Source organism: Python bivittatus, unplaced genomic scaffold (genome assembly GCF_059951505.1).
Source record: "Python bivittatus isolate LINGU-HERP-01145 unplaced genomic scaffold, Pbiv_v1 ctg000840_np1212, whole genome shotgun sequence".
Taxonomy (NCBI): Eukaryota; Metazoa; Chordata; class Lepidosauria; order Squamata; family Pythonidae; genus Python; species Python bivittatus.
In genome coordinates, this window is record NW_028277113.1 from 40446186 (window position 1) to 40680731 (window position 234546).

Here is a 234546-nt window from a genome sequence, read left to right on the forward strand (position 1 = left end):
TATTGAGAATCTAATAATGAAAACATTAGGCTTGCCTTTATTAAGCCACTACTTGCATTTATTTATTTATTTGTTTCACAGTGGCCGCCCATCTTGCCACTGTGACTCTGGGCAGCAGACAAAAAATTAAAAGCATTAAACAATAAAACAACTCAGTTAATTAAAAAAGAAATTACAACCACAATTTCATGTGCAAAACAAAGACTGCAATTTCTATAAGGAAGATACTACATATCAAAGTGAAAACTTTGTAGACTCAAGGAGTAAAACTTGCAGGTAACTTTTTGATTTTTATAGGGCTTTTTTTATAGAGAAAATCATGATTGGATGTAATCAATATTAATATTATACTTCTATTTTAATATTTAATCTCATATTTATATTCTGAACAGTTGACCAAGCCTGTATACTGCTATAATAAAACTACCTTTTGATTTCATAACAAATCATATGCTTATTTTTCATCCTCAAAAATGAAAAGCATGGATACTGTGTTATTTTTTTCACATTTCTTCATATTTAGATATATAGCATTACTATTAGGCACAGAAATTTAAAATGGGCACGTTCTAACCCAAAAGAAATACAATTAAAATATTGAACCCCTTTACCTCCACAAATAATGTTTTTACTCCTTTCATAGAATCATCTTCATGACATAGCTTTTCTTCCAGCAGAGGGCTGTATTTCTTCATGAAGTTTATCTGCTTCTGGATCACTGAATTAGCTGCCTCTATTTTTGTCAGTTGGTTTAGTGCATCCTGTAATTGCTCATTTTTTTGTTCAAAATGCCACTGTAATTCTGTAATATCTTGCAAACATTTCTCCCATTCTGCAAAATATAAAAGAAACTATTTATTACAAGAAAATGATAACTATTGCTTTTAAGTTTAAATATATAACAAGTTGCTACATTGCGAAATATATGTACATTTCCCTTCAAAAGATAATTTTATATCATCTGCCTATATACAATGCTGTGATTGTCACTTTCTGAAGAAAATTAATGTCCATATTGTATAGTAGTCTATGATAAATTACTTTTCAGCAATACATATAAATAAGAAGCTAAAGGTCTGATTGTTATTTCTGTTTCAACTTTTTTCTGATATGGTTATCACCACAGATATAAAGAATCACCCGTGCTATACTGCTGGAATACTCAGATTAATTTTTTAAAAAATAGGCAACAGCAATTTCCAGAAAAGAAGTCAAATCTCACATATCCACTAACATTTCAACATCTGAAGACAAAATGACTTATGAAGATAGCATCCTGAATTATTTCCTGTAAGTAATGGTTACTATCTCACAGCTCCAGAGAGCATATACCTGGAGCCCATCTCATCTGGATTTTGCATTTGCCAAGCATAATGAATAATAATTTCCTAAACCTTGCAGAATGTACATTTCTAGACATTGTTTTGAACACTGTTCAATATGCATAACCTTCAATAGGCCTTAGAAAACTGAACATATCAGCAGGATTTTCTATGTTCTCCTACTAAGATACTGAAGAAGTCCTCCTTTGACCTGCCTATGCTTGGCAACTTTTGCTAAATCTCCAACTCTACTTCTTGGAAAATGTTACTGAAAAAGTGATGGCAAATCAACTACAGAAGATTCCAGAGGATACAGATGATCTGGAACCTTTTCAGTGAGGATTCAGACCTTTGTTTTGGTATTATATGTTTTATTTTGTTGTTACCTATACAGAATCTGTTAGGATTGGGATAGAAATATTGGAAATAAATAAATACAGTAAATAAATAAGCATAATTTCGTTAATCCATTAGAGTACGTGTGTATATCTGCAGAACTATGAATGTTGTCTGCTCAGTGTACCTAGCCTGTGGTCAAGCCTCCAACTAATCACAAGAAAATGTAAGTGGCACCTATAGTCAAAACTGAAGCAAAAATATATTAATTTAAAAAATGGGAATGTGCATAGTATAACCATTCATTGCATGCGATTTGTGATAAATTTGACACAAAAGAGGGATATTAATACACTCTCATCAAGTACAGTGTATTAATATCCCTCTTTTGGGATTAAAGAAGAATAAGTTGCTAAATTTAAGAAAAACATTTAAACAAAAGAGATTTCTGCACAAACAGCAAGGAGGAAGGTGAAGTAATGACTACCAATTAATGTTGGTGGTGATATCGTTTAATTTCATGAACTGAAACAATGATTAAAAAACAGCAGAGCTGTGAATTTTGTATGGAGGCCAGGTGTATTAGGGCCGTTCCTATAAAGCAACGTGCTCTACAAATATGTGTGTACGCAAGAGAGGAATGTACTGTACATCTTAAATTGCCTTGGAAAGAAATCCTGTTTTACCAAGTAGTGACAAACCACTATGAAGAAATGGTTTGTGCAGAAAATGTCACTTTAGTACCATATTCATATGAATTTAATGTTCACTTATACAATTTTACCCTAATTAAACTCTGAGTGTTATAACACAATATTTTAATGCTAAATTGGTTTTTATTTCATTAAGTATTTTCAAAATTCTACCACATATAACAAAACTCAAGTGGAGTGCAAAAGACTATCTCTCATTCTGAAATCACTTATGAGAACCTCATGGAACTATACATGCTCCCTCACAGAATCCTTCAGTAAGTTTAACTATACTTGCAGTAATATTTTAAAAATGAAATTCTTTATTTAGGGACTGTGCATTCTGATCTAGCAGGGTGTATTAATTTTGCTCCCATGTTCTCTGATGTCAGAATACACACATTCCCCAAGGACTGACTGACATTTTGCTCAGTGCCTGGAAAGAAGCCCACAAAGCCTTGCACTAAACTTCATACTATGTGTGAGCATATTTATACACATATTCTCTAGTGTCTTTTGGAGATTATATTGACAGGATAATGTACAAAATGCTATCAATGTATGGATTACTAAGGAGTAAGCAAATTGACCAGGGTATAGTCACAATATCTTCCTGATGAACATACACACTCACTTTGTAATATATGAAAATAAATGCAAATACGGCTTCAAATAAGAGCAGTATACTAAGTTTTGATCTTTTGGACATGGTAGATTGGATTGGTTTTCTTTAAATTCAGTGTATGTTTAAAAAAAAAAAAGGCCGACATAATTCTCTCTCTTGGACTATTATTTCATCACAGTTATTTCAAATGCTCCCAAAAAACAGAATAGTAATTTCATTTTTTTCCCCCAGAAGTTCTAAGATGGCACACAAGTGAATCAATTAATTCTTTTTTTCTTTACATGGCAATTTTTCATACCTTTTTGAACAGCTTTGGGAAGCTGTTGTAGTCTCCAAAATGACAGTTTATCTGAATTTCGGTATAGGTTTTTTTTACGTTGCTTCTCAAACTCCAAGGCTTCTTCAGCATCTTTACGTTCATTTTCTAATCGTATAATTAACTCTGTGACTTCTGCTACAACAGCAGCTGTTTTCTCCTTTAAAGGCTGAATATCTTCAATTAAAAAAGCAAATAGTAACAGCACATCTCTCTAAAATGCACAATTTAAGTTTCATTTTTAATGTTACTATGTAGCACACAATCCTAAAAACTAATGCACAAAATTTCAGATTCCTATACAAAATGTTTGTGTATGCAAATCTATATACAATTTAGATTTTTTATGTGTTATTCTACTGCTGAAATAATATATGCAATAACATCTTAAAAGACCAAAACTTCTGAATATTCAGAATTAAGATAGCTGTCACCAGCAGTAGTCTAATCAGATTAAATGCAAAGTACTGTGGCTAGCATGAGCTCATCTGAGAGCATTGGCCATTTCTACTATCACATAATTTAAATGAAAGGGCTTAGCAGCTTTCTTTCAGCCAGTTTCATTCATAGAGTATAGGGAAATGTCCCACTCACTTGGACAGGTTTAATGAAATATCTGGAGTTAAATATGAAACTATAGGGGGTGGGGGGTGGAGGTATATCTCAGTAATTCAAGAAATGTTGCACTTAGACTTTCCCTCTCTTAAAAAAAAAAGTTGACTGTCTCCAAAAGTCTTGAATTCAGATAGGTGTTGTTATTCTAATTCAAACAAATAAAACTCAATGCTTTCAATTAGTCATTCGTTCTTATGTGGACTATCTCTGTCTTTAAGCAATAAGTTTTCAGTCTTATTGTACATATGGACTAAGTACATATAGACTAAGAGTTTATTTTGGTGTTATTGATACAGTTAGCTCATTCAAAAGTTTATTTAAAACAAAAAAGATCTAAAAGTCAAAATTTGAACATTATTTTAACAATTTCAAGCTTTAACATTTTGTTTTTAAGAAAATATTTAGCTTTATCTCAATGGCTTCAAAAAGACTGGAAAAGATAACAGGATGTACTGCAATCATTTGTGAGAATGCTGCTGAAAATATACAGAATAAAGAATAGAAAAATGTGTAAAAAATATTGTATTTTAGATTTTACTCAGGGATGAAAGAACACTATGTTCAGTAAATTATCTGGTGTGGGTTTTGTTGTTCTCAGAAGACAGAAGCCACCCTTTCTGGTAAATGCCAGTGGTGGCAAGTGGAGAAGTTTCACTATGTGAAGCACTGTAGATGCACAGACCTGAATCTAAAGTAGTGTTCCACTTTCACTAGATAGGGATGTGATTCCTTCTCTCCATGCAATTTCCTTTGCCTCCTTGATAGATCAGGCATTAAGGACTTTTGTGACATACCAATCAACAGAATGATTCTCTTTTGCACTGTTTTATTGGAAATGTTTCAACATTTTGAAATCTAAGTTATAAACTGAATAATAGTGTAGCTGTCAAACATTCCCATTATTTCATGGTTCTCTGGAAATAATTACAATTAAACAGTCTGAGCATCACTAATATTAAGAAAAAGCAAGTAAATATTTAACCAACATTACTTTTCCAGTACAATGACTGTTCAGCCTTCACTTCAGCAGAGAATGGTAAACATATGTCTTCTGTTTCTTTGACAGTATTAACATCCAAATCCCTGGGAATATAAATCAGCATTATAGTCTTGGATCTTCTTTCCAACACTGTATGGTACTTCAGATCTATTTTCTGTCTCCAATTCTTTTAGGATGCTATTGGTTTAACTCTTAATCTCTCCATTTTAATCTCAGGCCAAATAAGTACATACAGACTAAGAGTTTATTTTGGTGTTATTGATAGAGTTCGCTCACCTATTCTATCCCTCTATTAATTCCCTGAAAACAAAGTATGGTGATCTGTTTGGACAATGAGCTTATATTTTCTGCTTATTATATTTTAAAGTAAAGTATGTAACATATGGCATGCATAACCATGGATATAGACCCTGACACCTCAGCCCTAAACCCTTATTGTATGATAATTTTCAATGTGCTAGAAAGAGGATATTATTAAATACACAGAAAGTAATAATAGTATTTATATTTAATGAAATGAATTTAAATGTTATTAAAATCAATATTCAAACAATATTATGTTTTGTCCTGATATCATATCCTGACTTGGCCCAATTTTTTGGTAACAGGATTTAAGTCTAAACCCGCAGAATGGTAAAGGAAGTATTTCTGTTTATATTTTAGTTAGAAGAGTATTTATAATAATTATTGATTCAAAACATGTAATTTTCTTACCATGGAAGTTTTTCCAAGTTATATAAAAGTTTATGCTGTGAACATAAATCAGATTTTCATTAAAACATTACATTTTGTACATCTTAGATTTTCCTGCATACGTACATAATCATAATATTTTTCCCCTACAGAGTAAGCAACATTATACAAAATGCAGAAAGAATTAAGTACTAGTAAAATTATTGACAGAAGTTAAGGGAACAGCAAAAGAAATCTAAAGCTAACCAATATCAAAACCATTAACTATACCACTCCATATCTTTCTATCCTTGCAAATTATTTTTGCTTCCACCACATCCATATACCTATTTATTCAATGCCTTATAATTCTACCTCTAAGGGTATATCATCATCCAGTCACAACTTTCTTGATCTTCCCCTCCCTCTTAACTCCTTTCATATATTTGTTTTGCAATTCAAACTTAATTCATTATTTCTATGACCAAAGCACATCGATGTACTTTTTTTTTTTTTTTTACTATCGCTCACCTTTGTATTCATTCCATTCATTTAGCAACAATCTTTACCTGTCTGTTTTACCATACGTACTTCGTAAGATTCCCATTCCCACACTACTTTATTTTAAAGCTTTTCTTCACATACCCAACTCTCATTTCCATATAATAAAGGCACATGCTTTTATGCAAAGACATTTTCACTTCTTTTGACAAACCTTCAGTTCTTGTATCAGAGCACATTCTACCTATTGCCTTCTTACTTGCGTTTGCACATCTTGAAATTTTTCATTTCCCGTTTTTAATAAAAATTTTACTAAGGTATATAATTTTATTCACTTGCTCTAGTTTTTCATAATTTATAACTTGCAATCATTCACTCAATTTCTCCTGTCACTCTCATACATAGCAATTTTTCTTCTTTTCACAAGCATTCTTTTCTCACAACATATATACAATCCATTACCTTTTTATCAGCAATTTCATGTTTTAAATTTGCTCACTGTTGCTCTCATATTATTTCAATAAGAATACTGCTAAACAACTACCCATTTATGGACTAATTTATAGACTATTTTATGGACATTTACAGACTAATCCCCCCATAATATTCATGTTCACATTCACTCTGGTTACTTTTTTCTTTATGGAAGGGAATAAAGTGGCATTCTTCTGATCTTCAGCATACAAATGCTGTCTTCACATATACGTTAAAGAAGTTACATAGCCACTCCATAAGTAAAGCACGGTACCTATTTTAAAATTTCTCCAGTTTTAGAGAACCTGCACCCTTACCATTTTTCAAGAGTTCATTTATGTGTTCCTTTTCACTGATCTTTTTCTTAAACATTAACATTTATAACATTCCCTTCAATTCTACTGTTTGACATGGTACTTTTATTCCCTTAAATACTTCTTAAGCATTCCTTCACTTAGTGTCCTACCAAACTGTTTTACACTTAAATCTATTTACTGTGCTGGAGGCTCCTTGTTTAGTCTTTTCCACCTACTTCTAAAACATACCTTTTATTTCCACCAAAACTGCTCTACATTTTTTCTTGCCCTTTTAATCTTAACCATTCTCTGCTCTCTTTGATTATATTCTTTGCAACTATCTTTTTCTCTATATTCACTTACTAGATTTTAGTATACAATTATGTTGTTTATATATAACTATGTTTATGTAAAACAAATAGCATTCTTTTGAAAACAGGTTCTCTAGCCAAAAAAAAATGATCAAAATATCGTAACCATGACAGACAATACAAAGTACAGAGACAGTAAGGAAATCATAAGAGTATAGAGTATACCTAAGTATACTGTGCCCCTGCCTGACATTTCATAATAATCCCATGCTGGAATTATCAGATGTGATTTTACATAATGGTGTGTAGTAACATAGATGTTGCTTCTTAACTGATTTCAATGTCAATGCTGGGGTTGCTCTGGAAGGGCCAGTTTTGGACTTCATGGAGAAGTATATTATAAATCCAACATATGGCAGAACACATCCCTGTTTTGTTTTTTCCTATAGATCAGATTGGGATGTTTGAAAATCCCTTGGAATGGATTTTGAAGAGGCATGAAAAGCCACTAGGAAAAAAATGAAAAAAAAATTGCCCTAATGAACTCAAAAGATAAATTGGGTTTCAATGTGAAAATAATCCCACTGCTGAGATTTCCGCTATCATACTCATTACTCTTCCAACCAGTAAGCTTCAAAACCACTGCAAACAAAATATGTTTTAAAAAATTAGTAATTTGTGCTATTATATATAAATTAAACAGCAATGTAAATACAGTGGTACCTTGGGTCACGAACTTAATTCATTCCGCAGCTCTGGTCGCGACCCAAATTGGTCGCAACCCGAATCAACTTTCCCATAAGGTTCAATGTAAATACGGTTAATCCGTTCTGACCCCTCCGAATTTGGTCACCAACCGATTTTGGTCGCGTCCCGAATCAAATTTTCCCATAAGGTTCAATGTAATTACGGTTATTCCGTTCTGAACCATATGTATTTTTTTTTTAAAACCACAAAAACATGAAACAAAATACAGTACAGTGCAGTACAAAGAGAGAGAACGCTAACCTTGCTCGAGGCGACTTCTGGCGTGGAGGATAGGAAGGCGGGTGGGGAGGCAGTTATTGCTTGGAGGGAGAGTCCCTCTCCCTACAGGAAGCCACGACCACGTCACGGCAGGGAAAATGGCCCCGGATCCTGTTCGTCACCCGATGCGGAGTTCACGGACGGAAGCAAAATTTTGCAAACAGTGCTGTTCGTGACCCGAATTGGTCATGAACAGAAGCGTTTGCGACCCGAGGTACCACTGTATATAACTGTATTATTATTATATTAAAACCTATATAGCTAAAAAAAAAACCCATTAATTTATTATACAAAAAAGACTATATAGTGATGAGAGAGAGAAAAAAGTATCTATTAGCTTTTTAATAAATCTTGCTAGAGAAGACTCTCTGAGAATCTTTATTTCAGTTGACGTGGTTATGAAGAGCCTGACAGGATATTTATGATTAAAAAAAAAAATCTTCCCCAATACAATGCCCTACAGATATGTCAGATTACTATTCCCATCATATACAGTCTGTGTGACCATATAATATTTGAAATATTAATATTTATCATTAGAGCCTTGCATGAGATCATGATGACTGACATGTACAAATACATATATGTGTCAGGCTATTTTTGGAAGTTCTCCTTTAAGTGATTCATTGACAGCAAGAAATGATAATAAAAGGGCCTCCTTGAAAGTAGTGTCCTAGTTCTGAAATATTTTTCCAGGAAAACTTGAAATGTGCGTATTCTGATATCATTTTGCTGCAAAAAGACCTTCTTATTTTCTAAATATTCTGACATCCACTGTCAATTTTTTTTAATGTTGTTCTATCATCTATTACTTTTTTTCTGCTGTTATATTGATTTTTTTTCTTTTTTTGAAAATTTTATACTACAGTTTTTACTTTAAAACTGTCCTCAGAAAGCTTATTTGAAAGGTGGATATAGTAACTAAAACAATACAAATAAATATTACCTGCAGAAAGGATTCTTCCAGTTTCACTTCTAAATCTTGTATGTGATTAATGGCTTTATTAACACATGCAGTTGGAGTATTTACAGCAGCACAACTACGTTGCTTGTTGGGAATGCCTACTGAAATATTTTCATTTATATCTAAAAAAATCCAGGATATTTAAATATTGTTAATCTTTCAATATATTTGTGATATCTACAATTAGATAGCTCTACACGTAGACATTCTGCTTGCATTGTTTATTCATAAGGCTAAACTATACTGACTTTTTTGGTTTGAATAATGTGCAAACTCACTCATTATGTGTATGAGCATTATGTGTAAACCTATCTATTATGACTTGTTTAACAAACTACCGTCAAAAAGCTGGCTTAATATTACCAATCCAAATGTGCATATTCATAATAGCCTACATCAACCTTCCCCAGCTTGAGGGTAGAATTCAACTCCTGAATTGTTAGCAATGAACAAACTGACTAGGGAATTCTGAGAATTGAAGTCCACACATCCAGAGGGTACCCAGATCGGGAAGGCTATGATCATACGTGTCAGCTAAGTATGTCTATCCCATAACTGGTCACTAATTATGAGGCAAAATTATAATTGCCAGATTCATGCAAGCAACCATGGCTGCAATGCTAGATTATACAGGGAATAATGTCAATATCATTCATTTGCTGATCAAAGTATTGGCTAGATCTGTTCACAGAATGCAATTTCTGTTTCTTCCCTTCTGAAAGATCCCTTGATTTTGGACATACCAGTATGGAGGAATCCATTTAGCCAATGGGGTTTGTTTTATTGCCAGGCAGAGATTATATAAGAAGTAAATAAATAGGAAAGCAAAATTAGAAATAATATCAAAAGACAGGCCCAGAAGAAATATATGGACAGCATACAAATGTATCAAAAGATACATTTTACAGTAAAGGCGTTTTAGAAAATACCAAGTTATATAAAGTTGAAAAAAGAAAACAAATACCTTCTGTTTTTTCACTGTTTTCCTTGGAATAGGATGAAAATAACTGTGTATCAGTCATTGTTATTCATAGTTTTTTGCAATCTAATTTTTAAAAAGACAGAAAGAAATAGAGAAATAAATAAATAAATAAATAAATAAATAAATACACAAATTCAGACTATGTCAATCATACCTATTCCATTAATGAAAAATCTGCAGCTCATAACCAGTTCTTGAACACTCCAGGGAGATCCATCTACTTTTCCAAATTGCCCAACTTTTCAACCATCAATTGAGTGTACATGTTTTAGGGAAACAGTGGATTTCCTCAGGATTATTGGTTGAGAAGACAGGGTGAAAACCCTAGTGTGATTCTGAGGTGGAAAATAATATTGCCTGTATTAGGATTATTAAGTGAGAGGAAATACTAGTTCAAGGGGGATCTTGCTCCCACAAGTGATCTTTTAACCTCAATACTCATTCCTCTTTCATCTAATTCCATAGTAGAATGATTCTCCCTATGTCAGAATTGTAATGAATGAAATTAAAGCTTGTCTTTCCCAACACACACCTCCCCAGGAATCAGAATTGTTGTCTTTTGTTATCTTGACTGCATCTAGATGATGGGGTGGAAAAGGCTCTATGCTCACCATTTGCCAATGATACCTAAGAAAGTAACTATTTCCCTTTAATACTGTTAGCATCAGATAACAACTATCTTGATCCATACAGTAGGGGACAAGATTAAACTTTTCCCCTTCATTAGCATTAATAAGAGACAAAGGTGCTTTATCCTTGTTCCCTTAACAATGTCACTCCAGGGAGAAAAGGGGATTGCACATAGGTGTGTGGTTATAAGAGGAGATGGGTGTGTGAAATTGTTCCAGTACCATTTATCACCAAGCAGCCTCAGTTGTGTGATCAAGTGATCTTCAGAGCCCACTACAATTCTTAACTTAAAAGGACAGCTTAGCTTTGAATCAATTTTACTGAGATAAACTGGATTGAAGGTAGCATTGTTCTACCTAGTTCTATAGAATTATAGCATATCCAAGCCATGTACTCAAAGTATGAAAATTTCAATATGAAGTGAAATTCATATTTGTAGTTTTAAAATTATGACATTTTCAAGGACTTGTTCTTAAAACTGAGCTTCAAGGAATGCATATACTGTACATTTGAGAGGCAACTGTTTTATCAGTGCCTTACTTTCACTTTTTGCATTTTCAAAGCAAAACAGTTTGTATTTTAGAACAGCTGTTAGAAAAAGTGAAAAGTACATTTTATTTATTTATTTATTAAATTTGTATGCCGCCCCTCTCCCCAGTGGGTGACTTTGGGCGGCTCAAATTAAAACCCACAAACAATTAAAAATAAATACCACATTAATTAATTAAAATTAATTAATCAATTAAAGTAAAGCTATAAAAACAAACCCTATACATAAAAACTAAAAACATTCAAGATGACGGGGGGGGGGCAAAATCAATTACCCCACAAGCCACTTCCACTCATGCAAGCCCCCATCCGGCCCCCAGGCATAGCCAGTATTTCATGCTCTTCCTGAAGGCCATAAGAGTAGGGGCACAACGCACCTCGGCTGGTAGGTTGTTCCACAGAGCGGGGACCACGGCAGAAAAGAAAATTTTGCATTAATTTTTCTTTATTTACAAAAACAATTAATCCCAAAGAGAAATACGGCCCAAAGTGGTTGATTTAATAAACAGCTTAGGAAAACCTTAAATAAATCAGAAGCAAAGTTACAAAAACACTATGATAAAATTGTTAACAAAGTAATCATGCTCTAGTTAGAGCATTCCACCACATTATAATGATCTGCTAGCTGCACTTGGAAAAATAGATGGAGAGATGCTTATATTCCTTCATTTCCACCTTGTTTTGTCCCCCACTTCTCCTGCAATAAGCATTTGGAGAAAGAATACTATGCTCAACCAAATGATTGGTCTGAATTCCTCCTGGGTTGGAAGGAGTATTAAAAATGACTGGTGTGCAGCACATCTATTTTTAGGCTTTTCAAAGGTACATTTTGGCCATGAAGGCTGAGAGAGAAGTGAAATCTTTCACATAAGCAAAACCCTTCTGAATTATCTTCAAGAGATGCTGCTGTAAGGTCTTAACAATAGGGTAATGCTGGTCGATGTACTCCTTCAGTTGTTGTTTCTTCCACTGCATCTATCTTTTTCCAAGTCAATCTGGACTGAATTACTAAATTAAGTTTTGTTCTATGTCTGCTCTTCTCACTCATAGAAGTAAGAGCTAATTGATACTTTAATAAATCTGAATGTCTACAAAAATTTGTAGAGCTAACAGAAATCTATTAGCACTCTGGTTGCTGTTTAAATACTGATAAAACATCCATCCATGTTGGTTGGCATAACACCATATATTAGGATGTCACCCCTCTCTATAGACATCTATGCTTATTTGCACAGTGCACAAGCTTGTGTTTTGGACAACTTTTTTTGGTTATGCAACAAATGACCAAATCAGCATCTCTTTTACATTTCTAATTTAAATACAGCAAATAAAATATGTTCAACATTTGTCAGAAAATGGGATTATATTTGTATTTGTCAAAAGACAATGCATAAAAATAAAACGTGCATAATAAAACATGATAAAACAGAATATTTTTAAAATGCATATTTTTCATCTTGTTAGAAAATCTTTATCAAATGTTTTCCTTTTATTTTAAATTACAAGTCAGTTTGTCCTTACATTTTAACTATTTTATCCTCTATTTTTGAGCAACAAAACAAAAAGTAGATAAAATAATTTTTGCTTAAGTATATTGTGCTTATTTCAGTATTTATAATTACTTTTTTTTATATTCTCTGCCAATAATTATTCACTGTTTTGCAGAATTGTAGTGACATGTGATTTATTCAAACATATGAAGCAATTAAACCAAGTTTCAATGTGCAGTTACTATGGAAACTAGAATATCTAAAAAAGTGTGACAAAGTAATGGCACCCTTTTTGCATCAATATGCCTTTTGTTTTTTTGTTTTTTCAAATGAGAATATGATTCACTTTACAAAAATGTTAAAATCAAAAATATATAAAAAGTTAATATATCTGCAGAAGACAAAATTATGACTTTTGAGCTGGCACAGGTTGACATTTTTCATTTACGTGAATGTTTGTTTGGAAGACATCATATAAGCAACTTATTCAAAGATAAATGAGAACCTGCATTGGGCAGCTAAAAAGTTGGGATGTTGCAAAAATCCATCAGGCAGAGTTGTAATACAGTACAGACAAAGTATCTAAGAATGCTTTAAGTCCAATTTGATTTGATTTTGAAGGATTATTCTTAACTTCTGGATATACAAGATTATACATATATGATATAACACTGATTCTCACTAGTAGAAATCAGCTGAATTGAATTTATATTTATAGTAAATTATTGTGAAAGTACAAAAACCTCCAATTTTTGTAAAATAAATTTATCCGCTGCTTCTATAGTGAAAATCTGCTGTCATCCTCTTACAACTGCTTATTTCCCCTACAAAATGCTATTCCTTCACCCCTGCACTACTCTGATGAGGCAAGAGATTAACTGTATGGAAGAAGGGAAGGCAAACTTGGGACAAGATCACAAAGAATAAAGTTATCAAGCTAGTAATCCTAGCCAGCTTAGCTGATCTCACTATATGGCAGTAAAGCTAGTATTTTCTACATCTCTGCTATTCTCTAGTAGTCATCCAGACTTTTGCAATCTTGATTTGGTAACCCTACCAAAGCTAGACAGAATCAAGCCTGGTTCATATTTGGATGGAAGACATGTGGAAATCAAGGGTTTAGGTTAGACTGCAACACTGATGAAAGATCTGAGAAGGCAATGACAATTCCTACTTGCATTTCTGCAAAGAAAATTACACAGGAATTTCCATGAAGCACCAGGAGATGAACTTGCCTGAAATGAGACTTTACTTTTAACCTAATGTTTGCCAGGATAATAGTAGTTCTGTTGTCAATGATACATAGTTAATTTTCATCTAGTACTATTTAAATTATTAAACTGGCAGTTAAATACAGGTAGTCCTCACTTAATGATGGTAATTGGGACCACAATTTCCACCACTAAGCAACATGGTCATAAAGCACATCACATGACCACGCCACTTAGCAACGGAAATTCGGTCACTTCTGATTGCTGTCATTAAGTGAATCCTGCAATGTCGATGAGCGTGACATCACATGGTTGTCATTTGTGACTTCCTGCTGGCTTCCCCACTGACTTTGCTTGCAGGAAGCTGACAAAGGTCACAAATGGCAATAACATGACCGTGGGACACTGCGGACCAGTCGTCGGTACCACTCGTTCAGCACCGTTATAAGTTCAAACAGTCACTGAACAAGTGGTTGTTAAGCAAGGACCACCTGTAACTCAGTTCAGGTTCCATAAAAAAACCCCTAATCATCTTCTGGTAAAGGCAGAAGGGTATTAGCAGCAGTCATTTTGTTTCCCCCCATTACCTGCTGACCAAACCATAACTGAACTGCTTATTAAAAAGCAGCTGGCAATCAGAAGTTTTGCTTACATCTCTTTTTACTAAGTTTAGAAATCTGGGAAAGACACTGCCTCTCATAAGCCTAAAAAATAGCTTCCTCCTCCCTCTTCCATCTCATCTCTTAGGAACACCGAAAAGAAAAATTATTATTATTATTACTATTATTATTATTATTCTATTTTTATTACACACACACACACATCTATATGTAAACACACAACACACACACACATATTACAAACACTCATTAGAACTATTACAACTTTTCTTAAAGTTCCATTTTGCAAGTGGTTCTTATGGTTTATCATAGAATTCATCCATATTTTCCACCACATCTTTAATAGGTGTGCATACTTGTTTTAACACTGATGTTCACTGAATATCCACTAATTCTAATATGTCATTTACTGGGCTACAGACAAGCCCATTCTTAGCAAAATCTTTTCTAAGTATTATTGCCCCTCTATTCCTTTCTATGGTCTTATGCTCTCAATAATATGCTATCCAATTAAATGATTTAAAAAGTGGCCCATTCTGATTCACCTCAGTTCACTTATTTTGAAAACATCCATCCATCTATTTAGATTTATATCCTGCCTTTATTTGTAAACTCAAGACAAAGTACATAACAGTACACTTCACTCTGATGATTTTAAATTTTCTTTTTTCTTTTTGATTCATGCTTCCCATGCTTGGTGTTCCAATTAATATGTGTTCTTCTAAAATGACAAAGTTCAATATTCTTCCCAGTAACTAAAGGAGTGCCTTCCAACCTATGTTATCATCTCGCACCCAAACTTGTATAAATGTTACAATCACGTCCATACAGTTTTCTTGGCAAATAATGCTTTTTTCTGAATTCAATTTTCAACTTTCTTCCTTTGGGTGGGTTGGATTCCCTCACAGGTACACAACTGTAACTGCCCTCATCTGCATTCTCGGTTATTCTCAATTTCATCCCACCCTTTTTGAAGTACATAGCAAGAGTAACCCTCCCAAGGGTTTTGTTCCTACTGGCATTATTCTCAGAGTTACTAATGTTAACACATCTGTGTGGTAGGTCAAATTTAGCTTCGTTTGGGCCTCATCTTCTTTTTCTTGATCCTTCCTCATTTGTCAACTTGCATGCTGTGTCAAACAAAAAGTGACTCTAGGCGGTTTGCACAATGAGATTAAAGCATCAACTTAGTTAAACAACAACATAAAATTAGGAAAGGAATACATGGCGCACAATGGGAGAATAATTAACCCAAACATATTCCCCACCAACTATCAACAAGGAGCAGATCACTCCATTCATCCCTACGGACTGTCAAAAGAGCCAGGTCTTTAAGGATTTAGGTCAAGGCCATACTGTTCCACAGAGCAGGTGCAGCTAGTTACCAATAAGATGTCTCTCCTACGTCCCAAAGATGACAGTATTTTACAGCTGGAATCTGGACCACGCCAACCTGCCCAGATCTTAGTGGTTGGGCAGAAACAACGGGGGAAAGATTGTCCCATAGATAAACAAGTTCTGAGCCACAAAGAGTTTTATAAGTGAAAACCAACACCCTGAATGGCACCCGAAAACTCAATATTAGCCATTAAAACTCATGGAGCAGTGGTGTTACATGGGTGAAGTGGGGAAGTGCCTATAACTATTCACATGGAGCACTTTAGACCAGTTGCAGCTTCCAAGTGAACTTCAAGGGGGGACCCATGAAGAATGCAATGTGATAGTCCAAATGGGAGGTTATTACGGCATGAGTGACTGTGAAAAGGGCCTTAACTGGAGTATAAGATAATTCTGAGCAAAGGCCAGTGGCGACCTGTTCATGAGCAGGAGCCAAGAGTTCAAGAGGATCCCCAAAGGGTTAAGCCTAAGCCTATTCCTCCCCAGTCAGATCCTTATAGGCACTGGGAGCGGACCTTCACAGCACTGCTTGTTCAATCAAGTGTCAAGATGTAAGTTTCGGTATCATCAGCATACTAATACCTGATTCCATGCTGGCAGATAACCTCACCCAACAGCCTCATGTAGGTGTTGAATAAAAGTGAGGAGAGTACTGAGCCCTGTGGGACCCTACAAAGCAAAGGTCTTGGCCTGGATCTTTCCCCAACTACCAACACCAACTGGAACCAGCTCAGAAGGAATGAGGAAAGCCACTGCAAAACAGTGCTTCCAACTCCCAGACATAGTCTAAAAGTATATTATGATCAATGAATTGAAAGCCACTGACAGATCAAACAGAGAGTTGCACCACTGCATTCCTATGCTAGAAATTATCCACAAGCACAATCAATCGTGTCACACAGGTGTACCCAGACCTAAGGCCAGGCTGAAAAGGGTACAGATAATCTGCTCCTCCAGAACTCTCTGGAGTTGTTACACAACCAGTTTCTCTACTAACTTTCCAAAAACAGAAGGCTGGGAGCAGGTCAAAAGTTATCCTGTTCAGGCAATGGCTTCAGGCAGGGGTGCACCACTGCTTCCTCTAGAACAGCACTCAAGATGAGTTAATCACTGCCTGAACCGCCCCGCTGGAGGGTGGGCCATCTTCGGGGAAGACGCCCCTGGTGTGTGTTACCGGTGGCATGTTCCATCCCTCCTGGCTCATTTCCAGAGCCTGGTCAGCAGGTTCATAGGGGCCCTGGCCTTCAGCTGCTGCTGCTTAATGCCAGGTCGGTTAACAACAAGGCCCCCCTCATATGTGACTTGATTACCGAGGAGGGGGCAGACCTGGCATGCATTACTGAGACCTGGCTGGGGCCCGAGGGGGGGTGCCCCTCTCGGAAATGTGCCCAGCTGGGTTCTCAGTGTGGCACTAGCCGAGAGGCCAGGGCAGGGGAGGAGGGGTGGCTGTTGTGATCCAGGAATCTCTAATGGCCTTCAGGGGCATTGCTCCACAAGTTTCCGGCTGTGAGATACTGTTTATTAGGTTGGGCGCCCGTGAACAGTTGGGAGTTCTGCTATTGTACCAGCCTCCCTGCTGCGTGGCAGCCTCCCTGCCTGAGCTGCTGGAGGCCATCTCAGAGCTGGTGGTGGAGTTCCCCAGGCTTATGGTTCTGGGGACTTCAACTTACTGTCCCTAGGGCAGTCCTCGGAGGCGGCTCGGGAGTTCATGGCTACCATGGCAGCCATGGGCTGGTCTCAAATTATGCAGGACCCAACCCAAGACACATGCCGGATTTGGTTTTCTTGTCGGAGCAATGGCAAAGTGATCTGAGGGGAGATCTACAGCTTTCTCCGTTGTCGCAGTCAGATCACGTCCTGGTGACCCTGAGTTTCTCCTATACCACCCCCCTTTGCAGGGAGGCCGGACCCATGCGATTGGTCCGCCCCCGGCGCCTGATGGACTCGTCAGGGTTTCAGAAGGAGCTGGGGGATATTCCCACGGATCTGCTGCACACTCCAGCGGAGACCTTGGCTGCTGCCTGGAATAGGGAAGCGGCCGGGGCCTTGGACAGGATCGCGCCTATGCGACCTCTCTTGCCACATCGGCCCTCACACCCCCTGTGGTTCACAGAGGAGTTGAGGGTGCTGAAGAGGGTTAAGAGATGTCTAGAGCGCCGCTGGAGGAAAACAAAGACCGAATCCGACCAAACACAGGTTAGAGCCGCTATCAAGGCCTACCTTGTGGCAATAAGAGCAGCGAAGTGCCTCTAATTCTCCGCCCTTATCGCGTCTGCAGAATGCCGCCCGGCGGCCCTGTTTAGAATCACTAGGCCCCTCCTTAGTAAGGGGGATGTGGGGGTTCATTTGCAGGGCCATGCAGAGGAATTTTCAGAGCATCTGCAGGACAAAGTTGCTCGGATTCGTTCCAAGTTAGACTCCGAACGTGGGGCAGGGCCTGGGAAGACACCGAGGGACTCTTCTTACCCAGTTATCTGGGAACGGTTTGATCCTGTTGCTCGTGAGGAAGTGGACAGGATCCTGGGGACTGTGAAGGCCACCACTTGCCATCTTGACCCATGCCCCTCCTGGCTGGTGAAAGCAGCTCGGGAGGTGACATGTGGTTGGATCCAGGTGATGGTTACTATATCCTTGCAGGAAGGAGTGTTTCCAGCTGCTTTTAAGGAGGCATTGGTGCACCCCCTCCTCAAGAAACCCTCCCTGGATCCTACTGTGGACAATTTTTGTCCAGTCTCCCACCTCCCCTTTTCGGGAAGTGGTGGCATCACAGCTCCAAAGGGTTCTGGAGGAAACAGATTATCTGGATCCCTTCCAGTCAGGTTTCAGGCCCGGATATGGAATGGAAACGGCATTGGTCGCACTTATGGATGACCTCTGGTGGAAGCGGGATGGTGGAAGTGCGACCATCCTTGCTCTCCTTGATCTCTCAGCGGCTTTTGATACCGTCGACCATGGTATCCTGTTGGGACGGCTCAGGGAATTGGGGGTGGGCGGCAGGGTCTTGTGCTGGTTTGCCTCCTTTCTCCAGGGCCGATCCCAATCGGTAGTGATAGGGAACGAGAGGTCCCATCCTCGGCCCCTCCTTTGTGGGGCGCCTCAGGGTTCAGTTCTCTCTCCGCTCCTTTTCACCATCTACATGAAACTGCTGGGCGAGATCATCGGTCATCATGGGGTGAGGTATCATCAGTATGCTGATGATATACAGTTATACATCTCCACCCCTGGTGAAGTAAGTGATGCCGTGGCCACCCTTTCGCGGTGCCTGGAGGCTGTAAGGGTCTGGATGGGGAACAACAGGCTTCGGCTGAACCCTGGTAAGACAGAGTGGCTGTGGGTTAATGGCTCCTCTGTATCCGGGATTTTGTCATCTTTGGTGCTAGATGGGGTGGCACTGCCCCAGACAGAGCCAGTGCGTAATCTGGGGGTCCTCCTAGACTCACAGCTCCTGCTTGAAGAGCAGGTGGCAGCCGTGGCAAGGAGGGCCTTTGTACAACTTCGGGTTGTGCATCAGTTATGCCCTTTTCTGGATCGGGATGCCCTTCGAACACTCACTCACGCCCTTGTTATCTCCCAGATAGATGCAATGTGCTCTACATGAGACTACCCTTGAAGAGTATCCGGAAGCTACAGCTGGTCCAGAATGCAGCCATGCGGGCTATTGTTGGAGCCCCAAGGAGGGCCCATGTAACCCCTCTGCTCCGCAAGCTGCATTGGGTGCTAGTTTGCTTCCAGGTCCAATTCAAGGTGTTGGTTATCACCTTTAAAGCCCTACATGGCATGGGACCAGGTTATCTAAGGGACTGCCTCTCCCTTATGACTTCAACCCGTCCCACCCGATCACACAGAGAGGGCATGCTTCGGACCCCCTCAGTGAAAGGACTTCGACTGGCGGGGTCCAGAAGGCGGGCCTTCTCTGCAGTAGCCCCTGCTCTTTGGAACATTCTGCCCCCGGAGGTGCGATTAGCTCCCACACTCCTGGCTTTCCCTAAGGCTTTGAAGACCTGGTTCTGCCACCTGGCCTGGGGTGGGGTGGGAATACCTCAAGCATGGGGATGGCTAGCCCCATAGAGGCCTTCTGCCTTCAGCCTCAGATTTTTTATCCTCTTGGTCTCTCCTTCTTCTTCTTAGTAATGTTTTTAATTAAGGTTTTATGTATTTATATATTTTATGTTTTTAATGTTTGTTGTGAATCGCCCAGAGTTCCCCCATTGGGGGGAGATGGTCGGTTGAAAAATTTAATAAATAAATAAAAACCCAGCAGCTGGTCACCTTCCAGGAGGCCTTGACCAACCAGAAAGGCAAGACCTAATACAGAGGTAGCAACACTGACATCCTTGAGGACCCTGTCCATTTCCTCAAGATTCACAGAATCTTACCCTAGATAACAGGGCAAAATCCCTCCCCAGTCAGCTACCTAGGACTTGCCCAAAGTCCAATTCAGAACATATCCAAGCAACTTTATTCATCAGATGCCCAGCACAGAGTCCACTGGAGTTGGGCAGCCAATACATTTAAAATAATAATAATAATAATAACAACAACAACAACAACAACAATTATTATTATTATTATTTCTCATAATGGCCCTTGAGATGTTCTTTCTGTCCCTTGATCCCCCATGAATCCAGACTACCTTAAAAAGGGGCCCTGGGTGGCATTCTACAGATGCAATAAAGGCAGAAAAATAATTACATTTTACTGTTGTTATCACCACTATGTAGGCTTTAATATGAGCTTGTATATGTATTCAATCAGATTCATTCTCCATCTTCCTCCAGTGTACACTAGCCATTTCTTCTCGTTTCATCTCCTAGGGGCTCCTTGGAAGCTAAAGATTAATGTAAACAGAAATGCTGTTGAGATGCAATCCTATCCAAGGCTACTGATACTCCCTCATTTCTGGTAATGACTAAGACTTCAGACAAACTGCCCACAGAGACTCAATGAATCCCCCAACTCCTCTGGAAACCAAGTGGCTCCATCAGGTACTAGATGCAGACTAATCTCAGTAATATCGGATCATACTTTTAATCATACAGGTACAGTTTATGATACAACTCTGCCACTATCAGAAGTACATGGCAGGTGCTGAGCTACACATTATGTTAATTCTGTGATTAGAAACCATGCTTATCCTTTTACTTAATACTAGGTCTGGAGAGGATTTTTTACTGAAACTGCTATATATGTTTAGTTTGAATCCTTTACTCCCTAGCAATTATACCAACACAAAGATACACACAATGTAGCAATTCAAATTGGAAAAAAAACCCCTCCCATTTATGTCAGTAGGATTATTTTTTTAAAGTTCATTAAAAAAAACATTTTTTCTCTCAACTTCACCTCATATCAGGGGTTAATCTCCTCTCCACATGTACTGAAAAATACACATACACACACAACATTAGTAGTACATTTTTAAAAATCCGAAGGCCAGGGCCCCCACGACATTGCAATTCTGACATCCAGGCATTTCTCTGAGTGTCATTAGTAAGTGAAATCTGACAAGTGGCCCTTGTAGGAATATATATTTAACATTTGAAGAGTTGAAAGTTTAATACCTCCTTCCCCACCTTCAGTCCTGACTACTGCTCTCCAGGTAGCATCTGACTTTAGAAAAAACATCCCACTGAGGTCAATAGTAGTTTTCTTCCCATTAATTGTGCATGGACTTTTTGTTGAGACCTGTGTCATAACTCTCCAGAAGCAGAATATCCTTTCCAACAGGATCCATACTTTTGGGATATCATGTATGGGCCAAAGATCCAGCAAGCAATTTATTCTTAGGCATGATTATGTTATTTTGCAATACACATCTCATTTTGCAAGGTGTATTAGGCAGGAGATGGTGCTAATGAGAGTCTTGCAGTGGACAGCTTGAGCCCAAGTCATCCTGGCTCAAGTCCAATACTAACAGTTAAAATTATGTACTGTAGCAGCTAAACTTTAAATAGGAATGTTACAAAAAAGACCTCAGGCAAGTATCCCAGACTAAACGCCCCCCCCCCCATGCAATATGGGTGCTGTAATACCTTACTGAACTTTTGTAAGAATTATAACTGAATACGGTATATGAATCACTCTAAATCATTGTTGTTGTTATGCACTGAAGTATGACAGAAAGAGACCATCCAGGATTCAGACTTGTTAACTGGCCAGAGTTTACAAGCTGGCATCCTTCCGTTGAACAGGAATTACTGAGCTTCTTCAAAAAGCCTAGAACATTCCACTATACTCCCTCTGGGTAAAGCATGTAATTCTTCTTGAATATGACCCTTCCAGCAGTTCTTCACTTTATGACAGACAGACTTGACCACAGAATAAGCTGTGTAGGTATGAAGGAAGCCAACCCACTCAAAGGAAGAAAGCTGAAAATTGAATTCATCAAAAATGTTTGCCATTGTTTGCCAAGAAAACTCTATGGTTATCATTATAACATTTATATAAATTTGAGTGTGAGATGATGAGAGAACATGTTGGAAGGCATTCCTCTAGTTATTGGAAAGACTATTGAACTTTCATGAATAGATCTGGAGGTGATAATATGTTCACCACGAACATAACATAATATGTTCAGGTAATATGGTCAGACTAAAGCTGCAAAGAAGACTGGTCAGTTATGACGTCAGAATTATAAGGGAATTTTGTAACAGTTTGGTCAAAAGGGTCAAGATGGCAGCCGCGATGTATGACTAAAAGCCTGGACATAAAGAACAAGCAGTGAACTTTAATCGCACAGTCACGGCGGATTTGATTTTTTTAACCATATCCTACAGGCACCCCTGATGACAGGATAAGGAGACAGGGAGTTCGACGTATCATAGGCACGGAACCTTAGTCCAGAAGGAACTCGACTGTGCCTCCCGGAAAGAAACGTGGCAACTGGGAGCGAGTATCCTGTACCTCTGGATCGCGCCGGCAGAGAAAAAAATAGAACAGGACGGGGGGGACGGGGAGTGCAGCACAACCCCCCGCCCGGGGCCCCGCTTGGGACCACATGCGGGTTCCTGCTCCTTTCCCGCCACAGCAGCCACGTGAGCGACGCGCTCTAGTCCTGGCAGCCCCCGGGCCTCCCAGTCCACCTCCACGCGCCGGTATCTGGGCTCTAATCCTAGGCCTGCCGCTGCCTCAAGGGAAGCGAGCGTCTGGCCTCCCCTCGCCAGCCTCTTTCTGCTCTCGCCACGATGACACTCACCGGCCACGATCCGCTCTGGCGCTTGTAGGCTCGGCCTTGTCCTTCCCTCCTCACGGCTGCCCGCGTTGCGTATTACTGTATAGTCTCGAGTTCGTTATTCCCGTCTCCAAGACAACAACAGCTGCCTGCCTCGAAGAAGGTCGCGCGGCCCCGCAGCAACGCTCCCCGCCCCGCCGTTTGCACAACCCTAGCCTGGAAGGGGCAGGCGGGAGGCGAGGCAAAGCTTCTTGCCGTTGCTCCCCGCCTCGAAACAATTGCGGTCCGAGTATTGTGGGCAGGGGGGTGTTTCCTAGCGCTGTTACTCAGCGATGTCTTAAAATAATGGGAGTTTTCGAATTTTAATAATATGTATGTCCGTACCATGTTTCTACAGAGATAGAAACAGAGATAATTGTTTTGTTTAAAAGAAAGAATATTAGAGCACTTTTTTTAAAAAAATGTAGATATATGATATAAGCCAGCCTTCCTCAACTTGGCATCTTCCATATGTGTTGGGGCGGGAATTCTTAGAATCCATAGTCCACCTACATCCATTTCATCCGATGCGTAATTTTATGCTAAGATGTCTACGTACATCTGTTACTGGGGGCTAGAGAACGTTTGTAAGTGAAACTGGAAACAAAATGCAAAACCACACAATGTTTTATTTTGACATTTCAGAAACAGTTGCTGAATGAGGTGTATTCTTGTGTTGGTGAGTTAGCTCCAGTATAAGAAGTTAGAATCGCCTTGATTATATATGCATTCTACTAATGCTTTTAACTATTTCCTCTTTCAAGCAGATTAAACATCTTGCATTTTGCATTACTTAAAAGTTCTTACCTTCCACTAAATACAGATGCAATCTTAACAAACATCCCATCCCCTGCTGCTGTCCCCCTGCAACTGGTATTTGGAAGTATTGAACCTACACTCCAGAGGTAACATTGACTCTTCAAAACTAATTGCCCTTGATAGACCTACCCCCCCCCCCCCGAATTTATCCTGTCCCCTGTTAAAGCCATCCAAGTTAGTGCCTATCTTCATGTTTTATGATAACAGTTTCCACAGGTGGCTCTCAGACTCCTGACTGATGATAAGATGGAAGTTCTGTCTAAGAAATAAACTTCTTAGGGATGAGAACCTCTAGCTCTTTAAAGTATTATTGAACAACTCCAGACATGTTATGATGACCTGAGAGCTATCTTGTAACTGCCAGGAGTCTGTGGCTGATTCAGCAGGTTCTATATGCAATTAATAAATAAATAACAATTGAAGGGCTACAGGTCCTCCCATCCTTTAATCAAGTAAAGTCTTAGGATGCAACCCTATTCTCTAGTAGATGGACTGATGAAACAGTGCAACATCTTACAATATCACAGACCAAGGTAATCCACACTTTGCATCAGAGAATCCCAACTCTGCATATAATCTGCTTATTGAAAATGCTTGCACATAACCTCAAACACTATTTTTTGCAACTTCTTCAGCAATGTCTGACCAAAATTTGTCAAAAAACAGTGTTGTGGCATGGCAAATATACAAAGGAGTATTAAGCCTTATCATAGTATTAAAATAATTTCTATAATAAAGCCCTCAAATTTTAAAAATCCTGACTTAGCCAATGTAACATTATCACCCCACTCACTGTCCCAGTCATATGTAAAAATTTAAATCTAACCCCATCTTCTCACAGGGAAGAAAGATTAAAAGATGAAAGGGGAGAATAGGGAATAACTACTTCCCTTGCCTGGTCTTCTTGCTAAATTAGACCCTCCAAACCTTGCTGCCTTGATAGAACCAATTTTAGAAATTACAGTTTTATATTTATAGATCAAAATAGTACATGATTCTCATCTTTAAAATCTTAACAAATTGTTTATTATGTGCAGGTCCAACATGGAAAGATAAAGAAACTTTTCTTTGTAACTTATGATAAAATTATATCAGACTTATTTAACCAATATTCTGAATCAGGTAAATATTTTGTGCATGATTCAAAACTTTACTCATAATTCTAAAGATATTTTCTTTTTAAAATAATAATCTATTTTCAGGTCCCACATTTTCATCTAAATAAAACGATTCCTTTAGATTTGTTTTATTAGCAGCACAAAACTTTTATTTTGCCATCTCCTAAAGCAGTGGTTCCCAGCCCCACACCCCTAGGAAATATTTGATTAATGTTCGCACCCCCTACAAAAGTAATATCACATTTGAAGATGTGGTGCTTAAGGCACACTGGCAGCTGGCTGAGTGATGGCTCATCACTCATCACTAAGGGACACAAACAACTCTTTATCGCACCCCCCTGAAATTCCATCTCACACCCCCTGGGGTGTGGGCACCCCAGGTTGGGAACCCCTGTCCTAAAGGGTTTAAATTATGAGCTTAGAAATATCCTTTATTACCTTTTTATTTTTAATGATTAGATTTATAATAATTATGGTTACGTTTTGAGATAAATTACAGAATTACTAAAATCTACATATTTACATGTGTCTTTCATTGTTTTGGCAATTGCTGTGAAAGAAAGAGGATGGCAAATATAACAAAAGTTTTCTATTATGCTTCTATATCTGGACAGTATTCAAAATAGTACATATTGCTTCCAGATACTTATATTCGTCAATTCTTTAAGTGATCATTCTGACAGCTCTAAGGATTGTTTCAAAGTGTTTTAACTGAAGCAAAATGAAACTAATAGAATATGCTTCCTATAATGACTTACTACCAGTTATTATTTGCCCAAATATTGTATAAACAGTAACTTACTGAAATATTTTAGTATATTTTGTAGAAAAAAATAAGATTTTGATTTCCATGTGTATAAAATTCATATACATGCACACATATATACACATACAAACATTATTTATATACTTCTCATACATATACACACATAATTTATTAGAATAAGAATTCCAGTGCCTCCACCTGGATGCAACACATTAGATAATTACTTCTATCTGTCTTCCTTCACTCAGACCTATTCCCCAAAATAACTAACCATTCAGCCCTAAGAATGAGGTGCATTTAGCTGCTGCCAAATAATTTCCAGGAGTAATAACAAATGATGTAGAATATGACATAAGCACAATCCAGTGATGTGTTCATCATTTTCATTAGAATAGCTGCCATCTACTGAAGCCATTAAGACTGTACATATATGATCGATTACTGAAGTATTCTTTCTCCCAGGTGCTAAAAATTTGGCCCACAGGCACGTATCGCCTACCAGTATGCTGTGCAAAATTTAAAATTACATAAAAATTGCTAAATCACTGAAGTTGTTCATATTGGCTCAACAGATGGCAGACAATAAGATTTTCTATTTGGAGACATAAGTATTATAACCTAACTATCAGCAGAATAATATTCAGTAATGTAGTAGCAAATCTAGAGTCTTAAAAAGAATGTAATAAATTCAAAAGCACAATAAAATACATTGTATAAGTATTATGGTTTCTAAAAAGAATGTTCCCCTGTAGAAAAAATAAGGATAGTGAAATTTCCACTAAGAAAATAGCTATAATAACCCAGGTCTGGTATTTGTAACAGGCCATAACTTTGCATTTACCATCATGTGGCCTCTTTGATGTTATATGAAGATCACCTGTGGTTATAACCTGTTCTTCATCAATAGAGAAACATATATCTCAATTTGTGATACACACATATCTAAATGAAACAGAGCTAGACAGAAAACCTATGTAGCATGCTGTCTCTAGATAGAAAACCTATATAACATTGCTTCTATAATATTTTTCAGTTATAGCTATTCTATCATGCTTCCTATTATTAATCTAGGTCAATAACGTATTGATAAATATTAAAACAGCTTGCAAAAAATGTTTCAGGGAAAAATAAATAGACTTCTGTTACAGTTAATAATATTAGTAAAATTTCAAGTGTCAATCTGTTTCCTTTTCCCAGAAACAAGATAGTAATAATACAATCAAAATCTGTATTATTTATGTCCTGCCTAGAGATACATTGAATTATATTGCATTCTGTATGAAACATATTTCTCAATTCCATATACTGTAGATATTGCTTTGAAAATGTCAAAAAAGAAAAACTCCTAGCTTATCTGGAACTCTGTGAGTACTGAGGGAAGGATGATTTGGAGTGAAGAAACCTCTTCGGCAAGAAAGATGAATTTTATATTCACCTTAAATATCTTCTTTGCTCTAAAACACCTCATCCCAAAGCTATGTTTCTTTTTAAAAACTTGTTGTCAGGACTTATTCAAGCAACATGTATAATTAGAGAGTACTTCAGTATCCACATGGTTGTTAATATTGATCAATAATTAACATATGGAATTAAGGGGCTTTAGCTTTACAAAGACAAATCTACCAGCAATACCTTAGAACCATAAGGAAATAATAGTAGATCAGTTATTTCAGCTGAAAAATAACAACAGCTTTGGTTTGGGTGCTAACTTTTATAATCACTTTGTTTATGACATCGCATGCCCTTCTCCTTCCTCTCTGTCCATATACCAGAAAAGTGAGACTTTACCATGCTGAGCACAAGAGCCCTAAAATGTTATATATACTGAAAATATACTGGGGACAAATAACAGTAGTTAATATATTATCACCCCAGTATACTGTTTGTTCTTAAGAAGATACTAGGTAAGCACAACAAGTTAGTAACAAGAGCACTGAAGTATGTGCAGTAAAGAACAATTTATAGAGGTGGCAGGCATTTGGAAGGCAGAATTACCGTACAGAAGAATGCTTAAACATGCCTAATCCAACAGTTGCAAATATCCCTCTCAAGTTCAGATGAGGAGAAACTCCGCTAGAAGGAAAATGGGCTCAGTATCTTTCCCTGTATATGACACTCCACCATATATATTACATGTTTGTATCCATATGTAATGTACAGCCATTGCATTCTGCAGGTTTTAAATGTTTGCAGTAACTGAAAAACAGACTCTTGCAAGTTTTCACATGGCAGCATATAATCTGGCACCCAAAGAGGCACAAAGGAAAGAAAGAGAGCTAATTTTCAATTACAACTCTAATTACTACCAACGTTTAGTCCCATTTGTCATTTAATGGACATTCAGCTTTAATGAACATCACTTCTTTTGTCTTCTGAATGTTTATCGATAACCTTGCGCTTAAAACTAACCTTAAATGGTTAATGCATGTAAAACTATCCCAATTTTTATCTTACTCAGGCATAAAGGTAAGCTGAGGACGTTTTAGTATGATGGGCTGCGTCACTGAATCTCACTTATACTCCTGTTGCAACAGGCTCCTGACTTGATTTTCTGTTCTTTTCTCTTAATGACTGGTTTATTCTAAAGTAAATAACTTTGATAATCCATATTTGCCATTAACTTTCTGGTTTCAATTGGCTTACCTTCTCTGATGTCATAAAAAAAAGTTTGCAAGCCTTATCCTGGGGCACCTTGGTACTTCAAGGAGATCTTAGAATATGAATGTCAAAGTCTGTGACCAGCCTATGTGAAATTGAACCCCCTCAACTATGTCAGTACTCCATGAGTTTTTGAATTACGCTGTGTTAGTGCAGATCAGTTCAGTGGTCTTGGAACTTTTAGATGAAAACAGATAGACAACATTCTGTGCTTATGTATGTGATAGATTTAGCGATGCATCAGTATATATAATCTTAAAATCCATAAATGAACATGAGCAGTAAGCAGAATAAAATGGTTATAAATATTGTATCAGTATAATATAGATAATGTCCCATTTGTACCACCATGAAAAACACCTCATTTCCTAATACTTTTTACAATGTGATTGAGTTTTTCCAGTACATGCAATACTTGTTTACATTCCAAACATGTTATAAATGTCATTTTTTGAGAGTTGAAAGATTATTATTTAAATAAATTGAGGTTAGTTTTTTAAGAAAAGTCTAAAAGCTGAATTGGAAAAGTAGACTGTCATGCTGATCTATATTGTCTTTTCTGTTTCTAGAAAGTGAATTTTGGCAATACATATGCAGATTCCTTATATTCACAACTATTATCTGAACCATTTTCCATAAGGTCAGAACAATTAATAACTGGATACAGTAATGCCAATTTCTAAAACACAGAAGCAATGTCAGGCAAGCTTTGAATTGGATGGAAATATCAAAGCTGGATGGGGTGCCACTTTTCCAGCTGAACCAGCCCCTACTGTGCTGCTACCTGCCCTGGACCTTCGGGAGAGAAGGACGAAGTATGCCGGCCTTTTTACTCCAGGGAACTGATGGCAGTCTTCGAGGGATGAACACAGCATGAGGCGAAAGACCTCCCTCTGCATCACTTTATGTTTATAATGAAAGCTCCCTCCATACTATCTTTAACCTTATTTTGTAAGTAGTGAGAACTAAGGATCACAAATACTCCTCAACAGTCTTTGGCAAGTACATGGATTGATTCTGCCACAAGGTTTTCAGCAAGTTTATGAAACGTATATTTTCATATCTGTAATATAAGCTCTTTCAGTGAGTTTCAGTTTTAGCATCTAAAGGCAAAACCACACAGTATATTCACAAAATATATTTTCCCATTGAACTGTACCCAATATTATTCAAACAGTGCTTATACAGATTCTTCTTAGTATCTCTTTAGAATAATTTCCCAAATCTAGGTATCTTCTAGATGTGTGAAGTTCAATTCCAGGTTTTTCGGAATTACTGGACTGGCTAGGGAATTCTGAGATTCATTAGAGAAGACAAGGACTTTCTAGACAATGCAGAAGGATGTCTGCAAATGAATACAAGAAGGAAGAGACTACTACAAAGGGAACAAGAGCTCTGGAGAAGGAGGACTGGCAGCATGTAACTCAGAGGACCAAGACACAGTGCCTGTCACTGGAGCTGCACAATCAATTTTGGACCCTACCCTGGGAGGATGATTTGCAACTTCTGGTGTTCAGTCAGCATTCTAGGGATGGGAAGGGGAGAAACATGGGCTGCTACAGAGGTAAGGCATTCAGTGGTGCCCCAAAGAGAAAAGGTATGTGGTGGTAATGGATGGCTTGCTGCAGAGAGGAACAGAGTCAGCAGTCTGCATACCAGACATGATGTCAAGAGAAGTGTGTTATCTCCCAGGTGCTAAGATTAGGATGTGCAGAGGGCTGACACAACTAATCAAACCTATTGATTGCTATCTCTTTCTTTTGTTTTATGTTGGAAAGAAGGAGCCTGGAAAGAGCCTGGAAAAAATATTGAAGGACTACAAGGAGCTAGGTAGCTTGGAGCACAGGTGGTGTTTTTATCCATATTTCCAATTCAAGGTCATTGCCCAAGGAAGGAACCAAAGATTCTGGAGGTGAACTGCTGGCTTAAGGGATGGTATTATTATGAAAACTTTGGATTATGAAAACTTTGGATGGCCTACACTATCTACAGGATTCAGGAGAGAGATAGGCTGCCACTTATAAAGATTGGAAATAATGTGTTTGGAAGACAACTTCCTGACATCATTTGGCAGGCTTTAAATTAAATCTGGAGGTGGACAGAGACCAATACTAGAACCACACTCAACACATAAGCCCAAAGGTAGTAAACCTTACAAAAGTGGTAAGAAAGAAGGGGTGCTCAGGAATACACCAGTAGATACAGCAGGCAAACCTAAGAAGGGTAATACTAAAGGGCTCAGATGCCTGTACACCAATACCCAAAGTATGGGAAATGAACAGAAAGAACTTGTAGTCCTTGTATGGGGGAAGGGGGAGCAAATATGACGTTGGTATTACTGAAACCTGGTGGAATGGAACTCATGAACAAAATACAGTACAGGAAGGATATAATTTGTTCAAAAGAAACCCAACAAAAGAAAAGTGGTCACATTATGCATAAAGAGTAACTACACCTGTATGGGAAATTTGTGACCTCGAGAGTAAAATCCTACCTAGGTTGAGTGAATATTGAGAAAAAAAGAAACAATATTGACACTGTTATGGCTATCTATTATGTTTTATTGGTTTTCTTGTAATTTCTTTGATCGTTGTGAGCTGCCCAGAGTCATTGGAAATTGAGCAGCATACAAGTTTAAATTGTCATCGTCGTCATCATCATCGCCATCATCATCTACAATAACATGAAATCACAGCTGCCAGTTCTTTTGCTGGTGTTGGTCTTCATTTGCATCAAGTTCTTCCCAAGAACCTAGGATGTCATAAAGTTTCAGTGTAGTATATGTGCAAATTCAAGCAGGGTGGCCTTTTGTAATTGACAGATGGAAATTTTGTCAGTATGCAGACTTTCTAGGTGCCATCCAAGGTTTTTGGTATGGCACCCAGTGTGACGATAACCACTGGGACCGCCATTGCCGGTGCATTATTGTTGGTCACACAGTCAGCCAGATGTTTAGATTGGATTTGGCATTTTTATCCACCTATCGAGTCCTCAAGGACCTGGGATAGGCAGATGTTGTTTGATGGTGTTAAAGGTATCATCGCAGGATATAAGCTGTTCCAAGTAAAGCTGCCTTTTGCAATTGACTTATGGTGATTTTGTCAATGCCGATAGTCTTCCAGAGATACTCCAGATGTTTTGGGATCACACCCAAGGCGCCTATTATTGGTAATATCTTTGCTTTCTTTTGGAAGAGTCATTCTATTTCTATTTGCAGGTCTTTGTTTTTTGTGATTTTCTCCAGTTCTTTCTCTTCTATTCTGCTGTCTCCAGGTATTGCGATGTCCACTATCCAGACATCATCATCATTGTCATAATTATTCTATGGACCAAACAGAAGATATAGATGAAATCTTCATTTATGAGATGGCTGAGGTATCCAGAAAACAAACAACTGTGGTAATGTGGAATTTCTCTTTTTTTATAGTAATTTTATTGAAAATGACAAATACAATAATAAAAACTAATACAAACTAAAAATAATAATAATAAAAAGGAAAAATAGAAGGTGCAGAAAAGAAAAAAAATAGAAAAATAGAAAAGAAAGAAAAAATAACATAGTAAAGAAAAAAATACATATAAAGAAATGACTTCCCCCTTCATAACAACAAATATAAACAATTTTAGTAACTTATCACCATCTCTTAAAATACAGCAATCTCTTCTTCCCATATACCATCTCTTAGTCCATTAAGAGATAATAACATATATATTTTAGCTTTGATCAAATAAACCAACTTTATATTCTTTCCTTTTACTTCTAACAACTTTTATCTTTAGTCCCTTCAAATAATGTCCTAAACTTTATTTCTTTTCATTTTTTCTTTGTCCCTTCTCACAAAATTCTTCGAAACTTTAACAAACAAACATATCCAAAGTCTACATGGAGGAAGGTACGCAATATGGATTACTGTAACATACTCTACATTGGGCTGTCCCTGAAGAGTATCTGGAAGCTTCAGCTGGTGCAGAATGCAGCAGCATCGGCAGTTATGTCTCCTCCAAGAACTGCACATGTTACACCTTTACTCCACGAGCTGCATTGGTTGCCAGTTTGCTTCCGGGTCCAATTCAAGGTTCTGGTTATGACCTTTAAAGCCCTACACAGCATAGGGCCGAGTAATTTGAGGGACCATTTATTACCTCTCCCCAGTTACATGCACCTGTCAGGAACATCAGGTCCAGCAGGAGGGGCATTTTGTGGGTCTTGTCAGCCAAGGAGCTTTGTTTAATGGGAACCAAGAAAAGAGATTTTTCTGCCACTGCAGCCATCCTTTGGAACAAAACCCTATTTTGTTTAAGTTATATATAAGTGACATCCCAAAGTTTTTATATTCAATAGATACACATATGCCCAAAATTAAAAATAAACACGTAAATATACTGCTTTACGCAGATGATATGGTACTGATGTCACATACCCAAATAGGAATGAGAAGGCTGCTACATAAGATTAGTACATATTGCACTCTTAACTACCGGTCTATCAACAAATCTAAGGCAAATCTTTGGGGAAAGGAGGATTATAATTGGACCCTGGACAGGGAATATGTAGAACAGGTTAAGTCCCATTTATACCTAGGGCTTGTTTTTACAAAACAGGTTCATGGCTCCCCCATTTCAAGAGAAGTTCCCTAAAAGCTACAGCCTGTGCCAGTGCCTTAAGGCAGTTAATCAACCATAGTTACCCAGGATCGTTAACCCCAATCATAAAGGTTTATAACAGTAAAATCGTCCCAATGCTTACCTACGGTGCAGAACTGTGGGGATGCTTAAATGACTCTTTGCTTGAACAGATAACAGTCTTCATTTCTGAAATGTATTTTGGGGGTGAATAAGTCAACTCCAACTCAAGCTGTAAGAGCAGAGCTAGGCATACCCCCCATACAAAGCCACTCGGTAACAAAAGTATTTAATTACTGGCTAAAGATCCTATCTATGGACTCAGAAAGATTACCTAAGCTTTGTTTTGAAGAACAGATGCACAACAAGCCTTCTCGCACTTGGGAGGCCTGACTTATCAATACCATCTACCAATATGGATTTTCAGTCCACTTCCCAGTTCAATCAGACTTGAAGGCCAAGAAAAGCTTTAAACAAAGGGTTTTGGATGTGGCTGCCCAAGAGGATATAGCATTTGTTAAACATCTCAAGTCCTTGAAGTGGCTGGCCCAACACACATCAGCCTTTCAACTAGAAAAGTATTTAACAACTCCCTTACCCCAATATCTTAGAAGAGCTTTTACTAGAGCTTGTTTCGATCAATTAGACTCTATGGTAAGATATGGGAGATTTCAAGGAGTTCCATATGAAGAAAGGCTATGTATTTGTGGCACCTCAGCTGTTGAAGATACCGCACACATCTTATTTGATTGCAAATTATACTTGGTAGAAAGGACTGATCACTTAGATTTATATTTAAAAAATAAAAAATACTAGAGCAGCCAACAGAAACTTTTCTACTTTTTTCAGGGCAAGAACCTGATTATTACCAGTAAGACTGCACTCTTCATATCAAAGGCAATTACAAAGAGGACAGATTATTTAGACCAGATTGGTGTTGACTGTAGGGGTGACGGTTTGATATGAACTTGTATCATAGTTTTACTTATATTTACTAATTCTTATCTGTATGTTTACAATGGCTTTTTATTTTATTTCCTTTATACTTGATATGGTCAGTAGACTAAATTAATAAAATTGATTGATTGGAACATCGTTTCCCCCCAACCCTGTTGGCCTTCCAGAAGGCCCTCAAAACTTGGTTTTGCCATAGAGACTGGGAATCCCATGGAAGCATGGAGCCTGTTAAATGGCTGGTATATGTTTGACTGCACTCTTCCCAGTCTTTTTGTTATTATAGTTTTTAAACTGTTTTTAATAGGTTTTAATGATTTATTTATTTATTTATCAAACTTATATGGCCACCCATCTCACAAGGAGTGATTCTGGGTGGTGTATAACAAACAAACAAAACAACAAATATATAAAAACTATCATTACAAAAATATAATCATTATTAAAAATTAAAATGATTAAAAATTAAAATATACAAACCACAAGGCACATAACAGAATTATGTTGATTGTTTAGTTTCTGTTTTAATTGTGTACACTGCCCAGAGTCACATGCAAGTGAAACGAGCAGCTATATAAATTAATTAAATAAATAAATAAATAAATATCAAATCTCAGGATTCTGTCTTGGTCCTGGTGTGCTTCAACATTTTTATAAATGGTTTAGACAAAAGGATAGAAAAGATGCTAATCAAATTTGCAAATGACACGTTAGAGGAGATTGCTAATACCTCTGAAGATACGCTCAAATTCAAAAGGATATTGATAGATTTGAACATTGAGTCCTATCCAACAAAATGTTCAGTGAAGAGAAATGTAAAGTTCTGCACTTAAGTAGAAAAAAACTGGCTGCACAGGTACAAGGAAAGTAGTACCTGGCTTGGCAGTAGTATTTGTATGAAGGATCTGGGTGCCTGATAGGCCACAGATTAAGCATGAGCCAGCAATGTGCTGCAGCTGCACAAAACAGCAAATAAAATCTTGGGCTGCATCAATGAGGTATAATAATGAGATCATAGGAAATTAAAGTTCCACCCTCAGCTGCACTGGTCAGACTGTACCTGGAATACTGTATGCAGTTCTGGTTGCCACAATACAAGAAGGATGCTGAGGAACTGAAAGGGGGCAGAAAAGAACAACAAAGATGTTGAGGGGCTTGAAGGCTAAATCCTATAAACAGCAATTTTAAAAAACTGGATATGTTAGAGAAAGCTAAGGGGAGACATAATAATATCTGAAAGGCTGTCACAGGGAAAAGTGTAAATGAATTTATTCCCTGTAGCACCCGAGGATAGGACAAGAACAGTGTAGCAGCTTTACTGAGAGAGATACAAACTTAAGGAGGAATTTCCTGACCATAAGAGCTATTAAGCAGTGGAACAGATTGGAGTTGTGAAGGTTCCATCATGCGAGGTTTTCAAACAAAGGTTGGAGATCTATTTAGCTGGGATGATCTGAGAATTTTTGGCTTGGGCAAGGGGTTGGACTAGAAGATCTTCAAGGTCCCTCCCAATGCTATGATTTTATGAGTTCTTGGAGTTGATTCACACATTTGAAAGTGCTCAGGATTGGAAGACTAGCACAAAGCTGAAGCCTTTTAAGAGAGTTTCACAAGCTATGTATTTCTTTCACACACAATACTCCAGCATAAGAAAAAATATGAAAAAAATGTGATGTACTATCAGATATGCTTTTTTTTAATTATTTCAACCTTAGTAGAATGGCAAGATGGGGCTTATAATGGGTGGGAGTCAAAGCAGACTTTGATCCCAATTGGTTGTCTAATGATGCATCTTCAGATAAACAGTGACATATTCTCACATTGGGCAATACATTAATTTAACCTGGGAAATAGCATGTGAAAGGAAGATCTAAGTTCTTTTTCCTCCTTTGTTACTTCTCTTTGCAAATGCTGCCTTTTCAGCCTGGTTTCTGGAAAAAAAATTGGGCAGGCTTTGAAAATATGTTGGAAGGAGATCAATATATTATCTTACTATGAAGTTCCATTTTCTGTCATGGGGGATTCCACTCCCATTCACTCTGGGGCTGTTGATACATTTTTTTAAAAGCCTGGGTGAGATAGATGCCCTTTCTCCACTACAAAAATGGACCTTCATGGTAAGTCCAATGTTCACAGAAGAATAAAAGCATTCTACAGTGGGGCACACCACAGCAGTCTATTAAGGTGGATAGTCACATCGGAGTTTCCTAATTCTTGCTAGAAATAACCTCAGCTGAGACATAAGAGTTATGTTTACGGTGTTTAATAAAGTTCATATAAGATTATGTGGCAGCTCTACAGATGTCTCCCAAGGGAGTGATAGTGTCAGACATAGTGGATTGGGCCACATTTTTTACACATAGGAACTCTGGGACTGATGGAAATGACAGGCATATACAACTTTGTCTGACTTCATGGATCCCTCCATGCATTTTTTTTCCCAACAATACAATTTTCCATTTCCTTCTTCCAGGATGTTTCTTCAGCTTCTCAATTTAGTTTACAGCTCTGGAATTTGCCAGTGGTCTTCCATCCCAGTACTAACCAAGTTAGACTCCATTTAGCTTCTGGCCCCAGATAAAGGCGGCCACACTGAAACCCTTCACATAAACCCTCCATATAAGTCTTACAGATAGCCACTTAAGAGTATAAAAAATGCAGCCCCTAAGATGAATGTGTCCCGGTGGGATGCCCAGGGAAGCTTGTAACATAGTATCAGCTATTCCAAGTCCTCCATTTTATCCCTCCTTTATACTTCCTTCCCTCATCTCCACACTCTTCTCAGCGACTCTCCCCACCTAGCAGTCTTCCAATGTGTCCACTTTTATCACTCCTCTACTTTGTTGATTTCTCTTCCCATGTCCCAATTCTTCTCTATTGCTCTCCCAGCTCTCCAGTTTCTCCCATGTTCCCATTCTTCTCCATTACTTAGGGTCTCTTTACAAATTGTGTTCTGTTATGTACATATGAGACAATGTTAATATAGACTATCCAATGGCAGCCATTTTCTTTACTGTGATTTTTATCAGTTGTAATAATAATGGAATAGTAACAACTTTAATCATATATAGTTTTACACATGTAAAAACAAAAAATCCATACACAAATGTATAACCATTCTATCAGTTGCAATAATAATGCAATAACTACACCTCCAGCCATGTATACTTCTAATTGTAGTAATAATGGAACAGCTTTACTTCTTACCTTCTTACCTCAGGTAGAGCTATCATCTCTACCTAGCATGAACATGCTGATTAGGTATGTTGCACCCCAATACCTCTGGAAATCACCATATTAGGGAACATTGGTTAATAAGCTTTTTCTAGATGAATAGTCAAAGACTTGCGAATTTATTAACAGATCCTTTCATGTTTGGCAGAGCACAAGAGAAAAATTATACATGCAATTTAAGGGTTAACCAGACAGATTGCTGCAGAGCAAATTACCCCCCAAATTATATGAGATTATTATAAACAGAGCAAAAAATGTGTTGTGCTTTGTGCTTTATGTCTTTATTGTAAATACATTTGTCACATCTGTTTAATCTTGTACACTATTCCATCTTCGTTTAGAAATAGAACATTAGCTCATACAATTTACAGTTGAGTTAGAAAGATAAAATGAAAAATTAGAATGCTAAAGAAAGGATAGTTTGGCTATAATTGATATATAATTTATTTACTCTTTGACTGTGTGTGAAAGAATGGAAACCTGACTTGGGAAGGAGGAAGTGAGCAATGAACCATTACCCGGTCCTGAGAAAAAGGAAAGTGTGAGAAAAAAACTTAAAATAACCTCACCTCAATGTTGTTTGCTACAAGATGTGGTTGAGGGAAATTCTGACAGGCTTTCAAAATTCTGTTATTCTGCCCTACGACAAATAAAGACCATTCCTGAAATCCCTGCTCTGATTTTCTTGATCTTGACAACCTTGAAGCATTGACACAGTGCATCTTTTATTTCTGAACTCCAAGAATACACTATTCAATATAATAATTTCTTCAGAAAATTAGTTTGCACTTCCACATCCCTAAATCAGGAAACTGTTTGCCTTCAAAATGCAAATAGTGTAGCTGCATGAAATTTCTTCTCTGAAACAGTTTTTCAGTTTCTCTCTTCACATTCTACATTGTACTGAAGCAATAAAGTGGAAGAAAGATATAGTACTTTGAAGATAACAGTCTGCATTAACGTATTTGGTTAATGTAAAGATCAACTTCTCTTTAATATTAATCCAAATATGAGGAATCCCAAGTGTAACAAGTTGCTTATAATATCAAAAATAATTTTCAATATTAAAAATAAGCCAAATTCCTGAATTTTAAACAAGCACCAATATTTATTGTGGATTTTATTATGGATCAGGGGGTCAGGTAAAGCATGCTTGAATTAACTTCAGCAGCCTAAATATATATTGTGTTGGCCAGATGGCAAGGCAATCACATGATCTGCACCAGCACAAGATAAATGGCATTATGCTGTTTTTCACTAACATGAAATATTTTCAGGGCAGTTTGAAAGTGTATTTTTCGAACTGCCATAAAAAGTCATGTGCTCAGTCTGTTTTACTAGCATTCCGCCATGGGCTATACTACTTTCTAGTACACCATGTACATATCTAGAAGGATGTATATCTAGGAAATCTGCATAATTGCTCAATCTCTAAATGTTGTCTTTCAAATCTAGGTACATATTTTGTCTTAATAAAGTTGGGGCAAAATATAAACCATGAAGCAGATTTTTCTTACTAGTCATTTTTAATAATTATAAGTAATGTTTTTTTAGCATAAATAATGATGGTGTTATTGCTGAAAACAACAGAAAAAATAATAATTCTGATATACAAATGAGTGGACAAGACACAGCCAGGAGGCTGTAAAAGTAATATTATCTTCTTAATAGGTATGAAAATTCTCTCACTTCCCTCAATTGCCTGACAGGTTTTTTTAATTAGTGAGTGTAACCTAATGACTAGTTGTTTGAATGATTAACCTATATAACCTACAGCCCACAAACCTTTATTACTTGCTCTATACCCTCTTACAAAATATCTTATAGTTTTCTGTTTATCCTTACTATAATCTCAGAATCATAGGAAAAGAATTATATAATGAAAGCAATGAATGTTAGATTAACTTTCTACTTTTAAAAGTATCATTATTGGCTGATATAAATGGTTATTGGCAAATACGTTGAAGTAATATAATTTTAACACACTATTGCATTTGTTTGTTATGTTCAGCATTTTTATAGTACCTATTAACAATAAGGCATGTGAGGATTTAAACCATAAAATACAAAAGATGTAAAATAGACATAATATTAAAAACAATTTAAAAATAAAAATAACTTAAAGAAAAACCTACTCTATGCAGGCAACACACTAAATACATTACTTGTGCTGTAATGCTAGGATGTGGCTAACTGTACAAATATTTCTCATTCAGTTCTGATATACTGATTCAGTTCATATGATAATTCCTGACTTAATGGCTTATGAAGGTGGGATGAATTGTCAGATTCAGAAGTCTCTCTCTTTTACCACATGCTAGTTTCTTCACAAAGATCCTCATGTATCTTAAGCTACAATTTCTTGCTATATCCAAACTAAAACTCTGGATTAATGTCAGTTGAAAACCTCAGAAAGTTTATACTCCAAACTAGTCTATATGTAAGTATTTTGCACAACAATAATTATGTGCACAATAATAATTATGTAATTATCCAAAAAAAATTATGAAAAAGAGGCAGAGATGGTAGCAATGTTATCAGCAGTAGGAAAATATATGAGGAAATCCAGAAATGTTAAGACCAGCAACTTCTTTTTTCATAGCAATAAGGACATTCTATTTTCTTTTATCATCTGTTCTTTGATACCTGAAGTAATCTTACAGTTATATGCTACTAAACCAACCCAGACAGCAACAATATAATTGTTATCCCCATCATAATATAATAAATATTTCATTCATTAACTAGATTGCTTAACCAATTAATATTTAGAATACTGATTAAACACAGAATGCTGAAGAATATAATTATATTCCTTCTACAAATTCACAGCATCAGGGACCTTGACCTGGTCTGCTTCTTCAGCTCTGAAGAACTGTCTCCATTTCAGTAATAAACTAATCCACAGTAATGGATGTCATCTTATCCCCTCCATATAAGGGAGCCATAGCAGACAGAAGACATTATTGAGTCTTATATTGGCTGTTGAGAGATGAAAAGAACTGCCACAGAAAAAGAAATAATTGAAGGCATTAGTTGGGTTACAACAAAGGTACAGGGATTTATAAATGGCCATCTCTTTTACTGATTTATTTTTATTTATTTTATTGATTGATTAATCATATTTATATGGCTGCCCATCTCACGTAATGTGACTCTGGGTGGTGTACAAATAATCATAAAAAACAATTTAAAAAACATTCAGAAAGTACAAAAACTTAATATTATTATAAAAGGTTAACAGAGAGCATCAGATTATAAACAATGGAGCCACCTAATCAAGTTACCATTCCCTTGCAACCCCCAGGCCTGATGACACAACCAGGTTTTAATGCACTTCCAGAAGGTCAGGAGCCAATATCACCTGAGGGGGGTGATGTTCCACGAGGGGGTGCCATGACAGAAAAGGCTTGCCTCCTGGGTCCCATCAGATGTAACTCTAACAGAGAGGACCCGCAACATACCTCTTCTGCTAGACCTGATGGGACAGGCAGATGTAATCAGGAAGAGGTGGTCCCTCAAATAACCTGGCCCCATGCCATGAAGGGCTTTAAAGACCAAAGCCAGTATCTGAAATTGGACCCAGAAGCAAACTGGCAACCAATGCAGCTTGCAGAGCAGAGGTGTAACATGCCGCTCTAGGGGCACACATAAGTGCCCACATCACTGCATTCTGTACCAGCTGAATCTTCCAGATACTCTTCAAGGGCAGCCCCGTGTAGAGTGCAGTACAGTAGTCCACCCGGGAGGTGACCAGAGCGTGAGTGGCCGTGAGCAGAGCAATAAATAAAATGTATTAATTTTGAAGTACTTTAGTCCTTTTGATTAGAATTTTTGTGTACTAAAATTAGAAGTGAAAGATGCAAGATTACTTAAATTACCATCTCCTCTTTATTAGAATTCCAGCCATAGCATTAGTGTCATTGATTAACTGTTCAGTGCTTAACTGAGCATTACTGAGTCTGCAAAAAGAAAAAGAAAAAAAATCAGACCAGACTTCACAGTTGTACTCCACTGAAATTACTGTGCCCCAGACCATGTGTCGCATTCCTATAATTGCCATACATTATTATTGTGGATTTCTATTGTGGATTTTCTTAAAATCTATATAATACCATAGTATTGCTGCTGCTGCTGCTGCTGCTGCTGCTGCTGCTGCTGCTGCTATTATAATAATCATTACATTTATATCATACTTTGCTCTGAGAGCTCAAGAAATCATATATGGGGTGTGTGTGTCTCCCCTCTTCCCATTATATTCCCACAATAGCAACTTTGTATTGTACAGGAAGACTGAAAAATAGCATCTGGCTCAAGCTTACCTAGCAAGCTCTATAGGCAGAATGGGACTTGAGCAGGATTTCTCCTGATCTTAGCCCAAGACAGTAACTGCTATACTATTTTATTTCATAACTAGCCCTTGGAACAATGTTAAAAATGACAAAAATATTTTGAATTTAAAATGTTGCCAAGTTGTTAACACATGCAAAATCTAGGTTTTCTTTCTTAAATAATGAAATAGATTTGTTGATATCCCAACTATAGCGTCCAGTCTCTTAATTGCCTGCAACGATACAACGAACCCTCAGGATGTATCGGGACCTGAACAAGTAACAGCGGGGGCGAGGGGGGGCGGGCGGAAGAGATGAAAGTTACAGTGCCCTGTGAGGAGGAGCGAATAGCGGCTGGAAAAGCCATCCCCAGGCAGGGAAGAAAGTATACACAAGTCGTAGAAGACTTGAGCTTCTCAACAGTCCAGCTCATTTTGAGGGAGAAAGAAAAGTGTTGGGATCTGCCTATTTTGATAAAATCTAGCGGTTCATATCGCCAGTTTCTCCGGCATCCGGGGGAGAGAGGGAGGAGAGATGTAACCCGTCCCAATGTCTATTTACGTCTCTGTTCACTGACACTGTGTGTGTGTCCTTCTGTAGTTTTCTAATAATAACTGGATGAGTATAGAACGATGGCAGTAACTCATTTGCTGCCATTATCCGCGTTCATACGCTCTCTACCTGGGCACGGGGAGCGAAATCTGGGAGAACGCACAGCAGGCGGCGGCGCTGGGTGAAAGGCGGCTCCGACACGCCCCCTTCCTCCGGCGTTCGGTGCCAGAGGGAGTTAAAACGGACTGCCAGGGAGGGGGCGCACAGGTGAGCGGGTCAGAACTGACTACCCGGCTGCCTTGGGCTTGCTGGAGACGAAGACGGTGGAAGCGCACCAAGAATCTATTGTTGAAGGGCCCCCATCCCCACCTGTAACTAGGAACCGGCCCTGGTTGGGTGCAACAAGAATTACTTCCATTCTGTTCGCTCCCGCAAACCACAAGACCCAGGATACATGCTATTGCCTTAAAAACGAAAACACACATACTCCTACAAGCACAAACGCACTGCGCAGGCGCATTGCACATTGGGACATGTAGTCTTGGTTTAAATCTTTCCCCTATTTGTAAAACGAACAGGGAAACGAAAAGGACGGAGGGAGACGGGAGTGGGTTGAATAGAGGGTCTCCATGAGCTCTCGCGAGATCTGTGGCAGGCCTTTTCTTTTCTCTGCGTCTCGTGCGGTTTGCTCGCGAGCGCGGCTGCCTCGGCTGGGATGTTTTGTGCAGTCGCCATTCCCTTATGTGACGTCATAGTGCATTGTTGTGACTTGCGTAGCGGAGCATCCCTCAAGCTGTCAGCTGTGTCGCCGCCGCTGCCGCTACTGCGGGAGTGCGAGCCTGAGACGGCCCAGCCCTCCACCTCCTTGTCGCTCCCCCGCCCCTCCCGCAGGGGTTCTAGAACTCCACGTCACCGTATCATTGTCTGTGCGGGACCCTCGGGCTCCCCCTCCTTCCCCCCGCCCCGTCCCTGCACGTTCCATTCCGCCCCCGCCCCCCTCGAATCATCTCAATGAGATGCAAACATGAAAGACAAGAGGAAGAAGAAGGACCGCACCTGGGCCGAGGCTGCCCGCCTGGTAGGTGCGACCCGAGGCTTTGTGCGTGCGGCGGGGCCGGCCCGTCCGCCCGGCTGGCTGCTGCTGTTCCCGGGGCGAGTCGGGGAGGCGCCTAGTGCAGCCCACTCCCGACCCGAGCTCTTTGCATTGTTGCAGTCGGTAGGGGATGCTGGAGTGACCGTGCGGAGCTGCGCGTGGGCAGAGTCAGTGCCTCGGAGTGCTGGAGGTGCGGGATGAGACGGGAAGCGGCGGCTGCGTTCTCGTGGTGGCGGAACAATGTTCCGTGCAAAAGTCTGCTCCTCGGGTGTTCTCTGGGAACTACTTTGTTCGTGGACGGTCTGCGTGCCACGTTCCGTAGCGAGGTAGTTTACTAGAAAAAGACCTCTGATGTTAAAAGGCTGTGCAGTGAGCGGCGCCGAGCTCCGAACCCCTCACAATTTTCTGGGTCCTACCTACTCTTACTCTTGAAGAGGGACCTGGCGATTCTTCCTCAGCCATAAGCACTCTTGGTAATTGTGGGAAATCCTACCACGAATTGGGAGACAGAACGAAGAGGGAGAATTTCCTCCACACCTGTGCACTCACTATAGGGATGAGGCATGATGCCTGCCTTTGGGGTTGAAGAGAAAGGCTGCAGTCTCATCCCGTTCTAACTCCTCCATAGTGCTTGCATGCATGCATGCATGCATTCATTCATTCATAATTATTAGGATAATGAGTCTGTGGTGTGTGTGTGTTTGTGTTTGTGTGTGTATGACAGCCTGGAATAAGGGGATCACTTCTTTTCTGATTATGGAATTTGAAGTCCATAATGTGCTCATTTTATTTTTAAGCTTATGCAAATAAAAAGTATTTTTCAAGGGACCTGTCTGGGTTGAAACAACATTAATGTGAGAGAATAGTTTTCTCTGTAGCAGTATAAGAAATGCTCTCTCTGGTATATAAACTCAAGTTAGCTTCAGTTGCATCTTCATGTCCAAGAAGCAGTGCTGCTTCTTTTCCTAATGTGAATTGCCAAGCAAATTTCTCCACAATATGTATGTAAAAGTGTGAGGAATATACAGGACATTCTCCATACTTTTCCAGTCTGCAGAAAGAGAAGGTATGTCTCTAAGAAAAGCGTTCAAGAATCTGCCTCCCTTCTAATCGTTACACATTGGTGAACTAATATTCCAGGATGTACCCATCTTCTGGTATGTTTGTGTAAGATGTCAAGGGATTTTCTTGCACAGGTAGACTTTATCCAAGATTTTCCTTTCTGTCTTCTCTGAAAATTAATTATATTTCTCAAAGGCCATTCTTTTTCCAGAGTTCATCAGCAAAATAAATCTGTCTTTTCTTTCTTACCTATTTCTCTGTGGTGTGTTGTATTTTCTAAAAACATGATTTTCATATTTGGAATAGTGATCTTTGAATATTGAAAATTAAAATGATGTACTTTCTGGAAATAAATGCCATTGAATTCAATAGGGTTTACTTCTATATAGATAAGGTTGTAATTGTAATATAAATTGTCATTATAGTATTGTTATATGCAGGATAATATTGTTGTACAGAATGGTGGGTATATTTTATGAAGTTTGGTTTCAGGAAATAAGTTGAAAATAGCTTCTTATTGTGTAGTTTGACTTTTTAAGAACTGGTTTAGCAGTTCTGTTTAATTTTTGGTAACTTACCTGTGATGACATTCATTTGTTCCTGCGTCATATCTGTTATCATGGTAATATATACTTTTAAAACACAGTATCATTATATTTATATTTATCAGATACACTGTATCCTGTTTTGCATTGTTTGTATGTAGACTGTCTATATTTTAAGAGTGAGTATATTTTATTTTTCATCTGTTGTACAGCATAACAATCTGCACTTCACTCTTACAACTATAGGCAGTCCTCTTTTTTTGGTCCATTTGAGTCAGTTTTGACTCCTGGTGACTGCCTGGACTGGTCCCTGCAGTTTCCTTGGCAAGGTTTTTTGGAAGTTGTTTGCCATTGCCTCCATTCTAGGGCTGAGAGAGAGTGACTGGCTCAAGGTCACCCAGCTTGGCTTTGTGCCTAAGTTGGGGCTAGAACTCATGATCTCCCAGTTTCTAGCCTGATGCCTTAACCACTACACCAAACTGGCTCTCTATAGACAGTCTACATATGAATAATGCAAAATGGCTTATGTTCAGCTTAACAAACTTTCATTGAAATTAAGTTCACACAAATCTAGAAGCAATTCCCATTGCACTATGTGACTTGCTCCTGGTTGAGTTACATTGGATGGATTGAATTATACGTTTTACTGTTTTGTTCCTGAAGATTCTTTTTAAATATTTATATGTGTAATTATTCATAAAGGTACTAAAGAAACAAGTAGAAGGCGTAGTTATATTTAAAGTTTTTAAGCCATTGAATGTTTTTTAAAAATCCTGAAATGTATTTAAACTGCATGTTTAATGTTACCTCTTCTTCCTTGATTCATTTCCTCAGAGTCCCCAAACTTTTTGGACCACTCAGCATAATTAGAATTTTGAAAGTTTATTATGGAATCTCACAAAATGATTGTCATTGTGGTGATAGCCAGTCACAAAGTATCTATTTGCAAAATGCAAACTAATTCTGTATTGCAGTCATCAGTCATGTTATTTTCTAAGAATGCCCCTGGGATCTATAGGGTGCCAGAGATATTTTTGGAAATAAGGTTCATGTTTGTGGTTTGCACGGAGTTTCCCATTGATATTTTACTAATTAAAGGAATCATTAAAAATTGATAAGACAAAGAGCTTTGTGGGTGCCAAGGAGCAGATTGGGTATGTGGTCACCAATGGGTGCTGTATCAGGGATTCAGGCCTTACATGCTGCTTCCAGTAATAGCTCTGTTGATGACATGAGTTGATTGATTGATTATGTACCATCAAGTTGCTGTTTCCATATATGACCATTTTAAGCCAAGCATTCTATTACGGTGCAGTCTTCATAAACAGGTCTAGATGAAGACTGAAGGACCACCCTTCTGTACATTTCAGCCTGTGTCGTGATAAGAAAGAAAGCTGTGGTACGTTGTGTGTATGCTGTGATAACATTTCTTAAGACTTTCTGAATTGGCTTTAAAGTAATTTAATCTTACATAATTCTTATTAAAGTCAAGATGAAAAACTTGATCATGACTAATCCATTAATTTCGATAAGATCTAAATGCAGCTAACTTTTCACTGGATCTAGCCTTATGAAATTGTATCACTTTTTATATTTAAAAGTTCTTCCAGTCCTCCACCACCTCCACCTCCTCCAGCAACATCCATAACAAGCCACAATGTCAGAATGTCATAGCACTAAGGATGTGACTTAGTACTTGTATTATGGCATCTGACACAAGTATATAAATCATGTCATTTGTATCATGATCTGGATCATCATTTGTTCCCCATGCTCCCTCTCTGTGGATGCCTATGCCCCCTCCCTCTTTGCAAATCATACTGTGTATATTCACTTTACTTCTGTATATTCTGTATCCATCTGCATGGCTGTTAACTTCCCTTCCCTTCCCTTTGCTTTCCTGTTCCTTTTTTCTGAGCAGTTTCATCTCCAGTTGTCCATGTATATGCCTGCCTAACATCTATCAGTCAAGGATGTTAAAACTTTAGGACCTTGGTGAAATCCCTGCCAATACTTTGGAAAAATTTTATCTGCAAAATGCATGCAAAATTATTTATGTGTCACATTGTTCCTTGCTGTTGCTGCTGCCTTTCCTGAATCCGATAATCACTGAAATTATCCAATAAAATCTCATCCAATATATACTTTCTACAGAGTCCAAAAACTGCTGAATTCCTAATGGTATTGTATTGCCAAAAAGGGAGTTACATAAATAATGTTGGTTATTGAATGGTCCAAAAGTATTATAAATGCAGTAAAGATGGAGATGGATCTTTACCATAACAGTAAAAGAAGTGTGTGGCATATAGGAAGCTGGCTTTAAGCCTTGGGATTTCTAGTTAAGACCAGGATGGGAAGATTGTTACCTACTAAATGTTCATGAACCAAAGCTCCCAACGTCCCTTACCATTGACCTTTCTGGCTGGAACTACTAGATGTTGTAATCCAGCAATTTCTGATGGGCTATGGATTTCTCACCACTGAGTTACAGAATTTGTGATAAAAAAGTTATGTAAGCTACATAAACTCTACCTTTACAATCACATCTGAAATGCTGATTGGTCGTGAGTCATTTGCTTGCGTCTTTATAAATCCTGTAACAAAATATAAGAAACCCACTCAAATTAGATGTGAATATTGAAGCTCTGATGTAAAATAAAGTCTGAGCAAAAGCAGAATCTTTCATTCTCAATAATGTTATCCATATGAAAAGAAAACAGAATCCAACAGGGGCAATATATAGCATTGTTTCCATAGGCTGTCCTTTTGTAGCTATATTTTGGTTTAATCTGGGATGTTTTAACAGAGGATCATTCTATAAAGTATTGACTGGTAGACATCTGGTTGCTTGTTTTGTTCTCTTGGGATCCATCCATAATTTATTTCTGGCTTTATTGAACCAATTGCTGTTCCAGTGACAAGTAAACAATTGAGACTGATACATTCTCCAGCAATGATTCCTGTGATTGCATGATCGATGCTTGTACTTCAAAATGATATGAGTTCTGCATTACTGCATACTTACTGTGCCCTACCCCACAAATAGGGCAGATGAACATTCAAATATAACGCATTCTTGAATGTAGCAAAGGCATTTCCAGATATAAGGCCTTTCTATGTTACTAGCGTGCTAAAGGATGAATACATGAAAATTTTAATTACATTTACCAGTGCAGATGGGTTTTCTTTCTTTTTGATATATGTGTGAACCTATACACTTTTAATTTATCTTTAAATGACATACAGTAGTTATCTGCAGCATCTTTGGTATACCTAATCTAATAACCCTAATCAAGCTCTCCTATATGCAATTATATTATATTCTTCTAATCTCTTATTGACTGTTAAATTGTTCCATTTTTTGTGCACATAGTCATTGATAAAGTAATGCTTCTTTTGAATTGCATTTTAATTTCATGCATACCACAACTGAGGCAGAAATTATAGCCAAAAGCATTCCCTTGATTTCTCCAGTCAGACTTATTACTAGCATCCCTATACAGTAATTTACTTAAAAAAAAAAATCATGTATTATTGTATGTGTAATATTGTTAATGTGAACAACTTGGATTTTTTTACTAAGAGAAATATAATTGTTGTAAATAAAACTAATAATTTGGTAATGCTTGCTACAGCTTTTATTTATTTACTTTATTGCTGTATCACCACATTTCACAGGGACTTGTGGTGTTATGTTTTCTCCCTTCAAAATGATGGGAAATAAAGCCACCAATTTTCAGCATTTGCACTGCCAAAATTTAGAAGTGTGGTTGGAACGTGCTCTGAAGACTACAGAAAGCGTGTTTGAGGAGAGTATACGTGGTTTGAGCTAATTCCTGGCTTAGAGCTATAGTTAGGTGATAGAACACATTTTTCTCTCTCAGTTTAACATCTGATACATAATGGGAAATTCTGAAGTACAAGTTAACAGAGGGGGGGAAATGCTGTACTAGATGTGCTAATAATCTGATGATATAAGGCAGTTTCCTTTATTCTTTCTTAATTATGTGTCTGAGATAAATTTGTTTCCTGCCTAAAATCACACTCTTCATGTTTATGCTGATAAACCTGCACTTTAACTTCTGAGGCATGATTTTATATCACACTGGAATGCGGTCTAAATGAGGAAGAGGGAAGCGGAATCCAAAGTATTTATGTAAATCACTGTTCATGGAAATATCCCAGTTTACTGCATTCCAATTTCCAGCTTTTCTTCAGAACTAAATCTTTAGAATTATCTCTGTGAACTCTGTATAATCACAATTTGCATTTTGTTTTTTGAAACTACAAGAAAGAAAACCAGAGAAGAGTCTGTCTTTCAATAAAGCACTTTGCTTTTAGTTTTGTATATTTAGAATATGTGGAGAAGCTTTTTAGATTATTCTCCTGAAAAGTGCTGAGTCTTGAAGCCTCAAGATCTATTCATAATAATGTTCACCCTATTTTTTGTGTTTTAGTTTATGGTATTATAATTTTCTATTGTGCCATCCTTTTCTATGAATTTACTAATTAGGGTTCCACCCACTCTATTCTGGGATAACGCACCCAGCTGTAAATTTTTTATTCCTGAATTCATTGACAATATTGTAGGCCGTGTCATGCCAAATGTTTTTAAGAGGGTGGACTAATTTTATGATATTAGCTGTTCCAGTTAATATCATTAAGCTATAGTGTAGCTTTAGTACTGTTACATGATACGTTTATTTATTTACCAAAGTTTATATGCTGTGTATTCTGATTCTAGGCAGCTTACAACATATGAAATAAGCCATTTATAAAATTGTAGATTTAATAAATAATAAAACTATTTAAATATGAATAAACCTGTAGTTTTAATAGAGGATCATTCTATGAAGTGTTCACTGGTAGACATCTGATGGTTTGTTCTATTCTCCTGGGGTCCATCACTAATTGATTTTTGGCTTTATTGAATTAATTGTTTATATTATATATATTTTTTTTGCATAGTAATTTTCTTAAAAATTACAATTAAAAAAATAAAAAGTAATACAAACTAAAAAAAATAAAAGAATAAAAAAATAGAAAGTGAAGAAAAGAAAAAATAGAGAAAAATAGAAAAGAAAGAAAAAATAATATAGTAAAAAAAAGAAATATATAAAGAACTGACTTCCCCCTTCATCACAAGTATAAACAATTTTAGAAACTTATTACCTTCTCTTAAAATATAACAAATGATCTCTTTTTCCCATATCCCATCTCTTATCTATAAACAAATCCTTAAAGCGTCATTGTTCAGTGCTGATCAGCAAAAGTCCATTGAATTACCAGAGATAACAACATATCTTTTAACCTTGATCAAATAAACCAACTTTATATTCCTTCCTTTTATTTTTAACAATCTTGATCTTTAGTCCCTTCAAATATTTTTTCTTTGTCTCTTCTCACAAAATTCTTCAAAGCTTTAACAAGTCTCTTTTGTAAATCCAATATAGGAAAGTTATCTAGGTCACTTTTTTGGTTTGTTATTTGTGTATACCTTTTAATTATTAAGATGTCAGCTGGTTTCATTTGTACGTCCAGTGTAGCATTGTTTTCTATATCATTCTTGTAACCTGTCATTTTTAAATCCACTTTCAGATTACCCTCAGTATTGTTCAGTAAAACTTGTTCCTCTTCCATAACATCTTTTAAACGCAGTCTATCTTTAGAGGCAGACACTCTTAAAATTAACTTCTGGGTCCATTGTTCAAAAATATCCTTCAATATGCCTAATGATAAAATATTTTGCTTCATTCTGTATTTGTAAGTTAAATTTAAGTGTTCTTCCCCGTTCCTTCCCCGGAAGTAGTGTTTATATTATTATTGTTAACGTTATAGTTGTTGTAAATAATTATGAAGGTGAAAATATTTCAGATCATCTTCGCAGTGGGCCCAGTCATATTTCTAATTTTCAACTGCTAACAGATTTCCTAGTATCTTATAAATGTATAGGCATTTATAAGGCATTTAGCTATGCTGCATCTAGTGATCCTTAATCTCTTTCTCAGTTTACTGCACATTCTGCATCAGTTCTTCAGCTCCTTGCTTCTGATTTCCAGCTTTTTTAGTTTTCATATAATTATAGGAATGGTTAACATCTGACTATGATTGACCTAGTGTGAGGCTTAGAATATTCATTTGTCAGAAAAACTAAACTTACTGATTCAAAAATCATAGGATTGGCTTTACCATTAGATGGAGTGAAGCAGCTTCATGAGATGTGAACTCTTGAGGTAGGAACAGTAGCAACTCCTTTTACTGGCAGCCAAGGTCTGAAACTCCCCAACTTGAACCAAAATCCTTGTTTATTACTGATCCAGGCTACATTAATAGTGTTCTCTCAACATGTGCAACTTATGGCAGAATGCACCATATTAAGCAAAGAGTGAGGGAGACAGCCATTCATCTGACATTTTTCAACAAGCATTGTCCAAGTATAAGCACTGCTATTCTGAATTACAGCTTTTATTGAAGTAAGTACTAAACAAGTACCTACAGAGTGGTGAGTGAATCGCAGCAGGTTGTTGGAGAACAATGATGCCTGTTATATGATCTGCCCTATACCTCCTACATTTAGGCTAGTATCTTCAGATGTAATGGATGAGATTATCCCATGGCCAATGTTGAAGAAAGAGTCACATTCAATATGTAAAAATGGGATGGAAAAAAGTACCATATTTTGTGAAATGTTTTGGGTCAATTAATATATGAAGGATAGTGGAGAAGAGATTCCTGGGAGATAAGATATTTCAAAGACAGGAGGTCCAGAAGTAAAAAAAAAAAAAAAAAATTGAAATAATCAGACCAAACAGAGGAGTGAAAAATGGTGATTTGAAGTAGAGTTGGTAGAGGATGAAACAGAGAGTTGGGGACTTGAGATATGCAGAGATTAATTAGTAGGAGGAAAAGCACAAAAAACCCTCCCAGCACTTATGATCAAGAAGGCCTGTATGTGATAGTGGTTGAAAGGGAAGAATGCTATAAAACGTTCAAGAGTTAGGGTGTTTAAAATAAATGGAACAAATTAGCAGCTTAATAAGCATGGATCAGAGGAAACAATGGGTGCTGAAAATGTGATGTTAAAGAAAGGTGGAACTTAGAGGAAAAATAGAATTGCTATAGAACAGGTAGGTAAGTATGGGGCTGGATGCTCTTGGTAGGAAGAATGAGTGAGTAGAGGATGGGAAGAAATACATGTGACAACAACACCTATTCTCAAAGCATGGACAGTAAAAGTTACTTTATTCAATAACTTTTAATCTCTTATCTACTATGCACATGTTTCAGCATGTTTTGTATTCATGCATTTTACAGATTGTTATCCTGTCTTTCAGTATAAATGTTCTGAGAGGCAGTTACTTTAAAAATTATAATAAATCAGTAAAAGTGATAAAACAGATTTAAAAATTAAGAAAAAGAGAATGTCTGTGAAGTTAAAAAGCTTGAGATAATAAAAAGATCTGGTACCCAATTAATATAAATGAATGTCAGAGAAATCTCCTTAGGGAGATTCTTCTAAATTAGAGCAAGTCCTCCCCAACCCCAACTGGCTGCCTCACCTGGCTTTTGGTCTGATGTAAAATAAGAATAGTAGCCAATGCAGCATGAGACATAAAATACTTTGAGCTGTGAACTAAGAAGTTCTGACGCTGTTGTTGTTTCTATCATAAACTTGCTAAATTTTATTCCAAGTTAGTAAATATTTTATTAGGTACTCTTCCTTCTATATGTAATACCGGGATAATAATACCAACTACTTATTCATTGTTATAGATATTGCTGTTTGAGCAGTGCCTTTTAATTATAATGAAAAACCATTGTTTCTTATTGTGAAAACATGCTGTAATCAGCTTGTCCGCTGTTTCCCTTTTATATGAAGAAGAACAGAAAGTTTCCCATTATGTCAAAGTAAAAAAAGAAATGTTTTTCCAACCTTAACTCTAATAAACCAGGATCAAATTGCATTAACTAAATGTGGAGAATGGAGGCTTGTTCAGGGTGAATGACATGTTGTAAGTTTTCAGAAGGTGGGAATATAGAGAGGCACAACTTTTTGGAATGAGCATAGACATGGACATTTGAGCTATATGAAGTTTTGATTCAGACAGTTGTTTTGAAAGTGATTTAGTTGAGTAAGTTTTGAATTGGATATCTTCAGATTGATTCAGTGAACTTTTGCAAATGCACATACCTATTTTTATGTTGACTCTATTCATTGAATTAAACTGACAATTCAGATAAAATTTTGAATGATTCACACTTGCATAATGATCAGTGGCTAGAAAGTGATAAAAGAACCAAGGGAGACAACTGTAAATTCTTCATTTACAAGCAGCAGGTATGATAAAGCATTATTAATAAATACATTCTGATGTGCTTTCTGTCCTGCAGGATCAAAGGCACAGAACTGAAGGAGAATGATTTGTTTTTCCTACAATCTCTCAATAATATGGTAATTTCTATATTAATCAACTAACATTTGATCTTATGTTAATAAAATATGTATGGACAATTACTAGTTTTTGGCTAAAGTTCATCTTACACAACCATATAGTGCCTCTGGGAATCCATGTGCCTGCCAATACCTTCCTTGATGTCTCCAGGTTTCTCTCTCCCACTTACATTTAAACACTGAGGATCTTTTAATTAAAAAGGTTGGACAGGCCCCAAAGACATTCCTAAAAATAATGAAAAGAAAAAGAACACACTTGCCCTGGAAAAAAAAAAAAGACAAAATATAAATTGAAGTGACATACAGCATCTTGGAAGGTTTGAAGGAGGTAACAGGGAACAACTTACCTAATTTGCCTTCTAGAAAATGAATGTTTTTCAAATGGCCATGTCAGGTTTGGCTGCCATTTTGAAAACAGGCAAGTTACTCCTTTTTTCCACTGAAGCTTCTAATAAGAATGCCAGTCACTCTCAACATTTTAAAGGTACACATTGGCCCACACATAAAATGCTTATGATGATAAAGAGTTGGTTTTGTAGCTTCACTTGATCTGAGGTATCATTAGAAAAGTTATGTGGCCCTGACTCAGAAAATTCTTTATCTGTATTCCTTATATTTATTCTTCTCACCGTTGGCATTTTTCACTTTTGGTTTGGTGATAATGTTCTTTTAAAATCTGTCTTGCAGTTTCTCAAAATGTTATTTCTTCTGTTTTTCTACCTTATCCTTGGGGTACTAGAGAAATTCTTTTGACTTTCTCTTTGTGCTGTTTCTGAACATAAACTTTATTGTTGGATGTAGTGGAGACTTGCTGGTTTTATTGTTTCCCAGTGCACATCTTTTTATTGATTTAAAGCTTTCCTGGCTACCCATACTTCCCAGTCTGGAATATCCTGATGGAATGAGTTCACACATGGTATATTCTGCTCTGTTTAATATTTCTTATATTGTGTATGTATTACCTCTTGCTAAACTGCTGGCCTATGTATGTACCATTTATGTACATGTGCAGTCTTAGGGCTTCTGCCTTTAAATTATTACACTCTGTCAAATTTTGTTCAGGATTGTTTCTACAGGGAGACTTAGAAACTCCATTTGAACTTGCACGAAATAACAAATTCTCACATTCGTGTCTAGACTTTATATATTGAACACTGGCATGGAGCTTGTACTTACATTTGAAGTTAATATATGTAGTGTGTAGTCCAGGAAGATACACCGGGCAATAATTTCAGTGTTTACTGATAGTTCATTATACTGATATAATTCTATGCAAACTTATTTCTGAGGAGCTGTGACTGAACTTCGTAGGACTTGTCTGCTTCATCTGGTGGTTACATGGCAGAATGGTGACTTTCAAATGTTGTAGCTTTCACCTACAGTGTGCATTTGGCAGCTGAAATAGCAAATAATACCTTAATAGATTATTTGCAGTCCAGTTTGGTTGGTATCAACTTAAATGCAACAAATATTAATCATTGTGATTCTTACAGATGCCTATGACTGATGATTGGGTGGTGCAACTGCTACTCCTTAAAAGATAGAGATGTTCCTTGGCTAGGATGCTGAGCCTCCTTAAGACCTGTCCTTTCAGCTACACCTCCCAAATTACTGTCCTTCAGGACCTTCCCCCTTCTGGAATATAAATTGGGAGGAAGTACCCTGCATTGCCCACTTCGATTGCAGTTCCAATACCTAATTATCACAAGAACCAACAGCTGTTGAAACAGAATTGCCCGGTCTTTGCCTGTAATTGTACAGGAAATGTCTATACTTTGAAATGTCCTGAAGTAAGAAGAAAGCATGTAGAATTTGTGGTTTTTTCCCCCTAATCTGCCTTCTGCTCATTGTCCACCTTTTTCTCCTGCTCAATAGGTGGTAAAATCCTAGCTTCATCAATCAAGTATTTGAGTGAATTAGTTGAGGAACAAGCAAGATGAAAGGGATGCAGCTACCACTAATTTGGTGCCTTTCAGATTTCCTGAGAATTCCTGTCTTTCCCAGCATGCACAGCCATTCATATCAGGTTGGAGAAAGATGGTTTAGAGCACCTAGATGCAGATACAAAATATATAGCTTGTCATCATATGGCTCCTTTAGAAACATTAATTTTGGGTGTGTGGTGAAACATTATCCTTCCCTATTACCGTATTTTTCTGACTATAAGATACTTTTTTCTAAAATCCTTACACTAAAAATTGAAGGGCGTCTTATGCAAGGAAGTAAGCTGAGGAGAGAACCGTGCAGTTGCAAAACTGCCCATACTTTGTCTCTGCAAACAGGCTTCCTCCTATTGCTAGCCTCCAATCACAAGTGAAATAGCTTGACTCAGCAAACAGGCTTCCTCCAATCACGACCCTCCAATCACGAGTGAAACTGCCCATACTGTCTCTGCAAACAGACTTCCTCCAATCATGAGCCTTATGTAACTGACATCAGCTGATGCTGAACAAACCAATTGGAGGAAGTCTGTTTGCAGAGACAAGCTATTGGCAGTTTCACTCGTGATTGAATGTAATCAGTTATGCAAAAGAACATGGAAATAGAGCTCCAGAGGACCTCCTCCCACCGAGTGTATCAGGTAAATGTTACCTAATTACTAAATAAAAATGTGTTTTGCACTATTTTTAAAATATTGATTTCTTAATTTTGGGTTGGAAAAGTGGGAGTCGTCTTGTACATGGGGGTGTCTTATTGATAGAAAAATACGGTACTTCATAAATATTCTATAAAACATTAAATCGGTAGAAATTATATTAGTTATATTAGACCATCAGATTTGTGAAATGTTATATCAACTTTCAATCCTGCCAGAGATTAAGAAAATATGAGGGGGGAAAAGGATTGAGACTGATAGTCAAGGATAACTAATGTGTTTCAAAGGCAAGGCAATAGAGATATCTAAACTTTAGGCCCTGAAATCTAGAAAGGCAGTGCTACTTTTAGCACCAAAGGTATCTCATTGCTAAATATCTCTGTGTTTATATTTGTGTATATTCTGTCCATTGCACTCTGTACATTTATATCTGATCTGGTACAGTTCTCCATTGGTTACAAGCAATTCTGGATTCCCACACTAATCCAATGACATATCCTTCAGCAGACTTTTTTAACAAGATTATTTTTGTATTTGTTTGATACAGTGGCATATCCATATTATTATTACTTGACAACATGCAGCTGATGAACGGTAACCTATACTTCTTTAAATCTATTAATATGTTCCTTTCTAGAAATTTAAATTTTACCATGTATGTACATGAAATTTTGTAACCTGCATGGATACTCCTAATTCTAACTGGGTTTATAAAAAAATCATATTCCAGAAAATAACCACATTGTCTACTGTGCTCTTCTCATAAATTTGTATGATTTTTTAAAAAAATAATTGTCCTTTCAAACAATTTTAAGGTAGAATGTATACCCTGCTGATTTAGCTGGATGCTCAGCTAAAAAGATAAAAAGAACAAAATAATGGTATCTTGTTAGCAGATTAAGTTCATACACTTCCCCTTATCTAGTCATCCTGAAAACAAAGATAAGAAATACAGTCCTGTTGGCTTTCTATAGAGTAAAAGCAGGATGTCCAAACAGTATCCTGTTTGTTCCCCCTGGAATCATGTGATTACATTGCTAACTTCTGACCACAAAATGTCCAAGATACCCCAGAGGCCATTTCTGTGCTTATCTTCCTCACAAGCAAAAAGAAAAGACTGAAAAAAATGGTTCTTCTCCTTTTGATGACATCAGTATGTCACTGGAAGACCTCCTGAGGTTCTCCAAAAACTTGGGAGACTTGAGTTGCAACCCCTGACCCCTCATTAGTTGTCTACTCTTGACTAAACAAAACATTAGCAAAGGATCACAGGATTAACACCAGTGTTACATGAGCAGAATGTAACATGTGGTAGGTGACCTTGCCTGCTAGCTTGTCACAACTACCAGCAAGACAAGTAGTGAAAGCAATACCTGATCTAATGGCTGCATTATGTTTGTGCAGGAATTAGCATGGTGTATTATTACAAGCATTTCTAGAACAGCCAGCACAACAACTTGTGGACTGACTTGCACATCTGACATCAAAGCCAGCATAACAACTTGTGGAGTGACTTGCACATCTGATTTGACATGTGCAAAGATAAAAATGGGATTTCTACTGTATAAGCATAGACCTTGGAGTAACAAATTGCCACCATCAGATGCAATTCACAGAAATTTCTAAAAAAAAAAAGGGGGGGTACAAAAAAATTGGAGGCATTGGAAGGATCGTACAACAGTCTCTGACCTGTGAATTCCAGGGATTTTTAAAAACAATTTTTATTAGAAATTTTCACGGAGATAAAAGATAAACTTTAAATAATATAAAGTAAGATTAAAGAAAAGGAAAAAAAGAAAAGTATGAGGTGAGAAATTAAGAAAAGTGATTAAGAAATACAAATAGAAGAAAATATAAAGAAGTGACTTCTGATCTTATTTACAGCAGTTACAAACAAACTTACCCCCTCTCCTCCCTCATTAAGGTTACATCATAATTCACTTTTTTCCATATTCAACCCTTTTTAATCAGCAAATCCATAAATCACATTTTTTCCCATTTTCAGCAAAAAGTCCATACAAGGTTTCCAGTCTTTAATAGAATTATTTGTTGTCTTGCCCCTGATCAAACAGTCCAGTTTGCCATTTCTGAAAATTCCATCATCTTCACAATCCAATGCTCCGTTGTGGACATTTCAGTATTTTTCCATCTTTGTGCATATAATAGTCTTGCTGCAGTTACCATATACAAAACCAATCTTCCATAAGTCTTTTCTAATTGGTTATCCATAAGTCCCAGTAAGAAAAGCTCTGGTTTCATCTGTATATTAGTCTTTAAAATTCTTTGTATCATATGCATTTGTATCCTATATATATATAGGATTCTTTGTATCATTATATGCATTTGTATCCTATATATATATATATAGGATTCTTTGTATCATTATATGCATTTGTATCCTATATATATATATATAGGATTCTTTGTATCATTATATGCATTTGTATCCTATATATCTTTTTTGCAAGTCCATCATGCATAGTAAAATGACCCTTCATGTTTTCCACATTTCCAATACTGATTAGAAGTACCTTATACATCTGTTAGATAATTTCTCTGGTGTCATATACCAACGATACAACATTTTATAAAAGTTCTCTCTTAAATTATAATGCAATGTGAATTTCGGTCCTTTTAACCACATTCTTTCCCATTGGTCCATCTGTATATTAAAACCAAAATTCTTAGGTCATTTTAACATGCACTCTTTAACTTGTTCTTCCATTTCAAATCTCAGCAAAAGTTTATACATTTTAGCAATTACATGTTCATCTTTTGTGCACAATTCAATAGAAAAATGGAATGGAAATGGAATGGAAAAATGGAAGAGCCACATATAGCAGTGGGAGGCAACATGCCTCAGCATGGCTGGAGCCACTGGTGAGAGAAGCCTCAGCTCCAACATTTTGCAGCCCTCTGTTTTCTCATAACATTTCATCTATTCCCATCTTTATATACACACAATTTGTGCTGGGCCCAATCCAATGTGCTAATTTGGCCTTAAATAGTTGATTAGCACACTGGACTGGGCCCAGAAATAGCCAATGAGATTAGCATGATCGGCATAGTAATGGTTGACGTCTGGCTTTACCAAGCTTCATTTTGGAATAACATGAAGATGCTGTTATTTATGGACTGATAGTTGCTGCTTCTGATTAGTGGAATTTTATCTGAAGAAACAGTACTTCACTGGAAATGAAAGCGCTTCTGTCCAAAATGCAGATGATAATTATGGCTTCTTTAGGCCCAGCACTTAGGATTTAATTAGATTTTAAGAGTATTCATGTTTCTCTGTGTTGTATGGTCCTGGGAAAAGACACAGCTCCTTTAAGCTGTGCAAACAATTGCTACATTTGCACTCCCAAATACTCTGAAATATCTTTCGGGGATGGAATCTGAAGTGCCACACATCCCTAGTAGATATTTGTGCATGTGACTTGCTAGATACAGATATGTGGTGCCCACTCCCCCCCCCAAATTGAAAATCTAGGGAGTTCTCTAACGGATTTTCTGGTTTTACTGTCACTACCAAAATCTTAGTTTTTTGTTTTTTGTTTTTTTGTAATTTAGAAAAGAAATTTCTAAAACAAATATGTTTTATTCTGTTTCTCTGTATATATGAAGTAGCATGACTTAAAGGAATGGGGGAAGGACTAGAACAGCATAGTTTGTTTTCTATAGAGGTAGTCTCCAGTTTAAGAACAAGTTCCGTTCCCAAAGTCTGTCCTCAAGTCAGATTTGTATGTAAGCTGGAACAGTATTATTGTATAATACTGTATAAGTAGAATTGTGTAATTAACTTGAACCATTGTTTATTTAATTCAAATCATTGTATATTTAACTTGAATTTTGCTACAATTGGCTTGGTTCTTAACTATGGGTCTTCCTTAAACCGGGCGTTCTTAACTCGGGGACTACCTGTAATGTTTAAACAAAATTAACTTTTATTATTGAAATTTAAAAGTTGTAAACTGATCCCTTTAAGATTACAATTAAAGTTAATTTCTTAGTTTTCACAGCAATATGATGTCGAACAACTTATATTGTACCAAATATGTATTGTTTACTAATCATTGCTTTCTCTGCCAATAAATACCTCTTCAAAACATTGCCACTCTGACAATTAAAAGATTTCCTTGGACCACAGGCTTCTTTAAGATCCATTCTTCTACTCACACCTTCCCAAAATACTCTCCAGCCCTTCTCCATCTGGAATTTAAACTGGGAGATTATTATGGTTGGTCACATAGTCAGCCAGATGTTTAGACCGGATTTGGCATTTTTATCCACCTATCAAGTTCTTCCCAAGGACCTGGGATAGGCAGATGTTGTTGTTTGATGGTGTTAAAGGTATTATCGCAGGATATAAGCTGTTCCAAATAAAGCTGCCTTTTACAATTGACTGATGGTGATTTTGACAATGCCATGTCTTCAAGTGGTGCCCCAGATGCCTATAACTATTGATACTATCTTTGTTTTCTTTTGCCAGAGTCGTTCTACTTCTATTTGCAGGTCTTTATATTTTGTGATTTTCTCCATTCTTTCTCTTCTGTTTTGCTGTCTCCAGGTATTGCAGTGTCCACTATCCAGACTTTTTTGTCTTTCTTATCAACAACTGTTAAATCTGGGGTGTTGTGTGGCAGGTGTTTGTCTGTTTGAATTCTAAAGTCGCAGAGCACTTTCGCTTCTTCATTTTCTATTACTTTGTCCATTTTGTGATCCTACCAGTTCTTGCTTGCAGGCAAAGGGTATTTCTTGCAGATCTTCCAACGCACCATTGTTGCTCCTTTGTCATGCCTTTGTTTGTAGTCACTCTGTGCGATCTTCTTGCAGCATTTAACTAGGTGGTCCACTGTTTCTTCAGCTTCTTTGCAGAGGAGCATTTGCTGTCTGTTGCTGTCTGTTTGATTCTGGCTTTGTATGCATTTGTTCTTAATGCTTGGTCTTGTGCAGCCAGAATTAACCCCTTTGTCTCTTTCTTCAGTTTTCCTGCTCTTAGACATTGCCAGGTCCTGTTGTTATCTGCTTTGCCTACTAGTTTTTTTGTGTACTGGCCATGTAATACTTTGCCTTGCCTTGTCTCTGTTCTGTTCTTCATTTGGTCTTCCTTATAGGCCAGTTTGGTTTCTTTGGTATTCAGTAAGCCTTCATGATATACTAGCTCCAGTGCATCTTCTTCACTATCCTTCAGATATTCTTCCAATGCTCTTTTTTTTTTCTTCAACTGTCTGGTGTACTTGCAACATTCCACGCCCACCTATGCTCCTTGGTAAGTAGAGTTTGTCAACATCACTTCGTGGATGAAGGGCATGATTCATTGTCATTATTTTTCTGGTCTTCCTATCCAGGACTTTTAGTTCAGCTTGTGTCCAGTCCAGCTATATATCTAATGACTGGAATTGCCCAGGTGTTAATTGCCTTGATGGTATTTCTGCCACTGAGTTTGGACTTTAAGAACTTCTTTACTTTTCTGATGTATTCACTACTAACCTTCTTCTTGACTTCAATGTGCTTGATGTTGTCAGCCTGAAGGATGGCCAGGTATTTGTAGTGATCTTCTTCATCCAGACTCTTGATATTATTTCTATAATGCATCTTGATTCCTTCAGTTTTCACTATTTTCCCCCTGTTGATGGTAAGGGTGGCACATTTGTCCAGTCCAAACTCCATTGCAATATCTTGGCTGTATGTTGGACAGTGTTGAGCAGCAATTCCATTTGAGATGGTGTTTTCCATACAGCTTCAGATCATCCATGTAAAGGAGGTGGGATAACCTGGCAGATGTTTTTGATGTTTGATAGCCATGGTCTGACTTGTTCAGTATTGTTGACAGAGGAATCAGTGCAATGAGAAACAGTAATGGTGATAGTGAGTCTCCTTGAAAGATTTCTCTCTTGATTTTAACCTCTCCCAGTCTATCATCATTGAACAGCAACTGTGTCTTCCATTGTCCATTGATCTTTGCACAAAGCTTCTGATGTTTCTACTGACCCCTGTTATTTCCAGGCACTTGATTATCCAGTCAGGATTATTATTATTGTTATTATTGTTAAACATGTATCCCCAATGATTCTGGGTGGCTCACAACAATCAAAGAAATTACAATACATCAATAAAACATAAAAAATAAAGATAGCACCCTATGTTACCAATCTTTGAGTAACAGTTATAATACCTAGTCATCACAAGATATACCTAACCTGTTAGGAGTTATATTCCAAAAAGGGCAGAATTACAGTGGGGCAAAAAAGTATTTAGTCAGCCACCAATTGTGCAAGTTCTCCCACTTAAAAAGATGAGAGAGGCCTGTAATTTTCATCATAGGTATACCTCAACTATGAGAGACAAAATGGGGGGGAAAATCCAGAAAATCACATTGTCTGATTTTTAAAGAATTTATTTGCAAATCATGGTGGAAAATAAGTATTTGGTCACCTACAAACAAGCAAGATGTCTGGCTCTCACAGACCTGTAACTACTTCTTTAAGAGGCTCCTCTGTCCTCCACTCATTACCTGTAGTAATGGCACCTGTTTGACCTTGTTATCAGTATAAAAGACACCTGTTCACAACCTCAAACAGTCACACTTCAAACTCCACTGTGGCCAAGACCAAAGAGCTGTCGAAGGACACCAGAAACAAAATTGTAGACCTGCACCAGGCTGGGAAGACTGAATCTGCAATAGGCAAGCAGCTTGGTGTGAAGAAATCAACTGTGGGAGCAAGAATTAGAAAATGGAAGACATACAAGACCACTGATAATCTCCCTTGATCTGGGGCTCCATGCAAGATCTCACCCTATGTGGTCAAAATGATCATAAGAACAGTGAGCAAAAATCCCAGAACCACATGGGGGGACCTAGTGAATGACCTGCAGAGAGCTGGGACCAAAGTAACAAAGGCTACCATCAGTAACACACTATGCTGCCAGGGACTCAAATCCTGCAGTGCCAGATGTGTCCCCCTGCTTAAGCCAGTACATGTCTGGGCCTGTCTGAAGTTTGCTAGAGAGCATTTGGATGATCCAGAAGAGGATTGGGAGAATGTCATATGGTCAGATGAAACCAAAGTAGAACGTTTTGGTCTAAACTCAACTTGTCATGTTTGGAGGAGAGAGAATGCTGAGTTGCATCCAAAGAACACCATACCTACTGTGAAGCATGGGGGTGGAAACATCATGCTTTGGGGCTGTTTTTCTGCAAAGGGACCAGGACGACTGATCCGTGTAAAGGAAAGAATGAATGGGGCCATGTATCGTGAGATTTTGAGTGAACACCTCCTTCCATCAGCAAGGGCATTGAAGATGAAACGTGGCGGGTCTTTCAGCATGACAATGATCCCAAACACACCGCCCGGGCAACGAAGGAGTGGCTTCGTAAGAAGCATTTCAAGGTCCTGGAGTGGCCTAGCCAGTCTCCAGATCTCAACCCCATGGCAAACCTTTGGAGGGAGTTGAAAGTCCGTGTTGCCTAGCAACAGCCCCAAAACATCACTGCTCTAGAGGAGATCTGCATGGAGGAATGGGCCAAAATACCAGCAACAGTGTGTGAAAACCTTGTGAAGACTTACAGAAAACGTTTGACCTCTGTCATTGCCAACAAAGGATATATAACAAAGTATTGAGATGAACTTTGGATATTGACCAAATACTTATTTTCCACCATGATTTGCAAATAAATTCTTTAAAAATCAGAGAATGTGATTTTCTGGATTTTTTCCCCCATTTTGTCTCTCATAGTTGAGGTATACCTATGATGAAAATTACAGGCCTCTCTCATCTTTTTAAGTGGGAGAACTTGCACAATTGGTGGCTGACTAAATACTTTTTTGCCCCACTGTAGAACACACATTTATTAGTTGGATGAATAGACACTGATTAAAGTTAATTAACATTAAAACAAGGTTACTCCATTTATAAAATTGATCTTCCATCTGCATAGACCAATCATTTTTGTTATACATACAAACCACTCCTTCTGACAGAAATACACAAATATTCCACCCCCTCCTTATTGCGGAAACAGCAAAAAGAAGGAAAAATAGGATGGAGATGAGTTAAAGGAAAGGTGCCACTGCCAGGAAGGAAAGGAAAGGAAAGAGAAGGGAGGAACAATACTGGATAGAGATGAGGCAAGAGGAAGAAGTAATTGGGTAGGGACTGAAAACCATTTTTAGGCATTACAGAAAGGGTTCAAATTCAGCAGGCAGTCAGCCCACTCCAAATGATGATTAATCTTCTAGGGCATCCACACTTTTCAGCCATTGATGTCAATGATGATGCCAAAATGATGAGAAGTACTTCATGACAACGCAGCACAAGTTCAGCTCCTTTTGTCCTTGTGTTGTGACATCGAATGCAAGTGCATAAGGGGCAGAGTTTGCATTGCAACATGAAGATGAGTGTTTTGGCACTTGTTTCTTTTTGCCTATCCCACCTTTGCGGGCACTTTCATTTTCAGTACCAATGTCTGTACTTGCACATTTGTTTTAGCAGAGGCTTCTACTGTTTTTCAGTGAATGTAAGACAGTGCCCTCTCCTAATTTGCGGGTATTTATTTTGGGGAAATCTTATCCAGCAAATGCAGCTCAATCTATTTTTAGCTTATCAGAGGAACTTAGAATGTGAGTTTAACCGCCAAGAGTCACTTTTTGTGAGGTGGGCGGTATCTAAATTTGAAATATAAATAAATAAATTTGCTTCCAACACTGGAATAATGGTGAGTGCACTTGCATTGTGCAATACGTTCTTTTATGTCACCTTAAATATATTATTTCAGTGATTCATATAACTTGAGTATAAGTGGATTTCTTCCCAATATGTGCAGCTTTGTCCATGTTTTATGTGCTATGTCATATGTTGTATTGATACAGAAAAATCAAAGATGGGATCATATTTCAGATCTCATTCAGATTACATGTCTTGATGGCCTCTATTCTGGTGATAAATAATGCAACCTATGAAATGTGAAATAAGGAGCTTAGCTGCATGGATGATACAAGGCCAATATTTCTTTATTAGAACATTTATTATAATATTAGTTTTAGTCATTGAGAATTTTTATGAGTAGCTGTAGAAAATACATCTAAACATCATATTTCTATGTTTATTTCATGGGCTGTAGAAACTGATTTAAATCCTATGACATTAATGTCTCATACCAAGGGATGGAATAACCTACAGATGCCCTTTACCACTTTCAACTCAGACTTGATCTGGTCAGGTGAAACTTGTTCCTCTTTTTTTTAATATAAATTTTAATTAAAAGTTTTAAAAAGAAAGTTAAAAACTAACCAAAACTAATACAAAGTAAAGAAAGGAAAGACAGGAAAAAGGAAGAAAGGAAAGGACAAAGGTGCAAAAAGGGGGGAAAAAAGATTAAAAAAAAGAGAAAAAATAAGCTGCTGATTTCCTCTGCAGCAAATACAAGTATGATTACAAAATTATCTCTTACTCTATGGTTACAAAAAAAGCTCTCTTTTTTCTAGCATCTAATATTTTCTGATCGTCAAACCCATAAATCAAAAGTTCATTTTTTTCCGTTTCATGCAAAAAATCTATAAGAAGTCAATTTAGCCATCTCTGCAAGTTCCATCATCTTCACCAACCATTCCTCCATTGTGAGTAGTGCCAAATCTTTCCACTTTTGGGCTTATAATAATCTCACTGCAGTTATCATATATAAAAACAAAGTTCCATGATTTTTTCCCAGCTGTTTATCCATTAGTCCCAAAAGAAAAGTCTCTGGTTTGAATTGTACATTAGTCTTTGAAATCTTCTGGATTAGTGCATGCATTTGAATCCAAAATTTTCTGGCTTTTTTACAAGTAAAACTTGTTCCTCTTCCATTATATCTTTTAGACACAGTCTCTCCATAGAGGCAGATGTCTCTGTTGACACTATTAATATTAACTTCTGAGTCCATTTTTCAAAAATATTCTTTAATATGTCCAATGTTAGAATATTTTGCTCCATTCTGTAATTGTATGTTGAGTTTATGTGTTCCTCTCCTTTAATTGTAATCTTTAATTCCTTCTAGTGTCCAATTTTTAAAATCTTATTTTTTAAAAAATTCAAAACAAAAGCATTTTCCCATGGGAATGATTTTTAATAATTAATTCCAAAATCTTATTTCAGATTTATCTGGACCTTAGTCCATTTGTAACTTTCTAAAATCAAAGTTTTAATCACCCTTCTGCTGTTTATTAAAAAAAAAAGTTTGTTTTTTTAAATTCTAAAACTTGTAGTTAAAACTTTATTTTGCTAAGGATTGAAGGGAAAGTCACCTGGTGCTGTCAAACTTGTTGATATACAGGTTTCTGGTAGCTGAAAAGCAGTTAACAAGCAATTTCTGAAAGTGATTAGAAAAGGAAGTATGCAAACTTAGTGTCCTTTCAAAGGTGCTGACCACAGTCTGAGCAAGATGACTATTCCCTCATTCTCAGAGCATTAAACTTGCCAGAGACCGCTCTCTTGCAGTCTCCTTGCAAGGAACAGCTGTCTGGAGCAGTTGTGGGTGATCTCAAGTCCTCTCCTTGTCTGGAGACACTCAAAGAGCTGGTCTACTTGCCAGCTCTTCATACTTCACCACGGTCATTGGCTCTGCTTTTCATGCAGCCATCTTCAGTCAGCCATTTCTTTCTCTGAAGTCTGAAAGCCATTTTACTTTTTGAAGCACAAATGGAAATTGATACAGCTATGCAGTGCTTGGATTTGATTCCAGATGGGTTGTTTAGGAGTGCACAGAACAGGTACATAGCATTGTCTGCAACTCATTACAACTGTTATGTCTGTCTCCATCTTATCTTTAACTGAAGGATTTATGGTATAATTGAAGTTGTAGCTTTCTGTAATTACAATATTGTATAAATATAGTAGAATTCTTGCAAGTTATTTTAAGCTGATACCATATATGTTATGAATTGTAGAATCAATTACTTCTCTTATTCCTTGTTCTGCAGATAGTTTGAAGCTCAGCTCCCAGAATTCTTGCAGTAGGATAGGAAGATTATCTTGGCAAAGACAAGTAAAAAATGCAGTTATAAGAGCATAAGAGACTTACTTTCTAAGCACCTTCAGGATTTTTTTTCGTCTGCAGATGTGTAACTCGTAGGTAACATATCTAGAGAGCCAGTTTGGTGTAGTGGTTAAGGCACCAGGCTAGAAACCAGGAGACCGTGAATTCTTGTCCCACCTTAGGCACAAGGCCATCTGCGTGAGCTTGGGCCACTCACTCTCAGCCCTAGGAAGGGAGGCAGTGACAAACCACTTCTGAAAAACCTTGCCAAGAAAACTGCAGGGACTAGTCCAGGCAGTCAAAAACTGACTGGAAGGCACAAAAACAACGTCCCCCCCCCCAACCATATCTAGAACACCTTCACCATGCATAAACCCCATTTTTTTTTTACAATAAAACAAAAAGGGAGAGGGGACTGAGGAATGGGCAGGTAAAGACATGGCTAGTAGGTATAGTGAGCAAGTACTGCTGCAGTAATGGCAAAGTCAGGGAAGGTAAGTAGTATTAGGCACAGTAGGATTGGGGGATATTGGGGACATATAGTGACTGAAAGGTAAGATGATCAAGAGCCAGATACTTTGAAATGAGCACTTTGCTGGATCAGGGGCGAAGGAGGAAGATAACTAAGTGGATGAGATTGGAGCTGGACAGATAATTTTTGCCAGTATCAGAGATTCTCAAACCTTGTAATTCCACAATCTCCAACACGATGATGAATTTGATAGTACTCCTGGCCTTGCCTATGCAGACCTGGTCAGTTTTGGTTTTGTTTTAAATTGTAATCCAAATTATAGCCCAAGTTAAGAATCCTTGGCCTGCAGTGAAAATCAGTCACTTAAGGAATTGATTTCCTCCTTCTTGACAAAAGAGAAAATGGGAAAGGTTCTGAAGGAAAAGCATTTGGCAGGTAGGATTGATGTTTAAAAAAAAAAGATGTAATTGAAGTATGATAAGTATCTGAGAAAAAGGTTTACCCATCAGCTTTCACAGAGGGAAAGGCCTGTGAGAGTAGTTATTAATTAATTATTAAATATGCAGAGAATAGGAGGCGTGCCTTTTCTGCTGTAGCGCCTGCCCTCTGGAACATTCTCCCTCCAGAGACTAGGATGATCCCAACCCTGTTAGCCTTTTGTAAGGCCTTGAAGACCTGGTTATGTCCCCGGGCCTGGGATCCTGAGTGTGTTAAGGGCCCTGTTTCCTGGTTATGTTAACATCTATGGATTATAAGTTTTTTCAGCTGCTGTATATATTTATATTTTTATATTGTGTTTTTAACTGGTTTTACAGGTAGTCCTCAACTTACAAACATAATAGGGGCCAGAAAATTCATTGTTAAGCGGTGCATTCATTAAGCGAGGCATCATGTGACTACACCCAATTTTACTACCTTTTTTTCATGGTCATTAAGCAAATCAGGTGGTTCCCCATTTGCTTGTCGGAAGCCGGCTGGGAAGGTCACAAATAATGATCCTTTAACTCTGGAATGCTGCAACCATCATAAATACATGCCAGTTGCCAAGTGCCCAAATTTTGAGCACGTGACTGCAGGGACGCTGCAATGGTCATAAGTGCGAGGACCAGTTGTAAGTCACTTTTTTCAGTGCCATCGTAACTTTGTACAGGTGCTAAACGAATGGTTGTAAGTCAAGGACTATCAGTTGATTTTATGATTGTTCGCCACCCAGAGTCACTTGATTGAGATGAGCAGCCATGTAAATTGAATAAATAAATAAATAAATAAAAACAGGACTTTGAATTGTACCTGGAAATCTATCAGAAACCGATGTAGTACAGTGGTACCTCGGGATATGAACTTAATCCGTTCCGTGACTCTGGACATATCCCGAGTTGGTCGTAACCTGAAGCAAATTTTCCCATAGGGTTCAATGTAAATCCGGTTAATCCGTTCCGCCCTCCGAATTTGGTCGCAATCCGAGGCAATTTCCCCATAAGGTTCAATGTAAAGTACAATCCATTCTGAAACATATGCATTTTATTTTTACACCACAAAAACATGAAAAACAGTGCAGCTGGCACAGCATGAAGAGGGAGAATGGGGTGGGGAGGCAGTTATTGGTTGGAGGGAGAGTCCCCTTCAGGGGTTTCTCTCTTCTTTGCTTCTTAGCTGCGGGCTCAGTTCTGGGGAAAAACCTGTCTAAAGTCTGTTGGTTTTTTCTGCACTGCATAACCCTCCGGAAATGAGAGAACACGTTATCGTTCATAAGATTCAGCACTCTGCTTGTCACAGTTCTGTTGGGGTGGGGCTTCTCAGTGAAATCCTGGCACTCATTCCATTTCTCCATGATGGACTTTATCGCATCACAGCTCACCTCCTCCCCCTCCTCCTCTTCCTCAGTGGAATGCTCCTCGCCCAGCGCCTTCTGTTGCTCACTCTGGAGCTCAGCAAGTTCTTCCATGGTCAGCTCCTCCTTATGGTCCTCAACAAGCTCCTCTATGTCCGCATCATCCACAACCAGACCCATGCTCTTGCCCATGAACACAATCTCCTCCACTACCTCTGCATCAGACCCTTCACACTCACGTCCAGCAACACATTCTGGCCACAGTTTCCTCCAGGCTGAGTTTAAGGTCCGGCAGGTGACATCTTCCCAGGCTTTGTCAATGAGGCTGATGCAGTGGAGGACATTGAAATGTTTTTTCCAAAACTCTTTGAGAGTCAAGGATGTTTCTTCGGTGACATTGAAACCCCTGGTGAAGAGCGCCTTTGTGTACAACTTCTTAAAGTTGCAGATCACTTGCTGGTCCATGGGCTGCAGAAGAGGTGTCGTGTTGGGGGGGAGGAACCTGACCTTTATGAAGTCGTACTCGGCGTCCATGTCATCCACCAAGGCTGGAGGGTGTGCTGGGGCATTGTCCATCAGGAGAAGGCACCTTTCAGGCAGCTGGTTCTCAGACAGGTATTTTTTAACGCTGGGTGCGAACACCTCGTGCAGCCATTCCATGAACAACTGCCTTGTGACCCACGCTCTCGCATTGGCCCTCCACATGACAGGCAGTCTGGCCTTGTTCACATTGTGCTCCCTGAATGCACGAGGGGTCTGGGAATGGTACACGAGCAGCGGCTTAATCTTCAGGTCGCCGCTTGCGTTCGCACACAGCAAAAGGGTCAATCTGTCCTTCATGGGCTTGTGCCCTGGCAGTGCCTTTTCCTCCTGCGTGATGTAGGTTCTGTTTGGCATCTTCTTCCAGAAGAGCCCTGTCTCGTCGCAGTTGAACATTTGCTCAGCGACGTACCCTTCCGCCTTCATGAAATCCTCAAATTCTTTCTTGTAGGCTTCTGCAGCAGCCTTGTCAGAACTGGAAGCCTCAGCATGTCTTGCCACACTGTGGATGCCACTTTTCTTTCGGAATTTCTCAAACCAGCCTCTGCTGGCTTTAAATTCCTCACTTGCTGCGCTGGTAGAGGGGTTTGTCTGCAGCAAATCACTGTGCAGCTTCCTGGCTTTCTTGCAGATCATAGCCTCACTCACGCTATCACCTGCCAGCTGTTTCTCATTCAGCCACACCAACAACAGCTTTTCCACCTCTTCCAGCACTGGTGTCCTCTGCCTTGTTAAGATCGACACTCCTTTTGCCACATCAGCTCTTCTGATGGCATCTTTATTCTTGAGAATAGTCGAGATGGTCGACTTCGCCATCTTGTACTCCGAGGCCAGATCAGTCACACGAATGCCACGATCGTGCTTTTCTATAATTTCCTTCTTCAGCTCGATCGTCACTTTTCTCTTCAGAGCCTTACTCCGGCCAAGCCTGCTCTGCATTTTCTTTGGAGCCATGCTAACACGCACACCAAAAACCTTCGCAAAACACCGCAAAACAGACCACAAGCCTCACCGAACGTCTCCTTGCTACCGCGACCTCGCCCACAGGAAACCGCGGCCGCGTGGCAGCAGGGAAAATGGTCGCGGATCCGGTTCATAACCCGAGGCAAATTTTCCTGCCGAAGCTGGTCGTAACCCGAAACGTTCGTTAGTAGAGGCGTTCGTATCCCGAGGTACCACTGTACTCAGAGAACTGCTCTTATGTGGCTGTAGTAGTTTTCGCCCACAAACAGCCTTATATTGCACCATTTGCAGCTTCAAAGGGAGCCGCATGCAAAGCACATTGCAGTAGTCTAACTTTAAGGCAATGAAGTATAGGAGAAATTTCTCCATAGAGTTTTTCAGTTATGGGGATCAGTCACAGCCCTCCCACTGAAGCACAAATTGTTTCTTATTTAGGAGGTTCTAAAAGCAAATCTAAAAAGGGGCAGGGATGCAACCCCTCTATATAGAATACTGCAAATTAGAATATGCATATGATTGGATATAGCAGCATAGTAGTTGACTGGATAGAGCAGCACTTCATATTTTCAGTGAGATCAGAACAGTGAGGTTATTTGAGTAATATTACTCAGATATTGGTATATTGAAAGGACAGACTATGTTCTTTGGAATAAATATTACTGTACAGTTAATGTGTTAATTCTCCTTAAGTGTTACGACCTAATAGCCTTGCTTCCCAGAGCTGTTCTCACCTCCCAGTATCCTTTTACAGTTTAATCAACATTCTTGTGTCTAAATGTTTTATGCTTGAGCTGTCAGTTTTATTCTTCCCTAAGAAAAAATGATTTGAGGAAAGGTAATATGCTTGTTCTAACAAACACCATATTTTTTTCCGGCAGAGGCTGCTAGTTACAGCTGCCAAAAGACCTCATGTTCACAATATTTATACAGGAGTAAGCTGCATTGGGGAAATAGACTGTGCCCTCAGTTGCACCTCACCACAGCACAGTCATGCCCTGGTCACACTTATTTTCTCCCTTGTCTCCATGATATTACCTTTTTGTGTCCACAGCTCATGTATGAGTTACACTTAGGCTGTCACTAGCTATCCCCATATTAAAGTAGTATTTTCCTCTTGCTTTGAACTGTCAAAAGAATAGTGTCAAGATACAAGATCAAAGTACAATCTGTTAAAGTTTGCCAGCCATTACCTTTGAGGGAAGTCAGAGGTAATATAAGTAAGATAGGAATCACCAACCAGAAGAGCAAATTTCACCCTGGTATTGTTTTTGCCAGTGCAAAAATGGGTGGATAGCACTTTATCTGAGTGGTATACCATAGAAAGGCCTATCAAAGGTCGTCTTTTCAAGTAAATGGTCTGAATATAAAGAAGTATTTAGGAGTGTCAAATCTTGTATTCCTTGGGCACATGGAACTAGTTGTATTGTCTTTTTGGTTCCAGGCAACTATACTGGATTGGATTTTATGATCTGCAGCTGTATGCAATAGAACATTGGTTTGACTCAGAGAAGGGGGGGGAGAACAACAAGCCATTACACAAAAAATATTTGAGTCCTGGGAAAGCATGGCATTTTAATGACTGGAGCATTCTGTTCAATATTAAAGTTCTTGCTGAGATAAAAACAGCAAGCTTCTCCCAGCAGGATGCAAGCTTCTCTCTTTGGCAGCAGTGAACAGATCTAAAGTTTTGCACATCTGTAAAACTACTTGAACCAAGTATGGTTTTTAATGGTGGTGATAGTGGCATTAAGAACCAACTCGAACTCGGCTGAAAAGACTTGTTCAGTTTGTTCCACCCACAGACCTGGGGACAGAGCTCAGACAAGGTATGAAACTCAGTGTTATGAGTTTTCACAACAGGTGTCCTTGTAAAGGCACAGTGTGAAAAATTTCCCGAATCGAGCCCAGAAGTACTTCTCGGACTAGGGTCACATTAGGGTAAATCACTAAAACCCACAATTTTCCTTCCATCCCAACAGCAATGCTTTCTATGCTTTATTCCCTCAAAGAGTCTGTGTGCATATTCATAAAGTTAAATAATTAACATACTAGTGGTGTAAATGGCTACAGCTCCACCAGTTATTGCTGTAAGAAAAATTAATGAGTGTAGAACTTTTCCAGGGAACAGGGAAGGATAGAGGAGTACTCCAACTGCATCCTAGCTAGGAGGCACAGCCTTTATTAAGCTAGTAACCCAATAAATGTGTTCCCATAGGGCAGAGTAAGATAGCATTCTTTGGGTTAGAGGAGTTCTTGGTAGCATTGGGGAGAAGTTGACAGCCACTGAATTCAGTGCAGAGAGTGTCATTCAGGTGAGTAGACTGGGAGGATATAAATATTATCCCCTCCTCCCAAATGAAAGTATCCTAGGGCTCATCACCCCTCTACCCAAACAGAGAATATTCAAGCCTTAAGGCATACTTGCATGCCATAGTTTCACCAGCCCATGTGCTACTATTAAAGGAGTAGGTACAGAGAAGAGAAAGCAAAAAAGTATGAAGAGTGCATAGTAGTGTTATCTACCAACAAGGGGGAGGGGTGTTATGCCATCAAAAATTAATCTCGAATCCCAACTGACTGTCCCATTTCTTCACAAAATCTGAAATCCAGAGGTTTTACCTCCACACATAAATCTCCCACTCCTTGCAAATGATAACATAGATACACAATCAGTAAACTAAATCCGTTGGGATAAGTTCTGAAAAGCTGAAAAGCCATGCAGTGCCCAAACAGTCCCCAAAGTGTAAAGACTGCCACTTTCGTTTTCAGGGCTTTGTCATCAAAAGTTCCCCTACATTGTCTCGGTCACTTTCCCAGCAAGAAATGCATGCATCCTCTGAACTTCACACTTGATGGTCAGTGGGTTATTAGCAGGATAGTAAGGGTGGTTAGCAGCACTCAGAAGAATCAAGTCCATAATGCACCAGACAATTCTTTCCTCCAGACTCAGTGGTGATGGAGGGCATAGTCTCCAGTTTTCAGGGAACAGCACACTGCAGAAGCAGGTGACGGGAACACTGCCTTAACCTCGGTAAAATGGACTAAAATTGTTTAATTAAAGACATCCTCAGGGTGGAGCTATGGGGCTTACCATACTAAAAAGATAGGCAGTTTATACTGAGCAGGGATAGACTGGAATTGCTCAGTTCCAAAATGGCCTTGGCACCTCCCTTGAAATGCAAGTAGCTGGGGCCACAGGGAAATCATCAACATGGCGCCAAGGCCCAAAAGTGTCTAAAATATTAGAAATGAACTGAGGCAATATAACAATTCTTAACTGCAAATTAAGCATTATTAAAATACGTAATTATTGCTGATGCACATTGAAGACTTGAGAAAGCTAAAGAATATCAAAAAGAAGTCAGTATGTGCTTCATTGATTATAGAAAGGCCTTTGATTGTGTTAACCTTGTCAAACTGTGGAATGTGCTTAGAAAAAGGGGACTCTAGACTATTTCATTTTCCTCATGCAAAACCTATAAACAGGACAGGCAGGTTACCTCCAAATTGGCAAAGGAGTGAGACAAACTATATACTCTGCCCTTATCTATTTAACCTATATGCGCAATATGTGTTGAGCAACTGGATTGGAAGAAAACGAGTGTGGTTTTGAAACTGGAAGAAGGGACACAAATAAGTTATATTGCACTGAAGATACTACTCTGATAGCTGAAAATGCAAATGATCTGCAAGCTCTAGTAGTAAAGGTCAAGGACCACAATGAAAAAATGGAATTAAGATTAAATATGTCTGCACTACAGACTATTACTTGGTGGAGTAGCCATGAAGGCCTTGGAAAAGATATTCACATGCCCTAATGTGATCAGAATCATGTAGGCAATGGTTTTCCTCTGACATTCTATGGAAATGAAAGTTGGACTTTGAAGAAACAGGCAGAAAGAATATTGATGCTTTTGAACTTTGGGATTGGAGAAGACTCCTGAAAATACCCTGGATAGCCAAGAAAACAAACAAATGGATCATTGAACAAATCAACCTAGAGTTCTCACTTGAAACTCAAAAGATTATACTCAAATAATCATGCAAAGACACATGCAAAGACTTAGCTCTCCTGAGAAGTCTATAATACTGGGAAAGGTGAAAAGAAAGAGAAGAGGATGATGAGTAGCAGCAAGGTGGGTGGACTCAATTACAGTGGCAGTGGATGCACCAATCAAAGACATGAAGGACCAGATTGAGAACAAGTCATCCTGGAGAAAATCTATGTGGTTGCTAAGAGTTGATGCCAACAACATGAAAAATTGGTCCTATAGCACTGCTAAAATGACAAGCAACATATTAAAGGAATATCCTATATAATGACATAAATGGGAAGCAAGATTGCACAGTAGACCATGTGTTGTTTTTCTTGTTTGCTCTTGTTGGAAGTACCTGGATGGAGTGAGGGTTCAAGAAACATTAAAAAAAAAAAACTATACAAATCTCATGTACAGAGAACATGAAAATGCAGACAATTAACATACTCTGAACTCTCATAGATATTTGAGCACTTAACTAGTGATAAATTGAAATGAACCATGTATTCAAACAATAATTATTGAATCAAAAGCTCCTTCCAGACTTAATATTACCTTTATTTGCTTTCAGCTTCTCTGGAACATTCAACTTATATTTTGAGGTTTCATGGAGGTGGGTACATCTCCCTCTTCCTTCAGCCTCCTTTTCAGCCTTCTTTCTCTGGGTTGAACTGTGGAGTCCTTGGGGCTCAGAGAACCCCAAGGACTCCACATTTCTTTCTCTCCTACTCAAGAATTTGATCAACTGATGAGAAAAGGCTTTGCACACAGTACAAGAGGACAAACTGCCAGCACACAAACTTCCCTTCTTTTCTCCCCTTCCCCAAGTTAATTTAATCAAACACAATTAAAACTTACAAGATTTTTCCTACATTATTGGTAGGAATAATTAAAAGTTCTGCAAGCCCTTGGCTTGGGCAAGGAAGGACAGCAGAAATCTGAGAGTACAAGAGTTTTCACGCAGCAGTGGAGATACAAATGAGAAACGTGCACTTTGGAAGCAAGGTGGGCAGAGAGAGACACAGAGATACTTGTTTACCAAAATTGAAGTGTGGGAGGGTGCACACCTGTGAGGGGGAGGCTGCAACATAGGAGTATCAGTATTACACCAAAGTAGCGCTATCAGGAAAAATGTTAGGTGTTGTAGTATTAACCAAATGGGAGGAAGAGCCAGGAAGTCCTTGAGGCTGATGTGCCTCTCCTCGATCATCCATTTCCTTCTTAACAGTATTCCTTTGCCTTCTAGGCACCTTTATGGCCATTCTGGCATTTTTATTGTTTGGCTAAGAGACCCAAGAAAAGGTGATGGGAGGTGATCTGCTTAGCTTAGCTAATACCATTGTTTCCTTCACTAAGGTGCAATAGTTTCACTTACCCACATAACAGCTGGAAAAGCCTATGCAAGTCAAGATGATTGTTGGCAGCCCTCCCTGGTCAGACCCAATTTTGCAATGCACGTTTCCTCTGCAGCCAAAAATACAGGACCACACAGATTCTTGCCAATATATGTGACTGCATCCTTGAAAGTTGCAATTGTCTTGGGGATAGATTAGTTGCAAGTGCATAATCCTGATATCTACTGGAAGCAAAGGATAATTTCTTTCCCCTTTCAATGTCAACAGTACCAGGTACAGGAATTCAGTTCTTTCCCTTCCATGCCACTGTGACCATTCTTCCTTGCTAGAAAAGTGTGCAGATTTTGCTGATGTTTTGGGAGAAGAAGCAACAGCTCCCTTGCCTCCTCATTGGGTGTGTGACTGTACCATCAATGTAAAGCCTGTAGTCCAGATCCGAGCTAAATGATAATATCCCATGTGTACTCAGGAGCTAGCAACTTTAAAAGAGTTTCTGGATGACAATCTGGGAAAAAGAAGAGTTTCATTCACTCTTCTACCTTTCTTGCACCTATGCCCTTATTTCTTATAAAGAAGAAAAATAATTATTTGACACATATCCATGATTATAGGCTTCTAAACTCTGGGGCTATTAGGGACCACTACCCACTCCATCTTATTTCAGATCTGCTGGACTGCCTTCAGAAGGCATACACTCATTAAATTGGACTTCAGAGGAGGTTGCCATCTGATTTGGATGAAGGAGGGGCATGAATATTTAACAGCTTTTGACACTCGATATGGCAAATCTGAATACATAGTAAAGCCCGATGGTTTCACTTACTACCCTACTGTGTTCTCCAGATACATGAATAAAATATTATCAGATATTATGGACAAGTATGTAGTTGTTTATATGGATGATTTTTTCCCCAAAAGACTCTTCCCCAAGTTCTATGCATGGGGATAGGAATGGGTTATAGCTCCTACACAAAAGCAAACTCTATGCTAAATTGGAAAAATGTTTGTTTGATCTTCCTCAGTTAGACTGTTTGGGATGTTGGATCTCTACAAAAAGTGTTCAGATGAATCCTGCAAAAGTTTGATCCATGCTTAGATGACTGACAGGCACCTAGAAATTTTAAAGATCTCCAATATTTGCCAACCTTTACAGAAGATTCATCCCTGATTTTGCAGGATGCACAATGCTGCTAACTCAATTTCTGAAAAAAGAATAGTCAAATTGTTTGCTTAAGAGCAAGCTGCCTTTCAAGGTTTGAAGAATCTGTTTTTTTATCCCAGCCATTGCTCAAACATCCAGATCCCAACTGCTCCTTTGCTGTACAAAGTGATGACTCAAATTTTGCTCTGGGAGTTGTTCTTCTCCAGGCCTCAGTGAAGGACCTCGTACATTTCACTCAAGACTTCTCCCAGTTGAATTGAACTATATCTTCAATAAAGGGTTGATGGCAATAAAAAAAAGCATTTCAGCAGTGGAGACATTTCTTAGAGGCAGTAACCTATCCAGTGCCAGAGTAGACAAATCACAAGAATTTGGAGCAATTCTGGGAAGTGTGAGAAGATGTTAACACACCACAACTTGTCTCCCAATTCTGTCTTGTCCCAAACCAAACAACCCCCCACCCCCAAGGAGTTCAGTTACAAGACTTCAGGTTTGTGCAGTTTCAAAACCAGGCAGGGTGAGTATGCAAGCGCACACAGAGCAACAAATTCTCAGTTCCTACACAGCTTGCCCTCAAAGAGTTCCAAACAACCAGAATCCAAGGGGAGAAGCAGACACATGGTCAGGTCACGGTCCAGAAGTTCAAGAGTCCAAATGTGGGTTGTCAGCCAGCCTGGGTTCAAAGGAGCAGAGTTCCTACAGGCAACGGGTTCAAGAGACTAATGCAGAGTTCCAGTAAGCAGAGCAATTGTTTCCAACAGAGGATTGCTAGCAGCGATAGTCTTAAATAGTACCTGCTGTGGGCATCAAAGATGGGAATACCCCTGATAGATGAGAAGTGACACTGAACACCTTTGTGTTGCTTGGCACTCTTTGTGATGTGCTTTAGGGCTGAGAGGAGGTCCTGAATCTGACTCCTCATCACCTGCATGTTCCCTGGCCCTGTCAGCCCCTGATGTCTGATTGCTAGTCTCCTCCTGAGACTGGTGTTCATCCAGGGCCTCCAAAGTGGCACTATCTTGCTCTTCCTGGCATACATCCAGTGTGTCCCAAGCTGCATCTTCCAGCTTGGACGCTTCTGAATCCAAGCTGGCCTTGAGAAGTTCCATATGAAATACTCACTGAACTAGTCCTGTCCTCCTGGACTGCTTCCAGATTCACCAGAAAATAACCATCAGGAAGAAGAGTCTTTGTTTTCTGTCAAGGGGGAAGGGGGTCACATTCCAGCTTCATCTGAATCTTCCATTTCATGCTTATCAATATTGATGAACTGCCTGGCCCATTTTTATGTGCAGGAAGGGGGATGTAATTCTGATGGGAGAGGTGGTATGGTGGAATGTTGGTTTGACTCAGAAAAGAGGGAGGAGAATGCCAAACCATTACAGAAGAGGTATTTGAGTGCTAAGAAACTAGAAAGTATGAGGAAGAAACTCAAAACAACTCTGCGTTGATTGTGTTATGTATAACTTGAAGTAAAAGGGGGCTTTGACCAGCTTTCAAGATTCTTTTACAATACCATGACTACATTAAGGTAAGACTCCTAGCAACTCTTGTTTCCTGCCTATCATGAAAGGCTAACATTGTAGAAAATGTGAAATAGTTTCTTTTAGTATCCAAAAAAACCTTTTTATGTTTTCATCTCAGGTTCATCTTTTGCAGACAAAGCATCACTGCTAAGAATTGCATTTCTTAAGATATAAACATCACTTTTACCAAAAGAAGTTTTTTAAAAGATCATATAAGGCTATGTGTTTATCTACTTTAAGAATAATAAAGCAAATTCATTTCTTCGTGAGATGTTGAGAGAAGGAGCTCAGAGGAGTGATGACTTGCACTTTGGCTGAAACCTCACTATCACTTCATGCAAAAGGAGTAAGGGAGGGAAGGAAGGATCTTTTACTCCTTCCCATAGAAGAAAAAAAACATGTTTTCCCTACTGGAGAAGGTGGGAACAGCAGTTATTCAGATTCTCGGGCAAAGCTCTTTACAGTGAATTGCAGCCTTTAAAAAACCAAAAAAGAGACACCACAGACTGAATCTCAGATCCTAGAATCCAGAACATATATGATTTAAAATTATATGAATATGTATGACTTAAAATTATATGAATATCACTTTGCTCATGTTACTTTTCATTAGTAACACTGGATATATTAGTAATCCAGTAATAATATTGCTAGTAAATCAATGATAGTATAAGAAATGGTTTATTATGAGAATGTGCTTTGCAAGCCTCAGACTCAAATTTGCTCTTCTTCTCTTTTATACAGAGCATGTATGCTGCTTGAATACATTAATATTAAATATAGGCTCAGGGAACAAGGGTTGCTCATTCATTCATTCATACAATTTATATAGCTGCTCAATCAACATGCAATTCAGGGCAGATAAACAAAGAATAAAATCAGTGAATACAAACATTAAAATATATGACAATATAATAAAACATCACACCGGGGTGGTCCAACAACCAAAAGCAATCACTCAAGAGAGGCTCACAAGTCCTCTTGAACCAATGCTGGTGTGTTGAAGAGGAGAAACTAGGTCTAAAGCTCTTTGAAAGGCAAGTGAGATATAAAGGAATGTAGAACTGATCTTGGGGAAGGAGGGAGCAAGCCCCTAAGGAGGACTTGCAGAAAAGATTACAGAGTCCTGAGGCAGAGGGAAGCATGAGAAAGAAACTTAAAGTTATGATTTTGTTTAGTGTAAGATGGACAGAAAGAAACTTGGACAGGCTTTCAAGATTCTGTTATGCTAACTTACTAGAATACTGAGCAATCCTGGAATCCCTACCTTGCTTGTTCTTGACTTGGCCTACCTTGAAGAGTTGACACAGAGTCACAGCCATATAGATCTTGTGGGGAATGCTGTTCCATAGGGTAGGTACAGCAACAGAGAAAACACATCTCCTGGGTCCCACCAGATAATACTGCATAAGCAACAGGACCCAGAACATGCCGATGCCAATGCTGTTAGAATTTATTGGACAAGCAGAAGTAACTGGAGGCAGGCAGTCCTGCAGATAACCAGGCCCTATGCCATGAACGGCTTTGAAGACTCAAGCAGCTTGAACTGTACCCAAAAGCCACTGACAACCAGCTCTGTTTGGAAAGTAGGGGTTCTACATGACTATACCAAGGTATGCCCATAACTACCCATGCTGCTGCATTCTAGACCAGCTGTAGCTTCAAATTGATCTTCCAGGGCAGGCTCATGCAGAGCTTATTGCAATAATCTAGGCAACAGCTGACCAAGGCATAACTAACTGTGAGTAGGGCTTCCAATCCAGGAATGGTCACTTTTTGCATGCAATATAGATTTCTGCAAAGGCCCATTAGTTATAGCTGCCATTATCCAGGAGGACACCCAAATTGTGCACTGGGTCTCTTGCAATAAGAGATGGATGGATGCAATAAGAGTGGAAAAATAACTATATTTTGTTACTCTTATCACAAGATGTAATCCTTAACAAAGCCTCTTGTGTCTGAGAAGATTTGTTCTTTGTCTTCTTCCAAGGGCACTCTACATATCTGCTGCTTCATCTAAAGTTCCTCTGAGAGTCGGGACCTTCCAGAATCCATGTTCAGAGATGCCTCACAAACACAATCTGATCCAAGGCTGCTTCCACTCACTCCTTACAAGAAGTGACTAAGGCCTCAGTTGAATTGTGTATCATATTTTCAGGAATTTCCCCAAGTGCCCTCTGAAACCCGATAGGATCCATCAGGTGCCTGGAGCAGACCAATCAAATAGGTCCTACCTCCCTGCCACAGGGTGCAGTTATGGAGAGTTCAAAAGCAATCCAAGAGTGATCTGTCTATGACAAGTAACATCCCACAACTCCAGATCACATCTCTGTCCTGAGACAAACAACAGATCCAATATATAACCCCCACTGTGAGTCAGGCCCTCAATTATTTGGGTCAGGTCAATGGTGGCCATGAGTTCCCAAGCTACTTCAGACTCTGCACCCAGTGTCTCTCAATACCATAAGTCTTGGAAAGTCCATTGTTAACCTAGCCGAGTATCAAGAAACTCAAGCAGGGAAACAGCTATGTAGCAGAGAGACTGGTCCAGGTCAGCAATCCCATGTGTTCCTACAGGCAGTGGTGTGCTAGTAAATGTTTAACAACTGGCTCTGCTGGCTCCATGCTGCTGCCTCACCGTTAGGCTAGTGGTGAGCTCAACTCTCAACTCTGCATAATAATACTCTCAGCTAGGTCAGCTCTGCTCTCAACTGCTCTACAACATTCTAGAAAATTTAACAATTGGCTCTTGCGAACTGGTACAAGCTGGCACCAGCTCACCACTGCCTACAGCAGTATTTCTCAACCTCAGCAACTTTAAGGTGTGTGGACTTCAACTCCCAGAATTCCCCAGCCAGAATTCTATGCTGGCTGGGGAATTCTGGGAGTTGAAGTCCACACATCTTAAAGCTGCTGGGGTTGAGAAACACTGGCCTGCAACTTTACTTCACATTCTAACTGTCACTAAAATAGGTTAAAATCACCTCAGGATCCAAAACAGAAAATGATTTCCACAAAAGAAATTCAGATCTCCAGCTTCTATGCAATACAGTCTTCTCATTCCTTTTTAAAAAAACTCTTTCCAATTCTTACTGTTAAGTGTATTCTTCCTTTTCCTGAGAATACTTTTTTTACATAGCCAAAGACATATTATGAGTTAGAGAAGCAAATAATTTTAAATGTAAGTTTATAATTTACATTTATATCTTATATTTTCTAAATACTGAATAAAGTCAGTGAAGTACTTACTTGCCTATGTTGCACAGTCATCCTACATATTATTAACTATGCTTTTTTAAAAAAAAAACTGCAACTTTTTATTTTTATTTAACTGTAAGCTTTATTTACATGATTAAACTATATGCAAGAAACAGGTTTCAGGTAAGTGTCCCATGGAACTGGGCTTATTCAAACTGTATAGCAGTTCATATTAATTGAGGGATTCATTTATCCACTTTAAGGCAGCACCTTTATTAGTTTCACTGAGTGTTTATAAAATAGAAATCTTTCAAATTTTCAGAGTCACCTGGCATACTATTTCTCGAACTTCACTTGGCCTCATAATGACACTGCATTAATAATGTTTTAGATTTTGGTTCTCACAGTCAACACAACTTCTTTTGTTTTAAATATTTATATAGTGCCTTTCAATAAATGGCATGCTTGCTTACAAAACAAGATAACAAGTAAAAACAGCATTAAAATAGTCTGAACGGAATTAAAATAAAAGCTTAGCACATACACTTGGGGGGAGTGCGGTGTTCAGTGGATTTCAGTGAAAGAGAAAGATTGGTTTTCTTCATTGAAATAAATGTGAAATTACTATGGATGGATTGGAGCTTGGCTGCTTGAAACAAATCATTGGCTTGAGCAAAAGAGGAAACTGGCAACAAGGTTGTGTCAGAGAAGGAAACAATCTCATTTTCCAACTGTGGTCTTTCCTTCTCTTTACGCTAAACAATGTTTCAGTTGGAGACAGTTCATTTATAAAAGCCGAGAGTAGCTGAAAAATAGTTCTGAAGTTAGAATCTGAAGTCAATGCGAATTCTTAGTTTGAAACTACTTTTCAACCATTGTGTATGGCACTCTATGGCATGCTGGCTGGGGAATTCTGGGAGTTGAAGCCCACACATCTTAAAGTTGCCAAGGTTGAGAAACACTGGCTATGACAGCCTTGCAACAATACCTGGGGTTATAAACAATACCTGGGGTTATAAATCAGCAGAGGAAACAACACCAAATTAGAAACCCAAATCTATTGGAAGACAACCTACATTAATCGAGTACTCCATCACCAAAGTAACAACCCAACCTCCCACAAGAGGAGCTGTGTAAGAACGTTATTCAAACGAGCACAAACGCAGCAACCCAGAACAGCAGAAAAAGGAAACAAACCACCTATACAACATCGTCCAACAAAATGGATATCCATGCAACTATCAAAAAGTGCTTGACCACTCAACCTACTACAGCACAACCAACACAAGCTATGAAAAGGATCACACTGCCATACATCGGAAACGTCTCAGAAACTACCAACAGACTATTACAACCACATGGCATCTCCGTAGCACACAAACCAACTAAAGCCCTCCAAAACATCTTAAGCAAACCAAAAGACCCAGTAGCCCAAGAAGAAAAAACAGGAGTCATCTACAACATACAGTGTAAGGACTGTAACAACCACTATGTAGGACAGACAGGCAGAAGGCTAGCAGAGCGCATCCATGAACACCAACTAGCAGTCAGAAGACACGATGAAAACTCCTTAATCTCACAACACATGGACAGACTTAACCATAGTTTCAACTGGGAAACTGTCAACATCTTAGACCAAGCTAAATCCAAAAATGCGAGGGAATTCCTGGAAGCTTGGTATTCAGACAAGGCAGCCATCAACAGGCACATAGAGATAAACAACATCTACGCACTATTCAAAAGAGACAATAGAAAGCAAAACAAAAGACCAGAACATCTCCTCACCAGCAGTCATCACCCAGATAAGCAGAGATTAACACCAAAATTACCACCAGACATACAAGCAGTAAACAATACCCTAATCAAGGAACTACCAGAGGGAAAAATAGAACAAAACAAAACCCCCACTCCCACCAACACTGGCAGGGCATGCCACAATATATAAACAGAGAGCAAACCCCATTCCATTCTAGCACTGAAGATGTTACCTAGCTGAGTAATGAAACGTTTGCAAGAAAACAGCCAAGCTCAGAGAACCCCAAGGACTCCATGGTTATAAAGTTGCCTGGACTGCTGTTCAAAGTAGTATTTCAAATCTGAGAGGAGTGGTAAATTGTTGTACACAAATATTAATATTGTATTATATACTGTGTTGTTGTTGTTTAGTCGTTAAGTCGTGTCCGACTCTTCGTGACCCCATGAACCATATTGCGCCAGGCCTTCCTGTCCTTCACTGCCTCCCTGAGTTTGCTCAGTTTCATGCTCATTGCTTCAGTGATGCTATCTAACCATCTCATCCTCTGCCGTCCTCTTCTCCTTTTGCCTTCAATCTTTCCCAGCATCAGGGTCTTCTCCAAAGAGATCTCTCTTCGCATTAGGTGACCAAAATATCTGAGCTTGAGCTTCATTATCGATCCTTCCAATGAGCAATCAGGGTTGATTTCCTTTAAGATTGACTGGTTTGACCTCCTAGCAGTCCAGGGGACTCTCAAGAGTCTTCTCCAGCACCACAGTTCAAAGGCATCAATTCTTCGGCGCTCGGCCTTTTTTATGGTCCAGCTCTCACAGCCATACATTACTACTGGAAAAACCATAGCTTTGACTATGCGGATCTTTGTCGGCAAGGTGACGTCTCTGCTTTTTAATATGCTATCTAGGCTTGCCATAGCTTTCCTCCCAAGGAGCAAGCGTCTTTTAATTTCATGGCTGCAGTCTCCGTCTGCGGTGATCTTGGAGCCCAAATAAATGAAGTCTGTTACTGCTTCCATTTCTACCCCTTCTATTTGCCAGGAATTGATGGGTCCAGATGCCATGATCTTAGTTTTTTTAATGTTGAGTTTCAAGCCAGCTTTTGCACTCTCCTCTTTCACCCTCATCAAGAGGCTCTTTAGTTCTTCTTCACTTTCTGCCATTAGGGTGGTATCGTCCGCATATCTGAGGTTGTTGATGATTCTCCCTGCAATCTTAATTCCGGCTTGTGATTCTTCCAGCCTGGCATTTCTCATGATGTACTCTGCATATAGGTTAAATAAGCAGGGTGACAGTATACAGCCTTGTCGTACACCTTTCCCTATTTTGAACCAATCGGTTGTTCCATGACCGGTTCTAACTGTTGCTTCTTGGCCCGCATACAGATTTCTCAGGAGACAGGTAAGGTGGTCTGGTATTCCCATCTCTTTAAGAATTTGCCACAGTTTGTTGTGATCCACACAATCAAAGGCTTTTGCATAGTCAATGAAGCAGAAGTAGATATTTTTCTGGAACTCTCGTGCTTTCTCCATGATCCAGCGAATGTTGGCGATTTGATCTCTAGTTCCTCTGCCTCTTCGAAACCCAGCTTGTACATCCGGTAGTTCTCGGTTCATGTATTGCTGAAGCCTAGCTTGTAGGATTTTGAGCATAACCTTGCTAGCATGTGAAATGAGTGCAATTGTGCGATAGTTTGAGCATTCTTTGGCGTTGCCCTTCTTTGGAATTGGAACGTAAACTGACCTTTTCCAATCCCGTGGCCACTGTTGCGTTTTCCAAACTTGCTGGCATATTGAGTGCAGCACTTTAACAGCATCATCTTTTAGTATTTTAAATAACTCAGCTGGAATACTGTCATCTCCACTAGCTTTGTTGTTAGCAATGCTTCCTAAGGCCCACTTGACTTCACTCTCTAGGATGTCTGGCTCAAGGTCAGTGATCACACCAGCGTGGACATCAGGGACATTAAGATCTTTCTTGTATAGTTCTTCTGTGTATTCTTGCCACCTCTTCTTAATCTCTTCTGCTTCTGTTAGGTCCCTGCCTTTTTTGTCCTTTATCATGCCCATCTTTGCACTAAAGGTTCCTTTCATATCTCCAATTTTCTTGTAGAGATCTCTAGTCTTCCCCATTCTATTGTTTTCCTCAATTTCTTTGCATTGTTCATTTAAGAAGGCCTTCTTATCTCTCCTGGCTATTCTCTGGAAATCTGCATTCAGTTGCTTATATCTTTCCCTTTCACCCTTGCTTTTCGCATTCCTTCTTTCCACAGCTATTTGTAAAGCCTCATCAGACAGCCATTTTGCTTTCTTGCATTTCTTTTTCTTTGGGATGGTTTTAGTTGCTGCCTCCTGTACAATGTTACGGACCTCCGTCCATAGTTCTTCAGGCACTCTGTCTACCAAATCTAATCCTCTAAATCTATTCATCACCTTCACTGTGTACTCACCAGGAATATGATCTAAGTCATACCTGAGTGGTCTAGTGGTTTTCCCTACATTCTTCAATTTAAGCCTAAATTTTGCAGTAAGAAGCTCATGATCTGAGCCACAGTCAGCTCCTGGTCTTGTTTTTGCTGTCTGTATAGAGCTTCTCCATCTTTGGCTGCAAAGTATATAATCAATCTGGTTTCGGTATTGACCATCTGGTGATGTCCATGTGTAGAGTCGTCTCTTGTGTTGTTGGAAAAGAGTGTTTGCTATGACTAGCTTGTTCTCTTGACAGAACTCTATTAGCCTTTGCCCTGCTTCATTTTGTACTCCAAGGCCAAACTTGCCTGTTATTCCGATTACTCCTTGACTTCCTACTTTAGCATCCCAATCCCCTATGATGAAAAGGACATCTTTTTTTGGTGCTAGTTCTAGAAGGTGTTGTAGGTCTTCATAGAAGCGGTCAACTTCAGCTTCTTCAGCATCAGTGGTTGGGGCATAGACTTGGATGACTGTGATATTGAATGGTTTGCCTTGGATACGCACTGAGATCATTCTGTCGTTTTTGAGGTTGTACCCCATTACTGCCTTTCCCACTCTCTTATTCACTATGAGTGCAACTCCATTTCTTCTAAGGGTTTCTTGCCCACAGTAGTAGATATAATGGTCACCCGAATTAAATTCACCCATTCCCGTCCATTTCAGTTCGCTGATTCCCAAGATGTCGACGTTCAATCTTGTCATCTCATGTTTGACCACATCCAGCTTGCCTTGGTTCATAGATCTTACATTCCAGGTACCTATACAATATTGTTCTTTACAGCATCGGACCTTCTTTTCGCTTCCAGATACATCCACAGCTGAACGTCCTTTCGGCTTTGGCCCAGCCGCTTCACTCTTTCTGGAGCTACTTGGAAATGCCCTCCGCTCTTCCCCAGTAGCATATTTGACACCTTCCGACCTGAGGGGCTCATCTTCCGGCATCATATCTTTTAGCCTTTTAACATTGTCCATGGGGTTTTCTTGGCAAGGATACTGGAGTGGGTTGCCATTTCCTTCTCCAGTGGACCACATTTTGTCAGAACTCTCTGTCATGACCTGTCCGTCTTGGGTGGCCCTGCACGGTATAGCTCATGGCTTCACTGAGTTACGCAAGCCCCTTCGCCACGACAAGGCAGTGATCCATGAAGGGGATTATATACTGTAGTGTGCAGTATATAACAGTATTGTCCAGTAGACTAAAGTGTGCAGAAACAGAATTAAAATTATTGGTGAATTGTCCTAATACGTGTATACTCTTTTGCTCCAGACTTAGTTGCATATTGGACATGCGGCAGATTGATTTTAATTGCTGGTAAAGTTGTTCCGGAGAGAGAGTTGATCACAATTACCTATGGAGTGGATGAACTCCTCTGTTCAGTTTCTCCAAGCAGAGGCTGAACAGACTTTTGTCAGTGATACATTGCTTTGTGTCTCTGCACTGAGCAGAGGGCTCTTTCTGTTGGTCTCAACGGCCACTTACAACTGCTTCTAGTAGAGTAAACATGAAAAGATAACTTATAATATGTTGATCATGTGATGACTTGACTGTTTTGTAGGAAGGTTGGGAGCATTGTGAAAAGTTTTAAATGATGAAGAGGAGTTGATGATCATAGTACATTATCAGCTTGGTCGTTTATGCATTTCTACCCACCTCTTTATGAAGCTCAAGCTCAGATACTTTGGTCACCTAATGTGAAGAGAGGACTCTTTGGAAAAGACCCTGATGCTGGGAAAGATTGAAGGCAAAAGGAGAAGAGGACGGCAGAGGATGAGATGGTTAGATAGCATCACTGAAGCAATGAGCATGAAACTGAGCAAGCTCAGGGAGGCAGTGAAGGACAGGAAGGCCTGGCGCGATATGGTTCATGGGGTCACGAAGAGTCGGACACGACTTAACGACTGAACAACAACAACAACCCACCTCTTTAAAAAATGGATACAGACTTATACTTTCTAATATAAATTTTTAAAATTATTTATAAATATAAGTACTTTAAAAACTTGTAGTTTATTCAGAAATACAGTTAACCAGCCAGTACAGTCGTAATCAGATGAACTCTGGGACTGCTCAGGCTGTTTTCTGGATGCCAGCTCTCCCTACATTTTACATATCCATCAACCCCATCATTCCTGCAGAAAAGGAATAAGAAATACAAACCCAGCTAAATAAAGGACCTTTGATAACAAAAAGAACAAGAAACAAAGATAAAACTAGTTCACATCATACCATTCACTATTTCGCCATCCTTTTCTATCCTTCCAAACGATCCTTGCTTCCATCACATCCAGTATGTTTCATATATTGTCTTTTGTTCTTTAAATTTCTCATCTCTCTCTTTCTGAGGATTTCTTTAACTCCATCAAACCACAGTTCTCTCTGTCTTCCCTCTCTTGATTCATTCACTCTTTCTTTATAAAAGTATATATACAATGGTGCTTAAAAGTTTGTGAACCATTTTGAATTTTGAATATTTCTGCAATAACTATGACTTAAAACCTGATCTATTCTCCACACAAGTCCTAAAACAAATGAGTCAAAAGCATTATACGTACATTTATTTATTGAGGAAAATTATCCAAAGCTACATATATATAATATATACATACACACATACACACACACACACACACACTCTGTATATATACTCCCTTATTATGGTCAGTTTGCCTGCAATTAGCATTAAATTGGACAGCCTTTTATCAGAAACTGGTAGGTTATTTTGGTGTTAAGAAATAATGGGAAATATGTTTATCTGTGGGGTTACATAAGATTCCTCATAGTATTGCTGCCAGCCACCAAAATATTTTACTGATTTGGAACTCTTCTGTTTATTGTAGTAACATGACTTAGTGGAATGTGGGGTAGACATGAATTGGCTCAATTTATGCTGTAATGTTTGGAAACAAGAATATAAATAATGTCAATGGTTTAACTTAAAAAGGTTAAAGAGACTTTCATTGCTCTATATTGAATAAAGTAAGAAGCATGCTATGGATAAACACTGTTTCAACTTGGACACAGCTTTTTATTCTTTAGAAATATCTTTACCAGATACTGTTTCAAAAGTTGCTTAAGGCTTGGCTTTGTATTTATTAAAATCAGATTTGCTCTAAGGAATGCAGTTTAAGTTAATTTCCAGAGATTATTCTCCTTACTAGACTAGCTACTTGGTTCCTAATAACTTAACCACTGTGGGTTATTTTTCTCTTAGTATCTCTAGCCATCTTTAGCTGAAGTTACTGTTAGTTAAACTAGTTACTCTGACTGCTGAAATATATAGTGGAGTAAAGACCTAGTTTTATTATTACACATCCTTCCACTCAAACCTCCCAATTCCTTCCCTTCTCATTGCCAGTTAGAGACCTTTGGAAGTTTAGCTCTCTCCATTCTGTGCTCCCTCCGTTAGAAATCCAGATAAACGATGCACTTTGATTTCAAATTCTTTGAGTCACAGCCTGCATTTACCTAGTCAACATACCCTTCAATTAGAGAACTGCCCTCTGATAGCACTCAAGCAATTATTTACACAACAGTAAATTCTGAAGTTGGAAAGTACAAAGGGAAGCATGCTCAGGGTACACCGGAATGAGCTGTGGGTCTGTCCAAAGCCCTGATGACATGACCTTAAACCACAGTCTAATCTACACCAGGTCTCTATTTTCTTCCCTCACTTCTGACTCCCACAGAAACCTGATGTGGCATTGATATTGTTGGTTATTCCAACATGAGCTCTCCATTCTATCAAGTAAAGTTGCTTTGTTTGACAGTTAGAACCAGTACTGGTAAGACCCTGTTTTTCCCAATTTTCACCCTATGACATGAAATGGCAATGCAACAGTGCCTTTTTCTAGAATTGTTGTTTTTCTTTCCTTTTTCAGTGGGCATTGTGAAAGCCTGCTATAACCTAGTGTAAAATCTTTTTCATCAGGACACGCATTTTTGTGGCTGTGATTAATTTGTAGTTCTCTGGTGATGATATTTACTCTGTGGTTTCCTATATAAGATGCTTAGGTCATGCTTGGATTTGGATCAACATGCTGCAAAGTGTTCCTGACATAAGGCTTACAGGAAAGAAAGTGATACATAGATATAGTAAGGGAAGTTAGGATTGAATTTAAGAAACTTGGCTTAAGTCTCAACACCTTAAAGTCAATAATGTTGTGTCAACATGTGTAGAACTTAGGTAAAATTCCCCATGTTTTTGATTGCAGTATTCCTTTGGTTTGTTCAACAGCTTCATCAGAGTCCTGACACCTGCTTAGGAAGATGTTTGCTGTTAGGCTTTAATGTAATGCCATATTTTAGAATCCATAGAATACTGAAAGTTGTAGGGATTTTTGTTTTTGGGGGGGAGGGGGGTTGGTCTGATGTAAAATAAAATTTGTTTAGCCTACATCCCTTAATGTTGATGAAAAAAAGGTTTCAGATTGTAGCATTTTTTGCAGGACAGCTTAGAAAAGAATAACAATTTGAATAGAGAGACCCATTTATTTCTCTGTTCTGAAGCTTTCAGATGGTACATGCATTGATGATTTTATGGGGATAGTGTGAGTTTTCGTTTGCTCTCATCACTTTTACTAAATGTAAAGCAATTTGTTTGTTGCATTATGACTTTTCTTGTATAATATAATTGCATTTTAACTTTTCTTCATTTTTAGATATATTAACATTAAAAAAGTAGGAAAAAGCCACTGGAAGAAGAGAAGGAAGAAGATGCAGTAATTTGCTTTTAGTAGATCATTTCTCAGATATATCACTGATACTATGCTGGAAGATAATGACCACTTCAACCCTAGTTAAAAAATTAATGAAGTATTTACCTTATGCTTTCTCATAAGCAACACATTTTCCCTTGCCAACGAAACATTTCCTTCTTTAATATGGTATGCCAAAACAATGACTTTTTTCTTTCCAAATAATATACTTGGCTCCTGTCTTTAACATTTTTCAGACTCAAGAAATATTTGCCTCTTGTTGTAGGAACGCATTTTCTTTGCTTTTTGGTAATAAGTTATTCAGAAGGGTTGGATGAATAAAAACTTCAATTCAGCAAGATGTTTGAAATCCCAGGCTATGCTAGGTTATACAGAAGTCAAAGTTATTGACACAATGGGCTATTTATTTACTCCTTCACAGTCTTTATCTTTTTAACATTTTAGGAAGCTGGCTTGCTCTATTTGTTTCTTGGTGGTGATGGAAATCTGCCTCATGGGCTTGGCTAATTTTTTTGCATTGTGCAAATTGTTTTTATCAGTTTTTCTTTGTTGGTGCTCTGCCTTTGTAAAGATGATTTTCTGTGTCCATCCTTGCAGTGGGCTCTTGTTTTCCCCTTGTCTAGTTCAGTATATTTTCTGCCTTCATTTTTTCCAAGATTAAAGCAGGCAAGAAATTGTTTTCACCTTTCCACTTTAGTCATTTTACAACAGTTGGAGCATAGATTGTGATGTCATAGAGAAGGGGACAGCACTACCGAAATTAGCTCACTGTCAGGGAGGCGCTGCCAGGGTGGGCTGAGACCCATACTTGGAAAAAGAAACAGGGAATCTTCCACAGTGAGTAATCTCACCTTTGTATAGTCAATACCCTTCATAGCAATGTCTGCTAGACTATAGTTTCTTCTTCTATCCTTCTAGGTCTATTTAGTTTAAATTCTGGAAGATTTCCAGTTCAGTTGCATTTCTTTCTTCTTCCCTTACCTCTCCTTTCATCTGCCTTCTTGTTTTTATATATTTTACTTGATTTCTTTGACCTCCCAGATCCACTTTATATATCCACTGTCATGAGTGCAATTAATATTTAGGGTTTTACTCTTTTGACAACCAATCCTTTTGGATTTATTTGGTATTATCTGCAGTTTGTTTCTTTGTAAGTTCTGTTTGTCTCCCAAAACCTTTGATTCAGCTCTGGCTTATGCTTGTCTATGTATTAAGCTTTGAATTAAGTATTAGCGGAGTAACCACAGGGTATGTTTCATGTGATTTGAAAAGAAGAGACAATGTTTAAACATATAAATGAGAAATAAAAAAAAAATAACAGCTTTAGTAGTTCAGTGGAATAGTTTGGAAAGATGTTTCATTCCATTTACCTTATTACTCCAAGACAATATTAAATTATAGGTATTGTTGACATGTAACTTCAGTGAAAGGAACATTTTACATCTATAATTAGATTACATGTAGGTTTCAGTCTTCAAATTTTAGAACATATTTGCAGCTGGGGAATTTCATGTATGGTCTTGTTACTTCCTTGTATTTGAAAGTGATATATCTGCAGAGGCTGAGCATGAATCACTACAAGATCCCAGTCATGATGTTGATAGTATCTCCTTGAAGAATTGGGAAGACTTATCAATTTTACAATTATGTTCATTAATTTATTTTTAGTGTTATACTGTTTGTGCTGTTCTGTTGGTTGCTGTGAACTCATCAGGAGAGCAGTTCAGGAGTGGTTGAGGATGGGTGTAGATATGCCAGTTGAAATAGTACTGCTGTTTTCTGCATCTGGTGGTTAAATCCCCTGGACTAATTGTCTTTTTAGGTGAAATGAAAACATCGTAAAAAAAAGCAGAGGCTTTATTTATTATTTATTTATCTAAATTTATTATAGCCACCCAACTCCAATGATTTCATATTACTTAGGTAGAATTATGGATTTATTTTCTCTTCAAGGAAGACAAAGAAGTGGAAAACTGAGCTAAAATGGAATGTTGAAGAAGAAATATTTATTGCAGTCAAAGACCAGCATATAAAACTGAAATGTATATTTCAGGACTGACCTATGATTCCCCCCCCCCATTTATAATTGTTCTTTCAAGCTTAACATTGTTTTTGATAGCAAATGGAAGAGTTTCTCAAAATTATAGAATAAGTGATAATAAATTGAAATAGTAGCAAAAGATACTTTGAAATAAATTGTGTCTTGCATTTGTAGTCATAAATAGCATTCTTATTTTTTTTCCTGCCATGTGAAGAATCTTTCTGTGCATTCCACTAAGATACTGCCCCTGATTTAACAATCTAACCCTGCTGTAAGCTACAACTGCTTCTACAGTGATTGACAGAAAATCTAGAGCTTTTTATCTTTTCTTTAAAGAAAGCTTATATTAAACACATAATAGCACAGTCACTGAACTGTAAGTAGATAACTATTGTTTACCTTCTTATGCATATTTTTCTTTCTAGGCACTGGAAAAACATCCCAATTCACCAATGACTGCAAAGCAAATATTGGAAGTAATTCAGAAAGAAGGATTGAAAGAAACAAGGTCAGTATTTATATAGTTTAATCTCTATTATTGAATTTATGGATATAATTTTATTTATAGTAAGTACTATATTGTTTGTGAGTCACTGATTAGAAAAGAATTCTAATAAAGGAAATGCAAATGCTGTATGGATAAAAATGTTATATAATGGGTAATAGATGGTAAGTTCTAAAAGGAAAAGATGACAACCATACTATTCATAATATCTAAGGGTTATCTGGCACAACTTGGTTATTCAGAGACATTTATTTTTCAAATAAATCTGGAAGCCCAAGAGGATCTGAAGTCCACCCTTAATGGATAGCCACTACACAGGGTAACAATCAATAACTGGTAATGATCATTAATTGGGGCTGAATAAAATTGCTTTCAATTGGCATATTTGAATATCACCTAACTCACTGTCCAGAAACAGCACAAAGGAAGCTGCCTTATAATGAAACATATCATTACAAGTTGTATAGTATGCAACTTAGCATTGCCTATTATGGCTGGCAGCAGTTGTTCATCATTTTAGCAGATATTTTTCTCAGCCCTCTCTGGAGAAGCAGTTTGTTGAACCTGGGTCTGCATACCCTATCACTCAACTACAGTTTTTTACCAAAAGATATGGCCTACTTGCCCATGGCCTTGTCTGGGAACTGCCTTCTGGTAGAATTAAAACACCTATATCCATAAGCCAAGAGAGTAAAATCTGAAGGTCCAAATAAAAGTCAGATATTGGTCATAATAAAAAATTGACAGTATTGTGTTATTCATCTCCATATATTGTTGTTTAGCACCATTAACTGAGAAAGAAGAAAATAAGAGAAAAGGCCACTGCACATTGTTCCTCTCCAGATAAGAAAACTCTAAGAAGCAGGCTGTTTAAAATATCTTTAAGAACCTTTATGTTTGTGTTGCACTAATCTTTTTGCAGTATTTCTAAAAAAGAAAGCATAGAGTACGGAGCCATTCATAGTATTTAACTATGGAATTTACTTTATATAATGTAGATGAGTGTAATGAGTATGTGGTGGGAACTAAATATAGGAAGCAATTATATTTCTATACTACTGAATATAGAATTTTATATCAGATGTTTTCCAACTACACTCACTACTGGGCACAACTGCCAGGGAATTTAGGATAGGAAAGATCCAAGAAATGCATACAAAAATATGGGTTCTGAGTTAGATAAATATGTTGACTTGAAAATAAAGTGATGTGGAATAATAATTTTAATTATTTTTACTCTTCTACATGCTGCTTTTTTTTTCTTGTTTTGAAAAACAAAACCACTGAATGTTGGCTTCTGTTATTAGTCATATTATAAAAATTAATACTTTGTACTCATGGTATTATTTTTCACCATATTTACCTATGCAGATGACAATGATGATTAGATTATGGTGAAATTAAATTGAGGGAAAATGACCAAAACCAAAGTAATGGAAACAGAATTAAAAATTAAATTGTCTTTAACAGTGTGAATTTTAAAAACAAAACTTCTAGGAATAATATCACTGCAAACATAATTGATCCATTCAGCACTATAAAAAATGGAAGATGAGAACAGGGTAGAATGTAGAAATGCATAAACTGCAATCATGTTAGAAATGGAACACTGTTTTCTTTTGGAGGAGTATTAAGATGCTACATGTATTGCCTTTTATCTGTAAAGTTTGTTACCTGTTACAACAAATCCTGAAAATAGATGGGGTTACTAGATAATTCTGATGACAAGACAGAGTAGAAATTGATGTTCGAATAAAAACAGTAATGTTGCTTCCAGCTAGAGCCCTTAAAAGCTATTCCTTTTCTGCAATCAACCGAAAGCATATTGGTTCTACACAGCTTTTAATAGAGTACTTCATTTTACAATCATATGTTTCCATGTGGGCAAGATCGTTTTCTAATGTTTACCCACACGTGTCCCATTCAGTAAAGGTTCATTTCAACATTAATGAAATACTCCTTTTTTTCCAGGTGCTGTCCATTTAATTGCTTCATTTTAAATGTGCAGTGAGATTATTGATTAAGTGTTCCTCATTGTCAGCTTTCCACCCTGCAGATGTGGAGGTGTTCGTTACTACCTTCTCTTCTTTAATTTTACATTTTATTTTTGTCTAACAAAATAGTTTTATTTTACTGTATAAAATGAAAAATAAATGTGAAAAAAGTCATAAGTAAATCTCCATATCATGAATAAAAATAGTTTATAAGGGGTAATCAGGCAAGCTATTTTAGGGGGTGATTATCAGGCAGTTTCTAAGTGCTAATTACCAGGTCCACCTCAGCTCTCAGCAAGAGGCAATAAAATAGGCAGAGCCTGCAATCAGTAAACATTTAATTAAAGGTATAGAAGACCTGAAGAGGTTCAGTAGCACTTTTGCCTGTCCACTCTGAATAAACTGGTGCTGCTATTGCAATTCATTCATTCATTTTTAAGCTGCACAAGCTTGTTTCACAATATACAACACAATACAATGCAGAAGAACCATGTAAATGGAATGACAGTGGCAGAGAAAAGACTGGTGTGAAGTCCTTTAAATTTAACAACTGTAATTATGTTTAATGGGCAGAACCAACACTGTCAAATACTGTAAAAACCTAAAACTATGTTTCTCAGAACTGTTTCTTAGTCACAGTCTCTTGCCAAAAGGCCCTCAATGAGTCATACATATGATACTTTGAATGAGGATTTCTCATTGCCATTCATGAGGATATACTGATATGGAGTATATGGAGTTTATAATGGTAATTCCAGATTGTAGTTTTCAGTTAGAAGTGAATGCAGTATCAAAGTCCATGTCAGTGGCAGAAAATTGGCTTGGCTTGAAGAAACAATAGAAATGACCCATTTACGACACAATGCAATAGAGAAGCAGGCATTGACTAGAGCAGGGTTCAATCACTGGAGTCTGTTTGTAGCACCGACATGAAATCAGAAGAAAAGTACAGAAAAGTGTAATGAGGAAGAAGAATCACAAGGACTAGAACAGTGTTGTCCAAACTTGACCACTTTAAGATGAGTGGACTTCAACTCCTTCTGGGAGTTGAAGTCCACTCATCTTAAAGTGGCCAAGTTTGGACAACACTGGACTAGAAGTAAGAGACTGAAGAGAATGCAAGGATCAACAGAGGTGGAAAGCAAGTTTATGGTGCCCCAAATAACACAGCAGAGAGAATTATTGCCAGCAAGGGCTGTTTGCCTGGCCTGGGAAGAGGAGTCATGCAACAAGTCAATGATGCTGCACAGAGAGGTATGTCTGAAAATTAGGTGGACCAATACAAATTGCAGCCCCCTGACAAAAGCTCTCTGCTTCTAACCCTTTAAATATTTGTTCCACTCTTTGCACACAAGAACAGTGCTTTCCTCTGTATGACTGGGCAGTTTTTATAGTCAGAGGTCTACTGGATTACAGAGCCCAAGATTTTTAAACCAAAAATGTTCCAGGAACAAGGTGCCTTGCTTGTTTAAAAAGCTCATTGGGAATCTTAAAGAAGGGTTTTACAAAGATTTGGATCTGCTTGGAAAAGGCTTAAAATACTCAATCACTTCACTACTGTATCAGTGAAAAAGTTACCATAGATACACATTTCAGTCTTTTCTATATATTCAATCCTATATTATTGTTGTTCAGAAACCAATTAGAGTAAAACCTGTCAGATATTAAGATTAAAGCATTTTCTCCCTTAGTTGCCTGATTTTTTTTCCTTGTGCCCCGAATATGAGTGCAGCAGTGATTAAAAAATAAATAAAAAATATGACTATAAGACGAAGCTCATGTCAGAAATATCTGCATGTTAATATGAATGGGAAAGTACATAGACATAAGAGATCTATATTGCCAATACATACATTTCAGGTTTGGTTTTGTTTTTAAATGTATTTTCTGGTGCAACAATCACTTGTAAAAATATCTTCATCTGGGCGGTTCTTTTCTCTGTACCTGGAAAGAAAAACAGCTACTAAGGTAAACAGTTTTGGGGTCCTCTGAAAGACTGATGTTCTGTTAAACTTTCAAGAATGTGTTTGGGATGTGGAAAGAGTACAAATTAAAACTTTTCTTTTTATAACACATTTATAAAAAAGAGTCAGTTGCAGTTTGGCTACAGAAAACAAAGTACCTGCAGTTCTCCTGCCATAAATGATACAATGATCAAGGAGCTATAAGACATGTTTATTTGAAAAAAATAAAACATACTCATTAGACCTTATTTCTGAATAAATATTCATCTATTTGTCTGAATACTAATTTGGATACTAACGTTAATTAGTATGACCCACTGATTGCAGTTTTTAGTCCAAAAATTATACCTGGATCAGAGTTTGGGGCATTTATAAACTATCTACATTTAGTATAGAAGTAATAAACAGAAGAATAGGCTATTGTGTTTCCTAAGACTTTCCCATCACTAACTATTCCTTCATAGTTAGGAAAATTAGAAGGAAAAATAATCTCCCATTGGCATCAGTAGGAGACATTTTTTCATAACATCCTATATTATTTCTGTTCACAGAATAGATAGGTATTATGGGCTGATGACTAGGCAGAGAAGGGAATATTCTCTCTCCTCATGTACTGTGATCATTACCTATTTCTCCATCCCCACCCCACAGTTATGCTTCTGATTAAAGTCATCATTAACTAAAATTGTAGCTGCCAAATATTATTAACAGTCGTATGTAGTTTATTGTTCAAAGTCCTTCCAAAATACAAGGCAGGTGAAGCTAGAAGAATCCTGCCTTCTTCCAGAAGTTGGAATCAGTGCATAACAAGTTGGGATCAGTGCAAAATCAGAGATGAGATAAAGAAATATTCCCGTGTTTTTTGTACACTTGCTCTCAAACAAGAGTATTTGTTATTGTATTTCAAGACAGTTAAGTTAAGAAAGGATTATATTATAATGCCTTAGAAGTATAAATTAATTCAGTCTGGTCAACAAGCCCTTAAGGCTGCCTTTTTCCATTCTTCCCCCTTTCCTGAGTGGGCAATCATGACCAATCTTTGGTTTACCCCGCCAGTGTTTTAATGCAGGTTAAGACACCGTTTCAATAGCATAGGCAAAACTCTATCAATCCTTCACTATGTGTCATGTAAAGGGTCTTCAACTGAGTCCACTGGGAAGGCTGCCTGACATCTACTTCCAGCTAGAATTAAAAGTAGGGATTATATTGTGTACACATGGATCTGTATTATTACATTTCTTGAATTTGAAAAATAATCTGAAGAAACTTTCTTTTCCACTTTTGTAGGCTTAGTATGTTACTTTAAATGTCTGTTTTTCAAACCGCTGCTTTATGCGGTTGTAATTTGGTTGAGAATATTTGCAACGGCACTAGAGCTGTGAAACACTGAAAGAGCCATATTGTATTTCACATATCCTGTAATTCTCAGTAGCACAAATTGCTGTTATAGGTGTTGTTTTAAAAGATGGGCTGCTTCATGATTTCCTTTGAAGTGGCTATAGAATTTTAAAAAGTATACTTTGAAAAAAGGAAAATAAACCTTGTATCTCTGTGACTTTGATGTAGCTAAAATGGATGTAACATTAGGGAATATTTTCTGCAGACAAAATCTCTGTTGATTTACATTTTTCTTGGATTCGGAAAAAAAGTATTCATTTATTTATTCATTACACTATCTCCTTAACTTTTCTTCCAAGGAATTTAGAACAAGATAAGTAGTTTCCAGGCAGTTCTCCCATTAAGGATACTATCCACACCTAGCCTTTGGGAGATTTACAGTAATTGTGACCTCCCTTGCATTCATACAAGAAAAATGATTTCTTCCATTGAAGAAATATATGATAATCCCCAAAGTTTACTACTAAAATTAAAAAATATAATATAAAGTAAAAGAAAGAATTAGTTCTCACTTCAGGGGAATAGAGGGATGATCACTGATGTTTTTGACCAGTTCTAAGCCGAATACAAATAGGAAAATCATAGAGTTGGGAGAGATCATTACTGAGATTTTACAGTCGACCCCCTGCTTAGAACAAGAATCCAAATTAAAACATCCACAACAAATAGCTCTGAAGGGTTTTCTTGAATGCATTCAGTGAAAGAGAGCCCACCACTTTTTTGGATAATTGGTTCCACTTTTAAATTCCACTTAATGTTAGCAAGTATATTCTAACATTCAAAGAATATGGAAGTATTTTGAATAGGCATAATAAATAAATTAAGACTGAGAATTGATTTTTTTTAATTTTGAAAAGTATTCATAGGCTAAGGTAAAATAAAGGTTTGATGGTTCTTGGAACAGTATCGGTATATGATACTCTGCAAGTGACAAACCCTAATGATACAGTAATCTGTATGGTTAACCATTCATTTATTCTCCTATACAGCTGGTTTTTAGCATTTAGTGTACTGTTAGTTAAAATGTGACTCATATTAATTAGCCATTTTAAAAAATCCTGTACTGCCATGTAATTGTTAGGAAAGTTAAGTTCAATCAAGGCAGCAGAGTCTTTGATCTCATTCAGATGCTATTAGTATCGTAGGCCTCTGCAGAGTGGGGAGGGCGAGTAACATAATTGGTGTTATGTTGTTATCACACAAATCACATCATGATGTCACTGCGAAAATGACATAAATTATGACTCCATCATTGTGGTTTCTAATAGATACCTATGATTAGTACTGTATATCTAATGGTGAGGTAATGAGTAACTCAGGCCACATATGCTTGATCCTTGATTATTTCTGAACCATGATTGATCTCAGATATTGAGTGATACAAAAGCAAGGTAGCAAAAAATAACCTTCAAAGCTGTTTCAATCATAAAAATCTTGCTATATTTATATTAAGATGTTCTCCTATTTGCCCTAGAGACAGGAAGAAAGAAAATTGTTCTTGGTTCCAATGTACAGAATGGCAGAATGGTGTAGAACAGAACAGGATTGAAAATAGCAATTTGCTTGTCTGAGATCAGTATAAAATTAGCCATCATGACAAGCCAGGTAACTCATTTCAGGTTGAAAAGCAGGCTACAAATTAATGAGTAAAATGAATATAAACCAGAACTAATCTGATGTTCCTCCTTTGAATGTTGTGTTCAGTGTGGCCCTTTTAAGGTGTTTTTAAGAAATGTTTTGCATGTTCTTATCCTAGCTTCCAGTGAGATTTTACTGTACACATGAAGAGCCAGAACTTTAACTTTTAAGCCAAAAGCCTTCTGCTTATTCCTTTGTTTCAGAAGTGGCATAATGAATCTTATGAGTTTAGTATGGGCTTCATAATATAGTCAGTGTTGATGCACTTACAGAAAATGGCAAACATTTCTTTTTAACAGATGCTAAAGGGAAAAAAAGTCATGAGGAAACTGATAAGGAAAAATCTACCACTGTTATTTTGCCTATTTTGAAGGGAAGCATAATCTCTGCAATTGTCGCTGAACAAGCAATACTATATATATATCTGTTAAGGTTAGGGATAATTTCCATATGCTGCTCAGCATTCAAATTTGTTGAGGAAAAAAAAGCACTTTTGTCTGACATGAAGTATCTTCAACTGCCTGTCCTATTATCTTTTATTATCGATTGACCGTCCGTCAGTTCTGGAATTGACAAGCAGCGTGCTGTTGTCTCTTGCCCCCACTATGGATCATTCTGCCAACTGGAAATGTCACTGCCTGTGGCAGCTTTGGTTGACCTCATGTATATCAGGTTAAATGCAAGCAATATGACTGTGGTGGCAGTTGTGAGGAGGAGCTGGGAAAAAATGCTTATAATGCTGTTGAACAATAATGGCAGATAATACTTCAAAGCAGCAGTAAGGGACCAACTGCTGGAAAGTAGTAAGGTAAGACCCCAATCCAATGGCCATGATGATTGAGGAGTGTAACATCAGGGGAGCTTTCAGCTTTTTCCCTCGTGCGCGCTCTCTCTCTGTCTCTCTCTCTCTCGTGGCAACTTTGCTTTCTTCATTAGGCCAAATGCTAATTAGGTTGACTCATCTTTCTTTCAAATTTGCATGACCATAAGATCAAACATGAGACGTGATATTATTGGTAGATGCTAGAGCTAGAAGTGGATGTTGCTTCCATCTGCACCAGTGCCAGGGCCTTCCCCAAAAGTTCTTTATGAGACCAAACCTTGCTGGTTATTCAACTTAGGCATTCAGGAAGTCCAAAAATGAAACTAATTAATAATCAATATGATTCATTAAAGAAAATGGATCTTTGCATAAGTTCATTTTGTGTACCAATTACACTCATTTCTGGATTGGGAGGCCCTTATTCATGGTCACTCACACCCTGGTCACCTCCCATGTAGGCAATTATAATACACTCTATATGGGGTTGCCGTTAAAGACCATTTGGAAGCTGCAACTGGTCCAGAGTCTAGTAATACTCTGAGTCCTTGTATGAAAAAATAGCAAGCCACAAGAATGAAGGAATTTTGCAGTTCAGAAAGATCAGATTTATTTATTATTTATGCAGCTTCAATCCTTCTGCCTCTAAGCAGCTCATAAGCAAAGAATACAATAAGGCAGTACAATATGTGAAAAAGATAATGACCAAAAAACCAAATACCAAATCATAAGCAAAATCTAACAATCATATTAATTAATTGTCACATATTAATTGATCAAATAGTTCATAATACTAGCAGCCTCAGTTATCCCAGGTACAACCAACCAACCAGCTCCTCTGTTCCTGAATTTTCTTTTAAATAGCCGAGTTTTCAAAAGCTTTCTAAAAATCAGGAGTGAAGAAAATGCTCACTTCTGAGTCCCCTCCTGCTGCACTTCATGAAAGAGTGGGGACTATCTTCTTGTGCAGTCAGATTCTATGTGGAATAAGCAGTTTCACAGGACTTCCACTGCATCTCTCATTAACACATCCAAAATGTATATTGCCATTAAAAAATCCTCATCAGAAATAGGGTCCAGTCAGTCTACCACCATGCTTTGAAATTATTACCTCTGTTAATGGTTGTTACACTTTTATTTATAATGCAATTCAGTCAGATAACCTGCATCTGTTCCTCAAACATGAGAAAGCTTCATAATTTATTCTGTTAAATTTCTTGATTCATTAAGCTAAAATCCTAGTATAGTTTATATTTGATCCATTGGATGGTCAGTTGTAAAAACTGAGTATATAACATGAATATTCTGTAGTGTTTTCTGTTGTAAGCATGATTTTATAAACATGATTTAAAAAGAAAAAGAGGATAAATATTATAAAGAAAAAAATTAGCTCCCTGTTTTAAGTTGTGGCAGCCTTCAAAATGTTTTTCTGTAGAATTATCATTTTTAAAATGGATGCATATCTTCTTAGCAAAAGACTCTCAATATGGATTATATGCATTTGCAATATTCAGTGAAAATGAGACACTTTAAATGCAACTTTTTTGTTATATTTAAAGCTTGCCAGTAGGGATATTCATATTACACTCTGGATTTTTACAGCTGGTTTTCTTTCTTGCTGTGAGATTAAATTGCTTTAGTCTCTCTTTGCTTATTTTGGAATGTAAAAGCATTGCAGAAATTTGCTGAGAATATTTTTTTCTTAATTCTACACAGGATATTATTGGGAGCAAAGAGTGCCCATGACTATCCATTCTTACATTAATTTTTAAATGAACTGTGTAGAAATCTCTTTTTTGCATAAAAAATCAACCTTATTCAATTCAGCCTACCAATTAACATTTTATTTAATTTTCAGATTAAGCTAATATATTTGTGGAACAAAAAAATTGCAGAGTCTGTTCATATGCCTTGTGGCATGACAGGCCCAGCAGGGCTCAAATCAAGCTGACTTGAAAACTGATGGTGCATTTTCAAGGTTATTGTATGAGTGTTCCAACACATAACAGCAATTGCTTTGAACGATTCCTCAAAACAAATGGAAGAGAAAATGAGGCTTCGGTCAGTGATCCAAGAAAAAGTCCTGTCCCAGCCAGGTAAAAAGAAGGGCTATATATCATGCAGGAGACCATAACTGTCTGAGAAGTGAACTAGGGCAGCTAGCCAAGACTTGACATTGTATTTTAATTGTATTATAATAATACAACTAAATTGTATTATTTAGATATTTGTTAAATATATATCCCATTTTGCTCTAGAAATTGAAAATGCCATAAACTGTATTTATTATTCCTGGAGCTGTTAGAAATGGTCACTTAGTAATACAGGTGGTCCTTGGTTAATGACCACTCTTTCAGCGACCGTTCAGACTTAACAACACCACTGAACAAGTGGTACTTACGACTGGTCCTAGAAGTTCCAGCCATCATATTGCCCCTATGATCATGTGATTGCGATCCGGGCCCTGGCAACTGTCCTGGATTTCCAACTGTCACAGCATCCTGCTGTAATGTGATTGTGATTTGTGACCTTCCCTGCTGGCTTCTCACAAGCAAAGTCAACGAAGAAGCCAGCAGGAAGTTGGAAGTCGTAGTTACATAAGGTCTTCACTTAACAACCTGTGGTGATTCGCTTAGCAACAGTAACCAGGGCTTGCTGGAACTGTCATCACTAAGTGGCACGGTCCCATGATGTCATGCTTTATGACCACATTGCTTAGCGACAGAAATTCCAGTCCCAATTACCATCATTAAGCAAGAACTACCTGTATCTGGAGAGCAGCTGGTTCTCCATCTCCACCATACAGGTTGACTGAAGATCTGAGTACTGTACTTGGTTTTAGGTTCAGATGTCTGCTTGGAACTCATTCAGGTGATTGAGAATGGTCATAGTTTAAAGCTGTGAAAACTAACTATGGAATAAGGCCCTCTGGATGTACTAGAAGTTACTTTTGAATAAACATAAATATAGTTGTGCTGCAGATTACAAAGTCTACTGTTTTATTGGAATTCTTGAAAGTAACATGGGGATAGAGGTTGTAAGCACATGATGGTAAATATTAAAGAATATGAATAATTCATCTACTACTAATGTCAAACATGGCTTTTAATTTGACATTTGATTAAATTCCTTAAGTTATTTTCATATATGCACATTCACCCCATATTGGCTTGAATGAGCTTGATAACTCATTGGAGTGGGTGTTGGAGAAGGAAAAGGTGGAGGAAGATATCAGATACCAGAGAATGATGACAAAGAGAAGCCTGCAGAGGAAGCACTGGAAATTGCCCTTATCAAGGAATCACTTGGAAGAAACCAGAGCAGATCATTCAAGGAATTGATAGCTCATTGTGAATCTCTGTCTTTGGAAGCTATTCCTACCCATAGGACACTTACTGTTGAGTGAACCTGATTTGTCTTTAACAGGCTGGCGGAGAGTAAATGTTAGATTCTGCTGCGGATCCTAGGAAATCACTTTGTACAGAATTGAGAAGTGGAGCTGATTTAGTTAGAAATCTATTCGCAAAAGAAGCTCCTGATGCAAACTGAGATGGTGGAGAGAACAGGAGCATGGAAAGATTGTCCTGGTAGCTGGTTGGCTGTAGTGTTGATGCATATCTGGTGGTCAGTGCCTGGGCGGGATTGGAATGGAGGAATGTTTGGGCTGACTCCTACTTGGACTTGGACTTGGTCTGCTTTGGGCCATGTTGCTGGACAGGCCCGCGTTTGTTTGCAACATCTTGGGAGGATGGCTGACGCGTTTCCTCCTCCCTCCTGCAGTTTTTTCCTTCCTCAAGTATTCCTTCAACAAGGATTTTTGTGGAAGCTGGCTGCTGGGGCTGTCCGACGGGGGTTGTGCGCAGGAGGATCTTGGCCAAATCAATGTTTTCCTGACCGTCAGGATATTTTCCTGACTGGCAGCGGCAGGAGACTAAGCATTTTGGACAGCAGCAGTGGCAATGGTATCAGAGTCCAGTCACAGGTTTATGACAACAGGATTTTTGTTTGCTGCAACAGTGTGTTGCCATGTTGGCCAGAGCTGGGAACTGCATCTCTTGCGGTTTTTCAACTGAAGGGCCTACCAGGACATTGGGGACTGCTGGCGGTGGCTAGGTGGGGAGGGATAGGAGTAGAGTGGCAAGATACTGTGGATACCCCCTGTGGGGGCCATTTTGCCTTTTTTTCTACTAGTCTCTCAAGGTGACATGAAAAAACGACATTGTGGGCACCGTCTGCTGGACAGGTTGTCAATAATTAGGGGCTATCAGTGGTGGGTTTCCCACTGAGGCACCGATTCTCTCCCCTGGGTGACAGCAAGGGAAGTGGATTGGTTGGGTGTTGGTGAGTTGGGAGTTGGTGAGGTTGACCAGTCTGGTGAGAGCAGCTAGGGAGGGGTTACTGGGTTTGTGAGTGGAGAAATGGAGGTGGTTGTTGGATACCCTGATGGCACTGAGAGCTACAGCTGAAGTGCCTCAGGAGATTCAGCTTCCCCTCTGTGGGATGGATGGTATTAATGAGAGGAGGATATCCCCAGCCTTGGGAACTGGGGGTGGGTGGGTGGGTGTTGGTTTGGGAGATACTGATGTTTTTGGGGGGATTGGGGGGATTGGAACATCATGGTGGTGACGGGCATGGATAGATGTGGCGGGAGACTGGGAGCAGGCCATTCTTGTGGAACACAGGCCCAGTGTGCCTCATAATGGTTTCACGTTCCAACTCACTGATCTCAACCCCTGTGTCTGGTCAGCAGACCTTCAGACGCCCTGTCTTTCGGCTGCTGCTACTAAATGGCTGGTTGGTCTGTAATAAGACCTCCTTCATCTGTGATTTAATCACAGATGAGAGGGCTGACCTGGCATGTATTATCCTTTCAGAAATAAGCTCAGCAGGGTTTTGTATGTGACATCAGCCAAGACTCCAGGACAGGGGTGGAGGTGTGGTGATTGTCATCCAGGAGTCTCTTAAGATTTTCAGGGGTGCTACTCCTCACCCTATGGATGTGAGACCCTATTCATTAAGTTGGGCTCTAGGGATCAGTTGGGACCTGGTGCTGCTGTACCAGCCTCCCTGCTGTGTAGCAACCTCCCCACCTGAGGTTGCTGGACTCTATTGCCGGGCTGGCAGTGGAGTTCCCCAGACTTACAGTATGATTCTGGGGGACTTCAATCTGCCTTCTCTGGGGCTGGGGTCAGAGGCAGCTCAGGAGTTCATGGCCACCATGACAGCCATAGGCCTATCCCAGGTCATCCAGAGCCCGACTTGGGACAATGTCACACACCTGATCTGGTTTTCCTGGATGGGGAACAACAGGCTTCAACTGAACCCTGGCAAGGCTGAGTGGCTCTGGTTTTTTGGATCTGCCAATTCTGGGAGTGTGCCATCTTTGGTACTGGATGGGATTGCACTGCCCAAACAGACCTGGTGTGCAACTTGGGGACCTCCTGCACTTATGACTCCTGTTTGAAGAGCAGGTGGTAGTCATGGCTGAGAGGGTCTTTGCACAGCTTTGATTTGTGTACCAGTTGTGCCCGTTCCTGGATTGGGAGGCTCTGTTCATGGTCACTCATACTCCGGTCACCTCTTGGGTGGCCTACTGTAATATGCTCTACATGAGGTGCTGTTAAAGAGTATTGGAAGCTTCAGCTGGTACAGAATGCGGCGGTGCGGGCAGTTTTGTGTGCCCCTAGAGCAACACACATTACACCTCTGCTTTGCGAGCTGCATTGATTGCCAGTTTGCTTCTGCGTCCAATTCAAGGTGCTGTTTTTGACCTTTAAAGCCCTACATGGCATGGTGCTGGGTTATGTGAGGGACCTCCTCTTCCCAATTATATCTGCCTGTCTCATCAAGTCTAGCAGAAGAGGTATGTTGCAGGTCCCGATTGTGAAGGAGTTATATCTGACAGGACCCAGGCCTTTTCTGCCATGGCACATGTCCTATGGAACATCATCCCCCCTGAGGTGAGATTGGATCCATCTCTCCCGACCTTCCAGAAGTCCCTTAAAACCTGGTTGTGTCAACAGGCCTGAGGGTCACAAGGGAATGATAATTTGATTAGGTGGCTTCATTGTTTATAATCTGATGCTCTCTCTTAGCCTTTTATAATAATATTAAAAACATTTTTGTACTTCTTGAATGTTTTAAAAATTGTTTTTATAGTTGATTGTACACTGCCCAGAGTCACGCTATGTGAGATGGGCAACCATATAAATATGACCAATCAATCAATCAATATCAGTCTGCCATTTAAAAAAGTCAATACAAAAATTCACATACATTTTGTAATGTACTTTTCTTAATATGCACTTTTTCTTACCGATAGAAGAGTATCTATGTAGCTCAGAGTTGAACTGTGGAGTCCTTGGAGTTCTCTGAGTTTGGCTGTTTTCTTGCAAATGTTTCAGCTAGGTAACTTCTTCAGTGCTAGAATGGAATGGGGTTTTCTCTCTGTTTATATACAGTGGCATGCCCTGCCAGTGTTGGTGTGGGTGTGGGTTTTGTTTTGTTTTTTCCTCTGGCAGTTCCTTGATTACGGTATTGTTTACTGCTAATTGTATGTCTGGTGATAATCTTGGTGTTAATCTCTGCTTATCTGGGTGATGATGGACAAATATACCAACAAATCAGAGGCACACCCATGGGATCACCACTGCCAGGACTCATAGCAGAGATTGTAATGCAACGCCTAGAAACTATAGCACTTCCACACATACAACCTAAAGTATGGATCCGGTATGTAGATGACACCTTTGTTATAATAAAAAAGGAACAACTAAAGAAGACACATGAAACTATCAACAACATCTTCAAAGGAATAAAATTCACCAGAGAGGAAGAAAACAACAACATGCTACCCTTCCTGGATATCCTCAGCAGCAGAGGAAACAACAGCAAATTAGAAACCCAAGTCTATCATAAGACAACCCACACTAATCAAGTATTCCATTACCAATGTAACAACCCAACCTCCCACAAGAGGAGCTTTGTGGGAACATTATTCAAACGAGCACAAACACACTGCAGCAACCCAGAACAGAAGGAAAAAGAAACAGATCACCTATACAACATTTTCCAACAAAATGGATATCCATGCAACTTTATCAAAAAGTGCCTGACCATTCCACCTACTACAACACAACCAACACAAGCTATGAAAAGGATCACCCTGCCATACATCAGAAATGTCTCAGAAACTACCAACAGACTATTACAACCACGTGGTATCTCCGTAGCACACAAACCAACTAAAGCCCTCCAAAACATCTTAAGCAAACCAAAAGACCCAGTAGCCCAAGAAGAAAAAACAGGAGTCATCTACAACTTACAGTGTAAGGACTGTAACAACCCCTATGTAGGACAGACAGGCAGAAGCCTAGCAGAGCGCATCCATGAACACCAACTAGCAGTCAGAAGACACGATGAAAACTCCTTAATCTCACAACACATAGACGGACTTAACCATCATTTCAACTGGGAAACTGTCAACATCTTAGACCAAGCTAAATCCAAAAATGCGAGGGAATTCCTGGGAGCTTGGTACTCAGACAAGACAGCCATCAACAGGCACATAGAGATAAACAACATCTACACACTATTCAAAAGAGACAGTAGAAAGGAAAACAGAAGACCAGAACATCTCCTCACCAGCAATCATCACCCAGATAAGCAGAGATTAACACCAAGATTCCCTTTCATGGATCACTGCCTTGTCGTGGTGAAGGAGCTTGCGTAACTCAGTGAAGCCATGAGCTATACCGTGCAGGGCCACCCAAGACGGACAGTTCATGACAGAGAGTTCTGACAAAATGTGGTCCACTGGAGAAGGAAATGGCAACCCACTCCAGTATTCTTGCCAAGAAAACCCCATGGACAATGTTAAAAGGCTAAAAGATATGATGCCGGAAGATGAGCCCCTCAGGTCGGAAGGTGTCCAATATGCTACTGGGGAAGAGCGGAGGGCATTTCCAAGTAGCTCCAGAAAGAGTGAAGCGGCTGGGCCAAAGCCGAAAGGACGTTCAGCTGTGGATGTATCTGGAAGCAAAAAGAAGGTCCGATGCTGTAAAGAACAATATTGTATAGGTACCTGGAATGTAAGATCTATGAACCAAGGCAAGCTGGATGTGGTCCAACATGAGATGACAAGATTGAACGTCGACATCTTGGGAATCAGCGAATTGAAATGGACGGGAATGGGTGAATTTAATTCGGGTGACCATTATATCTACTACTGTGGGCAAGAAACCCTTAGAAGAAATGGAGTTGCACTCATAGTCAATAAGAGAGTGGGAAAGGCAGTAATGGGGTACAACCTCAAAAACGACAGAATGATCTCAGTGCGTATCCAAGGCAAACCATTCAACATCACAGTAATCCAAGTCTATGCCCCAACCACTGATGCCGAAGAAGCTGAAGTTGACCGGTTCTATGAAGACCTACAACACCTTCTAGAACTAGCACCAAAAAAAGATGTCCTTTTCATCATAGGGGATTGGAATGCTAAAGTAGGAAGTCAAGGAGTAATCGGAATAACAGGCAAGTTTGGCCTTGGAGCACAAAATGAAGCAGGGCAAAGGCTAATAGAATTTTGTCAAGAGAACAAGCTAGTCATAGCAAACACTCTTTTCCAACAACACAAGACACGACTCTACACATGGACATCACCAGATGGTCAATACCGAAACCAGATTGATTACATACTTTCCAGCCAAAGATGGAGAAGCTCTATACAGACAGCAAAAACAAGACCAGGAGCTGACTGTGGCTCAGATCATGAGCGTCTTACTGCAAAATTTAGGCTTAAATTGAAGAATGTAGGGAAAACCACTAGACCACTCAGGTATGACTTAGATCATATTCCTTGTGAGTACACAGTGAAGGTGATGAATAGATTTAGAGGATTAGATTTGGTAGACAGAGTGCCTGAAGAACTATGGACGGAGGTCTGTAACATTGTACAGGAGGCAGCAACTAAAACCATCCCAAGGAAAAAGAAATGCAAGAAAGCAAAATGGCTGTCTGATGAGGCATTACAAATAGCTGTGGAAAGTAGGAATGTGAAAAGCAAGGGTGAAAGGGAAAGATATAAGCAACTGAATGCAGATTTCCAGAGAATAGCAAGGAGAGATAAGAAGGCCTTCTTAAATGAACAATGCAAAGAAATTGAGGAAAACAATAGAATGGGGAAGACTAGAGATCTCTTCAAGAAAATTGGAGATATGAAAGGAACGTTTAGTGCAAAGATGGGCATGATAAAGGACAAAAAAGGCAGGGACCTAACAGAAGCAGAAGAGATTAAGAAGTGGTGGCAAGAATACACAGAAGAACTATACAAGAAAGATCTTAATGTCCCTGATGTCCATGCTGGTGTGGTCACTGACCTTGAGCCAGACATCCTAGAGAGTGAAGTCAAGTGGGCCTTAGGAAGCATTGCTAACAACAAAGCTAGTGGAGATGACAGTATTCCAGCTGAGTTATTTAAAATACTAAAAAATGATGCTGTTAAAGTGTTGCACTCAATATGCCAGCAAGTTTGGAAAATGCAACAGTGGCCACGGGATTGGAAAAGGTCAGTTTACGTTCCAATTCCAAAGAAGGGCAATGCCAAAGAATGCTCAAACTATCGCACAATTGCACTCATTTCACATGCTAGCAAGGTTATGCTCAAAATCCTACAAGCTAGGCTTCAGCAATACATGAACCGAGAACTACCAGATGTACAAGCTGGGTTTCGAAGAGGCAGAGGAACTAGAGATCAAATTGCCAACATTCGCTGGATCATGGAGAAAGCACGAGAGTTCCAGAAAAACATCTACTTCTGCTTCATTGACTATGCAAAAGCCTTTGATTGTGTGGATCACAACAAACTGTGGCAAATTCTTAAAGAGATGGGGGTACCAGACCATCTTACCTGTCTCCTGAGAAATCTGTATGTGGGCCAAGAAGCAACAGTTAGAACCAATCACAGAACAACCGATTGGTTCAAAATAGGGAAAGGAGTACGACAAGGCTGTATACTGTCACCCTGCTTATTTAACCTATATGCAGAGTACATCATGAGAAATGCCAGGCTGGAAGATTCACAAGCCGGAATTAAGATTGCAGGGAGAATCATCAATAACCTAAGATATGCAGACGATACCACCCTAATGGCAGAAAGTGAAGAAGAATTAAAGAGCCTCTTGATGAGGGTGAAAGAGGAGAGTGCGAAAGCTGGCTTGAAACTCAACATAAAAAAAACTAAGATCATGGCATCTGGACCCATCAATTCCTGGCAAATAGAAGGAGTAGAAATGGAAGCAGTAATAGACTTCATTTATTTGGGCCCCAAGATCACCGCAGACAGAGATTGCAGCCATGAAATTAAAAGACGCTTGCTCCTTGGGAGGAAAGCTATGGCAAACCTAGATAGCATATTAAAAAGCAGAGACGTCACCTTGCCAACAAAGATCCGCATAGTCAAAGCTATGGTTTTTCCAGTAGTAATGTATGGCTGTGAGAGCTGGACCATAAAGAAGGCTGAGCGCCCAAGAATTGATGCCTTTGAACTGTGGTGCTGGAGAAGACTCTTGAGAGTCCCCTGGACTGCTAGGAGGTCAAACCAGTCAATCTTAAAGGAAATCAACCCTTTGCTCATTGGAAGGATCGATAATGAAGCTCAAGCTCAGATACTATGGTCACCTAATGCGAAGAGAGGAGTCTTTGGAAAAGACCCTGATTCTGGGAAAGATTGAAAGCAAAAGGAGAAGAGGACGGCAGAGGATGAGATGGTTAGATAGCATCACTGAAGCAATGAACATGAAACTGAGCAAACTCAGGGAGGCAGTGAAGGACCGGAAGGCCTGGCGCAATATGGTTCATGGGGTCACGAAGAGTCGGACACGACTTAACGACTGAACAACAACAAACACCAAGATTATCACCAGACATACAAGCAGTAAACAATACCCTAATCAAGGAACTACCAGAAGGAAAAAAATAAAATAAAACAAAGCAAAACCCCCACCAACACTGGCAGGGCATGCCACAGTATATAAACAGAGAGCAAACGCCATTCCATTCTAGCACTGAAGATGTTACCTAGCCAGGTAACGAAACGTTTGCAAGAAAACAACCAAGCTCAGAGAACTCCAAGGACTGCACATTTTCTTACATAGGAAAGCAATTTTTACTAAAATATGCATTGCTTTATATACTTTTTCCAAATGTATACATTTTGTATATGTTTTTGTTGGAGAATGGCATCTCACAATTCAAAAACATAAATATTTAGAGTACAATTGAATTTCCATTCCCATATTGGCTCAGAAAGTACAAATTTGGTAAATTTGCATAAAAACGTGAATCAGAATTTTTTCCAACTCCTATTTCAAAATTCTTTGTCCCCTTAAAACTCTGTATCAAATACAAGCTTAAACAGGAGATATTTTGGGGATAAATCCAGGAAGTTATTTGTGCTTCTTAAACGTTTTTCATTTTGTTTAATGAAATTGGCCATATGATCATCAGTTGTTTTAAAGGTGAGGTGCTGCAGAAACTAAACATTAAATGGAGCATCCTGTGCTATGAGTATTGCTCTGTATCTCATTTAGGTAAAATAGTAAAACACTGAATTGTATGCCTGTATAAACAGCTTATGGCTCAATGTTTGAATAAATTGACCTTTGAAATTAGTCCAGGCTTTTAAGATTCCTAGGAGGGTCATATGACTGACTTTCAGAAATGAAATAGTAAGATCATGGTAATTCAAGTTTATTCAAGTTTGTAACCATCAGTGGTCTCAAACTCACATCACAATGAATATTGCATGAGGATTATCTCACTGGCTAGAAAGCCGCAACACTGAGCCCCCCCCCCACACACACACACGTCCCCAGTGAATCATAAATTTAAACAAACCCTAGCTCTGCCTGCAGCAGGCCCCAGTGCAGGACCAGAAGTGTAGATATCTTTGGACCACTCAGTCTGGGCATGGAACTACCTGCTGGTTCCAAGGTTGCCGTAAGGAAGAGCCATGGGAGGAAGTCCCAGCCTCAACCATGACAGAACATCAGTGCAAGCCAGGAGCATTGCAGCCCCATGCCTTACCCTGATTGACAAGCTTCCACTCCACCCCCAACAGCTGCCCTTCTACTGCATAGCTGAGCAAAATGTGCACTGACCTACTCCCAAACACTGTTGTGGGCTACTGAAAATGACCTGGAGGGGCAAGTGCAGCCTACAGAGCACATTTGAGAGCTCTGATCTAAAGCATAGAGATAATCATTAAACTCTTTCAAACACACACACAAGCCTGAAACATGGAAAAACCCAAGAAATAATGCTCCTGGACACTTTCTTGACGTGACCCTTTCTACTAAATTTCAGACCACAAGAAAGTTTCCCAATCCTAATAAAGACGAATATCTTGATGATGTCAGAAGATTTATTCCCATTATTCAGTACATCCTCACCCCTATACTGATTTATTTCTCAGTGGCACTTTGAGAATCATTGCACAGCTGAAATGCTAGGGACAAGTGGGCTTCAGCATTTCCTATCCAAAATCCATCACTGTTTAAAGATAGCATAGAAGAAGCAGAAGGAGTAAATTTTTAGAGGGTCAAGCTGAGATCTGAGGACCGTGTGAGATAGAAAAGATTGATTGGAGCAGATAAAATTCCTGAGCATCATTTTGTTTTCTGCTATGATGAGAATTGGCTTCTTATGTAAGACTCATATGGCAGGGTTGATCTAGCTGGCTCCAGAGGCAGTCACACTTAAGAAGTACTGGCTATAATCAAGAAGCATTAGGATTGCTCTAGGCAGCAGAATGTCTTGGCCCAGAGATGTTCAGCTCGGTCTGCAAAATTGCCCTTGACTCAGCCTAATGATTTCTGAGATAAAAGGAAGACAAGATAAAATGTAGGTACACTTGTAATTGAAGCAATGTGCTTCATGGTTTTATATTGAAGATTAAACAGTTGTAACTACAGAGCAATTTGTTGGGGCTTATTATGGAAAGTTACTGATGCGTATAGAAGCTGGCGCTTGTTTTTCATAGATTAGCTTTTCCCAACCTGGCAGTCTTAAATGTGTGGTGACGACAACTCCCATCCAGCATGGCCACTGGCTAGGAAGTCTGGGACTTGCCGTCCCAGTATTTCTGTGGAACTGTGAAAGGCTGCCATATATGTTAACTAACGTTTTTTTATCTGCAAAAAGAAAAGAAAAGAAAATGCCTCTGCAGGTGATAGGATTATGCCATAATATTGTTCAATATTATTTCAGCAGTTATGTAATTCTAACCTGAATATTTGAAATGAAATTAAATGGAATCTTATTTATTTATTTATTTATTTATTTATTTATTTATTGATTGATTGATTGTCAAACTTGTATGCCGCTCATCTCCCCCAACGGGTGACTCTGGGCAGCTCACAATAATAAAAAAGGAAAAAACACAAGTCCCTCCAACCATGGATAAAATCTATAAATAATTAAAAAACATATATTAAAAATGCCCTAAAAACCTCCTATAATCGTTGCTTAAATCTGGGAGCCCCAACATAGTATCTTAGACATCACTGTATACTTGGACAGCCCTTGTTGCTCACCAAACCCTTTACCCACACTTTATATATTTGAATGTATTATTTCAATTTTAAATAAAATTAAAAAGGAAGTAGCTTCTTGCAAAGCAAAGTATCAGGCTTCAGGTTGGTATTCATTTTTATTTCTAAGATGTATCTTTATTTCTAAGAAAACTTTTCAATTGTATAGGTTGCCTTAAAAAAGAAAAATAATGAAAGGTGCTTTGTTTGAAAGCATGCCCGTCTGTCTAGAAAAAATAAATAAATAAAGATCAGCTTAAGGTTGAAAATATCCTAGGCTAAATTAGGTGGCAGGGAACAATTGCTACAGTTGGTCTTCCAATAAATTGACTTTCTGTGATTTGCCACACCCTTCATGCTAGGAATTTTTTGAGTCAGAAAATTATTCTGTCATTATAAAATGTCAGATGTGTCCTTCGACACAAAAAGTTTGGGTATAATTTCCATTTCTTGTTGGTATTCAGAAGGCAGATAACAGTTGTTATTTCAGGTGGAGAAGTGAAATACTGGATACTGGTGTTATTCAGGAGATACTGACTTGGTGTTCTTTGAGGATTTTCTAAGCAATAAAGGGGGGGGGGGAAATCTTAAAGTTTGAGATGGCCAGTGCAAAGTGTTTTTGCTTTTTCCTTCATGTTATGTAGCAGTGTTCTTCAAACTTGGTAACTTTAGGAAGTGTGGACTTCAACTCCCAGAATTCCCCAGCCAGCATGCTGGTTGGGGAATTTTGAGAGTTGAAGTCCACACTTCTTAAAGTTGCCAAGTTTGAAAAACACTGCTATATATGATTGGAAACTTTAATGTGTTTCCTTTGCTTAAGGAGCCTCTAAGTTCAACTTGGCTATTCTTACTTGTTTTCACTTATTTTGCTTTTGCTTTCTCGTAAAGGTGGCTGAATAAATTTTTTATATAGCTGTTTTTAAAGAATATACTAAACTCAAGTAGCATTTTATGAAAAATATATGTCAGATCTCTCCAGAGCCGAGAATGAGAGAGGTGAATAGAATTCATGTCTTAAATATTAATACAGTATGTGTGTTAAAAAAAAAAAAAAACGATTTTCCTAATCCTGAAAAATTCTCAAAGCAGCTTTTACTGTATTTTCTTATGTACTCTCCATCATTTCTGCTTTATTTACTGTTGGTGTTTTCATGACATTCTGTAAAATATTTTTCTTTTATTGAGTGATTAAATGAATGGTTGGTAAGCCATATATCTTGCTTTTCTATCCTAATGTCAGTGAATTTAATATTGTTCTCAGATGATTAAATGCCATGTTTAATGTTTCTTCAAGCTTTACAGTGTCTTATCATACTGTTTTTTCTTAATTTGTGTGATTTAGGGTCATGGTAGGAAACTGAAATTGATGCTGTATGAAAGAAAGGAGGAATGAAAATGAAACAAGTATTCAAACAAAGGACAATGGTAAAAACATTATCATAGACAAGAGTAGGTTGCAGTTATTCCAACATGGGAATTTCCACCAAAGTTGAGAAGCTTATGAAGTTTTTATTTGACTAGTTTAATGGCTAATTGTAATAACTGAAAGTGAGAGTTACGCACCTCTTCAAGGAATTTAACTATTAGTATACATTATTATGTCTGTGGATATGCAAAAATAGTTCTATACACTAGTATATCTTAGACTTCCACTGGATCCTACCATCAATTGTTCCTATTATTTTCTGAAAATTGTGATTGATTGATTGATTGATTGATTATATGCCATCAAATCAGTGTCAACTCTTAGCAACCACATAAATAGATTTTCTCCAGGACAATCTGTCCCTAGCCCAATCTTTCAGAACTTTCAGTGGTGCAACCATTGCTGCTGTAATAGAGTCCATCCACTTTTCTGCTCGTCATTCTCTCTGAAAGTTGTAGGATTATACAAACATATTTACGTTTATTAATTTTGATAAAATGATTTTTTTAAATTTGAAAGTCCTATTTTTTATTAAACAAATGCAATGCCTTTGTTGTGGCCATTAATAGAATTATAAAATTTCAATACTACAAGGGATTGCAAACCATTTTTACAGTACAACCTTAAGCCTCAGGGAGAAATAAATCTTATTGTGTTCATGGGACTTCCTAGTAAGTAAGTTTAGAATTGTGCTTTTAATTTGAAATCCAGTATATTCTTACATGGTGACGCGGTGGCGCAGTGGCTTAATGACACTGAAAGTTGCCGGCCAGAAATGGTCGACACTTCAGCGGTTCGAGTCCAGCATTCGCGTTAGCAGGGTGAGCTCCTGTTTCCTCCCCAGTTCCTGTCAACCCAACAGTTCGAAAACTCACGTGAGTAGATAAATGGGTACTCTCACTCCGGTGGGAGGAAAAATGCTGGCAGCGTCTTGCAAAAAAGGAGTCGGGAGCAGTTGCCGGTAAGCGCGAAAAACCGTGCGTGCCCGAAAAGGGCGCGAAGCAATGGAAACCCCGCCTCCTGCGCTTGCCAGCTGGGCTCTGCTCTAGGAAGGAGGCTCTGGCAAACCACTTCCGAAACACCTTGCCTTGAAAACTGCAAAAGGACTCGTCCAAGCAGTCACTGCAGAGTCGGTAACGACTGAGCGCAGATTAAAAATATATATATATATTCTTACATGGGAGTAAATCCTACTGAAAACAAATGGGCTTACTTCCAAGTCAATTGAGCAGTAGACACTTTAAGCCCTTGCAACTGATTTGAATCTAGGATTGAGGAACATTATTTGTACTGTGTAGGATAGCAAGTTTCTTCAACCTCAATTTCCTATGTATTTCCTATTTTAAAACAACATGTTGGATATGGTGTTGGGATAGTTGTTATATTAAAGAAGAATACTGAAAGTTCTTTGAACTTAGATTTAATTACAGTATTTTATCACATAACTCATAGAAACAAACTGCAGTGTACTGAAGACTCCCCTCCATGGTGTTTTTAAATAAATTGACAATCCTGTGTATAGCCTGTGTTTGTTGAGTCTCTTGATCAATTTTGGCTGCAGAGTCCAGCAGAGGGTGCTCAAAGGCACAAAATGGTATAAACTAGGATTACTGAAGGGAAGTGTGAATTAACAGCTGCTTAGAATTAAGAATACATTTGCTGGAATGTGGCACCATGACCATTTAAAAAGAAGGGAACTCAACATTAGAATAGGTTTTGAAAAATATTTAATGGTAATAAATTAGCTAATGGCGTATTTAAGATTAGGAAATTTTCAAATATATTCTCACTAGTATTTGCTTTGTTCTGGTTTGGTTTTCTTCCATGGTTTATTTGTCTTGGAGTTCTGCCTGTTGTTCTTTTTTGTAGAAAGTAAATTTTATTAATGGATTTCAGGGTTTAATGGATGTTCTTGTTTCTTTTGTGTATGTCTGCTGACACCTAATAATACATTTACAGTTAAAACCTAGGTTTTTAAATTTCAGACAAAGTATTATAATGTTGTAAAGATCCTGATCTTGATAAGTATGGCAAAGTGTGATAAATACTATTCTTCTGGTATATATGTATAATGTAAAGCTGTTTGCCTCTATTGAATGCAATCTGCACCTATCGATTATAAGAGACAAAATATAAGCTACAGAGCTGAAATCTACAAATAGAAAGAAGATAGTGGAAGAAATGTTTCCTGTCACATACTCAAAAGTTTCCATTTCGAATAACTGGTGAAGTTGTTTTAACTGTCACTAGCTGAATTTGAATAGGAAAAACAAAATAAATACGTATGATTTCAAATGCTGGTCGTTAATTAACCTCAGTGAAAACAAATATGGTCTCTAAAGTCTGTGAAAACAGCATTTAATTCAAAACCAAAAGTCAATGCTTGGCATGCATAAAAGAACAGAATGTGAAGAACTAATTCTCCCAAGGGCATTCGCTACTCCCTTTCCTCAGTGTGTAAGCTACCTGGCTCCTTGAATAGTAGTAAATCTTGGCATTTAGCTGAGAAATCACTTCTTAAATAAACTGGATTGATCTGAATATCCATATTATGCTATAAATCCAAAGGTTTGGGCTTTTGTGTACAATATTTGATCTCAATAATACTTTTTAATATTTGATTTATTTATGTAATTATTGGGGTAGTTCAAGATTAAAGTGAATATAATAACTCTTGAGCATTAAATAGGATTCTTCCTCTACCTATCAGTATGCAATTAGTATCCCTCCTTGTAGTTTTATAGTTTTAGTTTCTGCCTTTATAAACCCAATGAATGAATGAATGAATGAATGAATGAATGAATGAATGAATGAATGAATGAATGAATGAATATATAAAAATTCCCCTCTCACCCCTATGGGTGGTACGTGTCTTCCTCAATCTCGGGTCCTCTACCAGAGGCCTGGGAGTTTGAGGGTTCTGCGCAGTATCTTAGCTGTTCCTAGCACTGCACTCTTCTTCACAGAGAGCTCTGATGTCGTTCCTGGGATCTGTTGGAACCACTCTCCCAGCTTAGGAGTCACAGCCCCGAGTGCTCCTACCACCACTGGGACCACTTTGGCCTTTACTTTCCACATCCTCTCTAGTTCCTCCTTCGGGCCCTAGTACTTCTCCAGCTTCTCATGCTCCTTCTTCCTGATGTTGCTGTCACTTGGCACTGCTACATCTATCACTACCGCTGTCTTCTGGTCTTTGTCTACTATCACAATGTCTGGTTGATTGGCCAGTACCTGCCTGTCCGTCTGGATCTGGAAGTCCCACAGGATCTTAGCCCTTTTATTCTCCACGACCTTCTGTGGAATCTCCCATCTGGACTTGGGGGGGTCTAGCTCATATGCTGTGCAGATGTTCCTGTACACAATGCCAGCTACTTGGTTGTGCCGTTCAGTGTATGCTGTTCCTGCCTACATCCTCAAGTGCTCCTACCACCACTGAGACCACTTTGGCCTTTACTTTCCATATGCTTTCTATTTCCTCCTTCAGGCCCTGGTACTTCTCCAGCTTCTCATGCTCCTTCTTCCTGATGTTGCTGTCACTTGGCACTGCTACATCTATCACCACTGCCGTCTTCTGGTCCTTGTCTACTACCACAATGCTTGGTTGATTGGCCAGCACCTGCCTATCTGTCTGGATCTGGAAGTCCCACAGGATCTTAGCCCTGTTATTCTCCACAACCTTCTGTGGAATCTGCCATCTGGACTTGGGAGGATCTAGGCCATTCACTGTGCAGATGTTCCTACACACACTGCCAGCTACTTGGTTGTGCCATTCAGTATATGCTGTTCCTGGCTGCATCTTATACCCTGCCAATATGTGTTGGACTGTCTCTGGGGCCTCTCTGCACAGTCTGCACCTTGGGTCCTGTCTAGTGTGGTAGACCCCTGCTTCTATGGATCTGGTGCTTAGTGCCTGTTCTTGTGCTGTTATGGTCAATGCCTCAGTGCTGTCTTTTAGTCCAGCCCTTTCCAGCCACTGGCAGGATTTTCCAGTGTCAGCTATCTGTGGGTGATGTATCCCATGCAGGGTCCTGTCTTACCATGGCACTTCCTCCCATGTTTGCTGCTGCCTCAGGCATTCTCTCAGCAGTTCATCTTTGGGTGCCATATTATTGATGTACTCCTGGATGCTCTGGGTTTTATCCAGGACAGTGGCTTTGACACTCACCAGACCCTGCCCGCCCTCTTTCCAACTGGTGTACAGTCTCTGGGTGTTGGACTTGGGGTGGAAAATTCTGCACATTGTGAGGAGCCTCCAGGTTTTCACATCAGCAGCCTCCATGTCCTCCTTTGGCCAGCTCACTATACCAGCAGGGTAACTGATGACTGGTGGGGCATATGTGTTGATGGCATGAATCTTGTTCTTCCCATTGAGCTGGCTCTTCAGGACCTGTCTTATCCCTTGGTGGTACTTGGATGTTGCTGTCTTCCTTGCCTCCTCCTCATGGTTCTCATGTGACTGTGGGATACCAAAGTACTTGTAGCCGGTCTGTATGTCTGCCATAGTACTGGCCAATCAACCAGACATTGTGGTAGTAGACAAGGACCAGAAGACAGTGGTGGTGATAGATGTAGCAGTGCCAAGTGACACCAACATTAAGAAGAAGGAGTATGAGAAGCTGGAGAAGTACTAGGGCCTAAAGGAGGACCTAGAGAGGATGTGGAAAGTAAAAGCCAAAATGGTCCCAGTGATGGTAGGAGCATTCAGGGCTGTGACTCCTAAGCTGGGAGAGTGGCTCCAACAGATCTCAGGAGCAACATCAGAGCTCTGTGTCCAGAAGAGTGCAGTGGTAGGAACAGCTAAGATACTGCGCCAAACCCTCAAACTCCCAGGCCTCTGGTAGAGGACCTGAGAGCGGGATGGGGGTAGTGCATCCATCCTTGCTCTTCTTGACCTCTCAGCGGCTTTCGATACCATTGACCATGGTATCCTTTTGGGGCTGGGGCTGGGTGGCACAGTGTTGTGCTGGTTCAGCTCCTTTCTTCAAGGCCGAACCCAATTGGTGTTGATAGGGAGAGAGAAGTCCAGCCCACAGCCCCTACTTTGTGGGGTGCTGCAGGGTTCAGTGCTCTTGCCGCTCCTATTTAACATCTACATGAAACCGTTGGGTGAGATCATCCAGCACCATGGGATGAGGTATCATCAATATGCTGATGATACCCAATTATACATCTCCATTCCGGGTGACCTAAGTGATACTGTGGGTACCCTCCCATGGTGCCTGGAGGCTGTGGGGGCCTGAATGGGGGACAACAGGCTTCAGCTGAACCCTGGTAAGACGGAGTGGCTGTGGGTGCGGGGAGCCTCAAGATCTAGGAGTTTATCATCTTTGGTTCTTGATGGGGTCGCACTACCCCAGACAGACCCGATGTGTAATCTGGGGGTCCTCTTGGACTCACAACTCCTGTTCAAAGAGCAGGTGGCAGTCGTGGCTAGGAGGGCCTTTGCACAACTTTGTGTTGTACAGCAGTTACACCCCTTCCTTGACCGGGAGGCCCTCTGCACGGTCACTCATGCCCTGGTCACCTCCCGGCTGGATTGCTGCAATGTGCTCCACATGGGGCTACCCTTGAAGAGTATTTGGAAGCTACAGCTGGTGCAGAATGCTGCGGCTCAGACAGTTCTGAATGCCCCTAGGGGGGCACATATAACACCACTGTTACACGAGTTGCATTGGTTGCCGGTTTGCTTCCGGGCCCAATTCAAGGTGTTGGTTATCACCTTTAAAGCCCTTCATGGCACAGGACCAGGTTATCTGAGGAGCCGTCTCACCCCTGTTATATCAGCCCGCCCCACTTGGGCTGGCAGAACGGGCATGTTGCAGACCCCACCAGTCAAGGAATTTTGACTGGTGGGATCTGGGAAGAGGGCCTTTTCTGCTGTGGCCCCCGCTCTATGGAACAACCTACCTCCTGAGGTGTGGTGTGCCCCCACTCTCATGGCCTTCAGGAAAGGTGTGAAATCCTGGCTATGCCAGAAGGCCTGGGGGCCAGATGGGGGCTCGCACCAGTGGAGGTGGCTTGTGGAGTGACTGACTTTGTCCCCGCCGTCATCTTGAATGTTTGTAGTATTTTGTATAGGGTTTGTTTTTTATAATTGATTTTTAATGGATTAATTAGTTTTAATTATTTATGGGGTATTTTAATTGTTGTCGGGGTTTTGATTTTAACTGTGAGCCTCCCAGAGTCACCCGTTGGGGGAGATGGACGGCATACAAATTTAATAATAAATAAAATAAAATAAATAAATAAAATTGAGGAAGACACATACCAACCATCGGGGTGGGAGGGGATTTTTTTTTTCTTGTTGCATTGCTTTGTTTGATCACTCCAGCTATCACTTGGTACAGCATAACTGACTTTTCTCTCCTATACTCAGCTATTTGCAATTTTTTATTTATCTAAACTATTCTTTTTAAAAATTAAGTCTCGGGCTGTTTGATGATTCAAATGGGAAGTGGAAGGCCACTTAAACAAGTAGTTAATGGAGGGAGAAGATGGGTGCGTGTCAGCTGAGTATATAGTCTTTCTGAATATCATTTTAGAATAAAATGTTAAAAGCACTGTAGGGAAAACATTCTCTTTAAAGGCATTTAGATCAAAGCTATGTATTTTATTCAGTTTTCAGTCATGACAACATTTGTTTCAATTCCCAAGGATCTGACTTCATAATTAATTCTAGTTTCACTTGATATGAAATGATGTGTCTCTCTGTGTGTGCATAGAGAAAAGTTCGTTTATCTTGGCCTAATAAATATGACATGTAATTGCATGTCAGATATTCATTTTATTTAGACATTTATTGGAGAAGTTTGTGTACTATTCATTCCTTTGTGAAACTGCCAGAGCACCTTTGAGGCATCTTGGTTTTTAAATATTATATTGACTTCATTAGTAATTTAATCTGATATATTGTCAGAAATATGCTTCAAAATTTTGCTTCTTTTAAAAATACTCTTTTTTTGTACTTACTGATTTGTAGATGTTCTACCTAATATTTCTGGGAGTTCTGTGGTCTGTAATGGAGATTATACATGTAGGAAAAGAAATAACATTTCCTCTGAGTTCCACTATGACCTCAGTCAATTAGTCACTAATACTAAATAAAAGATGTACAGGTAGTCCACATTTAATGACCACTCATTCAGTGACCATTCGAAGTTACGATAGTACTGAACAAAGACTTATGAATGGTCCTCATAGTTGTGACCCTTACAACATCCCCACAGTCGTATGATCATGATTCGTGCTCGGGGCAACTGGCTTGCAATTATGACAGTCATAGCATCCTACAGTCACATGATTGCCATTTGTGACCTTCACGGCCAGCTTCCGACAAGTTAAGTCAATGGGGAAGGAAGAGGACTCCCAGCAGGAGTGGGATTTGCCTAATGACAGCAACTGGAATTGATACAACTGCGGTCAAAAGTCAGCATGATCACATGATGTCACACTTTATGACTGTGTCACTTAGCGATTGAGTTGCCGGTACCAATTACCATCGTTAAGTGAGGACTACCTGTACTGAATTTGGAGAAGTGGGCTCTAATTTCTGCTAAGCTTTGAAACTCATTGAAGGCCATTTTTAACAACCTTACCTGTTCCTCTGGGAGTTATGCAGATGACATTGAATACTCTGTGTATTTAACACTAAGCTATCTGGTTTGGCCTAGCAAAATAATTCATGTACATTTGGATTTCCAATATTATATTCATGCATTTCTTTAAAATGTTTCTGTCCTGTGTATTTGAAACAAAAAGAACTACTAAACAGCTACCAGCTATATCAACCAAAATCCATGCTAAAAATGATCCCCTGGTTCCTATGATACCAGCTCCAATTTTGCTGTTACAAGTATTTGATTTAATGAACCCTATTAAGCAGACTTTGGGTGCAACAAATGAAATGTTTATATGGACATCCCCCTGAAATAATGGATATGTCCATTGCATCCAAAGTAGTCTGCACAGGGCACTTGCATGTACATTAAATTTTCTTATATTTATGTCATTTACGTCAATTTAACATTTGATTATGCAACTGACATAAATTGACATGAATGATACATTATGCAAATTACACAAATTGCTGCAATTTATATACTTTCAGATTTAACAAAAGTTCGGGAGGAACAGACACTCCCACTGAATGGTCCGTTAAACAAGATTTACTGTAATATGCAACATTTAATCTGGACATAATCATAATTCAAAGTAAGAAAATGCCTTATAATTGATACTACTGAATTAAAATATTATCTTAATTAAAGTCCATTCACGTTAGTGTTGCTTTATTAAAATTTGCATGAAGAAAAAATCTTGCAGTCTGATGCTCCCTTTTAAATAATTTAATTAATTGTGAACGATTATAGTCATGATGGTTGAAGTTCTTCAAGAAATACTTCCCCAAAATGTGATGTGTTCTCCACACAAGTCCTAAAATTAAGTATAATGTTTTTGACTCAGTTGCTTAATTGGGTTCACCTTATCTAGTTTTAGGACTTGTGTCGAGAACAGATCACGTTTCAGGTCATATTTATGCAGAAATATTGAAAATTCAAAAGGGTTCTTTTAAGCCCCACTGTATATTAGAATTATTTCTGAAACAGCAATTGATCCTAAACTTTTAAGTTTAGATTCCCTTGAAATCAAAGAACTCCCAGTATATTTAGGAAAGTTGCCCATTGCAGAACGGCTTCAAATTACTGTACTGTTGTCTACTGTATACGAAGATGTATGGTTTATGCTGGCTGTGTTAAAGCAGTGCTGCTCATATTTGTTCATAGCTAACCCTTGCAATTTTAAATGTGGCTCTTCAGGAGTCTTTTAGCATTCTTTTGTTGCCTCTCCATCCTATGGAACGCAGCTGCCCATGAACTTGTACCATTTTGATCATTCATGTGCAACAGCCACATTGTCTAAAACATTCTAAAAATAAGGCATTATGGTGTTATTTGCAAAGTAATTTCACATAAATATTTGGACTCTAGCTCTTTTTCAATGCTGAACTGTTTACTGTGTGAAAATAGCATAATTATAATTTGCAGACTTTTTGCCTGAAGCTGAAAGGGCAGATGCATATGATTAAGTTTCAACTGGCCTGTTATTGTAATGTAGATGTTGGGAGGTTTTCAGGATTTTTTTTTTTTTTTAAGTGAAACATGAGTTTTAAAAAGAGGGAAGAGGGTTCTGAGAAACACTCCATTTTAGCCAGCTTTATTTTTGTTTTTCAGTGGCACTTCTCCATTAGCTTGTCTGAATGCAATGCTTCATACCAACATGCGTGTTGGTGATGGGACATTCTTCAAAATCCCTGGGAAGGCAGGACTTTACGCACTCAAGGTGAGTTGCATATTTCTAGAAACAAAGCGACCCAGAGCTATGAAGACTATGCATGGGATTAACAAGTTATAAAAATAAACAAATTAGATTGAGGTCATTGGGCAAGGAAAGGAGGTAAACTGTCTTTGAGACGTTTTTAAGATAGCCCTTAATATGATTTCCAATTCAGGTAAATGTTTTCAGCTATACAAAATTCAGGAATATGCATAGTTTTCTTTTCTTTTCCTAGCTGAGGTTTAAATGTTGCCTTTTCAGAAATAAGCAAAGGTTTTGTTTGCTTTATGGTTAAACCTCAACATATTGTATTTGTAAATGAGGCTTTTGGAAGGATTTTATATAATGAATGACAATTCTAGAGTTCCCAAGAAACTGAAAATGTGAAGCTGTGATTCAAGTAATGATTTTATCTAAATGAGCAGAACTATTTATTTAACCCTTAATCTGATATTTGAGTGAAGGAGGAGGCATTATTCTGAAACTGATAGAATGTAGCATTTTCTTGAAGTAATCACAATAATCACAAAAAGATAGCACTTTTTCTGAGAAATAGAAAATATGGTCCATTTTCTACCAACTGCCAGAATTCAAAAGCAGCTTTTGCATTTGATTAGATTTTCTTTTGTGTGATATAGTTAGGCTTTGCAAGAAAGGAAAACACACACACATACACACACACACACAAAACCCTCTTCTAGAATTTAGGTATTCAGTGTAATCTGAACTGTGGGATTTGTTATGGAATAAAAGTGGAACATAAAAAAGATATTTGATTTTTTTTTCTGCATCATTTTTTGGATGGTTGGATTTTTCTAAAGAGCAAGTTGATTTCTATGAACACTGGTGTGAAATAAGCTGCATTTTTCTATATAACTTTCCAGAAGGCTTTACAATACTGTGTCCTGAGAGAGACTTTTTCCTCATTTTTAAAACTGTCAGGAATCACATTTTAGTTATGGAACATTCCTGAGAAGCGTATTCATTTTTGAAATGTGACAAGCAACATGATGACATATGTCTTTACACACAGAAGGAAGACACTACATGCCCGGCAGATGGAACATTGGATTTAAGTTGTGAATCTGAGTTGGACAGCTCTGAAATGGCTGAGACTAACAATAACAATGGGGAAGAAAATGGAGGTAAGGTATTATTTGTATTGTTGTTACCATATGATCTCAATAGAGTATTTATCTGCTGAGGAAATTATATATTTTTATTTTGGCTCATTTGTCATATTTTGCAAATACATATAATTATGTTTCTGGCCTTGATAAAGCCTATTTTTAAAGAATAAATGATTCAGTTCTTATTCCAGATCTCATTAATGGATTTGGGAATCTTGATATCTGAAGGACTGAATTGTTAAATTTCATGCACCAGGTGCATTGAAACATTATTTTTTTATATATCAGATGGCTCATGGGTAAGAATTTTGGATTCTGCAGTTTCTAGGGTTCTAGAAAGAACTGGAGTTTGCAGAAAATATTTTTAAAATATTAAAGAAAGGTAGTTCAAAATGGTGTGTAGAATTGCACTCTTTATTTGCATTTGGGCATTCTTCTAAAAAATGAAGCTCTTTTCATTTGCTTTCAATATTTTACAACATTGTTAACTTGCAGACGGCTTTTCCACCTAAATTAGCCAAAGCTGAAGTTGATGCTATGTAATTTTACGCTCTTAATACGTTAGTAAAAGTGTATCTTTATAAAATATTGTAATATGTAACTATAATTTAGTGAAACAGTAATTTAAACAGTTTGCTTTTCCTCCTAGAAGAATGCTGTTTTTCTCTTAAGTAGAAAATGGTAAATAATTGGGTGCTTGCTTTATTTACTGTTTATTGTATTTAGCATGGGAATTTTAGGGACAAAATACGCTCATGAGAAATGGAAACTGAACAGACTTTAAAAAGAGCAACAGTTCCTACTAGATTGGAGGCCCGTCTAAATGTATGAGCATATGTAAACAGATTTTTGATGATATTAACTTCTTAATCTTTCAGTATTCTGTATTATTTTCAAAGGCCGAGTTAACCTGTACAGCGTTAAAGGATTTTAAACACTTATCAATTGGAATAATTTGACCACTAATGGTCAAACTCTGGCAACAGGATTATTTTCAATTCCTGAGGGCCTTTCTATATATGCAGCCCCCACTGTTGTTAAGAGGGAGAATAAAGTCTTTTTCTTGCAATAAATCTGCATATCAGATTTATTTATTTATTTATTTATTTAAATTTCTATCGCCACCCATCTCAACCAAGTGACTCCGAGTGGCGAACAATTATAAAAACAATTAAAACAATTACAGTACAGTACAAAATAAATACATATGGCAGCTGAGAAAAATTGTCCCATAATTATCAGTATAGCCAGGAAACAGGGCCTTTAACACATTCAGGGCCCCAGGCCTGGGCACATAGCCAGGTCTTTAGGGCCTTACAAAAGGCCAACAGGGTTGGGTTCATGCTAATCTCTGAAGGGAGAATGTTCCAGAGGGCAGGGGCTATGGCAGAGATGGCACATCTCCTGGTCCTTGCCAGCCAACATTCCTTGGCTGACAGGACCCGCAACATGCCCAACCTGCCAGACCAAACTGGATGGGTAGAAGCTATTGGGAGAAGACAGCCCCTTAGGTAACCTGGTCCCAAGCTATGAAGGGCTTTAAAGGTGACAACCAGCACCTTGAATTGCATCCAGAAACATACTGGCACCCAACGCAGCTCACGCAGCAGTGGCATTACATGTGTCACGTATCCAACATCATTTACTACCTGTGCAGCTGCATTTTGTACCAGTTGAAGCTTCCAAATGCTCTTCAAGGGCAGCCCCGTGTAGAATGCACTGCAGAAATCCAGATGAGAGGTCACGAGGGCATGAATGATAGTGAGCAAAGCCTCTGGTCCAGGAATGGATGCAACTGGTGCACAACTTGAAGGTGTGCGAAGGCCCTCCTAGCCATGGCTGCCACCTGTTCTTCAAGCAGGACCCGTGAGTCCAAGAGGACTCCCAGGATTGCATACTGGGTCCATCGGGGCAGCATTACCCCATCCAGGACCAAAGATGGAAGAGCCTTGGCACCAGAAGGCCCAAATACCCAGAGCTACTCAGTCTTGCCTGGGTTGGGTCGAAGCACATGTGCCCCATCCAGGCTCCTACAGTCTCCAGACACTGGGACAGGGCATCCACGACATCTTAGAGGGTCCGGGGTGGAGATATAAAGCTGTGTATCATTAGTATATTGATGGTACCTCACCCCAAACCGTCAGATCAGCTCACCCATTGGCCTCATGTAGATGTTAAATAGGAGAGGAGAGAGAACCAAGCCCTGGGGCACCCCACAAAGTAGAGGCTGGGGGCTGGATCTGTCCCCCCATCAACACCAATTGGAACTGACCCCGGAGGAAGGAGGAGAACCAGTGCAACACAGTGCCCCCCACCCCCAGCTCCCGAAGCCAGTCCAGAAGGATACCATGATCGATGGTATCGAAAGCTGCTGAGAGGCCAAGAAGAGCAAGGATGGATGCACTACCTGCATCCCACTCCCTCCAGAGGTCATCCAAAAGTGCGATCAATGCCATCTCAGTCCTGTATCCCAGCCTGAACCTGACTGAAAGGGGTCCAGATAATCCACTTCATCCAGGGTCCTTTGAAGCTACCATGCAACCACTCTCTCTACAAACTTCCCTAAAAAGGGAAGTTTGGAGACTGGACGAAAGCTGTCCAGATTAGTTGAGTCGAGCTATGATCCCTTGAGGAGGGGGTGCACTTCTCCCTCCTTAAGAGCCAGTGGGACTACCCCCTCCTTCAAAGAGGAATTAACCACCGCTCAGACCCAATCACGTTCTCCTCCTGTGCAGCCTTAACTAGCCAAGAGGGGCATGGATCTAACACAGAAGCAGCTGAGCTAGCAGCTGCAAGGTCCCTGTCCACTTCCTCAGGTTCAATGGGATTGAACTCCCCCTAGATAACCTTGCAGGATTCAGCCCCCATAATCTCCACTGGTTCTGCCCTAAGGCCGCAGTCCAGTGTAGAGCGAATACGAGCAACTTTAAGCACTAGATGTACAGTGTATTCCTCACAGCGACCCTGTAGGTGAATCTCAGTATTACTCCCTCCAAGGAGGGACTGAGTCATCCAAAACAGGGCCGCTGGGCGACTGCGGACGCAATAAGGGCAGAGAAATAATTCCGTTTCGCTGCCCTTACTGTCACGAGACACTGGCTCTAACAGCAGCTCTAGCTCATGTTCAATAATCTTTACTTCTTGTCATTCTCCAGAGGCACTCTAGGGGTCTCTTAGCCCTCTTAAGTTCCCTCAGCTCTTCCATATACCACAAAGAGTTCTGGGAACCATGGGTATGGAGAGGCTGCTCAGGCACGATCTAGTCCAAAGCTGCAGCCACTCTTCCATTCCAAGCAGCCACCAAGGCTTCAGCTGGACCATGTAGCAGACTTTCTGGAACAACCCCAAGCTCCCTCTGGAACACGGTTGGGTACGTCAGTCACCTGGGGTGGGCCGATCTAGTAGGCCCAGCTCCCTGCGGAGAGGGGTGGCACCAGAGAACTGGAGGTTCACCAGAGGGTGATCTAACCATGGCAGGGGAGAAACCAATATCTCCCCCAAATCCAGAACACTCTGCCACTGTTCCAACAGAAAAACCAGGTCAGGTGTATGATCACTATTATGCGTCGGGCCCTGGATGTCAGGCCTAGCCCAAGGAACTCCAAGAGACAGTGCAAATTCAGTCCAGTTATGTTTATTAGCTACAACCTCTAGCAAGAATCTTCCCAGACTGAAACCCCAGATCCCAAAGTCAGCCAGCCACAACAGTGTGAATTCCTCAGGGAGGTGCCAGTCTCATCCTCTTGTTCCTCCCACGCTCTTCTGGGGAGCTAAGAAAATGTTTATCTCCCTGAGCCTGGCCTTCATAATTCCATTCCATCACACTGGATGACTTGACACAGGCCCATGACTGCCACAGTGGCCATGAATTCCTGAGCTGTCTCTGACCCCACACTCAGGGAAGGCAAGTCAAAGTCCTCCAAGACCATAGGCCTTGGGAACTCCACTGCCAACCTGGCCACTGAGTCAAGAAGCTCAGGCAGGGAGGTTGCTATACAGCAGGGAGGCTGGTAAAATAGCAACAGTCCCAACTGATCCCTCTTAGAGCCCAACTTAACAAATTGGGTCTCGCACCCAGCAATCAGAGGAGCATATTTGTAGGTAACTACCTTAAATATCTAGCAAGTCTTTCTTTTCTGCTGGGAACAACACAATAAAGCAAAGGTTTTTCAGATGTTCTATCTTCAGGGAATTCTGTTCACTGTCCTGTATGCTTTAAAAAAATTCTAGGAAAGTTCAGGGCAACCCCTCCATTTCAATGGCGTACTCATCAATCCTCTTGGGCCTTACCACTTCAGAGAATATGGTATACATTGCAAAACACTCTCAAAAGTCCACTATTGGTGGAGTATTACAGAACAAGATTCATAGTGAGATGTTTTAAAGGAAACACTATCGTAATTATTCATTTTCTTGCTGTAAAGGATTCTGAGGGCTTCAAGTTGTTTTCGTACTAGCTGAAAAATTGATAAAGCTACAGAATTATTTTCCCCTCTGCTGCAATCTGATAGCACAAATACAAGGTACTTTCTATTCAGGACTCAGATATGGCTAGTTTTAAAGTGTCTTTGATCTTCATAGGGCTTTTAAACTAAGCTAGTGTTTATAGAAAAGTGTTACTTAGGCGTTGTGGCATTTTTAAATGTTCTATTTTCTTCAGGAGAGATTGGGAGGGCCCTCTGGAATCTGGGGGTGGGTGGGTGGGTGGCCTGACATTTACAGACACTTCATTGCTGATCTCGTGTATAATCTAATGGCATGGTTTTCTTCCTTCAATTTTGGATGCTACAATTTGGATTAAACTGGAAATAAAGACCTTGCACATCTGGCACACTTTCACAAACATGGGCATTTACTTGTCCTTAACAAGCACACTTTCCCTCTTGTTGTATCATATTCATCAAGTCCATTTCTCAGGGTGAGATGATGGTAATTCCTCAGGTGGCCCTTGCTAAAATATATCTTCGTCCCCAACTCTTGTTTTCCCTGTTAAGACACTTCACTGCTTTTGATTGTTGCACATAATTAGTTCATTTACAGTCTCTGATGATAATTCTCCCAGTGGTACTTTTAGTTCAGAAAAGGGTAATATCCAGGGTTCCTTGGATGTGTTCAAGAAGAAAGCCATTGGGGATATTTAATTTGGGTTTTTGAACATGGCACGACTGGGTTCAGTGGCATGATGACTTTCTCCACCTCTGATTCTATAAAATTGTCCTTCTGCTGCCTAGCTCACATCTTACGTTGGTGATTTTCAATAGGGAAAGCTAGGCTTACCTCCTCTATTTTGATCCCTATTGCTAGTGATTTAGCTATTGGAAGAAATTTTATGTGGATTTAATTGGATCTGCCTTTTTTTTTTTTGGTCATTCTCCTAAAATATATGAACAGAAGCTCTGGACACTTCAGTTATATTTTAATCACAATGTTGCAGATCCATTTTGTGGATTTTGGGGGTTTGGGACATCCTACAAATTATAGGAGGGGATTCCCAAAAAAGCCCTTGTACATTCCCAGTCAGCTCTGCAAAATCTGTACTCCTGGCCAGACCCAGTTGGTGGTTATCCTCTGTGTGTTGCTCAGTGATTCAGTATGGGCAGGCCTGACACTCAATAACTTGCTGAACAATCCTGCTGGAAATAACTTTGATCAGCAGGCAATTTGACTAATGGAAGAATCCATCATGAGAAACTGAGTTTTAACTCACCCCCAGAATGGTTTCTCTCTTTCTCACAATTCAGGTAGTCTGGTTTTATTCTCTTCTTGTCCCTCTATACTACTGCTGCTATTGCTGCAAGAGTATGATTACAGTAACAAAGCATAGCCATACAACTTTTAAATATGGGGCGAAGCTGAAGTGTTGAATTTTAGATATGGGAAACATGACCTTACATGCCCATTCAGCCATGCCAGCCCATTGGCCAGTCATTTTCTCTTGAGCTTTCCTATCTTTCATGCTCTATTTGAAGATAAAATAGAATAACTCCCCATATGTTGTCTGAAGATAATTATGCTGTAGTGTTAAAATCAACTTGTAGTTCTCCTAAAAGAATTTTCCCAGTATTTTTGTGCTAACTTGTAGAAAATGTGTGTAGACAAAGAAAAACTTAACTGTAGCATTTCATATTCTAATCCTAGTGAATGGGTTGCCAAGTGCCCAAAATGCAGATTTAGTTCTGTGCGCCTTTTTGAAATGTACAGTACTTTAAAAAAATATCTGGGTAGTCTTGTGTGGCAGTGGGAGAAAGGATTTTAAAAGGAGAAATAAAATGTCACCTGAAACTTGCCCAAGTGTTGGGCTGCCTCTGTATTTATATTCCAGCAAGATAATTCAGATTATTGCAGAGGATACCTCAGAATCCCATTGTCAACTTCCATTGATGAATTTCAGTAATATATATCAGGAAGGAAAGAACCACTTCCTGTGTGCCCTACTGCTTCCATTAGAAGCCGTTCAAATTCAGAGTGAATATCTAGATTGTAGTTTCAGTTCATGTACCTGTACACATACACTCACACACACTAACAAAGATATTTTTCTGTTCTGCTTCTTTTAATATAAATATGTTGTCCTATAGATACATACATTTTAATTTCCCTTGGCGGTCACTTGAATGTGTTAATTAAGATCTTTAACAGCTTGCACAAAACAACCATATTATTTGTTTAAAGTCATTTCTTGATCAAAGATGCCTTCCTTCCTTTTAACTGTATTATAACTTAACACCATGTTTGCTTTTTCTTTCATTTAAAAAAAAGGTGGTGTTGATTGACTAGAGAAAAGCTGTTCTGATTTTGCAGTTTAGGTTCTAGAGAGGTCAGTGTGATTCAGATGATTATTTGATATATGTGTGTTGACAGTGCAAGACCATTTATGTCAATGCCCATATAGTTCAGTGTCATCCTGAGAAAAATGTATGGAATTGATAAGATACTTTAACCGATGGTTTATAGTTGCATTCTGCTCCTAAGAGTATGCTTTGTATAATTCAGTATTTTTAGAATATGAATAGATATTTTCTGCTTGAAAGCATCACAATATGCTAAAACAAGAACATTAATCTATGCTTAGTAACATCATAAGTTGTGGAAGTGTTTTAGAATTATTGTAACAATGTAAAATTCTGTAGTATAAAATCAGAAACAAGTGGACAGGGGCATATTTTTAGAGAAAGGAAGACTGAATCAGTTCAGGATTCTTCTATGTACACCACAGTTATAAATTCATTTGAAGCTGACCTCTCCATATTTTCTCTCAGGTTCCCCCCCCCCCGCCTTTTCTTTTTATTGTTCAGGTTTCCTGAGCTTGAGAAAAGAAGTAATTGAGACTGATGGAGGAAGGTTATAGCATATTTTTGCTTTTACTGTTTTCTGGGGGGGGGGGGGGTTAGTCATCTTTTCTGCCTTTTCTTCTGTTACGGACTTGCCCAGTTCAATAAGAAGTAACAGCTGCCTCTGCCAGGAACTGCTATTTGAGAAGAGTAGTTTTATATGTTTAGGTTATCACATAAGAAATGCTATCTTACACAAGTACCCAAGGCAGAGGAATATTTTCTATAAAGTAATTAAAGTGGCTGCTTTTCGAGCTTAACCCATTTTAAACCCCATTTAAATTTAAAGCATTTAAGCCAAGAAACAAATTAAACTAATATAACTTTTTTGCTTTTTTTATATTCTTAATGTTATGCACCAATCATAAAGAGACAGCATGCAACTTTCCTTTTTCTCTTGCTGGGCTTAAACATGCTTATTCAGAAAGAAATCTCATTAAGATCAGTGGTTTCTTCTTCTAATTACTTAGAACCAGCAAGTGCAACACCTTTCAATAAATTATAATTTGTAAACTGAAAATCATACTATAACAGGTATCTTTCCTCCTTGTGGAATTTTCCATATCTCTTCATCATGGTCTGCAAGGTTCTGTATTATGTTTGGGTTAACACAGACTCATTTTCTTCAGCTTTGCATCTTTTTTCATGGTTTTTCAGTCTTTGATTTATGAGGTTTCCATGTAGCATAATTTCTATCATTCTGCATTAAAAGCTAACATATCAAATCACTGTGGAAAGGAGAGGAGATACTGAATGATTAGGAAGGCACCTATAGCTGCTAGCCAAAGATCATTCTTGTAAATAATAATTATTGCTGTTCTTGGTTGCACAGTCAGCCAGTTGTTTAGACTGGATTTGGCATTTTTATCCATCTATCAAGTCCTTCTCAGTGACCTGGGATAAGCAGATGTTGTTATCTGATGGTGTTAAAGGTATCGTTGCAGGATGTAAGCTGTTCCAAGTAAAGCTGCCTTTTGCAATTGACTGAGGGTGATTTTTTCAATGCCAATGGTCTGCAAGTGGTGCTCCAGATGTTTTGGGATTGCACTCAAGGCGCCTATAACTATTGGTACTATCTTTGCTTTCTTTTGCTGAAGTTGTTCTATTTCTATTTGCAGGTCTTTATATTTTGTGATTTTCTCCAGTTCTTTCTCTTCTATTCTGCTGACTCCAGATATTGCAGTATCCACTATCCAGACTTTTTTGTCTTTCTTATCAACAACTGTTAAGTCTGGGGTGTTGTGTGGCAGATGCTTGTCTGTCTGAATTCTAAAATCCCAGGGCACTTTAGCTTCTTCATTTTCTATTACTTTGTCATGTTGTTGTTGTTGTTGGTGGTGGTGGTCATGGAGTACAGCTTTCTGGACCCAAGGCAAACTTAAAGCTCAGAGCCATCCCTCAGCTGCAGCAATTGAGAAGGAGAGTCTCATAGCTACTTCTTCTATGCTGTCACTGCTGTAATGGCCCTGATTACTTCAAAGTATTCCTCCTCTAACTGAGGAGAGGAGATTGGTGGTGGTGGTGGTGGTTATTTATTTATTTACTTATTTATTTATTTATCTATCAATCAATCAAATTTGGACACTGCCCATCTCACAAGGAAGTGACTCTGGGCAGTTTACAATAAAAACAACAAATAAATATTAGTTAAATTACAATAAAAATACTATAAAAATACAATAAAACCAAATACATACATAAATAATAATATCTTCCAAGGTGTTGGTGATCGAAAAGATATTAACATACAGGAGCATCTTCAAGGTGCAAGCTATCCCCAGGGTTGGTTGCCCCTTTTCTCGCCCCATGCAAGTTGGCAGAGCCAGGCCTTGACTGCTCTCTGGAAGGTCAAGACAGTAGGGGCCTGCCTCACCTCTGGGGAAGGGTATTCCATAGGGCAGGGGCCACAGCAGAGAAGGCTCTCTTTCTGGGCCCTGCCAATCAACATTCTTTCATCAAAGGGGTCCACAGCATACCCTCTGTGCTTGACCGGGTAGGACAGGTCAATATAATGGGGGTGAGACGGTCCCTTAGGTAACCCAGTCCCATGCCATGTAGGGCTTTAAAGGTGATAACCAACACCTTGAATTGGACACGGAAGCAAACTGGCACCCAATGCAGCTCACGCAGGAAAGGTGTGACATGTACCATCTTTGGGTCACCCAAAATTGCCCACGCAGCTGCATTTTGAACCAGCTGTAGCTTCTGAATACTCTTCAAGTGTAGCCCCATGTAGAGCACATTGCAATAGTCTATATGGGAGATGACTAGGACATGAGTGACTGACTGGAGGGCCTCCTGATCCAGGAAAAGGCATAACTGGCACACAACATGTAGTTGAGCAAAGGCCCTCCTGGCAACGACTGTCACCTGCTCTTTGAGCAGGAGTCATGAGTCCAGGAGGACCCCTAGATTATGCACCAGGTCTTTCTGGGGTAGTGCCATCCCATCCAGAACCAAAGATGGTAAACTTCCAGATACAGAGGAATAGCCACTGTGTCTTACCCATAGCCACTGTGTCTTACCAGGATTCAGCTGAAGCCTGTTGTTCCCCATCCAGACCCCCACGGCCTCCAGCCACTGCGAAAGGGTAGTCACAGCATCACTCAAATCACCTGGGATGGAGATGTATAACTGGGTATCATCTGCATGTTGATGATACCTCATCCCATGGTGGCGGATGATCTCACCCAGTGATTTCATGTAGATGTTAAAAAGGAGGGGGAAAGTGCTGAACCCTGCAGTACCCCACAAAGGATAGGGAGCAAGAGGGGCCACGGGCTGGACCTCTTGCTCCCTATCAACACCGATTGGGACCAGCCCCAGAGGAAGGAGGTGAACCAGCACAACACTGTGCCACCCACCCCCAACTCCCAGAGTCAACCCAAAATGATGGTGGTGGTACTGGTTCAGAGATGGCTGGCTCAGCAGCAGCAACAGAAGAGAAGAGAGAAAGCAGCAGTGGTCCTTCCCTCCCTCCTTTTATGACATTTATCTACTATGGCTCCTGCTGGGACCCCTTGTGACCAGGCTTGTTGGCCCCAAGTGACCACCTCTGTTTGCCTTCACTATTTGTACATCCCTGATTAGATTGATAGTCTATATCACTTCTAGGAATTTAAGATAGTATACAAAGTAGCCATCTTCCTTTGTTGTTGTTGTTTTTCCTGCAACCAGAACCTTATGAAGTAGTTAGACTAAGAAACAGTGACTAGCCAGAGTCACCTAGTAAGCTTACATAGCTAAAAGGGGTCTTGAAGCTAGGTTGTTTTGGTCCTAGATCAATTGATTTACCTGTATATACATGGACTGGAAAAGTTTAGTATAATATTTGTATCAAATGCTCAAGCATAGAGTTGTTTAAAGTAATTATTAATTTTACATGTATTTTTAATAGTCAGGGGAAAAGTAACTTCATTTTATCTGAGATACCTACATGATCAGTTGTAAATTAATACAGGAGCTAAATAAGGCAGTGGAGGTCTTCCATAAGATTGACTAGGTAGAATCAGATGGCTCTTTAGAGGTTTTAATTGCCCGTTATTAATTTGCAAATCACTAATTGTTACAGCTATAGGGTAATTAGGTCTTCTTATATGTTTAAACAACTAAGGATCCATCAGCATAAAGAGAATTACCACTGTCAAGCTTATGTATAGAAATACTACAAAAATCTAAAACATTTTCTTTCATGTTTTGCTATATTTTTTAACATTTTATGCTATTATTAGCTCTTCTAAACTTTACGAAGAGAGTCCTGATAGGATAATTAAGATCCAGCATATTATCCTTCTCATAATATTTATTTATTTATCATATTTATATGGTCGCCTGTCTCATGTGACGTGTCTCTGGGCAGCATACAAACCAACCAAAATAACCTGATACATGGCTGTTATAACCAAATGCTACGAAGGGTTTTCCTAATGTATTGAAAATAGTTACAAATGCTGATTCCCTACCACTGATGGAGAAACTGCTTTGAATGCTTTTCTTGGTTATGTATGTGTGTAGTGTGTGTGTGTACATGCACTACAGTTGGGGCTGCCAGCATAGCAAAAGTGGCTTGAGTGCAGGGGAAGGTGTTTGAAGCAGCTGTGATTCCTTTTACAGAATGAGGATATTTGTTTTAACACTTCAAGAATGGGGAATCACTGGGGCCAACATGTTTTGCAAAGCTCAACTCTACTACCCATTCTTGAAACCTGTTTTTCCAGCCTAAATCCCAGATATGATCTACTGTAGAATAGTTTATCTGTAATGCAGTATCTTTGTCCCTACTTTTGCCAAAGAAATCAACTGTTGTGGAAAAATGTAAGAAATTCAGTCCACTCCCACTATCTTAGTAGTATAGTTGACAATAGGTAACGCTATAATCTATGTGTTTTGTAGATCAGTGCCTTAATAAAGATAGCTTCTGTGCTAGTGCCAGTGGCAAAAACTGATCACTTGGCTCCAGAATCAACATATAGCACTTCCTTGAAGCAGCACTTCCCATTTCTCTCTGTCAAATGGGGGAATTATGGTGGCCACCTGCCATTATATGATATCAGCATTTGAGAGAGCTTCAGATGTCACTTCTTTTTAACAAGCTCTTGAAAATCAACAGAATTCCATCCCCCAGCTTTACTCCTTGTGAAAGGAATAACAGCCCTAGTTAAAACACTGCTTTAATAAGACTCGCAGGGTGGTTTTTTTTTTTCTTAGTCTGTCATCCATTCTCCCCCCCCTCCCCCAAAACTCTTGTATTAAGATGATAATAGAGTTGTACTTTTATCTCTGGGTTTTTTTTTAATTTTTAAACATATAAATTATTTATATGCATGAGGAAGTTTTAGAGGAGGAGCTATATCTCTGTTGCAGAATGCATGTTTCACAGGCCAGAGCTTGCAAACCTAATCTCTGTCATCCCTAGTGAAAAGCAATCCAGGTAACAGGCAATCGGAAAGAACTCTGTTTATGCCCATAAAGAGCTTCTGAACGAGAGGGTATAGGATTAAGCAACTAGGCTGCCTCAAAATTAGACCCTATCCAATACATACAATAATTATACATACATTATCTAATAAATAACATTATTTATTAGATAATGCATGTATAAGGCCCTTACAGCATTGTTTAAAAATACTGTGTAAATGCTCACTATTAATCATGCAGCTCCTAGCTGCATCATGTCATGCCTTTGCTATTGTTCAGCATTCTCTCACCAGATTTAACAACATTAAATGTAATGCTTGCTCATAATTCAGTGTAGGAACTAAAACATTGAATAGAATTGACTTATGCGTTGCTGTCCCTTTTTCTACTTGGTTGAACCTTATCACTAACCTGTTAGGTCAAGGGATCTCTCAAGGCTGTTAACTTCTATTATTCTATTAACTTTTGTAACGTTTACACACAGTGATAAGAATCCTCCCGTTCTGCTTCCTGGACTGGTGGTTCTCTTTATTACATTCAGCGTCGTTCTGAACATTATTGCAGACAGTACATTTTCAGATTGCAATGAAAGACATTACACAGATGTTAATTTGTAGGTATCAGCGTTCCCTGAATTCAGCATGGGTTGGAAGCATGCAACTGAAAATGCATGTTTTGACAACACTGAGCATTGTGTGGTTTCATTGCCGATTGTCACGTAGATGCCTTTTGTGGATGGAAGCCTATACTCTGCCAAGAACAATAAGAGTTCAGACTTACTTAGGCTGATATTTGCAGCTTTCACAAGTTCGCACTAAGTGTGTCTTTGATCATTTGAATGGCTGCTGGTGGTTACCTCTTTCCCTAGCAGTTGCCCATGTTTTTTCCCCTAAACAGCCTTGCAGATATTCCGTGCTGTCTGAAATACAAATGCTTCCTGATATGGCAGATCAGCCCTGAGATCTTCCTGACTAGATCAATCCTGTGATACTTTAAGATCTCAAAATGACATAACATTCAAAGGCATAGCCTAATCTCCTGTAGTTTAAGTACTTAATTTTATTTCTGTATTCGTAGTTTGTCCTAAGCAAGCACCTGAAGGACTGTCTTCCATTCGGGACTCAAGCCTTACAAATGCACCAATGCAAAGCAAGCTAGTGTCTTCCTTCCAGCAGCATACCAAAAAGGCACTTAAACAGGTAAAGTAACATTTCTTGATGGATTTATTGATTTAAAACAGCCAGCGTTTAAATTTGCATATCTAAACTGATTGAATTGAATCATTTATTTCTATTCGATACTTTGCTTTTTATACAAAGGAGTATTTTATGCAAAATCGCAAAATTCCACCCTTGTAGGCATCTTGCTCAGAGTCAAGGGCATTTATTTATTTATTTATTTATTTATTCGTTTATTCATTCAGCTTCTATAGCCGCCCATCTCAATCCAAGTGACTCTGGGTGGCAAACATTTTCACAATCGCTATGGTGATTACTTCTCACAATCATTATTGTGATTATTATTCAGTATTGGCTGAAGCAGAAACATTACTGAAATGGAACCATATTAAAAAGTAGCTGGAAGCTTCAGATGTCAGAATATGTGTCTTGCAACTTCCTGGACTTGTGCCTTGTATGTTTATAGGCTTCTGATGCCCTGGACACATCTCCAAGGCATGCTAAAATGTCATCTCACATTCCTGAAGGAGTCAGTAAAAAAAAAAAACACAAACCTTCCAGACCAGAGCCTTTGTTAGATATGTGCAAGAATCTCTGACTCCTTTGCAGCCAAATCTGTGGATCTTCAGGTACCAACTACATTAGTTTCAGTTATATTGTATCAGGTTGGGGGTAACTCATCCTGGCTTGTCTCCAATTCTGGAGTAGGAATTGGGGAAAAATAAGACTTCACTCTCCAATGGGCTACCATGGGACTAACAACACCTACAGCTTGTGGGAAGGGATGTCTTTTTATCAGAATAATATGTGATTTGTAGGAGTCTATTGTTAGGAGGTGAAGCATGCCACATTTCAGCACTAAGGGTTTTCAAGTTACACAGTCTTTTAACTGTAGCGACTATTTGCTCAGACCACTTCTGTAGCATCCTCAAATCTCACAGTAATTCTTTGCCACTGACATTTGAATAATCACAGCCTTCATCCTGTCCCATATCTATCTTGACATTGCTATCATAGGACAAAACAACAATACTCATAGTAACACCATGATTCATAATCTGCTCATCTTTCAGTGTGATATATGCCATTATCTGTCAGCAATGCCAGTTCCTTTCAAAAGAATAGTTGAACATAAATCTGGCATCAGAAATGGCACTCTCCAGAAACAATAGGAAGGCATTTCAGCTACGTAGGACACTCTGTCACTAACCTCAAGATGGTGGACTTTGGGGAAAGGAATTTTAAAGACTGACCTCATTATGAAGCACTGAGGTACAATTCATTTGGGAGATTTAATACTATTTCTTAAGTTGAAAGAGAGGACTAGGTTTCTTACATCACTGCATTAATTAGCTTGTCAGTACACAATGGTCTTTGTCAGATGTAACAACTGTTCTGTCACTGGCCTGGTAGTTTTCACCAATTGTGCCTTTTATATTTCCATCTGATGCATCCCTTTATAATTTCTCACTCCACTGCTCCGTCATGGGAGGGAGGGAGGGATGGATATGTGTGTAAAACTATGTGCATATGTGCATCTGAAGAATGCAGTCCAAAAGAACTTACTGTATAGTACATGTATTACTCTTCAAAGTGCCACAGGACGTGGTTAGGTATCCCTTTGGAAAGGAGATAGAAAAGCAACAGCTGAGAGAGTTTCTCAGGGAACTTAAATATATGTAAATACATTCTTAGGATATACTAAGCCTAGTAGCAAGGTGAAATAAGCAAATATCAACTGAGGGCAAAATTCATAAATACCATTACAGTTGCCTTGATAAAATATTCAGGAGAGAAATGCAAATACTTATACACTCATCCTGCAATAGTAAGCAATCAGTGAAAACATCCATTTTAAAATGTTGCCTAAAAAAGATGATCATTCTCAGCTGATGTGTTTTACCTTAAGGGGGGGTGTCTTCTATTCCCCCCTCTTTTCCTCTTATGCTCCAGGTATTCATTACCACCAGATGCAGGCAGCTGGATTTGATTTAACTCCAAACTGTGGATCCTATCTGATAGGTGAATGAACTTTAAGCAGCAATTTTTGTTCAGAAAATTGCTGTTGGGAGTCAGTTCTGCTACTGTATATCTACTCTTCAGACCTTCTATTGCTTTTATGTACTTATAATGTGCTTCTGTTCTACTACAAATAGCCTACAGTGCTTCTGAATACACAGAGACGTTAAGCAATTATATGTGACACATACCACCTGATATTAACTTACTGGATCTATTTTGCGATACCAGGAGGTGAACCTTTAACACGTTCTGGGAATAAACTGCTTACATTGCAGAGTGCCAGAAGCAACGTGGGCTTGGCTGTATTTTTGTTTTGGCTTTTTTGCTGATTTCCAAACACTTCTTATTCACCATTTAGTATGTTAGGCAAAAGAACGGATCTTTGAATTTTTGCTCTGTTTATATTTCAGTTTATTTTTTTTAAATCAGTGCTAGATACAGATGAAGGTAATAGGAGATGATGTCATTCAGACTTTATTAACTTTTTTGACCAGTTCTTTTCACTGAGAATGATTTGTCCTTGAAACAATACCATTAGACTCAAACCATTCCACATTTGTGATTTACCTCTACTTCTATATCACCCAGCCATCACTGAGGCAATGTGAATTATTTTGGTACAAGTATGGTTTGGGTGACTCTAGAAGTTGCTATCAGCCATTCCTGAGACCTGCTATTGGACTAGAATTCAAGTCCTTGCTTGTCCATGAAGGTCCCCTTGTATCAAGCTATGGCTGATGCTGTTAGGGATCATCTTGATCTCCTTGGTAAAAGGTTAGGATTCATGTACCTAAAGGTTACTCCACTTGGCCTGACCAGAAGTCAGTACAGTTGAAGCAATATGGAAATGACAGACTACAGCAGTTCCTGCAGGCCAGAAATTTGAGGATCATTTTTTCCTCCTTTTAGGAGTTTTAGATTTCTTTTAAGTCTTAGTTTCCAGCCACATTCGATGGGAAATTGCTGTGGGGATACTCAATGGTTTGCTGCTGAATTTTGGCAACTCAGTCTTGGAAGGCTCCAAAGGCCAAACAACAGGGTTTGAGGGCCATCTGTCTGGTGCAAGTGGCCCATCACTATCTCACTGAACGATACTGAGTCAGACTATTGATCCATCTAGTTCAGCGTTGTCTGCAATGAATGGCAGTGGCTATCCAGGACTTCAAGTCGGAATCTTTCTGAAGATACCATGTAGGTCTTCTCTTGCGGTACAGCTATGCAGACAAGGCTGAGGCATAAATAAAGAGTTGTGAGCTGGACTTCAGCCTAACTGATGTAGACAGTGATGAGGGAAACACTGTTCAGGTCAGTATATTTGAGTTATTCAAAGTTTTTATTCTTTTTCTTTGTAGATATTCTGCTTGGTAAGGTCATTTCCAGCATGCCTCAGTAATTTTTGACAAAAGGGTTCATCTTTATATATTGCTGGGAGTAAGTTGACATTTGTCACAGACATTTTTAGTTTATTTGTTTGGCAGTACCAAATAGAAAGCCCATGTATTGAGAGCATTGGATCAATTTCATTAACATCAAAGGAAAAAATGGCTTTACTTTTCATAGTTACTTTGCCACTGGAACATATTCTGTGATTTCAAAAAATACTTTTAAATTGTATTACATATACAGCTTGAAAGGTTCAAAGGCCTAGTTCAATTCAACTGAGCATTGGAGAGGGACTTCAGCTTGAATGTAGGCCTTTTTCATATAATTATTAAACCATGATGAAGATGGGGGAGGGGGGAAGGGAACATTATCCTACATCAGCAAGTGTAGTCCCAGTCTGTTCTGTAAATGAGTTCATGATTTATGGTAATTTCATGATTCCATTCTTGAAATACTACATTTGATTAAACTGGGACCAGCCAAAGGCAGTTTGGCAGTACCCTGATGCCAAAACTAGAAAAAGGTTTTAACGTGAAATAATCTGATTGTTATACAGAATTCTATTTTATCCTATTCCAAACTTTGTGAGAAATTTGTGTGCCAGAGTTGCCTAAGATGGCTTGTCATTTGGCTGTATGGTTCTAGACATAACAAAATGTAAGGGGTACTTAGACTATGCATATGCTTTCAGACCCTCTTGATCTTAGGTTCAGATGAACTTTTCCCTTGGACACAAGTTGCTACTCAAAGTTTCCTTTGGTCTGCATGCCCTGACTGTGAAGAATTAACTACTGCAGCAAGAGAGGACAAGAAAAGAACTGCTCACTATGGAATGAAGCAGGGAAACATGGTTGCAACTAATGGTTATTAGTCCCATTATGTCCTAGGAATGACTTGTCTTCTGGGAGGTTGAAGGGTACTAATTAAGATATGTTGATTTCAGAATGGTCCTTTGCTTGCAGCTTAGGAAATTGATCTTTTCCGGGTGTGTGTAGCACATTGATTGTTATGTAAACAGAAGTCAGATATTCTTAGGCTGCAAAAATTAGTTTGCAACTCTATCATGCCTTCCCTGGTCCCATTATTTTGAAGAAGTTACTACATAGCTGTGACACTGCTGTCAAGAATGACACTTACCATTTACCAGCATACCACATGCAGGAGGTCTGCACAGGTTTTTTTGCTCACCAGGTTAGAGCAGATACATTATATGATTGTCTTCTTTTTACACGTGTCTTAGGAAATGTTTACTTCCTCCATAGTAAAAAATGAGCCAGTGCATAGTGGAGAGCTGTGCTGAGGGAAGAGGCAAAGGTTCTTGCATAGTATTGTCCTTGAATGAGAAGATGAAACTGCTGGAACAGTGTAGCGTTCATTACACATCATTACAATATTATAGTCTGTTGTTCACTCCATAAAGAAGGGAAAAGCCAATATCTATGCAAGTGTGATGTCCATGTTTTAGTCTCTCAAGATAACATTCTATGCAATAGTAGAATGGGATGGGTGGAAAAGACCCTCAGCCTGTGGCTAGAATATGAAACTCAAAGAAACATGCCACTGACGAGAAAGCACTCTGGCTCTACAACTGGTTTATGGCGGAAGGTACTAAACACGGTGTCAAGCCAGCAAGTGCTGGTTTCAAAGATTTCAGCACTGTACAATGTCCTCAGCATCAAGCTGGCAGGGAAGCAAATGCCATCCCATTCCTACAGCAACAAAGAAGAAAGAAGTTCTAGAGGGTTAATACGTAGATGGCACAGAAACAGTAAAAGGAGCAAGCAAGCCACCTGATGAACCTGGAGGATAACAGAAACTAGGCTGCAGTCTTTTCTCTAGTGTGAAGCAAGTCAGTATATGGACACGATAAAAGTCACTGTTTATGGTACGTGATGTACATGGTACATCAGTAGATAGAGAAGGCATACAATTCCATTAGTAGAATGGAATTTAGAAGGGCTGCCTATAGTGTTATCAGATGTTACATTCCGGCTGTAAAGGTCACAGTATGATTTTCATTGTTTTCTTTCTCATTCTTATATAACATTTCTGGAGGTATATAACTCATGACCTTGCTAATCTTTACAAGGCATCCCCTGTGTTAGGCACTATGCTCGATCACACACTTGAACACTCACCCGTTTAATCAACAACAGATGCAGCCCTCTGGAGCACGCACAGTCATCAATCCCCTTGCTTTCCAAATGGGCGGGGTTTTTGAGAAACAGTTCCTTGTCTCCTGCTGGGTGCTCTGGTCAGTGGTGGGAGGTTAATATGTTACAAACACACACACAGAAAGAGCTCCACACTTACACCCACTCACATAGCTTTTCGCAGCCCTATAGCTCTGTTTTCAGGTAGCCAAGGATATCCTTGCTCTTTGGTGTGGGGCAATGCTATAGGGGTTGCATGATCAAACTAGTGCTCCTGTACTGAGTGCATAACCCTTTTGCTCTGAAAAGGAAGAATTAAAACCAGCTCTCTGTCTTCTGGCAAGAAGAAGTGAGCACAGTCCTTTTCTCTGACTCAGTGAGTAACTCAGTTTGTGTATGAAGGCCAGAAGTATCTGGCTTCCAAGAATCTAGCTTTCAGGGTCCTCCTGCTGCTTGACAATGCCACTAGCCATCCTGTGGCCTTCCAGTTCAGCCAGCCAAACCTGAGATTGCCTTCTTGCTGCCTAAACCACCATTTTGATCCAACTGAGGGAACAAGGTCTGAAAGTGACTTGCAGTTCCTACTAACACTCACCACACCTTATCTAGCACCGTATGCTAGATCTTCTAAGGCAGCTGTGACATGGAGTGGCAAGAATTCTGTATAATCACTTATTGTCAGTTGCAAAGGTGTTGTGTATTGCAAAACAGGACCAGCTTGAAGCACTTGTTGGTCAATAGTTTCCACAAGCACTGGTTTTTCTAATAATGGTGTAAGCAATTTAAACTGTTGCACTGTGGTCTCATTTATGAAATTAACTGTGGCACCTGAGTCTTTAAGAGCTGAGAGTTGTATTTCTATATCTGAGATTGAACAAAGAGTTACAGGATAATAAAATACCTCTTTGTAAGCTCTCTGAGCTCTTCTTAATTGTCTGAGGGCTGGCTTGCTGAGCTCTTGGGAGGGTTACTTGTGAAGTTTCCCAAATATGAAGTTTTAGAGCAATTTGGGTACTGGCATGCTACATGGGCTATAGTTCCACAGGTATAGCACTTTGCAGCTGATTCAGATATCTGTACTTTAGTCATCTTGGCCCGCTGTCCTGGGGCTCCAGATTAGAAACAAACTGAGGTCTGTCCTTCTCTGTTTCTCTCCTCAGGACAGGAATCTTTTTACCACTCCTATTTGCATGGGTTCTGTAGCACTGTTTTCTCAAGAGGCTCCTGCAGGGCCAGAAGGGTAGCTGTAAAACTTCCTCTCCTTATTATTTCCTCTGTGCCTCAACCCTTTCAACCACCCATCTATTAATCCTGAACATTGGAATATTCTTTCAAATTCTTTCTCTAATTCCTCCCTCAGTGCATCAGCAAGTCCTCCTCAAAACTGATTAGTCAGAGCCAGATCATTCCACTCCATATCTCTGGCATATAATTGAAAATCTAATATGTACTCATGAATGCTGCAGTTGCCTTGCTTTAGCTTGTGAATCTCTCAATTTGCTGTTGCTCTCCCAGTCTGATCATCAAATGCAGCTCTAAATCTTTGCATGAAATTCTGGTAATTATCCAGTAATGGATCATTGCCCTCAATGAGGTGCAGAGCCCATTTGACTGCCCCTTGTTTGAGCAGACTCAGAATAAAATTCATCCTGGAGCGATCTGTAGGCCAACTCATCATGAACAATTCACACTCCATCATGAAAGTCAGAAATTGATCTTGGGCTTCTCCCATGACAGCAAAGAAACATCTGTTGGGCTGCAGGCTCCTGACTGAGAGAAACTTTGTCCCAACTTTGTGTTAACTGTATCACAGCATCATGTAAATTTGTTATTTGTACATCCATTTGTTGTTGATGTTTCAGTAATGCTTCAGCAAATTGTTCTCTGGATATTGAGGTGCCCCAAGAATCTGATGCCATCTCCACAGTCAAAGGCACAGTATGATACCTGTCTGATTAGAGAGAGTAGAGGCTTTCAAGACTGATGCCAGCCCTTCGTATTAGACAAGTCAGGAAACAAGCATCACAAAGAATACTGGAATTCTACTTTATCATTGTAGGGTACAATAATAGAATCTTGAAAACCTGATAGTGTTCCCCTCTGCCCCTTTTACCCCAAAGAGAATCAAGATAAGGTAATCTTAGGTTTCTTTCTCATCCCTTGCTCTTTCTCAGGGATGAGCTAATGGTTACTTAACCACTCTTGCATTCCTTCTTCAGACTTTAGCAATGCAATGAACAAGAACTGTGAGATGTACAAACTGGAATCAAAAGAGGGAAATCCACCCAAGGTCATATCCTAACATCTGACAGATAATGGAAAAGGCAAGGGAGTTCCAAAAATACATATATTTCTGCTTTTTTGATTATACAAAGAAGAATGACTGTGTAGATCACAACAAATTGTGGACAGCCCTTAAAACATGGGCTACCACCATCTGTTTACTGAAAAAAAAAAAGTATGTTGACCAGGAAGCTACACAATATGGAACATCTAAATGGTTTAGAACTGGGAAAGGTGTATACCTAGATCACGTACTGTCTCATTTGTTTAACTTTTATGCAGAATATACTCTGAGAAATGTTGGCATAGAAGAAATAGCAATTGGAATTAAAATTTCTGATGCAAATATAAACAACCTTAGATAGGCTTATGGTATTACCTTGGTAGCTGGAATTGAGGAAGACGGAGGGAAACTCTTGGTGAAACTGAAAGAAGAAAGTGAAAACACTGATTTGCTGCTAATTTTTTTTAAAACTAAGATTAAGTCAACAGGCAGTACCAACCCAATGGAAAAAGATGGGAAAGCAGTTGAAATAATAACAGATTTTACCTTCCTATAGTGAAAAATGTACAGGGATACTGACTATAGTCATGAAATAAGATGTCAGCTATTTGAGACAAAGACCATGACTCCTCTAGACAAAATATTAAAGCCAGGAACATTGCACATATAACAAAGGTATGTATTGTTAAGGTTATGTTTTCCCAATTGTAGGAGTTAAACTTTCACATACGACTGTAAAAGTTGGATCATTAGAAAGACTGAATAAGAAAAATTGATTCTTGAAATGGTTTGCTGAAAAAAATGGTTGAGAAAGCCTTGGACTGCTAGAAAAACAGTTCATTTAATACTAGATGAAATAAAATCAGGCTACTTATTGAAAGCTCTAATAATGGGACTAAAGTTTAAATGTTTTGGACACATAATACAAAGGTAGAAGTCATAGGAGAAAAATTTGATGCTTGGAAAAGTCAAAGGCTATCAAAAAAAGAGGCTAAAAGTAGACAAAGCAAGCTTACTAGGATTCAAATAAACAATTCCTGGTGAAATGATATCCATCAGGTCCCAGAGAGTCAGCAACAAATAACAAACTATAAGAATACCTAGAGGGCTTTAGAAATCAGGACCAGCCAACCCACGATCATCAGCTACTTTACAATGGTAGCTATATCTACCAAACAGCTGTGGAATTATCTTCAGAATACAGTACTGAAGCTTTCCATGGTTTTAAGGAGGAAAAGGATTTTGATGTTTGATTTTTGTTGCTGCAGTCCAGAAGACCATGGCTTCCTATTTTGATTTTTGCTCCTGGTGGTTCGGGATGAGGAACTTAAACTGCTGGTATGGGGAAACATTGCTAGCCTGTAGACTGGGGAAACAGAAGCTTTAAGATGGCCAAGATAAAGTATCTTTTTTTTTTTTCACTTTTCCCCTTTACCTTTGGTAGCGTTCAATAATTTTCCAAGATTCCAGAATCTAACCTCCCAGTTCCAAAAGACTCAGGCTCGTTATCCACAATTGTAGAATAGAATAAAATCTCCCTAAATAACAAGGGCCACTTGTAATTTTGATTCACAATATGGTTATTGCAAAATATAGTTTTGGGTAATGTCTTAATTGAAAATGCTCAGAAGGCAAAAAAGCTGGTTGGACTTTAGTTAAGTGTATGGACTGATGCTGAATTGAGATCCTAGCAAGATGTATATTGTAAATAATCTGGTCTTTTCCCATCTTTCCAGAACATCTGCTATCTGACCAAATGTTGGTTCAGCAAATATGTTAACGAAAGAAAAACTGGATGCTCGTTCTCTGATGTTCTACCCAACTTATTGACAACACTGGTTTTCGAAAAATGCTGTTTTGATTCTAAACTTGTTTTATTGTTGAAATAACAGACAGCAGTGCCATGAAAGGCAGCAGGGTGCAACGTGTTTCCTAGTTAGCTTGTTTGCTTTTGTGCTGTGGTAGGAGAGAGATAATATTTCCCCACAGGAGATTTTTCAATTGACCACATTAACATCTTAATACATTTTTTTTTTCTAAAAAGGAATGCTTGTCCTCCTTAAAAAAAGGAAAGGAACAAGCAATTGAAAATGTGAAAGTTGATATATTTTCTGCCTTTCCTGTTCTCATAGGTGTTAGCATGATTATTCTCATTATGCATCTATGGTTACACATACACTTTTTCCTGTTTCTGGAAATTAAATAACAAAGAGGAATGTGTAACTGTTAACATGCTTTTTCTTGTTAACTAATTAAGTACGTGAAACGTAGATCTTTTAAGTGCCTGTGAATTCTCACTTGTTCTGATACATGTTTACAGAAGAATTAATAAGAGCATTATTAATTTTAAAGAAGTGGAATTAGCAGAACCAGTAAACCTCAGGGCCATTTTTTGGTAGTGGAGAAATATGACATTAACAATCTTTGACTAGTGTTCTACCGCTTGATACTTTTCAGATGTGTTATGACTATTACACACAGATCTGTAATAGTACTTCAGCAGGAATTCTGGAGTTATACTCCCAAAATATCTGAAAGACACCAGGTTGGGAACCTTTGCTTGGCACTGTTTATTTCACAGACTGAAATGGTACAGGTAAAAAAAACTTTGTGCTGTAACATTTTACAAAGCAAAGAAGTAATGAACGTATCACAATAAAGCAAATTTCTTCCTACAATGAAATGAGTGGATTAGGGGAAAGCTATACTAAACTGGACTTTCAAACTAAAATTAGGATTAAAATATGACTCTCCACTGCAGCTAGAAATAATGACATTCCAATCCTATCCCCACAGCCAATAGTCTTCCTAGGATCCTGGGAAAGTTGCTTGTATGGCTTGGGAGTGCTAATAGCTGTGCTGCTTTTTCCCACGTCCCAAAGCCTAGGGCCAGAAGTGTGGGTTGTGGCTTCTCCCCATATACCTGTATTGCTTTAGTATTTGTCAGGGGCAATCACAATGCAGGTAGGAACTACAGAATGGGCTCCCCCCGCCTTCCCCTTTTTGTCCAGGTTATTTGACATTGCCTTTGTGGTGAAGGAAAAATATTGCTGGAGATGCTCCTGCACCACAAAATGAAAACGAATAGAGATGTGCAATATCAATCAAAGCAAGACAAGTCAAGGTAGAAAAATTATGGTATAATCATTTGTATTGATGAAATGTTTGTTGAATACTGTGTAATGGTTTTAGGATAAAAATAGCAATTGGAAAGAACATACTTCTCTTGAATTGACATTGAATGTTGTTCTATCTAGCGCATGCTAGATCTTTCAGTATAAATTATCAACAAATGATTCCTGAATCTAATGTTGACCATCATCTTATTTTATTGGAATCTGAGCTTGTATACAAGAGAAATGTTAAGCAGCGTATTTAAGGATGCAGATGCTTTAGTGATTTTGTAGGTCAGCATGTTTTATTACTCTCTGTCAAATAAATTGGCTGCAGCCTTGCAGATATATTCTGCTTTTATACTTAGTACTTTGATTCTTTGCTATGTCAAACGTTGTAGAAAGTTTTAAGAGAGAACTGATGCTTAATGGTTTTCAGACTTAAATTAATGTTGCTAATCAGATTCTAGATATGAAATGAATTGATTTTGATAATAAAGAATTAAAATTGTTTACATTTGGGTTTTATGAGAATATTGGCTTCCTTGACTATGGGGCAGAGTTTCTATGGGATTTTAAAATTACGTTTTGTTTTGTAAGTGTGATCTATATTTTAACATTTTCTGACAGGGATTTTAAGAATGTAGGTGTCTTATTTATAGATCTCCCTGCATGACAACTGTAATGTATTGCTGCAGATTACATGATATCATTAAATGATACATTGATGAAGACTAGACTGTTTCTAGATTATTTATTTATCAATTAAATTATATTTCATTTAACGTATATGTCACTTTTGATACAGTAAATGTCATCAAAAGCAGGGTGGTTGACCTGTGTTTATTCTAAAATGTCAGGTCAGTACTTTTTATCACCTACTATCTGTGTTTTAAATTGTATGAGTTAGATTAAAAAGTACTCTATATCAGCTAATAATCATCAACTTTATGTCTAGGAAACTATTACTTCTTTCATAATTAAAGCCACTAATAAGGACCTGAAGAGATTTAATAGGGAAGTTAAATCTGGACTGCTATTGTTTTTGAGAATGTTTAAGTTACGGTTAATAGCACTGTTCCCATTACTGTTTCTTGAGGGTCCTTTGCTGTTTGTTTTTTTTCCCACTGTGAAAGATGTCTAATTACTTTTACTTTAAACTGTTGGGTTTTAATCCATGTCACATCTATAATTGCACCTGTTGTCTTGTACTAGGAGGATTAAGGGCTTTTCCCCTCATTTTTCTTGTGATTGATATCCATTTGTTTCATGATTACAGATCTATCCCCAGCATACTCTTTACATCTTTTTCTCAGCAGAAGGAATCTGACCCTCCAGATGTTTTAGACAAAAGCCCCCATTACCCCACTGTTGGCGATATTGATTGAGATTTATCAGGGCACCAGACTGCTTGTGTTCAACCTTATCTTCACTATCTATGGACTCAGTTTGCTAAGACTCGATCAGTCATACAGTGATCCACCAGAACGTTGGTATCACCTAGTTTTGCTTCCAGTCAGAGACAGAAAAAAGAGGGGTTTAGTGTGCATTTTCCTGCATATTCATTAAAATAAGAAGTAGTTCAGTATGACTTGGTGAGTCAAAATTATGAAAATTCAATCTTGATAATTTGAATTTCCACAACTTTCGTACAAACCCTGTAAATTGCTATTTGCTTAATATTTATTCCTTGTAAATCTATGTTTTTGTACTTTTCGTGGCTACTAAGATTCCCACCCCCCACTCCACCCCAATACATGTGATGTACTACAATGGCATACCATACTATGATCTTTGCATATTTAACGTTTCTACTGATGTCAAGCCTTTCAAGTTAGGCCAGGTCAGGAAAAAGACATCATAAGGATTACTGAAACTCTATTTTATTGTTGCAGGGTATAATAACAGGATCTTGAAAGTCTGGCAGCTTTTCCCTCTGCCCTTTTTATATCGGGGGGATCAAGATGGTATTATCTTGAGTTTCTTTCTCACTCCCTCTTCTTTCCCAGGACTAAGATGATTTTTATTTAACTGTTCTTCCATTCCTTCTTCATGTGTATCTCTGTATTCCTTTACAACAACTTCTTAATAGTCCTTGTTTTGTCAGAGTGATTCCAGACTATTTTGGGCTTTTGTTAAATCTCCGTTTTTCTTCCTTTGCATGAATTATTTGCATTCCATGTGATTCTGTCATCTTCACCACCTAGTTTCTTTCTCCCTCCTCCACCACCTTCTGCATCATGCCTCCCTCCATCATTCTTCTGAAATCTATTGAGGCCTTAATCTGCTATTGTTAGAGCTGTTTTAGATGTTATCTTACATGTGTCTTTGTCCTTGCTGTCAGTGTCTCCCAGTATTCACTATGTGGAATGGCATTATTAATTTGTCATTCATTTTCCTATGGTTGTAAATGAGGATCACTTGCTTAAAATTCCATATTTCAAACAATATGCTATCTTTTGTTGTTTCTAGAGAATGGGGAAAGAGCTAGGCACAAGTATGGTAACATATCATGAGCAGTCAGCAGCAGAACTAGCTGGCGAGGTTTGGCTGTAAGACCTTTTTGGATGTGGGGAGAGAGGTTAGGCTGGGCTTTGTATATTGCCATCTTACTCCAGAAATGGAGGGAACCAGTGCATCTGAACTGTGCCATGGTGCTTCATGAGGTTTTATAAGGCATACTTGTCTATCTTAATATCCATAAAAATAATTTCTGCCACTTCTGTTGTTGAATAAATAGTATTTTTAGAAATTTAATTTATATAGAACAATACAGTTGTATTGTTTTAAATTTGGAGAGCTAAAACAAATGTTGACAGAAATAGTTATGGCTATTACTTGCAAATCAGAGGTGGTGACTTTCGTTGTTTGTAATAGCTTTGTTTAGATTTTTTTATATTCTGTGTTATGTCCTTTCAGGGCCATGAATATTGGTATTTATTGAGATCATAACCCTTAACTGAATTAGTTGCTTAATCAACTAAACATTTAATTGCAGATGAAATTTGCTCTCCAGTTAATCAGTGGAACATACTGCTAGGCTGGCTATGTAGACACACCACCAAATTTAATGATAAAGAAATGTAAAAGAAGGCATTTCAGTTTGGATACATGCATTTTCTGTTTCAGTAACAATTATAGGCTACTAAAGTTCACAGAGCTCAGCTAAAATCAGTATCAATATGCCTTACAACCAAGATTTGCCATAATATTGATGGGAATTGAACATTCATACTGAAACTGTTTTACTGTGTTATATTACTGTAACTGAAATATCTTATATTTCAAGTTTCCAAACTGATGGAAGCAAATATTAAAGCTATATTTTCTTCCATTAATAGGTAGTTTTTTTCACTGAATTTTAAATATTGTCATGCAATTAAAGATAAGCTGTTTTCTTTCAATATATTAAAAATATATGGTTATATTTTGACAAATATGCATAAGTATGTACATCCGGTTGATTTAAGGCAATAAATCAGTTTAAATTATTTTGTTGGTTGACAGCCATTTTTAAAAATTTCTTCTTTATTATTCATGCCCCTCTGATAAATTCTGCATTGAAATTTTCATTAAATAACCCAGTTGTTTCTTTTTTTATTGTTCTTTCTGGGGCAGAATTTGTGCTCTAAACTATTATTATCCAGAGAAATAGGAAGCAATTGTTTTTAATTATTTTGCCTTTGAAGTGTTGTGTGCAAAGCACTGTCATCTAAATAGACTACAGCTGTATTGCAATTACAGAATTAAGCCCACAAGTCATTAGTCGTTTATGCTCGTAAGGAGACAAAGGATATTAATTCATGCTAAGCATGATCTCCTTTGGTAAAATTTAGTGGTCTTTTTAATGCACACACAAATCAAAGATAAGAGTGTAAAATGAGGATTACAAGCAGGTACCAGATAATCAGAAGTGAGCCGATTTGTTGTAACTTGTTCAGTTTAAATATTTGTGCTTGTAAATTGTTTAACTGCCAGGTTCTCACATTCATGTTTCCTAACCTTCCAATTTGGGTTATTTTATTGTGTAAAATTTCCTGGCAGCTATTCAGTTCCTGTTCGTATTTTGTATTGCATTATCCTCCCTGTTGCTGATACAGTTATAGGAGAGAAAACAACAACCATGCACAGAAACAAACACACACAGAACCCCTCCTCCCATTTGTAGATATTTATTCTTATATGATTTTCTCCCAAATTTACCATGTTCGTGTTTTGAAGGTTAATGCCCAAAGTCAAGCAGACAGAAGCCAAGTGCTGCAAGGTTTTCCAAGATTAGGACCGATTCCTTTCGCAGAAATAAATGATTCCTGCCATGTGCAGTGATTTTGTGCAGCGCTACTCACGGCTGAGTGAGTGCATCAATACTGTAGCCCTTACATGCTGTACATACTGATGACACTGTGTTAACTTGATTGACTGAGCAGTGTACGGGAGAAGATGCACCTGCAAGAGATGTACAGACATGCAGTTTTAGTCTGGTTTTGAAATATTTATTTTTCGATTTGTTTTACTTGAAAATCTCAGTTTTAAATTCCATGGGTTCTCATGTTTCTGCTGCTAAGGTAGAGCAAACAGTTATGAATGCTTCTTTGTTGTCAACATTGTTCTGGATTTTAAAGGTGCATCTTCTTTATGCTTAAATTAAAATATAGGGAGATTGAATGAAAGAGAGATGGAATAGAAGAGTGGCAAATTTGCAGCTAGATGGATATTATTATCTTAAGGAGCTTAGCTGAATGAAAGGGGAATGTTTTGTGTAATTCACTTGTGAGCAGCATTTTGTGTTATATTTTCCTGTTTTGTTTTGTTCTTTGTAGGCTTTGAGACAGCAGCAGAAAAGAAGAAATGGAGTCTCAATGATGGTAAACAAGACTGTTCCTCGTGTTGTTTTGACACCATTAAAGGTGTCTGATGAGCAGTCGGATTCACCTTCAGGTAAATAGCTACAGACTGACTGCGACAACAGTTTCTAGTCAAAGAGCCCTCCCTATGGATGAGAGCTACAGTGTACAAAATTAGGATGTTGAAAAATAATGATGGTGTTCCCATAAGATGGATTCTGCTTTCATTTTTTTAAACCAATTTGATTAATTCCAAGAAGGAAGAATTTAATTCCATTGCTTGGAGCGGGGAGGGGCGGTTCAAGAGAGAAAGACTGTGTCTAAAAAAAAATTAAAATTACAACAGCTGCTTTAAAGGAATGCAAAGTAGTCTTTTTGGATGCTGATTCTTAATGGGAGAGCTACGTATTGGCATTCCGTGCCATCAGGGAGCCAAATAAATAACCATCACAACTCCTCTGGGAGTGCGAATTACTCTCATACTCCTGTCTTGCAATAACAGTTGTCCTTTTAATAAGATTTTGTGTTCTGGCACCATCTTAATCACCACAGTGCAACCCTGACCTTTACTTTTGGCTGTTACATGCTTCACTGTGAATGAATCGTGCAGAGATCTGTGTCACTTTTGATTGTAGATTCCCCCCCCAGACGTGGGAGAAAATTAACTTACCAAAGGGAGGATTTCCCATTCTTCCTTTTATTTCTTTGTTCCCTTATAAAGGGAGCGTTATTATTTTTAAAGATGTCTTTGCTATCAGAGAAGAAGCTTATTTATATTGGATTAGCAAACATCTTTATTGACTGTTACATTCAAGAAACTTGTTTTCATCACTTAATGGATTTATGAGCTTTTGCTTCACTGCTTCTAGTGACAGGGAATCAACTTGTCAGCAGAAAACATAACCTTTAAATAGGGTAACAGATAAAGATGTCACTATCAGGGTTTTTTCTTTTTTTAAAAAAAATCTAGCTTTGTTTTTGGTTTTGGTTTTTCCCAAACGGGGAAGCACTTCAGTATAATGTTTGCTTTTTTAAAGGGTCTGAATCTAAAAATGGTGAAGCAGACAATTCTGATAAAGAAATGAAACATGGGCCAAAGTCTCCAACTGGAAAACAAATGAGCCAGCATTTAAAGAGATTAAAAAAATCTGGTTTAGGTGAGTAGGTCTCTAAAATGTCCTTTTTCCCCCCCCCTCATCTTTTTTACTTTATAGAATACATAGAAAAGGTGAAGACTCACTATACAAAATTTCACATTTTCTCTCTTGATGTTTTGGATATTTTTTCAGTGCACAAGAGCTTCCCTTGCTGTGTTCTTTGTCCCTTTGAACTCTGCAGGAGTGTCCCCTTTCCCCAGCAGGCCTTTCTGTCACAACCCTTTTCAGTCTGACAGACTGGAGCTACCCTAAATTGGCCGTTTTGAAGCCAGCTGTTTCTTGCTTCACCATCTTTTCACAGAGGAATCTTCTTACTTTTTTCCCCTTTATCTTTTTTTCATTATTCCTCAATGAAATAACATATTATTACATATTTCTCTGGGTCAGTCACATTTCCTTTCTTACTTTGGCTTTCCTTTCTCATTCTTTAGTAGCATAAAATAGCTGAGATTATATTGTAAACTAATATTTATACTTATCCTATTAGACTTTTCAGTGCTATGTTGGGCTCCCCTCTCCCCTTTTTACTAATTTATGTGCAATCTATTTATCCTAGGCATTAAGATAACTAAATAATAGAATAAAGATGTCTCAGTAACCAAATAAACAAACAAGTGTATCTGCTTTATGTTGGATTCTTTGGTCTATTAAGAAATAACATGTTTCCAGACACACTCTGCATTTATTCCTTTCTTAGCTTTTTGTTTGCAACCTACATCTAATGAAGACTTTAAAATATTTTGAAAATGCTAATGATATAACTGTTCCTTATCCTCCTTAAACTTAGGGCAATTTTATAGTATTATCTAATGGTGTGACTTCCCCAAATAAATTAGCAATAAGCTGACAAACAAGTTATTTCTCCTTTAAAATTTCAATTTGCTATTGGTGGCATCAGTATCTTCCTTATCTTATCTGTTTTTCTTTCAGTTTCTCTTCCTATCCTTTTTCTTTGTGAATTAATTCTGAATTATATCTTGATTCTAAAAAAACACAACTTTTGCTTGATAATTAAAGCTGTGGTAAAGAAAATCTTAAGTATCATTCTTCCCATCCATCTGGATAAAATTAAATTTTTGTTTTGGCAACAAAGGTCTTTCTAGTCTATATATGTATATATGTATGTATGTATGTAAAGTGTGCTGATTTACTCTTTAGTTCATGGCATTGTTTTAAGTTAGGAATCTTGAGAAGAAGCTGTAAATGTGAAAAAATGGCCATTTCTGGGTCAGTGGTTGATAAACTTCAGTGTATTATAGCTTTCATTTTCCAGTTTAATTAAATAATCAAAACTAGCATTTATTCTTTTAAAAGATCAAATTGAATGTCTTGCAGAATTTTATTTACCTGTGACATTTATTTTTTGCAGTAATTTATTATAGCTTGGCAGAAAAGGAGGAAAATATAGGCATACAGGTCTGCTTTTCTTTTCAAAAACAGGATTTTTTCAGGTGATATTTTTATGTGAAACATTTTGCATAAAATAAAATCCTTTTCTCCATCCTTTGATAGCTTCCTGTCTATAAAACACAATTCAATTTCCTTCAATGACATGCTTAGAAGTTTTCAGAGTCTCTCTCTGATAGCAAAAGAATGAGTGGCTCTGAAGAATGCCATATCTTCATAAAGTCTAACTGGAAGCAGAGTTATTGAAGAGGAGGTGGGAGAATTTTTCTTCATGCATTTGAATATCCTTTAAAGATTAGATAATATAAGGATCTAAATTAGCTGACTATGGGCTAAGATAAACTATGGCTTGTAATCTAGGAGCATAGAATTAGGAAGACCAACACTCATCTTCCCCATATTTTCCTCCCTCTTGAATCCCAAGACCTATCTGGAAGGTCCAGTATTCCTGAAAGAATGGCATGCATTATGGAGAACTGTAGAGCAGTGTTTCTCAACCGTGGCAACTTTAAGATGTGTGGACTTCAGCTCCCAGAATTCCCAAGCCAGCAGCACCTCTTAAAGTTGCCAAGGTTGAGAAACACTGCTGTAGAGCAAAGGTGAAATTATCCAGCAAGATATTTATGCAAATTTCTGCTCCCTCAGACTGCCCATTTCTGATTTGGGATCAAATCCTACATCCCTCCCACCACAGCCATTATGACATAATCTCTGCTGTTCAGGAGTGGTTACTAACTACACTTCCAGAAAGGCTTTTCAGGGCACATAGCTAGTGGGGATAGGGGAGTTAGACAGCCAGTCAAGTTTGCTTCTTTAAGGTGATTAAAATAAAACAGATTTTGAAAAGTTCCAAAGCAGTATCTCCAAGAAGGCATTAAAATTTCAAATATTGTTCAGTAATGCAAATTGAGATTTTAAAAATCTGCTTTACCTATGTGCTAATAAGATCTGAAGACTTTATGGTGACTGTAGTGACTGTTGGAAAAAAAAGGATTTTAGTGCCTAGTTTGATGAAAACGTCCCTTTTGAGGCTCTTATGAAAAATGCAATTTGGTGCATTCAGTTGAAATTCAGTAGTGGCAGTCATTAGTAAAGGACTGAAGCTAAATCTGCACAATCGTAATGAGACACATTCTAATCCATAGTATAACTGCCCTTGGTCTACTGCTTATAATTGTGCTCACTGCACCACCATAGTAGTATTACTGAATTGCAAAAGGTGCAGAAAAGGGCAACCAGAATGATGAAAGTGTATGAGCATCTTCCATATGAGATAAAGTCACATTTGTGACTAATGAATTTAGAAGAAATTGAGTAAATGGGACATGACAGAAGTATGTAAAATTGTGCGTGGTACAGAAAAAGTGGAGTAGAACATGGGGCCATCTGATGAAATTGGATAGTTAAAAATTCAATTAATATATTATAGAATTTGTTAACACATGATACAGTGATGTCTGGCAGTTTGGATGATTATAAAAAAGAATTTGATGAATGCATGAAGCATAAAACTATCAATAATTTCCAGTCTTGATGGCTTTGTATTGCTCTCTGTCTATGAGGTTGCAGGTCTCTAAATGCCAGTTGCTGTGGATCATGAGCAGGAAAATACTGCTGTGCTTGTATTCTGCGTATTGCCTTGCCACAGGCATTTAACTGGGCATTGTGGGGACAGAATGCTAGATTAGGTAGTCCCAGCTGCTTTTTATGAATGGAAATGTGGTTGCCTTCCACTTAAAGAACCATTGAATACAATTCTCTTTGCCTAATCTCATTAAAAATAAGTGGAACCCTGTATTTTTTGTAACTGTTAAATTGTGATATTTACAGTTTTGAAGATCTTGTGGCATTTCAAGGAATAATTGAATCATCAATCTTTGCTGAAAACTGTTCTGTGCTATATAGTATTGGTATAGCTTGCTTACAGCCAAATGATTAGAATTCAAAGAGGTCCATGCAGGCACAAAAATACTTTTATGTCTGGGAGAAGGGATGCTAATTTTCCATTTCTGTACAGCCAGTTGAGCCTCAGGTTATATGAGGATATCTGACTACAAGTTTTCAGGGAACGTAGAAGGCTTCCTAAGTTTTGCAGCACCATCAGTAGAACCATCTAATACAAGATGAGCCACTGAAATCTATAGCTCTCGATGCCCAGTCCTTGATGTCCAAACCAATAACTAATGTTCCGCTTCGCAATTAATGAGAAAACATTTTTGGCTTGCTTCCTTGCTTATTTATTTATTTCACAGTATCTAGAAGCTGTCCCAATCAGAGATTTTGACAGCTCACGATAATAAAAAACATATAATAAAAACATCAATCAATATAAAATAATAAAAAGTATGCAATAAAACTATAAAGCATGAGTAACACATATGTGTTGTTGTTCTGAAGATAGAGGGCCGCTGCCCGGGGCTGAGAGCCATGTTTTCATTCAAAAGTTATGGAAATGTATACATTCATGCAGAAGTATTGTACCTTTTTTCCAAATAGGACCATTTGTATTTTCTACCAATTTAATTTTGACTAATTACATGCTTCATATACTGTAGATGGGTGAATTCTATGCAGAGGCAGGATTTCAAGAGTACAGAATTCAGCTTCCTGGGAGACGTAGCTTTTTTTTTTTTTTTTTTTTAATAACCTTTTTCTAGCACTCAACCATTCCTGAGGATGTTGATGGGACCAGGAGAACTGACTCAGGCCTCCACATAACTGTAGAGTTCCTTGCGTGTTTTTGTGCCCGTTTGCTATTTTCTCTTGAACTACAGACTGTGCTATTGCTGTAAGATAAATGTCACTACCCCCTCCCCATGTGTGCGCCACCTTGACATCTTGCAAGAAAGATAGATGATAAATGTAATAAATCAGTAAATCAATAAATCTCAAAAATCAGGAGATGGGCTAAGTAGAATTTCTGTGGGCTAGATGTTGTCTTCATTTTTAGCTATTATTAACTACTAGAATTATTACCTCATGAGACAGCCTGATGGCATATGATACCACTATCCTGCTTAAACTAAGCATTTCTGTTCAGTTTCTTGTAACGTTATGTAAGCCATCTTCAGTTTCATGAAGGATGGAAGAAGGGAAATAAGTGCATCCAATAAATTATTTTGAAAGTTAAATTAAACAAAATAAGAACACATATTTGCTGAGTTTTTATTTTTTATATCATTGAGAGAATATGGCTTTAACGGACACAGAATTTTGATTTTGTTTTAAGATTCTGTGCTCCCCAGCCCCACATTTTAATTTGTACTCTGAATTTGCATAAGCAGGAATATTTTTTAAAATTTCTCTTTTTTAAACAAGGAAAATGTATGAGAAATAAGATTCCCATTAGGACCAGTTGCTGTGTCTGACCTGTTCCATTTTTAACATTTCAGTTTTTGAAAAATTTAAAAAAAATGAATTCAGGTTTTACTGAAATCCCAGTTACTTCCAGTGTAGACAACAGTAAGCTTAACATTTCATATGGCAGCTTGTTCTACTGATTGACAGTTTGCATAATTATGTTGTTCCTCCTGACATCTAGACTGAACTTACTTCCTTGTAGCTTTAACTCACTGCTTCTGGACCTGCCTCTGTGGTGATAGGGAATAAGTCTATTCCTTCTTCTGTGTGACATTTCAGACATTTAAAGTCTGCTATGATGTTTCCCCTCAATCATCTCTTCTGTAGACTAAAGATACCCAGATCCTTTAAGTGTTCCTTACAGAGCTTGCTTTCAAAACCCATCACCATGTTGGTAGCCTACCTCTGAATTCACTTCAAGTTGTCACTATCCTTTCTGAACTATGGTGCCCAGAACTGCGTACAATATTCCAACTGAAATCTGATTAGAATGAAACAATTAGCTCCCATGATCTAGATTCTATATTTCTGTTAATGCACCCCAAGATAGGATTTGCCTTTTAAGAGCTTCATTACACGGCTGCCCATGTGGTTGACAAGGTTACCCAGATTCTTTTCACGTATTACTGCAAAGCCAGGTGTCCCCCATCCTATACTTGGATCTTATATTTTTCCTGCTACTGTCCTGTTTATTTCAGCCCACTGTTCAAGCTTGTTTAGATCTTTTTAAAACTTCTTTCTCTCCTCTGAAATATTAGCCACCCAATTCAGTTATGTGTCATCTGCAGATTTGATAAGTGTCTCCTCAAATCCCTCTTCCAAGTCATTGTTACAAATACTGAACAGCACAGGGTTCAGGACACAACCCTATTGTACTTGGCTCCAAACTGAAGTGCAACCATTAAAAATACATTTTGGTAAAGGCTGAAAGGTTTATATAATTTGAACAGAAACTAGAGATCTTCTTTGTTAGCAGGTAATGTAACAGAATCTTGAAAGCCTACCAAAGTAACTCCTACACAACTGTCTCCCTGGGCCCAAGAATTTCTTCTGTTACAGCCCTGTTTCCTCCCTTAGCTGTCTTGCTTTCTCCTCTGGGTTCCCAAGGTCTGTTAGACATTCCATCATACTCACATGCTGAATGACAGTCTATTTGAGGACCTGGCCCAGTATAGACATCAAGTTGATAGGTCTGTAATTTCCTGAATCCTCCTTCCCATTTTTGAAGATGGGGATGATATTTGCTTTCCTCTAGTCTTCTGAGATCTCTCCAATTCTTCAGGAGTTGTCAAAGATCACTGAAAGTGGTTCTGCAGTCACTTCTGTTGGTTTCTTCAGTAACCTATGAGGTACTCCATCTGGTCCTGGAAATAGGAATTCATTTAAATTAACTCTCTCCTTGTCTGTCATAAATTTCACTTCTCTCTTCCCCCAGTGGCAAAATGATCAGCAGCTGTGGTCCATTTTTCTTCTGAGAGAATACAGAAACAAAATAGAGTGAACCTATACTCTCTTCAACTTTTCTTGTTTTTTTAATGTACCAAAGAATGCTTTTTTGTTGATTTAGCCTTTCTGTCAGAAATCCCACAGCCCCGGAGACTCCTATGTATTTTTCTTTGGTTTTGTCTCACTCCATCCATTTTCTTTATAAGTCCCTTTCTCTCCTCAACATTTTAGAGAGTTTGGTCTGTATATACACTGGACTATTTAGATTGTCCTCATTTTTTTTTCCTTTTTGTGGGAATTGTTTGCAATTGTATCTCATTTTGTAGGACTTCCATCCTACCAGCATACTTTTTTCTTCATGATTTTAAGCCTTTGGCTTCAACTTGCCTTCTCCTGAAGTTCATCAAAATCTCCTCTTTGAAATACAGAATACTGGCCTGATTCTTCTCCATACCCCCTTCCCTGATGTAACATAACTAATTTCCCCAAGCTACCAGTCACCTTTACTACTTCAGCCAGTTCCTTCATGCTAGTGATGATTAGGTCTAGGATGGCAGACTTGGTTGTTCTTCCACTTTCTGACAAATAAAGTTGTCATCAAGGGAGGACAAACAGTTGTTGGACCTCTGACTCTTGGCAGAGTTCGATTCCCAGCAGATATCATTATAATTAAAATCTCCACTATTGCCACAGTGTTCCTCTTTGAAAGATTGGTAATCTGACACAAAGGCTTCATCCATATTTTCTGCCTGCCAAGGTGGTCTGTAATGAATTCCCACAACAATATCACCTTTGCTTGTCTCTTCTTTCTCCTTTTATTCTTGTACAAATGCTTTCAGTAGAGTATTCATGCTCTGATTACTGAATTTCTATGCAAGTATATTTTTCCTTTACATACATTGCCACTCAGCTCCCCATTTTTGTTGGGTCTGTTCCTTTTGAATAAGTTGTAACTTTCCAGTGCTATGTGTCAGTCATAAGTGGAAACCACCAGGTTTCAGTCTTTGTGATTGTTTTGTTAATTTAGAATCCTAGTTCTCCTTATTTATTTCCCATACTCTATGCATATGTGCAGAAACAACTGAGGTTTTGACTGGCACTGGCTACTGCACTCTGTGAAACTCTTGAGTTTGCATTCTGGCCTCTTGCTTTTTCTTTTGTGGTCTGCTTTCTTGGCTGTAATGCTTGGGTGCTTATTTTTTTTCTGAACTCTTGCCACTGTTCCCCTTTTCTTCTAGTTTAACACCCTCCTGATGAGAACAGTGCAGTGCCTAGTCTAGCAGTCCTTCATGAAGGTTACTTAGGCCATTGTCATAGAATCCAGACTCTTCTCCGCAGCACTGACTCTGTAACCAGTTGTTGACCTCCAGTACCCTGTTTTGCCTTCTGTTTCTTATTGATTCCTACCTTACTAACTCAAACTTTAAAGAAGGTGAAAATGTAGACTTATAAAAAAGATTAATTCATAACTTTACAATGTGTTAATGGGTTTGGTTCCTTCATGAAAGCATATAAAGAACAATTTATAATGTAGTGTGCTTTTGCTTGAAAAGTACTGTTTCTATTTTAAAATAGATTTTATTGTGGGTTTCTAACACATTTTATTGGTTTCTAACACATTTTGCTTAGCAACTGATTTTAACAGCATAGTTTGATGAAGTAATGAGACTGGAAGTTAACTCATTTTCTATAGTTAGCTAGTTCCTTCTATGAAATAAAGAGACCACATTATTCTGATAATATGAAAAGAGAAAAAATGCTATGCACATGTGAAAGGAAGTGTGGTGTGTATAGAAGAATGCTCTCAAAACTGTTGGAAAAGAAAGCTCTCCTCTCCTTACAATGGACAGTTGCTATACTATATGAGATATAAATGTTTTGAATTTTACTTATTAAATGTACCTATTCCTTCTTTTGTTTGTGATAGAGTTAAATGTGTTCTTATTTGTTTAATCCAGGACACTTGAAATGGACCAAAGCCGAGGACATTGATATAGAAACACCAGGATCTATTCTTGTGAATACCAACTTGAGGGCTTTAATAAACAAACACACATTTCTTTCATTACCTCAGCATTTCCAACAATACCTCCTGCTTTTACTTCCAGAAGTAGATAGGCAGGTAAGTAAAAAGTGTACAGTAACTGCCTTCATAGTAAATCTTTTTCATTTGCTGTTACAGCTTAACTTGAGTAATATTGTTCAGATTGAGTGACATGAGCATTTCTCCACAATATATATAACTTAGTTATGGAAGTTGTTCTGATGGGCACTAGCAAAGGTCATTAAAAAAAATATCAAGGAGTACTTTTTAGGTGAAAAGGTCTAACAGAGGGTTTTTGCCATGACAGCAAAAGATGAGCTCTCTCTCTCAGACTGTGGTGTCTTTCTGACATAAACAAGGTAGACGAATCACTTTTCCTGTCATTCCACCCTACAGCATACCTGAAACATCTATTAATGCCCATTTCCTTAAAACCTTAAGCATTAATAAGCATTAAATCTTAATGCCCATTTCCCCACTTAATTTAGCTGCTTGAAGTGGTCTCTCATTTCATGGAGAGGAAATATTTGCAAACCAATCACATCGGTTTCAAAAAGAGCTAGAAATGTTGCTGTTTGAGATTTGCAGGTTCTTATGAGCTCATAGAGTTTGTTTTACTGTTCTTTGAATCTCAGATCAAGTTATATATTAATAGAGTCATTAATTAACAGTAGACATGTATACTTTTGACACAAAGCCTCTAGCTCTCAACATATTTCTTTAAATTTAGTCAACCTCTTACGGGCATTACTCTGTCAGAACACCCATATAACTGAAGGCTCATTTGTAAATTAATATTTCTCTCCACAAGTAGAGGATGGCTCTCAAGGAGAAAGGACCCTGCTCCAGGGCTAAAAAGGAAATCTGTAAACATCCCCCCCCGCATCCCCACACAGTGTTTACTGTGTTGAGAAGATTGGTAGACAGAGTAGCCCTCCAGAAAATACCCCCTGAGCAGACCTCTCTCCCTCCCTTGCTCTGTACCCTGGACTTTTTGTATTATAGTGTATTTTGCTCTATCCCCACTTTCCTGTTCAGTCCTTAAGATTCCTTCTGTCCTCCTTATATTTGACCTAATTTATTTTCCACTGAGACAGGAAAGCCCTCATAGAAGTTTACCCTGGCTATCCACCCTGACCCCCCCCCCCCAGTGTTGCGTATCTGTTGTTTTTCTGATATTTTGAACAATTAAGCATTGGAAAAGTCACTTTGTGTGAGTCGCTTTGTATGAGATGGGCGGCTATATAAATGTGACATATAAATAAATAAATGGATGGATGAATAAATAAATAAATAAAATCTCTATATCTTCTTTGGGGAAGGAAATTACATCCTCTTAGACCTTTTCCTTTAAGACTATCTGACTTTAATAATAACAGGCAGATGTGATAGAATCCTTGATTTAAGATAGCCTACTTTCCCAAATTAAGGGGGGAAAAAAACAAGAATGGTAAACTAATACCAAAATAAATGAAATAAAATACTCCCAGCAGCTTCTGAGATGAGAGTGGGACAAAGAGAACAATCCCCTGGTCATGCTACTTTAGCATACAGGCCTCTTGATCAGGAAGGTAAAAGAGACTGTCACTTTAAGGATTTTCCATTCCTACCTCTCATGCTACAAGGTTTGGTAAACTATTCGCAGTTAGAGCCAGTGTTTTCATCCCCTGAATATACCAGTATATATTCAGCTTTGGTTTTGGATACTTAAATTTCTTCCCAGTCAACAAGAAACAAGGTCCCTTAGAGTGGCACAATGGCTCCCCCACAGTGTGATTCCACTCTTGAGGAATCCATAGGCACCATTCCTATCCAATGGCCCACACATTGCTACTGGTCTGATGACCATTCAGTAGATTTCCCAGAGTCTCTGGGAGTCGGGTGGCATATAAATTATTATTGTTAGACACACAGTGAGCCAGATGTTTAAACTGGATTTGGCATTTTTATCCACCTATCAAGTTCTTCCCAAGGACCTGGGATAGGCAGATGTTGTTAGATGGTGTTAAAGGTATTGTCCCAGGATGTAAGGTGTTCCAAATAAAGCTGCCTTTTGCAATTGACTGATGGTGATTTTGTCAATGCTGATGGTCTTCAAGTGGTACTCCCGATATTTTGAGACTGGACCCAAGGCGCCTATTACTATTGGTACTATCTTTGCTTTCTTTTGCCATAGTTGTTCTATTTGTATTTGCAGGTCTTTGTATTTTGTGATTTTCTCCAGTTCTTTCTCTTCTCTTCTGCTGTCTCCAGGTATTGCAGTGTCCTCTATCCAGACTTTTTTGTCTTTCGTATCAACAGTTGTTAAGTCTGGGGTGTTATGTAGCAGGTGCTTGTCTGTTTGAATTCTAAAGTCCCAGGGCACTTTAGCTTCTTCATTTTCTATTACTTTGTCTGTTTGTGGTCCTACCAGTTCTTGCTTGCAGGCAAATGGTATTTCTTGCAGATATTCCATTGCACCATTGTTGCTCCTTTGTCATGCCATTGTTTGTAGTCAGTCTGTGTGATCTTCTTGCAGCAGCTAATTAGATGGTCCACTGTTTCTTCAGCTTCTTTGCAGAGGCAGCATTTGCTATCTGTTGCTGTCTTCTCAATTCTGGCTTTGTATACATTTGTTCTTAAGGCTTGATCTTGTGCAGAATTAGCCCTTCTATCTCTTTCTTCAACTTTCCCGCTTTTAGCCATTGCCAGGTTTTGTTGTTATCTGCTTTGTCTGCTAGGTTTTTTGTGTACTGGCCATGTAATACTTTGCCTTGCCATGTCTCTTTTCTATACTTCGTTTGGTCTTTCTTCTAGGCCAGTTTGGTCTCTTTAGTATTTAGTAAATCTTCATAGTGTACTAGTTTTGGTGCATCTTCTTCACTGTTCTTCAGATATTCTTCTTCTTCAATTGTCTGGTATACTTGCAACATTCCACACCCACTTATGCTCCTTGGTAAATAGAGTCTGTCAACATTGCTGCATGGATGAAGGGCATGATTTATTGTCATTATTTTTCTGGTCTTCCTATCCAGGGCTTCTAGTTCTGCTTGAGTCCAATCCACTATTCCAGCTGTGTATCTAATGACTGGAATCGCCCAGGTCTTAATAGCTTTGATGGTATTTCCTCCACTGAGTTTTGACTGTAATATCTTCTTCGCTCTCATGATATATTGACTCCTAACCTTTTTCTTGACTTCAGTGTGCTTGATGTTGTCAGCTTGAAGGATGCTCAGGTATTTGTAGTGATCTTCTTCATCCAGACTCTTGATGTTATTTCTATAAGGCATTTTGATTCCTTCAGTTTTCACTATTTTTCCCCTGTTGATGGTAAGGGTGGCACATTTGTCCAGTCCAAACTCCATTGCAATTTCTTGGCTGAATATTTGGACAGTGTTGAGCAGCAATTCCATTTCAGATGCTGTTTTTCCATAAGCTTCTTTTCCTCTTCCTCCTCCTCCTCCTCCTCATTCTTATTCTTATTCTTATTCTTATATTATTATTATTATTATTTATTATTATTATTATTATTATTATTATTATTATTTCAGGTATCATATCTAGAACAGAATTCTATTACAGTTTGTTTATTTGTTTGTTTGTTTGTTTATTAAATTTTTCAACCGCCCATCTCCCCCCAATGGGGGAACTCTGGGCGATTCACAACAAACATTAAAACATAAAATATATAAACACATAAAACCTTAATTTAAAACATTACTAAAAAGAAGAAGGAGAGACCAAGAGGATGAAAAATCTGAGGCTGAAGGCAGAAGGCCTCTATGGGGCCTTTTAAGTTTACTGTTGTCTTCCTGGGATACCAGATTAACTTGAAAATCCAAATCCTACCCAAACAGTGGAGATTCCTCAGAGTTGCACCTTTCTTGGAATCCATGTTGAATATTTCTCTTTATGCCAGTTTTAGCCATTGGGAAAACTGGAACAACATGTATTTCATAAAGTTCAGAATTATCATGGCCACACTCTTCTATTTTAACTATTTTATAGATTCGATGTGTGCCAATCAATATAAAAACATGGCATCCAAGATTCACATTAGGAAACAGGGCAGCATATCCAAAAATACTCTTCTAAAAGCATTCAAAACAGCCATTTTTAAACACAGGCATAATGTTTAGTTTACTAAAGTATCTTTGATAATCTTGGCCACAGTGACTTTATGATCCCTGTTGATTAGTCTTGGTTTCTACACTCCTCCATTAAGACCTAGACTTTCAGTGTTCTCTAAAATCCTGAAGACTAACCTACATCATATTTTTTCATTAAAATTTTGTCATTAAACTTCCCATGATTTATATAGTGCCCACATGGAAAAATACACATTTTGAGCCTGTGCTAAAGATATTATCTTTATTCCACTGGTTAATTCAGTATTTTATAGGATTCAATGTATGATCCTTATTTCCTTCTGACTTTGTTAACTTTCTACATCTCTTGGAAGGGAAAAGCATTCCTTAAATGTATGTAGAGGTATTGAAACTTACATTGATAGGAGAAGACATCATCATCAATACTATTGATCTCCTTCAGGAACTTGTCCCTCAGTCAGAGGATATTCATTCATTCATTCATTCATTCATTCATTCATTCATTCATTCATTCATTCATTCATTCAGAAATTTATATGATCACCTATCTTAAACAAGATAATCCTAGGTGCTCACAATATTAAATAAAAACAGAAGAAATAAAATAGACCAACACCATAATAGCAACATATATCCCAAATGCAGCACCACAATATCACATAGCCTTCCCATGCTCTTACATTTGCTGGGCTCATTTCTATCCTAAGCCAAGGCCTGGGTGAAGAATCAGGTTTTGGGGCCCTCTGAATCTCAGGGGGGAGGCTATCTGGTCTTTGTGTCAGCCAATAGCCAACGTTCTAAAACACAGACTTTCACCTCTTTTGAGAATGAGTATGACACACTGAGCATCCTGCCACATATTGTATTTTTATCTTCTATAGAGTTGGTTTGCTCAGCTGTGTTTTCTCTTATTCTGGGGAGACGATGTAATGTTTTTCCACACTTGGTTTAAAGTGTCTGAGGAAGTCAAAGGGGACATTTCCTATCCTGAAAATAGCTTGGAGATAGCATTCATGAGGAGTCCAGTGAAAGGACTGTGCTGTCCTTTCTGTCCTGTGCTGTCTGCCTTCTTTTTCTCAAGAAGAAGAGATGTACTACAGATTTAGTGCATACCAAAACTGTACACATTCCATAATCTTGGTGAATATTTTATAAGGCTTTATCCCAAAACTAAAGTTGTACATACCCTAAGAATATGATTGAAGGACAATTCAAAAACTATATTTATTTAGAATACATACAGTTAACATAACAAATTAATGAAGTTAGGAAAATCAGGGGCACAAAATCAATACATGAATAGATTAATGTAGTTTAATTTATGTGAACATATTTAGAGTTAGGATTCAAGGATAAAATATCTTAATCATTATATTTTCATTTTATCCCTCTCAAAATTAATTTGGTACAATATCATTTTATTGTTCATGATCTTTGATAATTCAATTGTCTTGTATTTAAACCTAGCATTAGGAGGTTATATGGACGCAGTCCTGCTGAACTAGCCAGCTTTATAATTTTTATTAAAGATTTTTTTAAAAGGAAGATAAAACTAATACAAATTAATATGAAGTAAGAAAAAGAAAGAAATCAAAGAGAAAGCTGAAAGAAAGGAAAAAGAAAAATAGAAAAGAAAGAAAAAAGATATAGATAAGTAGCTTCCGATCTTCTTTACACAGCTATAAGTAGATTTATAAATTTACCTCTTACTCTATGGTTACAACATGACTCTCTTCTTTCTATAATCTATCCTGTTTAATCATCAAAACCATAAATTATGAGTTCATTTTTTTCTGTTTCATGCAAAAAGTCTATAAGGGGTTTCCAGTCAGCAATAAACATAGATACTGTCTTTTCTCTCAAGACTTCAAAAAAAGTCAGTTTAGCCATCTCAGCAAGTTCCATCATCTTCACTAACCATTCCTCCATTGTGGGTAATGCTGAATCTTTCCATCTTTGTACATTCAGTAATCTTGCTGCAGATATCATGTACTAAAACGAAGTTCCATAACTTTTTTTCCAACTGTTTGTCCATCAATCCCAAAAGTAAAACCCCTGTTCTCAATTGTATATTAATCTTTAGAATCATCTGAATCAGTATATATATTTGAATACAGAATTTTCTAGCTTTTTTACATGTCCATCAAACATGATAAAATGTCCCTTCTTGTTGTTCACATTTCTAACATAAATTTGAAGTGCCTTTATACATTCTAGACAATTTCTCTGGTGACATATACCAATGGTACATCATTTTGTAAAAATTATCTTTAAGATCATAACATAGTGTAAATTTTAATCCTTTCAGCCATAGAGTTTCCCATTGTGCCATCTGTATATTATAAGCAAAATTTTTAGCCCACTTTATCATACATTCTCTTGTTCTTCTGTTTCAAATTTCAATAAAAGTTTATACATTTTAGCAATTATATGTTCATCATTTGTACACAATTCTGTTTCAAACTCAGTCTTACAGTGTTCAAAACCATAAATTATTTTGTTTACTTTAAATCTTTCTAAGATTTAAATAAGAGAACCATTGACAACTATATCCCTCTGCTACCAGTTCTCTTGATTGTATTTTACATTCCCCTTAACAAAATTCTAGTATCTTGTGATAAGTTAGCCACTTGTGTTTGCCTGTTATTTCTTGTCTATAAAATGATTCTTGTGCTGAGATCCACAGAGGTGTTTTTGGGCACAACCTGGGTTTGTATCTATTCCATATTCTTAGTATGGTACTTCTAACCTAATGATTTTTAAAATCCATATTAACCTTGGCTTTATTGTACCACAGTATCCATGCCACCCAAATCTCAGGTCACGTTCTTCTAACTCCAAAAGCCTTTTATTTCTCAGCAACACCCACTCTTTCATACAGTCCAAACAGTAAGCTGCAAGATACAATTTCAAGTCAGGCGAACCCAATCCTCCTCTTTCCTCTGCATCTTGTAACGGCTTATATTTAACTCGTGGTTTTTTCCCCTGCCACACAAATTTAGATATATCTTTCTGCCACTGTTTAAATGGTACATCAGTTGTCAAAACAGGTATTGTCTGAAACAAAAACATAGTTCTAGGGAAGACATTCATTTTTATCTCAGAAATTCTCCCCAGCAATGACAGTTGTAATTTCTCCCATTTTAATTTATCTTTTTCAACTTCATTCCATGTCTTAACATAGTTATTTTGAAAAAAACATACAATTCATATTTGTCATAGTGATACCCAAATATTTTACCTTCTTCTCAATCTTAAAGCCTGTTTTATTCATAAATTTTGTTTGATCTTCTATTTTCATATTTTTTGTTAACATCTTCATCTTCTGTTTATTAATCTTGAAACCTGCTAATGCACCAAATTATTTTAATCTGCCCATTATTATTTCAATTCCCTTTAAAAGATCTTCCAGAACCAACACCATGTCATCTGCAAAAGCTCTTAACTTATATGTTTCTTTTTTAGTCTTTACTCCCACAATCCTCTCATCTAGTCTTATATCTCTATTCAGTATTTCAAGAACCAAAATAAACAAGAGAGGAGAGGAGTGGGCATCCCTGTCTTGTTTCCTTTTGTGTTTCACAGGATTTTGTTAGATGTCCATTAACAATTATTTGTGCTTTCTGTGAAGTGTAAATCAATCTTACCCATTTTATAAAGTTGTCTCCAAAACTCGTATCTTCTAAAACGTTGACAAAAAAGCCCAGTTCAAATTGTCAAAGGCCTTCTCTGCATCTAAGATGATCAATGTGACTTGTTTTTCATTGTGTTGCTCCAAATATTCCAAAATGCCCAACACATATCTAAGATTGTCCTTTAACTGTCTTTTAGGTAAAAACCCATATTGATCCTCATGAATAAATTCTTGCAAAATTATTTTCAGTCTATTAGCTAGAATAGTTATGAACAACTTGTAGTCATTATTCAATAATGATATCAGCCCGTAGTTTCTTGTTAAAGTCAAATCTTGTCCCTCTTTGCTATTAATGCTATATTGGCCTCTTTCCAACTCTCTGGCATCTTTCTTCCCTGTAGAATAGAGTTCATTGTGTTTTGTAAAGGTTGTAAAAGTTCATCCTCAGAACATTTATAATAGGAATCTGATAATCCATCTGGTCCAGGCACCTTTCCTAGTTTAATCTTTTTTATAGTTTCAGAAACTTCCCTTATTGTTACAAGTCCATTCATAATCTGTCTCTGTTCCTCTGTAATCCTTGGTAAATTTTGTTTCTTCAGATATTCATCTATTTTCTCTAGAGAGATGTCACTTCCTTTATACAATTGGAATAGTATTGATGAAATGCTTTTCATATGGCCACATTGTCCATTAATACAGTATCTCCCTTTTGTAATTTCAGTATCATTTTCTTTTCTTTTTCTTTTTGTAATTTATATGCTAGCACTTGCCTGGTTTATTTGCAAATTCAAAATGTTTTCACTTTACATAATTCATTTTTATTTCCATTTCTCTTACTGTTAACATAGATAATTGTCATTGTAAATGCTTAATTTGTTGAGAAATACTTGTCTTCTCTGGAAATTGCTTTAATTTTTCTTTTCTCTTAATTTCATCCAAAATAGCTTGTGTGTCTCTTGACTCTTCTTTTTAAGTTCACTATTATGTTGTAAAAAGTAACCTCTAATAAAAGCTTTACTTGCATCCCAAGCCATTCTTAAATCAGTGCCTTTACCTAAATTATTTTCAAAAAAAATTCTTTTATTTTCTTTTTACAATTCTCCACTATTGTTTTTTTCTCTAGCAATATTTCATTTAGTCTCCATCTAAAAGAGTTAGATTTTCTTTTATGAACCAAACTCACAGGATTATGATCTGAAAAAGTCTTTGGTAATATCTCTACTTTCAAAACCTTAGTAGCCAAGTTCTTTGAAATGCAAATTATGTCTATTCTCGAAAAGGATCTATGTCTTTCAGAAAAAGTAGGTATACTCTCTTGAATTGCTATTTTTCTGTCTCCATATATCAACCAGCCCTAAACTGTCCATCAAATTACAGAAAACTTTTGGTAATTTGCCTTGAGTGATTTTAATATTTTTCTCCGAAGTTCTGTCCAGTTGTGGGGAGATCACTCCATTCCAATCCCTTATCAGACACCAATTTTCATAACAGAAACCTATTAGTCTCTCCATAAATCGTTTACAAAACAATGCTTTATCCTCATTTGGGGCATAAATTCCTAGTATCAAAGACTTAGTCCCATGCATATTAACTTCCACTCCAACAAACCTACCATGCTCACCAGTCAGTATAAGTTCTGGTTTTAGTTGAGGATTTATATACAAAACAACTCAATTTTTTTTTCTTTTGTTCCTGCTGAAATGAATTCTTCAGTGAAATTTTAATCAACATTTTATGCCCTTTTTTCTAATATGTGTCTCTTGTAGGCAAATTATACCTTGTTTTATTTTTTTTGAAATAATGATTTTTTTTCTCTTTTGAGGAGCATTTGCTCCATTTATATTCCATGTTAAGCATTTATAATCCATAATCAAGCCAAAATCATCCATAATCAAGCCAAAAATTTAGAAAAATCAGTACCTGTAATGCCTAGTTCAATATCATCCCTTTCAGTTTCCTGTTGCACCTGTTGGAGTTTGTCAAGGAGGCCAATACCACAGCATGGACCCAACTGCAAATCAGTTATCTGCCCACTTTTATGACTCAGGAGGGGCCCAGATCCAGTAAACAGGTGGCTGAGCTGACAGCACAGGGAACCTTGTCCACTTCCTCGGGAGTCACTGGCTCAAACTCATCCCAGATCACACTACCAGGCCATGCCCCAGGCACCTAGACCTGCCCTGTCCAGGCAGAATCCAGGTTGAGGCAGATCTGAGCAATTTTATCTACCAGATAGCTTGAATAATCATCACAGTGGCCCAGCAGATGTCTCAAGGGGTCCTCCCTGCCCAACAGGAACTAGGTGCCCCTAAATAGGGCTACTGGATGGCTATCAAGAGACACAGTAGGAGCAAAGAAATACTGATGTGTTGCTGCCCTTATTAGCACGTGGTAATCTTAATGTGGGCTCTTACCTGTGCCTGGTCAGGCTCACTTCGAATCTTTCTCCAACAGCATTCCAGGCATTTCTTCTGGCACTTCATTTCCTGGAGCTCCTAGGATTTCCAAGTTAAACCCCAGGATCAGTGTACAGAGAGAAACCCATAGAGACAATACAGTCCAAGGCCCTAGCCACCCTTTCATTCAAAGCAGCTGCTAAGGCCTCAAGAGAACTGCCCACCAAATCCTCAGGAAAACTCCAAGCTCTCTCCGGAACCATATTGGTTCCATCAATTGCCCGTAAACTTCTTGACTTGGTCACATAGCCCTAAATACAATTGTTTCTTTATAAATATTCTTTAATACATGTAGTCCTCGTTTAGCAACTGCCTCGGATAGCAACTGTTCGCAAATACAGTGATAATAAATGGTAGTAAATGGTAGTAAAAAAATAATTTTCTGACCAATGTGTGCACTTACACCCAAATTTATGTGCCTGACAACAACACACTTTGGAGCAAGAGTAACCCTAGCATTGCTGCACAATAAAAGTTTATCTAAATGAGACAGCAGCAACCAATGATCTTCACAGTCTCTCTCTCTCTGTCTCTCAGTCATGTGGTTCACTTAGCAATCATTTCACCAGAACCAATTGTGGTTGCTAAATGATAACTACCTGTAACCAGTAGTCCTCTTTTAATGAGTTTTTCTACTAAATATTACCAGAACTCCAACCTAATTCAGAGGATTACAAAGCAGAGTACAAAATCCAATTGAGTGCTTATCAACAGAAAAGGCAGAAAATGAATGAATGAATGAATGAATGAATGAATGAATGAATGAATGAATTGAATGAATGAATGAATGAATGAATGAATGAATGAATGAATGAGCAGTCCAGTTTCCCAGTCCCACTGATTCTATGATAAAGTGTTTCAGTGGTGCAGGAATTACTCATTTCTAAGTCTTGACAGCCAGACTGAGAAGTGATAGGTCAAATTTTATCCTTGTTTTCTGGCATTATAATTTCTCACTCACTGGCATGGAAAAGAAAACAACAGTGTCTGTTCTGTGGGTTTGCTGAGAGAATGAGGCAACCATCCTTGACACACCTTTGAATTCTTTGTTTCTAGCTATATCAACAGTAAAGATATAATAATATCTCTACATCCCTGGATATTTACCACAGCCATGCTGGGAACCTCTAAAACATAGCTATCATGCTCCCGGTGGGTTTGTGATCTATCTGCAAAATGCATTAAATGACCCTTCAGCTAGTCTTTAGGAAGAATTTGGATTTCTCTGTAAAACTTTTCATCACAAAATAAAATTACCTACTTGTCCTCCTGGGCCTAAAGCTACTTTCATCTATCTTATGAGAAGCTTATTCAGGTTGCGCACACATTTGGCAAGATAGCTGCATAAAATATCATACATGATGTTGCATGTCTATATAACATTTATATTATATAATTAGATGTATTTAATATCTATATACTTGCTTTGATTTATATAATATTTATGTTTTCATTAATATTATATATTTATGTAATAGGATTTTTTTCTTTTTTCTTCTCTCTGTTGTTTACATTTGTCTTCCCAGAATGATCAAATATCAAAATCTATTCTGATTTTGTTTCTTATTTATTACAATGATTCCCACCTTTTAGGATCAAAGTGACTTACCCACAATATGAATAATTACAAATAAAGATTCATGAATATTATTTAAAACCCAAGAAAGAAACAAAGGACAATGGCCAGACAGGAGAGAGAAAAAAGTCTAATTGAGCAGGTTATCAGTGCTAATCATTGCTTGCCTGCCTTCCTTCCCCTCCCATAATCTTTTTTAGAAGGTGATTTGGTTAATGGCCTGGGGATGGAGAAGTATTGAAGAGTTGGATTCTGCATATACTACTACTTGTATTAATTCCTACTCTTTTAACAATATAGTTCTGTATCACTAAGCAGATTCTGAATGCATTGGAGTTCTTCATTAGGGTGTGAATAAATGCTTATAAAACTTTTAGGATGTAGAAATCTGGGGGAAAATATTTATTTGCAACACATGTTCATCTAGAAACATTTTATAAACAAAGAAAAAGTTTATTATGGCCAAAGACCAGATTACAGGTAATCCTCACCTAACAACTGCTCTATTTAGTAACTGTTCAAAGATATGATGGTGCTGAAAAAGTAACTTTACAACTGGTCCTCGCACTTATAGCTATCGCAGTGTCCCTGTGGTCATGTGATTGAGATTCGGGTGCTTCGCAACCACCAGGTGATAACAACCATCACAGCGTCTCACAGTCATATGATTGCCATTTGCATGCTTCACATGATTGCCATTTGCATGCCATTTGCACAGCTTCCGACAAGTGGAGTCAATGGAGAAGCTGGCAGTAAAACTGCAAGTCTCAGTCACGTGATATCTCACCTAATAACCAGGGGTGATACTCTTAATGACCACAGCAAAATGAGGCAAAAAGTCTGTTGCAGTCATGTGATGTCTCGCTTAGCAACAGAGTTGCTAGTCCCAGTTGTGGTAGTTAAGCGAGGACCAGCTGTAGAAATATTTTACAAATAGAAAGAATAGCCCCAGCAGGCACAGCAGCAACAGGAATCTCTCTCTGAAGGCATCAAGGGAAGCCTAACCTAGGCCACATTTTACTGTAGTCTCTCAAGGTATTTTAAAGGTCTGAGTTCTGTGGGAACTAAATTCAGTGGGTGTATAGACCAAGGCATTTATGGATTCCTAGCTGCCATCATATAAAATATTTCATTGTGCCTAAAGCAAGCTGGCCTCAAAAAGAACATAAGTTGAAGCTATCAAAATAAAAAAGGACAACTATCTACACTGAGCTCCTGGTGAAAAGTTGGCCTATAAATCTAAGAAATCAAAGAATAAATAACTCTTCCAGATGAAACCACTATAATAAAACAAATGGGAGAATATATTATCTTTCTTTTTGTCAATTTTTCCTCAATTTTTTTTTATCTCTGGCCTTTAGAAGACCAAGAAGATCCAGATATTCCTTACTACCCCAAATTCTTTCTAAAGACACATGTTTTGAAGTCATGGAATAAGGGGGGCAGAATACTTGGAGCTGTTTTCCTTATCAGACCAAACTCCATACCTTTTTTTTTTTAGACCATTTATTATATAGAAGTATTTTTGACCTGAGTGTCAATCTAAAACCTATATTATCCTTCTAAATTTTGACCTACCAGTTTCTTTTTCTACAAAGAATTTGTTGAAACATTCAGAGACGTCAGCCAATAAATGAAGGGGCTGCTTATTGTTTCCCATTGAACAAGAAGTTCATGGAACATTCCACCCTGTAATGAAGAACTCACCTAAATAAACTATTTGCTAAACATGCTGTAAGGGTGGAAAATAAAAAATAAAAAAAACACCCTTGGTTGGGTCCTATATCTCTTATAACAAACTCAGTGATATCTGTTTGTTGTATATATCTCCTATGCCCTGCCAAGATGGTTTATACCTTTCCATCTATGTGACCTATGACCTCCCTGACCTTTGATATTAGATTTCTTATCCCAAATACTATGCTGCCAGTTTTGATTTCCAGAGGCTTCTCCCAAGTTCTCCCAAGACTCTGGACAAGAATCAGTATCCACTCTTGAACTAGAATAAGCTAAGTTGATCAAGTTCTTTCATCCTCTTTTACCCTGATGACACTTAAGTCAGGGTGAGAAAATTGAGGAATGGGTTGCACATCTTGTATCTCTAACCCTTGATTTTGGAAGCATTAGTAGAGCCTGATAAGATGTTGTCTATTGGGGGAGCCTCAGGTAGCAAACAAAAAAGAGCTTGGTTGCAGAGTCTATATTTATCAACAAAATTGGTATTTTTTTGGTTTGCCACAGTATCAGTTAATGTAATGGATAGATGGTATGGTTTCCAAAAACACTTAGTCTACCACATGATTAATGCCCAACTTTCCATTAGAAAAATGGAGCATCAACTTTTTAAATGCTTTTATGCTTGGGTAATACAGAAAGTTTATTTATATCCCTTTTTAATAGAAACCACTCAGTTACTATAATGAAAAATTATTTTAAGCTGTTGGCTACAACCCAAAATATGCAGAAAAAAACTTTATTTTCTTTATTCTGGCATTACTGTCTCCCTCTTCTCTGCTTGTTGCAAATAGTAACATGTTCTCCCAGTAAGCTGATGGATGCTTTGCTTGTACTTTTCTGAATTGTGGCTGTTACATTTAAGAAATTGGTTTGCAGCCCAATTTTCTTTTGCTTCTCTTGGGAAGATACATTCTTGATTACCTGCAGTTTTTCTTAGACACACTTGTTTACATACTTTCTAGTCTCCAACACATTGAGATTGGTTTACACAGCTTCTGTATATAGAGATAGAATATAAAATTAGGTTTGCATTGCAATTGTGTGGCAAAGGCAGCATTATTCAGTTGCAGTTCTGGGGTTATAATTTAGGATGAGCACAAGTTTTGTAAGCAGAATGCCCTTAGTTCAGGTCCTTTAAAGGAAAAGATTTAAGGCAGCAAATGTCAGTAAACGATCTCACCAGAGATTTGTCCCTTGGAGCAGACAATGTTGGTCTAAATAGATTAATGACCTGATTCAGTAAATTTCACATATTAATTCACTAGCCATGAATGACAGTTTGAATAAGTGTTGTAACAATCACATACTCATTTTATGTTACCTAGCTGTATTGCTTATATATCTGGACATCATGTTGGTATGCATAGTATATGAATTGGCACCTAGTAGATAAGCACATTTAGCCTTTTCATATTTTCAAAGCCAGATTTAAATCTGCACTATTGCATAGTTACCATACCCAATCTCAATATATTGTTATGATTCTGTAGTTTAATATTTTGAAGCATATTCATTTAGGTGTTTTATTTGCATGTCAATTGCAACATGCATTTGGTAATATTTGACCCAATATTTCCTCAGTTTCATTTAGTTACAGCCAGAGGAAGTTGAAATTACTGGGGTAAATTTATCATGACACGTATAACTGATATATGTGTCCCCTAAGCACACATGCTTTTCCACCTACACATTCCACAAACTGACAATATATATTATCAGTGAATATCAATATATCACTGAGAAAATAATTTTTCATTTTCCATTCAGTATGTAAAATAAGCTTAAAGATTAATAATTTATAATATATAAATGTAATTAAACCTCTTTCCACAAAACTCTACACCACCCTCTTTTTGCATTTCACTTGGCCTTCCCAAACAAGATTCATTCACATGGCTAAGGAATGGGTCATCTGGAATTTTCAGGGTAATCCAGACTGGGAATATTGCCAACTCATCTGGTATATACCATGTTGAAAAAATAATTTTAGTCACTTCCTTGTACAGTATATTGTTTTGAAGTAGCTTTGGCATTTACATATTTTAGAATAATTTAATCATTGATGCATCCCTGCAGTATGACAGTTGATATTAAGGTGTGCATCAGGATGATCAAACCCCCATTCCCATGGCAGAATAGAATAATTTAAGAATGTTGGTTTTCCTATTGCAGAATGGTAAAACTAAATCTATTCTGAGTTTGGACCTAAAATGAGCTCCAGCCTGGATTTGTTTCTTCTGGGTGTCAAGGTGCAAGGGATGACCATAAAGTATGCATACATGCTAGCTGCACACACACACCCCCCTTTGTCATTTATATACAATATGATAGGGAAGGAAAGTATTGGATTTCAGTGACTGAGAGATTGGTTGTCAATTCCAAGTGGTCCTAGCGATTAGACCACTGCTGATCACTCAGTTAGATCACTGATCACACAATGGCATGTAGAGTTCCATGTAGTCCTCCCTCATTGTTACCCCTCCAAATCCAAGGATAGAGCTAGACTGGATTATTTCTAAATGGCACACATCAGAGCAGGTTGTTTCCAAAGTAATTGCTCAAAGAAGCTCACCTAGCTGCTAAGTTTCCGTGTTGAAAAATGTATTTTTTAGGGAAGTTGCTCAGTTGAGGTGTTTGGGTATATTCTACTAGCATGTAATTCATGCAGCACTTTTCAGTGATCCTTCTAAATTACTTACAATGTAAGTGGATGTTTTTGCTTTGAACTTGCCAGCCATGGACATTTTTCTATTAATTTGCTAGCACTTATTACCTATTTGAATCTTCAGAATGCCACAATCTTTCTTTGATGGTATGTTTAATTCATCTCACATAATAGTAGTAAAAGCTACAATATCAGATTCAAGATCTCTTCATGCCTCGAAAGATACATTGGATTAAAGGTCAAACTTTGTAGTGGCCACATTTGTATATGAAATGGAGTCACATTTTACGCATTGAAAAATAGGCTCCTATGAGATTTGACTAAGCTGTCAAGTCATGGAATGATAAATGTTCAGCCTTATTTTATAGACTGTCTTAAATATAGCTTTAATCTCTCTGTGTTATTACATTTCTAAAAAACATGATAGTCAATCATTTTCTTTACTGGGACCTTCCTCTTGTCTTCAAGAAAGTATCTAAAATAGTATTTTCCTCACACATTTCTAAAATGCAATAATAATTTAATACTTCCCTTTAAAATGGGAAATCAATATTGGATGATATGTTAATTTACTAAAGTAAGCCTTTGGTGTTGTAAAGCTAAGCTTTACTATTGTATATAATCAAATAATGTAACATCTATTACTGCTTATATTAACTATATAATAACAATCTTTTATCTGAGAAATATTTCTGCTTATCAGTTATGCAGAAAGGTTGAGCAGTAGCTTTACATTACAATAATGGTAATATTGGATTGAACTGTAGGGAGTCAAACAGATAATAGATTTAAATGGTTGAATGCTTCTTAATGTATCGGCTATATAGGAGAATCTGAGTACCTGTAAAATAATATATTCTTTCAGGAAATCATGAAGATTTGACAGAAGTTTTATAGAATGAATATTTACATGGTATAATATGTTACTCCAATTACAAAAAAGTCAACGTTTACTAAGGTTTTAGATTTTCTTGGCTTATGGAAATAACCAGTGGGTTCTAACAAAAAAAATTTCTTTTAAACATTTTTTTTTTAAAACTAACATTTTTGGTGCAAATTCTTCATAAACTGCATGTCTGGAGAATAGTAACTTCACTGTACTTAATTGGGCAAAATCAGAATTCCAAAACCAAAAGAAGAAGAAAATAACATTCAAAAACATATTTTGTTCTGGCTCATTGAAGCATTATCTCTGTTGGATAGCATTTCTTGAGGACTGTAAAAATTAATAGTGTATTTTAAAAGTATTTTATTAGCATGTTCCTCCAAATACTAATTTAATTTTAGTGGTTAATTGTGCCATCTATTGAATTAAATGTCTATTTAGAAATTTTAAGTTTTCTTTTCCTTTCATTTTCTTTAATTCCATTGAGAATATGTTCTCTAAAGATTTAAAAACTTTCTGATGTAGTGATTAATACTGACCAGAAGTCTTACAAGAAGCTCATAACAATTAGATTTAACTGACAGATTTTTCCTCTATTCTTTTTCCTTTTGAGAGCAATATATTTAATATATTTAAATTAGATCATAAGAAGTGTGAAACTTTACTTGATGTAAAATGGATACTTTTGGATTTGAAATGTTTCTAGTGGAAAAAGTTGCCTGACCTCCAACCCTGATTCTGTATAAAAGGAGGTTCAGATGAATGGAAGAAGCCAGAGTCTAGAACTGCCACATCTTCTTTTGGTTGTTCTTAATCACCATACAATTCACTCTGCAAAGTCTAGCATAACATTGTGATCATGTATTGATATTACATGAAAAGTCTCTTCCTTCTTATTTATTCTATTAATAGTTACTTTAAGCCACATCACCTACTGCCGGGATAGATGGGCAGCCTATGGGCCAAAGGTTGCCATAAAGGCCATTTTTGCATACCTAAGTCCTTCCGGTTTGCACCATTAAAATTTGGGGGCTAACAGCCAAAAATTAACTCCACTAAAAGTCATTGGATTCCTGCAAGATACAACTGGAATGAATAAACAAACTGGCCTACAAATTTTAATCTTTTCAAGAAAAAAATGAAACGAAATTCTACTTCCATGAATGGCATAATTGTATCACTACTCTGCACACTGTAGACTCCAAGAACCATACAAATTTAAAAGTGTAGCCCCCAGCTACCAAGAAAAAAAGTTGCCCACCCCTCTTAATCTATCTAAATATTTTACCTCCATTGCAAGTCATCCATTGCACTTCATTCATCACAAGATCATCATTAGAAACTTGATTGAAGGAAGGCTCACAGAATCCTAGTAGTATATTGTTTTATTAGCTTTGAATTTCCATCCACTGCAATTCTGTGAAATAATGTCTTTATTTAATTCAAGATTTTCTTATTTTTCTTAACTTTGTATAAAGCTTGGAGATACTGTTGGTCTAATAATTGCTTGCTAATCACTGGAATAACATCGCAGAAAATGTACTCTTTTTTTTTAGACATGAGTAATAAATGTTGGACATCAATTAATGTTTCCGATGTTGCTATTGTTGGTTCCATCTCAAAAACGTTTGCTTGATTTGCTGCTAGATCATAAACGAAGACTGCATCATTATTTGGAAATTAGCCCCATTGAACTAAGTGGACTTACCGTTTCCACGTAAACATGCATAGGATTCCAATGTCATAATCAACAGAACATTATTATAGGCACACTGATGCTGGATTAGGCCACTTGCATTTAATTTGATGACTATAATGAAAATGCTATTTAATATTAGCAAATTATTCCCTATGTTATTCCTACTTTCTATCCTTCCCCATTTCACATAATTGGAGCTCTCTTCTTATGTACTCTTAGTTGAAGCAATCTCTGACAGTGTCTTCTGCTACCATCGGCTTATTTTCTAGATGGGAAGTGATGGAGTTTTGCGCCTCAGTAGTTCCGCTCTAAATAATGAATTCTTTGCATATGCAGCACAAGGGTGGAAACAACGATTGGCAGAAGGTAATTTTCTACTTGTTACTAGATTTAACCAATAGTGTTTTTCTCTCCATAAAGAGATGCCTTCTTGTGTCACAGCCAGGAAAACATACATTTCAATACTTTTAATACTTCATTCTCTCTCAACCCAATGTACCTTGCACGGTTGTTGTGGGGAAAAATTGGAGGAGGGAGTGCTATGATGCTGCCTTGAGCTCCTGGAGGAAAGGCGGGATAGAAATCTAAGAAATGAAATCAATAACATGTAAAGTGGCAAGATTTCAAAATTATGTACACTGGATCATCTTCCAGTTGTGTTAAGCACATCTGTTTATTATACCTCACAATAGATTATCATTGGGTACTTTCACTTAAAATATAAACAAGCATTTTCATCAGTGTCAGCTTTGGAAACCTAAATGCATGTGACTAAATCCCACCAATACACTCTAGAAATACTAAAAACAGCATTACAAATACCATCTTAGCACAGGTTCCTCTCAGATTAATTTTGGATTGAGTTATCCACTGAACCACTGTAGTTGTAATACGGGAAGACTGCAGCCGTCCATGCCTCGTGAAAAGCTGCTGCCCAAAGGTGGGGGTTTCTCAAGCAGCAGCTAGCAGAGCACAGGAATTGCGGCTGGAGTATGATGTTTAGGAAGGCAATGTGTGGTAGTGCTTCAAGATGTGCAAAAAATCTTTGAAACTTGTCCAACTTTTGAAACCCTACAGCACAGTTGGCCAAGCAACTTTTGCACAGCATTTGTATAAGGTATCGCCTGCAGAGATTCCTACACTACACAAAACTCATTGCACCCTTAGATTAATTCTTTGGACCTTCTATTCAACCTTCCATTACTTGTATCTTTTAGGAGAATTTACCCCTGAAATGCAGTTGCGCATCAGGCAAGAAATTGAAAAGGAGAAGAAAACAGAGCCCTGGAAAGAGAAGTTCTTTGAAAGATTTTATGGAGAAAAGTAAGTATCAAAGAAGAAGGAAGAAATGGCCTCTGATATACATCAATGTGCATAGCTATTAAAAGATACATTTGTCTTTCATGTAGACTAAATTATAGTTTAAAAAAATAAATGCCTAATAAATTTACCAATTATTTTTGTTCCTATTGCTGTTGCTAATGGCTTCCTTGGATTTATTTCTTCAAACATTTCTCAGCCTCCTACTTTAAACACTAAAGGTAGTCTACAATTCCACCAAGCCCCTCCCCAAATATATTAGACACAGATATGTTAAATTTAAATACAGATAATACAATACAAATAGAATATAAGAGTAGGTAAAACCATTCTTTTTTTAAGCTTCAAATTTCAGAAGAAAGCAAAGGTAATAAAATGATATAAAATGTAATCACAAACTTTATTTTAGTACTTGTTTTTCCCCACACAATCCTCTTTACTAGGCCATTGATTTGAGTGAATAAAAACAATGTATCTATGTATGTGTGTGTGTGTGTGTATTATATTGTATATAAATATACATGTATATTGTATTTTATATAAATACAGAAGTACAGCAGTGGAAGAATGTGTGTGGAGAAGGGTTCAGAGTAATATGCTTGATTCTTTCATAAACTAGTATTAAGCTATTATATACACAGATTCAATATTACTGTTTAAACATTTAAGCAGATTAAATTATTTTCTAATCAGAAAAAGAACAGTTACATTACACATCTATAGCAGGTTCTCAAATTCACTGCAGGTGATCACATATATCAATAGAACTGTATCCATTTTATTTCCTTTGTATATATTTTCAGTTGTGAAAAAAAATATTTAAAAGCTTTCAAAAGAAGTTCTATCTTAAAGTCATTTTTTGGTTAGGTACCGTATTTTTCCGACAATAAGACGCCCCCATGTACAAGACTACCCCCACTTTTCCAGCCCAAAATTAAAAAATCAATATTTTAAAGATAGTGCAGAACACATTTTTATTTAGTAATTAGTTAACATTGACCTGATACACTCGGTGGGAGGAGGTCCAAACCGTCTCTCTGCAGCTCTATTTCCAGGCTCTTTTGCTTAACTGATTACATTCAAGCACGAGCGAAACTGCAGATAGCTTGTCTCTGCAATCAGCCTTCCTCTAATTGGTTTGTTCAGCATCAGCTGACATCAGTTACATCAGGCTCGTGACTGGAGGAAGTCTGTTTGGGAGACAAGCTATTTCACTCGTGATTGGAGGCTAGCAATAGGAGGAAGCCTCTCTGCAGAAACAAAGTATCGGCAGTTTGGAACCGCGCGATTCTCGGCTGACTTCCTTGAATAAGACGCCCTTCAGTTTTTAGGGTAAGGATTTTAGAAAAAAGTATCGTCTTATAGTCGGAAAAATACGGTATATTATGTACCGGATTGACTACATCATTGTAGTAATATCAATCAGTATTTTTGCAAATTATAATCATAGGTATTTTCTATTTTTGGAGACAAATAGATTTCATAGTTCTGATATGAAAAATATTTTTCCTATCCCTTTTTTTAAAAAATGCATCCAGATTAACACAAAAGCTTTTGTAAGATTATTCCCCAATTTAGAGTTTCAAAATTCATGGAGACAAATTTTCCAGAAAGAATATCACTTCTAGTTTTCCAAAATGGCTATCTCATCTTCCATCTCTTTTTCAAAAGGCTCAGTGGCCCCATTTTTGTTCATTTTTGACACACTAGTACTTAAAATATGTGTAGAGATTACAAACAGCAACTATTACTACCCAAACCTTTACCAAATTATCTAATGTCTTCTTACTCTAGGAAAAAGGAGTCTGATATGCCTCTTCTGGCTTAATCCATCTTTTATCCCACCTGGGGGAAATATTAAATGAGTAATCATATTAGTTGTGTTTAATTATTTTTAAAATGAAATTAAAATTTCAATAAATCAATGTTTTGGCCACATCTACTTTTTAAAAGTACAGCTTTGGCACATCACGAAAGGCCAATCAGGCCCTCAGCCCTAAAAATATTGTGCACCTTAAATATATAGGCATGCTATCTTTATAGTGACAGGATAGGTTGATAAGACAAAAATAGTGTTTATCAGTACATTTAAATACTGATAAACACCACAGTATATTTAAATACTGATAAACACCAGTGGAGGAAATTAAAACATAGGCCATTTCCTCATTAGAGACTTATAGCACCTTCATGGCATCATCCAGACATCACTGAAGTGGTACAGAGCCTGTCCTCATTACTGTCATTTTGGTACAATAATGGTTGGATGACTCTAGAAGATGCTTAAACTGCTAGTGGAGAAATGACCAGAGATGACAGGCTTTTAACACAATCTCCAGCCCACTGATGGATTTTCTATGATATCACTGAAGGCTGGATACCAGAGCAGACAGAGTAATTTTTTGTATGTAACTGTGTAATGTCTCTTTGCCCTAGCTTTAGTTGAGTAAGTATCACTGTGGAATGAAATGTCAAGACCTGCATGTAAATGGCAAAAATTGTTTTTTTATAGAATTAGCAATTGTAAAATAATTTTATTAGTCAAATGCACTGTAGATCAGGAATTTGGTATTATCTTTGACTTCTCTAGAGACTGTATGTTTGTAGTATAGAATGAAACATGTTGTTTTTTTTTAAATATGGATGTATAATTTAATTGTGATCTCTGACTAGGCTGGGGATGTCAATGGAAGAATCTAGGAAGCTTACATCAGTACAAAATAATGAAGATGATAATAAATCCCTCTGTGGTTCTTTGGATTTGCCTGGTCCTTCAAGAGAGCCCTCTTTTGATGACCATGAAGAAAAAAGCAACCAGTTGCCACTCTTGCCAGAGAGAGATTTCTGTCAAGCACTTTGCAACATGGAACATGTTCCTTCCAAGGATCTAATGGCAGAAACAGAAGACATTTTGATTCCTGAAGAATCTGTTATTCAAGAAGAAATTGCTGAGGAGGTTGAGACAAGTATTTGTGAATGTCAGGAAGAGAACCAAAAAGAACTTGTAAATTCTGAACAACCAGTTAGTCCAGTTGGTACAAATGAAGAAACGGATGTTTTACCACTTACAGGGAATTCTGAATCCTGTGTTGTGATGAATAATGTATTAAGTCCATTATCTCATGTTGAAATCAAGGTAGAGGAAAGATTGGAGTATCCCCAGGAAGAAATGCCAGTCATAACAGATCAGTTAGAAAACAGTTTATCACCTTCACAGTCTGCTTCATCTACAAATTCTGTCAGTAATGTGGAAGAAAAAGATTTGGAATCCATAAAAGAGCTTAGTCCTCATGGAAAATATTCCCCTGTCCTCAATGGTTCCTTATTCACTGGTGGAGGTGTTGCAGTACATATGGAATTGCAGAGTGACCCTGATGAACTGTCATCTGAAAATGCTTGTATTTCTGAGACTTCTTTTTCTGCTGAAAGCCCAGAAGAACCATCTGCCAGTATTGCATCTCCTGGAGGTGACACACAATCTACTTCAGAGGAACCTTGTACACCAGTATCTCTTGAAACTGTGTGCTCATCAGACATGTCTTGCACTGAAAACACTGAAACTGATACTCAACAAAAGCCTGTTGATGATAACCTGAATACATCTTTAATGTCTGAAATATCTCCAATGCCTGCCTCACCTGTAACATCAGAAGCATCTCTGTTGTCAAATTTGCCCCTAACTTCAGAGGCATCACCAGTTTCTAATTTACCTTTACCATCAGAAACCTCCCCAATGTCTGACTTGCCCTTGACATCTGAAACTTCTTCAGTGTCTTCGGTTCTTTTAGCTTCTGAAACATCTCATTCAAACAGTTTATTATTACCTTCAGAAGCATCTCCACTTTCCAATTCTCCAGTGAGTGAAAGATTTATTCAGCAAAGAAAATTGTTGTGTTTGTCTGAAGAATCCCTGTCACCACTGAAAGAAGAAACCTGTGGCATTCCTAATACTCCACAGGAAGATAATATTCCATCACATCAAAAATTGCTTCAAGGTGCACCTGATGCTATGAAAGCTGTCATATCTGAACCTTCAACAGCAGAAGGATCCCAGTCTAGAAATCTTACTAATCAAACAAGTAGATCACATACTGAAATAGAGAACCCTTTCATTTCTTCTCTTGCAGAAAGCTCTTCTCCAGAACTGATAAAAATGAGAAATCATGGTGGCCAGCAACGATCTGAAAAGAAAAGTGCAATCTCTCAACTGGAAGTATCTGTCCTAACAGAAGTGACAGGGTGCAAAAATATTGAATCTCTTCCATCTAAGTCTCATGATAAGTTATATAACTCAACATCATCTCTAGAAATGGGCAGAAATAAGTCTCACAAACTTCAAGGGACCGTACTGAATCGGTTTGAAAGTTCCTATTCTTCAAAGTCAAGTGAAGCCAACAAGTCACCTGAAGTAAGAAGTGAAAGCAGGGACCTGGAGATTCCAAAGAGGAAGACTGCTGAACATCATGGTTTGGGAATCTGTAAAGAGAAGAGAGCTAGAATTGAAGATGACCAGGCCCATCGTAATGCATCAACAAGCTCATCTGAAAGAGACCCACCACCTAGAGAAGAGCCCAGAGTCCCACCCTTAAAGGTAAATTGAAATAGACCTTTGAACTGTATTTTTAGCTAATTCAGGAAACATTTCTAGATAGAGAAAGTTAACAATTTCTATAAACAGTTTCCACAAATAACTGGCACCTCAGAATTACTCATTTTTGCCTGCAAAATCCTTTCATTTTTCCTTATAAGGTGCCAATAAATAGATTTTCATATAACATCCTCTGACTAAGTAAACTCAGTTGACATATCACCATTATGAAGTACTATATTTTATAAAAATAATCCCCCCCCCCGAGAACATAGCATTAGAAGATGTCGATGGTGCTTTGCAAATGTTTGTTTTGCCATTGAGTAATGCTTTAATGAAAACGGAAAATTGTTCACTGTAACATTTGTAAAATCAGAAACTGTCATTCATGCCACTAATTCTTAAGATGCATTCTATTATACAAAGAAAAAAGAATAGAATCAGTAACCATAAACGAGAGAAGTCATATGAGAGAGAAAAGAGTGACATCCTCAGGGCTTGTGGAGTTTTGTCAGCTACTTAGATAACAGATGGTCAGCCGTACAAATTTTGTAGAAGAGTACAAACAATAAACATTGAATTCCATTATTTAGTCATTGTGTATGCATAGTTCCCTTATAACCAAGCTCCTTGGAAGTGGTGTTCATTCAAATACTACAAAAAGTGGGGTTAAGATATTTAAACTCTGATGCATTAAATTATAACCATGGCCAAATAAATCGAAAATACGAATGAAAATAATTTGGAATTTTTTTTCTAGCCTCTAATTTTGCAAAGCCTGTAGAAAATTTAGTGAGATCTTTTTTTCAAATATCTACATTCTGAATATGAAACTGAAAATCAGAAAATCTGAGTGTGAAAAGCAAACGAGTGCATTTGGTATAATAATACATATACACAAAGAAAGAGGTATGCAGAATAAATAGAAATGCTGGAAAAATATTAAAGGACCTTGAGACTGAACTAGTTAATTCCTTCCGTTCATAAAGCAATACATTAATGAGGGGTAATAATTAATATATAGAATATTAAGCATTTGCTTGTGCTAAATAAGATTTTCCACCATCATATGGTGAAATCCTAAAGCTATTCACTGTAAATTATGATTTCCTAATATGGTTTTCATATCCCTTTTCCCATTCAGATTCAACTTTCAAAAATTGGCCCGCCCTTTATCATCAAGAGCCAGCCGGTTTCCAAGCCAGAACCCAGGGCTGCTCCGAGTGCCTCTGTGAGCAGTGGGAGGAACACTGGGGCCAGAACGCTTGCAGATATCAAAGCAAGGGCCCAGCAAGCCAGAGCCCAAAGGGAGGCGGCGGCAGCTGCTGCAGTTGCCGCAGCTGCGAGCATTGTTTCTGGAGGGCTAGGGAGCCCCTGTGAAGGTGGAAAGACCAGAACGTTGGCCCACATCAAGGAGCAGGCAAAGGCCAAGTTGTTTGCAAAGCACCAAGCAAGGGCCCACTTGCTCCAGAACAACAAGGAAAGCAAGTCTCAGCATGCCTTGAAAGAAGGTCCATCAACTGTGGAGATCTCTGCAGCTTCTGAAGCAAAGATTGAAGGTTCTACTGGGGTAATTATAGTTAATCCTAACTGCCGGTCTCCTAGCAACAAATCTGCTCACCTTCGTGAAGCTACTGCTTTATTGCAGCACTCTCTTAATGCCACTGCTTTGCCAGAATCTAGTACTGATATCCCTGTTCACAATTCTGATGAAAGCGTATCTGTGTCTCATTTATGTGAGAAAATGCTGTCTTCTACCTCTCCAGAAAGTAACAGTGTTTCAGTCCTATATAACAAGAACTCAGTTCCTGGATCTGTGTGTAGCACTGCTATGTCGGGAACAATTAAGGAACTTCCTTTTGCAGGTACTGTTGATAAGTCCTCTGTTTTAATGTCTGTTGAAAGCACAGACACAAAGGCTAGCAATATTACTATGCTGAAATCCATCCAAGGGACTGACACACCATGCATTGCTATTGTGCCAAAATGTCATGAGAACTCTGCTCCTCCAGCCACAGCCAACAGCACTGTCTTGTCAAATCCCTTAGAGGAGAAAATATTACCGATGCCAAGTAGCAATGCAACTAGTGCAATTTCAAGTCAGTATACCACTGTGCCAACTTCATCTATTGCAAGTAATTTGCCAGGTCATCTGTCTGGCAACTCTGTTTTGATTCCTCCAGTGGGGTCTATAAGTAGATATCCTTCTGATAAGATATCCCTAACTGGGTGCAGTGACCCAAGTGCTTTGCCAAACAGCATCTCTGTTAGGGCAACTTTACATGGAAGTGAGGCACTTCCAGTAGGAGATTCCATTGGCAGGACTTCCATTTCTATATTTGCCAGCAACATGATGACTGTAAATTCTTATGAGAACTCCACCAAAATGAGCACTGATGGCCTAGAGAGAAATTTGGGGATGAGAAGCCGGTTAGATATGTCTGGTAAATCCTCAGTAGGATATATACAGGCACCTATGAATAGATCCATTCCTTGTAAAGTCATTGTTGACCACACAATGACAACAATGAATTCAAACTTATCTCTCAGTCTTTCCACTGAAAGTGCAGAAAGTAGCACGGAAATACAGAGCAGGCCAATTAGGACTGAAACTGCTTTACAAAACATAACATGTCCTCAAGTGTCGGTCATAAGTAGGCCAGAGCTACTTAGTAATGAAAATCTGGAGCACAGCACTGGTTTTAACAATGTTCCAACAAAGCAAGATGGCAAGCATTTGCAAGTAGTGTGTACTGCTCTTCAAGAAGTGCCTCTTGGGCCTCAAGATAAACAACTGGATGTTGTTCCTCCTACCCAGGGTTTTTCAGAACAGTTTCAAGGTCCTTTGACTTTCAAGAGTGAAGCAGAAAGTATCTGTGCCAACCCATATAATCCTAACAGCCGAATCTGTTGGAATGACGATGAGGTAATGAATACTGAGCAGTCTTTGGTCAGTCATCTTAACTCAAGTAAGCATAAGGAATATTCAGAGAATAACTGTTTAAAAAATGTGAAAACAGAGCCTTCAGGTTTGGTACATCTGCATGAGATGCATACAAGAAATGTTGTGACAAGCATAGCCTTGCCTGTTAAGTCAGAAGGAAATGAATCTGACAAATGCTTTAGGATGGACACAGAAGATTTTGCAAGACCTGAAATGCCTGTGCAGGCTGCAGAAATAGCCCCAAGTTCACAGCCAGCTCAGACCTCCAAAAGATCTGTTACAGATCCCATGGAGCACTCTTTGTCATTGACAACAGAGACCCTGAAAAGAGTTACAAATGCTGGAACCTCTAGTTGCCGCTTGTCATCAGTAGAAGCCAACAATCCTCTAGTGACCCAGTTACTGCAAGGCAACTTGCCATTGGAGAAAGTATTGCCGCAGCCCAGGTTAGGGGCCAAACTAGAAATCAGTCGGCTTCCTTTGCCTTTGCAAACTACCTCCAGATGTAAATCAGCCTCATCTGAGCGAAATGCAGTAGAAAACCCTTCCAGCTCTCCAAATGGAGATGGGAGAGATTTTACAGCCACAAATATAGCCCCCCTACAAATCCGCAAACGTGAAAATCATCCCAAAAAGAGAGTAGCCAGGACAGTTGGGGAAATCAAATGTGAGCCTGGGAAGCCATCAATGGATTCAGATGTTAAAGTGGCTCCTTGCATAATCACTTCTAGCATGAATCAGCTTGGACATGGTCAGCTGTTTAAACAGGAGTGGCCCAACAAGCCCACCATTCAAAGCAGAATAGCTCACAGTCCAGAGATTAAGCAGCAAAAAAGACCATTGCCCTCATGTAGTTTCCAGAAGAACTTATTTAGCGTAGAGAAAAATGGCAGCTTCCATACCGAAGTGAGTACCTCCCATCAACAGCATTTCTATCAAATGCCAATGGCTGTCCGAGGCCCTGTTACCACCACCACTTTGATGCAGGCAACTTTAAAAGCCCCATCTGGCTGCAGTTCCTTTGCTTTCAGCAGGCACCTTGAGCAGAAGGCCTTGGGAGAGGTCAATATGTCTACAGCACCTCACCAGCTGAGGCTGGCAACTGTTTTTTCCCCAAACGTTCAAATTAAGGAAAGTGATGATATCCCCAGTGCCTCGCAAACTCTGCAGAATAAATCATTAGTGCATCCCCCTCCCCCTCCACCCCCTCCCCCTCCCCATGCAGAAGCTCCATCTGATCACAAACAACCAGGGGTTACTATGGAAACCACCAAAAGACTTAGTTGGCCTCAGCCGGCAAACGTCTGTAGCAATATAAAATCAGAACCCGTTTCTTTGGAGGAAGGCTTAAACAGCAGCTGTGAGCTAGGCATGAAACAAGCTTCCTACGATCAGAATGAAGTCAAAGAACAGTTGAAAGCTTTTGCATTGAAAAATGCCGACTTTCCTTCCTATTTACTTTCGGAATCACAGAAGCCTTTTGCCCCATTAACTACTCCGAAAATACAGACGCCACCGCAGCAGCAGCAGCGTGGAAATTACCCTACAATACACTTTGGTAGCACAAGTTTCAAAAGGGCAACCTCTGCAATTGAAAAATCTATTGGGATTTTAGGGAGTAGTTCAACTACAGCCACAAGCCTCCCCATTCAAAACGCTCAAATCCCAGTTCAGAAATTTGCTGACAGCAGCAGTGCAGATGAGTTGGAACTGAAATGCTCTTGCAGGCTGAAAGCCATGATCGTATGCAAGGGCTGTGGCGCCTTCTGCCATGATGACTGCATAGGTCCTTCCAAATTGTGTGTAGCTTGTTTAGTTGTTCGATAGAATCCAAAGCACATTCCTTGTTAACACAGGAAAGCAAGAGAGAAGAACTGGAATTCTGTAGGCCATACTGCATCTGGATAAAAAAAGTTGCTAGGGACACTTTAGAATGGAGTGATTTCGGCTTGCATGGCTCTCCCTGGTAATTCCCCTTTAAGAAATGTCCAGCTTTCTTACTGTCTTAAAATACAGCATTGTTCATATCTTAGTGCAGAATTTTATTTTTACCATTTATCAGCCAATCTTCCCAGTGAAAAGAATTACAAATCTCTCAGTGTCCACATTTCTGTGCATGAAAGAGTACAAGAGTGGAGGACAGCTGTAGCCCATGAAGAAAAGAGAAAGATAAAAAAGAATGAGAGTCGGGTTCCCTTAGCAGACCATCATTGCAATGGCCATTTGGTAGGTTTTGCATACCTGGAGCCAGGATTGCCAGCAGTGATTGACTTTGATCCATTGGCATCTGATGTGGGTAATTTGGTCCCTTCCTAAGAAGCTGTTATATTTAAATAGATAATTAAACCAGGCAACAGATAAGTTGTAACAAACTAGAATCTTCATGGCTTTAGAAGTCCAAGGGAAGGAGAATAAGTACAGCTATTATACTAGAATTTACTAATTCATTTATCTTCCTCAAATTTCACTTATAATTTTGTCCTAAATTGAGATACTTAACACATATACATAGTATGCACCATATTATATCTAAACAAGTGTGTTTTGAGCAGTGATATCATTTCAGCAACCCAAAAGTGATCCTTTGTTTCTGTAGATTCAAAAGAGCAAAACAAATGTATGATTTATAGTCCTTTTAAATATGTTTACAACTTGGGATATTTTAAAATAACTTTTATTTTAAAACATTTTTGTCTGTTACACAGCTTACCCCACAAATATTGTATAGCCTTGTAGAGGAATGAAGAGATTTTAAAGGGATACTAAATCTTACTCTCAATATTGTATTTACTAGTAGTTTATGTTAGTCATATACAAAATATATAGCCACCAAACTATTTGGGAAGAACTGTAGCAATTGCTAAGTTCTTTTTACTGATAAAAAAAAATATTGTAAAGGGTTAAAAATATGGAACTTGACAAGAGGAGATGCTTGGTTATCTTAAAAGTGAGAGGGGGTTCCTCTAAAGTGAACATAAAATGTAAAGTCGAAGCAACTTGCATGCTATTATGTGAATTTAATCACCAGGACTTAATAAAGGTTAGAGAAAGATATCATTCTTACCCATACAGTAGAACCTTACTAACGTCATGCCTGGTAATCCATTCACAAAACTGACATTTTTTTCCACCTCTTGTGTAAGACTTATAATGGCAAGGTGCTGCACTAGAATCTTTGCTAGTCATTTCTTATTTTAAATAAACAATTCTACATTTATTTTGTATTCTCAAGTATTAATGTAATGAGGATTTTAAAAATAAGTATAACATTAAAATATACTTCAGTGTATTATATGTATTTTATCCTCTTATTATTAAACAGTATATAAGACTTCCAGGCATTTCTACCTATTAGTAAAGCTCTACTGTTTGGAGATTATACTTTTGTGGGGCCATATTTAAAATGAAACTCATTTTCCTATTTTCCTTAATGAGCTAGAATAAGCAGGCTTACGTTCCCTTAGCCAGAGGTCTTGTGGCTTGACTGGATTGGATTCCTGTTCTGTGTTCATAGCAGATGTACTAACAGTAGCTTTGATATTCTACAGTATAAATGAACTACACCATTATAATTGCCTTACTAAAGCACTCATTTTAGAAGATTTATGCATATTTCAGCACTTTCAGGTACCCATGGAGAGATTATTTTCAAAATATAGATTTAAAAGGCATGTTTTTGTAAAGTTCAGAATAGATGGACTTGTTAAACATGCATGGGTCTCTGTATTAGCTAAATTCAAGAAGATCTTGATAGACCCTTTTGGTACAATAATTAAATACAGTAGGTGAAATCCCAGATTCAATAACTGTGAGCAGTTTTTAACTAGAATGTCTTCTATCATTCCTAAAGAAATGGTAGCTCCAACAGCATGCCATGGGACATTTGAGCACAATTCAGAGAAAGTTAAGCACTTATAGTCACAATCTTATGCATTCTGACCTGCATTGAAGCTCATAAACATGCACAGGATTTGTCTGCAAGCATCATGGTCTGGAATGAAAGTTTGGACTGCTTGGGTGTCCCCAGGTTACATCATTTGTTTGTCTATGTGGTATGGCTAACATAACATTAAAACAGTTCTGCTTTAACTATTGGAGTAAGGGGAGCAGGAAACTAGATATAATGGCTGTTGATAAAAATGTTTTAAAAGCTGGATGTTCCTGAATCTCAGCAATTCCTTGATAAAGGCACTCACATTCTTCCTTGAACCATGTTCCCTCAGCATCTTCTCCCAGGTTCAGTTTACTGACCTCTGGTAGTGGATATAAGCTTAGCTGGGAGAAAAATGATGCCTCATACATATGCAGTTATGTTTGACTGATAAACAGCAGGCAAAGGGAAGCTTTAGTATTCCTTCCCTGTGTACCCATTTTGCAATTTAATTCACCCATCTACATATACACATAGCTCTTTCCACATAATTTTTTAAGATTCAGATCTACCACTATTAAATCTAAATCAACTTTGGCTAATTATGGAAAAGTAACTCCTTTCATGATGGGTACATGCCAGCATACATAAGGATGACATGCTTCTAGATGATTAATATAGCATGTAGAAAAGACATTTGGCAAGAGATGCTGAATATTATTACATACCTGTCAACATTTCTCCACTGTGAATCTTAAGCTACTATTTCTTAGGGTTCCATCTGAAATTAATTTGATTTGTTGTCTAAAAATGCCTGATGGTGGCAGTAGTGGCTTATAATATTTCTTATCTGGAAGAAAACAAGTATTATATTAATTTTGCATATTCTTGTCTTCTCTCATTTTTGCCCAAATATTGGTACTATGTCAATACACTACAAGGTTGTCTTGTGCAAGTTTTTGACATGTATTTATCTATAGAAGAGGCAAGGGTATTCTATCAATGTGTGGTTATGCTAGGGAATTCTTACACCAGCAACTTTCCTTCTATTTCATTTCAAATTTATGTAGTGTGTGTGTGTGTGTGTTTGTGTGTGTGTGTATGTGTGTGTGTGTGTATATATTCCTCCTCTGCAAATTAAGTGGCTATGGTAAAAAGAGAACATATGCATTTATCTTCACATGGTACGGTCCTTAGAATTTTGAAATAGTATAAGACAGTAGCTAAGGTACTGGAGAGGATGCTGTGAAAAAGTTTGGGTTTTTAAAGGAAGAGATCATTAGCTAGGGGAAATCTGTGTGCAACTGTCTGACCTCCACAGGTAACTGGCAGTGTGACACAGAGTTAGTCTGTGTAAAGAGGCACTGTAACTTTACAGGAAGAGACTCATGGAATTGGCTTCTTGTTCATATCTTGAAAAAATACAACATGCATTTGCTGTTTTCATTTCATAAAAGGAGAAGCATTTTTTCCTTGGGGAGGATAGGCAGATGCACCAGCTCAAAGAACCGAGTGGCTTTTACTAGGGCTATGGTGAATTTAAATTTTTCATATAAGTATTATGGCTATGAGGCAGGTATCTGTGAAACACCTATCATCCAATCTTCTACATATATTTTTCATGTCTGTTCACAGCCATTGTTTCCACTGTCTGCTGCTGTGCATTTTCTAACTTGAAAGGATTTACATGATCCCAACCAATTAGGAATCATATAGAGAACATATTTGGGTCCTGGTGCAAGGTGGCTAGTAATGTTTGGCTACTTGATGTTGTCATTTAGGCAAACAAAGTTGTCCTATTGTCTTTCAATGGAGAGAAAGACACCTTCTAGCAGTTGGGCCAATGTGCCCTCTCTTGCAGTGCAATATGTATAGTTTAGCCCCCTGAAAACATTGCAGTAGCAAGATTTCTGCTTGCTGCTATTATTATTATTATTATTATTATTATTATTATTATTATTATTATTTTATGTCTTTGAGTTAGTGTTGACTCCTGGAGACTGCGTGGACAAGTCCCTGCAACTTTCTTGGAAAGATTTTGGAAGTTGTTTGCCCTTGCCTTCTTCCTAGGTCTGAGAGAGAGTGACTGGCCCAAGGTCTCCCAGCTGGCTTTGTGCCCAAGGCGGGACTAAACCTGGTGCATTTTAAGAAGATCTTAACAAAGATGTTCACCTTTCCAGGGCATTAATGACATCTGTCATTTTTGCCGTGGTACCTCAGTATTTCTTCTAACAAAAATGTAGGGTGTTAACATGAGATACACATCTTGAAATACTGGAAGAAGGATATTCAGGAACCCAAGTCAAGTTGTCATTCATTCCAATGCATGTTTATATGAAACTTTTAAAAATACATTTATCACATTCCCTCTTTATACTTTACAGAAAATGTTCAGCTCCAGATACTAATTTAAAAGAAAAAAGAAATAATAAGAGAATCAGGATATGAGATAAGGCTGCACTTGCTTCTTTTCTGTTCTTTGTGACACAACATATAAAAATCAACTAGCCAAAAAGTCATTGTACATCCATATTCATGCATCAGGATAACATATATTTTAAAAATTGGTAAATATCTGAAGTTTTTCACCTTTGTTTTCAAGCATTTTTTTTTTTTTTTTTTGAGAGAGAGAGATTCCATCACCTTTATGTTTTTGTTTTTACAAACTGTTAAGATCTGTACATACTGTCGGGACATTTCTCATGTGGATTTTGTCTTTTACAAAATGTTTTCTAAATGGAAATCCCCTACTTTATTGAAATAATAATGTAAAAAATTGAAGTTGGCACTCCCAATTTTATATTCCATTTACTCTCTATGATCTAGTGCATGAAATTAATCTGGTCTGGGGAGGGAAAGGTTGAGCCATAAAGCAAAAATGTGTCCTATAGATTATCTTTAAAAGTGGTATGTGTTGTCAGGGTGAGTTACTGAATTCTCTTTTCAGGACCATAGAATTTCTTGCTCAGTTTCTTCTGAACTGGTGCAGATGGTGCTTTATAATGCAGTTTCTAAAGAGAAATGTTCATATGCTGCAGTCCTTATAAACACGCACACAATTTCAGAGTAGTTGTTCTAGCCTCTGGTTTTGCATAATACATTGAAGGCCAAGGACCAGCACTCAGGAGATCAGAAACTCCATCTAGCAGGTTCATCTTCGCTTCCATATGGGAGGATGTATTAGACACTGAATTCCTGTGGGTGACAGCAGGAATCCTGTGCAACACTAGGGAGATGACCTGTTGGCGAATAAGCATGGACCTGTGTGACTAAATGTTTCTGAATTGAAGGGGGAAGTCCTGTTGTCTTCAATCATCATGCTTTGTCATTGTAAAACCAACAAAATAGTATTTTTTGCCTAATTTAAAGGAGCTGCTTTTTTTATAGCACATATTTCGCTTTGTACTATATTTGATAGTTAAAAGATAATTTAGCCTGTAGAATACTTGGTTGTCTTTGTACTGTTCACGAATGTTACAAGAAAAGTGCTTTACTTTGTTGCCATAATTCTCTCGTACTGCTGTAAAGTCGTGGATTTTGTTTTCTTTTTGTTACTGCTTTCCAAACACCTAAGTCGATCAACATTTTTGGTACTGAGTTTTGTATGCTTTTCTTATTATTATTATAATTATTATTATTTGTCAGTATTTTGAATGTTTACATCTCTTTGACACTAGCCATTCAATGCCTTTTTTAGGGAACTATTTCTCCTGCCCAGGATTGAAGCAATGTGAAATCAACCCATATCTAACATGAATGAGGAACACACATTTATGTATACTTACCATAAATAGATATTTTTGTCCTTGGACAGAGAAATAAAAACTCCTCTCAGTCCTCTACCAAAGAAATACACAAACACATGCACGCACATACACTTTGTGTTAAATTCTCAAAAAGAGGAACAGTTGATTTCAGCAGCATTGCTGTGGTTTATTATTCTTTATTACCTGACTAAATGTGACCAAGTGGAAAAAAAAATTTTTTTTCTTCTTCTAAGATACAGTGTTTGGTTTAGAATTCAGGGATCATGCTTCATCAGTGGTGCTGTTTGTCTTTTCTTTTTTCTTTTTTCTTTTTTCTTTTTTTAAAAGAAAACATTGTTTGCTTACAAAAATAATTGATCACTACATTATAATACAAATGGAAAGTTTTGTTCTGTCTACATGTTTGCTCTATCCTCCCAATCCCTTGAAAGTAACAATTTGGGCTTCAGTATCAAAATATTCTAAACAAAATAAAAACAAGAATAAACATTGGTTGGTTGATTATTCTCCCCTCCCTCTCTTTTAAATGTGCTAAAAGAAAATAAGGTATTCATTGGATATTTGAAAGATGGTTACTCGAGAAGGAGAAAGCATGAATATGTTTTAGTTGATAATTGTCTGCTCAGTTTATTTGTGGCATAGGCTATTGTTTGTTTGTTTTTTAAAAAAAAATGTATGCACTAAATTAGAGATGGGCAACCTTTTGGTGGCCAAGGTCTACACTTCACTGTTTTGTTGGATGGAGACCACAAAGTAGATGGGGCCCATGACACATGGGTGAGTGGGTTTGGAATGTATTTGGATCGTATTTTGATATCAGTGATTAGCCTTTTTTAAGGGCTGACACTATTGATTTGATCAGTTTCTCCACTGCTGCTCCAAATTACCACAATTGATGAAATAAAAAATCATACATCAGCCAATGGACAATCTCATGGTCCTTAGGATGGTATTAGAGAGACCATACAATGATTTGATGTTCCTCAAAGAGTTTTGACTTCAGAAGGATCAAGAAAAAAAATCCTTTACCTCTCTCTTTGTAGGGCAAATAGAGGAAGAAAATGGTTGAGGATTTGGCATGCAGAACACTGGGAGAATCTATGGATTCTCTGAACCTAAAGCTCTTTCAGTCCTCTGCAATTCCCAACCCAAAAAACTTTAGATCAGCTCTCCAGTTGTAAGGAATCTCTTTGTCTCTTCAAGGAGGCAAGGAAGACACGCAACTATTATTTTCCCCTTGCTGGTCTTTTGCTAGCAATACTTTAGAAATATTAGATCTTCATAACAGAGTACTTGGAGGTTAAGATTGTTCCTAAGTTATAGACATGACACATACAGTGAAAGCAATTCAGTTAAATGCAATCTGACTTTTTTCAGTCAATTTTGTACAGGTACGACTAAATCTAGTTTTAATATTTTGATTCTGCAAACTATTAATGCATGGAGGACAATGGTCAAGACTATCCCTTATATAGCAGAAAGCAGCTTTCTTTTCAGGCAGAGATATATTGGATTGTTATATCTATATCAAAGTAAACTGTCACCTCACAGCAATACTATATAATGGGGGTAAAAAGATGCACTGGGTGAACTTCTCCTTTCTGTCTCATTATTAGGGATCCAAGGGCCTCTGTAGGAAAGAGCAAGACCCAAGCAGCTGGGAGAGGGCCACAAGTTAGTATAAATTAGTCAGGTCAGCCCAGACCGTGGAAGAAAGGGTGATCCTTAAGCCAGTTGCAGGGCATTATATTGGAAAAGAGAGATGCTACAATCATTGTTTGGAGTTTTTTTGGAACTGTGCCTCTGCAAAACCAAGCTGATACTACCATAGTGGGGAAAAGGTGATAGCAGCCCCATTGCTCTCCCCCAGCCCAAGAATTCTTTAAAAACCCTTTAAATTATAAAAGAGTACTATCTAAAGCATGAACACACACAGAGACATAACATCAAATCAGTGTAGTGTTCAATAGTATCTATAGAATAATGAATGACGTTATAATGTTAAGATGCAAGACTTGCCCCTTTTGCAGTTCGTTATGACGAAAGGAGCAGAATGAAAATAAATGTGTTTTGTAATTTTCCTCCATAAATTCCACTTGCTGGAATAATACAAGTGTGTTGTGTTAAGAAACATGAAAAAAGGATACAAAACTAGAATCCTGCAGGGTCTAAGCACTTTTGAGAACTGCTAAGATCACTGGAGATATTAAGCATATATTTTAAAACTGTAACCTTAGACTTTTCTGGAGAGTAAAGCTTCACTGTATGTGATAGAATGTCTGATGAAATAGTAAACGTGGTGAGGCAAATGTCTTTGATCCCGTATTTGTCCTGCTAATAAAATTAGGAGTGAGAATGGAAGGCCAATTTGTTTACTACAAAAGGGATGTATAAGAGAGGGGATCTCTCTGTACTACAGGAACATACTTTTTTCTGTTATTCAAACCAAGAAAAATGCCTGAGCTGAGGTGACAAACAAATGAATTTCATTTAATTCACACATGGTATGAATTTATGCTTCTGCATCATACAGAATTCAGCAGAAATATAAACAGACAAATATGGCTGCCTCCATCAGAATTAATCTGTTTGTCATTTAAGGATCAAGCCTTGAAGTTAGAATATCACTATCTTCACTAATGGGTTCACTGATGGAACACTTTAGCGACTTTCAGATCACAGTATAATTTTAAATGTGAAATAAAGATCTCAGAGTAATCTTCCAGGGATGTATTTTATGTCTCAAGTGTGCCAATAATTAGTGCAAATAAAATTCATGCTCAGCTTAGGACAGTAAAGTTTTAAGAATAAAATTAAGAGAGACTTGAGTGAATCATGACTTTTTTTCCAGTGTACTCTATGTTGCTTCAGGACAAGAAATCCAGATCTTATATGAGTTTCTCTTTTTTTCATATACAATGACATCTGAATTAGTCTGCCTAGTGGGATATGGAAAATTGGCTCATTTTAGCTTTCCTGTCACTACTGCTTTAATTTTTCATCTTTCTGCTTTAGAAAAGCATGTCAGTTTAAAATACCAAAGACATGAATCCCAAAGACATGAATACAAACATCTTGAATATTACTCTTACCCAAACTGCAAAAAATAGTGGGATTTGAGTGAAGGAAGAAATAATTTGAGAATGACAGGTCTTCATGTCATGCCTAGAAAATGGAATGTTTATTTTCCTCATCTACTGTTCTGGCTAAATACTACTGCATGTGTGAAAGTGCATTCTTTTGGGGAAGTAACAGACAATTTCTGCTATTATTATATGCCATCAAGTTGGTGTTGACTCTTAGCAACCAGATAGATAAATTTTCTCCATGACAATCTGTCCCTAACTTAGTCATTCACCTTGCTGCTGGTCATCCTCTTTTTCCCTTTCCTTCCACCTTTCCCAGCATTACAGCCTTCTCCAGAGAGCTGGGTCTTCACATAATGTGTCCAAAGTAGGATAATTTGAGGCTGGTCATTTGCATCTCGAGTGAGAACTCTGGATTGATTTGTTCAATGATTCATTGGTTTGTTTTCTTGGTTGTCCATAGGAGAAATTTCTTCAACACCAAAGTTCAAAAGCATCAATACTCTTTCTATTCTGTTTCTGCAAAGTCCAACTTTCGCTTCCATAGAGAACACCATTGCTGGAACTATTCTCATCTTTGTAGGCATAGACACATCATGGCATCTGAATATCTTTTCCCAGCCTTCAGGGCTGCTCTACCAAGTGCTAGTCTGCAACATATTTCTTGACTACTTGTTCCTTTACTGTTGAGGGTTGATCCTAAACGGCAGAAGCTATCTACCACCTCAATATCTTCATTTTCATTTCTAAGACTGGTTGATGTACCTGTTATCATTAGTTTGGTCTTCTTTATATTTAATTTTAGTCCTATTTTTTCACTGTGATCCTATGTCTAGTGTTTGCAGATCCTTTGCTTTATTTATGCTATAACAGGAAGCAGTTGCTGCATTCAAAAGCATCTGAACACAGCATCATTGTACCTAAAATTATATTAATTCAATTTAATATAACAGTTTTATTCTATGTTTTATTCACCAAGGACTTCCTACATAACACTAACAATAGCATTCCTGCTGTTCCTATACATATTGATTAAATTACATTTATACTACTGTGAATGGTAATCAGTTGGAGCTTGACAATTTTATTTTGACACAGAAATAATCAATTACTATGAGCTGATATGTTTGTGATATAAGCAGCTTGTAGACAAATGAATATTAATTCTAAGGATTTATTAAAATATTTGAAATGATTATGGAAAGCAATATTTGGCCTAATATGATGTATAGCAGAACTAGCATTCTGTTCATAGAAAACTATGTCCAAAAGAATTTTTTCTCTCTGAAAAGCAAATACAAGAAAATACCTCTAGTTCACACTTTATAATAAAGAGGCGCCAGCATACAAGGATTAAAAGCTGCTCTGGAGCCTTGTGATCCCATGATGTCTGCCAGCTTTAAGAAGTGAGGCTTTTATTTCTGCTCAGCTGTGATGTATTGGAGACTGCAGCAAAGCTAGTATTTTCAGTTGCTCGGCTTTGCAGTGCTGGTGGGTCATCTTCTTTCCCCACCAGTCAGAGCTCTTGTCACTATCATTTCCTGGTTCCTGAACTCAGGTGCAACCAATATTCCCCCACCACCACGAACCTTCACCTTAGAAGATATTACTTGATATTATCTAAACTGAAAGTGGTTGCAAGCTGGAGCAAGCAAACTTACGTGGTTGCTTGGTGCTTTGCAGCCAGCAATTCCTCTGCCAAAGAGAAGAGGAAAGAGAACTGTTTCATCCCATTTTGTTTCACCTGGGCTACTGTGCACCCTGGAGGACTTGCCAGCATCCACAAACAGCCAAACCCATTCTCTCACATGTGACACCACAGCAACAAACAATCATAGTAGGCTCTGTTTTGAAAAGAGTTTGCTTGGAAAATTATTTATCTCTTTGTCTTCCTTGGCTTTTTTTTTTTTTAAAAAAGGAAGGAATTTTACAGTCTCATAACAATGGTAAACTGTTAAATAAATATAGGCAACATGCTATTCAATGTGGAGCAGTATTTGCATTGGAAATTTAATTTCTTTCCTTTTTATATGGAGCATGGGTAAAGGGATTGTAGTTACTACAGGTGTTAGGACTAGAGCAATGATTGCTCTCTTTTTTTGACATGCTTTTTTTGGTTAGCTGAAGCAAGCACTGCATAATAGTCTATGCTGAGCTACAGATTCAAATCCAGAAGGGTGCTCCAGAGTGAATGTGAACACTCTGGTAGAACACTGATAACCTCTTAAAGCAGCTGCAAATATGCTCCAGTAAGCTAATGAGAAATAATTAAGCAATGTTATTTAAAAAAAAACATGGCAAAGAAAATTCACCCATTAAGACAATACTGAATTCACCAAATCATGAGAACATTACAGAAATAACTGTCCATAAGATGTCTGTTTTTTAAGAAAAAAAATAGGCTAAAGAATTTGAAATAAAATATGCTACACTTTACCAGTGAAAAGAATATTAATTCACAGCTAATTATGTTCACATCTGTTATCTGCATACATACATAACTATCACGCTATTCCTTTTGGGATAAGCAATGTTACCCAAAGTACAGAAAAAGAGTTGGAAGTAATAAGGGGAAAAAATAAAAACACAGAATAAGTAAAAAGGAACCCTAGCTAGAGCTACTTTACATCGGCACCATTTACTTCACCTCTCTCTGTCTGTCTTTGCAAACCAACCTTCCTTCCACCAAGTCCACATGTTGCTTCCATGTGTTGTCCTTCGTTCTTTAAAATTCTCATGTCTCAACCACTCCCTCTAACCACAGCTTTTTGGTCTTCCCCTTCCTTGCAACCCATTCACTCTTCTTCTATATATTTGTTTTGTGCTTTGATCCTCATTCGTTCTCTCTGTAACCAATCTCTCTGTACTTCTTTCACACTTTTTATATTTCACACTTTTTATCTTCAATCCACATTTATTATCACAGATTCATTCTTGACTATTCCTGTTTTACCATACACACTTCATTAAGTACCCCTTTCCCACTGCATTTCAATTACTTTTTGTTTCTTCTGACACACTGAATTCTTGGTTTTGTATAACAAAATGGGCAGAAAAATGCTCTTTGAATATGGCCAGTTTCACTTCTTTTCACAAATGTTCATTCCTTGCAACAGAACATACATTGCCCATTATCTTTCTACCAGCATTTGAACCTCCTAACATTTCTTCATTTTCCCACCTTTACTAAATATTCTACCATGGCATATAAATCCATCTACTTGCTTAATTTTTCACAATTTATGTATAACTTGCAATCATTCACTTCATTTTCTCTGTCAAACACAAGTACACTGGTCTTCATTAAATTTCGGGTCCATATTCCTCATTCCATCATACATTCTACCTAATACTTGCCTCAGATCTTTCCAAATCAGCCAACAACATGGGATCATCTGCATACAAAAGCAAACACACATTCATGTCCCCAGCCAACCAACTTCTAATATTACTATAAGCACTCCTTATACATTTATCTATAAATATATTAAGCAAACAAGAGGGATCTTGTTTATTCTTATGGCATCCACACCACATTCAGGTACAGCCTTCAACTCCATATCTGCAAAAATGTTTCATAATTCAAGTCTATTACCTTTATCAACACTTGCACGTAGGTAGGTTTGTCATGTACATTTCTCAGTGACCTTCTAAGAGCAAAAAATTGGCCTGCACACCTTCTGCCTGACATAAATGTGCGCAGCACTCCCCATGCTGATGGCCACCTCCTATAGCCTTTCCACCAGAATTCTACCAAGCACTTTTCCGGGTATCCTTTAGCAAACGAATCCCCCTATTCTTTTTTGCATTCACTATTGTTACTTTTCCCTTTGTGGAAGGGGACAAGTATAGCATTCTCTCACTCTTGAGCCGTAAGTGCAATCTTCACATGCACCTTAAACAAGTTGACAGTCACACCATAACCAAACTACATCCGTATTTTAACGTTTCTCAAATTATACCATATGTACATGTAGTCTTACCATTTTTCAACATTCTCAGAGCATTTATGACTTTATTTTCATCATTTCTTCTTCTGGATACTATGTTTAAAGCATTCATTTCAGTTCCATTCTTTGTCATATCATTACCATTCTGACGAATACTTCTACAGGTAGTCCTCAGTTAATCAAAGTAATTGGGACCGGAATTTCCATCACGAAGTGCTGCAGTCATAAAGCGGCTCACACTTACAAATGGCCCTCATTTAACAACCACTTGTTCAACGACTGTTTGAAGTTACAATGGTGCTAAACGAGTGGTACTTTCAACCAGTTCTTGAAGTTCTGGCCATCCTAGCACCCCCACAGTCACGTGATCATGATCTGGGTGCTTAGCAACCAGTTCGCACTTACAATGGTTGCAGTGTCCTGCAGTCACATGATTGCCATTTGTGACCTTCCCTGCCAGCTTCCCCATTGACTGTTTGTGGGAAGCCAAGTGGGATGAAGCATGTGGAAACCATTGTAAATGCAAGCTGGTTGCCAAGCACCCGGATTGCGATCATGTGACCACGGGGCTGCTGGGATGGCCAGAACTTCAAGGACTGGTTGCAAGTACCACTCATTCAGCGCCATTGTAACTTTGAACGGTTGCTGAACAAGTGGTTGTTAAATGAGGACCATCTGTAAATTAATTTTACCAGCATTGCCTCATTTCAGTTTCATCACAAATTATTTTCATTGCTTTTATTCTTAATTCCATTCAGTCTGCTGGAGGAAGAGGCATCCACAGAGGAGTTTAAAAGATTGTGGGTGCAACTGTGTGATCAAAGCCTTGATCCCTTTTTATGCGCATGGCACATGAGATGCACATAAAAGAGGGACAGGGCTTAAATCACACAGTCACGGTTACCATCTTGACTTTTTTGACCCTCCCTCCATGGATGCCCATGCCTCAAGGCTCTTTGTTTAGTCCTTTCCATCCTCTTCCAAAACAATGTTTTATATTCATTAAAATCATAGTGCACTTTTCACTGCATACTTTTCTTCACATAATGTATCCAAAGTAGGACAACTTGAGCCTGGTTGTTTGTGCCTTGATTAAAAACTCTGGATTGATTGGTCTGATGATCCATTTGTTTGTTTTTGGCTGTCTGTGGTATTTTCAGGAGTCTTCTCCAACACCAAAGTTCTATCCTACTTCTTCAAAGTTCAAATCCTCCTTCCTCAAAGTCCAAATCAAGCATTAATTGTTGTCTTTTACTAGATTTTTGTAAGTATTTTTCTCTCACTATACACATTATGCAATATCTTTCTCTTATCCTTTGGGGGTTTTTTGCAGCAATCGTTCTCTTAGATACATTCTTCTTCCACAGCTCTTTTACCTCATCAGTGTTGATTGTGTGAATGAGTTCTTATTTAGTTTGTTGCCAAGTCCACTCGTTTTAAATCTCACCTTGTAATTGGTATTTGTGATTCCCCTATTTGAAGAAGAATTCATTTCAAACCTTAAAATCTGTCCCTAAAATTTAGGGATGACCTGAATGACCCCTCTAATGCAATAATTCAATGAAAATCTTAAGATTCTTTCAATTCTTTTAATGAAGTGTTTCAACTACTGGAGTCATTAGACACTTTCATCTAATTCAGCATAATTTAAAATAACCCAATAAGAATAGCCCTGCTGGCTCAAGGTCTTCTTAGTTTAAGGTTTTGTTTCCCTCAGGGGATATCTCCGGGATGCTCACAAGCAGGAGAGCTGTTGTTCCACTGCAACTGGCTTTTCAAATCATGCTGGCCCCCTACCTATGGCAGCACTGAGTCTTCAAGACTAATAATCCTTGACAGAGCTGACCTCCATGCATTTATCCAATTGCCTTCCAAATTAATGCCATTACCATGCTCTGTAGCGATGAACTCCACAGATTAATTATGTGTTATACAAACATGACTTTTGTCTGTTCTAAATCCTTCCAGTCATCTTCAGTGCATGACCCCTGATCTTAGCCTTTTGAGAGGAGGATAAAAACCTCCCTTTTTACTTTCTCCCTTCCAAATTCCTCTTTGATTTGAGAAACCTCAGTAAAGTCCCACCTTAGTTGAGTTTTTTCTAAGCAAAGGAGTCCCAAATATTCCAATTTTTTTTCATAAGGAATGTGTTCAAGCCCCCTGATCATTTTGATTGCCCTCTTTTTCTAGTTGTATTGTCTCCTTTTTCAAATATGGCAACTAGAATTTATATAATATTCCAGATGTGGATGTACCCTGCTGGCATTTTTATTTTCAGCCCCTTACGTAGTGTGGGATTAATTTTTTCACAACTGCTGCACACTGAGTTGACATCTATATTGAGCTATCCAATATGATCCTCAGAAATTTTCCAGGTTAGTTACAGAGACCCCACTTGAAGTTGGGAAAGTTGCCCCAGTCTGTCTCATTTTTATTTTCTTGTGCCTTCAAGTCAATCTTGGTGACTACATGGACAAGGCCATACAGTTTTCTTGGCAATATTTTCAAAAGGGAGTTGCCATTGCCTTCTTCCTAGGGCTGAGTGAGAGGGCATGGCCCAAAGTCACCCTGATGGTTTCATGCAAGACATCTGAGGTTTCCCCACTCCTAGTCTGCTTCCTGAACCACTGGACCAAGCTAGCTCTCCATGCATCACTTTATACTTCCTTAAATTGAACTACATTTGCATTTTTTAACATTCACCCAATTTGAAGAAATTCATCTGGAGCTCTTCACAATCACATTTGGTTTTTGCCATCCTGCATATCAGTAACCTCTTTTATAGGTAACTGCTTCTAGAATACTAGAGTCCATATTACCACAGCCAGTGTGATATAGTGATTAAAACATTCAACGAAGGATTGAGGAGCTGATGTTCAAATCCACCCTCAGTATAGTAGTTGACTTTGATCCAGTTACTCTCTCTCAGCCCAACTCACCCCACAGGGCTGTTTTTGTGGGGAAAAATAAGAGTGCTGCACACACCTCAAATTCCTGGAAGGAAGATAGGATACCATCTAAAAAACAAAACAAAATTTTTAAACAGGAAATTGGAAATATAACAAGAAATGAAAGCTACGAAATATAGGAATAATTAAATAAACCTGGCAACTCTAACAGCATTACAACATCTAAAGCAAAACTCTGAGAAATGATTTGTCCTGGATATCAGTTATATTATACATTATCAATTCATTTTCTATGGTCACTTTTAATTTGGATTTAATAAACACATACTACATTATGTGTCGGGCAGCCTTTTTTTTTTTTTTTTTTGTCAAAGAGAAATGAAAAACAGTGCTTAGAGTCCCTGCTGACAAACAGCCATTTTAGCATAATATTCAATATTTCATCAGACAAGCAGATGGCCCTTTTCATAACCCTTAATTCCATACGTTTTTGTAAATCAGTTCCAGAAACTTGTCAAACTCCAAAGAACACTTGCAGTTTTACAAGATGCACCAAACATGATCACTTCAAAAGATCGTGCCAAATTTCAGTGGTTTTGCCCCATTTCAGCAGGCGTTTTAGAACTGAGGCATTTTAAGTTTTGAGAAGTTTGTGGATGGTATTTTTAAGATGATTAGTTGCCAACACCAGCCATAGATGTCAAGTATTAAACCTTGCTTTAAACATTTACTGGGAGATGATGCTGAAATAGGCTTTTATTTATTTATTTATTTATTCAACAATATTTATAACCCACCCCAGTCCTAACAGGTGCTGTTCAGTGAACAACTACACATAAATAATGTTTTTTTTTAAAGAAAACAATATAAAAATGTTAAAGTAACAATCATATCATCATACTTCCAATGATAGGTACCCAGAATCAACTAAGAGCTAAAGCACATTGGAATAATATTGATTTAACTTGCTTCTGAAATGCAGGCAGAGTTAAATTGATATCAATATTCCTCTGGAGGAAAAGTAGCCCATAGAGTGGAAGACACCACAGAGAAGGCCTATCACCTAGTCCACAGCCCATGTACCTTGTGAGAAAGTGGCTCCTCAAATGGTCCCCTCTAGGTATCCAGACTCAGTGGGGAGATTCAATTGTGGTATGGCATTGCCTATTGTTTTCCAGTACTGCACCATACAGGGCTTTAAAGGTAATAACCTGCAACTTTGAACTGAGCCCAGAAGCCTACTACTAGCCAATGCAGTGGTTTCAAGATGGGTGCTATTAAACAAAATCCCCATGTGTCTTCCTCAATCTCAGGTCCTCTACCAGAGGCCTGGGAGTTTGAGGGTTCTGTGCAGTATCTTAGCTGTTCCTAGCACTGCACTCTTCTGGACACAGAGCTCTGATGTCATTCCTGGGATCTGTTGGAGCCATTCTCCCAGTTTAGGAATCACAGCCCTGAGTGCTCCTACCACCACTGGGACCACTTTGGCCTTTACTTCCACATCCTCTCTAGTTCCTCCTTCAGGCCCTAGTACTTATCCAGCTTCTCATACTCCTTCTTCCTAATGTTGCTGTCACTCGGTACTACCACATCTATCACCGCCACTGTCTTCTGATCTTGATTGGCCAGTACCTGCATGTCTGTCTGGATCTGGAAGTCCCACAGGATCTTAGCCCTGTTAATCTCCATGACTTTCTGTGGAATCTCCCATCTAGACTTGGGAGGGTCTAACCCATACACACTGCAGATCTTCCTGTACACAATGCCAGCTACTTGGTTGTGTCGCTCAGTATATGCTGTTCCTGCCTGCATCTTACACCCTGCCACTGTGTGTTGGACTGTCTCTGAGGCCTCTCTGCACAGTCTGCACCTTGGGTCCTGTCTAGTGTGGTAGACACTTGCATCTATGGATCTGGTGCTTAGTGCCTGTTCTTGTGCTGCTATGATCAGCTCCTCAGTGCTGTCTTTTAATCCAGCTCTTTCCCAATGTCAGCCACCTCAGCTCTCTGTCGATGGTACAGCCCATGCAGGATCTTGTCTTGCCATGGCACTTCCTCTGCTTGAACTTCCTCCCATGTCTGCTGCTGCCTCGGGCATTCTCTTGGCAGTTCATCTTTGGGTGCCATCTTACTCTTGGATGCTCTGGGTTTCTTTCAAGACAGTGGCTTTGACATTCACCAGATCCTGCCCATCCACTTTCTGGCTGATGTACAGTCTGTGGGTGTTGGACTTGGGGTGGAAACCTCTGTGCATTGTGAACAGCTTCTGGGTCTTCACATCAGCAGCCTCCATGTCCTCCTTTGGCCAGCTCACTATACCGGCAGGGTATCTGATGACTGGCAGGGTGTACGTGTTGATGGTGTGGATCTTGTTCTTCCCATTAAGCTGGCTCTTTAGGACCTGTCTTACCCTTTGGTGGTACTTGGATGTTGCTGTCTTCCTTGTCTCCTCATCGTGGTTCCTATGTGACTGTGGGATACCAAGGTACTTGTAGCTGGTCTCTATGTCTGCTATATGGCCCGCTGGTAGTTCCACCCCATCATTCTTAATTATCTTTCCTCTCTTTACTACCATCTGGCCACACTTCTCCAGTCTGAAGGACATCCCAGTGTCCTCACTGTAGATCTGTGTCAAGTGGATCAGTGAGTCAATGTCTCATTCACTCTTAGCATGCAGCTTGATGTCATCCATGTAGAGGAGGTGGCTGATGGTAGTTGCACTCTTGAATTTGTATCCTTATCCAGTCCTTGTGATTATCTGGCTGAGGGGGTTCAAGCCTATGCAGAACAGCAGAGAGAACAGTGTATCACCTTGGTACATGCTGCACTTGATTCTCCATTTTGGCCTTATTTATGTAAAATAAATGATGACATGGTGTAATATGTCTTGTGTTGTTGTTCATCTGAGGTTGTATTTACCTACTTTTGAGAACTGCTAAGGACCAGATGATTTTTATTATGTTCTGATACATAAAACCATAGAACTCAAAGAGGGTGTACTTTCTTTTTCACACGACTGTATTTCCTATTGTTTTAATTTCTCCTTCCTGAATCAGTGAGCCACTTTATAGTCCCATAAACTACTACAGATTTCCAGCTTTAATTCTGTTTTCTTTCCACCAGTTTAAAAATATTTTCCACACCTGTTTTTCTTGTTGCTCTGAAATTGCCAGCTGCTGCTACATCATCCTTGCCACCATCATCATCATCATCATCATCATCATCATCATCATCATCATCATCAGTGTTTACAGCTCTTTATAAACTACATCCTTGCCCAAAGAGTTGTAATGTGAGGGAAATACCTAGCCCAGAGACATTATGTGATAAAACAGGAAAAGAAAGGGCTCATATTTTACAATCTAAAGCAAATATTACAAAATATGGCAGCCCAGGCAGTGATTGGTTTCCTTTTATACTCAGTGACCACACTGCTTCAGGACACACAATGGTTACTAGTGCAATTCAAGGGGCTGATTGTCACCTTTAAAACCCTAGGGCAGTGTTGTCCAAACTTGGCCACTTTAAGATGAGTGGACTTCAATTCCCAGAATTCCCAAGCCAGCATGGCTGGCTAGGGAATTCTGGGAGTTGAAGTCCACTCATCTTAAAGTGGCCAAGTTTGGACAACACTGCCCTAGATGGTTCCAGACCTGGTTATCTGAGAGAATCCCTTTTCCTATATTCATCTACCCATTCAATCAGATTGAACAGTGCCAGCTCCCTCCAGGTCCCACCTATCTGAGAATACCATCTGATGGGATGGAGGAAAGGAGCATTTTCAGAAGATGCCTCTCTGCTTTGGAACTCTCTCTCTAAGGACATCCATTCCACCTCTTCCCTCCTGGGTTTCAGGAGGGCAGTTGAGACCTGGTTTTGCCATCTAGCCAAGAAGAAAAGCTTGTTAAGAATGTGAGGGATGTATTTGCAGACACATGACTTTGTATGTTTTCCTTTGTCACTTAAAATGTCATTGGGATTTTTTAAAATTATTATTTTATGGAGTGCCTTTCTTTTGAGCTGTATGTGTATGCTCTTTTTATGATGTTTTTAATTGTTAGCTGCTCAGATCCTTTGGGAATGGCTGCTATAAATAAATACTGAACTTTCAACAGATGCCAGAATAATGGTTTAATTTTATTGGATCTTAATATGGAAATGTTGAGATGAATGTTTCAGTTTAATTTTGAGTGACACAAGCATTATCATTCTAGTGCTAGTAGTAAAAGTGTAAAATCTCTTAAAATCTTCTGTTACAATATTAATAACCTGATTTCACTATGCTGGAAGAGAGAGAAAGAAAAAAAAACGAGATTCCCAGTTCCCTGTACAGTATGTGCTGCTACAGAACATCTCCCATTCACAGGCATCTGCTAATTAGCCTGTGTGTTCATGCTTAGAATGGACCTTTTCTAGCAGTCTGGTGCATACAGTACATGGGTTTATGCGCTATGCTTCAACCAAGTGGGAAAGAGCTGCTCCTCAGGTTGGGGGGAAATTGTTCAAACAACTATTCAGCTCCAGACTTTAATCCAACATGTGGACATTTGTTAAAAAGCAAACAAACAAAAAATCCCCTCTCTGTAGATGGGCCATGATATACTGCAAAAGATGAATGGATGGAAAAATAATATTTGCCAAATAAGGCTTAAAAGGGGGCAGTGCAGAGGATGTTGGGAAATGGTACATAATGAAGGTGCAAAATGGACAGACAGATATAGAGAAGGGAAAGAAATAGAACATAGATAATTACAGTGTCTTGTTTCAGAGAAGAAGACATAGACCCTCACTTCCTGATCTGACATGGATGTAAGAACAAAAATTATACTGAAAGAGAGTTTAAAATGCCTTGATAAGACATCAAACAAATGAGCAAACCAAGCACAAGAAGAAAATTTTCAGCCCACTATTAGACAAAACCCATGTTGGCAGGGATTTAACCCTGTTCCTCAGGAAATTACTGCTATTTGAATTAAAATGGATTAACTGGGCAAAAGCCATACTATGGAAATTAAATAGATATCATTAAGTAGAATATAATGAGAGGTGCCTTGATTAATCAATTTACAGATACCCTCATGTATTGGTTGACATCCTGTGTGTCTCTGCAACTCTCTGCATTCTGCATTTCTCTAAGAACAGCTCGCTTTAACTTACTGGAGGAAGTATCCAAACAAAGAGTTGCTGGTCCTGTGCAGTGATTCCAGTGCATTATTCTTATTCATGGAGATCTTTCAATCATCTTCTGTCTTTTGGTTCTTGACCCAAAGTATCAGAATAATGTCATATCCAAGCTCCTTTGTAACATTGTCCTGCTTGTATTTTCACCATATATAAAATAATTGTCTTGTCATTTTAAATTCTTTCTCTGGTGTACATTTGATCTAGTTGTTAGTATTTGACATAGGTATGTTGACATTGTTTATTATTTGTTCAAATACAGATTCTGTGGAATTTATATATCTAGATAGCATAGGATATGACCCAAATATTTATTCATATCATAGTGAAATTTCAGGCAACAGATTTCTACATACAACTTCAGAGTAAAGTCCAGTCCAAGTTCCGTAGAATTTACTTTTGAAATAATGATAGGCATTGTTTGATTGGATTGTGCTGTCAATCTCTCTCCCTGTGTATATCTAATTTGTCTCAGCTGAAGTCCCTTTCTGATAGTTATAAGTACATTCTTGCAATACTTAATGTTAATCACATGGAGAAAATATATTTAAAGTTGTTCTAAAAAAAGTATGTTGTTTTATTTGAAATAAATCAATTATTTATTGCCAATCTCTGTGTATGTGAATCAGCTAGGATTTTATTCCAATCTGAATTTTGAGATTGAAAGACAACACAGCTCTAATCAAATTGATTTGAGATTTGATAAAAGATTGACAGGGATGAGGAAAGCAAAGCAGGAAAGCTGCTTTATTTCATGCAAATTAGGAAGTAAAAGCAGAGGTAGTAGATTCAGTGGCTGGCTGGGGAATTCTGGGAGTTGAAGTCCACCCATCTTAAAGTTACTGAGCTTGAGGAATCCTGCTTTAGAGAACATTAATCTTCCATTTCAGTTGGATAGTTCCAGGGTGTTTTCTCCCACATCTGTTTTAACACAAAGATAACAAGAATGTTAAAAGGACAGCAGCCCCTGAATTGTCCCGGCATGGGCCCTATAGTAAACTGTTCCTGAACCAATCTGGAAAGTATCCTACTTCAATTTAAAAATAGAAACTTTTCAAAAATCAAGCTCCTACTAAAGAGTGAAGAATCCACGATCTCTGAGCAACCACTCTGATAAAAAGCTGCCACAAAAATATGAGATTCTGCAAAGCCAGAAAGTCCTTCAAATTTTCAAATCACTTCCAAATATTTCAGAAGCAATTCAAAAATGTTGATTTGAATGGATGATTTGACCACCTTTTCTTTGAATTAAATAATTCAGTCAAAGCTTCATATAGCCTAATACACACTGTCACAAACATCAATCTATAGTTTAGAGTTTGTACTATTATTTGCATTGCAACTGGATATTTACATTGTACCTGTGGCTAGTTCAGATATTTTTTGACCAGTATAGTTAGAGGATTAATTTCCTCTTTATAAGCCAATACAATCACTAAAATAATCTAGAGGGATCCTACTTAGGGTATCATGAATTATTGAGTGACATCTCCAGTAGAATTATCAAATAGCCCTTTTCAACTTTGGTTCTTGATCTTTGGAAGCCTCTTCTTCTCACTAGTAATCAAGGGCACCTAGTTTTACATAATTAAAATCTCCCACTGAAGCTCTATCTTTTTTCCCAAGCAATGCAGACAGCCTTATTGTTATTCAATTCCATTTTTACTATACTTATTTTATATCAACATTTTTAACAGTTGTTTTATTTTAAATGAATAGTACACCATTTTAAGATGTTTTACAGGAAGCAAGATATAAATATACATAATAGAAAATGTTAGTTTTTCCATCCGTAATGATTATTTAAATTAAAGGGCATTATTATTGTTATAATAAAAGATAATGAGTGGGAATAAAATTTGTTAGAGGTTATTACTGTCAAACCTCATTTTAACAGACTGGGGGGAGGGGGTCCATTTCTCATGAATGTCCATTAAATATGAAAATGTGTCATCATGGCAATGTATGTCATTTGTGTAATGACATCATGATGCAATTGCAGAGGATGTTGCAAAATTAAGTTAAAATTAATATATATTTAACTGCCTTGTCCAGATTACTTTAGATGCACCAGGCACCTCTTATTTCAGAGAGATGTCCAGGCAGTTATTTGAACCACTGAACCTGAAGTTCATTAAATGGGGTCTATTAAGTCAAAGTTTCACTGTATATGAATATGGATCCAGGAAGGAAGAAAGGTCCAATAAAGACTACATCTAATATTTTCTTTTAAAATTTTAGAAGAAAAACTAGGATGAATCAAAAGCTTATACATACCTATATGTATACATACCCATCATGCTATTCCATTTTGTGGTGAGCAACTTTATGCAGAGTGAAGAAACAGAGTAAGATGTGCTAAGCCAAAGAAATTAAAAGCATAAGATTTTTTTAAAAAACAAAACATTGTTAAAACTGGCTTTCACCAAACATTCACAATACCATCCATGCCTTTCTGTCCTTGCAAACTATCCTAGCTTCCACCACATCCATACAGTGAGTCTTGTTCTTTGAACTCCTCACTTCTTTCTTTTGAGGATTTTGTGAATTCACTTTCATGCTTCTCCTTTCTCTTGACTTATTCAGTCTTCTTTCATGTATTTGTTTTGTGATTCAGTCCTCATCTGACCAAACTATTTCAGTGTACTTCTTTCATACTGGTCACTCACATTTGTATTCAGATTCATCTAGCACCCATTCATTCTTAACCTATATCTTCATTTTTAGTGCATGCACACACTTCTTAAGTAATTCATTCCATTCAGTTTACTTCTATGTTTCTCCTGACATACCCTACTCTCACTTCCATATAAGTATGCGGAAGCATGTTCTTATACATAGCTATAAGAACATGCTTCCACCTTTCAACAAACATTCATTCTTTGCAATAGACCACAAACTACCCATTACCTTTCTACCAGCATTTGCATGTCTCAAAATTTCTCCATTCATTTCCCCATCTTTAGTAAACATTCTACATAACTACCTTCAACTTTGATAGATTAATTTTAAAGCCATGCCCTGATTGCATCATACAATCTAACTTTTGCTTCAAATCATTCAGATTATCAGCCAACAACGGCCACATCTTTTCCTTACAAAAGTCCATGTGTGCTTTACTTCCCAAATCAACACCAAAACACCACTACAAACATTCCTTATACATTTATCTATGAATACATTAAACAACCAAGAGAATATTGCACATTTGGAGGGCCATAGGATCTCCACCCCTGTTTTAAGACTTCCAAGCAAGTACCTTAAAAATATTCCTTTTTTTCCCCCATGGACAAATAACAGCATTGTATACCTGCTTGGTAGAAGCAGACTGACAGCTTTAGCATTTAAGTGAGCACAATATTGACTGATATTGTGAGGAATGCCTCAGCCCTCCTATTATTACCCTCAGTATGCTGTTGTTTTTATCTAGCCAACAGCTCAAATCAAAATAAGCTTATGGAGGAGTCAGTAACAAGCAACTAGCATTCACACCAATCAATTTGTAGGGAGGTGGGGAAAGGAACACCAAGCTCTGCTTCTTCCTTTACAGTTGATGCTTTGTTGAGAAGCCATGTGAGCAATCCCCACGAGCATATACTGTTCATCCAGTCATGTTTCCAATGAGTAGCTGGCCACTGCTTCTACACGTGAGTGCCCATAGCTCCTGATCCTATACGTTTACTCCATAGAGAAGAAATAATAGCAAATATTTGCCAGTAGTATTTGATAATATTTATTTGACTGTATGTAACTCAGAGCAATTCAAGTTCAAAAGGACAGGAAATATTTGTTGCCTAGTACATATGGTTTTGTTAAAGATTAAACAAACTGTAAATCAATACAGGGTGCTTCATTAGTGAAGCCATAATATTTTGAATATCATAGCTTCGCTTTTAGCTGAAATGATACAAAGGATTTAACTCTTCAAATAAATACACTGAGTGCTGGTTAGGATGGATTAGCATGGATCTGAATAAGAGGTAGACGACTTTCTTGTATGTGTAGTAAGTTTTTTTCTACCATGTAAAGGATCAGTTTCCAGGAGTGAACACAATGCACTTAATGCCAACTGACAATTCTGTATGAATCACAGCTCCATTGCACTGTGATTGTATGGTTACTTATGCAATTTCAAAGCCTTTGGACAGAACTTAGCCTCCATCACTTCAGTGCCAACTCAGGTTATGTGAGTCCCAAACCTTTACTTACTCTGCTTCACAAAATAAAAGCTTCCCAAGACATTTCTGTGCTATAAGCATCCTTTATTGTAACAAGACACCTCATGAAGATACTAGTTGCTAAATATTTGACTCTCTTCTTTCCACTGCCATTCCAATTCTCTGTTCTTATGGTGGGTGGGTGTGGTGGGGGGGAATATGTATGCACACCTGTTATACAGGGACATAATATCAGGTGGAATTGGCCATAATGCAAATATCTAATTAGGGATATTTCCACTTCTGTTGCCCGAATAGACTTCTCTGGAGAGATAGCCAGGAAGAAACATAGCAGAGAGAGTACTGATAGACTCCTACTAATCCCTGAGGCCACTGTATGTGAGGACAGGGAAGCTGCGTTACCTGTCACCTGCTTGGCAGAGATGAGGGCAGGGTTTGTTCAAGCAAGTGCAGAACTTGTTGTTTACTTAACAAGGTTGGCAGCTGCTGCCTCAGAGCAATTAAAAGATACATTCAAGAAGAGGTTGCCAGGTGCTCTCCTGGCTGTCCTATCTGCTGTTACAAGTGGGGCAAAATTTCATGTAAATACTTGCCCAGCATCCCAGGCAAACCTGAGCTAATGGGAGGTTATATACCTGCCATTAAGCCATTTGTAGGCTTAGCTGACAGCTTTCTGAGCTCAGTAGCTGTCATGGTAAAAATTTCAGGTGATAAGAGACACTGGGAAAGGCGGCCTTCCCCTCCCCCCCAACAGGTGTGAGATTAAAAGGGTTCTGAAATCTCACAATAATGGTAGGCATTGCCATTTCTGTACAATAGTGACATCTGTTCCACTGGTATAGGCCAGGCTAGCAAAACCACTTAAATCCTGCAGAATAAAGAGTCAGGGCTGGTACTGGTTACTTTTACTAGTTGGCCACCCACATTTTTTGTTCCATAAGGTGGCTCTTTTCCCAGAATTTTCTAAGTGGATACTCTGTCCTAAAGCTACAGGATTTAAAATGGTTAAGTTTTAAAATATAGCTCTGGAATTACTAATAAGCGGTACAAGTTACTTTACTTTATAACTTAAATATATTGTATCATACTATATTATATTTCAATATGGTTTTGACATTTTGTTTAATAACTGTTAAGATTTCCAAACTTTTATAAAGTGGGCACTCTAACAACCATCACTTGGATAATCTTCCTATAGGGAATGGGACATCTCCCTCTTTCTCTCTCTTAATTGCGCATTTTCATGCGAAATGGAACTTCCCTTCATCTCCTCCCTCCTGTATTCCTTCTCCATCTTCTGTTCCAAATTCTCTGGGACAGACTTGTATGAGGTGGGGAAAGCTATTATGGCACTGGTCTGTCTATGTTATTATTGGATAGAGTGTGCCTTTTGTGACAACCCTTGTAATGAAATGAATATGCAGCTCTTGCTCATGTATTGCGTAGAAGTATAAGCCTCTTTTGTCAGACTAGCACTTAGTTTTCAGAAATGCAATGATCAAGTCTCACAATGGTTATGTATCCACTTGTTGTTGTTGTTTAGTCGTTAAGTCGTGTCCGACTCTTCGTGACCCCATGAACCATATTGCGCCAGGCCTTCCTGTCCTTCACTGCCTCCCTGAGTTTGCTCAGTTTCATGCTCATTGCTTCAGTGATGCTATCTAACCATCTCATCCTCTGCCGTCCTCTTCTCCTTTTGCCTTCAATCTTTCCCAGAATCAGGGTCTTTTCCAAAGACTCCTCTCTTCGCATTAGGTGACCAAAGTATCTGAGCTTGAGCTTCATTATCGATCCTTCCAATGAGCAATCAGGGTTGATTTCCTTTAAGATTGACTGGTTTGACCTCCTAGCAGTCCAGGGGACTCTCAAGAGTCTTCTCCAGCACCACAGTTCAAAGACATCAATTCTTCGGCGCTCAGCCTTTTTTATGGTCCAGCTCTCACAGCCATACATTACTACTGGAAAAACCATAGCTTTGACTATGCGGATCTTTGTCGGCAAGGTGACGTCTCTGCTTTTTAATATGCTATCTAGGCTTGCCATAGCTTTCCTCCCAAGGAGCAAGCGTCTTTTAATTTCATGGCTGCAGTCTCCATCTGTGGTGATCTTGGAGCCCAAATAAATGAAGTCTGTTACTGCTTCCATTTCTACCCCTTCTATTTGCCAGGAATTGATGGGTCCAGATGCCATGATCTTAGTTTTTTTAACATTAAGTTTCAAGCCAGCTTTTGCACTCTCCTCTTTCACCCTCATCAAGAGGCTCTTTAGTTCTTCTTCACTTTCTGCCATTAGGGTGGTATCGTCCGCATATCTGAGGTTGTTGACGATTCTCCCTGCAATCTTAATTCCGGCTTGTGATTCTTCCAGTCTGGCATTTCTCATGATGTACTCTGCATATAGGTTAAATAAGCAGGGTGACAGTATACAGCCTTGTCGTACTCCTTTCCCTCTTTTGAACCAATCGGTTGTTCCATGACCACTTCTAACTGTTGCTTCTTGGCCTGCATACAGATTTCTCAGGAGACAGGTAAGGTGGTCTGGTACCCCCATCTCTTTAAGAATTTGCCACAGTTTGTTGTGATCCACACAATCAAAGGCTTTTGCATAGTCAATGAAGCAGAAGTAGGTATTTTTCTGGAACTCTCGTGCTTTCTCCATGATCCAGCGAATGTTGGCGATTTGCCTCTGCCTCTTCGAAACCCAGCTTGTACATCCGGTAGTTCTCGGTTCATGTATTGCTGAAGCCTATCTTGTAGGATTTTGAGCATAACCTTGCTAGCATGTGAAATGAGGGCAATTGTGCGATAGTTTGAGCATTCTTTGGCATTGCCCTTCTTTGGAATTGGAACATAAACTGACCTTTTCCAATCCCGTGGCCACTGTTGCGTTTTCCAAACTTGCTGGCATATTGAGTACAGCACTTTAACACCATCATCTTTTAGTATTTTAAATAACTCAGCTGGAATACTGTCATCTCCACTAGCTTTGTTGTTAGCAATGCTTCCTAAGGCCCACTTGACTTCACTCTCTAGGATGTCTGGCTCAAGGTCAGTGATCACACCAGCGTGGACATCAGGGACATTAAAATCTTTCTTGTATAGTTCTTCTGTGTATTCTTGCCACCTCTTCTTAATCTCTTCTGCTTCTGTTAGGTCCCTGCCTTTTTTGTCCTTTATCATGCCCATTTTTACACTAAACGTTCCTTTCATATCTCCAATTTTCTTGTAGAGATCTCTAGTCTTCCCCATTCTATTGTTTTCCTCGATTTCTTTGCATTGTTCATTTAAGAAGGCCTTCTTATCTCTCCTTGCTATTCTCTGGAAATCTACATTCAGTTGCTTATATCTTTCCCTTTCACCCTTGCTTTTCGCATTCCTTCTTTCCACAGCTATTTGTAAAGCCTCATCAGACAGCCATTTTGCTTTCTTGCATTTCTTTTTCTTTGGGATGGTTTTAGTTGCTGCCTCCTGTACAATGTTACAGACCTCCGTCCATAGTTCTTCAGGCACTCTGTCTACCAGATCTAATCCTCTAAATCTATTCATCACCTTCACTGTGTACTCACAAGGAATATGATCTAAGTCATACCTGAGTGGTCTAGTGGTTTTCCCTACATTCTTCAATTTAAGCCTAAATTTTGCAGTAAGAAGCTCATGATCTGAGCCACAGTCAGCTCCTGGTCTTGTTTTTGCTGTCTGTATAGAGCTTCTCCATCTTTGGCTGCAAAGTATATAATCAATCTGGTTTCGGTATTGACCATCTGGTGATGTCCATGTGTAGAGTCGTCTCTTGTGTTGTTGGAAAAGAGTGTTTGCTATGACTAGCTTGTTCTCTTGACAGAACTCTATTAGCCTTTGCCCTGCTTCATTTTGTACTCCAAGGCCAAACTTGCCTGTTATTCCGATTACTCCTTGAATTCCTACTTTAGCATTCCAATCCCCTATGATGAAAAGGACATCTTTTTTTGGTGCTAGTTCTAGAAGGTGTTGTAGGTCTTCATAGAAGCGGTCAACTTCAGCTTCTTCAGCATCAGTGGTTGGGGCATAGACTTGGATGACTGTGATATTGAATGGTTTGCCTTGGATACGCACTGAGATCATTCTGTCGTTTTTGAGGTTGTACCCCATTACTGCCTTTCCGACTCTCTTATTGACTATGAGTGCAACTCCATTTCTTCCAAGGGTTTCTTGCCCACAGTAGTAGATATAATGGTCACCCGAATTAAATTCACCCATTCCCGTCCATTTCAGTTTGCTGATTCCCAAGATGTCGATGTTCAATCTTGTCATCTCATGTTTGACCACATCCAGCTTGCCTTGGTTCATAGTTCTTACATTCCAGGTACCTATACAATATTTTCTTTACAGCATCGGACCTTCTTTTCGCTTCCAGATACATCCACAGCTGAACGTCCTTTCGGCTTTGGCCCAGCCGCTTCACTCTTTCTGGAGCTACTTGGAATTGCCCTCCGCTCTTCCCCAGTAGCATATTGGACACCTTCCGACCTGAGGGGCTCATCTTCCGGCGTCATATCTTTTAGCCTTTTAACATTGTCCATGGGGTTTTCTTGGCAAGGATACTGGAGTGGGTTGCCATTTCCTTCTCCAGTGGACCACATTTTGTCAGAACTCTCTGTCATGACCTGTCCGTCTTGGGTGGCCCTGCACGGTATAGCTCATGGCTTCACTGAGTTACGCAAGCCCTTCGCCCCGACAAGGCAGTGATCCATGAAGGGGATGTACCCACTAGGTGACTTTTAAAAAAAAACCAAAACACTATTACTCGCTCAATCAATCCAGAGTCAGTTGGAGTCAGGTGACATCCAAGCTGAATGAATGAATGAACAAATAAATAAAATCATTGCTTAAATTAGAGCAATACTGAATTACTGACCATATCTGAACTGCACTGAAAAGATTCAAACGCTGTTCCAGAAATAATGAAAATGATGATTAAATGAATGGCGCAAAGTCATACAATATGGAGTGGGTTTTGAGTTTCTTTTGTTAGGCTATAGCTGTATGTTGTCAGGTCAGACCCCAAATCTACTACAGTTCACTTTCTCCTATTTTTCCTTCTCACAACCTGGGACTTCCCAATAAAATGAATTAAACAGTAACAATGATTGATGCCAATTAGGTTACTAATTACTGGAATCAGATGTGAAACATCTTGTCATAGTGAGCAAAAGACTGCCATACAAGACATGATCACTGTGACACCTTGATTTATTCCTGTATATAATGTCACTATAAACTTTTCTTCCTTTTCATTATCATAACACATCATCTATTGCATGAATTCAAATCATCATTTGTAAATTCTTGTTACAAAATATAAGAACATTCTGAGACAAATATATGCCACTAAAAATCTTTTTCAGAATATACATTCAGGCTATGTGCTGATATAATTTGCAACAAGAATACAGGAAGAGGGAAGTCCTTGAGGGAGTCTTCATGCCGTACCTGGCTCTTGAGTGTCTCCACAAATGTTTGTACTGTAACTGCCTAAAGGTTGGTCTATACTCTGTCAGATAATTGTTCTCAAGGGGGGAACCTATCACTTAAAAGACCTGGAGCACAGTACAATGTACTGGGTTCCAGTTTTACAATCCAACTCCTCTGTTAGAATGGAGAGGGACAAAGATTAATTGTGTTGCAAATGCCATTTAAACATATCTAGAAAATATTTTCCACATTTTCTATAGAAAATGGGAAAAAATGCTTGTCAATTAATCAGTGGCACGCTACCTACAAAATATATATCTGATATAAATATTTATGAGGTGTATTATGTTTTGTATGCTTATGTTTATGTATGCATATTATGATTCGTATGCTTATGTTCTCACATAAACATGTAGATCTGTAAATGTATTCAGACATTGTTATTAGGATGGCTATGTTTGCTCCTTGTAGAATTGATAGATGATGATAGATAGACAGAATGTCTCCCTCTCTCTCTCCCTTTGGCACATCAGATGGGAAGGTGTCAAGAAGAAGGGAGATTCAATGGAGGGAATCTCATGATAATGATCTATCATGGGAAATCCCAGGTCCTCAAAACTGCCTTGTGGAAAAGGAAGTAAATAGTGTTTGCCTTTCTGGCATGATGGAAGGGGTAAAAAGCAGGGGAATCCACCAGTCTGGGGCCATGATAATCTGGACCAAACACCAGCCATCACCATGGGCAAAGTAGAGGAAGCTGTTGAAATCAGGAAAAAGAGTTCTTAAGCCGGTTTCTTATTCAGCCAGTTTATGTATGGGAGTCAAGCAGTTTGAGACTGTTTTTGCAATAGTCCAGGCATGATAAATGCAAAGCTCTTCATAATTAGACAAATCCCAAATTTGGGGAACACAAGTAAACAACATGTTTCTTCCCCAAACCCTAGTTCGGGTAGTAATATCTAACCAATACAGAACTGCAAGTCGACATGTTAAAAGCTATGCAGTAACATTCCTTCCAATTTGTTACATCTCCAACATAAAAAGGATCATGGCAACTTTTTAAAAACATCCTTTAAAGAGTCCAGTAAATCTGTAAGGAATTTTTTGCTGACCCAACTGGGATTTTAAATGATAAGAAACATATTTAGTCTTTCTCATGACCTGAAATTGTTGATTTTGCAAAATAGGATACTCCAGTTCACTATTACAGATTTCTTATGTATTGCCCACTTTATTGGGTTTTTTTTTTAATGTTTTAAATATTGAATTGTTGCCTTAGTTTCTATAAAAACCTTCTCTAATACGCTCAGAGCTACTGGAATTTTAAAAGTTGCTAAGGCATCACAATTAAACAAGGAACATAAGAAATGTTTTAATTATATATTGCTACTTGGGTTTTTTTTTGATAAACTATATTCCTTTTGTAATTCTTCAGAAGTTTTAAAGTTATCATTGCTTATTAAGTGACCAAGAATAATTATCCCACTTCCAACCCATGTTGCCCCCCCCCAAAGTTTTAAATAAAGACTTTTTCCAAAGCATCAGTTTTCTATGAGAACCAAAATCAAATTTTATTTTATTTTCCAATACGACTCAAATATATCTCACCAGATTAAGCACTGGAAAATTCATGAAGTCCTTGACTTCAAGGGTACTAAACAATAGCTTTCAAACTGAGTCAATAGTATATATTCAATATCAGTTTCATTCCAATACATTATTGAAGTTAATAAATTTAGTGGTAGTTGAAGTTAATAAATAAAATATTGAAGTTAATAAATAAAATAGTGGCATATTTCAAAATCAGGAAACTCAAAGCCACCAGTATTTGAAAACCAGAGCTTTGAAAGAGAAATCCAAGTATTTGTACCTTTCATAAGAAGTTAACCATTAACTTATCAATCTGTTTGAAATACACAAGTAGAAATACACAAGTGGAACCAACATCAGCAAGGCTCTCAAAATATATAGGTACTTTATAACCAATTGGCATAAATATTCCAATTTATTGTGTATTCAGAATATTTACCATATTGTTGTTCCAATTCTACAAATCAAGGTAAAGATCTTCAGTAATCATTAAACAAAGCATATCACAATGTACATTCAGATTCTGCTCCATGCACCTCCTGAATATCACCAAATTGTCTAATTAATTATTAAAAGAGACAAGGGATCTCTTCGGTGTATTCAGTATCTCATTTTGATTCCAGAGTAGATAATTCCATTTGTAATTACCCAACAAAAGGGATTAAATCATAAATTTTAATCCAGGAAATAAATTCTGCAAGAAATCCATTTTTCTTTGCAACTTGCTAAAAAACTCAATATGAACCACATCTATCTACATATCTATCTGTTGTGTCTAATGAGGCTAAAACAGCTGTTTCTTTTTTTTGTCAGCATACCATGCTAATACATTTATCAAACACCTGATATGATCAAGAGGTTTGTCAACCTTTCATAAAACCAGGTTTTACTGAATGAATTATTGAGGGTAATACCTTCTGTAATCTCCCTGCCAAATCTTTGAATCAACTTTTATCAAACATATTGGTTGATGAATTGCAAAATTCATAGAGTCCTTTACTACTTTCCAAATAACTGTTATGTTATGTAAGCCTCATAATATGTTGCAGGTAGGGTTCTTTTTCAAAAAAATCCTTATACATCTCTAACAGAATAGGAGCCAAGCTTTCCTAAATGTTTTATACCACAATAGGCATATAACATCTGGCTTATTTTATTATTTCAGTAGTGTCAAATCCTTTGAATGGGCAACCAAGATTTCTGAGAGTTTTATCTCATTTCAAAAGGCATACCTGGGTATTTCTTAATTTATAGAGTATAAGCCATTATAGAACTCGATAAATTTGGAGTTCTTTATTATAATCATTATAAGTTATCCCCCCATCAATATCTGTCTGTCCATCCATCCATCCATCCATCCATCCATCCATCCATCCCCCCATCCATTTATCATATGATTCTGAGCATCTTACACTCCTAAATCAGTACAAGAAAACAACATAAACCATATTCAATATTTAAAATAATTGTCTCATATATCAAAGAACTGTCAAATCACCAGTTAACGAACACTGTCCCTGAAAGAAGGATGACAACTTCCAACACATCATTTCCAAATGGCTTTCTGAAATCCTAGTAGGATGAGAACTAATCTGATTTCACAAGAACTGCTGTGTTAGAGTAGGGAGACAGGTATTGTAGGAATTGTCTTCTGATAATTTACCAAGTTTTTCTCACTGTTGCTATTACCTCTGTTTCGATGCACTTTAATTAGTATTCAGTATTCAAAGCATATAATTGAACAAGCTCCAATTTAAGTAATCTAAAAGCATAACACACAGCTAGAATGAAGTATATACATTCAAGGCTTGTTTTATTTCCTTTTCTAACTTTCTGTAATGTGATTCATTTTTTTCCTCTGAAAGACATAGGGTATTGATTATGTATAAATGCATCCCAGACAATTTTCCAATAGTCAAATTTCTATTTATTTGAAAGGGTAAAAAAGCCAGGTATGTCTTTTTTGTTGTTTGAGAAGCTGAGGATTGTTTAGCAATAAGATATTAGAATGCCACCTCCAGTAACTTTATAGCTCCAGAACACTACAGTGTTTCTATTATTCTGGTTATTAAACTTATTTCCTTCCAACTTAAACTTTTACATTTGACTTATAGCCTACTTTAAACAGCCCTATTGAATAGAATAAATGATATGCTCACGCTGTTGTCCATGCAAATGTTTGCATAATGTTATGCCACTCAACTATCATAGCTAAGTCTTTGCTGCTATCTACTGATTGTCAGGAATTTTGCAACCGAGATTTGAAAGCCCTATTTATAGCTAAGGAAGACCTGTAGAAAGTTGGTAGCCTTCAGTGGTAGTAGAAAACTGCAGCAGACTCTCTTAAGGATAAATGAACATTTTATTTCAGTCCAAGACCAGATCATGAAAGCTAAAACAGGTAAGTACAATCTGAGAACAATCTTATTAATTAAATAAATAACCTACTTCTGTGGTCAGGTCTTAATGTAACAGAGCCTTTTGGCTTAGGCACAGAATTTAGCAATTGTGTAGGTGATTTCAGGGTGCTTAAGTTTTAGGGTATGTTGTAACCACCATTGGTCACAATGGCCAAGCTGTCTCTCTGGTAAGGGTAGGATTAGTAGCAAATGCAGTTCCTTCTAAAATCCACACCCCCAAAAAACATGTTCTAAGGCTTCAATTTCAGCAGAGGCCACGGGCATTCTGTGTGTGAAAATGGGATTTGATTACATCTTTCATCTATGCAATGGGTATTGAAATGTGCTGTAAAGAAGGCCCAGCAATATTGGGAATAAGATAATGCATATAGATATTGTGTAGGTTGCAGTTTCCTTGATATAAAGGAGTATAAAGTTGCTATAGCTTTGGGTCAGCTGCAAGGTTATTCTGGAGTTACATATCTTCTAGTCTTTGGTGGCCTTCTTTGAATCAGGAGACGTACCCAAATGGAACAGCTTACTAAATAAAGTTCTGCATCATTTGGAGGTCCTGTGCTAAAAACGACAGGATTAATGAATCTTCAGTTGTGTTTTGTCTGGTTTCTCATTGCATTTCTTATTTTTAGCTTCTGATTTAGGTTCAAATCATCTTGGAGACTTATTAACAGGTGTTCAGAACTGGAGCTTCAGGACTGCCATCAGGAAGCTATATGGGTGGTCCTTGACTTATGACCACAATTGGGACCAGAACTTCCATTGCTAAGCAATGCGGTCATTAAGTGAGCCATGCCTGATATTTTGAATTTTTTTTTGCTGCAGTCGTTAAGCAAATCATGTGGTCATTAAGTGAATCACATGGTTAAGCAAATCTGGCTTCCCCCATTGACTTTGCTTGTTGGGAGCCTTCTGAGAAGGTCTCAAATGGTGATCATGTGACACTGGGACGCTGCAACTGTCGTAAATACATGCTGGTTGCCAAGCACCTGAATTTTGATCATGTGGCCATGGGGACACTGCAATGCTCGTAAGTGCAAAGGCCAGTTGTAAGTCACTTTTTTCAACACTGTTATAACTTCAAACGGTCGTTAAATGAATAATTGTAAGACGAGGACTACCTGTAGTTCAAAATGCAAAGTAGCATGTTATCTGAAAAAGAAATACTGGATAAACCAGGGTGCCATATCACAGAGACTCAATACTCCACAAAAGAGATCTTATATTAAGTAGAAGCAGCTAGAAAAAAAGGAAGTCCTTATCTGTCGGTGCATAATCATGCTGCATATTATCCAGTGAACATGGATACCACTCCCTAAAATATATATCCTTTCATAAAGTTAAAAAAGAGATTGAAGGTTAGGGAAGAAGTATATATATATCAGACAGTTAAAACATTGACATATGTTGTAACAGGAAGCCCACAACAGTTTATGCATTTCAAATTGTATCTATAGCTCTCATTGCCATCTGCTGGCTGCCTTTGTTTTGTGTATTTCAGAGTGTTTGACTGTCAAGATATAAGGCATATTCTTTTTGTTCTTCTAGAAGACAATCACAGAAGGGCAAACTTACAACAGCAGCTAAGGAATCAAATAGATATTACCTAAATGGCCAGTAATGACATTGTAAAAATAGCAGCAGGAATACATACATACAAACATACATACATACATGCTATTACAGATGGAGTAAGAAGGCAACAGTGTTTTAAGTTTAATTGTGTCCTTCTTATAGAAGGAAATATGGCACTGATCCCCTGTGGGGGTAGTTTATTAAAAAAAAAAAAAGGAATAACCACAAAAGAAAGAAGAGATTTGATGTCTCATGGCAAGATTTCTCTGAAAAAAAAGTACAGCCAAAACTCAATCTTGCTTGTGTGAGTTTACAGAAACATATGAGCAGGACTTAATAAACTGCTGTACATGTATATTAAATTTTACTAGTGCCAGCAATACTGTTCAGCTCATTAATGAGCTAATTTTTCTGTTAGACTGCCATTTGTATAACAACTGCTATTCAGCCATTAAACATCCCATTGCATGTCTAACGCATTACAAACAATGACCAATTAGCAGTTGCTAGCAACACTAAAGATTTATTTAACTTCCAGATGGACTTTCTATCTCTGCCATAGAACCCAATTTCATATCTGGATGCATGAAAATTGCATTTAGAATGAGAAAGTAAAATTGGATGCTTAAATGATGGTAATGAGCCTTCTGTTGTTATATGCTTTCTAGAATATTGATTTAAATAGGCAGCATGATAATACAACTTCTCTCTGTGGGATTTGGCTATATCCATCAGCAGACTGACCCACATCTCACCTATCTTCCTGGCATGGAGTGTTGACTCTGACATAAGTGCCAGCTGCTGGTTAAGTCACCTATAGCTTTTCTCACATGGAAAATATTCCTTATTACCTCCAAGTACCCTTGATTTCACAGAAGGTAACCATAGGTGGAGCAGAAGATGTCTTGTAGCAATCTTTGCTTCTTTGGCACTCATAGAGTTAATTACAGTATTCTTTAGTGTTACAGTAAAGATTTAGGTTCTTTGAGAGGACATGTCAGCTGATGAATATATTACAATACTGACTGCAAGTGCTTTTCAACTAACAAAGAATGTACAAAGGATAAGCTGTTATTATCAAAGAATGTTGTTATTATGTTGTTGTTGCTGTTCTTCAGTCGTTAAGTCGTGTCTGACTCTTCATGACCCCATGAACCATATCGCACCAGGCCTTCCTGTCCTTCACTGCCTCCCTGAGTTTGCTCAGTTTCATGCTCATTGCTTCAGTGATGCTATCTAACCATCTCATCCTCTGCCGTCCTCTTCTCCTTTTGCCTTCAATCTTTCCCAGAATCAGGGTCTTTTCCAAAGACTCCTCTCTTCACATTAGGTGACCAAAGTATCTGAGCTTGAGCTTCATTATCGATCCTTCCAATGAGCAGTCAGGGTTGATTTCCTTTAAGATTGACTGGTTTGACTTCCTAGCAATCCAGGGGACTCTTAAGAGTCTTCTCCAGTACCACAGTTCAAAGGCATCAATTCTTCGGCGCTCAGCCTTCTTTATGGTTCAACTCTCACAGCCATACCTTACTACTGGAAAAACCATAGCTTTGACTATGCGGATCTTTGTTGGCAAGGTGACGTCTCTGCTTTTTAATATGCTATCTAGGTTTGCCATAGCTTTCCTCCCAAGGAGCAAGCGTCTCTTAATTTCATGGCTGCAGTCTCCATCTGCGGTGATCTTGGAGCCCAAATAAATGAAGTCTGTTACTGCTTCCATTTCTACCCCTTCTATTTGCCAGGAATTGATGGGTCCAGATGCCATGATCTTAGTTTTTTTAACATTAAGTTTCAAGCCAGCTTTTGCACTCTCCTCTTTCACCCTCATCAAGAGGCTCTTTAGTTCTTCTTCACTTTCTGCCATTAGGGTGGTATCGTCCGCATATCTGAGGTTGTTGACGATTCTCCCTGCAATCTTAATTCTGGCTTGTGATTCTTCCAGTCTGGCATTTCTCATGATGTACTCTGCATATAAGTTAAATAAGCAGGGTGACAGTATACAGCCTTGTCGTACTCCTTTCCCTATTTTGAACCAATCGGTTGTTCCATGACCACTTCTAACTGTTGCTTCTTGGCCCGCATACAGATTTCTCAGGAGACAGGTAAGGTGGTCTGGTACCCCCATCTCTTTAAGAATTTGCCACAGTTTGTTGTGATCCACACAATCAAAGGCTTTTGCATAGTCAATGAAGCAGAAGTAGATGTTTTTCTGGAACTCTTGTGCTTTCTCCATGATCCAGCGAATGTTGGCAATTTGATCTCTAGTTCCTCTGCCTCTTCGAAACCCAGCTTGTACATCCGGTAGTTCTCGGTTCACGTACTGCTGAAGCCTAGCTTGTAGGATTTTGAGCATAACCTTGCTAGCATGTGAAATGAGTGCAATTGTGCGATAGTTTGAGCATTCTTTGGCATTGCCCTTCTTTGGAATTGGAACATAAACTGACCTTTTCCAATCCCGTGGCCACTGTTGCGTTTTCCAAATTTGCTGGCATATTGAGTGTTTTATGTATTATATATTATATATTATATATTATGTACACATTCTGAAATTTCAAAATCTGTTATTTGCAGCTAATGGGAAATTAGAAAATTGTGTGGGCATTGATCTCTTGATGGTCTTAAGGGTCAATGAAACAACCAGGTTAAGGAGCAGGTGAGTCCCCATGCTAAGGCCACTAGGAGTACCATTGAGGGAGAATTGAATAAAAGGGGAGGAGAAGCCATGGGAGTTTGATAAATGAGAATGCCACAGACATTTTCAAAGCTTGCAGAGCCTTACTGCCTTCGTATCATCTCCCATGCATGTGTGAGACAGGCTTAAGTCATCATGTCTGTATCAACATTAAAATAGTGTTTTCCCTGTTAACCAGAGAGCATCCAGTAAGAGCTGCAAATTATGTAAAATGTGTCCCAGTTTGTCCAACATTATTTCAGAGCACTCAGAGAAACTGATTGGCCAGTTCAGGCTGATTTGTGCAAGGCCCTCCTGCCAGTTCCTGGTTACCCTCATCTACTACCCTTTCGCTGTTGCCTCCTAAGCAGCTGGATACAAGAATGACTGAAAAGTACTGCTGGAAGCTGGAAATAGTGTAACAGTGAAAGGGGTGCATGGGGGAGAGGTGTGAAACACTGAAATCATAGGTCCAATTCTCCACTCCCTCTCCCCATTGCTTCTTGAACAGAACAAAGATGAATCTGGAAACCAACATTTGCTTTTATATAAAGAAAGGAAAGGAAAGAGGAGAGAATTCCTGATAAACATGCTGTTTGTGACTTGGCTTTGTGATTCTGATCTCTCTCTCTCCCCTCTCTCTCATCTATGTTTGTGTGTGTGTGTATTTCAAACTTTATTCAACTTGGGTTACAACAAAATGGAGTCCAAAAGAAGGGTTAGAGGAAGAAGTTTAGTGATGACAGTGCTCA

At 38.2% G+C, this 234546-nt stretch overlaps 2 protein-coding genes and 2 long non-coding RNA genes across 4 annotated transcripts in view; 1 reads left to right on the plus strand and 3 right to left on the minus strand.

The window, feature by feature from the left end:
• The window catches only part of CCDC178 (coiled-coil domain containing 178), a 157497-nt gene extending 147325 nt beyond the window's left edge, over positions 1-10172 (minus strand). Inside the window, exons 1-6 of the mRNA XM_088130764.1 lie at positions 10115-10172; positions 9133-9272; positions 5621-5655; positions 4889-4989; positions 3274-3468; positions 612-832 (exon numbers count right to left, since the gene is read on the minus strand). Of these exons, the coding sequence (XP_087986890.1) occupies positions 612-832; positions 3274-3468; positions 4889-4989; positions 5621-5655; positions 9133-9272; positions 10115-10172 (750 nt within the window). The remainder of the gene's footprint in view (positions 1-611; positions 833-3273; positions 3469-4888; positions 4990-5620; positions 5656-9132; positions 9273-10114) is intronic.
• Positions 10173-36444: 26272 nt separating this feature from the next.
• On the minus strand, positions 36445-44263 carry LOC148213736 (uncharacterized). Its single transcript, XR_015794013.1, has 3 exons — positions 43352-44263; positions 41294-41374; positions 36445-40414 (listed from the first exon to the last, which is right to left on the minus strand). It is a non-coding gene; the product is annotated as an uncharacterized LOC148213736 (long non-coding RNA).
• On the plus strand, positions 41420-201266 carry ASXL3 (ASXL transcriptional regulator 3). Its single transcript, XM_088130735.1, has 12 exons — positions 41420-43373; positions 93544-93626; positions 125683-125791; positions 126819-126930; positions 140241-140362; positions 156120-156237; positions 157181-157300; positions 165472-165635; positions 184571-184667; positions 185519-185624; positions 188295-190212; positions 191354-201266. Exons 1-12 carry the CDS (start codon positions 43320-43322, stop codon positions 194978-194980), a joined length of 6630 nt encoding a protein of 2209 aa, XP_087986861.1. The 5' UTR covers positions 41420-43319; the 3' UTR covers positions 194981-201266.
• A 14958-nt stretch (positions 201267-216224) lies between these two features.
• LOC112541917 (uncharacterized) lies at positions 216225-219584 on the minus strand. The gene is made up of 3 exons (XR_003085857.2): positions 219227-219584; positions 218194-218274; positions 216225-216837 (listed from the first exon to the last, which is right to left on the minus strand). It is a non-coding gene; the product is annotated as an uncharacterized LOC112541917 (long non-coding RNA).
• Between the last annotated feature and the right edge of the window lie 14962 nt (positions 219585-234546).

Bases quoted from the DNA above. Each gene is read 5' to 3' on its own strand.
- ASXL3 (XM_088130735.1), top strand. From the start codon at position 43,320: ATGAAAGACAAGAGGAAGAAGAAGGACCGCACCTGGGCCGAGGCTGCC. The intron at 93,627-125,682 runs GTCAGTATTTAT...TTTGTTTTTCAG, and splicing joins GAAGGATTGAAAGAAACAAG to TGGCACTTCTCCATTAGCTT. The intron at 126,931-140,240 runs GTAAGGTATTAT...CTGTATTCGTAG, and splicing joins CAATGGGGAAGAAAATGGAG to TTTGTCCTAAGCAAGCACCT.